Here is a 288,358-nt window from a genome sequence, read left to right on the forward strand (position 1 = left end):
TATAATTGACTCTGCTTTCACAAAAAAAATATAAAAGTGGTATGTCTTTAATTTACCAGGAACAGCTAAGTACTGGGATGTTTTCCAAACAAAGATTTTTTGAAAAGCAGTATTTGGTTGTATGAAATAAAATAAAATGTGAAAAACTGGCTGTGCGAAAATATGGGAACCCTTGTGGTTTTGTTGATTTTAATGCCTGTAACAGCATGTAAAACTGATGATTTTAAACACAAAGTTGGTTGGATTATGTTGTTAAGCCTTGAACCTCATGGAATTGTCTGTTTAATCATGAGAAAATGTATTTTAGGTGCCTAAATGCAAGTTGCACTTCTCTTTGACTCTCTGCTGAAGTGAGACAGAATGTGATCATCAAAACAGCTCCCAAAAGATCTTAAAAACAAAGATTATTCGTTGTCATGGTTTAGGGGAAGGCTACAAGAAGCTTTCCCAAAGGTTTCAATTGTAAATTTCCACTGTAAGGAACGTTGTCAGGGAATGGAAGGACACAGGCACAGTTGCAGTTAAACCCAGGTCTAGCAGACCAAGAAAAGTACAAGAGCGGCATATGCGGCGGATTGTGAGAATGGTTGCACACAACCCAAAGATCCCCTCCAAAGACCTGCAAGAACATCTGGCTGCAGATTGTGTATCTGTACATGGTTCAACAATTCAGTGCAATTTGCACCAAAACATCTGTATGGCCGGGTGATGAGAAGGAAGCCCTTTCTGCGCCCACGCCACAGATACAGTTGCATGGAGTATGCAAAAGCTCATTTAGACAAGCCAGCTTCATATTGGAAGAAAATGCTTTGGACTGATGAGACAAAAATTAAGTTATTTGGTCTTTATAAAAAGCAGATGTTTTGGTGCAAATTGCGCTGAATTGTTGAACGATGTACCGATACACAACCTGCAGCCAGATGTTCTTGCAGGTCTTTGGAGGTGATCTGTGGGTTGTGTGCAACCATTCTCACAATCCTCCACCTATGCCGCTCCTGTTTTTTTCTTGGTCTGCCATGCCTGGGTTTAACTGCCACTATGCCTGTGTCCTTCCATTTCCTGACAACGTTCCCTACAGTCGAAATTGACAATTGAAACCTTTGGGAAAGCTTCTTGTAGCCTTCCCCTAAACCATGACAATGAACAATCTTTGTTTTTCAGATCTTTTGGGAGCTATTTTGATGATCCCATTCTGTCTCACTTCAGCAGAGAGTCAAAGAGAAGTGCAACTTGCATTTAGGCACCTAAAATACATTTTCTCATGATTGAACAGACAATTATATGAGGTTCAAGGCTTAACAACATAATCCAACCAACTTTGTGTTTAAAGTCATCAGTTTTACATGCTGTTACAGGCATTAAAATCAACAAAACCACAAGGGTACCCATATTTTTGCACAGCCAGTTTTTCACATTTTATTTTATTTCATACAACCAAATACTGCTTTTCAAAAAATCTTTGTTTGGAAAACATCCCAGTACTTAACTGTTCCTGGTAAATTAAAGACATACCACTTTTATATTTTTTGTGTGAAAGCAGAGTCAATTATAATGCCGGCTGAGAGGGGTTCCCAAACTTTTTCATATGACTGTATATACTGTATATTTAAAGCTTCGTCTTCCTTGAAAAAGTTGACATGTTATCTTGATAGTGCTGGAAAAGTGCTTGAATTTTACTCTTAAAAAGCTGTACGAACCCTGATACTAACAATCTAGGAAAATATACCTCCCAGAAAGGCTTCATTGTCATAATGGCGTCCAAAATGGCGGCCGGGAGCTTAGAATGGCTATATCTCAAATGGAAAATGTTACAACTGATTCTGGTACCTCTATACATTACGAACGTGCGACAAATCTAGGTAAATATAACTGCTAGAAAGGCATCATTTTCAAAATGACTTACATTGGTTAAATGGTTAAAATTGGTTACTATTCAAACTAGAAAGGTGGTGTTGGTGTTGAACAACATAAATGCCACACTTATTGTGGTCTTTATTCATCATCATCTTCGGGCCTCTCTGGAAGAAACTTGTTATGTGGATTGTCACATTCCTTAAGTTGACATGGTCCATAGACAGTAGTACAAGTTAGTCCATATTTTCTGCAAGAGCAGCGGAGTGTCTTGCAGGCAGTGGTACAGTTACAATGAATGACCTTCAAGAGACTGTCTGGAGCAACATTCATTGTTGACATGAGTGGGACAAATCTATTGTCCTGCAGGCTCCACCCCCAATTCAGGGCATCCATACCATCTTCTGTTCCCAGACCATGACCTGGTAGTATGCTCTACGACAGTGAAATTTGGTCGCAGATTCAGTTGGTGGCAGACGTTCAGGCGTTACAGTTGATCAACCGTCTTGTTGAAAATGTTATATCGCATTGCTGCAAGGAAATCTGTGCACTTTCCACCAAAGAGGACAGCCATTACTTGGCACCCAAGGTTACTTGGCACCCAAGGCATTGGCACAAGATCGAAGGACAGGATCCCATTTTACAAGCTTCTGGAAAGCAGTCTTTTTGCCAACCCCGAGAAGTTGTGTCACAGCCAGTGAGAGCATGGGTGAACATCAACTGAGAACACACATCATGTCCAAGTACTTATTTTCGTATCAAGCACTTACTAAGGACTCAGTCACTTCATAAACCGACAGGACCTGAGGCAGTAAGCACATTGTTCTAAAGACTTTCAACTACTGAAAAAAACTTTATTTAACAATCGCACACACGCAACAAAACCAGCGACTGATTTGTATAGATATCAGCGATGGAGAAGAAAACTAAGACATCCCCATAAGGTACCATGAGCTGGGCTGAGATGGTTGAAATGGAGATGGGACCTCCAGAAGAAAATTGGGTAGAAATGTGCAAAGACGCCATACTACTCCAAGAAGGCAACAATAGCAGTAACACCAATAAGGACCAGATGCTTCTTCTTCTTCCCAACCAGCCAGAAATGTTCTGCAAGATGCCCGTCCAAGAGGTCGGGCAGCCTGGGGATCTTATCCAACAACAACACATGGAGGATGTCGAAAGATTAGTGGAAAATGCCAAACGGTGGAGGCAACTGTATAGATGGAGCTTCCATATGAAATCTTAATTCAGCACCTGTATGAAGCGACTGCCAGAATTCAAGAGGAAGTCCAAATGAGGATGGTGGCAGAGCATGAAATCTTCAATGAAAGGTCTAAGCTCCAGGTGGTGGGGAGAAAGTGGACGGAGGAGCAAAAGATGAGAATCTATCTTGAGAAAGAGGTTCAGGTACTCAGAAAGGAAATGGGAAATATTAACTTTTCAAATATTACTAACTCCATGGTGCCTCAGAATTTGCAGGTGCCTGAATCCAACGACAGGAAGATGATTCAAAAGCTTAGGGGTCAAGCCCTTGTGTTTGAGGTGGAGAAGATGAAGGGCCTGCATAGAAGGGCCATGAAAACCGCATTTTATCAGCATCTCGAATTGACCATGGCAAATAAGGCTTTGGAGGACACCAATGTAAGTCAATCTAGTGTTTGGAAGCAGTCTGCTGCTGCTCAAGGTCTTTACTCGAAGTAAGTCTAATGGCAAATTAACAGAAAATGGGGGAAGCAGAGGGGAGTGTCTTCTTCTAAAGAAGACACTCCCCCTTCCACTGTGTGTGAGTGAGTGAGTGAGTGAGTGAGTGAGTGAGTGAGTGAGTGAGTGAGTGAGTGAGTGAGTGAGTGAGTGAGTGAGTGAGTGAGAGAGCTTTTCTCGCACAAAGCACAGGAACCTGTCCGTTCCCGCAGTCAAAGCACGGGAACTTGTCTTGCTCCTGCAGTCCAAGCACGAGAACCATGCTCCCCTATTCCATCAGGCAGTAATTTTGAAAATGATGCCTTTCTAGCAGTTATATTTACCTAGATTTGTCGCACGTTCGTAATGTATAGAGGTACAAGAATCAGTTGAAACATTCTTTTGTAACATTTTCCATTTGAGATATAGCCATTCTAAGCTCCCGGCCGCCGTTTTGGACGCCATTATGAAAATGAAGCCTTTCTGGGAGGTATATTTTCCTAGATTGTTAGTATGTTCATAAGCATATTTGCAGGTACCAGAATCAAATGAAAAATCATTTGAATAATCTTTTTCTATTGAGATATATAGCCATTTTAAGCTTGGCCGGCCACCATTTTGGACACCATCTTGAAAATGAAGCCTTTCCGGAAGCTGTATTTTCCTAGATTTTTAGTATGTTCGTAAGCATGTCCAGCGGTACCACAATCAGTTGAAAATTCCTTTGCAACATTTTTTCAATTTGAGATATAGCCATTTCAAGTTCCCCGCCGCCATTTCGGCCGCCATCTTGGAAATGAGGGCTTTCTGGGAGGTATATTTTGGTAGACTTTTAGTATGTTATTCAGCACACCAAATACTACTAGAATCCTTTGAAAAACCTTTTGTATCAATTTTTTTGGGGTTAAGCACTTTTTTTTCATAGATTGACTCACCTAATGTAACAGCCTTAACGATCGCGTGCAGCCCCAGCCGCAGAATTACATTTCAACCTGACATAAATCAGTTGCACAGACGTTAAAAAATCCCTATTAATAAAAAGAAGAATGATATAGGCCTACATACAATACAAATAGGTTTATTAATCTGAATGTAGAACATGTTCATGATGATGTGTATAAGGTCTATCCTGGCTGTGTTTTTTGCCGGAGGGGACCTAAAGCTTCGACCGGCTGCTGGCCTTGCTGCCCCGGGAGAAGGCCCATGGATGGAGCCATGAGGTGGAAGTGCTGGTGGCGGTCTACTGGCTGTCCTGTGGTGCTTCCTACAGGGTGACGGTCGACGTGTTCGGCATGCCCCTGTCCACGGTCTGCAGGACGGTCCACGGTGTGGTGGAGGCGATGATGGCCATCCTCCATCGCGTCATCCATTTCCCCAAGCCGGAGGAGATGGAGGCAGGCTTCGCTCGCCTTGCGGGTCACGAGGCCTTCAGATCTGCTGCCGGGGCCATTGATGGGTGCGACGTTAAGATTGTGCCACCTGCAGAGCAGAAGAAGAGCTACTTCAACAGGAAGCTCTTCACTTCCATCATCCTGCAAGGAATCTGTGAAGGAAGCGGACGGTTTTTGGACGTTTACATCGGGAACCCGGGCTCAGTGCACGATGCGCTGGTCCTTCGCCGTTCCCCTGTCTACAAAAAGGCCCTTTACCCACCTGCTGGGTACTTCTGGCTGGGTGATGGATGGTACCCCTATCCCGTGGCCATCATCACGCCATACCGCCACCCTCTAGCCGGTAAGAACCCTCTCATTAGCTGTATCCCATTACAGAGACCGCGCCCTTGGAAGGACGCGGTCTCGCGGTCTATGAAGGCTATAGCCTGTGAAGGCCGATTCGAAGGCCGAACCAGGGCCGAACGAGCGTTGTTAAACGGGACGGTCTCCGCAGGTCTCCGTTTACGAGCATTTCCAGTTGCGTAACAAGCCGCTACCTTGCGTGACGACTCGCCGCTCCTGTGCTGCCTAGTAACCCTGATTGCTGCCAATGGAAACAGCCTTGTCAACGGAGGAAAAAATAAAAAGAAGTTGCCTACCAGACGAAAAGAAAGTAGGCTACAAGAAAAAAAGAAAGGAAGATAAAAGTTAAGAAGATGGAGCAACACGTTGCTGTTTTGTTATTTTTTATTTTATGCCATCTCTGAAAAAAACGCAATGAATCTTGGGATATGTTGGGCCGCGAAGGATACATCTGATGCAAATCCTTCAAAACCGTGAAACGAAGGCTGCATTTCTCGGCCGCATATGAGGAGCCTTGCAAATGGAACAACCTTTGCGCGCCGCTATGACGCAATCGGTCTTTAAATGCAGCCTTCGTAGACCGCAACCCCCTGTATTGAGATTCACCCTCTGTCTCAAGAAACACATACACAGAAACAAATTGTGACTTTGGCTGATACATTCATGTGAATTTTGATTACCAGGTCATGTTGAGACGCGCTTCAACAGGCAACACGCCAGAGGGAGGAACATTGTGGAGCGGTCCTCTGGGATGCTGAGAACCCGCTGGCGGGCGATCTTCTTAAGGGCCCTGGAGATCCGGCCTCTGTTTGCGCCCAAGGTGGTTGGTGCCTGCTGCATCCTGCACAACATCTGCATGGCAGCAGGGGATGTGTTGGAGGAGGAAGAGGAGGAGGAGGAGGAGGAGGATGGCCCTGGTGACCGTGTGGAGGCCGATGACAGGGACCTGTCTGGAAATGCTTGGAGAGCGAGGCTTGCTGCCCAGGTTTCTGCTCCAGTAGCACCGGTCATTTGCCTGGGAGAACACGACTACATATAGACACATACACACAAAAACACATACACACACACACAAAGCCACACACACGACCACCATCATTACAAATATGTACATTTATTTACAAAGCTAGGAATATATGCAAACATTTTGCCCCGGCCGGGGTTAAAAGCTTGCCATTCGCCGATGCAGGATGATTGAAGATTTTAACTTGCCGGACGGGAGCTCCGACGAGTGGAACGCCGCTCTTTATAAGGATGGCTTCCTCTGCTTCGGATAGCTGTAGCTGAGATAATCCATAGGTTTGTCCATCTGCCATGGATCTTGGTCGTAAATGGGGTGGATCGACACGACAAGCAGCAAGGTAAGCAAGTGAACTGACAGCCATGTCGTTCGCGTAAGGAATGTGCAAGAGCTTGCAGAGGAAGCAGCAGCAGCAGTAGGCAGGCTAGAGCAGCTTAAATAAGGCGCCACTTTGAGTGGATGGCCAATGGTGTGCTAGGGGCGGACTATGGCTGTCAGCTGACGTGCAGAGATGACAGCCGCTTGACTCCGTACCCTGCCTGAACTACCGCTACGCTCCATATATGTGTTGTAATATTTTTGATATGTTATTTATGGTTATTTAATAAAAAAATAATTAACTGGTGTGGATTTGAATTATTTTTGCTATATTTATATCTCTGTTCACTTTTTAAAGACATTTTGGCATAATAAAACATTTGTTTAAATGACCTTCATAGTGGGCATGAATGATAGCTGTTTGAATTAAAGTGTCATTTAAAACTATTTACATGAATATGGCTTTAGCCCCTTTGACTGACCTTAACATTATTTTTTGATGTTTAAAAAAAAAATGTATCTCCAAAAACATTTTAATAACACAGTGACACCTTCTGAACAATTTTCACACACATTCTGATCATTCACATCCTATCTACAATTCTTGCAAGAAGAGACAGCAGCCTCTCCTCTTGCTCTTCCTCTCTCACTGCCCTCACAGACTGGCCCTCAAGACAGGGTCTGTCCTCTGCCTCTTAGACCGCGTTTCCACTTGTCTTTAACATCTGACTTTGGTAATCCGATCAAAGGTGGCCAGCTCTCAGTCCGTGTGTTCCCACTTGTATTTTCAAATGTGACTTCTTTGTCTACTTGTGATCCGATTCCATTTACCCGCGCTGTATTTAAATCAACACGTAGGCCTACATAGTTTGCATTTGCATTGCTGTTTTTAACCGTTGGGGTTCAAACAAGTAAACATACAGGGCTGTACAGGGCCACAGTTTTAATCGCATTTGCTATTAAAATGCATTACATGCAAAGATAATTACCAGTCTAGGTTGACGAGATAGGCTACTGTCTCATTTAGACAAGGAGGAGCGATGCACAAAACTGCTTAGAGGGCTCTACATTAACACTTGCCAAATGCGGGAACTATCATAGATAGTATATAAAAGTAGAAACTCTTAGGCTAGTAAGTTATTACGCCACTTTGGCTGGTGAAAGATGTGTGTTTGCCGGGCGGCTTTTCTAACGTCTGCTACTCTCTTGTCACCACCACCAGTACACGGCCTTCTGTATGCAGTTAAGATACTGCATATGCGAACAGAATATTTCCAGTGCACCTTCACATTAAAAGCCTGTTACTAGCCAAAGGCGAGTTGACTTTTATTCTTAAGCAGATAAGAACAGGAAGTTGTTGCCTTGCAGCTCTCCAGTCAATAGCAGCGATTTCCATGTTTTCAGATTTACGCAGTGAAATGAAAACAGAGGACAGAAAGCTTGTCATTTGCAGTACTGGCGGATGCAACTAAAGTTCATGAGGCCTCTATAAAATCTGCATGAACGCCAGTGATGGATTTTCAACGTATTTCCGCTCAGGCAGGGGGCATCAGTTGAGTAGGAGGTCCCTAATGTGGACAAAAGTCACATTGCTGTTTCCACTACCAAATGAATGCTGACACAACGGATGTAAACCACCTCCGAATGTGGTTTTTGTGATACGATCTCAATGCGTCTTGAGAGTGTTTTCACCTGTAGTTAGAGCTTCATTCATGTGATCCGATTACAAAAGTCAGATGTTAAAGACAAGTGGAAACGGGGTCTTAGCAGGCCCTGGCCCTGTCTCCTCTCTTCTCTCCTGCTCTGCTGCAGGCCCAGGGGAGGCGCCTCGGGTCTCAGGGGAGGACACTGCAGCAGGCCTGGAGCTTTCTCCCCAGGCTGAGGCAACAAGGACAGGAGGCTTTATGGATGGCCTCTCCTGACTCTGTCCCCCGGCCAGTCGGCGGCTTCTTTAGCTCCTTGACATGATGGAGGCATGGACGTGTCAATGAGGCAAATGTATTTTCCAAGATAATGATAAACAATGTGCAAAGGGCTGACAAAAATCATACGTTGTAGGTCTTTTTTAAATTCTCCCACTTTTTTATGGCTCCCTTGAGGCCCATTTCTTTGAGGACAACTCTAGGGCTGCATCTGAAATCGCGCACTTACGTAAGTGCACTTACATTGAGTGCACTTTATTATCCCTACAGTACACTTACTTATAGACGCAGTGCTCTCATTTCTACAGAGCACTGTCCAAACTGCCGTCGCGCACCTACCGGAAATGACTTTGCATTTTGACGGTTCTTCTTCGGTGGTATTTTTTTCTGCTTGCGTTACCGATAGCCAAAACAGGCACATTAGTCGCGGAAAAACTAAAACAATATATAATTTAACTTTTGTGGAGCGCGTCCGTCTCCACGGTTGCTTCAAGCTCCTCTATTTTGATTAGAATGTCCCGTCCTCTCCGTTACGTAGGCAAGATGGCGGCCGTTGAGTGTGGAAAGTGTCCATCGCTCCACACTCAAGTTTTAGACCGTTTTGAGTGCACGACAGAGGAACTTACAGTGCACTTCATTTTGGCACACTCTCCGGTTTTGCGCAAAGTGCACTCAAAAAAGTAAGTGTAAGTACAGAAGTGCGCGATTTCAGACACAGCCTAGGTAACACAATCACATGATTACTTACATTTGCAATCATCAAAATAATAGTTTGAATAAAATTATTACATAGCATAATATTATATAAATTTATTGCATAATTTTGCACATCATTTATTAGCAATAGGCTTGTAATTGTTTCCCTATAAATTGTTTATTTACAGATTATGATGGGAGTGATGAAACTGGTCATCTGAGTATATGATCTAGAATTATTTTTGACAGAAGTATAAAATTCAATAAGGAACAAAACTTCATCACTAAAATATGTTATAGATCTTACTCCCATCTGTGCAACGCTTCCCGGAGAAAACACGGTCGTGCTTAATCCTCATTTTATTGAGGTTCCCCACATCCTCCTCAATCCCTTCGAACAATGAAACAAGGAAAACGCTCTTTTTTTAAATTTTAACGCTAATTAGGTAAATAAGAAAAAAGCACATCTTTATAAAGTATGAGGTGTATGCTCAAACTGTAACGTTTGTAATATCACGTTAGAAATGAGAACAAAGAAGCCACACTCATTAAATGTAATCTGTGTATTTTCCGTTCAAGCCATATCCGTTTGGAAATCAAAACACGAAAAAAAAAACTGTTTATAATGATAATAATAATGGATTGGATTTATATAGCGCTTTTCAAGGCACTCAAAGACGCTTTACAGGGTTCCAGGTTCCATTCATTCACACACAGTCATACTGGTGGTGGTCATACCCGTCGCCATGGGCGGGCCCTAGGGGGCCGGGCCCGCCCCCCGAAATGCTTGTGCCCCCCCACTTGAGGCACAGGTCTCTTAATATATCTATATATATATATATATATACACACACACACACGCACACACACACAGGTCCTTCTCATATAATTAGCATATTGTGATAAAGTTCAATATTTTCTGTAATGTACTGATAAACATTAGACTTTCATATATTTTAGATTCATTACACACAACTGAAGTAGTTCAAGCCTTTTATTGTTTTAATATTGATGATTTTGGCAAAAAAGTAAAGAAAAACCAAAAATCCCTATCTCAAAAAATTAGCATATTTCATCCGACCAATAAAAGAAAAGTGTTTTTAATACAAAAAAGTCAACCTTCAAATAATTATGTTCAGTTATGCACTCAATACTTGGTCGGGAATCCTTTCGCAGAAATGACTGCTTCAATGCGGCGTGGCATGGAGGCAAGCCTGTGGCACTGCTGAGGTGTTATGGAGGCCCAGGATGTTTCGATAGCGGCCTTAAGCTCATCCACAGTGTTGGGTCTGGTGTCTCTCAACTTCCTCTTCACAATATCCCACAGATTCTCTATGGGGTTCAGGTCAGGAGAGTTGGCAGGCCAATTGAGCACAGTAATACCATGGTCAGTAAACCATTTACCAGTGGTTTTGGCACTGTGAGCAGGTGCCAGGTCTTGTTGAAAAATGAAATCTTCATCTCCATAAAGCTTTTCAGCAGATGGAAGCATGAAGTGCCCCAAAATCTCCTGATAGCTAGCTGCATTGACCCTGCCTTTGATAAAACACAGTGGACCAACACCAGCAGCTGACATGGCACCCCAGACCATCACTGACTGTGGGTACTTGACACTGGACTTCAGGCATTTTGGCATTTCCTTCTCCCCAGTCTTCCTCCAGACTCTGGCACCTTGATTTCCGAATGACATGCAAAATTTGCTTTCATCCGAAAAAAGTACTTTGGACCACTGAGCAACAGTCCAGTGCTGCTTCTCTGTGGCCCAGGTCAGGCGCTTCTGCCGCTGTTTCTGGTTCAAAAGTGGCTTGACCTGGGGAATGCGGCACCTGTAGCCCATTTCCTGCACACGCCTGTGCACGGTGGCTCTGGATGTTTCTACTCCAGACTCAGTCCACTGCTTCCGCAGGTCCCCCAAGGTCTGGAATCGGCCCTTCTCCACAATCCTCCTCAGGGTCCGGTCACCTCTTCTGGTTGTGCAGCGTTTTCTGCCACACTTTTTCCTTCCCACAGACTTCCCACTGAGGACCTTGATACAGCACTCTGGGAACAGCCTATTCGCTCAGAAATTTCTTTCTGTGTCTTACCCTCTTGCTTGAGGGTGTCAATGATGGCCTTCTGGACAGCAGTCAGGTCGGCAGTCTTACCCATGATTGCGGTTTTGAGTAATGAACCAGGCTGGGAGTTTTTAAAAGCCTCAGGAATCTTTTGCAGGTGTTTAGAGTTAATTAGTTGATTCAGATTATTAGGTTAAGAGCTCGTTTAGAGTACCTTTTCATGATATGCTAATTTTTTGAGATAGGAATTTGGGGTTTTCATGAGCTGTATGCCAAAATCATCAGTATTAAAACAACAAAAGACCTGAAATATTTCAGTTGGTGTGCAATGAATCTAAAATATATGAAAGTTCAATTATTATCATTACATTATGGAAAATAATCAACTTTATCACAATATGCTAATTATATGAGAAGGACCTGTATATATTAGCCTATATTATCATAGTAGCTACTAATGTGTTGATAATTACTAATGTTGCATTATTTATCATTAAAAAATATAAAAAAAACAATGGTGTGATTTTGTTTGATTGATGGGAATCTATCTGCACTGCAACAGCCTGCCTATCACGAGCCATAGTTAGGCTACGTAGGCCTACGTCTACGTCAACGTAGCCGCTAACGGTTACCGCGCATTTTTGAAAAGTGAAGCTAGGCCTATATGATTTTTTCGCCTTACGTGTCAATGGTTTTTGTCAGCTTACTTTAATTTCCTCATGGATATTCGTAAGTGGTTGAAAAGTCCACCCTCTGCCAAATCGGATACAATACCAACGTCTCCTGATGTTGTTGGAGGAGACCCTGGACGACAATCTGAGCCTGAGCCTGTTGCTAGTAGCTCCGTGGAGCCTGATCCTGGGTCTGGCAGGACCTGCAGCGGCCACGGCGCGAAGGCTACCAGCAGCCGGTCAAGTGCAACTGCGACTGGGGCAGTATTTGGGCCACAACTGCCTGTTGGATCAGTGGGTGTGAGTGACCTCGGCACGGACAAACCCAAACAGGCTGTGTTGAAGAAATATCCAGTCAAAATGTTTGGTGCAAAAAAACGATCATTTTCCTCTAGCTGGTATTTAAACATGGACTGGCTTGAGTACTCGGTGGAAAAGGACGCCGCATTTTGTTATGCCTGCAGGAAATTAAAATCTGTATCATCGGATGCGACCTTCTCCATTAAGGGATTTAATGATTGGAAACATGCAATTGAAACAGGCAAGGGCTTAAATAAGCATGCAGCTTCAATAGAACATTTAGCCTGTGAAGCAATGTGGAGAGATTCAGAAAAACGTAGAGAGACAGGGAAAGAGATTTCCACTCTTTTAAATTCAGAGCAACTGGCGCGCAACAGATACTACATCTCAGCCGTAATTGATATGCTGGAGTTTTTAGTGGTGAATCAATTGCCGTTCCGTGGAGATAATGCTGGTTTTGCCAGTGTGCTAGATGAAAATAGTTCCATGGGGCTGTTCTAGTCTCTCTTCGAGTACACAATGCGCAAAGATCCAGAACTGACAAGGATAACAAAAACAATCCCACAGAATGCACGCCATACCAGCCCACAGATACAAAACGAGATGATTGAAATGATGAGCAAACTTGTGACAGAGGAGATAGTGCGACAAGTCGGCGATAGCTGGTATTCAATTAAAGTGGATGGCACACGGGATCCTTTAGGCCAAGAAAATGTATCTGTAGTTGTGTGTTTTGTTGACGAAAACTATAGTGTAGAGATGGACTGGCCACTTGGCAACGGTCAAAGTTGTGGTGAAGAGTTTTCACGACATATCCACATTACTGACCGATGTGGAAAACACACGGGGCTTTGGAGCCGAGGTTCGCATCGAGGCTACGGGGCTGCTTCGTACCATTATGCAGCACAGTTTTCTTTTCATTGCGCACCTTGTTAAGAAACTGTTGTCACTTTTTGAGCCGCCGAACAGACTGCTACAAGCCGAAGATATGGACTTGTTCACTGCGGTGACACTTGTGAATAGCGCTTCTGACTGCGTGAAGAAACTGCGCACAGAAAGCGAGTTTTCTGCACTGTGGGATCTCTGCGCTCCTCCAGCCGCAACGGTGGCCGACCCCGGTCCAAGCAAGAGAAGACGCACAATGAACAAGAACCTTCGCGGATTTTCAGTTGAGGAAACAGTTGGCCAGTCACAAGGTGACATAAATGAAAAGACTGAGTTCAAGAGGATATTTTTCAGTGTTATTGATGCTGTGCAGGGAGAGATGGACCCATCAAAGGTAACCCCTCTCCTGCTATTAGCTGGAACTGATGTGGCTGAATCTGAATATACCGTGGCTCGTGAGTTCCTGGTTATGAAAATGTCTGAAACCCCGATTCCCCCCGAAGACGGAAAATGGACATTAGCCAACATCCTTAGCACATTCAACTGTGCACTCCAGGCTATGCCAACTGTTCTCACAGCCTACACCCTTGCCCTAACTTTAGGAGCTTCCACAGCAATGTGTGAAAACTCATTTTCCACGCTGAAAAACGTCTTCTCAGAGCATCGGCGCAGTATGCTGCACAGACGCAAGGCCAGGGCCGCCGCTCCCTATACGCAGAGTACGCAGACTGCGTAGGGCACCAAGTTCCTGGGGGGGCACCCCAAAAAAAAAATTTAAATTTTTTTTTTTTTTAATTAAAAAGGAAAAAGAGATGGTCCGGGGGCCCCCCAAAATAGTTTTTTATTTTTTTAAGTTCATGATAATCATTACATTACAAAAAATATATAAATTAGTTATGAACAGGCCCATCGTTGTTTTTTCTTAATTGTGTAACCTATCCAGGGGTGGATTATTGCACAGGCACACCGGGCACAGGCCCAGGGGCCCAAGGGCTCAGGGGGGCCCTTAGCCAGAGATACTGATAGTAACTTTTCATGTTGCATAGTCAAAGAGCTCAGTCACTGATGTCAATAACAGGGTCAATAACAGGGTCCAAAAAGGAATAGCCTAAATATAAATACTCATTAAAATGTAACAAGATAGAAATCATCATGGGCCCCTCAACTAGTAGGGGATAAATACAAAAGCAAGTTAAAAACAACAGCATTAGTAGCTCTGTCTAAGGGGGTTGAAGGCCCCCTCACACATACACAAATAAGCTTTATATGTGTGAATTCTAAATTGTTCATATCCACCCTTTATCTGTTGAAATGGGCCCCTCCATCATAGAACATGGGTCTGCAGACCAATCTACTGTTTTTACAGTTGCAGAGTAAAGAGTGCTACCTGTTTTAGAAAAATCTGAAAAATAATGTTCCTTCTGCATCTCAGGATTTGATATCTCTCTAGTCTCTAAAATTTCCTCACAAAGTGCACCAGATTGATGCATTTTACTTTAAAAAGGTAAAAAAAATTCCGGGGGGGCATACCCCCGGACCCCTCAACAAGGTACAGGGTCCCTCCAACAATATAAAGTTAAGCTGTTCTTTCTGTTAGTAAATGCTGGCAAATGTGCCAAAAAGCAGTCGCAGAGATCTTGCAAGGGCAAAAAATTTCCGCTTGCGCCCTACGGACGCGAGCTTATTGGTGTTTTTTTTTTGGGGGGGGGGGGGGGGGGGCACCACTGACAATTTCAGCTTAGGGCACCCAAAAGCTTAGCAGCGGCCCTGCGCAAGGCCCAGCTGATTCAGCTTGCTTTTGAAAAGGATCTGACTCACAAGTTTAAGTCTGAGTGGAAGGATATTTTGATGAGGAGGTTCAGCTCGGAGAAACGACACTGACAGGAGGGAAGGAGGGAGGACAGCGCTGACCCCACTCAAAGTAAGCTACCGTGTGTGTGTGTGTGTGTGTGTGTGTCTGTGTGTGTGTCTGTGTGTGTCTGTGTCTGTGTGTCTAATGGCGATGCATATCCCTCTATTGACTGCTTTAAAATGCAATGTTTGAGAGATGCTTCTGGTGTTACATCTAATATGTAGTATAGTCAAGTATTTTATGGATATTCATAAATTGCTCCTATGTAATGTATTGCTTTAAATTATGAGAAATGATGTGATGTTGTCGGCTATAGGCTACCGGGTCATATTGCTGTTGGTTATGTTTAACGTGATGATTATGTGCTGCGCGAATGGAGTATAGGATTATTAAAAATATACGTATAGGCTAAAAATAATTGTGCCCCCCTATGCATTTCAAATGCCCCCCTTAAGACTGAGGTCTGGCAACGGGACTGGTGGTGGTAAACTACCATAGTAGCCAGTAGCCACAGCTGGCTGCCATTCAGCGCCTACGGCCCCTCCGACCACCACCTCATACACATTCACACGAGGCAAGGTGGGTGAAGTGTCTTGCCCAAGGACACAACAACCATGACACAGGTAGCAGAGCGGGGATCGAACCGCCAACCCTTGGATCATTGGCCAACCCGCTTAACCACCTGAGCCACGGTGTTTGATTTCATGTTTTAATTATTTTTTCCTTATTTATTTTTTAAAACGGACCGTTTAATTCAAAATGTGCCTGTAAAATATGTATACACAATACAATTAATAACCTTGAACATAGTCTAATATAATCTAGAGAAGTTTTTTCTTTCGTCGTCTCACACACACACACACCTTATCGGAGGAAATTGGCACGACACCGGAACATCAACATTTAGGCCATAATCATAGACTATAGTCATACACAGAGCCGGCCCAAGCCTTCAGGGGGCCCTAAGCGAAATATGATTAGGGGGAAACTATAGATCTTTGTTAAATATCATTCACACAGCCAGTGTTTTCCGCTAGTGCCTCCACTGTGCAGCTGTGCGAAAATATTAGACAGCCGAGATTCAGACCCTCCTAGGGGGGTCCGGGGGTATGCCCCCCCGGGAGATTTTTTTAACCTTTTTAAAGTGAAATGCATGAATCAGGTGCACTTTGAGAGGAAAATGAAGAGGCTAAATCTGAGAAATTTTGTGTGAACAAATAATTTGGAGACACTGGGTCCGATGAATTAGAAGCTATTGAAGAAGGACACATGGATTTTCCATAAAAATATGATTATAAAATATTATGGAGGGTCCTCTGGGTTGGGCTTGGAGCTCTTTTTCTTTTACGGGACATATTTCTCTGTAATATAATGAATGCATTTAAATGCAGTGAGAGGAACGAAGCAGAATAACTCTGTTGTCCAGCTACTGTATCTTTTTTTCCACAGACAAGGCTGAAATAGGCTATAGACTATACACAGTGCATGGGCAACTGAGGGCAGCCCCATTTCCAATTGTTTTTAAATAAACTCAATACACACTGTGCATGGATGTGAACGTGACATGATCAGATAATTTCGGATTACCTCCCAGATGAACTGATTACATTTTTAGGCTATTAATTATCTAGACCAAAACATTTTATTCCTTTTTTTGTATGATAACTCACATTTGCATAATATGATGTTAATATCAAACACACAAACTAAAAAAGGGGGCCATAAGCGACCGCTTAGTTCGCTTATGCCTCGGGCCGGCTCTGGTCATACATGTTATCGTGGGCAGGAATTGTGTTTTAAAAAGAGTGAAAGTGTGTTTTTGGTATAGTTTATAATGTAGATGAAAGGTTGATTATTAAAAAAACAGGTCACTTTTCGTGTTTTGATTTTCAAAACTGATATGGACTGAACAAAAGATAGGCTACATGGATTGAATGTAATCAGTTAATTAAATGAATACATTCTCATTGGAGTTATGATTGTGCTTCTTTGATATTTCAACGATAGTGTTAGCTAACAGATAAAACAATAAACTAATAAACAATAGGGGTATTTCATCTAATAGCAAATACATACAACGGTTTAAACTCGTTTCAATCGTTCAAAGGTTAGGCTTGTAACGTGTCATACATAGAAGAAAACAGATAATAAATTTTACTTACATTCATACACGAAAGCTGGAGATTGTGCCATCTTTTATGATGAGTTTTTTTGTTTGTTTTTCGCGGTTATTCAGCTTCTTCTTCTCCGGAAAAACACAGCCGCATTGCATTGCGGTATACGGGAGTAAAATGTAGGGAACATCGTATGTTCAAATTTTGGGTATTATTTTGTCCACTAGCCTATATAGAGACAGTGCGGAACGCGTCATAATCGGAGGCCACGCCCATCGTGGGGGAAAACAATACACATCGCTCCATTCACTTTATATTGAATGACACCCGTATTCGGCAAACAAACTTAATAAAAACGTAATATGACATGCCTTTCACAAATACACGTTACTTTCTTTTAAGCCTTATTTAGCCACGTAGGCTAAATAAGTTTAAATCATGCATAGAATACAACGGCATTGCTTTTATTTTGAAGGCGAGTTTATATTTTGCGCGAGCATATGCAGTTCACTGGTTGTAAACTTATATGCCCATGGTTGTAAGTCGCAATTCAAAAAAAGGAGAAGAAGCTTGTATGTGCGCTGCTTAAGTGTGTGCCGTGAGCTGCACGCTGAAAAGTGACTCAGAGCAAGCTACACAGTCAACCTCCGCACTCGGGGATCGGCGCTCGGGGAAGGGAAAGGGGGGCAATAATATCAGACAGACAACCTGCTTGTACCTTCACTTGTCTGATATTATAGCACTACAACCAATCAGAGCGATGCACAAGGTGACGTAAGCCCCGTTCGTTTAGCGAACAGCTGTTAAACTGTTAAATTAAACGTTTGCCGTTGTCGGTCGGCAAAACAGAACATTCCACTTACTTGCTTTAATTTGCCAGAGCCTAGTGGCAGGTCTGGGAATGCCAAGCTAGGAAACAATGGCTTTGAAGCTCAAATTTTCTGGGGGTGAACCCCCAAACTCCTCACTTTGGTTTCGGAATAACAGGTCTCTAGGTTGGGAAGTATGGCCAAGGTTCCCCTGCTTCTTGCACGTTTTGTTCACAATTGCTATGGTAAATGTTGATTAAGTGGTATAATGTTGGCATTTTCATGGCTTTTTATGGCTTTTTCTTTGCCATAACATTTACTGCAGCTTATCAAAACCATATACTTTACTTCTTTTTATAAAAAAGATACAACTAATATTGACCAGAATTGAGTTGAGCCTTTTGGTCCGGCCCTCCACAACAGTCCCTGATTCTGATGTGGCCCTTTGGGGAAATTAATTGCCCACTCCTGGTGTAGAGAGAGACTGCTGTGCTCGCTAGGGGTAAGAGGAAGAGTGTCACGGAAATCTACATAGTTTTTTGTGATGGGATTCGTGTCAGGTTGCTCTATAGCAGTTTTTAACAAGAAATGAAGACCAGAAAAGTAGTATAATAGGATCTCTTTAACTAATGTATGCTGTATGCTAGGCTAATGTTAGCCTTCTGCTGTAGACTAACCCTCACGGACGGGAAAAAACACCTCAATATTGAAAATTACTAAATTATTTTTCACAAAAACAGCTCGTATGGACAGACAAGAGTCGTGGCTTTAAAGAAAGTAAAATTTTTTTGTAAAAAGGATGTTTGAATAAGTTTTAATTAAGTTTGTTTGCAGAAGACAGGTCTCCTTCAATACAAAGTGAATGTAACGGTGTTCAACGGTTTCCCCCACGATGGGTCCAACCGGACAAAAACACCTCAATATTGAAAATTATTCAATTATTTTTCACAAAAACAGCTCGTATCAGACAAGAGTCGTGGCTTTCAAGAAAGTAAAGTTTTTTTTGTTAAATGGATGCTTGATTAAGTTTTAATTAAGTGTGTTTGCAGAAGACAGGTCTCCTTCAATACAAAGTGAATGGAACGCTGTTCAATGTTTTCCCCCACAATGGGCGTGGGCTATTTCATGCACTGTCTCTATTGACAACCTCGGAGTCCTTCGTCGTCATGGTTACAATAATAAAGTCGTGGTTAAGGTTACAGAACGATCGTTGGTTGGCATGCTTTTTAAAAAAAAACAGTGTTCGGCCTGACTGTTTCACGACCATCGCTCTCTCATGGTCAAATCCAGTATTTGCTCGACCTAACCACCCACCACGACCCTATCTCCTCGCTAACTCTGTGGCTGGAGAGTTCACGCGATCATGGAGGGCAGCGGTGTGCTACCTTATGGAGATGGCGGTCAGCACTATCATTTTAAGGAGTTTGGGGGAGAAGTATAGGCTCACTATAACAGAAGCCAGCCTTGTATGCCTTATGTTGCAGAAGGGAGAAGAAAAACAGTTTAGCGTGGGCTACAATTGAAGGGTCGGTCATTTATGTTTAAGCATTTATGTTGAGAAAAAACTTAGTACTTCCGGCACTGTCTATAACAGTAGCCTACAATGCTGACTTCTGCTGCAGCAACCTTCTTAGCGACTGCACTGATCCCCATCTCCATAGTCCATAATTCACTAGCCAAGTAGGCTAGGCTACTTCCCCTGCCAACCATGGGAATACTGAACTATCCCTTTAACAATGTTCCTGACTTTACATTTCAACTTAGAAGCTGGTCTGTTATGTTCAAACCACTTACAGTCACAAGCTTCCTGCTCTGTCAAGTATTGTTTTCAGCACTAGAATTCCTCTCATCCAATCAAATTGGATATTGTAGGCCTATGGGCTTACCAAACCTGAAGAAACAGGTGTAGGCCTAACTATCCTATAGCAGGCGTATACAATGGGCTGGCCAACAACAACATAACAAGCATATTGTCCATAATCATGACTCTAAATCTGCTATTTCTGTCACCTAAACTCTGCTAAATGTTCAGATTCTGATCTTTGGATCTGCTTATTTGTGAAACAGTGTAGTGTTTTCTGTCTGTCAATAATAAGGGAAAACCCATTAACGCCAGGAACATAGATAATTTAGAATACAATATGTATTTCATAAACATGTAATACACTCTGATGTTACAAATGTAATGTGCAAAATCTGTTAACCAACATTTGGTATAATATATAGCAATATTCATGAGCAACGGCTCATTTGCATGTGTACGTTTGCACATACACATGAAAATATCAGCCAACGAAGGCTTCATTGTAAAAACATAGTTGAAGCATTAACAATATGTACATTCACACAAAAGAGAATAACGTAATACTAATTATAACATGATGTATGTAAACACATGTCTGGTATTTGCTAGAATTGTTATGAGTGACATGTGACATATTATGTACCACAATAGACCTAAAACACATACATGAATGTGCAGACACACACACACACACACACACACACACACACACACACACACACACACATACGCACAAAGTAAAATACAGGGCCACATCTACCTACTCTGATGGTAAACAAAAGAGTATATCATGGTTAACTAAAAGTGATATACATTTCTCAGATTTTTGAAAAATGGTTTTGACATCCATGCAATGTTGACAGATTGTTTTACTGGCATTACAGTTTATTAACTTGATGGCTCCACGCCATTGGCAACCATGGACTTTTTGTCTTACAATAGTGAAGTGGGCTTAAAAGGTAACCAGACCCCAAACCCAAACTTTGTATAAGGCATGATGTCACCCAGTGAAATCCAGGTACCGATACATTTATATTTGATGTTTGATGACTCTTAATTCTATCAAATTGTAAGAGTGCTTCTCATTTGTACCCCAGTCTAGCCATTCAGAGATAATCTGGGGCAGAGAGTCAATGGGTTTTCTTGCAAATAAGTAACTCATAGGACAGACATCCAGCAGTCCTATGTTAACAAGACAAACAAAATGGAATACACACAACATTAAATTAAAAAAAAACTTCAAAAAGAATTGTTCTTTTGTTTCTGAGCCCATAACAGATGTGAAAGCAGCCAGACGGCTTTGGAACAGTGACCACCTTTCATCTGCAGTGAGTTGATACAAAATTAAGCATTATCCTGATAATCTGTGATCGACTGAGTATAGTAAATCTGTTAAATCTCCTGTTAAATATTCAGTAGCAAGTGGTGTACATGACAAGGGAAGTTATTGTTTTCTTGTCTTGACCACTGGAGGTTTTCAGTTTTCTTAAAGCGCAGCCAGTCCCAGCAGACCCATAGTTATCAGCAGAACTATAGGGGATAATGGGGAAGCAAAAATACAGTGTTAGGCATTGTAGAAACACATATAGTTCCCAGCAATTGTTTTGGATGACTTGCTCTCTCAAGGAAAACAACCCTTTCTCTTATGCATTGCTTACCTTGTGTCAGTGATTGCTGGAGTGTAATGGCGTTGGCAGTGGTCATAGGGGAAGCAGTGGTCGTGTTGGAGGCAATCAGATTGGTGACGTTGGTCATAGGATTTGCCAGGTCTGCAACGTTGCTACGTAGTTGGGCAGAGGGGGCTCCTAGGGCACCGGTGGCTGTGAGCGCAAGCAAAAGACAGTGGGTCTTAGTTGACTGTTGAACATGCATACAATGGTGTGTTAATATTAGGGCTGTCAAATTAACGCGTTCATTTCGATTAATTAATCACAGAAAAATTAACGCGATTAAAAAAATTAACGCAGATTAATCGCACTTCTATAATGCCCTTTGATCCGGTGCAAAAGTGGTGCGGAGCTGCACCTGTAGCTTTTATATGTCCATGTTGCCGGGCCGGGCGCGCGGGTAAAAGGGAGAAATGTAAAGAGTGAAGCAGGGGAAAGGGGCCGACTCGAGGGCTCTATGGACGGTTTATGGGATGCTTCGGCAAATAAACATGAAGGTAGGAAGACATCTTACTTAATTATCCGCAGTGTCCGTGCATTATTGATTTAGTGGGTGCAACAATGTAGGCTATAGGTTCAAAACAGTAGGCCTATCTCTCAATCTTCCTCCAATTTTGTTTGCTAGCTGTCTCGCACTTAAACGAGTGTGTGTGTGTGTGTGTGTGTGTGTGTGTGTGTGTGTGTGTGTGTGTGTGTGTGTGTGTGTGTGTGTCAATATTTTTGCCTATAAGTAGGCTACGAAATGGTGGCAGTGCAGCGCTGTCTGTTGTGGGAGATGGAAAGTCGTCATTTGTCTGCTTGTTTTTTTGAGAAAATTCGGCGCTAGTTCATATAGCCTATAAAGCTGGCTGAGGGGAGGAGACAGAAGTTACGAGAGACGGAGAGCGAGCGCGCGCGAGAGAGAGAGAGAAAGAGAGAGAGAGAGAGAAACAAACAAACTGTAGCAGGCTATACAGCTGTTTACAAACAGGTATAAAAGTGTCATATAAGTATGCGATTAATTTAGATTAATTAGATTATTTTTTTAATCGCTTGACAGCCCTAGTTAATATGTAACTGATGTATACGCTTAGTCGCTTACTGCTGTTGAAATCTCCAGTGCCGACTGAGAGTGTGACAGGTGTTGCTCTGGTTATTGGGGTCGGTATGGTGGCAGAAAATGTACATTGGATTGTTCTTCCATTGACTCTGCCTCTCACAGAGTTCACAGGCAGCTAGAAAGGGAAGGCAATGAGTGTTAATAATGAATTCATCCAACTGATATTAAAAGACCATGCATATTAAGTATAATGTTTTGACCATTTACTGCTCAGTGACTTTTCAGTATTTAATGTGTAGACAAAAAAAGGTTCTTGCTGCTGTTCATATTTTTGGGGAGGGGAAGTCCAACAAAAAGAGCGTCCCCAACTGCAGAGGAAAGTGAGCTCAAACAGGCTTATGTATAGTGCCACACTCTACCCCCACCACTAGTCAGTGGAAACACAAACTCACATCTGTTACAGTCAGCACACCGTTGTTGAGGACAGCACTAAAGAAGTTTACAACACCATTGTTGTTTGCACACACGTATGTTGAGTCGTTTCCTCCCTGTGGTGCAAGAAAAGAAACGGTAAATATAACTTGTTTACACAGTAGACTTCCAACAAAAAATGTGATTGGCTCTGGGGTACAATCGGTGGTACTTGAGGAGTGAGTGACAGAACCTGACATACCAGTGTGCTGTCAGTTGACAGGGTGGCAAAGATGTATCCGTCTGACTGTCCTGAAAGCTCAAAGTCAAAGTTGTTACCACTCTGCTGCTTAGCAGAAAGGAACAAACATGAGCCCGAAGAGGGATTGCACTCAGAGGGCTCCGCCGCACAGAGCCGCTGGGACCCGCATCCTGTGTTATTAATGGCTGCCTGTAGGGGAAATAATACACAATTAAGTGGATGGGAAATGTGCTCTTTGTTCAACACCATCAATTAAGGTGACTTGACTTGTTCCTATTCTATTGTATCCCACTAAGCTCATTGTATTTACTTATTTGTTAGTTTTTTGCCATCACTCACCTGAAGAGTTACCACTGTGATGTTGGTCACGAGGGGGGGAGCAGCAGTTGAGCCTGTTGCTGCGGTTGCTGCTCCCGTTACCGGTGCTGCGGTTGCTGCTCCCGTTACCGGCGCTGCGGTTGCTGCTCCCGTTACCGGTGCTGCGGTTGCTGCTCCTGTTACCGGTGCTGCGGATGCTGCTCCCGTTACCGCGGTGGCTGCTCCCGTTACCGGTGCTGCGGTTGCTGCTCCCGTTAACGGTGCTGCGGTTGCTGCTCCCGTTACCGCTCCTGTTACCGGTGCTGCGGTTGCTGCTCCCGTTACCGGCGCTGCCGTTACCGGCGCTGCCGTTACCGCTCCCGTTACCGGTGCTGCGGTTGCCGCTCCCGTTACCGGCGCTGCCGTTACTGCTCCCGTTACCGGTGCTGCGGTTGCCGCTCCCGTTACCGGTGCTGCGGTTGCTGCTCCCGTTACCGGCGCTGCCGTTACTGCTCCCGTTACCGGTGCTGCGGTTGCCGCTCCTGTTACCGGTGCTGCGGTTGCCGCTCCTGTTACCGGTGCTGCGGTTGCCGCTCCCGTTACCGGCGCTGCGGTTGCTGCTCCCGTTACCGGCGCTGCCGTTACTGCTCCTGTTACCGGTGCTGCGGTTGCTGCTCCCGTTACCGGCGCTGCCGTTACTGCTCCCGTTACCGGTGCTGCGGTTGCCGCTCCCGTTACCGGTGCTGCGGTTGCCGCTCCCGTTACTGCGGTTGCTGCTCCCATTACCAGTGCTGCGGTTGCTGCTCCCGTTACCGGCGCTGCCGTTACTGCTCCCGTTACCGGCGCTGCCGTTACCGCTCCTGTTACCGGTGCTGCGGTTGCTGCTCCCGTTACCGGTGCTGCGGTTGCTGCTCCCGTTACCAGTGCTGCGGTTGCTGCTCCCGTTACCGGTGCTGCGGTTGCTGCTCCCGTTACCAGTGCTGCGGTTGCTGCTCCCGTTACCAGTGCTGCGGTTGCTGCTCCCGTTACCGGCACTGCCGTTACCGGTGCTGCGGTTGCTGCTCCCGTTACCGGTGCTGCGGTTGCTGCTCCCGTTACCGGTGCTGCCGTTACCGCTCCTGTTACCGGTGCTGCGGTTGCCGTTACCGGTGCTGCGGTTGCTGCTCCCGTTACCGGTGCTGGGGTTGCCGCTCCCGTTACTGCGGTTGCTGCTCCCGTTACCGGTGCTGCGGTTGCTGCTCCCGTTACCGGCGCTGCCGTTACTGCTCCCGTTACCGGTGCTGCGGTTGCTGCTCCCGTTACCGGTGCTGCGGTTGCTGCTCCCGTTACCGGTGCTGCGGTTGCTGCTCCCGTTACCAGTGCTGCGGTTGCTGCTCCCGTTACCGGCACTGCCGTTACCGGTGCTGCGGTTACCGCTCCTGTTACCGGTGCTGCGGTTGCTGCTCCCGTTACCAGTGCTGCGGTTGCTGCTCCCGTTACCAGTGCTGCGGTTGCTGCTCCCGTTACCGGCACTGCCGTTACCGGTGCTGCGGTTGCTGCTCCCGTTACCGGTGCTGCGGTTGCTGCTCCCGTTACCGGTGCTGCCGTTACCGCTCCTGTTACCGGTGCTGCGGTTGCCGTTACCGGTGCTGCGGTTGCTGCTCCCGTTACCGGCGCTGCCGTTACTGCTCCCGTTACCGGTGCTGCGGTTGCTGCTCCCGTTACCGGCGCTGCCGTTACCACTCCCGTTACCGGTGCTGCGGTTGCCGCTCCCGTTACTGCGGTTGCTGCTCCCGTTACCGGTGCTGCGGTTGCTGCTCCCGTTACCGGCGCTGCCGTTACTGCTCCCGTTACCGGTGCTGCGGTTGCTGCTCCCGTTACCGGTGCTGCGGTTGCTGCTCCCGTTACCGGTGCTGCGGTTGCTGCTCCCGTTACCAGTGCTGCGGTTGCTGCTCCCGTTACCAGTGCTGCGGTTGCTGCTCCCGTTACCGGCACTGCCGTTACCGGTGCTGCGGTTGCCGCTCCCGTTACCGGCGCTGCCGTTACCGCTCCTGTTACCGGTGCTGCCGTTACCGCTCCCGTTACCGGTGCTGCCGTTACCGCTCCCGTTACCGGTGCTGCGGTTGCCGCTCCCGTTACCGGTGCTGCGGTTGCTGCTCCCGTTACCGGCGCTGCAGTTGCTGCTCCCGTTACCGGCGCTGCCGTTACCGCTCCCGTTACCGGCGCTGCAGTTGCTGCTCCCGTTACCGGCGCTGCCGTTACCGCTCCTGTTACCGGTGCTGCCGTTTGAGCATAGGTGCCCGAGGATATCCAGGACAGTGTCACAAAAAGGACGGTGAGAACTTTTCTGTTGTCCATACCTAGATAGTAACATTATTCATGTAATTAATTCAGTGGGGCGGTTCATTTACAGTTTGTTTTGTTGTAGCAGATAGTGTTACAGGTGTGCTCAGGAAAAAATTGTTCAAGGCAAAGTGTTTTGCTGAACATAATGCTCAATAGCCATAAGCCTAATGTCAAGGTTCTTCAACAAACTGCATCCACAAACATTCTACAAACATCCTGTGGTAAGTTACTCTCTTTGGGTATTGTGCAGAAGAACATTTAACAGATAACTGAGATGGTATATGTAAACATAGGCTATACCATTAGAAAACCAAGACCTAATTTTTCAAAAGTGTGATTAATTTACATAATTATGTTAAATATTCATTGCCATACAAATTTAAAATGTTGTGTTGTAATGTAACCATTAATTTACCAATATTGCACATGCCTTACATATTTGTAATTAAGCCTGAAGTGCTTATTTTGTGAATGCTGTTGAACAATTCAAATTATAATTTAGGATATAAATGGTAAATGCTCTTGACTTATATCGATATAACTTTTATATCTAAGTATATTTATTATATATACTGTTCATACAATTACAAAAATGCTCATGATATGGATTAGATGTAAACAGGGCCGCCCATAAGGGGTAGAAAGTGGGAAGGCTTTCTAGGGCCCAGCCACTTGGGGGGCCCATGGTCTTTAGAAGCCAAGAACCTACCTAAGCTAAACTTTATTTTTAGATTTTTAGATATATCTATTCAAAGTTGGGTGTTTACACAGAGCCGCGGCTCCGCTTACGGCCATTTAAAAAGCAGTAGAAAAGCAGAAATGTTCAAAATGTTTCAGATTGAGCACAGCGGAGTGCGCAAACATAATCCATCCTATAAACCCTTTGTGTGCCAAATGGTGACAAGATTGGGTTTTGACAATAAACAGTTTTGGCTGGATTATATTTCATGAGTCGTTCCTGCTCACGGAAAACACATGTAGGCCTACCTGCTACTTGTGTCTGGGTGTCGTTGTGAAAAGTATTTGGACCCCATGAAAAAACAGGTTGGGTACCTTTTGTAGTTCTTCTACATTCCATAGTTACTCTGTAATTTTTATTTTTTATTTAACCAGGTTAGTCTCAAATATAAGTCTCGTAATATTCCTGAGTCTACGATTAATAAATTCTCTCTCCCCATAACGTACATTTTTGTGAAAACAAATTTCCCTTTGGGGACTATAACTTCTAAAGGCTTTGACATAAGTCTTCAGGTTGACACGACCAGCCAGGTCTGACCAGTTTTTCACAAACCTGGCCAATTGACCAACCAGCCGGGTCATACCACAATGAAGCTGACAAGCAGCATCACCCTGTTTTAATTATTGCCGTAACCACCAAGGTCCTGCTTTCTGTATTGTTTCTAAAAATAAAAATAGACCTAAACAAGTTCTTTATGCAAAGAAAGACACAAGGCACAAAGAAGTTGGAAATAATTGAAGGGACAGATTTGAGTTCAAAGATTAAGAACTTTTTTTGTAATGATTTCAGTGCTTTTGCAGCGATGAGAGCAGAATGAACTAAGCGTAAATGTTGCAACCAAACATAGGCCAACTTTATAGTTTTGAGGGTAGGTTGGTTTGGTTATTCATGTAGAGAACCGCCTTTTTTCATTTGTGTGTGAAGAATTTGTTGTTGATGTTGTTTTTGAAGTGTTATTTATTTCAACAACACCACCAAAAGATTTCAAATTATATAATGTCATATGCAGAAATACAAAAAAGTGCAACATTTTTGTGAAGTCAAATAGTGTAAATGTATCTTACCAGAAACTAGTAGCATAGAAAACATGCAAAATGTGAAAAAACGGTTTGCTTTAGTGAATACTAAAGAAGAACAATGTGTCTGTGTGAACTGATTATTTTGTAGAGATCTGTTGATCTGTTAAACAATTGTGTGAGTGTAAGGGAATCTAAATCAATTGGTAGGTATGTTGGGCTAAGTCAGAAATGTGCTACTATTTTAAAATAATAATGAGCCCTTGCACCCCCAACTGTCCCTGCAAGTCCCTGGTTGATAAGATAGTTAGTCTCTCTACAAATACATGTATGTGTTTATTGAGGGATGAGCGCACTCACGCTCATTGTTGATAGGAGTAATGGGTAAGGGGGACCCATTGACTGGAGGTTTTCAGAGGCCCAGCCATTTGTGTGGGCAGGCCTGAATGTAAATATAATTATGAATTGTTCTTGATATTTATGCACTCTAAAAACAGATACTGCATATTACTTAATTTAATTGATGTAACATTATTACACTCAAAAATATGGAGTAGATTTCAAAGCTTAGAAATCAAGTAAAACAAACCATGAATAATGAGTAGATTTACTTAATATTTTCTATTCATAGTTTATTCTCAAAAATATCAATGAAACATACTGTAATTATTCTAAAATATTTACACAATGTAATCTATCAGTCAAGTAATACATTTTGTTGATTAAATAAACTTACTTTATTTATTACATTTCACACAAATATTTCTGTTTAATTTTTACTCATGAATTTTGATTAAGTTAACCCAAATGCTCACCAAAATGATGTTTACTCACCTTTTTCAAGCAAAAAATACTTTTATATTACTGTTACATTTACTAAGCCCTTGAAATATTTTTTAGAGTGTGTAAGGGATTAATTCATTAAATAACTACTTGTACCATACCATATTTTATGTAATAGTTGATTACAAAACAGACTATACTTAACCAAATAGAGAAACATATAATCCATGGATAACTGTTAGCATATAACATTTCAACAACATAACACCATTTATTATTCCACTGCATTAATTTATGAATAGATGTTAAGGTATTGCATGGACATTGTTTTAGCTTACCTGTAGCTCTTGTGTTCAGTTCTAGTGATGGGTAAAATTGGGTTAAAATTCACAAAGATGTGCAGGTCCTTGAAAAGAAGATCTTGTAGAGTAGTTTTATCTCAGGTGGACTGCTGGCACCTCTGATGTTGTTAACAGGATCCCAGGTAAAGATGTGACACCTGTTTGCTGTGTGCCACTAGTTAAACTAAGGGGTGGAAGGAGCCAAAAAGAAAACTTCTCTGACATCATCAGTGATGTTTCCGAAGATGGGTGTGGGATAGGGACCAAAGGGCGTGTGTAATGGAAACAACACATGGATTGTGCCATGTCACTGCACATTTAACCACATTTATCTGTGCTAGAGTTTAGTTTCTAAATGTATTACTTCCTTGAGGGCTCACAATGCTCGTAATGTGCATTGGCCTGTCACGATAACACATTTTGCTTGGCGATTAATTGCCCCAAAAATGATTGCGATAAGCAATAATATTGCCGTTTTAAGACCATTTTCAACTAATAATGATACTGGCATAATAATGCAAGTACACCCTTTCAAAGATCAATACCAGGGCACCAGACAAACTTGTTTTACTAGTTGCACTGGCGCCCCTAACTCAAAATGTTAAGGGAAACATTAAATGGCCCTTGAACGCATCTATTCACATTTTCCCAATTTTAACTATATTAGGCCTACTGATAGTGTATAGCATGTTTTGGACCACACTGACAACAGATTTTACAGATCATACAGTTCATTGTGTTTTTGATTTTGCATCACCATGTGAAATCCTTCAGACATTCCTTTAGGAAAAGGGATTTTTTGAACCAATTTTCACCACAACCCCTTCCTCTGATTTTTCCTCCTATCTCTGCTGACTCTCTAAGGCAAATAGTTATTAGCCCAAAAGTAGCTATAGTATTTAGATTACATATTCTGCTAATTTGCATAATATGCTATTCTGAAAGAGGGAAAAATTATTAAAAAATGCAATGCTGACCAGGTAGTTAAATTAACTATAATTAACTAGGCCTATTCACATATGTACAAGCTCACTTTACACATGTTCTTTGTTGCCACAAGGTTAACTTTATTGTAGATATGCAGTGGCCTATTGAATATGGACCTATACAACTATTTTCGTGTACAAACGTCAACTGGCAGCTCTTGCCGTGTTTATTGAAGATTTCAGGGGTAGGCTACAGTAGGCTTTGTGAGAACAATTGTCTCCCCATGAAATGTGTCATTTTGAACTGAGTTAATAAATCCAAAATATAGGACTATTGTTAACATAAATGCATGAAGGACCACACAGCAACAGGTATCAGGTTCAAAAGCTGAATTATTTGGACAGTTTTTAAACATTTTAAAAGCTGTTTATTGAGTTAACCATGAGCCTGGTAAAGATACATCAAGCCTTATCTTTACGATGTTATGTAGTGGTGCAACTAAATAAACTATTCACAATCAATCAGTGCGTCAATGCAATGATGAAAACAATTTAGGTGACGGCTCAAAGCGCTTGGTTTGGGATTAAACAACATTGACAATGTATTACACGTCATTGGACAAATCCTTTGGAATTTGTTTAGGCGCTTATGATACACAAGGTTTGTTAAAGTGTTTGGCAGCACTGAGAGTTGTTTTGACAGCATTCATGCATGGCTGTCTCGCAGTGTCAGTAATGCAAATATGAGGACACGCACCATTTGACTTCAAAATGTGTGTATTTTCATTTTAAATGAGCAAAATTCAAATCCTTAGGAATTTGGGAAACCTGTCCGCTCAGTTTATTCCAGTAGCTTGGACATTCCCTGATCTTGACTAGGATTCAGGCATTCTCCACACCCAGCTTCTTCCAGTCTAAATGAGAACAGATGACGTCCGTGCCCAAGGACATTTTGGGGAAATCAAATAGGCCTAGTCTGCTTTGGGCTTTTTTGTTTTTTTTAACTAACTCATTAGTGAGACACTGAGCACCTATAGTACCTGCTCAGCTGCTCTGTATCAGTGCATACACTAAAATGTCTACATTTTAAATGCCAGTAGAGAGTACCTGCAATCTCCCAGGCAGATAGTCTAAGCTAGCCTAGGAACCAGTGGTGACGCCTAAAGCAGAGAATCAGGCCATCGAAGACTCCTTCCCACAACCGTCACATTCCTTCAACTCAACAGTTTGGTCACAGTAAAAGGAGGACAAAGAATGTTGTTAAGTTTCTGCCCTTGTTTTTTTTTAGATAGATTATTTTCCAAACGATCTGGTTTGGAAACTTAATTTGCCAGGGATTTAATAAACTGTGAACCTTGATTGTCAAGAAGTCAGTACCTGACCTTGTAGCCAAGGAGTTACTGGAGTGGAAATAAATCTTATCCAGCAATCAATCTATTAAAGGTTATTTTTCCCTGTAATTTAATTAAAAAAGGGAAAACTTTCATATAATCTAGATTCATAAAACATTAAGACATCTAGTATTTAAAAATATTGGAATATTAAATAAGAACTGCATCAATGCAGAGTGGCATTGAGGTGATCACGCTTTGATAAAATTAAATTTGATATCTATCTTCGATATATATATATATATATATATATATATATATATATATATATATATATATATATATATATATATATATATAAAGATATATATATATATTAGATTAGGTCAAGTGTCTAAGGATGGATGCTAACATTATCTGGTTTCTAACTCTTTTGCCTAAAGTTTAGCTAACAAACTAACGTTAGCTAGCTGCTGATAGCCATGGAACTATCTGCCTAGTTGACTGCTGATAGCCCACCCTGTTTATTTCCAATGTATAGTGTCATAATAGTTAACACTGCTGCTGCATCATGAGTAGTGAGTCCTACAAAAAAACACTCCAAAAGGTGATACGTTTTCAATGTGTAGAAAGTTTTGAACAATAAAGTAGAATAAATATTTGAATGCAATACAGAATGCCTCAGTGCCTTGATTTATATTCCATTAGATGTGTGTCAATGGGAGCGAGTTGTCTTTTCCTTAACATTTCCACCATAAATAAATACAGAAGACACAAATTACTGCATAAAAATTAACCAAAATGCACAAAATGAAGTGTTCGAACCTCAAATTTTTTGGGGGGACAACCCCCAGACCCCCGCTTTTAATGTGTGTTCCCCAATGTTGAAATGAGACCTAGCCCTTCATTTATTACTTTAAATGTGTTAATTACACAATATTGGATGCTGACCAATACATGTAAACTGTAAAGACGCAAAGACGCTGGCCATTGAAATTATTTCAATTTTATAATTTTTTTTCCTTCGGCGGCCCTCGGTCCAATGTTGGGTTCCTAAATTGGCCCTCAGCTATCAAAAGTTTGAGAACCCCTGTTCTAACAAACCGCACACAATATGTAAGGGAGGGCAACCTTTACTACTATAGAATCTGCTTTGAGGCTGTACCATGTAAGTATGTTTAAAAAATATATTGAATTATTCTTTAAAAAAGAGAGGATCCTTCTTGTATTCATCAATCTTTCTTTATTTTTGGATACAAATAACCAAGCAATAAAGCAAATCACATCACTTATGAAAAGAGCAGTTTTTTTCTAACCAACCTTTTCTTTCGTTGCCCCATTCAGACAGCAGACTTCTTCTTTTTTTACAGTTTGGGAATGAATGTCAAACACATACACATTGGTAGATACAGTATTTCAGAATCAGAACTAAAAAAAATGGTTGTACCACCATGCCAACTTTTTAAAGTTGTACTTTCATGTGACTTGAGTGCCCCTGTGTGGGGAAAGACAAGCAGAACAAGCACAATTTCCAATATTAAATGCTAGCCTACAGGACACACATTTATAAAAGGTACACTAAAACGTTCTCTTTGAAATAATCAGTGTGATAAAAAAAAGGTTTGTGTTTTCCTGTGTGGACCAATCCATGCGTATGATGTGGATCTAAAGATGCATGGACTTGATGCACCAGGCGACAGCGTCCCAGTGGGAGGGGTCCCAGGCCAGGAACCAGCCTGTGAAGGTGGGGGGCTCGTGACCTTGTTTCACCACCACCAGAGCTGTCTGCTTGTCCCGGCCGCTCGGGTCCGTCTCTATGTAGTGTTTGGCTGCAGAGGTGGCAAAGTGCCACTGTTAGAACACATATGCACAGCTTCATCCCTCCACCGGTCTTTCAACAGGTGCATTTTCCCAGGACGTCAACTAAATGGTGTAAGGTTGTTAAGTTTGTCCATTCTGTGCTACTGTAGAAACATTGTTGTGAAACATGGAGGACTCAGTCAATATATAAAAAGCTAATTCTGAGGTAATTAGTAAATATATATATATTTTTTAGCGATAAAACATCTTTCATTTAGCTCCATCCTTAAACAGCAACACTACAAAACCTAAAAGACTTATGGTGATGAGTCCAATCCAAATGCTCACCAGATTTGACAGACTCGGTCCTCTCCACCTCATTGGCATCCTTTCCAATCCAGACAAACACCTGCAAACACATTGTTGTGAGTATTAGAGTGACGGTTGAGTTTGTATAGACATGATTTAATATTGAGCTCCATAGCTGTGCACCTGATCCCACACATCTAGCAGCATCACGTCATCTTCAGCCAGGTCTTCCTGGGTGAACTCTCCTGGTACCTCCTCTATCTGCACACCATAATAGCCATTAATGAGAACAGCCTTTTTTGATTTGATGTATGTGCACAATAAAAACCACAACAAACATAGGCAACACAAATAAAACATACTGTTATAATAATGTGGATCAAATACTTACTATGAACCTGCCTGTCTTGTTGGAACATCCAAAGAGTCGAGGAGGGTGAGCCAGGGTCTGAGCCTCCAGTCTCTCTGACGTCTGGTACAACATCTTTCCCCCCAACGAAGACCAGAAGTCAGCTGCAACACACAAAACACACACACACTGGCAATAAGCAACCCTCAGGAAATACAGTGGGCATAAAACAATTGTGCATTATACATGCTAAAAGGCCGGACTTTAATTTGTCTGCCTTCACACCTTGCCTTGAGATTGAGTTCTAGAATGTATCAGTGTTGTGTGGAAGACCATTTCCAACAGAAAAAATAGACATAGTTGGAAATGACAAAAAATAGTCATGGTAAATCAAATTTTTGAGATACAAAGTCTATGTGTACTTTTTAATAAATGCAAGCGTATTTAAGGTGATATACTTAGAGGGACTAAATGTACATGTGCATAATGACTATGAGTTCATGTGTGTGTGTGTATAATATCCATCTGTCTTAAAGGCCAATTGTGCAATAAGCTTTACATTTTTTTTCTTCGTCAGATCACCCCTATAGACAGCATTTTATCCACCAGTAGCGACATTTGTATATATTTTACCCATTTTCAACCTGTTTCACTGTCCTTTTTATCCAAAATCTTAACAGACATGAAACCACCCACGTGCAGCCTTGATTTTAGTCCCACCAAGTTTCTTAAAGAGGTTTTAAATACAGTCGGACCCAGCCTTTTATCTATTATTAACAGTTCTTTAATCCATGGTGTTTTTCCATCTGCTTTTAAGCGTGCTGTGGTCCAACCTCTTTTAAAGAAACCCAACCTAGACCCCTCTGATCTTAATCATTTTCTAAACTTCCATTTTTATCAAAAGGTTTAGAAAAAGTTGTGTCCTCCCAACTTTTATCTTTTATGTCACAAAATAATTTATTTGAAAAATTTCAGTCTGGTTTTAATTTAGAGCATTGCACAGCACAGAAACTGCCCTCCTCAAGGTAACCAATGACCTGCTTTTAACTACTGACAGAGGAGAGAGTGCAATTTTAATTCTTTTAGATCTAAGTGCCGCTTTCGACACTATTGATCACACAATTTTAATAAATCGTCTTAAATCTTTTATTGGTATCAGGGACACTGTGGTTGGTTGGTTCAATTCTTATCTTTTTAATAGAACCTGTGCGGTCACCATCGGCAACCACTCTTCCTCTACAACCCAAGTAGCCTAGGGTGTACCGCAGGGTTCAATTTTAGGTCCTATTTTATTTTCAATATATATGCTCCCACTCGGCCAAATCATCCAGCGGCACAATGTTTCCTTTCATTGCTATGCTGACGACACACAGATATACGTACCGCTGAGACCCAACGATCCGAGAAGCCTGGCTGCTGTTTTAGACTGCCTCAAAGATGTGAACCGCTGGATGGCCCATAACTTCCTCCAACTTAACAACTCCAAATCTGAAATAATACTGTTCAACCCGCCAAGCACCATCACCAGCCCCATCAGCCTCGGTCCATTATCCGATAATATTAAGCCCACTTCCAAAAACTTAGGTGTCATTTTAGATTCAGATTTCACTTTCATCCCTCACATTAACAAAGTTGTACAGTCATGTTTTCTCCACATTAGAACCATCTCCAAAATTAAACATTTTCTATCACAACCCGACCTTGAAAAAGTCATCCATGCACTAATATTCTCCCGTCTAGATTACTGCAACTCTCTGTTAACCGGCATCAACCACAAATCACTCCCCCGCCTCCAGTTGGTTCAGAACTCAGCAGCTAGGCTTCTCACTGGTTTTAACAGACGGCATCACATCACTCCTGTTTTAGCTTCTTTGCACTAGCTCCCTGTCCGTTTTAGAATCGATTTTAAGATTTTATTGATCACTTTTAAGGCTCGTCGGGGTCTTGCCCCCGAGTACGTCACAGACATGCTGACCCCGTACGAGCCTGCTCGCAGCCTTAGATCCGCGGGCGAGGCCCTCCTTACTGTCCCAAGGTCGAGGCTCAAGACTAGAGGTGATCGGGCCTTCTCCACCAGGGCGCCTCGGCTTTGGAACGACCTGCCCGCGGAGATAAGGCTGGCTGAATCAGTAACCTCTTTTAAATCACTTCTTAAAACACATTTTTATAGACTTGCTTTTACGTGATGCCGTCTATTTATTCTTTTTATTCTCTTCCTCAATGTCTTTTTATCCTAGCACCTTTTAATCTTGTTTGGTTTGTTGTGTTGTGTGTGTATATATGAGTATGTGTATTTATCTTTTTGTATGTGTGTTTTTTGATTAATATGTATTCATTTGATTGTACTTGCTCGTATGTATTTTGTTAAAGCACTTTGTAAACCAATGTTTTTAAAGGTGCTATATAAATAAAGATATTATTATTATTATTATTATTATTATTATTATTATTATTATTATTATTATTATTACTATCAGGCATCTGGGTATGCTTGGTGTCTGTGTTTGATGTACTGCCACAGTGCATGTGTGATGAAAGACAGACAAGTAAACTAGAGCCATATGACATGTAGGACTGTTTACATGCTGCTTAATGTCTTTCAGCTGTCACTTAGCTAAGTGATGCTAGCGTAACAACTTTGAATGTTTATTTGGCCACTCGTTCAGCAAGCTTTGCACTTTAAACATAGGTGTGTTCATGTTTGTCTGTCTGTTCAGCTGTGATAGGAGGACACTGCTCTCACTGCTGTATGCAACATTTGATTGACTGTATGGAAATAAGTTCTCCATCCATGTTAACAGACTCACACACTCAATGGTATTCCATTAAATAAATGCAAAACTATGGGGGGCGGCATCATGAAACCAAAAAGTTTTTAGTTATAATAGTACTCAAATGAGAACACAGGACATGCAAGCAGATGTACAGGTAGTTGTATAAATGAACCAAATAATGTTTGATGTTCAGCATGTGACTTATATTAGCACATATTACAACACATAAGCACACACAATGCTTGTCCCTGCTTATAGTTAGTTGACACTTTGCAAAATAGTGAAGGCTGTGTCTAAATATTAGTATACAGTGTTAAGTATTCTTAAATAAATAGCCCAACCATCCTCCAATAATTACTTTAAGATTTTAAGTCCAGTTATCTGACACTGGTCCCTGGTCTGTTATCACAGGTTGGTTCGTGTACGCTACTAGCCAGGCATAACCAATGCTGGCTGGGCACACTGTTTGATACTAGAACCAGTTGTTATATATACGTATATAGTTGAATATATGTAACGCGCTGTGTGAGGCACAGCTTTCACTACATCTGATTGGCATTAACTTCTCCCATTACCTATGGACCCCCACACACTCGGTTTCAGTGAGTACACTGGGTTTATTAATGTTGGTTTTGAGGGTTTGTTTTTTTAGAAAACTCGGAAAATCCAACGAGTATTCGAAGCCTGTAAAATGGTGTTCGGGCCAGCCCTACTATCTATCTATCCTTCTATCACTCCATCTATCCATCTATATAATGGATCATTGTATAGGCAGCATATCAAGTCAAATGTAGATCTTGACCTGGTTCTTTTCCTTCCACTATGCGCTTGCTCTTGCAGCGTAGCTCCTGACTGATGTACTCAGCTCCACGTTCCTCCTCCTCGCTGGCTCCTCTGCCCATCCACAGGTAGCCAGTCCCATCACACAGCCTCAGCAGGAAGGCATCATTGGAATTAAGACTGGATGCTATGGCATCAACCTGAAAAACAAACCGAATGTTAAAGGGATAGTTCAGTCCTTTTAAAGTGTGGTGGTATGAGATATTTATCACCATGCCGATTCGTATCGGTCCGGAAAAACAGCAGTGAAAGAAATCCTACATTTTAGTGTACGATTGAACGGATATTTATTTTATAATGAAGCATTTATATATTTGGCAAAACATCGTTTTTCTTCAGGCCCCCTCTTCAACAGTACATGGCTGTCTTCTGCTACTCATCCAAACTCTTCTTGCACTCACTGACAAAATGACTGCGCTGACCGCCATCTCCATAAGGTAACAGACTATGCCTCTACGTACCTTATACAACCCTACTTCAAAAATACTTAACTATCCCATGCAATGTCAAAATGTACTGCCGTGAGTGAAGATATTCATACAGCAGGGCTATCCTCACCTCAGAGATTCTCGTGATGGTGCCCAGGTTGCGTCGGACCTGGAAGAGTCGGGTTGGAGCCGGGGGGACCTGACCCCCGAGACGGGACGTACCGTTCTGATACACAACCAGGGGTTTCCCTTTGAAGAGACTCAGGAGATGTGGGGGCTCTTTACCCTGGCATACTCTGACCTGATGACACCAACACACACACACACACACACACACACACACACACACACACACACACACAAACTTATTTGTCAAGATTTCAAGCTTTATATTAGACCATTTTAGAGAGACAGAGATAAAACAGGGAAGAAAGGGGAATGACATGCAGAAAACAGCCCGGGCCGGATTCGTACTGGGTCTTTGTATAGTGTGACAATGCATAGCAATCCTCGTTTTAGCTTCACATCAGACAGAAAAACATGTCATTAGCAATCTTGTACAAGTGTGCATGTGCTGTCCATTTTGCCTTCCCACTAGCTTTACCTGAACTGCATGGCCTCCCAGTGACCGGTCCAGCTCTACAGTCAGGTAGGCCGAGGCTGTTAGCTCATCCAAAGAGCTGCTGGCTCCTTGCCTACATGCGACAAGGATATGACAATACAGTCATTCCATTGTCATTTAAACAGGACAGTTGGCAAATACAATAGGAACTTCCTGGTTCAACTACAATAGGCCATTATCAGTAGATATAATAAATACTTTATTATATTTAACATTATTCTATTACATGTACAATATTATATTTCACTACAGTTCATTGAACTTTATTTTGCATTCTACTTTATATTTATATGGTGCACCTTATGTCTACACCCTTTATTTGCACTGTTTTCTTGCACTACTTTTTGTGTTGAGAGGAGCCTGGGACTTAATAATTAAATGTTCAATGACTGCTTCTGTAATTGTTGTGCATTTGACAAATCATCTTGAAAATAAACTATGCATATAATGTACATAAATCAGGAAGCTTTGTTCAGAGCATTTGAACATCACAGATCAGAAGTCACAGTATGCTTGACACCCTCTAATAGACTAATGGTGAGTCGTACCAGGTGTAGATGATCTGTCCCTTGCCGTAGGTGTACAGTATGATGTAACAGTCCCCGCCATAGAACTGACCGTAGCTCTTTGGGTCCACAGATACTCTGCCACTGCTCTCCACTCTCCAGATCTGGTAAAAGAAACAAGGTGCATGTGAAGGATGATGTTAGGGCTGTGAATCTTTTGGAATTCCAAGATTCGATTTAGATTCTTTGGGTCGCAATTTGGTTCAAAACTATTTCTGGTCCAAAATGGATTTCTGGATTCAGTTCAAAGGCAGATTTCAGTACCTTCTCCAGTTCACTGTGTGCTAAGAGGCGTTGTGGCAAATTATGACATGAAAGCAAATTATGAATCGATTTTTTCACCACCCCTAGATGATGTGACCCCTGGAATATGCTATAGCTGCTATCTCGTTGGGCTAAGTTTTTTTCCCTTTTACTTTCAAAAGGTTTTCAGCAATGTGTTGGCAAACAGTTGCCTGGTCAGCCGTCACCCATCCAGCATGACAGAGTAACATTATCATCCCACTGGAGTGGTGTTGGTTGACTTCTCTCGTTGATATCCCCCTCCGCAACACTAAATGGATGTGTTGTATCTTGCTTTGATTACAATCCCCCATAGTAACAATGGAGTAATAAAGTATAATGCACTTATTTGTAGAACTGCATTGAAAACTCAATTTGCTATGCCAGAAACATAAGCATGTGGAGGAAATAAGTATTTGATCCCTCACCGATTTTGTAAGTTTGCCCACTTACAAAGAAATTAGCAGTCTATAATTTTAAAGCTAGGTTTATTTTTACAGTGAGACACATAATATCAAAATGAAAATCCAGAAAATCACATTAAAATAAACATATAAATTATTTTGCATTTCATTGAGTGAAATAAGTATTTGATCCACTTCCAACCATACAGAATTCTGGCTCCCACAGGTTAGTCCTCGTGCTTTAAAAAAGTATTCCTAATCTCAACTAGTTTCCTGTATAAAACACACCTGTCTCAAGTTGTTACCTGTATAACGACACCTGTCCACAGAGTCAATAAATCAAACTCCAACATACGCAAGACCAAAGAGCTGTCTAAGGACATCAGGGACAAGATTGTAAACCTACACAAGGCCGGAATAGACTATAAGACCATTGGCGAGAAGCAGACAACTGTTGGTGTGATTATTCGAAAATTAAAGAAACACAAAATAACCATCAATCTCTCTTGGTCTGTACTGGGGCTCCATGCAAGATCTCACCTTGTGAGGTATCAGTGATCATGAGAAAGGTGAGGGATCAGCCCAGATCTACACGGGAGGAGCTTGTTTATGATCCCAAGGCAGCTGGGACCACAGTCACCAAGAAAACCATTGGTAACACACTATGCCGTAATGGATTGAAATCCTGTAGTGCCCGTAAGGTCCCCCTGCTCAAGAAGGGACATGTACAGGCCCGTCTGAAGTTTGCCAATGAACACCTGAACGACTCAGAGAATGCTTGGGAGAAGGTAACGTGGTCAGATTAGAACAAAATCAAGTTATTTGGTAGCATGGTGACTCGCCATGCTTGGAGGAAGAGGAATTCTGACTATGACCCCAAAAACACCATCCCCACTGTCAAGCATGGAGGTTGAAGCATTCTGCTTTGGGGGTGTTTCTCTTCTAAGGGGACAGGTGGACTTCACTACATCGAGGGAACTATGGATGGGGCCATGTACCATGAAATACTGGGTGACAACCTCTTTTTATCTCAGCCAGGTCCGTATAAATGGGTCGTGGATGGGTCTAAATACAGCAAAGGCAAGAAAGGAGTGGCTCAAGAAGAAGCACATTAAGGTCATGGAGTGGCCTAGCCAGTCTCCGGACCTTAATCCAATAGATCTGTGGAGGGAACTGAAGCTCAAGCGACAGCCTCGAAACCTTAAAGATTAGGAGAGGATCTGCAAAGAGGAGTGGTCCAAATATCCTCCTGAGATGTGTGCAAACCTGGTCATCAACTACAAGACACGTCTGACCTCTGTACTTGCCAACAAGGGTTTCTCCACCAAGTACTAAGCAATGTTTTGATAGGGGATCAAATACTTATTTCATTTCTATGTTTTTCTTTTATGTGATCTTCTGGATTTTCTTTTTGATATTCTGTCTATCACTGTTAAAATAAACCTAGCTTTAAAATTATAGACCGTTCATTTCATTGTATGTGGGCAAACTTACAAAATCAGTGAGGGATCAAATACTTATTTCCTCCACTGTAAGAATGTACAGTGTTTCACCTGTGTGTCTCCACTCCCGTCATCCACCATGTTGTACTGGGCTGCCATGTGGTGGGACTGGTGGAGCTTGGAGGCGTCAAACTCCACCTGTGGGATCCTTGCAATCTTCTCGTTCACAAAGATCTTGCCAAAGCCCTCGCTCTGGTCCTTGTCCCTCCAGCCCACGAAGAACTGCCTGAACATGGGGGTCTCTCCTCCCTCTGGCAACACCTGGATCTACAGGCACCATCAAAGCAGCGCAGACATTTGTTTAAGTCATATTTTTGCGTAGGGCTCAATTAATGGGGGTAAGCGATTCTGGAGAAAGTTTGTTGATAAATCACTTTTTTGTCAAAATCAGTGAATATCTCCTCACAATCCGCTGCCTTGTCTGTACTGTGTGTGTGTGTGTGTGTGTGTGTGTGTGTGTGTGTGTGTGTGTGTGTGTGTGTGTGTGTGCGTGCGTGCGTGCGTGTGTGTGTGTGTGCGTGTGCGCGCTGAAAGAAAATCTGGTGGTAATACACAGTCTAGATAGCAGATTGTGAGGAGATATTTGCGGATTATGACAAAAAAGATTCAAGACAAAAAATTAAAAAAGACAAAACATTCTCCAGAACTGCTTACCCCAACTTTAAATAACGACCCATTGAAACATTAGCAAAGAAACAGGTCTTTCCCCAAAAAGGAGAAAAGGAAACAATTCAGTGGTGTAAACTGTAGCTGAAAAACACGTTTGAGTAAATATAATTTTTTAATTATTTAAGTGTCAATATTATTTAGCTCATATGGACTGTCTTATGGTCAAAGATGCAAAGGTAACACTTTACAATAAGGTACACAAAATTGTAGTAGCTACTACATACCTACTACATAGTTTTTTTTTTTTTGTGCTACCTATGTGTTAGGTAGCACAAAAAAAAAAACCCCTATGTGTTAGGTAGCACATAGGGTTTTTTTTTTTTGTGCTACCTATGTGTTAGGTAGCACAAAAAAAAAAAACCTTATGTGTTACCTACTACATAGTTTTTTTTTTTTTGCGCTACCTATGTGTTAGGTAGCACAAAAAAAAAACCCCCTATGTGTTAGGTAGCACATAGGTTTTTTTTTTTTTTGTGCTACCTATGTGTTAGGTAGCACAAAAAAAAAAAACCCTATGTGTTACCTACTACATAGTTTTTTTTTTTTGTGCTACCTATGTGTTAGGTAGCACAAAAAAAAAAAACCCTATGTGTTAGGTAGCACATAGGGTTTTTTTTTTGTGCTACCTATGTGTTAGGTAGCACAAAAAAAAAAAACCTTATGTGTTACCTACTACATAGTTTTTTTTTTTTGTGCTACCTATTTTATGTGTTAGGTAGCACAAAAAAAAAAAACCCTATGTGTTAGGTAGCACATAGGGTTTTTTTTTTTTGTGCTACCTATGTGTTAGTTAGCACAAAAAAAAAAAACCCTATGTGTTACCTACTACATAGTTTTTTTTTTTTGTGCTACCTATGTGTTAGTTAGCACAAAAAAAAAAAACCCTATGTGTTACCTACTACATAGTTTTTTTTTTTTTGCGCTACCTATGTGTTAGGTAGCACAAAAAAAAAAAACCCTATGTGTTACCTACTACATAGTTTTTTTTTTTTGTGCTACCTATGTGTTAGTTAGCACAAAAAAAAAACCCTATGTGTTACCTACTACATAGTTTTTTTTTTTGCGCTACCTATGTGTTAGGTAGCACAAAAAAAAAAACCCTATGTGTTAGGTAGCACATAGGGTTTTTTTTTTTTGTGCTACCTATGTGTTAGTTAGCACAAAAAAAAAAAACCCTATGTGTTACCTACTACATAGTTTTTTTTTTTTTGTGCTACCTATGTGTTAGTTAGCACAAAAAAAAACCCTATGTGCTACCTAACACATAGGGTTTTTTTTTTGTGCTACCTAACACATAGGTAGCGCAAAAAAAAAAAACTATGTAGTAGGTAACACATAGGGTTTTTTTTTTTTGTGCTAACTAACACATAGGTAGCACAAAAAAAAAAACCCCTATGTGCTACCTAACACATAGGGTTTTTTTTTTTGTGCTACCTAACACATAGGTAGCGCAAAAAAAAAAAAACTATGTAGTAGGTAACACATAAGGTTTTTTTTTTGTGCTACCTAACACATAGGTAGCACAAAAAAAAAAAACCCTATGTGCTACCTAACACATAGGGTTTTTTTTTTTTGTGCTACCTAACACATAGGTAGCACAAAAAAAAAAAAACTATGTAGTAGGTAACACATAGGGGGTTTTTTTTTTGTGCTACCTAACACATAGGTAGCACAAAAAAAAAAAAAACCTATGTGCTACCTAACACATAGGGTTTTTTTTTTTGTGCTACCTAACACATAGGTAGCGCAAAAAAAAAAAACTATGTAGTAGGTAACACATAAGGTTTTTTTTTTTGTGCTACCTAACACATAGGTAGCACAAAAAAAAAAAACCCTATGTGCTACCTAACACATAGGGTTTTTTTTTTTGTGCTACCTAACACATAGGTAGCACAAAAAAAAAAAAACTATGTAGTAGGTATGTAGTAGCTACTACAATTTTGTGTACCTTATTGTAAAGTGTTACCGATGCGAAAGTACAAATGGCCAAACTGTAAAAAATACTCAAGGCCCTCCCCCTCCCCCCCCCCCGGCCAGGCCAAGCAGCAGACCCGGGTTCGATTCCCGCTTGCGGTCATTCTCTGCATGTCACTCCCCTCTCTGCCCCATTTCACATCTGTCTCTCTGCACTATCAATAAAGCATAAAAATGCCCAAAAAATATCTTAAAAAAATAAAAGGGTAAGTAAAAGTCCTACATTGAAAACATTACCAAAGTATAACTATCGAAGTATGATCAGGAAAATGTTGTTAAAATGTTAAAAGTAGAAGTGACTGTTATAATATTATATGTGAGATTATTATTACTCATTCATTGATGTAAAAGCAGGTTTGTAGCTGGATGAGGTGGAGCTCATTGTGTATGGTGGGACTGTCCAAACATTTGATTTTCATTGTGGATTTATTAATTGTATTCATAGATTGATTCTCTGCTTGATAAACATTGAGAGAATTGTGAGAAGCAGCAACTCTTCAAAGTTGAGAAGCTGGAACCATGTTGTTTTTGACATATTCCCATTGAAAACAACTATCATCAAAATATTCACTATAGCTAATTCATTTTTGTCAATTAACTGAGTAATGTTTCATCTGTGCTTGTAGGCCTGCATACTGTTCACAGATATGAAATCAAAAAGTGGTTCAAATTAAAGATCTACTTAGTTGCATTACGAATCTGGCACAATTATAAATAATATAGTAGACAAAAGTGAAAATGAAAGTGAACCTGTGTGTTTGCTGGGTAGCCCATTTGTTTGATGAAGCCCTCAGCTGTTTTCATGGCCTCCTTTCTTTCACTGGGGTTGGCTCTTTGCCCTGTTGGGAGATAAAAGAAAAAGATGAGGTCCATGTTGATATGAAAACCACCATACACACAGCCTGCTGCTCAATCATACACACAAAAGGCCATTCAAAGAGGCCTCTCTCAAGTGCTGCTGTCTGCACTCACACTAGAAATCAATGCTTAAAGACCGACTTCACCAGTTGAAATATGAAGGTGTATTGAACTCGGAGATCCTATTTAGTATAAATGTGCAAAAGAAAATAAAATCGGATCATCCTAGCTTGAGAAAATGCAGAAAGAGTGTTTTATGGTCTCACTGTCTAACCCTACAGTTTCCTTCTTGTGACATCACAGTAAGGGTTAGGATTAAAAGGACAGCTGGGCCAAGGGAAGACTGAGGGAAGAAAAACCTGATTCATTATATTAATAGTGATTTTATAATGATAGAACGTCGGTTCTGTATGGGTTCCGTATTCCTTTAAGTCCCAGGCTCCTTTCAACAATGCAATATAGAAGTAGAGAATGTATAATAGAAACACACAAGTGAAGAGAGCAACACCTGAGACACAAATAAGTACAAAAGTAGTGCAAGGACACAATTTAGATCAAAGGTGTAGAGATAAGGTGCACCATATAAATATAAAGTAGAATGCAAAATGAAGGTAAATTAAAAATAGACAAAATAGAACAGTGTACATGGAAATAAAGAATAAAAGTAATAATAACCGTAGTGAAATAGGATACTGTACATGTAATTGGATATTGTTCGATATAATATTTTAAAAAGATGTCTACGTGATATGGTGAGAAATGATTACCTTTCCATACAAATATCATGTTGTTTTTGCCATAATCCAAGATGAAACATTCGTCTGAGAGCAGGTCACTCTGGAGGAATGGGTTTTCATGCTTCACCACGCTGACCTTCATGGATCCTGAGGCATCAGAGACCTGGGGACATACCACACACAAATCACAGATCTTAAAAATATCGTATCAATCAATACTTTTTGGTCTGATTGAGGATTATAACGTTCAGGTCAACTCTTACATTTAGTCAGATTCAGGAATAGGTTGAATACATTTTCTTCTTTAGAGGAGCCTGGGACTTAAGAATTTCATTTCGAATGGCTGCTGCTGTTATTGTTGTGCATATGACAAATAAACCATCTTGAATCTTGAATTGATATCAATGGTATTTCGTGTGTGTGAATACTGTACCATGTATAGTTTCGCCATTTTCCTGTTGGACACGTCTGCCTGTATATCCTCATCGTCATCTCCCCCTGACAGTTCTGGCTTTACCCCAAGGACCTGTTAACGTAAAAGAATGATTTTACAAGCCATTCAAGCATCCAGATTTTACAAGCCATTCAATCCACAAGAGTGGATTCAAGCATCCACTCTTGTGGAGTGACTTATTTAGACAAGTCACTCCACAATCCCACACAAAAGCATTACTGCATCCATTTACGTCCGCAGGTCATTTACTGCTAATTGAAGTAACCCAAAAGCCATACCATGAACATTTAGTGATGGAAAATGTTCAGGGAACAGACAGACAGAATAAGACAAGATAAAATATCAATGCAGCATTGATTTGCATGTGTAACATGCCTTTCCTAGGGAAAATGGATTAGGTGTGCCATGATTTTGAATTAAGTAAGAAGAAGAAAAGTCAGAATGTGCTGAGTCCAGCTCAGAATAAAGATTGGAAGCAGAATTAAACAACTAACCTGGCTATGTCCAATGTAAAAATGATACCTACCAATTGCTATAAAGCTAACCTGTTGGCCTACACACCTGGGGTCTAGGGGGTGTGGCCTATTACAGGTGGACGTAGTGCTGTGAATTAGTTACATTCATACTCCCCATACGATTGCTTCCTATTGATTTAGTTCCATATACGGTAAGGATTATACCTCAACCTGTGATTGACTTTGTTGTATTACCTATAAACAGATCAGGTTGACACTCACATCAATTAACCTGGACGGTTCACCCCCCTCTTCTACTACCACCAGTTTGGCACGGGCATTCCTCTCGTTGTCACGGATACTTCGGGCCACCTGTGCAGCCTTCAGTCGCTCGAACTTGTTACACTTGGATCCACACCACTGATAGATCATCTGATCAGATTGGGAAACACAGACACAGGTACACACACACACACACACACACACACACACACACACACACAGGCATAAAGACAGGGAACTAGTGTCAGCCTTTCGACTTCTATGGAAAGTGAATCCTCCTCCCTTTGCAAATACACAGCAGAAAGAAAAACAGTGTGTCAGTCTTACATCCCCAAGATCAACAATGAAGCAGTCTCCGCTGTTGAAGCTGGACCAGCTGAGAGGGACCTGCGTTGCCCTGACGACGCGTCGGCCCTTGATGTGGAGCAGTCTCTGTGCTGAAAGCTCATTGGTCACCACATGGTGGAAGCCAGAGGCCACGCCCCCTGTCTGAGGGACAGAAACACACTGTCAACTTTCTTCCATCCCCTTGTTTACTCTAGACTGGAACTTCTTCTTCCGTCCCATGGCCATGAGTCACTCTTCCCTGTGTCTAAGTATAACTTTGGAACAGGATTTAAGTGGAAAAAACCATGATTTAATCATGAATCCAACTCTAGTTCAGAAAAACAATCCTCACAGCTCTAAGATTGTACAGACACTCCTTGAGCTAGATGCTAATGTCAATACAACCATACTATTTAGTACTAGTATGCCAGAAAAAGATCTAGGAAGCCTAAATACATGCCAGGCAAATTCAATATGCCAAAAACACCTTATACAGTACATCATCCAATGTAATGCACTTTGCAGTATGGAAAACAGCATGTTTTAGTATGTAGTATAGAAAAAAGGAAAGGTATATGTGATTTGGAACGCAGGGTTTAATTCAGAGTAAAGTCACAACTGCACATAATGTCCTGCAGAATAAGTAAGTTGATCCTACTCTCAGACCAATAATGAATCACATCCATACTTTGTAAGTGATCCCTCCTTTGAACAAGCTGGTGAAGGCAGTAGACTCCACCCCCTGCAGTTCTCTGTACTGGACGGGCCTCCCACCCAGGAAGTCATCCAGCTGTACAGTAAAGATGGCCGCTGCCGTGCTCTCGTCCTGGCTGCACTCCTTTCCTATTAAAGAACAAGCACAGCCATCCAATGAGGGACACTGGGGAAAATAATGAATGTGTTCATTTATGTTGCGCTTATTTGAGAATCCACTGTTCTTCTGGCACTGGAAAACAACACTACATTTTCATGAAATCATCTTCTCCATTCAGACATGGGCTGTGTATCTAAAGCCCTACTAGCTTCCTACTCATACTCATTTTGAAGTCAATTTGAGTATGTTGTGGTTGTGTATGCAAGAAATGCCCAGATGAGTACTTACTTCCGGGAAGATTTTGTATATGGATTAATAGGTTACTTTTCCTACTCAACCGCTCCACAATTCATTGCGTCTTTTCAAACGACACAGAAGTTTTTTTTTTTATTCTTAATTGCTTCTGTATACAGTGTAAACCGTCCGACCAACCTTGCATACACAATCGATCGTTAAGTAGACAGTATGTAGTATACATGTTGTGTATGTAGGAGGGAGGACGTTAGTAGGCCGTTTGGAACACAGCCATGCACTTGAGAAATGAAATGAAAGGTATAAATGCAGTTTGATTTTGATTTGAATAGAGATCAACAGAAACAATTTATATGTGAGAGAAGATTAATCTCTTGGTCATAAAGTTGAATTGGAGTTTTTTTTAAAGAGAGCACCGGCACAGTTTAAACCCAGGTCAAGGAAAGCAATGTGGCAGGGATGAAAACAGGAAAGAAACATGACTCATTGCTGTATCCAGATGAAGTCAATGCAACTAAAGTGTTACTAAAAGGGAAAGTTTCCACAGCCAAAACCATAGGTTGCTGTCAACTTCACACATGAGGAGCTTAAGGAAAAACTGCCCCTTTCCTCTGCAGTTGAGTTTAGTTTATTAAGATCTCTTTGGCCCAAACTGTCTGAGCAGAGAAAAAGAGCTGCTGTATTTATATGAATATTACTGTTTCAACATACATTTATTTTCTAAAATGTAAAAAGATTTAATCTATTTTATCTTGAAATACATTTGAAATTTGATTGGTGAATCCATTATTGTTTTTTACAGATTAATGTTAAATTCTTAGCATTTATTAGAAGTTTCATGACACAAATATCCCCATACAGCAACGAGGCAGGCAAGCAAACAATAACAGCATAGTTTGATGTCTTAATGCTTGTTGGACTCCTTATCCGTTGTGAATGTTGATTTGACTAAAGTGGAGCTGTTAGTGGGTGACAGATGTTTCTCTGCATCCACACACACACACACACACACACACACACACACACGCACACACACACACACACACAAAACACGCAAAGTGTTTTTATCTTATTGTGGTGACAGGAAGGAAGTGTGTGTGAGATGTCTATTTGCATGATGGGTAATGATTAATGCTGATGGCTCTTCTCAGAAAGGGAAAACATCTTAGGCGTATAATTGACTTTCTACTCTGATGGGAAATGATGACTTTCAGTGCTACAGGAAGGAAGTACGCTCACTGATCAACACCTGCATAGGTTTTTGCAACAGATATATTTTACTGGGAGGTAAAAGACAATGACCCGTGTGGTAAATAAATAAATACAAGATTTATAAATCATTACAGTTTTTTTACGATTGCTAAACCACAGTGGGCACAACTGGAACGACAAGTGCAAAACTCTAACAACAGTATGCAGAGCAGCGGTTCATTCGGACCAAACTGTAGCTCGTTTTAGCTAGTTTTTCATTGCTTATACACAACTTTCAAAACTCTACACACCTATCTCATGGCTTAACCGCAGCCTGCACAACACTGTGGATTTCCAGCACTTTTTTCAAATGCTAACACACTGCTGTATAACCACACATTCAAAACAGAATGAATCCCTTTCAAACACTGCGGATTGCAATTTCAACTCAAACACTAAGATGTCTTGTTTAGACTTGTTAGTGAACATATATACAGTATAAAGGGAAAGCTCAAAAATGTATATTTTTTTGGAAATGGACCCAGGAAGACAGGTTGTTGGAGGGAGAAGAGTGGCAGTGAGAGTGTGGATGTGTGGAGGAAGACCTAGAAGACATAGAGCTGTAATGTCTGATGAAATACAGTAAGGGCAACACTGATAGACCCTGTTGTGAATCATGGTCTCTCATTGAGAGAGGCAGGGTTGAGAGTGCAACCCAATCTGCAAAAATCTAAAGTTGCATCTGTAATACGAATTTTCCAGCAAACAAACAGCTTAGAGTTGCATCCTCACAGTAAATGACAACATTACAGGATATATTTCTGTATTACAATTAGAATATTTACACAGATAAATACTACATTTGGAAATGTTTTCAATAAAATATACAAAATGTGTATCTATTGAAGCAAACTTCTAATTTTCATTTATTTTTGTTTTCTTAAAAAAATGGTATGTTATAAAATAAACAATTTCATGTGAAAGAATTTCACCCTTTCATCAAAGAAAATATTATGTAATTTGTGTGAAATAACTCATATTATTCAAACTGTAAAGATTAACAGTTTGTAATTTGTGTATTGGGGTTTGATGCTAGTGTTTATACTCTGAGCAGGTTCTGAGTGACAGTGTGTGTTATCTCAATGAGGTTGGTTCATATAGTGTTTGCTGCACTGAACCTGTTTTGCAGGTGAAGTGAACTGTTCAGCTCCAGTGACTGTTGGTAGTGCAGACTGTAGTTAGAGTTTTGCACATTGAGCTACAGTTGTGCCCACTGTGGTTTAGCGATCGAAAAAAAACTAAATATCGGGCCTGTTTCAGGTAGCTGGTTTTACATACTCTGGGTTTAACCCTGCGCTCTGAGTTGGTAAACTCAGAGCGCATGCGTTGATAAGCAACTCTGGGTTTTCGGTTTCAGAACAGTGGATCAGCGTTGGGTTAATCAACTCTGAGCGTGTTCACTCTGGGTGGAGCGTGTGCATAAAAGCCATCGTCAATGGATCGCTGATAACATGATTCACCATGGAAACAGAAGAAACAAATGATTGATCCTCCCACTTCTCAAAAAAGAAAAAAAGAAATCTCCGCTCCTCCCATTAGAGTTAGAAATATTAACGAATGAGCTTATGGTATGGAGAAGAATTAACGGGATATTGTCTCATAACTCTGATCTAATCTCCTCGGCAATTCAGAAAAAAACAGAGCAAACATTTTTTGTCAAGATAATCATTTCGCTTCCGTATGAGAAGCCATAGTCTATCTTAAAAAGTTACGCATATCAGCTGTAAAGTAATAAAGCTGGCGCGGCACAGCATTACTGACAGTGCCTAAAGCCTACTGTGCAGTAAACAGAACAGACTGTCGCTTCTTTTAAATGGGGAGTGAAATACATTAACGTCAAGACACATAGGTGACAGTTTCCATTGAAGAGCCTGATTGATTTATTACCAGATCCATTTTCCTCAAGTGATCACAGTTTAAATTATTATATAATTTTTATATTCATATTAGGCTATTTAACGAGGCTTGTCTGTGACTTTAGGATCGCACAAGTGAACTACAACGATCGCGTGCAGCCGCAGCGTTACATGAATCCACCTGACATAAATCTGTTCAGTGGCACAGACGTTAAAAAACATACAATAGGCTACAAATAGGTTTATTAATCTGAATGTAGAGCATGTCACGATGTGTAAGGTGGCCGCCTATATGAACGGACCGAGGGCTGAGAACAAGGCTACTGATCAGATAAATGATTGGTCAAACGTAAAATCATCAGGAAATGATAAAAACATCCCGATGGAGATTTCTATAGAGTGATTTTGCTTCAAACTGTACAGGGACGCGTGTGACAGTGACACTCTTTCTTCAGTCGGAGCTGCAGCGTAAAGTGAAAACAAACTCAGGGTAGGTCTAACCACCTATCCAGCAGGTTAGACCCACGGCGTATGTTGCCGCAGTAACTGACTCTCGGTTGCACTGAACCTGCTACCTGAAACGGAAAACCCAGAGTTTCCACCAACTCAGAGCGAACAAACTCTGGGTTGCCTCAAAACCAGCTACCTGAAACAGGCCCCTGGTCTCTATGAAGGAAAACGTAAGGTGCTGTTAGTAGTCTTTGAATAATATAGCAGTTTGCACACTGTATATTTATGTTTTGGTCCAATTACTAATAACTTGGAAATCCGAATTCCAATACAATATATTTATAGACTTGATTGATTTAAATATTTAAACGTGACGTTTGAAAAAGCTATGTACACAACTTATTATAATTGACATATGGCTAATGCCTTATTTACACATTCAGCAGACACAGCCTTCATTTGGAGTCATGTTTGTGTCCATGTGATGAGGCTAAATGTAAGTCCAATATTCACTCTGCAATGCATTCAGCTTCTGATCATGAAACACTCTATTCGTGGTATCTCTTAATCAGGACATAAAGACCTAGTAGATGGTTTACAGATTGAAGTGTGTGTGCTGACTGGTGCTGCAAAAAAAATTAGGAAGTACTGATCTTCCTCTTGTATTCTGCTCTTGGTCACATACACAGATTATTGCGTGTCCACAAGTCATATGTAATGAATTGGTACTTCCTGTTTGTTGGAAGCAAATGATTTCTCAAGCCTGACGGCATTTAGAGACAGAGAACCGTCTAACACGTGTTAACATGCACAGTAAAGTGGAGCTAAGGTTAATATAGAAAAACAGCCACACAACAAATCACATCAGCATTCCAGCAGTCACTTTAGTTCTAAAGATTCAGCTTTGGGACTAGGTATGACAGTGTACTGTGTATGTATGGTTCTGTGCTTAAACAACCTACCATGAATTTCTCTGGAGGCATTTACCATAAAAGTAGAACAGTTAAAGGATTGCTACACTAAAATCATCACATAAGAAAAACCTATATTGTCCGTGATTTGTCTCTGTGGAGTCAACCTCCACCCTTTATGGTATGGGATGGAACTTTTGTTTGCAATCAACACGAGCATAGTAGTTATACATATACCAGAGATAGCTATTTCAAAATGTGGGAAAATCAAATCAAAACTATCTCTATGGTCAACACCACTACTAGAGGTACTATAAGTGTTAATGTATTTTAATGTATTTTTTTTAATGTATTTACTTTTTTTTATGTATTTACTTTTGTTGAACTGAAGTTACATTTTGAGGGACTGGTAATTTACTGCATTGTCAGGTATACATGTCATTTCTTGGGAAGCTGGGCCTATTTACTAATATTCTATAGTTTTCATTTTGTCAGTAAATCTCATATAAAGACCAAAACCAACAATGTGTTGTATGGTCTGTTACTTCATGAACTCACAAATGCAATGTCTTTTTCATAAACTTTTTGGCCTTAAAAAGCTGGGCTCAGTAATCTTTAACAAAGGTAACTCAAACAGCATTTGATGGAGACTATTTTCAGTGGTGGATGAATCCACATTTGGTTCTCTAGTGAATAGATGGTGTAGGACTGAGACAAAATAAACTGGAATTTGTTTGTTCACGACAATGAAGGAACGTATACGCAGTGAAATAGTGTCACTCACTGAACAACAATGGCTCAGGGGAAGAAGATCCGACCTCGAAAAGAAACAATGTGTAACTTTCCGGTTTGGTGCACTTTGCCACCAACTAAAGGTCTCATGAGTGCAACTGCACTGTGGTAAAACTCACACATTGCTGTTACAGCTCCCCCTCAAGGACAATGAGCATTTGTTGACGTGCAGAGGTGTGGTTAAGCTGGTGCTATTGCAGTCACAGTTTCTGACGGGTCACAGATTTGGGCATAACACCGGAAAAAAACAACTGTCAAGGTACAGTAAACTTACCGGATTTTGTGCAAATTTGACTCTAGCTTCCACAGCTCATTGTTTGCATGTAGAGTAACTTGTGTTTATATGTAATATTCTTCAACTGTTGTCATGACATCTATAGGCTTTAGATATCTTTAGATAGGTTTGTAAGGTTCCACAACTCATAATTCTAAGTTGAAGATTAATTGACCAGGTGGAGATACATTTTGGAGTTAAAAGGATTGGTCGATTTTTGTACCAAGCTGAAGACATCAGGTTACTTTTAGCTCAGAAAAGCTGCTAACTTTAGCTCGGCGTCGGACTTGTTGCCCACTGTTTGCTCTGGCCAATGAACGGGACAGAGGCTTTTCTCCCCATTATACGTTATTGTACTATTAGACCTTCTTTTTTTTTTAAATGAAGGTGGAAAAATTACATATTGTTGCTTTAAACTCAAGTTAATTTGAGGACAAACAGGAAAACAGCAGGTAATTGTGGCTGCTATTACTAGGGAGAGGCTTAAGAATTATCCACGTTATCCAAACATACTTTAGAAAGCTTAAAATCACTTACCGGCACAGGAGGCTTTACTTACTTTATAGCTAGCTAACATTTGCCAGTTATATTGTTTTACCAAGTAGCTAAGCTGACATTAGCGCCATAACTTAATGTTAATTTGTTAGTTTGATCATTTGATGGTAGGTCAACCTTTTGTAAACTGTATTGGTAGATAGTTATCATTGATGTGATATGTACTGTATATACGTATGCATATACATTTGAATGTTTATTCATTCAGGTGCCATTTAAAATATTCTTTGGTTTAGTTTTGTTCTTAGTGCTATGACAGTTCATGACTACATGTGTCACTGGCTGAGTGAGTCGTCAAACTGGAAAAGTGAACCCCGAAGGATCCTGTATTGACTGAGACATCAATAACCACAGGGAGAAACAATACTGTTGGTATTTAAATCATCAGCTGTTCACTTCACTATTGAGAAAAGAATGCAGTTTGACTCTAGCATGAAGGTGATCTCTTCTTAGTTACAATATCTCTATCTGTCTGTATTGCTTTCATTAGAATGTGCCTGAGAAAGCGCATATATTATTTCTTCAGAAGGCTATCTGATATGTAGCCAATCCCTTATACACTTCTTCACCACTTCATGACAGCCTGATGACTCTGAATGCTATTACATCCAATTAAAGGTGTAATCAGTGATTCTGGAGGATGATTGTTGTCAAACCATATTTGGTCAAAATCAGTGAATATCTACGTATTGTGTGTGCGCTGAATTTTTTTTTGTGTTAATACACAGCCTAGTAAACTGTTATGTAAATAAAGTGTATTTAAACAAAGGGCTACTATAGATAGCAACACCAGATTTCCTTTCAGTGCACACACAGTACAGTATGTCTCATGAGGAGAAATCCACAGCTTTGGACCAAAAAGTGATTCCGACAACAAGCTTCAGAATCACTGACTCCACCTTTAAAGCAAATGTTTCCTTTATTATGATTGAGTGTGTGCTCCGGGTCTTCGATTACTTACCCAGCCAGTAATGCAGGTGGTAGAAGAAACAGTCCCTCTGTTTGACAGAGTGGAGAATCACATAGGCATCTCCGGTGTAGAAGTTCCCACATAAGCTCTGTGGCACAGGGACCAGCTCCATGGACTCGATCCTCCAAATCTGCAGGCCGGCTGCCTTGCCTGCGTTGGAGAACTCTTTGTGGTGGAGCACCATGTTCTTCTACTGCTGCTGCTGCTGTTAGTGAGGCTGAGAGGATGAGTGTTGAAGGACCAAGGTTAACACACTGCTGCTCTGTTCCTGTACACTGACTGACTGACTGAGTAAGTGAGTGAGTGTGCAGCAGCAGCCTTTTACAGTATGCTTCCTTGTACACACAGAGGGTGTGTCCACATGCTGCCAACACACACACACATGCACACGCGCACACACGCACACACACACACACACACACACACACACACACACACACACACACACACACACACACACACACACACACACACAGCATCCTCAACCAATACACGTGCATGAATAAGGTCTTTCAGCAGACATGCACACACTTTTAAAAAAATTACGACGGAGGACCTTTTTTTATTTTAGTATATTCATACAAAGTTTAACAAATGTAATTCATTCATTTGTTTATTATTTGAGAGTATACATTTAAAGATTAGGCTACAAGAAAGTACAAAGCTTACTGTGTAACTCAAGCACCTTAGCGACTCATAGTTGTCATAGAATGTTGTTTACTCTGTTAGCATGCATCTCCCATCTCTCCCATCTCTCCCATCTCCCATCTCACCATCCCCCCCACCCCCAGCTCAGCAGACCCCTGGGTCTCTCCACTTCACACTCTGAGTCCCTCCCCTCCTCTACCACAGTGACATCTCTCTGCCTGCATGAGAGGGACGTCAACAAGCTCTTCAAGAGACAGAACCCCCGCAAAGCAGCCGGACCAGACTCAGGGTGTATTCACACATGCCGTGTTTAGTTCGGTTGAAACGAACTCAGATGCACTTCTGCCTTCAGTGCGCATCTTTCAGGCAGGTGTGAATACAGCAATCGCACTCGGGTGCGGACCAAACAAACGCTCCGAGACCCAGCTGAAGAGGTAGTCTCGATGCGTTTCCAAACGCACTCTGCTGCAGTTCGTTTGTGGTGTGAATTTGTTCGGACTCGATCCGACCCAAATGCAGGAGGCACTGTGCCTTTTCTTTCTTTTCTTTTTTAATAAATAGCCGTCAGCTTCACATTATGGGAAAGTGTTGTTGTCACCATTATTAGGAAGATTAGTTGTGGTTTGACCGGGAGCCCAGAACAATATAAATGCTGAATGTGTTCAGCGATCAGATGAAGGAGAGGGGAGCGTCTCTCGCACAGTGCCAACAGGTTCACGCTGCGCAAGAAGTGTGTGTTTTTATTTTGCTTCCCATGTACGGGACCGTCAATACTATCCCCGTGTCAGTTTGGAGCTGAACTGCGCCGACCCAGCTGATACACAGCTTAATCAGCTGAGTGTCAGCTTGAGCCTATTCTTCTCGCGTGACGCGCATCCAGCACCAAAAATACAGTAAAAATGATGTTTCACATCGTAGGCTACAAGCCACATAACGTGGCATTGACATAAGGCTACACATTATGACCATATGAAACAACAATAATTTGATGTTTTTCCTCTTTATTTATAGGTTAGATGTAGGCCCTTTTATTATTTTTAGCCCCATATTATATCAATGATATATATTTCGCAGTTTAAACTTCGTGCTTCCTGTTTCTCTCCACCCCAGAATGTCTGTCCAATGAATGAATGACCTCAGATCACGTGTGGTTTTGCTTCGTAATGCTGGTTCACTTGCAAAAGGGGCAATATGAAAGTGGACCACACCAAACAAAAAAAATCAAAACTCTATTTGGTCTGGACCAAAGCAAGTGCACTAGCGGACTTTCCCAGTGTGAATACACCCTCAGTCTCTCCTTCCACCCTGAAGCACTGCGCTGACCAGCTGTCTCCTGTATTCACGGAGATCTTTAACACCTCACTGGAGACATGTCATGTGCCAGCCTGCTTTAAAGTCTCCACCATCATCCCCGTCCCAAAGAAGCCAAGGACCACAGGACTAAATGACTACAGACCCGTTGCACTGACCTCTGTGGTCATGAAGTCTTTTGAGCGCCTTGTACTGTCCCACCTCAAATCCTTCACCAACCCACTCCTGGACCCACTGCAGTTTGCCTACAGAGCCAACAGGTCTGTAGACGATGCAGTAAACATGGCTCTGCACTACACCCTCCAGCATCTGGATTCTGCAGGTGGATCACAGACTTCCTGTCTGACAGGAAGCAGCGTGTGAGGCTGGGGAAGCACTTCTCTGAATCCCAGACCATCAGCACTGGATCCCCCCAAGGCTGCGTTCTCTCCCCTCTGCTCTTCTCCCTGTACACAAACAGCTGCACCTCCAGTCACCAGTCCGTCGAGCTCCTGAAGTTCGCGGACGACACCACGCTCATCGGGCTCATCTCTGGCGGGGATGAGTCCGCCTACAGGTGGGAGATTGACCATCTAGTGACCTGGTGCAGCCACAACAACCTGGAGCTTAACGCTTTAAAAACAGTGGAGATAATTGTGGATTACAGGAAGAACCCGGCCCCACCCGCCCCCATCATCCTGTCTGGCTCCCCAGTCGACTCTGTGGAGTCCTGCCGCTTCCTGGGCACCATCATCAGCCAGGACCTTAAATGGGAGCTGAACATCAGGTCCCTCACCAAAAAAGGCCAGCAGAGGATGTTCTTCCTGCGCCAGCTGAAGAAATACAACCTGCCAAAGACTATGATGGTGCACTTCTACACTGCCATCATTGAGTCTATCCTCACCTCATCCATCACTGTCTGGTACACTGCAGCCACGGCTAAGGACAGGAGCAGACTGCAGCGCATCATACGCTCTGCTGAGAAGGTGATTGGCTGTCACCTTCCATCCCTCCAGGACCTGCACAGCTCCAGGGCTTTGAGGCGGGCAGGCAGGATTATGGCCGACCCGTCCCATCCTGGTCACAGACTTTATGAGACTCTCCCCTCGGGCAGGAGGCTGCGGTCCATCAGGACCAAAAGCTCCCGCCACTTGAACAGTTTCTTCCCCTCTTCAGTGGGGATCCTTAACAGGTCCAGAGACCGCCTCCCCCACTGACTGACACTGACACTGACTCAATCCGTTTAAAATGTTTACAAATTTTAAGTATATGTACCTTAGTTTTTATTCTATTCTATACTATTTTAACTTATCACTTGTTTATATATTGTGTTATATTGTATATATTACAGTCACTGTTCGTTCATTGTTTATTGTCTAACTGTAACTGAAAGTCCAAAGGGGCCAAGCATCCCAATACACCTGACAGCACAGTGAGAGTGTCTGTGTGTTTAATCTAATCTAATACATGATATGATCCACTGTAAAGCACTAGACCCAATTTGATAAGAAAAGGTCAAATAAGTTCAGTAATGCTCCAGTCTTTTTTTTCATGGTCCTTTTCGGCTTAAAGGTGCACTTTGCAGTTTCAAGGGAGGTGCATTTGTTTGCATTTGCCTAGTTTGCAGTTATTTTACAAAACATATTTTCTCTACATGTAATTCTTAGTATTGAATAATTCTATCATCATAAATCAGAAAATAAATTATTTTGAGGAAGCTGGAACCAAACGTAAAACTAGAATATGTTTGTAAACCAAACTGTGGGCCCTGCTGCTGTAAACAACAACAACAGTGAAACAGTAACTTTGAAGATGGCTTTCTAACTTCAAACAGTGTTCCAGGGATCACATTTTCCTGTGAGGGAAGTTGGTTTATTCAGTTATGAGAATATACGTACCTTAGAAAATGTTCACTTCTCTGACACACACAAAGTTACACAGTGCACCTTTAATGATAAAACACATTACATGGTGTTTTTGCCCTCATGAAATTATTATTATATTATATTATATTATATTATATTATATTATATTATATTATATTATATTATATTATATTATATTATATTATATTATATTATATTATATTATATTATATTATATTATATTATATTATATTATATTATATTATATTATATTATATTATATTCGATACCACAGTTTCTGCTTAGGTTTGTTACTTGAATGCACAATTAGCTAAAAGGGCCACTTTATGTAATGAAATGCTGAGATGGTGCAGTGCAGTGGTTCACAAACTCCACTTAGCACAATGTTTAATGATTCAAGCTGACGTCATGTCTGCTACCAGTTATGGACGTAGATCACAATAAATTAAATTATTCCAGTAAACAAACAGAATAAAAATCTGTGAGCATAATGTACTTCCTTTCCTATGAATAATATTGCTACCCCTCGGCTTAAAGGAAAAGTTCAGCAGTTAAACTGTTTAGTTTTTTTTGCCTCACTCTTGATCTGCTCCTCTTGACTACCAGTATTTGAGCTAAGCTAACCTGGATGACAACCTTTGCCCATTTCTATATAAAAAAATGCACGCACAGTTAACCACTCAGCTGACAATAAGGGAACATTTCCCGTTTGTCATCTGATGCAGTGTATGTGTGTGTGTGTATGTGAGTGTGTGTGTGAGTGTGTGTGTGTGTGTGTGTGTGTGTGTGTGTGTGTGTGTGTGTGTGTGTGTGTGTGTGTGTGTGTGTGTGTGTGTGTGTGTGTGTGTGTGTGTGTCAAAGGCAAATAAGACTTTGCCTGGAGGCTGATGGATCTCGTTGGGCAACTGTCATTGTACACAGTACAATTCTGTTAAACTGTGATCAGGTTCATGATAAGATACCATAAACTTTGATTGTCCTGACGGGAATTTGTCTTGGGCTTAAGTGCTGACATCAGTTGCATACAATACATAAAATATTAATCAATCAATTAGTTACCTCGATATACAGTAACTAGCTGTGAAGGCAGAAAGAAGGACAACCCACACAAATACAGTACACACACACACACACACACACACACACACACACACACACACACACACACACACACACACACACACACACACACACATTCAAACACACATACATACACCATCTATCTATCTTAAAAGATAGCCATCTTTGGCCCATTGAAAACTCTCACCTTATTGACTTTAGGCTAAAACATACCGTTAATCTTTATTAATCCTTCAACACATAAATAGACCATGATATATATTTGAATTGCTTCAACAACAGTGAAACTAGTACTACAGCCCTGGTGGTTCTGCTCCTCTGTGAAGGATACAATTTCCGGACAGTGAAAGTACAGTGGTGGGTCAACAAGAGCAAAAGAAAAGAGAAATTGCCTTATTGTGGTCATGTGCCTAAAACAACTAAAAAGAAGCTAATTTGTGGTAGGAGTTGAGACGATGCTTTAGAGAAGGTAAAGCTCCTTAGTTTAAAGACCTACTTCACAGGTGGGAATATGAAGGTGTATTGAATTCTGAGATCCTATTTAGTATAAATGTGCAAATAAAAATTAAATTGGTTCATCCTAGCCTGAGAAAAGGCAGAAAGAGTGTTTTATGGTCTCACTGTCTAACCCTAAATTTTCCTTACTGTGACATCACAGTAAGGGCTAGGATTAACAGGACAGCTGGGCCAAGGGAAGACTGAGGGAAGAAAAACCTCATTCATTATACAGGTCCTTCTCATATAATTAGCATATTGTGATAAAGTTGATTATTTTCCATAATGTAATGATAATAATTGAACTTTCATATATTTTAGATTCATTGCACACCAACTGAAATATGTCAGGTCTTTTGTTGTTTTAATACTGATGATTTTGGCATACAGCTCATGAAAACCCCAAATTCCTATCTCAAAAAATTAGCATATCATGAAAAGGTACTCTAAACGAGCTCTTAACCTAATCATCTGAATCAACAAATTAACTCTAAACACCTGCAAAAGATTCCTGAGGCTTTTAAAAACTCCCAGACTGGTTCATTACTCAAAACCGCAATCATGGGTAAGAGTGCCAACCTGACTGCTGTCTAGAAGGCCATCATTGACACCCTCAAGCAAGAGGGTAAGACACAGAAAGAAATTTCTGAGCGAATAGGCTGTTCCCAGAGTGCTGTATCAAGGCACCTTAGTGGGAAGTCTGTGGGAAGGAAAAAGTGTGGCAGAAAACGCTGCACAACCAGAAGAGGTGACCGGACCCTGAGGAGGATTGTGGAGAAGGGCCGATTCCAGACCTTGGGGGACCTGCGGAAGCAGTGGACTGAGTCTGGAGTAGAAACATCCAGAGCCACCGTGCACAGGCGTGTGCAGGAAATGGGCTACAGGTGCCGCATTCCCCAGGTCAAGCCACTTTTGAACCAGAAACAGCGGCAGTAGCGCCTGACCTGGGCTATAGAGAAGCAGCACTGGACTGTTGCTCAGTGGTCCAAAGTACTTTTTTCGGATGAAAGCAAATTTTGCATGTCATTCGGAAATCAAGGTGCCAGAGTCTGGAGGAAGACTGGGGAGAAGGAAATGCCAAAATGCCTGAAGTCCAGTGTCAAGTACCCACAGTCAGTGATGGTCTGGGGTGCCATGTCAGCTGCTGGTGTTTTATCAAAGGCAGGGTCAATGCAGCTAGCTATCAGGAGATTTTGGAGCACTTCATGCTTCCATCTGCTGAAAAGCTTTATGGAGATGAAGATTTAATTTTTCAACAAGACCTGGCACCTGCTCACAGTGCCAAAACCACTGGTAAATGGTTTACTGACCATGGTATTACTGTGCTCAATTGGCCTGCCAACTCTCCTGACCTGAACCCCATAGAGAATCTGTGGGATATTGTGAAGAGGAAGTTGAGAGACACCAGACCCAACACTGTGGATGAGCTTAAGGCCGTTATCGAAGCATCCTGGGCCTCCATAACACCTCAGCAGTGCCACAGGCTGATTGCCTCCATGCCACGCCGCATTGAAGCAGTCATTTCTGCGAAAGGATTCCCGACCAAGTATTGAGTGCATAACTGAACATAATTATTTGAAGGTTGACTTTTTTGTATTAAAAACACTTTTCTTTTATTGGTCGGATGAAATATGCTAATTTTTTGAGATAGGGATTTTTGGTTTTTCTTAAATTTTTTGCCAAAATCATCAATATTAAAACAATAAAAGGCTTGAACTACTTCAGTTGTGTGTAATGAATCTAAAATATATGAAAGTCTAATGTTTATCAGTACATTACAGAAAATATTGAACTTTATCACAATATGCTAATTATATGAGAAGGACCTGTATTATAATAGTGATTTTATAATGATAGAACGCCTGTTCCGTATGGGTGAAGTATTCCTTTAACTACAATTCCTTAAATGCATTCGTGAAATACTGTGCTCACAAGATATAACAGTGACCTTGACCTTTGCCCTTTAAAATTGAACACGTTCACTGTGATGCCAAGTTGATGTTTCTTTCCAAATGTGAAAGATAATATCTTTAAGACATTTCTGAGATACCTGAGCAAGGGATGAACATGAAGCCTCAGTCAGCTTGACCTTTGACCTCCAACATCTATTCAGTTCAGCGTCACAGTCGAAAATGTGTGAAAATGTGTGCAAAATATCCCTTCAAGTGTTCATGAGACATTGTGCTCACAAGAATGGCCCGGACGGACGGACACAACCTGAAAACACTATGCCTTGAGCATTGGACTATTGCCGGTGCTGTGACCTAATCATTTGCACAAGACATTAACGAGCCAGTCCGTTTTTTAAAAATAATTTGTAAGTGAAATGCAAACAATGATAGATGAGGGTATCCCATGTGCTTTTGCGCTGTTATCGTACAACAATAGCAATGGAGAGAGGCGCCCTTAGCTCAGTTGGTAGGACGTCCCCCCCATGGGCCTCGGCCAGCAGCAGACCCGGGTTCGATTCCAGCCCGCGGTCCTTCTCTGCATGTCACTCCCCTCTCTGCCCAATTTCAACTCTGTCTCTACACTATCAATAAAGCATAAAAATGCCAAAAAAATATCTTTAAAAAAACAAAAAAAAACAATAGCAAAGGAGGAATAACTTAGCAGGTTTTATGAGGGTTTAATAGATTACAGTGGTTTATTAGATTGTTCTCATAAATCACTGATATTGTATAAGTTTTCCTCTGCATCATTTTGTATATATTCAACTTTTTCTCTCCATCAAGAGACGTGGTATTCTTAAATGTGATCAAGATTTGGGCCCAGCACTGCCGGTCTTGTTATTTATTTTTTTGTGGGTGCTTTATTTGGTCAGGAGTTAATAAAGCAAATAACACAGTCTCAGTCAACGGGACACAGACACATCCTTAAAAAACAGGAGGGTAACTTTGAGATTTGAAATAAACCTGGACACACACACACAACACACATGTAAGAGAAGTTGAATTGCTTATTTTGGTGGAAACAGGGTGATAAGACTGAGATCATTCAAGCTGCTTAGAGTCAGTCATACAACACTTCATCATGAGTGAATTGATGGTGGGTTGATAGTGATGGCATCATGTGGCCAACAGTCACCATCATCTGAGTACAGTTCTATTATTATTGACAGTCTATCACAACAGTTTATTAATCATCACACTGAAAGCTCACATGACTGATCACATGGAGAAGATGACATGTCCATTTCCTGTGAGGCATAGAACTGTCCTTTGGTCAGAGCGTTTAAAACATTTTAAAAAGTGTGTTTCTAAATGTAATGTTATATATATATTTTTTTTCTTTTAGGCCAAAATAACTAGTCTTATAGTTTATGCTGTCGGCTCCTCCTACAATCTGCTATACATTTAGACATTTCATAATCTGAGCTCTGAAGTAGAAATGTTCCCGTCTAACCTGGGAATTTGGCTAAAAGGCAGTCTTACTTTAAAAAAAAAAAAGCATGTGGAGCAACTGGCACATAAATTGAATATACAACCGTCTTATTCTTCTGCTCCTCGCTTTACCTTTACACAACTTGATGCAGACTGTCATTGTGCTTTACATATGAGCTTTTGTCAAGGTAAAGTTCTTTACTTTCTTCACATTATGTTGGAGCCTTACATTATTTCATCTTCTAATACAATTTTCTTTCAACACAAATGATATCAGCTTAACAACTCGAGTGAAAGATTGAATCTTTGAAATAATGAACATGAATTTCTGAATATATTAAGAGTTCAGCATGTTACCAATTTGATCTGATGACCCTGTATGTATGTGTGTGTGTGTGTGTGTGTGTGTGTGTGTGTGTGTGTGTGTGTGTGTGTGTGCGTGTGCGTGTGTGTGTGTAATAAAACAGAATGATTTCACAAATAATCATGTTCTAAAACTTTATTCATGCTGCCACAACAATCGTTATGAAAAATGAGCCACTAAATATTTAAAATGACAGTAGAGGTAGGAGTCTGGAAATAGCTTTTTTTTTAAATAATAATTAATAATAATAGGAATCGTTAACCAATTACTCAGGAGTGTATGATGTACACATGTCCATCAAAGCTTGTATGAATATATTATAAACACAATTTGTACGTTTTAACAGTTGCAACAGGTCGTTGAAATAAATCGTACATAGTTGTATATATTGTCTTTCAAATCCATCACTTTAAATACAAAACTGGAGGATTACATATTATTATTATTATTATATTACATACTTTAGAGAATGTATTTAATACAATAAATTAGAAGAAATGTTGGGCATTTGCTATTATTTTCATTTAAAAAGTAGAGAAATGAAAACAAATGAGAATAACACAGGTAGTCCAAATAGCAGTGGTTAGTATGATACATATGCAAATCAGCAAATCAAGTCAGAATGCCCCCAATATTTAGGATAACACTTATCAGCAGGATAGGGTTAGGGCAGAATCAAGTATTTCATTCAGCAGAAATACTAATACTCATATTCCCAACGTGTCTTGTACACAATTCATTCTCCATATTGTTGTGCATCTTTAGAAATATTGAAAATGACTTTATGGAGGAGTAGTTAAAGCACCAGGCTAGTGAGGAATTGTATTAGCTTTTCTTTGGAAAAATTGATGTTGGCAACTGTTTAGATAATATATTAATTGTTTAAATAATCCACAAAGCAAAACATGCTTAGTTGGTTCGTGCTTTTTAATGGTGACGATTTTGGTGTCTCTCCCCCCACCCCCCGAAGTTCTTATCTTTAGGAAAGAGATGAATCGCTAAATTAAATTGTCTTCAGTATCATCGTAGAGTAGACAGTAGCTCTGGTAGACATACTGTACTGTATATATGGACAATGCCTGGACACCTATCTGCAAACCAATGCCTCTTTTATGGCACAGTTTTGACTACCTTGGGTTATATAAAATGGTGGTGCGACCATCATTTTAGTAGTATTTAGCGGTGAAAAAGCATTAGTAAAAAAATTCATCAAAGTTAAGACTTTTGAAAGCTTTACTTTTTACCCCCAGCAGCATGGATTGGATGACTGCGCTGAAATGAACTGAAATTGCTTTAGTTTATTAAACGCTGGTGTGACTGAGGCTTAATATTGAAATAGCAAACATTTGATACAGAATTCTCATTCTGATTTTTGGTAAAAATGTAGTGGAAAAAAAGAAGCATATTTCTGAAATGACTCAAGCTAGACCTGCTAGAACACACAGAGGTTTTGAGCTATAACCTACCAGTAGAACCCCCCCACTTCTACCTTTTAAAACGGAATGAATGCATTCACTTCTTTATAATGTTAGACAAAAAAAAAACACACAAAACCATGTATAAACTATAATAGTGGACAGCCAACAAGCAAATACTTCAGTAGTAAGCTAGATTGTACAAATTGAAAGTCAGTCAGAGGAAAAACACAATGAACCACATTAGCTTTCGGTGCCCACAGTATGAGACGACTCTAGTGAAGTAACAACCCCTCCTTCATAGAGCCCAACGCACAGTGCTTCTAGGGAACGTAGGGCTAATAAAGTCTGCATTTTAAATAGACGTATAAAGTGCATTATTGTTTCGCTAGGTAGTCAAATACCTCTATCGACTTCCTTTAAGTTCCCTCGTCTTGTTTAGGAGCTCAAATCATAAATGATAAATGTAGTTCAAAGATCAAGGTTATTAATAACGGAAAGAAACAAACAAGTGGAATCTATAAGTTAGTGATGTCACAATAAAGACAATTCTCATGCTACTTCAACACTGTTAAAACAAATCCAACCCATCACTCAGTATCTCCAGAAATTATTCTTTCATAACGTGAAGCTGGAAAACTGAGAGCAGTCTTAATATATATATTTAAGCTTTTTTTTTCTTCTTGAATATAATTTAAAACAACATTCAAAATGATTTTGAGATATCAATGTGTGTCTTTCTTCAGTCGTTTACCTCAGCAAGGTTTGGTACTTAATGGTCTACACACTGAACAGCAATGCCAGAGGAAAATGAATAGATATACATGTTATAGACCATGGATCAACCTTTTACATTCTTGGAATACTTCCTTAAATATGTCAATAGAATTACTTATCAAAAATAGTCCTGCATTTTAAGTTGGCACTGCACGCTTGGTAAAATGAAAACATTTTTAAACACGGGTACATCCCGGAGCTTGGCTGATTTTGCTCAATGAAAAAAATATGTTTTTAGGCAATTGTACCGAGAATGAGGAATCGTTTTTGCATTGCGACTGAAATATGTCAAATAATACTCAGCCCTGATCGTATTCACCAAGAGAAAAAAATATGAGAAATGTATCCTGCAAATATGACTTGGCACCTCACAACATTCATATCCAATCATTATGAGAGGAGTATAAGGAAATGGACTTCAAATAAAATCAGCTTCTGCATCTTTTACCTATGAGACATGGATCTCACAATTATGAGATTTAGATTTGGAAATGATGACATTTGTCTTGTCATTGTGAATAACTATGTTGTAAATATGTTGGTTTTCTAGAACTTGATGAAGTACACCTTATCATTATGAGACACTGGTCTCTTGATTAGGACAGTTATCTGGTAAGCATGAGATAAGGATCTCATATTATGAAATTGTGTCGCGAATGACAACATTACACGATAACATTTTTCTTCTCTGCTGAATGCAATGCGCTTCCATAATTGATCTTTTCTCCTCTTACTGTGGATATGTCTTCTTAAGTATTGGTATTGAAGTAAACACTGGGTGTGTTAGTCAGACACTGCAGGTGAAGGAATGGGAGAACACAGTGAACCATCTAGTCTAAAGGGTGAGTGCTGGCTTTACTCTTGTGGATGTGGGGCATTGATCAGTCCTCTGGTGGAGGTGGTGTTGCCTCCACAGTCCACATACTGGTAAACCTCCTGAGACACCTGCTCCGCATGGCCAAAGTACACCGTGGTGACAGTCACTCTGTAGGGGGGAGAGGGACAGCAGGTCAGAACCATAGATAGTATATAAAATGGATGTAGCATCCGGGCTGACCTCAGTTATTCCAACTGCCTATGCGTGTCGCCATCTTGTCATATTTTTACTCCGCCTCATTTCCTCTTACCGAAAAAGGGCATTGATGTGACGTTGGGTGGAGGGAGATACGCCCATGTAGCTGACGAATACCTCTGAGGTGAAGTTAGGGCTATCGGGCGGCTAGCTGTCACTCAAGAGACCGCGCCCTAATTATTCCTATATTTTAACCTGCAAATGAATGACCACAGAATGACCAGTCCAATATATCCCACCCGCTCTGCACTAGTCGTCGCTCTAGCGTTATGGCTGACCCAGGATCTGTAGGCTACTGGCAGTGGGCACCATGGCGAACGAAGCAGCGTGTTTTTGTTTTGACCCGCTAGTGGCCACACGTGTGCGTCGAGGACGGCAGTTTCTGTCGGTAGCTACGTTGTGTACTTTGTTCAGAGCATGGGAGGGCACGAACGTCTGCAGTTTCAGAGGTGTGTGTGATTAATACGGACATCAACATAACGTCGGCTTTCTGGCAACATTGCAAATCTGCCAGCCCAATCTCCACTTTCTACATTGGGTAAACCAGACTACAACTTGCCTAAACCATAGTCTACCATTACCTTAAAGCAAGCCTTCATCATAAGATGTAATTATTTAAGTCTGTTCACACAGTGATATTGTGAGGACTTCCTTTTGGGGACAAAATGGAAGTCCCCATAAGATAAGATAAGAGATAAGATAAGATAATCCTTTATTAATTCCCGCAATTTCCCCACTGAGGGACTAATAAAGGATTATCTTATCTTATCTCTTATTTTATCTTATGGGGACTTCCATTTTGTCCCCAAAAGGAAGTCCTCACAATATCACTGTGTGAACAGATACATTTCCCCACAACATTAGTAATACACACACACACACACACACACACACAGCTCCAATGTTTGAATTAACATAAGAGTAAATTCTAAAACAACTTACTGCATCATGACAACAATGTTGTGGACCTTGATGGTTTGCAGTGTGCAGTAGTCACTGGAAAAAAAAACAAGCGCTGTTAAATATGCAATACTGTTGTGTCCCTAGTCAATATCTGCCAACAGGACTTTGGCCTGTGGTACTGTTAACAAATGTTTAGCATATGAGCTGCATCAGTACAGTTTTAAGTTCAGTAAGAAGACCTGTTTTTCTGAAAAAAGTTGTTTTCATTGGTATTATCATTGAAATCTTTTACAAGATGAAGCAGTACAGTATAAGCCTTACCTATAAAGTATTGAGGTTTTTTAATACATATTTGAGGGAGGCAAAATATCATCTGTTATTGTTATTTGCAAAATTCCCAAACATAACAAGATATAATTTTTTGTCAATATCACACACCCCTACCAAGCTGCCCCCAGCTTTAACCCATTGATGACTATGGCAGTCTAGGATGCATGTCCTTAATGCCTGAGGGTTTTCTGAAAAAATAGTACGAATTGTCAAGTCTACCAAAACCTTAATATCTAAGCCTGTGTAGCACATAGAAACATGAAATAAAATACATTTAAAAGTTAAGGTTCACAGGTTTTATTTAAACATGCTCCCTTAGCGCTTACAAACCAACAAATATTTCTAAAAATCGTCAAAATTAGATGAATTAGAAAATTATTAAATATTGTTAATAAATAGATGCAATGTGTTGTGTGATTTTCGTCAGTAGTCTATAGTAGACCTTGATTCTGCGCACCAAACGCCACTAACTGTTCTGTCGCCGACATAGCTGGCGTATTTCTTTTATTATTTTGTTTTTTATTTTTTTGATTGACATGATTTTCGGCAAACCACACAACTTTTGGGTGGTCACGTGGTCTTAAAAAAATCAACAAAACCCACCTCATGTGTATTTGAACCAATGACAGTGCATTCTATGCTGGGAATGCCATGAAAATTAGATAAAGTAATAATGCTGCGCGATGCAGCATCAGGCAGGAGAGCCAATGTGGCATCGCGCAGCAGCCGTCATCAATGGGTTAAACCACATGCTGCATTAGATCAGGTTCAGATGTAAAACCAATCATTCCTGAATGTAATTCTAAAAAAATACTGCCAGGTAACAAGCCTAATGAAAAAATCAATGTATCCAACCATCCCTCAGTGTTGTACTACTGTATTAAAGTATACACAGTACTTACTACATGTAGCTCATCTCATCCGCTATGAGTGTAGGGACCATGTAATCAATCTGAAAACACAAGCAGACCAACATTGAGTCAGAATATAAGACACACAGACGCAGTGTCATCTGTTGAGCAGACAGAGAGCTGCTTTACCTGTTGCATGTCCAGCGGGCTGATGGCTGTGATGTTACTGATGCGAGATTTACCAATCACTGTCTTGGCAAACTGCACCTGAGCTGTGATGTTAGCCACCTCCACCGAGTAGTAGTTGTTGTTGGTGATGTTCAGAGTATTCTGCAGGAGTGATATACATGCATCAATCCATCAATCAATCAATCAGTCAGCACTTATAAACTGTGTATAGCCCTTTACAGTATCCAGACGGTTTCCAAAGTGCTTTACATCAAGGAAACAAGAATAAAACATCACATACAGTAAAATTGGTAAAGCTTACAGTACATACAAACAGGAGGAAAATGTCACAGTGCTACTGTGTATTAAAAGCCTATCTAAATAAACAGGTTTTGAGGTTAGATTTAAAAAGAGCTTTGTCTGTGATAGTGAGAATGTCAGCGGGTAACATGTTCCAGACTCTCAGGCCAGCAACTGTAAAAGACCAATCACCCCACAGTAAGTACCTCGACCGTGGGACTTCTTTTTTTTTTTTTTTTTAGGATTATTTTTTGGCATTTTCAAGCTTTATTAGATAGTACAGAGTTGAAATGGGGAGACAGAGAGAGAGGGGGGATGACCTGCAGTAAAGGTCCACGGGTCGGATTTGAACCCGCAACCACTGCAACGAAGGCCGGAGCCAATATGGTACACGCTCTATCCACTACACCCGACCGTGGGACTTCTATAAAGGTTGCTTGGATGGCCAAGTTGTTGTGTTCTCGAGTAGTTAAATATGTGCTTGGGCAGGGCCATTAATGGCTTCAAAAAACAAACTTTCAAATCTCAAAATATATTCTAAAACGAAAGGAAGCCAGTGGAGAGAGTAAAGAATGGAGGTAATGTGTTCATGGCTGGGGGTGTTGGTTAAAATGTAAGAAGGTGCGAGATGGAAGATTGATTGAGGCCAACATACAGTGCATTACAGTAATGCAGCCATAGGCTAATAAAAGTATGAATTGCCTTTTATGGATCATGCCTGTTTAGGAAGGGTTTAACTTTTACAATGTATACAAGTTGTATAATTCTATCAGTGGCCACATGGCTTTTATGAGGTGAGTAACCATTGATCCACAAGAGGGCGGCATTGGATTTTGGAGATGACGCTTTTAAGAAGGGAGTTTTATAATAAAAGGACACTACAAATGGATGTCTACTTTGATACATCCTTCTCTATTGTGATACAACTGTACAGACGGTCGGTATATCTTGTGCTGTACGAATATAGTTGTGGTGGAATACTTTTATATTACCTCTGCATATTTAGTGTATTTGTCATTTTGCTTAGCAGCTCACCGTGATGTTGAGATAGACGCTGCGCTTGTCCTGGTCGTAGCTGACGAACACAGACTTGACCCCGACGTAGGACACGTCGATGGAGCGAGGGAAGAGGAAGAAGACAGCCAGACTGGACAGCAGCAGGCACACCGCCACTGACACTGACACATACAACTTCCTGTAGGGAGGACACAGCACAACCACACCATTCACTTACTATACACACTATTTCAACAACAAATACGCTATATATTTGATCAAGAAAGAACTTTGATACAGTCTTAATTTTGTCAAATAATGAACAAAAAAATGATTATTTACAGCAACGTAAATTGACAGTATGTGAAATGGTTTTGATGACACTTTTGTCGGAAGCAAATTGAAAGCCGGACAATACAAAGCTTTCTGCAATCACACCTGTATGTTGTGCTATTGTTGAAGGAACAGTTCAACAGAAAATGTTTATATTCCAAAATATTAACAGACTATGTGAATCTTTGACTAGTGTTAAGACGGGAAGCGGAATCATTTTAAGGAAATCCAAAAACAAGTATCACAATAGAACTTACGTCCTCCTGGGCCGCAGCCTCTGGTCACTGTATGGAATCAATGCCACCAGTTGATTTTCTTGTCCTGAAACACAGGCAACAATCATTGATACATCACTGGGTCAGCTGTATTGGTGGGGCAGTTAAAGCCTATTCTTACATCCTGTGCCTGGTTCACTTCAGGATTGTTGCATGGCAGAGAGATAACTTCTCAGCCTTCAGAATGCTAGGCTAACGGATAGCCTACATCCATCCTGACTGAGTACACAGTGGTGTTACCAGTGGCGTAAGGTCGTCACAATGGGCCCCAGTGCATGCTAATTACTATCAAGTGTGCTAAAACGTGGGTGCGCACGCACCCACACACACACACACACACTATCCACCTGTTAGCACTCATAATTTATCCAACTCTTTGCCAAACAATCCTGCATTCATGGATGTAAGACGTGATATTTATATCCAAGCAAACGTTACAATTATAGGACTTACAGTACATTTAGCTTGCTATCCTCAAACGTTAGCCGACCTGACGCTTGCTTCTTGACTTGGGCAGTGATGTTAATACATCTGTATTGGCGCTAGGACAGGACAGGAGTTTGTCTGTGGGATGGGACTGTTTGGGACAAAGCCAAACTGATCCCATACGGGGAGCTTTGTTGAGAATGTCTCGAGTCAAATTTGAGCAATTTCGTAAGTGTCATGTAAACTGCCGGATGCATTGGCCAAGAGAAATGTTTTGCTATGTGTAAAGTGTTATGTTAATGGTAGTTTTTTACCCAGCAGTCATGACTTTTTATCAGTATAGTATAGTAGTACAACACCCCTTATGCCTCGTTTCCACCGAGTAGAGCGGGTCGGGTCGGAGCGGCTCAGAGCGGGACAGCTCACTTTTAAGAATCTCGGAGTTGTTTCCACCGCCGACCCTACCCTTACTGGTAGGGCGGGGTTTATGACCCTACCCTTACTGGTGGGGCGGGGTTTAGGCTGGACTGCGATAGCTGCCGCCAGAATGTGGGTCAAACTATCGGGCTGTGGAACAACTGTGGTCAAACCAGCGGTCTCTTGTTTTTGCATGGTCAAACCAGCCGCTTCTTTATTTATTTCCCCCGTGTTGTTGAGAGCACAGAGACGGCTCGGTGCTACTGATAGAGACAGTGAGCGAACAGTGCTGGCTGCGGCAGCTTCGTGACATTGTTGCAGTGGGACACAGTGTAGCCAACTGATTCATTTAATGACGAGGAAAAACACCACACAATAAACAGTGCCGCGCTCACATTTTCGCCAAAACACACTGACTCTTCACTCTAGCCGAGGTGACTACACAAGGCGGAAATTATTCTTTCGACCAACTGTGGTCAAGCCAGCGGTCTCTCGTTTTTGCTTGGTCAAACCAGCCGCTTCTTTATTTATTCCCCCCGTGTTGTTGTGAGCACACAGACGGCTTGGTGCAACTGATATAGGCTACAGCGAGCGAACAGCGCTGGCTGCGGCAGCTACGTGACATCGTAGCAGTGGGACACAGTGTAGCCAACTGGTTCATTTAATGACGAGGAAAAACACCACACAATAAACAGTGCTGCGCTCACATTTTCACCAACACACAACAAGACTCTCTTCACTCTAGCCGAGGTGACTACACACGGCGGAAATTATTCTTTCTACCAACTGTGGTCAAACCAGCGGTCTCTCGTTTTTGCTTGGTCAAACCAGCCGCTTCTTTATTTATTCCCCCTGTGTTGTTGTTGTGAATGTTTACTAGCCTACTATCTATGGCGAAAACACACAGAAACGGCTCGGTGCAACTCATGAGCGAACAGTGCTGGCTGCGGCAGCTACGTGACTAGCAGTGGACACAGTGTAACCAACTGATTAATTTATTGACGAGGAAAAACACCACACAATAAACAGTGCTGTGCTCACATTTTCGACAAAACACAAGACTCTTCACTCTTGCCGAGATGACTACACATGGCGGAAATTATTCTTTCGACCAATCAAATGACGGGGGTGTGTAGATCCGCATTTTCGGCCCGCTTTCAGGCGGCTAGTACCCCTACGGAGGAGTACTGAGATTGGGAGCGGCTCAGAGCGGTTAGGTGCGCTTAAACCGTACCCTACCCAACTTTTGGCAAATGAAAAGCCAAACTATCCGGACCGAACCGCTCCGATCCGACCCGCTCCACTCGGTGGAAACGAGGCATTACACTGTCTCTATACAAAAGGCCTTGTGGTCTTACCTCTAGGGATCCTGCCGGTGCCCTGACAGGTAGGACAGGTGACACTGTCCCGTCCAGTGAACTCCACATAGGGGAACTGGGAGACGTCTCCCCCCTTGCCGTCTTCAGACTGGCTCTCCTCCAGAGGGGACGTCAGGCTGTCCTCTCCCTCATCGTGGCCCGTGTGCTTATGAGCGAGGAGGGAAAAAGACTTCCCCATAGTCACACTGTGGTGGAGGACAACAACAACAAAGCACCAATACAGGGTCCATTACTGAGTGTTACATGATTGGGTCGGTAACAAATGGAGAGCTTTCCTTAAATCAGTAAACAGTAAGAAGAGTGCTCTGATTGGTCCATTTATTCTTAGTGATCATCAATCATCAAAACGTTTTACATTCCATAATTTTGACTCATTGTTAGCTTCTAAAATTTTAATTGTATAGTGTTTTCACTTTTTCCACAGTCTTCTACGATGTGTAAACAAAATATTCTCTCTGTTTTGGAAAGCTGGACAGACAAAGATACATGTATGATGACATGTATGATGACATCATATTGTGCTCTAATATTATGCACTAGTTTCCAAAGCTTTTATTTTTTCTTGGATCAGAAAAGTTCAGAGCCTGACTGAATGATGAAACAGAGGAACAGCAAGGCTGAAGTAATTCAGTTCATTGAGCTTTGACAAAACTGTTATATGTGCGATTTTATAAATCGTGTTTTATTCACACATCTGTCTGTACAAAACATTCCTGAGTTAATTTCTTAGAGCGAATATTTCAGCTTATTAACAGTACAAACTAGGTGTTGTTGAGTGGCATGTCACAACTCTTGATTAATTGTTATATACAGACAAGCCTTACATTTTCATAAGAAAAGCAAACAGTACAGTCAGCTCATTGCACAGCTCCACTTGAACACGTGTTTGGATGTCTAACTTAATTGACCTAACCCTAACCTAACGTAAGGCTCCGGTTACCAAACAAAGTAGCATAGCATATAGCGGCATAACAAGGGGGTTCAACGTCCCTAGCTGCTGTTGGCTACATCTACATTGATGGCTCATAGATTTTGGTGAAACACATGCTAAATGGCCTGCTAAACGTAGTATTTAGCAAGTTAACACCTTTAACGTTCATGTCGCGAACATAAGAGTTGTTAAGGCCTGACGTTTTTAAGTTGGCGCTAGCCACAGAGGCTGTTAGCATAAGTAAATGATTGTGAATATACTTCCTTGACATGTCGATGTAGCTAGCAACATTAGCGTTATACCTTAAGCTGAAGTGAACTAGCAAGCTGTCAAAATGTCTCCGTAGAAAATCCAAACCGACAAACAGTAAGCCCATTAGTTTACTGTCGTTAGCTGTCAGAGCTAACAAAGTGTCCAAGTATGAACATTAGACTCGGCCAATATTAGCCTACATCAGCTATCTTAGCAGTTTTTATATCAAACACATTCTGTCCATAAGCAGTTAATGAGCGACATGCTGCAATATCACGTCATTGGACAGCAACAAAGAAAGTACCTGAATTGGACTATTTATTTACCAGATGACTGCTGATAGTGGATGGACCGTGCAGATTTGTTTACTCTGTAAATAGACATGCGCAGTAATGATACATTCACAACTATCGGAAATTCCGCTTTCAGGTATGGAAATAATACACTTCAGGTCAATTATAATATATCCGTCCATGAATACATATAAATGTCACTAGCAAATAGTAGAGAGTATTAAAGAGTAGTTGGAAACCAAAAATACATTTGCTGATTTTGAGGTCTATCTGTTTCCAATTCCTTGCTATTCTCAAAAAAGCCTGCACTCAAACTGACTAGAAGCATTTTAGAATAAGGAATAAGATTTATTAAAATGTTTTAATGGAGAGAAGTTGGAGAACTCATGCTTTACTTTTTTTACTTTCGTCATCACAGTAAGACATTCCATCTTTTTGATTGTCTGTAGCTCGCTCTTTGTGTCCAAAAATCTTTACTTCAACAGCTGAACTTCTGAATTACTGTGTATTTGATGTCACAATGTCATTTGAACATTTCAATTATTAAGCTTTCGTGAAACATCTTTCACAAATGAAATACCATGTGTCCACACATTTTTCAGTTTCATATTTGTCAAAGTTCATGGCGGGGGCAGAATGATGTCACACAGGCTCAATCTGGTGCTACACATTTAATGAAGGGGTATCTGCAAAGTGCAAAAAGACAACATTATATTGACAATTGCTAGACAGCAAGCTCCCTTTTCATCTGGTAGGCAGGGGTTCTCATCATCTGTATAGCTTAACTGACACCTACTGGCGATTTATGGCTACTACATCTAACAAAGACGCTGGCATTTAAAAACACTGCACTTCCAGAAATACATATTTAACATATGGGAAACGTATCAAACTCCCTCTTAACGTTGCCTACATTATATAAAATAAATGACTGGTAAATGCTTTTCAGTCTGAGCTTCTAGGAAGTCGTTAGACATTTTATGATTATAGTAAATGGAGTACGAGTTTCAAAGTGAAGAGTAATCAAAACCATCTGACTTATTTCCCATGTTAAAAACCTAGTAATGTTCAGTAATGAATGAAAAATGGCTTTTCGACAATTCAGACATTGGGCAGAAGCATCATATAGGTCTAGGAAAGATTCAGGACCTTGGACAGAGGTAGCTAACATCACTAGCCTAATTCTGCTGTAACAAGTAGCCTATAAGTTTAGTTACACATTAACAATATTCAGTTTTGCATCAGAAAATAAAGGTTCTGAAACAGAAAGGTTGAAGTTTAATTTTTATTTAATTTTTTGTGTTCTGATGTTTTTTTTTATTATCTGATGTTTTGAATTTTAATGTGGGAGGAAACCGGAGTACTCGGAGAAAACCCACGCCAGCACAGTGAGTAGATGTACACGCCTCACAGCAAAAGGGTCAAAGTCTAGATTTGAACCCTCACCTTCTTGCTGCGAGGCCACAGCGTTGAACACTGAGGCACCTGTGTGGCCTTGTAGACCTGGAGTCCTGCTGTGTCACATCCAGGTTAGACTCTGAGCGTAGGCTACTAGCCCAGAGAATAAGTTGGCCAGGCCCCAACAAACCTTTTTCACAGCAGAGATTTGGATTGCTGTAATAAAGGTCTGTGCCCCCCACCCTCCCTGACCGCTGAAGATTCAAATTTGTGGCAAAACCAGAAGCAGGCAGTACATATTTTTGTTGTTCATTAGTTTTGTCATCTGATGTTAAGATTTTTTTCGAACTGATATTTTTTTATTTTAATGTGGGAGGAAACCGAAGACCTCGGAGAAAACCCACGCCACAGCAGAGATATGGATCGCTGTGAAAAAAGTCTGTCCGACCCCAATCTGCTGATGGTTACAAATTGCGGCTACATCTGCAGAAGGCAGTAAATGGTTTGGCCATGGTGTAACGAACAGATTTTACGAACCTGTCAATGCCACTCGTCTTCTTTGGAGTCACCATGTGCTGTTTAAGGGTTTCAATGATACATTGATAAACTAAGGGATCCTGTGACAGCAGGTTCATCCTTAGCACCCCTGCACTACCCATCTCCTTGCACAGGTCCCTGTGTACTGTCCTGATGGTCCTTTTAATATGGCGACCGCTTGGCTTGACAGCAATGTCACAGCCTGCAATTTGTGCACAAAGTGTCTCTTTCAGTGTCCTGATGGTGATTTCTACTGGATAGATGAATGGACAGATCTTTGACAATCTGATTCACCAGCCCGGACACCATAATAACGCTGCACAGTTCGTCCCACTTGTGGAGAGGGTGTACAGGGGGCTTACATGCAGATGGTTCATACACAGGTTTTGAACAGTAACTTGCCATAGTCAGAGCTTCTGTGATTGAAGACAGACTTCCAAGTACACTCCTTATTTCGCTCACAGCAAGGGTCACCTGGTCCATCTTTTCCCCTTGCTGTTTGGACTGACGGGTGAGCCACTGACACATCCTCCTCATGAAAGTGTCCACTTCGGTCTTAATTTTGGCCAAAATGTTCACTCTCTGTCCATTTTCCTCAGGTGACAAGTGCTGGTACACTACTTGACTCAACTGTTTGGCAAAATGCAGCCGAGGTCAGCAGACAGACTGACTGTTTTGAATACTTTTGCAGATGTGTTTAGACTACTAGAGAAGAAATGGACAAGGCCATATCACTATCTGCATTGTCACAGGCAGAGAGGAAAATGGAAAGCACGTCTGGTGTACACTGTCAATGAATAAGGAGACCTAAAATTGTCTGTGTATTGGAATGCATCTTCTTAAAAAAAAAAAAAAAAAAATGTTTAACTGTATCAGTAGGTGTGTATCTGTGTATCTGAATCTTATGGCAGTGGGGGACGGCACCTGATAAGCCTTTGGCTTCTCCTGCCACCCTTCGGACGATAACACAAAGTAATATGTGTGAATATGCAAAGAGAAAATTGTGTATTGTGTGTAATTGTCCGGAAGAATAATAATAAATAATAATAAATAAATAAATAAAAAATAACACTTCTCAGTGTTGGCCAGTGTTGATTTTCAACTCGTTAGTAAAATCACTTTCAAAAGTGTCAATTTAACACGGAAAAGAGTGGATGCATATAGACACTTTCTTAGTGTTGAATCTGACACTCTCAGAGTTAATTTAAAGGCCTACTTCACCGGTTTGAATATGAAGGTGTATTGAATTCTGAGATCCTATGTAGTATAATTGTGCAATTTTTTTTTAAATTGGTTCATCCTAGCCTGAGAAAAGGCAGAAAGAGCGTTTTTTTAACCCTATATTAATCTTACTGTGACATCACAGTAAGATAAATATAGGGTTAAAAAAAAAACCTTACTTTGTAAATATTACTGTGATTTCTCCTACTGTGACATCACAGTAATATTTACAAAGTAATTTTTTTTTAACCCTATATTTATCTTACTGTGATGTCACAGTAAGATTAATATAGGGTTAAAAAAAAACACTCTTTCTGCCTTTTCTCAGGCTAGGATGAACCGATTTTTTTTTTTTTTGCACATTTATACTACATAGGATCTCAGAATTCAATACACCTTCATATTCCCACCGGTGAAGTAGGCCTTTAACACTAGCGATTTGGCCAACTGTTAAGTGCAAAGTGAAACTAAGGCACCATACTCCAAAGCTACACTGCTGCATGTGACCTGCTTCCATCCATCTTCACCCACACTTTTAGAGCGCACTCGTTTCTAGAATAAATTTAGCTGTAGACTGGATTAATGATTCCTTGATTGATTGCTGATCCCCCTCCAGCCGTAGAACAAGCACTCTGAGAAACCCAATCTGACCCACTTTGGTTTCTGTACCTACTGACCTACTTTTAAACTTTAAGTCATTTTCGAGGCGATTAAATGTAATAATTTTAAATAGACAACACTATGTTCTTTAAATGTCTTACAGGGATTGACTGTGGTGGTGTATGCAAGTTACTTTAAAGGTGGAACTGACCCTTTTTCATCTCTGTCTCTTGTCAATAAAGCATGAAAAATGCCAAAAAAAAATCTTAAATGAGAAATACAGTTTGTTGCTTTGCACTGATGTATATCTCTGCTGTTATATGTCATGTATGATCGTCATAGGAAAAACTGTACTGTTTCAGAAATATTTAAAAGTTCCTTGTATTACTACTTACTTACTACTGAATGTATTAACTTGTGGTCATAGTGACAACATATTCGACTCCTCTTCTAAAATAGTGTTTCCCAGAACCACAGGGTGAAAGGGTCAACTGAGAATATGGAAGTGAGAACATACAGTGACAAACCTCTCCCATGACTCCCTGTACATTGTATGTCCCTATAGTCCTTGGGTCTGGCATCTAACCCCCCAAAAAAGTGGAGAACAGGATGGTACAGCGTGGGATTGCCCCGCTCCCAAAAAGCTTTCATTGTAGGAGTAGAGGTAACATTAGCTGGGGACTGAGCGTGCCTTAGGAAATGCCTGCTGCAGCATCTTTGTATGGAGCTTTTGGCCATCTCCTGAGGAGGGAAGTGCCTCTTCAATGTCATGTTAACCCAGCAGGAATTGTGTGGTTGGGGGGAAGGAGACATAACATAAGCAGTCAGCCGTGATAAACATACTTGCAATGTACACCACCTGCTCAGCCTCAAACAGCAGACACACATACTGTATAGCCATAGCTGGTGGACACAGTGGAGCATCTAGCAGCTAAAGAGAAGGATTCTATACTCAGGAGTTGAAGCCCAAAAACAGAGGAGAGTAAATAGACTGAAGGTGTGTTCAGGCCCACCTTACTCACACAGGGAATTCTCACTGTGGTCATTGGCACGTTGGTGTCAATGTGTGCTGACCCTGAGCATGTAATGATAGTGACTGTGCAGTTGTTGACTGTAGGCTAGCTAGACGCATGAAGTGACCATGTATGAGCCTTTATACATGGGATCTTCAAATGATAGCTCATCAGTAAAATCTAGCTATTTCTGCTATTCCCCTGACACATAGGCTACATCTCCTTTTATGTAGTCTCTGTATGTCTATAAGGAAGATTCATAAAGCTAAAAAGGTTAAAAGTGCAAGTTGAGACTTTTTCTTTACTTCCCTGTCTCATTACGCTGCCGACTCTTTCCTTTCCATTTGGATTGTAATTAGAGTTTACTTTCCTGTTGATTACATTACTTTATTTGGTGGAACGATTAGTTTTCTTCTTTATTACTGTCAAAATGAGAATAATGATAAAGTCTTCCAGCGTCCAAAGTGAGTCAATCCTTTGTTCTGTCTGACCAACAGTCAAAACCACAAAAATATTCAGTTTAAAATGATCTAAAACTGAAAGGCAGCAAATTCTGGAAACTCAATTGAGAAGTTGGAACAGGAAGTTATTTTGTATATTTGCGTTAAAATTGCTCAAGTGATTTATCGACTGTCTAAATAGATGCAGATAACATTTCCAGTGATCAAAAAATTGATTAATCGACAAATCCTTTCAACTCCGCTTTCTATTTACTTTGTAGACAATGGCGCCATCCCATAAATCCCCACATTCTTTCCTTTACACCAGCCAGCTGGCCACCAGCCAGCTGGCCACAAACACAATAAGGCTGACAGCCATACAACCAAAGCAATGAACTGCAAGAAGCTAACTGGAGTTCTGAGTTGATGATTCTTCTCTTTGGTTTTACAGTAACCTGAATTAAAAAGATTTGAAAATGTTTACTAATAAAAACTTGAGTTGCAGTTAAATCTGTGTATCTTCCGTTCAATCCATATCCATTTGAAAACTTAGCCATTAGGCCTACGCAAAGGTAGGCAATTGCCTTGGGTCTTGTAGTGTATTTTGTTATGACACATTCTAAGATTACTGTAGTGTATTATGTTATTATACATTTTATATTAAGGTATACTGTTACAGAGCAGGACAAAGACAATGCCTCATCTGGCAGGGGGCAAAGTCAGGGATGTCAGCTGCCTGAGTGAGGAAACCCTCAAGACTGACCTGTAGATCATTCAAATTTCACACAAAGGTGACTGTCTTGTGAGTTAATCAAAGACAGTCTGGCTAAGAGTTAACAGTAGTTTATTGACCCTGGCCATCAGCATCATCATCATCAGCATTGTCTTAGAAGTTGCTGAATCAGACTTCTTGGCCAACGTGACATATCGACTCTAGGTGATGACTAAATTCAGGATGTCCTCTGGGGGCCAGAGGTTGCCCTCTGACCATTAGGGTGGAGCTGGTTAGGGTTAAAAGCAGCTACAATTCTGGAAAAAGTGGGGTCTCAAACTAAGGAACTTTTCATAGCTTTTGGTTTTGTGTAGGTACCTATATTAGTTGTTTGGCTACAAACACTTTAAATTCTTATTGGCTTCGTTTTGACTGCAGGATGAGTTTTGTTGCTTAAATAAAAGAATTGTTCCTGAGACCTCCTCATCTGCATTCAACTGTGTCTTCTTCCATCAACTAACTACCAACGCGGCTTTCTGAGTAAAGGACCAAGAAAATATACCGCAGTCTCATAATCATCTAATAAATGTTTGTTTTACTCTTCATTCAATAATCACCGATTACGTGCAGACATCAGCATCACACTGGGAACTGAGGAACACATCCTACATTATTGATAATGTTATTGATACTTGTGATCAGCTGAGGCATGAGCCCCAGTGCAGACAGCTTCATATGAAAGCATATTTATAGGTTTGGTCCACGAGTTAAAAATGTGTCTGAGGCGCTTGTCGCAAGTGAAGTGAAGACAGTGAAAAAAGGGAGAGACAAAGTGGGCAACCGCCTAGTTTAAGGGGGGCGCGCAACCCGCTTTAAAAAGCCCCTTTTGAGTGTTTGCGTGTGCGTAGGCTATGTGTGTGTGTGTGTGTGTGTGTCGAGGAAAAAAGAAACTTGTCTAGGCTATATTATGTCCACATTTATTAATTATCTGAATTCAGCTTTTTGTAAAATAAGGCACTTGATGGTAGCCTATGACAGACAGTGACAAAAATATGTTTCCCCATAAAGATTAAACATTTGGTGGTTTGTCCAGTTTTGACAATCAACAGCTGTTTGTCTGTCGCTGTTTAGATCATGCCTGTTTCCTCTGAGCAGCACAGTTCGGTTTGGCACGGTTCGGCAGGGTAACCCTACTAGAACTGCCATGCGTTTCCACTACCGACAAGAGGCTGTAGGCTATAAGACGGAGATGGCCACGGTCAGAAAACAGTCTACTGGTCAGAGCCATCACGGCGCTGGCCACACATAGCTCGAGTCATTGTGGCAGCGGGGCACAGTTTAGCCCGCTGATTAAGATAAATTATTATTAGAAAAATTCAAATGATTTTTTTTCCCATTTTCTTACGTAAAGGGCGACATGGAAAATAAAAAATAAGAAATGGCAATCAATTCATGTTTTACAGGCATATTTTGAATTAAACAGTAGCCTACATTTTTTGTTTTTTTTTAAATGAAAAAAAATATTTAAACGTGAAATCAAACTGTTGTTTTAGTTTCTCGTGTTTTGATTTCCAAATGGATATGGATTGAACGGTAGATACACAGATTGTTTAGGCTACTTTTCATTAGCCTATGCACTTTAAAGTGGACCTATTATACTTTTTCGACTTTTATGACCAAAATACGTTGTTATAATGATTTATAGTCATATTTAACCATACTAAAGTATCAAATAATGACTTGCATGCATTTAGACGTATTCCCTGCTGACCGTCTGGGGTGGCTGTGCAGAGCGCTAAACACTAGGGCAGCCGGTCGAGAAATCACTTGTTCAAATCGGTTAAAATTTCCTGCATTCGTGTCCTCACGAATCCGGATTTTTCCATGTATGGTAATGCTGCAACGTGCTCAGGGGCGCTCCGGCCATGCCCCCACCTTCCTGCTCAAATCTGCCCTCATGCTGCTGAAAGTGTTCCAACTTCCGTAAGGAAGGTAACCAATCACAACGGAGTGGGGTTTGCAGCAGGGGGGAGGGGAGGGGGCGGAAATGCCAAAAATAAAGAGGAAAATAAAAGTTGAGAATAAAGATGAAGTAGGCCTACAATGTGGAGAATAAAGACAAATATTGTCGAAATGTAAACTTGAAAGTTTTCCTCTAAGCTCCACTAATAATTGTACTGCACTGTATCAGAGTGAAGGTAGCCTATTGAATATTTCAACTTTTTGGCCCAAATATCCTTCCATAGCCTACACGGAAGATAAAAGAATAGAACAAATAATGAGATTAACTTAAAGAAAATAAAGGATAATAATGTTTGGCAATGTAAAAAAGGCATACGCTAGCCCAGTGATAATACAATATACCAAGCTAAATTAAATTAAACTTTTACTTACAATAGCTGCCAAATATTTCATCAAACATGTTGAAGTGTACACTTGACTACACTAACCCCTCTTTTATAAATAATACCCTATTATATACAATAGCTCATTTGGATTCATCAAGGCTCTCATTAATGTACACTACTGTATCTTTTTTTGGACACAGGATGTGCTTGCCAGCCCCTTTTGTTCACTTTGATTGGTGAAAGTATGTCAGTGGGTTACATTGACACCAGTGCGGGGCTGCAGGGAAGGAGTGGGAAGGAGGAGCCCGTGAACTGGGTCACATGTTTGCACACATTGCTCGATACAGACGCTGTGGACCAGTCCTTCACACCGCTGGCGTCGCGCCTTCATTGCTATCCTCTCAGAGAATCTCGGAATGGAATAACATTGAATATTTGAAGCAGCCAAACTGCCCTAAAATATATCTCCTTTGTCGTTTGGCACCAATAATTGACTGCCGCCCTCGAGGACGGAAGAATCGGCGTCGTCGAAACGGAAAAGCTTTTTTCGGCTTGATTTATATTTATTTGATCGCGTGTTGTTTATTACACATTAGCTACTCTTGTAGGCTAACTGACAACCTTCCGTCGTCTTCACAGTGTTGTTCATTTAAATGCTATAACAGCTTATCAACCGAGGTAATTCAGCGACTTTTCAGTTGCTGAACACCAAAAACCTTAAAACGGCTACTGCACTGAGGTAGCAAAGCCCCCACCACTTGTAGGACATGGAGTCGACCAAAGCTGGTAAGTTGTGCTTTAAAACCGACATTTAAATGGTCATGGCTGCAGCTTTAGGAGTGACATTAATACTGAGCTCTCATTTTGCCATTCATTAGACGCAGTCTAATGCTCTTCTGTTAAAGTAACACGACGTAAGTTAGCATAATTAGGGCACCTTCTTGTTTTGTATTTAAAATAGTCTTCACATGACGAACCGCTTTTAAATGTCACTGGTTGTAGCTGTGTGGTATGCTACCATTCTACTGGGTTAGCATTAGCAGTGGGGCTGGTGTTTATTACCGACATAAATGGCTCTGGCAGCACTGCAATCGTACATTCTCACATGGACCCATGGTCTAGCCATGTGCGCCCGTGTTTACGCTCCTCGTGCGTCGCCGCTCATTGGCCGATGGGCGCTGTGACGTAGGCCATTGTATAATTCCTCATATCGAGCTGGTGTGGCGCCTCGCAGCGCGGTACACGTGAGGCGGGTCGCGATGACCCAGTTTTGCCGACCAATAACATGCTGGCTCCTCGTGGGGGCGTGTTTATAAAATAAATAAAAAATCTGAAGGTGGGCTTAATTACATTCATGGCCTGTGGGAATACATAGTTGTATTTTATGCTGTGTTATTCAGGGCCTTTGGAAGAGCATAATAAAACATATTCAAAAAGACAAACCTATTCACAGTCGAATGAGCTCTGGTTTTCATGTTGATGTTGTTCAGGCTATACACTCAGACTCATAATAAAAATGGGGTTGAATTACATCATATGCACCTTGGAAAAACACACATTTCCTTGGAAGATATGTCAATAAATAAACCCATGTTCCCAGTCCACATTTCTGACTAATACTACTACTACATTTATTAATGCTCCATATTTGTCTTAAACTCATTCTAGAATGGGATTTGGCCCTCTGTCTGTTTGTTAAGAAGCTTCTATATGTGAAAGGCTGCAGGGAGGAGCCACGCCACCTTCCACACACACCCCTTGTGTAGCATGCCATTACGTAATGGCCGTTACCTAATCATTGAGAATGGCACAGGCAGAAATCAGGTCAGCCTATGTTGAGGGGGGAAAAAAACTGGTTCATTGTCTGCTCTGCTCCTACTGGCTGAGCCTGTTGCTATATTATGGTCTGTGCTCTTCATGTTAAAGCTGCCAGGTCCACCGCAGAACTGACAGGAGCTACAGACATATTTCATTCAATGGAACTGAAACGACAGAGAGTTAACATGATCGCTGAGAGCAAAAAAAAAAAAAATGCCACATATGGAAACCTGAATATGATGAAGGCGAGACTTTTGACTTTTTGAAATGTTTGTCTATTTTGTTCCCATAACATGTCTCTTTCACACCATCAAACCATCTTTAACGGCAATTTTTTCAATAATCTGAACCTAAAACTTCTAAAGCAATTACATCAACTAAATGTACAACTATTACGAATGTTAATACAGAAGGATTAGACCATACAGTATGTTGATCATAATTGTCTGATTAATTATGATACATTTTCTTAAAAACATGCCAAAAATGCATTTTTAATCCCTGTAAATAGTCTCTTTGATTATATTAAATGAAAAAAAGGCTGTATCCAAAATCTGAAAAAATTGTGGTACCAAAAAAAGTTTTAATGCAACTGGCAAAGTTTCATCAGGATATCTATCCAACCCTATTGACCTGCAGTGTCTTAAGCATTATCAAATGAAAAAATATATTTACATTTTTATATCTATATATACAAATGTCCGGTGTATTTTGAGAACAGCACATATCCCTGCACAGGTGTGAGCTGTTGTTGCTGCAGTCCCTGTCCTGACGGTCTGTTTTCTCTCCCACCAGGGGGTGTTATAGCCTTCATCAGCTCGTCCAGCTCTAGCTCCAGCCCTGAATCTTGCCACAGTGACTCCTCCAACGGCAGCTACCAGTCGTCCTCCTCTCCCAGCCGGCAGCAGCCCCGTCAGCCTGCGGAGCCCTCACTCCCCACCCCGGGACAAAGCCTTCCAGGGAACCAGAAGAACGGCCGCTCCTCCTCCACCGCCAAATGTGGCATCACAAGTAAGAACCTCCTGCCCTTTGTGTACAAACACTTTCCTATTCTGCACTGCCTTGACCCTGTGATAGCTACGTATGACATGTTTAAAGAATGAAAATGAGTTGTGTGTGTGTTTTCAGGTGAACTTTACCAATATGTTTTTGTATCAAACAGAAATCAATGGCCTGGTGCTGCTGTGCAAGGTGTGCGGCGACGTGGCCTCAGGTTTCCACTATGGCGTCCATGCCTGTGAGGGCTGCAAGGTATAACACACACACACACACACAGTGAGGAGGGTTGCAGTGACTTTTGGGTGTGCATTGAATTGGGTCACTGTCATATATCAAAGCCAAACCCAGGGACTCAGTGAAACTAGTTCACTCTCCCCACATTTATATTAGCAGCCCCTCATACTTCACATTGCTCTGCGGCCTAGTTAGCTGTATGGAGCAGTGTGCAGTGACAAACACACACCACACTAGGCTTAGTGGAGGAACACACATTTTCTACTGATAACATTGGTTGCAGCCTCTCTGTTAGTGACCTTGCTGACTCTGTTTGTCTGTGAACACACAGGGCTTCTTCCGGAGGAGCATCCAGCAGAACATCCAGTATAAGAAGTGCCTTAAGAACGAGAGCTGCCCCATCATGAGGATCAACAGGAACCGCTGTCAGCAGTGTCGCTTCAAGAAATGCCTGGGTGTTGGGATGTCCAGAGACTGTGAGTGTTTGTAGTACTCAAGTTTAACATCACACATGCATACCAAACACTCTCATTCTATTTAAAGGACTTCTCCACTGACGTAGTAATGCATATTGTGGGAAATGGAGGATCATAAGTGTTCAATAAAAAAATGAAACAAGTATTGACATGAATCAATAGACACAAAATATATTGTATAAGCCTGTATTAAAACATATTTTTTTACAACACAGTTCAATTATTAAATGTAATTATGTTGTGTAAAAACATCCCTGAACACCTTAATGACTAAAGGTGAGTCCCTCTGACATGCTTCTCTCCTCCCTGTTCAGCTGTGCGCTTTGGCCGAATCCCCAAGCGTGAGAAACAGCGCATGCTGCTGGAGATGCAGAGCGCCATGAACAACATGATGAACAACAGCCAGATGCACAGTGCCCAGACGCTGCCGGCTGACGCCACAGAAGCTACCTCGTCCTGCTCCCCGTCCGGCCAGTCAGACTCCAGCTCTGAGCCGGCCGTGGCCATGGACACCAGCCCCAGCTCGACCTCTTCCAGTGCGTCAGACAGCGGGGAGGAGGAGGTGATCGGCTCAGTGACCCGGGCCCACCAGGAGACCTTCATGTACAACCAGGAGCAGAGCAGCCTGCCCCCCACTGGCCCCACCAAGCAGCAGGCAGAGGAGCGCCAAGACTCCTGGAACCAGCACAACAACCAGCTCACCATGGAGCCTCCCTCCTCCAGCACAGTCCCCCCGGCTCAGGACACCAACCACTGCCCCTTCAGACGCTCCAGCAGCCACTGTCCAGCCTACACTGAGGGCCCCGCCAACACAGGGGGCAACAGAATGTATCTGGTAAGATCATAGGAGACAAGTCTACATCAATTAGATCCAATTAGAACACATTAAAAGTATCTCTTTGCTAAAAACTTGATAATTTCAAAAATACCATGATATTTATCTTCGTGATCTGTATTGTATCAGCTCCAAGAATCAGTATTTAAAAATTGAAATTCAACTAACCCCTAAACAGGTTGTGAACTACAACCTCCGCTCCTGTAGATTTCACACAGATACATATCGTATCGTGAAGTCCAAGCCCTTATTATCCTGCTCTACTGTTCCACCTGCTTCTTTAACATGCTCACTGTCAAACCGGGTCAAACTCACACGTGTCACAAATATAGCTGCCAAAATAATTGGTCTCCCCACACCCACACTGTCAGAGCTTAATCTCAAGGCCATCTCACGCATTGCATCCACAATAGCACAAGTCTAAAGTCTATTAAAATTCCAAAATAACAACAGACAATTGAGAATGAATTGACACATTTGGGAGTCATTTCCAGTGTTAAGCAGTGTGTGTGTCCTCCTGTGCCCTGTGTTCAGGTGTGTCCCATGAACACCTCTGCCCAGGTGGACCCTCAGAAGTCTGGCCAGCAGGTGTGGCAGGAGTTCTCTCACAGCTTCACCCCGGCTGTCAGGGAGGTGGTGGAGTTTGCCAAGAAGATCCCAGGCTTCAGAGACCTGAGCCAGCATGACCAGGTCAGCCTGCTGAAGGCTGGCACCTTTGAGGTACACTTCTATTATCCTTAGCCAATGCGCCATGGAGCCTTTCTCCGTCTCCACAGAGAGATGGTGCTATAATAGCAGGATTACCTGGACTGGCCGAGCGTTGTTTCTATTCTACAGGTGTTGGTGGTCCGCTTTGCATCCCTGTTTGACGTGAACACCGTCACCTTCCTGGGAGGGAGGAAGTACAGCGTGGACACTCTGCGGGCCATGGGCGCCGGGGACCTGCTCAACTCCATGTTTGACTTCAGCAACAAGCTGATCAGCCTGGGCCTCAGTGAGGAGGAGATGAGCCTCTTCACCGCCGTGGTACTGGTCTCTGCAGGTGGGCTTGCATTCATAATGTCAACTTTAGTAAAGGCATGATACCACAAGCAAAAATCAAGCACAGTTAAATCTTAAGAGACCATCTATCATGTTTTATTCATACTATGAATAAAAGGTCCAAAATGTACAAAAAATTGTAATACCAAAAATTCATGTTTTACTGTAAGTGATCAACTGGCAAAGTTTCATGATGATATCTATAGTAAAACATTTAGCCCTATTCACCTGCAGTGTCTCACCTTTACTTTATTCCTTTCATGACAAAGTGTAGTAAATGTATGAACTGACAGAATGTGTCCCTCTGTCTCCAGACCGCTCTGGCATTGAGAACGTCATCTCAGTGGAGGCGCTGCAGGAGACGCTGATCCGTGCACTGCGAAGCCTCATCACCAAGAACCATCCCAACGAGTCGGCCATCTTTACCAAGCTGCTGCTCAAGCTGCCAGACCTGCGCTCGCTCAACAACATGCACTCTGAAGAGCTGCTGGCCTTCAAGGTCCATTCCTGAACCTGTCTGCGACTACTTGATAAACCGGGAACCAAACTATGAACGGCCACATGGACCACATCACCTCCCAACCCGACCACACCTACACAATTCTCTCTGAAGCTGAACTGAAGCCCACTAAAGGGGGAAGAAGACCATAAAATGTTTTTGTACTGTACTGTAGGGCGTGACTGCCTGTGTGATGGTAATGAATTGCACACACACATGGATTGATGTTCATGTTTCTTGTGTTTGTGTGTAGCATACTGTATGTTTGCAAAAGTGTACAAACGTTAAAAGCACTTTTTCTGTATAGTGTAGACTGGTATTTTTTTTGCATTCCATTCGTAGTGCACTATGTGACTTCTTTTTGATTTAAACTCTGTAGTGAGGCGTGGAGACACTTGTGTATTATACTTTTCAATGGCTCGTGTTCATTTAATAAATAAAGGTGCTGTGCTCATGTGAAAAGCAGGAGGTTGTAAACTTCAAAACCCCCAGATACTGAATGACTGACGGGTTAAAATTATCGTTAAAAACAACTATTTAAAGCAGATGACAATAAGGTGTATATGGATATGGATGTAAATCAGTGTAATATGAGTGAATTGAGGAAAGCAAACCAAGGTGATGTCTTATTTCAGGCTTTTATGCAGTTGTTTACATGCTAATGCTGTGTTTCTGTCAGTAAGGGGTTGTTATTCTAAATGATTTGGGCATTGTGTGACAAATCAAATGTGTCTGTGTCCCTCTACGGCCTACTCATTTCTACTAATGGATCACCGGAAAAGGAAAAGCAATGGAATCAAATTTGAGAGATACAGTTTCCTTTTTTTTCCTGTATTCTTCTTCTCCTTGTAAAGATGTTGAGATTCCTTCTTGTCTCACACGCCTGATGTTGCTGATTGGACGGCTGAGAAAACATCACCTGGCAGTCACCAGCGACTCCTACTAGCTTGAAAAAGAATGACGTTTTCTGTTTTACTGTACAGACTTTAGCTGAGTGTAGTTAAGCTGAATAGGTCGGGGCTATTCCACATAAAGTATGATTGTAATCTCACTCCAGTGATTGTAATTTAAGTCAATTAGCTTGTCGCTGGCGTTGAGATATTTTAGTGATGCCATCTTTTTTGTTCCCTGTGGGTGAAATCAGAACGCCTGGCCTTTAATATCCAGAGCTTCTGTCATTGTGTTAAACATTGCTGACATTTGCAGTATGCATAGATTTCTATATAAATATATACAAACTATCATACATGACTGTATAGAGGATTATATCTATAATTACATTTTATAAATGCAATTCATGCTGTGAAGTGGTTATTCATTCTGTTTGTTCTTTAAACCCTGACTATTTGTATTGTGGCCAAAAATGGCCATAAAACAAGACTTGTTTTCCATCATTAGTATAAGTTGTGTCAGTCCTGAAAAAATCTACCGCTGCCAAAAGATTCTTATTGGACTATCCCTTAATCATACACACATATATATATATATATATATATATAGTCTCCAAAATCTATATATAAATACAGACCAGTTCACACGAATGCAAACAAGTCCACAAATGAAAAGCGCTTTTGTAAACTCAAGTTAAACAGTTTGTATAAATGTAACAACATCCAAATACATTTTTGATGAAAATTGCAACGGTAAAACAGCACCACCATATGGTCATTTGAACACATTTCAGATTAGAACTTTGTATTAAAGGTGCTGTAAGCGGAATGTTTTTTTTAAGCTAACTTCCTGTCAGTTACTGCAGTTTGCCGAGTTATCTAGCATCATCTCAGATCCATAAGTGTGATAAAACATGATAAAAACCATCAAAACACACATTGGGAAGGATTTTTATCTGCTTCGCCATTTTAGGCGCATAAACTTTCACCCATCTGTTGCTCTGGTGTGCACCGGCAGTGAGACCAGTGTGAGACGGGTCTTGGTCTGTACCGTTCTCTCTTGTGATTGGATAAAAATGTTGGGATCCTCCAATTAGTTTATTTGCCGATTACATGCAGAACAACAGTCTGAGAGATTGGCTTTATGAAATGCGCACATTATGTAATCACTGTATGAGTAAATAGCGATTTACCACTTATATTAACATAAATAAACTGCTTACTTCACCTTTAAGCACCACATACCATATGTTTGCACTACGGTATACTTAATATATTTATGACACTGCATTTAGTATATAAAAAATAATTTCAGAAAATGAGGCAAACCTTCATGTCAAGCTCCTGGGAAGTGTTGGGAAGAACTACTGGGAAATAAGAGGAAAAGTTCTTGTTCCCACATTCAAAATGAAATCATCCGTAGAAGTGCTGCCTATATGTATCGAAACTAATACTCTGTGATATCCTCAACACATTAGCTACAAAACATCTTCATATTTCAAACACATTCCTTGTATTTTTTTTTTAATCAAAGTAGTGCATGGATGAAACAGACACATACAGATCTACATTTAAATAAAAATGTGTGCTCAGTGTGGGACTGTGCTAGTTACACTCTCCACCAGTAGATGGCAACACGCTCTGTGTCTCACTGCCACTGTCTGCAGTGGACTCCTCTTCGCTCCAGAACCACACTTACAAGTGATATCCCCATAGAGCTGTTAAGCTGAAGTCGCTTACTTCCGGGACATGGGACCTCTCGGCTCGAAAAATTACAACGGTAGTCAATGGAAAGAAATGTATTATTTTCTGGTCCCAGTCATGAAATGCCTTCGATTACACATATGTTTTGTATGGATTTAGATGGTATTTTTTCGTGCAAAGAATGGAACAATTTAGCGAGTAGAAGCTGGATACGGTCAGGTTTTGTGCAGAGCGCTTTTGTGGACTACAGCTCTTCGCTGCTCTTGACGCTTATAATATACGTCACCACAACTAGCACCCGTTTAGCTCCGAAACATGGCTGTGTCAATAATGCACTTTACTGCCTTCTTTCAAGGACAAGACAAAAGTCTTCAGCGTGGCGAAAACCACTACAAAAGTGGACATGTGGAGAGTTTCACTTTCTCGAGTGGGGAGATTGTCGGCGTCACAGAGGCGACAAGACGTGTAGTTTTTCTCGTTACATTTTTTCAAAAGCCGTCAGACGAATAATCATACAACATACCGTCAAACTCTTCACATGAAAAATTATCATTTAGACCCATACAAAACATATATGTAATCCAGGGCATTTAATGACTGGGACCAGAAAATAGTAGATTACTTTCCATAGACTCCCATTCATTTTTTTTCAGCCGATAGGTCCCATGTCCCGTAATTCCGCCACTTCCGCTTAACAGCTCTATACAGTCTGTGGTGATTTCAGGTCTTTGTCAGCAATATAAATATATTGACTTCTTAAGGTGAGATGAATAGTCACATTTCATAATTTTTTTGGGTATCATTATGAATCTTTGCCAGTTGAATACTCAGATTAAATAAATAATTATATGTTATATTAATTATTTTTTTCCCAGAAATGTTTGAATAAATATGCAAACGTGGCTGTATCTAACTCATTTTATAAAGCTACGGTGGCGCTGAGCATTCAGCAAAATAAATAAAAAATCCTCACCTTATCTAGCCATTAGCACACCAGGATCTCGTAAATAAGACATCAGGACCTCGTAATTATGAGCAAAGACCATGGACCTATTGTAAACGGTGCTGACCAACACCGTTAATAATGCGCAGCGTGTGTGCAAAGCCCACCACACTGAGTTCTACCAGCATACAATGCGGAAGTGACAAACAGTGCAGTAGCTTCCGGTGGCCACTACGAGGTGGTACCAAAAGTGAGCAATTTTTCTTTGACTCACTTGTTAAACAGGCCGTTTTCACAGTCTTATTAAACCTATTTACGGACTGTTCCAAAAAAAAACTTTCTAGTCTTTATGTTTAGTTCATATCTCCATGACAACACTGAGGGGGAGAGGGGGGGATTTCTTTCTAGCAGGCTAGTTTTTATTCTTTCGGAGGTTAAAATGTATGAATAATTAGGGGCGTGATCTCTTGAGTGACAAGTGTCCGCCCGTTTTCCCTCACTTCGCCTCGGAGGTATACGCCCCCGACGTCACATCAATGCCCTTTTTCGGCAAGAGGAGTGAGGCGGAGTAAAAATCTCACAAAATGGCGATGCGCATAAGCCAGGAGAATGGGATGTAGTCTGAATAACTGAGGTCAGCCCGGATTCTACATCCATTTTATATACTATCTATGGTGTGTGCGCGTGCAAGTGTGTGTGCGGCAACATTATGAGCTAAATACTATCAAACCGTATCAAACCCACGGAGGAGTTTGACTGATACTAATTGTCTATATCTGGTTTGCCAGATTAGCCCACATTGACGTGGACGGGTATAGTGATCGCACCCACCAGCCCTTTCACTCGCATGTAACCTAAGGTAATAGCTTCGTCATGGGTACAGCAGTGGAAGGCAACGCATAATCATTAGTCCATCACAAAACAATGCATTGCAAAAAACAATACAAGAGCAGCACTAAGCTATGAATGCTAGGAAGCTAGTTCTTCCTTTTGTGTTTTGCGCAGTTGTCTAGTGACTTGCTCTGCCATATTATCTGGTCCGCCACGTGGAAGTGAGAGGGGGAAGAAGCAGGGGTGTGAATTCCCATCTTGACATTGACAGACGACCGATAAACTGTGCGTTACCTACTACTACTTTACTTTTAAAATTAATAATTTCTTCTGAGTTTGAAAATTGACAGAAACATTTGTGATGTTTTAGTACGTAACTCAAAAACACATAGAACATCGGTTATGTCATTTTGTGATTTTTAAATGCAAAATCTTTACATAGTGTGTGTTTATTAAAGGGAAACACTGGAAATGAATGTGAAGATTTATCAAACAATTCAATAATAAATCATTTTCTTCCAACTCACTTTATCTTACAATAAACAAGCATGCAAGAAATAATAACATCAATTGGTGACACTGCTGCATCAACTCATTGCAATCAGGTGTGTGTGGCACTGACTGGCATTAGTTGATGCAGTGTTACTAACCACTCTCACGGCGCCGAAAATAGTCCGTGCCCTCACACTTTCAACACACGGACATGCACTATATTGCGCCCTTCTCAGTAGACACTTGCACGCCTGGCACGAGCTAGAAAACAGCTCTGCGACAGCGGGCGTCATAAAAATACTACCGCTTTTGTCCAAAGGGGCCGCCAACGGACCATGTTACTCGTAGTGGCTTTAACAAAATAGATGCCAATATGACCACCCTAAATTTCAATGACTTGCATGAGTATTACATTGATTATACAGTATATGTAGGCTTCTTTATTTCTTCATTAAGGTTCGAACATCATTCGGCCATCTTTAAATCCTTTACTGAGCAGCCTGGCAGTGGGGTGGTTGTCTTGTATGCATGTGATGTCAGACAATTTTAACTGGAGACCTCATTCTTTGTAGCTCTTGGGAAAGTTGATTAGCAGGATTTATTTTGAGTTTTTTTGTGTGACAATTTGACATCATCATTCACATGGCTATATCAATGGTTCAACCTTCTGCATTACATTTACATGTTTTGTCTCTTTAGCCAATCTTTACCTGCAGTGATTCACTGCAGGTAAAGATTGGCTTTTCAATGTGAAAAGCATGTCATGCCAATTATTTGCACACCAGCCACTGAATTCAATCGGCTCGTTTAAAGCTCACATATTATGCACTTTGCTGTCAATTTTATATGGTCCAAGTAATCCCTAATACTTATTTTTTTAGATGTTTGCTGAAAAACCCGTTCAGATCATTTATTGTAGCAAGCCTCTATACCCTGATTGTCCTCTGGTCTCAGGATGACCTATAGAGCTGTTAAGCGGAAGTGGCTTACTTCCGGGACATGGGACCTCTCGGCTCGAAAAATTACAACGGTAGTCAATGGAAAGAAATTTATTATTTTCTGGTCCCAGTCATGAAATAATTTAGCGAGTAGAAGCTGGATACGGTCAGGTTTTGTGCAGAGCGCTTTTGTGGACTACAGCTCTTCGCTGCTCTTGACACTTATGATATACGTCACCACCACTCGCACCCGCTTAGCTCAGAAACATGGCTGTGTCTTTAATGCACTTTACCGCCTTCTTTCAATGACAAGACAAAAGTCTTCAGCGTGGCGAAAACCACTACACAAGTGGACATGTGGAGAGTTTCAATTTCTCGAGTGGGGAGATTGTTGGCGTTGTCCACGCCAGCCATTAGCATTAGCACTGTCAGTCGAGAAGTGGAGGGAATGTGTTGAGGTGACGTCACAGAGGCGACAAGACTTGTAGTTGTTCTCGTAACATTTTTTCAAAAGCCGTTAGACGAATAATCATACAACATACCGTCAAACTCTTCACATGAAAAATTATCATTTAGACCCATACAAAACATATATGTAATCCAAGGCATTTAATGACTGGGACCAGAAAATAGTAGATTACTTTCCATAGACTCCCATTCATTTTTTTTCAGCCGAGAGGTCCCATGCCCCGTAATTCCGCCACTTCCGCTTAACAGCTCTATATTTGTGCGATCTGGCTGGCCCCTCCCACCTCTCTGCCGGGCTTTCTTTATATGTCCATGGGGCTCTCCCACCGTCTCTGCCGTGCTCTCGCGATACTAGAGAGACACTGCGTGACTGCGAACACAGTGTTTACCCGAGCTAAGCCATACTTTTAACAATTTGACATGACCTGACATGATTAAAACCAGTGAAAACAGTAGCTTCAAAGTTTGATTTCTACATGAATATCTTCCCATCCTTTGTCATGTTAAAAATGAGTCATTATTAGACTGCAAGGGGAAAGCTAAGTTAGTGTATTAGGAGCAAAACTGGGTGCTTCAACCGAAGCTACATGGGCGCTAACGCTAAAAATAAGACTCAGACGATTTAAACCAGTGAAAACAGTAGCTTCAAAGTTTGAGTTCTAGAGGAATATCTTCCCATCCTTTGTCATGTTAAAAACGAGTCATTTTCAGACTGCTGTGGGGAATATAAACAGCGTGTTATGAGCAAAAGCTGGTTGCTTGTCCCAAAGCTAATAGCTATACACCAGTCAGGCAAAACTACCAATAAAAACTATTATTTGAGTTTCACCGTTTAAAAAAAAGCACAGGTAGCTTCCTATCCGTTGGGTTATTAAAAACGAGGCATTATTAGACTGCAAGGGGAAAGCTAAGTTAGTGTATTAGGAGCAAAACTTGGTGCTACAACCAAAGCTACATGGGCGCTAACGCTAAAAATAAGACTCAGACGATTTAAACCAGTGAAAACAGTAGCTTCAAAGTGTGATTTCTACAGGAATATCTTCCCATCCTTTGTCATGTTAAAAACGAGTCATTTTCAGACTGCTGTGGGGAATATAAACAGCGTGTTATGAGCAAAAGCTGGTTGCTTGTCCCAAAGCTAATAGCTATACACCAGTCAGGCAAAACTACCAATAAAAACTATTATTTTAGTTTCACCGTTTAAAAAAAAGCACAGGTAGCTTCCTATCCGTTGTGTTATTAAAAACGAGGCATTAATAGACTGCTGTGGTTAAGATAAATTAGTGGAGTATGAGCAAAAGCATTCTGTGTTGGTGTATGTAACATTCAGGCTGTACTAAGGGCATCTTGTCGCTTAGCGGGGAAAACAACATGGCTGTCGCTCGGAAAATTTTCCATCGGATCTCGGGGCCGTGGACCAATAAGAAATGGGGAGGTGGGGTTATCATAGACAACTGCACGGTTGACGTTTCTGGGGGGAAGCATGGACATATAAAGAAAATATGGGGATGTGGCTGTGCCGACTATTACGTAATAGTCGGCGAGAATTCTGACTGCAGTATATTGGGGGGGAGGGGTGGGGGTTTCAGAAAGGGGGAGAGTGAGAAAAGGAGAGATTCTATTTTTTTTTGATATTTTGGCAGTCTCTAGGCACACCGTGGACCCATGGATATGTTAGAACACATTTAAAAAGTGCATTTAGCATAATATATGACCTTTAAGGTACCCTGCAGAGTTTCTGGCCACTCGATCCACCGTGTCTGTAAGTCATGCAGGCACACAGGGATGCACATGCATGCAGGGAAGTAATACATATTGCAGCCAAAGGTTTCTCCTGAAAGGCATTGATTCATTGTCTGTGTACAAAACTACAGAAGCTATAGTGTAAAGAATTAAAGAACAAACATTGCCTTATTTCACATTTCAACACACCTGACCAATCCATGTGTGAAGTGGGCTTGGCTGTCAGATTGTCTGTTAAGAAGTTACAAAAATGGGAAAGATGGGTTGTTAGACAAGCCCACAGGTATTTTGACATTTGAAACTCATATTAGCTTCAAATGTTTCAAAGGATTCTTAAAGATAGTGTACACTTTTTAAAAGCAGTTTTTTGAAAATAAGCATTTGAAATAGAGCTGCAACGATTAATCGACAAATCGATTATTAAAATAATCGCCAACTATTTTGATAATCGATTAATCGTTTCGAGTAATTTTTTTATAAAAAATGTCCAAATTCTCTGATTTCAGCTTCTCAAATGTGAATATTTTCTGGTTTCTTTAATCCTATTTTGACAGTAAACTAAAATATCTGTGTGTTTTGGAAATAACAATACATTTGAGGACATCAACATGGGCTTTGGAAAATGTATCAACCTTTTTCACCATTTTCTGACATTTTACGGACAAACACTTATCGATTAATAATCGATTAATCGAGAAAATAACGACAGATTAATCGATTTTCTAAATAATCGTTAGTTGCAGCCCTAATTTGAAAATAAGTCTAGTCAAGCAGATTCATAACTTTAAATGTGGAATACAATCAAGGCCCAAATAAATGAACAGAATACATTTAGTATGTTATTAAGGCAAAAAAAAAATTAAAGACCTAATTTTGTACTGTATGATAATTAGAAGCCACAAATAAAAATGATAGCAAATTTGACTTAAAAGTAAATGGATAGCAATTACATTAAGACATGGTAGGATAATTCACTTCATATTCAATTTCAAGATACAATAAAAGCACCAAACCAACTTCTCTCAAAACCTTCTTTATTCTCAAGAGCCAATTCACATTAGTTGTAATCATCGTCAGTGATGAGCATCAAAATCATTTTCCTCTCATGGGTACCTCCATACTCATGTCCAGAGCGGGACATTGGATCACCAGACAATGTTTCCAGTAAAATGAAGAGTGCAAGACAGCAAATTTTAAAACAGAATTATTATTAATTTTTCTTAAACATTTTGTCATCTTCTGTTTTGCTGCCAAAGATTGACTCCTACACCTACACACTCTATCTCCCTTTCTCTCTACGACGGTTTTCCAGTACGTGTTGAACAGGTGAGTTTAACAAGGAGACACTCAAACACACAAGGAGAGAAATATGTGTGGACGATGGATTACTTGATGCCATGGTTACACTTTGACCGAGAAGTCCTCCCTAAATGTGTTCATGTGTAGTTGGGCTGTTTTTTTTGTTGTTGTTTTTTTTTACTGAGGGTGAATTACAGCCTTTTTTAAATGTATATTTTTTTTAATGTTTTATAACGTCTTGCTCATACTTCTTTTGCAGAGACTTGCAATAGATTTGAGAGCAAGATACAGTATCTATTCAAGACTATATGCAAAAGTAATGTCATGTTCATAACATCTGTAAAAAAAAAAATCTGCAGTCTGAAAATAGACATCCTTTTTTTTCTCTGTACGGTAAAATAGCTTTTTTTCTATGGTGCAACTCTTGTAAATGGTTTGTAACTGAGTAACCTTTAAGAGTAACAACCTGTGGGAGAGATTAACAGCGAACTGGCACCAGCAGATACACATTGACGATGTTTACATGCACCAACAGCTCTGTGTATATGGTAATTCAAGTAATTACGGTTGTGGTGTGTGTGTGTGACATGTAAAAATCCAACGCCTTCTTACATAATATATCTCCACTTTGTGCATATCCTAAAAAAAACACAAACATTTGTGTCATTGACCAAAATGCTTCTTCAAATTTGTGTTTTGACGTCAGTTGGGTTAAAGCTGCATTTATTATTCATTTTATATTAACAATGAGTCTAATGACCAGTTGTACTGTGAAAGGGTCGCTAGCAGAGACAGACTCCCAATGAAGAATCACCGATTAGCGATTCAGCTCTATGGAGCATCTTTAGCTTCTTGCTCGCTAATTCAGCTAATTATTTTGGTTTAAAAGGTCCGCAACTTCCCTGTTTTGGTTCTGCCTCAATGTTCCGACATCTCCTTCTATCATGATGCTCAGCAAAAACCACTGAGGAATGAACTGAACACTAAACCCTCCCCCCCTCCCGCCAAACGGCAGACTGACAAATTCAGCAGCTAGCGACTAGCTGGTGAACACAACAAACTCGGAAATCATTCAAGACCAAAAACAGATAGGCCTATCGAAGGAGAATGAATCTTAAACTTACATTCATCCGGTCACCAGAATTCGAACTCCAACATAGTGCTAGCTCCATGTCTGCAGGGGCGTAAATAAGCAACATTTAGCTAAAAGGATAGCTTTATCAACGGAATCATCCCAATGCTCACAGGGCTCAATGTTCCTAGGTTTATATTGCACCAAATAGGACATAATTAATCCCACAACTCTATGTTCCTGAAATTGGCGATTAGGTTCAGGCATCACAGCGGGGCGGGGTTAGGGTAAGGGTAGTCTCGCAAAGCCAGACCAAACTACAGCAAGTAGTATGGTCTGGAAGCACTCCGTTTAGAGCCGTCTATTCGGGGGGAAACTGGGCTGGCCTGTTTTTATTTGTTTAAACCAATCACAATCATCTACGGCGGGGCTAACCCCGGGAAGCAGCCAATGGAGGCGTAGCGTTGTTTGCCGACGCCAGCGCTTAATAGACGCTGGCTGAAGTGGTCAAGCCAGACTAGGGTAAGGGTAAGAGGACAGGGAGAGGTTAGAATAGGAGTGAAACACACACACGCAGACCGACTGGGACTATTGAGCCCTGGTACGCTCCCATATCAACTTAATTAACGCCATCAATTACCAAAGCTTGTGAACTGAAAATGATTAATGCAGCTTTACTATTGATCCTTTTGGTAAATGGTGTTTTTCTCTTTGACACTCTTTGTTTTTTACTTTTGCCAAAGATGTAGTAAGTTCAATAATATGCATTTGCATTATGAAGATAATTAGCCAGGGTATGGACTTCCAACTTACTGTGACCTAGAAAGCTTTTAGAATTGTGAATTTAGAACTGTGCTTGTGACTATTCAAAAAACCCAGGGCTGGCTGCACAGGTCAGGCACACCTATTTTATTTAGGTCTATCTTACAAGTCATACTTCAAGTTCACACAACCATCTAATCTTGAGGATCTTTAAACAATAGTTTTCACATTTAGGTGAAGTCTGTCTAGGATAGTGGATAACAGTGATATCTTTGAGAGATTACTCAGCAATAGTATACACTTACGTATGGCTCGGTATTACATTTGGAAGTGGACCTTTTTTTAGCTTGTTGGTTTAGTTGTAGACATACTGTACTACTTACTACATACTCTCACCAGACATTATTTCCAAGGCAGATGTATTCGTGACCCCAAACTCTGTTTAACCCACTGTACACTACCTATCAAGCGCCTCACTTCAAATAGACACAATTAGTAACTAAAGCCGCGTTTCCACTGCAGGAACTATAGGGTCTAAACTGGGACCTTTCTTACCCCAGAAAAAGATCCTGCTCGGGGGGAAGGACTTTACAAAGGTTCAGGAACCTTTGGGGCGGGGCTGTAGTGCTGAATAATTCTGATTGGTTGAGTTGCCTGCTCGCAGCGGTTTTAATCTCCATTGAGCGAGCTTCTCATTTCCTGGTTTGAATCTAATCCATTTGCGATCGTTTGCAATGTAATAAAAACATGAGCGTCCTCCGAACGATCGCCCGGGCCACACATCGTGATCTGCTGCGCCTGTGTTTGTGTTTCTTTTTCTCTTCTTCTTCTTCGAACGTGTTTAAGATTATAGCAGCTGTTTGTACAGTCTATGGAGCAGCCGCACAGAGCGCTCCTAAGCCATGCAACACTTCAGCTCAATAGTCTCGCCTTTTAGATTTCTTCTTATTTTACTGTCTGATGGCCGCTGTTCTCCACTAAAATATACAGAGGAATAATCTGTCTGCTGCCCGTGTTAACAGACCAGAGCAGTCACACAGTGCACCTCACCAGCCCCACTATTCATCTCACCAGTCTCCTCGTTTTCTTTTATTCATCTGATGATCGCGCCTCTTCCACAGGAACCTTCGAGTGCCTGGAAGAGGAGTTCCTGGAACCTTAAGTTCTTGGGACTTTTGGTGGAAAGGCAGCTTAGGTGTCGAAGAGAGCCAAATATATTTCAGATAAAGGTTAACATATTTCTTTTAGCAGTTGGTGTACATCACTCTTGAGCTAAAGGACCTATGTTCATTAAGTGGACGCAACGACTTCTAATAAATGCTAGTTATGTTCTCTTTCTGCTGGATGTGCCAATATGAAAATGAAATCTCTTTGTCATTATAACACTACAAAGCTAAATGTCAAGGTTGTGTGTCTATCATGAGTGGCCGAAAAACAAAATAAATTATACAGCTTTGAAATTATCCAAATTTTATTTTGTGCAGGTCAAAACCGGAGCAGGAACCCAGAAATATTTACACAAACTCAGGAACTTTAGAAGTATTTGCATTTAAGGAGAAGAGTTACAGTGTTTGGTTCCCGGGCCATAGTTTGGGTACTCCAAAAACTAGCCCTGCTCCTGAGGTAGAAGGTATTTATTGGTCCAGCAGCTATCAGGAAGAGATAAAGTATACTGATGTCACTGACTTGTCAAACATAAGCCTCCAGACTGCTAACAGCACGCATACAAGCTTTCATTCGGACTGTTAGAAAGCAATAGCCGCTGCTGTCAGCGATGTATTGAGGCTTAGCATTGGAATTTCTCTCAATGTTGTTGAAAGTTCTGCAGTCGAATTCCTGAGACTGGTCTAAAAGTCTGCAAAGATTAAAACAGATAAAAGAGAAGAAGCTGATGGTAGATTCTTGTTTCAATGTGGTTCAGTACTACAGTAGAGTAGAACATCAAACAGTCATTAGCAATAAATGACCGTTCTAAAGCAGTGATGTGCACATACTCTCTAAGGGGCAGGGACAACAAATTAATAAAGGGCACCTCCTCCATGTCAACAATCATGGGGTTCAACCATGGTCGGGAGGCCCCAGCCCCCAGATATTAAGGTGAATATTGGTTTTGGCGGAATTAGGTGAAAAAAAGGAAGGGCTAGGAAACAAATCTTATAATTTTTTCATTTTTGAAGTCCCATTAACCAACAGGTTAAATACAATGGCTGAATAAGTCTTATTTTAAGTCCAATCAGGCACTGAAAAAGAACAGGGCTGGTAGCACCCCCTGTGCACACCACTCTTCTAAAGATCAACACATGGCGGTGTTGTCATCTCATTACAATGGCAATCCATTCTAGTTTAAATGAGACGGTCTAATCTGTACGGCTTTTCAGATGGAACGGAAACACAAATGCACCAAAGGGACATTTAGGTCCTCATTTAGTTCCTGAGTTTAGTTCTTGTGACTATTTGGTGGAATAGGGCTGAGTCTCAGAGGAGAACTGGCCTAACTCCACAGACTCCACACATCAGTCTAACATCATGCTTGATTGTGCAACCAGACCCCTGGTTGTGAAAACTGACCAATTTCCTTTAACTTTGTTTATTTGGCATGTGGCAACTGAACGGACACATCATCTTAGGTAAATGTATCGATCAAGCAGAAATGCTAGCTAATGGGACATGATTTAGAATGTAGCTGTATTTCTTCTATACTCTACAAACTGGTTTATATGAATGGCATCAATCTGGACCAAAGGGTATCAAAGGCTGCTTTAAAACAACTGAACATGGCTATGACCTGGACAGGACTAGAAGGACAACAGGAGTGCATGTAAACGTGGCCAATGGCTCTGGCTCGGTACGGTCCGGCCCTACAATATATGTGGACCGGGGTCGGCCTGAGCCCCCGTGTGCCCATTCCCCCTCCATCCTCTCATCTCTCTCCCTCTGATTGTCTGTGCATTTTTATTTGAAGTCTATACAGTTTTGTGAGGTGTGTGTGTGTGTGAGGTCCGGGTTTCATTCAAACACTGCAGCAAAGTCTATTGCTCTGATAAAAGGCATCACTTCACAGAAAAAAGAGGAAAGATTGTTGCTTTGAGGAGTAGTGTGGAGCTTGAAAGAAAGCAAGATATACAAGGCAAAATGTCTGTCACATTGCAAACCACATTAACACACAGAGAGGCTTATAGGGACAACAAATGAAAAGGAACATAAAAGAAAGATAGGAAAGAAAGAGCACTACACTTTCACATTCTCACCAGCTTTCTCAGTGTACCTTGGTGATGACATCTTACTGTCTTTGGGCCAAGCCAGTTGCACACTTTAGCGAGGTCTGACCCAAGTCTGACCTAGCCACATGCATGCTTGAAATGCATACAGTATATGTGCAATGTGGACAGTTTGTGTACAGGTGAAGCCTATTGTATGCACTGTGTGTGTGTGTGTGTGTGTGTGTGTGTGTGTGTGTGTGTGTGTGTGTGTGTGTGTGTGTGTGTGTGTGTGTGTGTGTGCATGCCTGTGTGTTAGTTTATAAGCATGCCATCATAAGAGGGTGGTGGGCTGTCAAACAAACAGATAAAGTTAATCTTTGTGTGTAAATAACAATCCTGTTCAATCAGCCATTTTCTCCAACCCACCTTAGCACCATGACGTCACTGTCTAAGCAAAAAACAGGAGGAGTAGAAGAGAAAAAGACAGAACAAAAAAACGGTTGGATAATCATTCTATGTGGGAGGCAACATGTTTGACATGAAACAATTGAAAAACTCCGAATGGCTGTATTGTAGAAGCTGCGAATGTGGACTACATCACAAGTCAGAGGGAGGACTGTGTGTGTGTGTGTGTGTGTGTGTGTGTGTGTGTGTGTGTGAGCTGCATGCACTTACTATACAGTATATAGAACCAGTCAGGTCTATGTATCACTATGAAAAGCTCGGTAGGGAATCAATGGAGGGCATCATTCGCTTGGTTTTGGCACAGCATGTGGCATTGTTACACACGAACAAACAAGTACTATACTATGATTGTCTTGTCCTGGAGTCAGGGTCATTATGTGCTTTAGTTAGTTCCCCGACTGATCTGTGGCAACAACCAACAGGCTTATATCACACTGCTACTGCTGCGCTCCTGTCAATGTCGGAAGTCTGAATCTCAATCACCAGCAGTTATACCACCTTCAAAACTTTAAAAAAATAGTTTCAAAACTCAGCGATGACATATTAGGGCCATGGAAGATGCAAACATGTGTGTTCTGCTGCATAGCTTTGGTCAATACATGTGCAGGCTTAAAACTAAATTAATGCATTTGTCGTATTACTTTCATTATTTATTAATCTGCGGATTAAATTCCCAATGAATTGGTTAATCGCTTTTTTGTGTCTTTTTGTTTTAATACAATAAAATGAAAAGTGTAAAAAAATGGCCAACACAATTTGAAACACAAGGTTAGGGACGGTGTCATTAAACTGCTTATCTACCTTATTATCCAAAACCCAAAGATATTCAATTCATTTACTATCAATGAGACGAACAGCAGAAAGTCCTAACAAACTAGGAACTAATGTTCACCATCTTCTGCTGAAAAAAAGATTGTTTCTTAACCAAACTCAACTTATTGTTGCAGCGCAGCATTAGTTACATAAAAAGCCTTAAGCAATCTGGAGCTCTGTGACCAAAACCTCTTTGGTTAAAAGCAGTACATAATACCCTGTATTTGTTGTGTCCATAAGCCCAGCAGCAATACCAACCCATATGTGCGTTATTGACATACAGTCGCTATTTCATTATGGCAAAACATAAACACGATTTATGCCCTTTATCCCCCTTAATACAGCATAGTTCCTATTCATGCATCAGCCCTTTATTAATTAAGACTGGGGTTGTCTTGGTGTTTCATTTGCTTCTTCACACACTGCAACACATCCCTTAGAGTCTGGGTGTAAAGCTGCTTGGTTATGGACCACGTGTCATCTGTTCTGTGGCTCTGACCGTTTCAGAAACTTGTAGATTGAAGTGTGATAAAAAGACCGATATTTGAACGGAATTTGGATTGACGTTCTCTACATACAAGAACATACAGTATGTCGAAAGGCAAAGCAATGTGGTTTACTTCAAGACACTTTCTTGCATATTTCTGACTATGGTGTCAGATGAAACATTCTTTACAATCATTTGGCATATGCTTTTGTCCAAAGCGACTCACACCTCATACATTTCCAAAATAAAATCTTTTGACTGTATAAAAATATATCAACATTTAATTTTTCTTCTGCAAAGGCCCTAATATGCTGTCGTTGCGCAGTACAGCTAATGTTGTCCACGATATCAAAGCATTGTTGTTATTATAGCACAGCCCATTAGCAACTGTCAGTGTACTTTCACTGTACAACATTCCATATTAAGCTAGTTTACCCCAAAGGTAAGAAATGGGCAGAATGATGCTTCTATACTTTCTTGAAAGATGAACTTGTGTGTTTTGAGGATCACAAGCTAGTTGAACTAGTAGTGTTAGGTAGTGTTAACAGTACAATGCTGCCATGTTCACGTCAAAATATCGTCTCGTCAGGAAAGATTTATGTTGCACGATTTTGCCCAGGTTTTGTCACTAGAAGTCCTGCCTTGAGTTTCTGTTCTTGCAAAATTCAGATTTTTCCGACACATCTGGAACGCAGCGTTTGGACTTAACATTGTGAAGAGTGCCTGGTACAAACTTACAAAGGCCTGTGAGCTGCTGTCTGTTTGAATGCAGGTTAACGGGTCCAGTCACAGTAGGATGGCGAGGCACTGAACACTTCAGACACCCACCAGATAGATGACTGAGTATGACAGCTAATATACAGAATGACCAACAGATAGGTCCGATAAAGTCGAGCAGGTGTGTGGGGAGGTGGGGGGGCTAATGGATCGCTAGCAATGTCTTGCTTTGTGCATTCAGGTGAGCAGCCATTTTAGAACATTTGTTTCCCACATAAAGTAAGGAAAATAAAACATTTTGCATGGTTTCTAATGAATGAACAAATGTCGATAGAAATGCCAACTGTACAATCGTCAACAAAAAAAATATAGTAATGGTAAAACTCCGAGGTGAGAGGTCATAGCCACAACAATAACAAATAACAAAACAAACCCCCCCCCCCCTCCCAACAAAGAAGAGAGAACAACAAATGCTATTCACATGTACCCGCACTGTAAGGAATGGTTCCAATCCAAAAAACTAGACCATAAGAGCTAACTCCTAATAAACTATGGAATGAAGTGACACTCAGTAGTGCTAATAGAAAAGTTCATTGTGACGGGCTTTCTGCTGGTTTAACCCCCCGAGACCACCAGGGTTCCAAGGCGCATGCGCACACACACACACACACACACGCACACACACACACACACACACACACACACGCGTATACATTAAAATCCATTGGTCAGTCCTCGAAGACCTCCAGGAAGAGAGGAGGGAATAGCTCGTTGGGACACTCCACTTTCATGTGGAGGAAGCGGCTGGCGTGGCAGGCTCCGATCATGCGCAGGTCTGTCACCTTCATGAGCAGCTTGGGCCAGAAGTGAGCCAGTGTGTGTTTGCGGTAGTTGATGTAATGTTCAAAGGCCAGCAGGAACTCCTCTTGGCAGCGCTCGATTCGTTCCACGCTGCTCAGGCCTGGACGGTCTGATGAGGTGAACACAAACACACAGCCACACAAACCAAAGCATCGGTTAGTTTAAAGTTTTATGTAAAGTATAGATGATGTGGTAGCAGCGGTGAGACAAAACATGCTAGATTGTAATTTGCATTACATTCTGTCTCTGATGTGTACTGCCTCGGGAGAGCCAACCAATCGATCGATCAATCAATCAATCAATATCATCTATCAAATTTGCCCACAATAATAAAAACCTTGAACAGTGAATCTGTCCGTCCGTCTATCTATCTATCTATCTATCTATCTATCTATCTATCTATCTATCTATCTATCTATCTATCTATCTATCTATCTATCTATCTATCTATCTATCTATCTATCTATCTATCTATCTATCTATCTATCTATCTATCTATACGCGGTCATTTGTTTTCTGATAATAATAATTTCTCATTAGTACTGTTCCAATTGCAGCTGTTCTATGCTATGTGGGAATATCAACAACATTGAAGGTGCATTTCACTTTATGTTTGATGTGGTTAAGACCAGTGGCTTGCACAGAATAAAAACATTAGTCACCAGTTGTAATAAACCAGAATCATCATGAAAACCCACACACTCCAAAATGGCCAAAATATAATTCATATCAGACTACTCAATTGCAGTCGTCACATCAACCAAGTAAATGTACCTAATTGGCCTTTGTGTCAACTTAAACTATGCTACAAAACTACTGTGAAACCAATAACTAAACCAAGCAACTATGGCCTAAACTTTCAATCCAAAAATATTGATTTCAACCTTGTAGCCTTGACCGGTGGCTTGTGTGAGTGTGTCAGAGGACAGATGGGCAGGGTATCCACATGCCATGTCTCCATGTAGAGCACACAGCAGAACAGTATTGATCTTCAATGAGATGCAACAGCGTCACACAGAGAAACTAAGCTAAAACAGGACAAAGCTCCTCAGTATGATTATGGCGATTGATTAATTAATTGATTGGACTGTTAGTTTGGTATGGATTTCATGTCAGGAAAATAATGTCCACACAATCTGTGCAGTAGATAACAAAGCCTTAATCAAGAAATAACATGGCTGTTGACACAGCAGGACAGTTTTTTGGATAGAGCCTGGTGTCTTTGTCCATTTGATGCTGTGTGCATCTTTAATGGACCTCTGCATGTCCATTAAAGGTGGAGTCAGCTATTCTGGAGAATGCTTGTTGTCTTAATCACTTTTTTGTCAAAATTTGTGAATACGTATCTCCTCAGAAACTGCTACCTCTCTATACTGTGTATGCGCTGAAAGAAAATCCACAGCCTAGGCTCTGTAAACTGGTATCTAGACAAAGGTTATGCCCTCCGGCACCGCACCTAGCGTTTTCTTGGCTGTTATTTAATTTTGGTAAAATCCTTCAGGACTATAAAATGTGTTGAAAATGTCCGACATTAAAGGTGAAGTAAGCAATTTATTTATGTTAATATAAGTGTTAAATCGCTCTTTATTCATACAGTGATCACTTATATAGTGTGCACGTTTCATAAAGCCAATCTCTCAGTCACTTGCTCTGCATGTAATCGGCAAATAAACTTTTCGGGGATCCCACTACTAATAATAACCAATCAGAAGAGAGGATGTTACAAACCGGCACCCGTCTCACTGCTGGTGCACGCGCAGAGAGTGACAGATGGGTGAATGTTTATGCGCCTACAATGGTGAAGCAGGTAAAAATCCTTCCCAATGTCTGTTTTGATGGTTTTTATCATGTTTGATCACACGTATGGATCTGAGATGATGCTAGATAACTCACTTCTTGAAGACCGCAGTGCATTAATGTGGTGACGTGGGGACGAGGGAGGGGACTGCTAACTGCAGTCAGTGACAGGAATTAAGCTAAACTGACCATTCCGCTTACTGAACCTTTACATGTTCAGAGAAGAGCAGCTGCTTACCGGAGGATAGCAGGATGACTCCCTGTAGCAGAGCCACCTCAGAGTCATCCAGGTTGAAGTGTGAGAGCGACACGCCCAGGTCAAAGATGGCGTCAGACACCACGCCCAGGCCTCCGTTCTTCAGCTGGTCGCGTGTCACCGCCATCTCCCCGTTCAGAGTCAACGTCTCACTGTCCGGATCGTAGCGCACGGCGGCTCGCAGCGACATGATCTCCATACAGCAGCCTTTCAACAGGATGATCTGGTCTTCACAAGGCAGCTGTTTACAAGGGGGTAAAATAAGCATAGTTAGCCAAATAATGCTAACACATTCATTTTATATAGCGCTAGCTTTTCAAGGAAAACAAATAGACTTTACAGTAAAATGAGTACACTAGCAAATTAATAAAAGCAATTAAGCCAAAACACAATAAACCAAAAAAAATATCTAGTGTTAGCATTCACTATCTTTGCTTGAAGAGCTGGACATTCAGAATGAAATACCGTTCAGATTAGGGACTCATAACAGACACAACCTATAACATTGAACTCACTGTGTATTTATTTTGCAAATTTTGCAATAACCAACTAATTATGAATTATTTTGCACCTCTTTAAAAAAAATTACAAGAATGTAGTTGTCGGATCTAATGTTGATATAATGGCTGTTAAAGATGGTTTTATAGGAGAAAAATATTACAGACATAAACAGACAAGCTTTAGTCAAATAAACACCTGAAAGTACATTTCGGACCTTTTATTTATACAAGTACGAAAGAAGACATTTTATGGAAGCAAAATAGAATGAAAATGTGTTAAATAAACAGGTGCACTTACCTCACAAAACATAGGCAGTTTTTTGGCAAAGTCCACCACTCGGGTTATGGCAGGGGTGATTATTTTTGTAAACTGACTGAAGGCTTCTATATCCACTTTGTTTCCTTCAGGGGCATTGACCATGGACGCTTGACCAATATCCTCAGGCTGAAAGCACAAAGAGGGAAGGCTCGGTTTTAGAGTAGTCTGTTAACAAGAGCATAGCGGGACTTTTATATTATTCAGAAACTAACTTCATCCTCAACTCTGATATTGCGAATGAAACTAAACGCAAAAGTTGAAATTGAGTACATTAGGTTCAATAAATATGTTTTTGTACACTGTGTCTTACCTTAGTTTCCTTCACCCCCGCGGCACTCTGGTCAGAAGTATAGAATAAATTACATGTTATTTCATTAAGAAGCATTGCTTCCTCGACCTGTTGGATAATCAACAGGAATCGTGAAGTTTCAATGAAGGACCCATGTCAAGCCAACTAAAAAGAAAACATGTTAAAACTCAGGACAGATGAAAGAGTGCAGATAGAAAAAAACAGCTGAGGACAGAAATCCAAGATGGGTTTCTATGGTGTGATCAGGCTTAAGACCAGGGCTGTGTTCAGAAAGCCATACTAACGTCCTACTCATACTCATTTTGACTTCAATTTGAGTATGTAACGGTTTGGGTATGTGAGTTTGGGTATGCGAGAATTACCCGAATGAGTACTAACTTCCGGGAAGATTTTGGTTATGGATCGATTGGATACGTTTCCTACTCAACCGCCCCATAATGCATTGCATCTTTTCAAACGACAAGGAAGTTTTTTTTTTTTATATTATTTTTTACAATTCTGCATTTCCTGCACAACACAGGACTGTATGTAAAAATCTAGTTCTATATCTAACCTGTGGAGGGCGGTAATACGCTAAACAGCGTCTAAACGGCCGGAATCTTATAAGAAGAAGTATACATTCTTTATTGATTGAGTTTACTTCAGTGTGAATGTTTCGACGCACCTCACATACACAATTGATCTTTAAGTAGACAGTATGTAGTATATAGATGTGTAGGACGGAGGACGTTAGTATGGCTTTCCGAACACAACCAAAGACTTCAAACAGGTCCACAGAAACACTGTGAACGCTTATCCTCACACCGGAAAGTATGATCCTATTCTAAAGAATGGAAGACTATTTAGGGTGACACACTGCAGGCAACTACATTGCTTTTTCCAAGCATTTGTCATACTAGTATAAATCAAAGGTACAAAATGTACATTAGGTGTTTATTTGACTAAACCTGCTCTGTTTACATCTGTATATTTCTCCTATACAATCATCTTTAATGGCCATTGTCTCAAAATGAGGTTTTCTTCAATATTTTCAACCAAAAATCTCAACTTGTAAAGCACTTATATCAACTAAACTTTCCTTAATCATTCTTAGCACTATTTTGAAGGGTCATAGAAGGGTTTGTTCATATGTTGTTAATTGTCTGATTATGATATATTTTGTGCTCAAACACATGCTGGAAATACTTTTTTGAGACCTGTATATAGTATTTTTTTTAAATAAAGAAAGGCTTTATCCTAAATCTGTTCTGTAAAATGTTTGGACACTAACTTGTTGTAAAAATAAAATTTGATCCCTGGCTTTATCCAACATCTAGATTTTTTTTGTATGGATAATTAGTCAGTCAAAAATTGTAGTGCAGTAAATAATTATTTGAATGTACGTTATTCACCTGCAGTGTCTCGCCTTAAACACAACCCTACGGCTATGATGGAACACTTGACTTTTTTTTTTACACAAAATGTTTGCGGAATTTTGCAGCAGTTTAGCTAAAGGTGACGTGATGAGAGATTCCGCTATATATTGGTGTTAAGCGACTCATGTAAAGTGATTCCCCCCGGGGGAAAATGGAACCAATTTCACTTCACCAGTCTGCTTAAAGAAATTCAAAAAATGCCACGAATTCTGTAACAACGGCCTTCACAAAAATCAGACTCTCTACTACCACACCGGTTGAAAGAACAAAAACGGCGTAGGCCTTAACAAGTCTTTGTGATCGTACCATAGAAACCCAAGGCAAAGTCAAAAGTTGAGAGACAGACTTTAAAATCTGGATAGAGCGATTAAGATATTTTTTTTTTTCAAAAAAAGAAGGGTGAGGTGTGAAATCAAAAGCTGCAAATAGAAAAAGAGAGAAGAATGAAAGTTACACGGTTGAAAAAGCAAGTTATTAGTGTTGTTGCGATTAAAAGGTTTAATTGCTATAGGTCAATAGGACATGACAAGAAAGTGTTTGCTTTGTTGAGGAACACACTTTTCTCCTTCGTCCAGCTAATTCTCCCCATTCTACAAGGAGATACAAGAAAACACATGGACACATTAACACATAGGGAACACTGGAACTAGTGGATGTGGTGGAGGAGACATGATAAGGCATAAGGGGGGGGGGGGGGGTGGGGGTCTGTGAGGGTGGTACCAAATGTAACAACAATGCAAAATGCAACAACGAGCCATAATGTAATAAAAGCCATCATGTAATAACTGGTCGATAATGTAACAGAATGCTGAGCCCATAACTAATATAATGTAACAACTTATTGAATTCCGGGTCTTGAATTACATTAAATCTATGGAAATAATAGTTTCCTTTATACTAAACTCTGTATTGAAGCAATTATCTATCTAACTATATAAATCAAAGAAAGTCTGTCAGTCAGTCAGTCTGTCTGTCATTCCTATTTTTTCTCCTCAACGGCTTGACCTATGATGCTGAAATGTCCCATGGCCCTTCAGTATATACCTGGCCCAAAATGCTCATAATGTTTTTTACTCCTAATTCTGGACTGATATCACCCCCGCAAACAATGTGACATCTTTGTTGTGGTCGGATGGCCTAGAAGAAAGGTGACTGACCAGTAACCATGAGGTCGCTGGTTCGATCCCCGGCGCCGGACAGGAGGGTGTTAGTTGTAAAACTAGTATTACGTCTACGGTGCCCACTGCCCACCATCTCTACCATTGTGTCCTTGAGCAAGGCTCTTAACCCCAAACTGCTCCAGGGGCGCTGTACTGTGGCTGACCCGGTGCTCTGACCGCATCCGAAGTGTGGCAACTTGAGAGGGGGTTTGCGGAAAGGCAAACTTCAATGGAACGATTGACTAATAAAGTAACTTAACTTAACTATGTCTACCTCACACTTATTTCATTCCACTATTTATACATTAATCTTGCAATACCTGTACCCTTTTCCATCTTGATTCACCTTTGCGAACCACATGCAATTTCTAATATGTTGTACATATTTGCCCCTTCACAAAATTCTTACCACATGCACAGCCCGACATTGACATGTAGTTGCACTGCACATATCCACGGGTAAGGACTAGTCCATACTGGATCCATAATGTAAGAAGTGAACCAAAATGTAATAAGTTGTTACATTATGGGAAAAAGGTTATTACGTTATGGGCTTAGCATTTTTTTAACGTTACCTTCCAGTTATAACATTATGGGTCTATCAACAAAAATAGTATTACATTCTAGGCTCTTACAGGGGGTGGGGTTGGGGTGGTGGTGGGTTGGGTACGGCAGGGTAATGGATACAATGAAAGGCTGTGGTTGGAGGTTGGAGAGGACGAGAGGGCAGGCAGGAGGACGTTGGGTGTCTCACCAGGAATTTGCGTTTCTGCTTCCAGTGGTTCCCCTGGGCGTTGGTGGCCATGTGGGCCTCAGTCACCATGCGGATCAGGTCCCACTCCTCCTGGCTGGGCTCCAGACGCTCCCACACCGTCTTCTGGAGCTCCTCCTTCTTCCTCCGCTCACGGTTCTCCTCGATCAGCTTCCTCTTGGCCAGGCGCTTGCTGTTGTCCAGCACCACTGGGGAGGGGGAGGAGGGGGAAAGACAATGAGAGTGGACAGCATGACATTATGAAAGTACCTATACTGTATCATTATTGTCATTGCTCTTAGAAGCCAGCAGCAGTAGGTCTGGGTTGATCTGATTGCATTGACAAAGGATTCCACTGGGTTTGAAGGGTGATGATCTTCTCTCCACATTCTTTTTTTACAGTTTGCTAGTTACTTGCTTCAGTTGAACAGTCCAAAGAGACAACGATATAGTTTACTAGCGAGCAAGAGATGGTAGTATTGGAATTAGTTCAATTGGTGTCGTAAATTTGAACCTTTGTCTGTTGTCCCTGGGTAGGATGATACATCCAACACACAAGGAGAAGCCAAAGACAACACCATCAACCAATCAGCCTGGAAAACTGCCGTCCGTGGACAATGTCATGCATTGATTTTTCATTGTTGAACTGTTTCTTGTCTTTTCTATGACCCTTTTCTGGTATCTTTTGTTCTTGTTTTTTGTTTGCACCTTGGTCCGTCCGTACAAAATGTCATTCTGTTCACTGTAAACTCTGTTTATTGTAAAATGGCAAAACAGTTGAAGTTGAAAAAAATAACTCACAGTCGGTGGCCATGCCCACAGCAATGCACTTCTTGAAGCGACATTCCTGGCACTGGTTCCTGGTCACTTTGTCGATGACACATTTAGCCTCGTACTTACAGGCGTAGGCTGGGTTGAGGTTCTTCTGGATTGTGCGCCTGAAGAAACCCTGGAGAGAGCATATGAGGAACACGCTCAGAAAAGATCTGGAAAAGAAGAATGCACTAAATGAGCTGAAACACACACCAGATGGGCTTGTGTTACCTTGCAGCCTTCACAGGTAATGCAGCGATAGTGGTAGCCCGTGGCTTTGTCCCCGCACACTACACACAGCTCATCCTTGTCCAGGTAACTCGGAATGTAACCTGCAGAGAAGAACCAATGGTTTATGTTAGAATTGATGGGGGAAAGAAAAACGATGACTACTGTAGATGTGTTTAGCCTGAACTATTCAATTGACTGCTGTGGTTAATTTCACTATTTAATTGGCCAGAGTTAAAAATCTTTATTTAATTTTACAACATATTAGAGTCGGATACAATTTTGGATACAGTATCTATTCATTTTATAAATAAATAAATACTCTGCATAGGTCTTAAAAATGAATTTTTGTTGGCATGTTTTTAAGAACAAAATGTCTCATAAATCAGACAATTAACAACATATGAATACATTCTTCTGCCAGAACCTTCAGAGTAGGGCTAAGTATTATTATGGAATGTTTAGTGGATGTACTGTTAGTGCTTTAGAAGTTGAGATTTGTGGTTCCCAGTATTTAAACTAATGTTAAAATAATGGCTGTTAAATATGGTTGTATAGGACAAATGTAGGTATGCAAACAGACATGGTTTAGTTAATTAAACTATACTAGTATGAAAGAAGACATGTCATGGAAGCAAAATAGACAAACATCTCTAGATTGACTAGTGCTTGAAAATGTTTTCCTGCAGGGTCTCGCTTTAAGAGGTTACTTAAAAAGTAGTACCACATTCCTTTAACTTTCGAGTTGTATTTAAATGTATTTGATTTTTTGCTTCTTTTCCTTGAATGAGAGAAACTAAAATGGCAGACAACAAGCTGCAGTATATCAAGCAGTGGCTCAAGCAGCAGCAGAAATGTGAACATTAACGTCTCTCAAGTTATTTTAATAGAGCACTTTACTAATGTTTAATGCTAAATTTAATTATGTTTTAATCTGAAATGTATAACTACAGCTGTGTGTATTGACTCATGGTACCTATTAATTGTATTATTCACTGTATCTCTATCACTGCATTTATTGTATTTAGTATCTTTGATTGTATTTTAAAGCCTGACCCAGGGACAAAGACTGCAAATTAGCTGAAGCTAGACGTCTTATATGCATCACATTTTCCCATTTTTTTGTGGCAATGTTGTATGTATTGTCCCTGTCAAATAACATTTTATTATTATTATTATTATTATCCACTGTCTCTCCACTGTAGACGTGAACTGGTGACACAGGGAGCGTGACTCTTGGTAGCAGGTTAACAAACTGATCAATACCTTTTTGGGGGATTTGCTGAAAGAGTAATAATTCATGTTGCATGGGCCTTCTGTTGCCTTCATCATCAATCAATAAGGGACCCGCCCGCCTCAGCCAAACACTCTGAGCATTAGATGAAGTCCTGCATGCAGACTTGTCACCGCATGTGTGTGTGTGTGTGTGATGCATTGATCAAGGCGGAGAAGTTGCTAATTACAGAAAAGTATTAAAAACAACAAAAACATTGAACATATTCACAATACAATACAGAGAGACAGTGGTGTATAGAGAGCCCCTGAAAACTATACTTCAGTTATGAGTAAGAAGTCAACTATTATTATCACACCGTCTGATTAAAAGTACACAAGTATCTGATTTTAAAAGTATTTAAAGCTGAAGTCAGCCATTCTCTTGTTTTTTTAAATAAACTCCCTGTACGTACTGTGCGTGCTCTGTAAACTAGTATGCAAACAACGGGTACGTAAACAAAGGGGCTCGGACCGAACTACAGTAGCTAGCAAAATGCCCATGTACAGAGCCTAGGCTGTGTATTAACGCCAGATTGTTTTTCAGCACACACAGTGCCGTGTGGTGGATCGTGAGGAAGTGATTTTTGACAAGTGTTCTCCAGAATCACTGACTCCACCTTTAAGTATAGTATTTAGCTCACATGGAATGTAGGCTGAAAGATGCAAAAGTACAAATACCAAACTGTCAAAAATACTTAAAGGTGCACTATGTTACTTGGGTGTGTCAGACAAGTGAAACTATTCTAAGATATATTCTCATATCTGAAAAGATAAACTTTCCTCACAAGAAAATTGGATGCCTGGAATACTGTTTGAAGTTAGAAAGCTTCCTGAAAAGTTACTGTTCACGGTTGTTGTTTACAGCAGGGCCCACAGTTTCAAGTCTTACGCTTGGTTCCAGGTTCTTCAAAATATTTAGAATAGAATGATTCAATACTAAGAATAACAGAAAATATGTTTTGTAAACTAACTACCGGCTCTGCAAATGTAAACAAATCCCCCTCCTCTGAAACTGCATAGTGTACCTTTAAGTTATCAGGTACATGTTGTGGAGTAAAACGTGCAATATTTCAAACTGAGTTGTAGTGGAGTAGAAATATAAAGTAGCATAAAAGTAAAATATTAAATTCAATATAACGTACAAGTGCCTCAAATACAGTACTTCTTTAACTCTGGAGACGACTACATAACAACAGAAACATTTTCACCTGTCAGTCAAAGAATACACAAGTTGAAGCTTGCACTCGCAGCGACCCAAAAGCCATCACTATCCATTGGTCATACCTTTCCTCTGCGCCTCCTGCATCCACTGCAGGTGTGAGTAGTCTGGCTTGATCTCGGGATAATATTCCGGCTGGTGGTGGAAATGACTAAGAGAGATGTCCATGCAGCAAAACTCGCTCTTAAACGCAGAAGGGTTGCTGTCAGTAGGGTAAGAGCCAGTAGGGTAAGAGCATGGAGAGTAGTAGTGCTGCTGCTGCTGCTGGCTGGAGGGCCAGGCCGCCTCCATGCAGGGTGGATGGTGCAGCGGCTGGGGTTCACAGAGTCCGTACCCTGGTCCCTCACTAGAATACATGCAGTGCTCCCCCCCAAAACCCACTCCACCTCCGCCCTGCACGGCGTAGCCTCCCAGCCCCGCGTGAGGCAACTCATACATGTCTGGAATGCAGTAGTTCATCATGGAAGAAAGTACCACGAAAAATTCTGGCTAAGCTACAAACTTCTTGTTAAAAAAAGAAAGAAAAAAAAGACAGGTCCAAGAACAATCATCGATGTGGAAATAGGCGTTTCCTGATGTGTAATAAAATACTTGATAGAGGTGGGCCCTATGTAGATGCACACACTCTTCACTAACCAGATCTACACACCACAGACTACATACACCTAGCAGTCGCCCCACCCAGCCAACAGCCAGCCAAAGTGGGAAGCAAGAGATTTAGGACGACGCAGCGCACTAATCTTACACACTGCACAAATCCTCCATGCACCAAGGACAGGGGCCATGATGTCACAGATTAAGACTTTGCATGTTGCACCTTGACAACAGCATAACTACCATCAACACCCACCGAGCCACTTCTCTACACTTCTGAAGAAACCCAAGAAGGCTTCAATGAAAACTTTAAAACTTCCACTTAAAAAGCCCTTCAAAAAAAGGTTTCATCTTATCATGAGGTCTTCTCCTAACCCAGATAGCTTTCCTTACCCATTAACCTTTCACCTTGGCATATACTCCCTTGCTTATCCTGTGGGTATTTTAACAGACATCATATAAGCTCACTCAGGTCAGTGTCAAATAACTCAATGAGTCACAACTAATCACTCAATGTTTTGACACTAAGAGGATGTTAAGAAGGGTTTTGTGTTGTTAACACGTAACCCTAACCCTAAGACTGTAACATGTAGTCAATGAATTCATTCAGATAAGACTAAGCACCTAGCAGTATTTTAATGTAGGAATTACTGAGAATTAACTACAAATATACAAAAAAGAAGTTAAATAAAAGAAAAAATTACTTATATTTGTTAATTATCTGTATTGTTTAGAAGATACATATTATCATCTAAATGTGCACACCAACACTTCAATTAAATAAATTAAAGTGAGACACTGCAGGTAAATATATATTTTTTAGATATATCATGATGACATTTTGACAGTTGATAAATTACATTAAAACAATTACTTTTTGTTTTACAATTTTTTCACAATGGTTTGAATCAGTATTCAAATTTGGCAATATTGAAATAATAATGCCTACATTTCTATCTATTTCAAAAGCAAAAATCTAGATGTTGGATCAAGCCAGAGTTAAAATCTTTTTAGTTTTTTACAGAACAGATTATGGATACAGCTTGTTATCATGAATACAAATGTACATGTACAGCTATATCAAAAATCAGACAGGATATGAACACACAAACTTCTGTAATAACCTTCAGAATAGTTCTAAGAATGAAGGAAGGTTTAGTTGATGTAAGTGCTTTAGAAGTTGAGAATTTTGGTTCAGAGTATTGAAAAAAACTAACGTTTTAGACAATGGCCGTTAAAGATGGTTGTATATGAGAAATATACAGACGTAAACAGACAAGGTTTAGTCAAATAAACACTTAAATGTACATTATGGACCTTTGATTTATACTTGTGTGAAATGATGTTAGCATGTTAGCAAAATAGCCAAAAATCTTCAGCACTGCTTGAATTCTTTTAATTTTCGCCTGCTGTGTCTCGCGTTACATTTCAATTTAATTAAAAAGAACAAAAAACAAAACTAAAATAACAATCACACACACACACACACACACACACACACACACACACACACACACACACACACACACACACACACACACACACACACACACACATATATATATAAATACACATATATATATATATATATATATATATATATATATATGTATATGTATATATATGTATATGTATATATAAATAAAACACATTATTATTATTAAAATATATCGAACTAACGGACTGTATTTTGTGTCTGTGTGTGTGTTTTTAAATTAATTACATTATTTTTTATAGAATAATGTTTGTTGGAAAACCAATACCCAAACCTCCCGCCTAAAATGAGAATGTGAATGGCAAAATCAATATTGTTTCCCCAAACTGTAAGACACTTGGACGACACACTGGGTGAACTGTTTTCAGATAATGCGCCTAATGTCCTAGACACGAGGACAATAGCACAATGTATGGCAAAATCAATGTACTCAGCCACATTGATTAGACTCCCTCTTCAATAAAAATGGGATAAGCCTTATGGCGAGGATATGCTTCTGATGAGATTCATAATGCCTCCTTCAATAATTTGTGTTGTGACGAACAGCCTGTTGTGTTATAAATGCTAAAAGTACATGTTAGCTCTAAACAAACAAATAGAAAATAGAAATGTATATAGCCTATATAGAAATATTTTATTATGCTTGTGGTTACTTTCACTTTTTATTTCTACAAATACTCTCTTGTTTTCTAAACCCTGGTAATTTTCACAAACATTTCTGAAAAATTCTTAATTAAAAAAAATTATAACTTCTAAAAAGTGTTAAAACTTTCTGAAAACATAGAATTAGATAGCACAACTTTTACCATTTGGAAATGTTATTACTATGAAGAACTCAAAACTTGAATTATGTACGAATGAGAAGTTATCTCAACAAAAAGATCATTAGTTGGCTCAAATGTAGGCAGGCTTTTCTTCAATCCTAATAGTTTTAGTTGTTACAAATGTAAAAAATCTAGTGAAGACATTTGCCTTGAATTTTTCGAGCCTCATGTGATCCTGTCTGAATCCAAGAAATCTATTTTTAAGATGGTCTAATTATTATATAAGTAAATCAGTTTATGCTTATCCAAGTCATTGTGGTCAATTGCTAAGTTTAAGGGAAACAGATCATTTCAGACACATCACAGCCTCTCAAAGAGACATCTGGGTAAGATTTGATCAGGCAGATGTCGTTTATATCATCTTAAGATTACTGAATAGCACAACACGGACCATGTTGTTGGGGTGATGGATGATTGAGGTGGTCATAGGAACATTGTAGACATGTTGAATGGGTGATCACATGGCCCATGTCTGGGTTTGGGCTTTAAGATCCCTGCTGCTTGTACTTATGTGAACTCTCTGGTTCTATGTCAGCCTGTCTGCGTGTTCGCCATCACAGCTTGCAATGAAAAAGACACGATCAATAATGTTTGGTGGTCAGATTATGAAGGAATATGGGTAACCAGGGTCCACCCACACGCTTGACTACCAAAGTTGATCTGCTTTGACATTGATCAATAGATAAGATAAGATAGTCTTTATTGATAGATCAATCTGCTCATGTCTTAGTTGGGCTGTGGTTTGCATTGTGTGTCTATAAGCTGTGAAATGTAGCTGGTTTGACCAACGTAGGAAGACAAAGACAGTTGTACATTCACACGTCACATGTCACACGTTTAGATGACTGCAGGTCAATAGGCTAACATATTTACCTCATAGATAGCATCATGACACTTTGCCAGTTGATGACTTTACATTAAAACAACTATTTTATGTATTACAATGTTTTCAGAAATGACCAGATCGAATAAATATGCCTATTATGTGAAAGAAAGCTCTGGTCCATAAGTGCCTGCTAACTACATTTACTGCCAGTAGAAATGCCGGATCACGGCTTTAAAATACTGTATTTCCCCTCATTAACATTTGAGCACAAAATGATATATCGTATTTTTTACAGTAATGTATGCCAAAGAGAATGTAAAATCAGCATCATTTGACACATAATTTGTTGGGCTCCCTTTTCTTTTTGAAAAAAAAATAAAACAAAAAGAAACCACAGAAGAAATACATAACCTGAGCACATATTCAGTAAATATATATGGATTATCTTCTTTTGTCAATGTATACAGCTTTCACACTTGCATTCGTAAATGAATGCTACACTAGTTTCACCTTGACTTAACAGTACTACGTGCTTGTCCTATGGCAACACTGTGACACATGAATAATACAAAATATTTAGAATTTGAAAAAATCTGTATGATCTGCTTAAATGTGCATGCTTGTACTGCCTATTTACACCGTGTGCACAATTATTAGGCAAGTGAGTATTTTGGCCATATCATAATTTTGATGCATATTTTCCAACTTCAAGCTGTATAAACTTGAGTGCTTATTGGATTCAAGCATACCAGGTGATGTGTATTTGTGTAATGAGTGAGAGTGTGGCCTATAAGGAGATCAACACTCTATATTAAGGTGTGCATAATTATTAGGCAGCTTCTCTTTCTCAGGCAAAATAGGCCAAAAAAGAGATTGAACGGACTCTAAAAAGTCAAAAATTGTAAAATGTCTTTCAGAGGGATACAGTACTCTTAAAATTGCTAAGATATTGGGGCGTGACCACAAAACCATCAAACGGTTTGTTGCAAATAGCCGACAAGGTCGCAAGAAACGTATTGAGAAAGAAAGACGCAAATTAACTGCCAAAGATTTGAGAAGAATCAAACGTGAGGCTACCAGGAACCCATTATCCTCCAGTGCTGCCATATTCCAGAACTGCAACCTACCCGGAGTGCTCAGAAGTACAAGGTGTTCAGTGCTTAGAGACATGGCCAAGGTAAGGAAGGCTGAAACCCGACCACCACTGAACAAAACACACAAGTTGAAACGTCAAGACTGGGCCAAGAAATATCTGAAGACAGATTTTTCAAAGGTTTTATGGACTGATGAGATGAGAGTGACTCTTGATGGACCAGATGGATGGGCCCGTGGCTGGATCAGTAACGGACACAGAGCTCCACTTCGACTCAGACGCCAGCAAGGTGGAGGTGGGATACTGGTATGGGCTGGTATTATTAAAGGTGAGCTAGTTGGACCTTTTTGGGTTGAAGATGGCCTCAAAATCAACTCCCAAACCTACTGCCAGTTTTTAGAAGACACTTTCTTCAAGCAGTGGTAGAGGAAAAAGTCTGCATCTTTCAAGAAGACCATGATTTTTATGCAGGACAATGCTCCATCGCATGCATCGAAGTACTCAACCGCATGGCTAGCCAGTAAAGGCCTTAAGGATGAAAAAATAATGACATGGTCCCCTTCCTCACCTGACTTAAACCCTATTGAGAACCTGTGGGCCCTGCTTAAACGGGATATTTACAGTGAAGGAAATCAGTACACCTCTCGGCACAGTGTCTGGGAGGCTGTGGTTGCTGCTGCACAAAGAAACTGACAGACTCCATGAATGGAAGGCTTGTGACAGTTATTGAAAAGAAGGGTGGCTATATTGGTCACTGATTATTTTTTTTGACATGTCAGAAATGTTTATTTGTAAATTGAGTTGTTTTATTATTCTCACTTTAACAGATGCAAATAAACAAGTGAGACAGGAAAATGTTAGTTTTTTAATTTAGTTTTATAATAATTCTGCACACTAATAGTTGCCTAATAATTGTGCACATATGTATATTCTCTTAAGAAAGACAAAACCTCACTTTTACTTTCTTAATCATTCAGGTTTAGGTTCATTAACATTTTGGATTGACCGAGAGCACTGTAGTTGTTCAATAATAAAATGAATCCTCCAAAATACAACTTGCCTAATAATTGTGCACACAGTGTAGTTCTGTTTCAGCCCAGGTGCTGGTAATCCTGCGTGTTTACGGATATTCACCCTCAGAGCGACTTAAACATGTCTCACGCCTCATGTTGAAGTGAGCAGTCATTGGCTTCTTAAGCTCATTAGTAGTGAAACACAAGCTGGTCTGTATGGCTGTGTGTTCTGTGGTGCACCCCTACCTTTCAAAAACAGCCTGAGATTTTAAAGGACTAATTGATATAGAGGTTAGCTTAGCTCAAATAATGCTAGTGAAGGGGAGCAGGTCAAAAGGGCTCCTGTGTGATTGTTTGGGCTTGTTTACATACCATGTTATGTTGCACCCTATCTTTTTTTTTACACTTATGTCTTTTTAGAATACACACTGGAAGGAAACCAGGAAGTGCCCATGACAGTCACGTATGATTCTAAAATGACATCAAGTGTAAAATATGCAACATAATGTGGTAAATAGACACGTCCCAACAAGCACAGAGAGGCGTGTAGTGATGTTTTTAGTAAGGTTTATCTTTTGACCTGCTCCCCTTGACTACAAGTGTTTGAGCTGAGCTAACCTGGATGAGGGACCTTTGCCCATTTCTATATCAAAACTGCACACACAATTACAGGAACGTTTTTTTCTTGAGCCGAACAGGGAGGTAAAAAGCTGAAAGAATTCAAAATGTTGAAATATTCCTTTACACTTAGGGCTAGTGGCTCCTCATGAAGCATGGCGTTGATAAAACGTGTCCAAAGTCACACATCTGTAGCTCTTTCTAAAACTATTTGAACCATGGCTCTTTTTAGGGAAAGGGATCTCTCACATGCTGACAGAGAGATCACTGGTTCAGCTGATGGAAGACTGAACAAATCATTTGTATGTTGGTTAAAATTCCCATATCGTTAGCCTCATAGCATAATTGCCTAAATCATATTTACTCTACTCTACTTTTACTCTACATTTACTCTATTCTACATCTACTCTACTCTACATCTACTTTTAGTTAGCCTAGTAGCATAATTGCTTAAGTCATATTTTAAGGGTTATAGAGTAGGGTAACGTAGATGTAGAGTAAAAGTAGAGTAAATATGATTTAGGCAATTATGCTATGAGGCTAACGATATTCCAGCTGTTTACTCTATGAAACCAATCCAACAGCAATCGAACTGCCCCACAAGTCACATGCTTTTCCAAAGTGTTGGCATGACTGTACCTAACTAAGGTGTTCTAGTCAGATTCACTGCCATCTCGGAGGCTGGTTCAAAAGTGCCCTATACCATTTACAAGTCAAACTTAATATGAACACTTTAACATCCTTTTTTGTCCATAGCACACAAAAACATTGTTGAGATTAGACTACCGAGGCAAGTAACAATTGACAATCATATAAGGACAAAACAAAGCAGTGAATGTGAATTAATAAGAATCATGGTCCTACCTGATTTTACAAAAGTCTGTTGTTCAATAGCCGCTATGGAACTTCCCCTCTGGACTTCTATTAACAGTTTAAATTCATACATTTAATAATGATTTCATCTACCATCGTGACAATTATTTACAGCTTCCCTGTCCATCCCACTCAATACAAATGATGTCCCCAATAGCCGTATCTTCAAGTCATAATTATTTGATTGGGCTGATTTCTTATTGCATTTACATAATGTACAATCACAAACATATTGGACTAATATTTATATAATGCTGTCTTCAATGGACTTGGAAACATAAGGGGATAATTTAACTGTTAATAATTCAATTGTAAAAAAACAAAAAAAAAATAGATATAAATTAATTGTAATACAAGCAGATATGTAGATATGTGGAGTTACAGTTCTTAATACTTCTTAATGAGCAATCTATCATAAGAATCTATGATCTTGACATCAAAACAAAATTGGTCGAGTTATGTTATATTAGCCTATACATTGCAATGGAAGGGCATTTTTGAAGAAGGCACCTATTTTACCAATAACTTTTGGCCTGTTGTCTGACCAATGGCAGACAATATGCTTTGGTTTACATCAGACTAACTTTTGCGTACATGTGTTTTCTGTCAGGTTTTAAGGTGATCCTTGACACTAGTATGAACAGCTTGTGTCTGGCTAAGGGAGCATTGCTCTGTCGGTGGTCGCTGAGAGTCTTACAATGTTTCCTCGATTGACCCAAAGTCTGATTTAGGTTGTATCCATTTGGATCTATTCTTTTGGCTGCAGCTCTCAAACTTGATTAGAAGAAGATGGAAAGGTCAAACCAGTTTAATCTGCTATATTTTTAATCACAGGCAGATGCTGCTGGCATTAAATGGAGGAGGATGTTTTTTAACTAGGTGGCTCATGATGATCAATATATGAGTTACAGGAGTTTATTTGTCATATGGTCGTATGTGCAGGGAAGTGCAAATCGGCGCCCACACAAACAATTTAGTTTGTGCTAAAAATGCAATGTGGAATGAGGAATATTTATCGTTAATTGTTATATATATAAACATATAATAGTAAAGGAAATAAATAAATAAAGCAGAACAAAGTCATGAAAGCTTGTCGTTAAAAATCCCTTTTTTTGTCATGATCTTGAGGAGATATTCACTGATTTTGACAAAGTGATTTTGACAACAAGAATCCCACCTTTAATGGATGCGTCATTTTATCACGTTAATAAAAAGGTAGAGAGCTTATTTCCAGTTAAATAAGAATAAATGGAAAGTATATAATTCCCCAAATTATTTTCTACTTTTGGGGGCCTTCTTTCAGACCCCCAAATGCTCAAATATAGAATGTGTCAACAGTGTCTCAATATCCAGAATTCATGATATATTAAGGAATGAACTGAGTTATTGTATAGTTGTTGAAACTGTTAAACTTCTGCAATAATGTCCGTTTTTATATGTATGTATATATGTTTGTATGCATGTATGCATGCATATATATGTTTGTTTGTATGTATGTATGTATGTATGTATGTATGTATGTATGTATGTATGTATGTATGTATGTATGTATGTATGTATGTATGTATGTATGTATGTATGTATGTATGTATGTATGTATGTATGTATACATACATACATACATGTATTCATTGTGTCTTTTCAGGGCTGTATGTTTTCAGGGCTGTGAAACGTTTCATATATTTAATTGTGATTAATGCATGACTGTTCATAATTAACTCCCAATTATCTTTTCTAAATGTACCTCAAAGGAATATTTCAAAAAGTTTTTAATAGTCTTATAAACATGGGATACATTTTCTTGCTTTACACAAATGTATGTTTAATACTGTCCAGAATATTATCTAGGAAAAAAATTCAAAAGGTACTGCATGCTCACAATATATGATGAAAGCTTAACATGGGTCTAAATGGGAGGAGAGCTCTCTGCATCAGCTGTATGCTTGGCCAACAAGTGTTATTTAAGAGAGATTTGCATGGCTTACTCTTTGAGACAAGCATGATCCTGGCAAGATTAACCATGGTAGGCCCTAACGGTAGCACTAACCATGCACAGAGGTAACATACTCCATAATGCATACAGTGGTGTTCAAATAAATGTTCCACAGCTAAACCCTCGAATTAAATAAATCTGTATGTATGTATTAAGTCTGTATCTACATATGTTGTCCTGCATATTACAAAGATCTTTCATTTTAAATAACTAGGAATAACTGAATTTTGAATATCACAAATTAACACAGTAAATTTGTTTAGAATATTATCTCATGATTGCACAAACTGGAGAACGACAGACCAGGCAACAATGAATGATGGATGTTTAATTGATATAATCTGTCTGAAAGAACAGTAAAAAAAAAAGGTTTACGATGGGATTAGCAGCTCCATAATGTAAGAAGTGTTAGTGTGTGAGCAGAAGTCGTGAGCAACATGCCCAGCAGCTGGTAAGAGGCTTTGAAAAGAGAGCTTGATACCAGTTTGACTTTGAGATGAGGTGACGTCCTCGTCGCCACGCACTTAATCTGGTTTGGAGTTTGTTAAAAGACTCTGGACCGAGACGGAGCGATATACGTCTGTCGATATGGAGACAATCTGTTGTCTGAGTGGACAGCATTTACACCACGTTCTGCCCTCTCAAATTTTTAACATTTACCTTTTTTTTTCATTTAAATACTCTATTAATAATTTAAAATAAATTAGCGTAGGACTTGTTTCTAAATCTTTTTTGTTAAGTCCGCCGCGCAGGAAACGCAATGTAAAAGTTTTTGTTAATTCATTTAAAAAAAAAAAATGTTTGTGACAGATGAGAAAGGCTTCGGCAAAATTGACTTGGGGAATGCAATAAAAATGGTATGCTCCTACAATGCATACATATTGAAATATAATTACATTATTATTATTATACATTAGTATTAACATGAATCAGAGAAGTGCATAATAACTCAATTAAAAGCTAACAAATATACATCTGCACATTAACACCTACAATTAAAAGCTTTAAAACACCAGTAGAGAGGCTTGATTTAAGATCACTTTGTACTTTTTAAATGTAAAAGAGCGGTACTAGAGATTTTAGAAGCATAACATATCACTTTTAGTACATACACACAAGCCGCATACCATTTGAGTCATTCCAGCGTAACACACACACCCTATAATACATTTTAGATCATCATTCAATTCGTCTCCACTTACCCCAAATGTATTTTCTATCAGGTGCATCTTTTCATCTTTAACCATTGTTCTAATAGAAACGTGTAGAAAGAAAAGAAGGTCCAAAAGAAGGTTTCACACTTCTTGCTCCTTGGAACACCATCATCTTTATCTCTGGCAGCCGACTCCAGCAACACGGCCTTTCTATCTCAACATAACCTGCCCTGCAAACTGCAGCATCTCTGTGGATGTCACCTCAGCACAGTGGCCCTTGCACCAGGCTTTTAACACAGATATATTCCCCTCCGTAATTGATTGACTTTAGGCCTTGGGGGGGTTCAAAGCCGGTCATGGATCATTTCTTGGATGCGAGGGAATCTCTTCTACCCTCGACTGACACACTGCCCTGAGCTAAATGTCCCCTGGTTACCTGAAGAAGAGGGCACATGAGTTGGTGAACTTTTCCCCTTAACGTTCAGGGTTAAGCTCAAGGGAACAACAGCAGGCTCCCATCACTAGAGGTTATAGTTTGAGAGGATTATCCAGCACTTTTAGAATGAAGTGCAGAATTCTAATTATTTTTCAAATTCATTCATAGGATAAATCTCTCACAGCCAGTGCGCTCGTCATACAAAGCTCTAAATGGACGGTTTGTCCTACATGTCGGTAGAACTGTCTGTCTAAACAGTCACTTATTATTAGGAACCACTGCGTTCACACAGAAGACTCGCAGTTATTATTATTTGCCGTTAGCCTGATTTCTGTAATGGAATTTGGTATTGTGAATGCTGGAAGCTTTACAATGTGCATGTCATGTCTAAGTCCTGAGTGAAGAGGCAATGTATTTCTCAAGCACTTTAACCTAAGCCTGCCAAGACCCATCAGGATGATTTAGCTAGTCACGGTCAAGTAACATAAATTCACATCTAAGCCCAAAGGCCAGACAACAATTACCGTAGACTTTCTTATATGTCCCAGGACAAATGGGTGAATTGAACACAGATTATGCTCCAGCCAGGCATTCCAAACAAAAAGCAGGCCATAGTGTACCTAACAATTACGTCAATGTTGGACAATTTCACCTTACGATTTATATCCAATGCAGATGTCCAATGCCACCGCAAGAACTGTATGGAAAGTAAGCATGTGGTGGTCAAGTTGGTGCATCCAACTTGTATTAGTGTACTATATGAATTGAATCCATTATTTGTATTATAATTTTTAATATACTCTGTTTGACTTTCATGCAGGAGTCCAGACTGCTTACTTTAACCATATACAGTATATTTATGTTAATACAATATAATAAAATATAGAATTAAAATCATTTATACAGGGACATTGACATATTGATTAACCTTTAAAAGTAAATATGGAAGATTGGAGCCAGTATAGCTAAACAGACAAACCATGCTGCTTATGACAGAGCAGACATTGGGGGGTCCCTACAAGTTTATTGGTGAGTGCTAAAGTGCTTAAGAGCTGAAGTATTAAAGCACTAGTGTCATTGCACATCGCCCTATTGCAAATACTAAGCACACTCAGATGTGTGTGTGCAAATATTACCGCACTGGGCTAACATACATATCTGTAAGTATGTACGCACTATTGCACAATAAGTCATTTGCATACATAAATGTATGTATATATGTAATGTACACTGTAAATAATTACCAGAATTTCACAATATTTACCTGTAATATTTGACAGTACATTACTGTATTATCACTTTACACATAGTAGTTGCAATGCACCGATACACCGATTCACCCATTTGTCGCTCTGCACGTGCACAGGCAGTGAGACAGGTGCCCTTTTGTAGCGTTCTCTCTTCTGATTGGTTATCAGTAGTGGGATCCCCCAAAAGTGTATTTGCCGATTACATGCAGAGCGAGTGACTGAGAGATCGGCTTTATGAAACACGCTCACTATATCACTGATCACTGTATGAATCAAGAGCAATTTAACACTTATATTAACATAAATAAATCGCTTACTTCACCTTTAATAGTGTATGACATCCTAGCAGGGGATAGGGCTGGCCCATGGATAAGCTGCCTATATGGTTATAATGAGAGTGATTCTCCACGGGACAGGGAATGGTAACTGGTCCATTTTTAAAATTGAGTTCATTTTTTTCAATGTTGGACATTTCTTTCCAGACATTTTTATAATATTCATATTGTGCAATGCATATCCAATATGTGATAGTAATTATTTTTAACTTAATGGCAACCTTTGAGTCCATACCTGGGATCAGTTCTCATAATGGACATACCCAATTCATAAAAGCTTGCAGAAAATATTTATATAAATAACAAGACTTGAGTGCTTATGCTTCATATCCCAATGTTTTATAATTCAAGGATTTATGGTAATATTAGGCTTGCAGTGAAAACAAAAACAACAACAACAATATAATATGTCATGCGTAATGTGAAATGTTTTTCGGGTTGTCAGTAAAAAAACTTTTTAATAACTACAGATGCATTCTTCTGCAAGTAACTCTGGGCCCTGTCACCAAGGCTTGATCTGAGCTGCTTCTGTTCCCCTCACTGACCTCATTAAGAAGTCTGCAGACAGGCCACGGCTCAGATAGAGAGAGAACAAGTGAATCACCATGACACAGATTTTCTAGGAGCAAGCATTATTGGATGAGATTCCTCAGACACGCAGAGTTTAATTCCATTTTTTTTTAAAACAACAAGACAAAGCTGTCAGAACGGCTCCCTTTCTGTTTGAATGTGGCAATAATGAGAAAAGTTTTGAAAGTCTAACTTCAGGTCACGGGTTCAAAGGAGGAGAACACATAATAAAAAATCCACCTCCACAGTCCAACATTACACAGCTCAACCTGAACAAGTGTGTTCTTCAGCTGTCTCTATCTTTCTGGACACCTGTGTTCAAAAAACCTCAGTCAGATTTGAGTTATGAGGTCATAAGTGGAGAAGCCACGCCCCCTCATTACCAACCTAATGTAGCACTACCACCACCTGTGATAAGGACGATCCCAGATCTCCCCCTCGGCAGAGATATAGAGCCAATCAGAGCAGACTGGGCATTTCGGGAGGCGGAGCTTAAAGAGACAGGCTCTTAAACACAGATTTTCAGACAGAGGCTGAAAAGAGGAAGTTTGGCAATGGCACTGTAAGAAATGTATAGGGTTTTTAGACACTACACCATGAAAACAGTTTACAACCCTAAATTACAATTTTGAACCTTAAAATGAAATTAATATGTGACCTTTGAAGATACTGATTCAATGACAGTGCACCAAACGGATTCACCAGTTATTAGTTAGTAGAAAGATATTTTTGTGGAACCATGCCAGCGTTTAATCTTGACATAAAAAATCAAATAATAATAACATGCAAAGCTTTTCAGCTAAGATAATTTGGTGACACAGTAAGTCACACAAACATACTCACACACGGAGTGCAGAGTGTAGCCTACATTATGTTTTAGGTGGGTGTGTATTTTAGGTCCAGCTGTGTTAATTCAAAACATATGGGATTCAGTGTGCATTGCTGACTCTGTTGTAAGTGTAGTTAATCTACTACATCATTAGTCAGTGAATACGCCGAAATTATTTTGTTTAGAGTAAGACAGTTTTATTAATATATCATGTAGACAAGCTGAGAGAGCCACTTGAAAGTTCACGCAGTGTCTTATCTATGCATGAAGAATGTAAATAATGTTCCTTGGCACTTTAAAATTGATGGAGAACGTCTAAACGGGTTGAAAAAAAGGGCTTTTATGCACGTTCATAGACAAAGACAAACGCATCATGGCAAAAATGAACCAAATTAACCTGAACTCCAGGGATGAAAATAATATTTTCAAAATCTACTATCAATCTATATATATATTAAACCCACACATGGACTGCTGTATTATTCTCTGACACTGTGTGTGAGATGTACCCGGGGATTAAGAGCACAGTAAAGTCACATACAAATGGAACCATGTAATGTTGATAGGGTTAGAAACAGATTATTATAAAAAGGTAGCATCATCAGTATTGGGTCTATATATACAGTATTTTAAGTAAGGTGATTTCTTGATTTAAAACCAACCCTAACAAAAGCTTGCATTCCCCCAAAACAAGATGTAAAATGAGCCCTATCGTGATTTTTAGTTTGGCTACAGAGTAACTACATATGAGGACAGCTTTCTGTTTCCAATACCAGTCCTTAATGCTAACCAAGTCAACCTTCATCATTAAGAACTTGATCTAATGATATGAAGAACAGATTTGTATTATATTTTTAGATTTATTATGCCTATGCGCTGGCAATTGCAGAAGGCCGGACGTATACTGTTTTCAGAATACGTCTCGTTCGAAGATGAACCGATAGGCTGTCCTAGGTCAAAGGTCAAGGTCAAGGTTCATGCCTCAGGAACACAATCCCTGCGTTCCAAATCACATACTCTTTCTTTTTACTACACTACATACTAAAGTACAGAAGAGTTTAAGAGCCACAAGAGAGAAAAAAATATCAGATAAGGAAGATTTTTGTTTCATTATGGTGAGAAATGTCAAGAAAAAAGACAAATACTCCAAAATGCAATTGGAGTTATTGGGGCATTTATGTATTTTCAGCCTACTACAATTGACGTGCATGTATTGGGACATCCTAAATCTTTTTCTGGCATACCAAATAGTATGGAAGTATGGGGATTGGAACACAGGGATATTCTCAATAAAGCTTGAAGGGATTTTCATCAAATTTAGCACAGACTGGTCTCATACCTTAATAAGAGGATGAACTGATTACATTTTGGAGGTCAAACGTCAAGTTCAATGTGACTATGCGTATCACTGTGTATTGTGAACACAATATCTCAAGAAAGTGTTGAGGGATTTATCGAAGGTTTGCACAAATGTCCACTCTGACTCAAACATTAACTCAATAGACTCTTTGCACTTTGACTACAAAATTAAATAAAAAATCCACTTGTTACATCTCCATGTAGCACTTACATGTGGCACCTTGTAGTTTAGTCTATTTGAAGCTATAGTACTTACATGATTCATGTTGTTCTGAGTTTGTACCTTCATTGTTGAATGCACTTAATTGAAGTCGCTTTGGATAAAAGCGTCAGCTAAATACAATGTAATGTAGATTTTTGAGGTCAAAGGTTACTGTGGCCTTCCATATTTTGAGGTGTCAGTGACCTTGTACTATATTGTAGCTTTCAAGGAGCTTTACCTTCTTTAAAGCATTGCCTACCAACACTGTTTGGTTAGTGTATGCATCTCCAGGCGGTATTTCTAGCTTATTTTGGATCTGTTTGCAGGTAGTTATATATACCAACCTTTAAAATGAAAGCAATAGAAGAAATAAGAAGACATGAATTGTGTCTGTCTGCAGCTACTCAGCCACATACCATGCAAAACTGTTTCTGAAATTAGATTTCAGTGAAGAAATTCCCCCATGAACTTGGTAAGTTATTTGAGTCATGGGATATGATGACCTTTGAAAGAAAAAAAGCTTAAAGGATATGAAAAAGAAGAGAAAAGAAAAAAGTCTCTACATTTCTGCAGTGATCTACTACTTACCCCAGTGATCAGATCCAAACAAAATCAATCATGTCATTGAAGGCCTTTCACAACATGTCAAGCTTAACCTGAAACAGCTCCTCTGTTTTTTTAGAGAAAAGCTGTATAGCGCTCAAAAAAAGACTGAAAGAGAGAGGAGGAAAAGCAGTGCGGCAGAGAGAGGGAGGATAAATATTACCATTTTGAATGGCCTCATCTTTCCAGCCGGGGGAGCAATTTTCTGCTGGCTCTAAAATAGACGGGGAGAGTGCACTTTAAAAAAAGGAGCTATAGTTTATTTTCAGTGAAAAACAGGTGAGAGATGCACACTGACACTGCTCTGCTTTTCACATCAAATCAAAAGGAATCAACGGTCAGGTGCTAAAATAAGATAAGATAAGATAAAATAAAATAAGATATTGTCATTGTACAGTCAATACAACGGAATTGGGAGTGCCAACTGAAGGTGCATTACACATACAAAAAACAAACAAGCAATTTAAGTTAAAAATAGTAAAAAACTGAGACACAGAACAACAAGAACAACATTTGGAACAAGACAAGGACAGGCGATGTCAATGAATAAATATAAAAGGCTGTAAGCATATTGCACTTTGTAGAAAGTGAGGTATATGTGTGTCTGTTTCATGTTTTATGTTTTACGAGTGTTAAGTTAACAGCAGGTTAAATGTAAATTCAGCATCAGTAAAAACGTATTGACATTATGTTGTTGTTGCTCTGGTGTTACAGAGGGGATTGGGTCCATTTCCGTCATGTGATACATGTGAGTTCAAGTCTGTTTACTAGGCTGAGGTTGGTAGCATATGTGCAGGGTCAGCCAGGACACCAGGCTTAAATCCATTTGTGATGGCCCCATTCACCCTGTACACACGATCTATGTTGAATAAATACATGCACAGGACTGTTTGTTCAAATCATGTACTGTACATGAGGATTCATGGGGGTTTAACACAACCTTAAATAGCTTTTAAGGCTTTTAAATGGGAATACATTCTTAAAAATTTAGAAAATAAGTTCAATTCAGTGCAACACTTCTGCTTTTTCCAAGTTCCAACTCTGAATTTTCCTTGTCAAATGATGAGGCAATTTTAAGGTGCACTGTGTAACTTTGGGTGTGTCAAAGAAATGAAAAATGTCTAAGGTACGTTCTCATAAATCAATAGACAAACTTTTCTTGCAGGAAAATGTGATCCCTGCAACATTGCTTGGATTTAGAAAGTGTCCTGAAAAAAGTTACTGTTTCACTGTTGTTGTTGTTTACAGCAGCAGGGTCAAGTTTTTCACAGACATATTGTAGTCTTACGTTAACCATGTTCTTCGTAATAATGTTTTGATGATTTATGTTGATGATAGAATTATTCAATACAAAGAATAACTTGTAGAGAAAATATGTTTTTGCCTGTGTGTGTGTGTGTGTGTGTGTGTGTGTGTGTGTGTGTGTGTGTGTGTGAGAGAGAGAGTTTGTGTTGGAGTGATAAGCCCATCCATCTTACCTGACATACTGGTGGGATTCAAGGCCAAGTGGTCATCCTCAGAGCCTCCTCAGACATCTGGGTAGCCACCTAGCTGGACACAGAGCCAAGGAGACATCCATCACTAAAAGAATATTATGTTTTTTCGACACTTTGATCTCAAACCTTAAAATATAAAGAAAATGTTTGCTTAAAGCCGGTCCATCCCTTCTGTATAATTTGAAAAAAAAAAAATCTAATTGTATATGTGAAGTGGAAAAATGGGATACAATTAGGCCTCTTCTTGAAAGAGGTGTTTGATGCATCAATTGTATTCTGTTTATCAAAGGGGATCTAGCACACATACCCTGCGTTCCAAATCACATACTTTTTTATTTTTACTACACTACATACTTAAGAGTTTTAGCACCGCAGGAGAGAAAAGAAAATCAGATAAGGAAGATTTATTTTCATTATGTCGAGAAATGTCAAGAATAAAGACGAATACTGCAAAATGCTATTGGAGTTAGTGAGGCATTTATGTATTTTCAGCATACTACAATTGACGTGCATGTATTGGGACATCGTAAATCTTTGTCTGGCATACTATATAGTAGGGAAGTATGGGGATTGGAACCATAGATAGTAAATAATGATTGGAACACAGGCATGCTATGGCCGTTGTGACATTTGGCCCCCGTTTAGGGTGACATCTAGTGGTCAAACATGGAAACCATTTTATAACGACAACAAATATTCCTAGGAATGACACGAGAGAACTGTTGATTACAGACTTTCTATACCCAAACAACATTTAACCACACCCCAGAAACCAACATGTTTAAAAATGCCCCTCTCTGCAATATATGCATACGTCTGTCTGTCTGTCTGTCTGTCTGTCTGTCTGTCTGTCTGTCTATCTATCTATCTATCTATCTATCTATCTATCTATCTATCTGTCTATCTGTCTATCCGTCTGTCTGGCCGTCCATCCATCCATTATATACGTTATCGACATCAGAGAAACAGAGATAAACCAAATTTCATCCGACAGTCACAGCTTACTAGGTGCTCTCACTGGGAGGCATTTCAGGACAACTCCATTCCATCTGATGGGAGAGGTCCACAGTTGGGCGAATGTATTTTTGGAAATCGGGGGGGGAAATCATCCAGCCGGGTGCTTTTTGCGACTCTCTAATTGCCGTTTCTTTACATTAGCGTCCCAAATAAACAAGAGTGACAATAATGGAGTGAACCGCTGCAGGCTTAAAACTAGCTGCAGTCAGTGGCACATGAGCAGGGTTGGCCCAGTCCACCACATTATTCCCTTTTCTTCTCCCTTTCCTGCTCGCTCCATCTGATTATTTTATGCTTCAGTAACAGATAAACGAGTTTGAACTGTGTGGAGTGGGCCTGGACAGCTAGATGACTGGTAAATAGATCCATGCCTCTGACTCTGTGCTGTCATTGCAGGGACTTTAGTTGTAAAAAGCAACAATATGTAACATGTCAGCTGATACAATTCTCCCTGTTATTGGACTATAACCCAATTTTCAAGCTAATTTCTTATCTGCCACATTTCTAGAAACCCTCTTGTGTTTTTTTTTTGTTTTTTAACTCAGTCTTTGCAAGCAGTGCTCCAGGCATGGAGTTGTGTGTGACTCACATTTTCTCTGTCTGTACTGTATGTGCTCATATTGATTTCTACTCTTGACTTTCCTGGAACAGCCAGGGGCCCAAACGTACTCCTTAAAGACTCCATTATCCAGAGCGATAAGAAACTACAGTCTGTTGTGTAGTTTGTGGCTGTGAAAGTTATGTCACGGTGTATTAATATGGAGGTCTGTGTGTGTGTGTGTGTGTGTGTGTGTGTGTGTGTGTGTGTGTGTGTGTGTGTGTGTGTGTGTGTGTGTGTGTGTGTGTGTGTGTGTGTGTGTGTGTGTGTGTGTGTGTGTGTGTGTGTGTGCGTATGTATGTGTGTGTGTGTCATATTACCATGAGTCATATTAGTCATGGTGCTAGGCTGCTAGCATTGTCAGCTGTGTAAGTGACATTAAACAGCTTTTCAAATGTGAAAAGGACCTGCTCAGAAAATATTCACAATCAACAATCTACAAAATGTCAGCTTCTCTATGTGTAGGAGTAGGTGGCAGTTACAAAATGGTGTGAAGATTTTGTCTGAAGTTAATATCAAATCAAATCAAATCTTTATTCATGTAGCCCAATATCACAAATAGCCTTTTGCCTCAGTGGGCTTCACAGTCTGTACACAATATGACACCCACACTGCCCTTAGGCCCTTAACTCATCTGAGGAATACAGTAACTCCCAGTAAAACAACTTAAAAAAACATCAATTCATTCTATATATCCCTCCATGAAAACAAATAAAAACAATAGGCTTCATCTGGACTCAAGATGAATTCTTAAGTGTCCAGTAGAAGTGTTTGGCATTCACACATGTTCTAGGAGTTTCCTCTTAGGTCTGAACAAAAATTCACTTGCCGCCCATGGCAGTGGAATGAGTCATGAACAGGGATGATACTAGACCTGAAATCACCACAAGGTCTTCATTTGAAAGATTTTGGAGTTTAAATATGATACTGAAAGCAAGCAAGCAACCAACATCAAATAGATATGTAGTCGGAGAGATTTTGAATAAAAGAATACAAAATGCAATTTCATAAGGGCAAACTCTTCTCTTCTTCTTTACATGTCCTGTGAACAACATTCACTGTCCTTGCAGACAAACTTTTACAAATGATTTGCACTGAAACAGAACATTATAGTTAAGGAATCTGAGTATCGTATTACAAAACCCTGAAGTCATGTATTTGTTAAATAAAGAGATTAGGTAGGAATGTCCTGTATGTGACATGCAAGATCCTTCACTGTCTATTATTAAAGGTTCAGTAAGCGGAATGGTCAGTTAAGCTAACTTTCTCAGTGACTGCAGTTAGCAGTCCCCTCCCTCGTCCCCACGTCACCACATCAATGCACTGCGGTCTTCAAGTAGCGAGTTATCCACAAGTGTGATAAAACATGATAAAAGCCATCAAAACAGACATTGGGAAGGATTTTTAACTGCTCCGCCATTGTAGGCGCATACACATTCACCCATCTGTCCCTCTGCACATGCACCGGCAGTGAGAAGGGTGCCGGTTGTAGCGTTCTCTCTTCTGATTGGTTATCAGTAGTGGGATCCCCGAAAAGTTTATTACATGTAGGCCTTTCACACCAAAAAGAACCATGAGCCAGTTCCGGGCTGATGCTGGGGCCAGTTCAAAACTGGTTACAGCCTTATCCCAGTTATGAACCGGTTGGTTTCACAACGACCAGAGCCAGCCATGGAGCCGGCAAGAGAGCAACGTCATGACGTCACTGTAAACGTGTGTATGTCGCCCGATGCCGCTGCTCTCGTGGCTAACGCTAAAGCTACCGCTAGCTTTAAGCACAACAACAGCGGCAAATACGTCTTATTTTTACACGTGTTGGCTCTCACTTTATCTGTGTGTGTGTGTCTCCGTTTGTCGCGCTGCTCGGCTCAGTGGGCTCTGTGTTTATATGTCCATGTTGTGAAGGTGCTGCCTGCTTCAGCGTTTACTTTCATGTTACTTCAAAATAAAAGCCAACTCACGTTTGTCCAGTGAAATGCTAATGTAAAGCCAGTGAAATACTTTTAATGTGAAGCCGCAGCCTTACTGCTCTATTTGTAACTTAACTGCTGCGCGCTGATCTAAAGATAGTGTTTTTCAATATAGAAAGCCGTGTCTCTGGCATTACCGGTGGTGACACAAGTTTATTTTGCTAAAAAAAAACGGCACATTGTCCCGCACAAACGTAGTCTTTGTCCCACATCTGGTGAATTGGGATCTGGTCACCCTACTTTGCAAACAGGACCCATACAGCGCATTTTCGCCGGTCAATTTGATCGTTACGTTCGGTAATTATGTTATGTTTACGTCTCGTAGTAGCGGTGTTTTTAAATATGGCGGGCATGAGGTTTGAGTTGGTCTGGTTGGTCAGGATAATCCCTCCCCCAGCCGCTGGTGCAAGCAGTTCTTACCACAAACCCTGCTCAATCCTGGGGTTTGAGTTGAACCGGTTTTTACAGCCCGGAGCAGGTTCTCTGGCGTTGTGAAACCAAAACACTGGCTCTAGCTCCGAACTAGCCCGGAACTAGCTCCGATTTTGCGGTGGTGTGAAAGGCCTAATGCAGAGCGAGGGACTGAGAGATCGGCTTTATGAAACACGCACACTATGTAAGTGATCACTGTATGAATAAAGATTTATCACATATATTAACATAAACAAATCGCTTACTTCACCTTTAACATAGTCCAGGAATTGGCTCCATGTTTTCATAAATAAGTCTTGGTGTGCAGAGAGCCTGTAGACTACTCTTTCATATAGCTCGCTATGTTGAACATTAGTTTGTCCAGTTTTCAAAAGATGATTGTGTGTGACTGTTGTGATGATGGCCGATGATTGTGCACTGCCTCACAACATAGTTCTCCATCCTGTTAGCATGGCCAGTCAACAACATGATTACTGTAATCATCCACTTCATAATGACAGTCCACTTTTTGTATGCTCGACTACAAACCCAACCCTAACCACGTAGCTTTTTATTGTAACCTTGACAACAAAGCTCCTCTAACCTAGAACAAAACACTTACTTGAACCATAATCAGGATATTTTCCAAACCTAAACTAAATACATTTTTGGAGCAAAACTTGAGTAAACTATGACCCTATTCTTGTGACATCGGTACACCGATATATATAACAGTGATAGGGAACATGGGGCCCCCCTCATTTGATGGAAACTGCTTGACCAACACATAACCTAAATACCTTTTTTTTCTTTTTGCTGCCCTGCCCTCTCAGTCTCCCTCTTGGCCCATGGGCAAGACACTGAACCCCAAATTGCTCCCGATGGTTCAGAGAGCGCCTTGCATGGCAGTTGCTGCCATTGGCGTATGAGTGTGTGTATGAATGGGTGAATGTGGTAAGAGATGTAAAGCGCTTTGGGGCTGAGAAAATCGGCTAAAAAGCGCTATATAAGTCAAGTCCATTTACCATATCTCACCACACTTGGATTTTACATTTGGATGACAGCACACACATAAAAATAACTTAACAAAACATGAATCTTCTCTGTGCTCCTCGCAGGCCTAAAAGAGCTCATTTGCTGTCAACCCTTTTACAAGCATGACTTTATAATGGTAGCCACCGGACCACAGGGGATTTTTTTTTTAGTTGGCCACAAAAGAGCAGCAAGGCACAGTGGCGTCATAGTTTCCAACTCTCTTTTTATGTTCATGGAAACCAAAAAAGGTTAAAGCACATGCTAACTGACTACGAATGGTCAGTTAGTGTAAATTAGATTTGTTGTCAGCCTTTCAAAGGGAATACAAAGGGGCACTCTTCAAATGACTGCCTGTGCAAAGGAATGTATTGATCAAACATACCCTGCGTTCCAATACCCATACTTCCATACTATTTAGTATGCCAGAAAAAGATTTAGGATGTCCCAAAACATGCACGTCAATTGCAGTATGCCAAAAATACCTAGATGCCCCACTAGCTCCAATAGCATTAAGCAGTATTCGTCTTTATTCTTGACATTTCTCAACGTAATGAAAACATTCTCCCGTTTCCATTTTTTTCTCTCCTGTGGCCCTAAAACTCATCTGTACTATAGTATGTAGTGCAGTAAAAAGAAAAAAGTATGTGATTTGGAACGCAGGGATAATAACATGACATGGACTTTCATTCAGAACACTTCCACTTAGGGGACTCAGGGGGTCGCCAAAGTGATCAAGTTTCAGATTGCATTAACCGGCTGCAGCTTTTGAGTTCTAGCTGGCGGTCACACTAAAAACCTAAACCATATCCATCCACCTTGCTTCTTTCACAACTTTCTAAACATCCTACAGGTGCAAACAATCAAGAAACTGTGTGTTTAGGACTAAAGGTTAAAGTGGCTGTGTACTGTCTTGTGGCTGAGACCTATGCACCCAATACTGGTGGAGAGAGAGAGAGAGCGGTTACTCTGTAGACTCTGGGTGAGCACTTCCTCCCTCAACACCGGTGGTGCACATTATTTCTCCACCACAACAGTAACCACATCCTGCATGAAGGCAAGCGGCAAGAACACTTTGTGCTGAGCATTGGCAAACTAAGAGAAGAACATGTAAACTCACCAGCACAAACCTGAACAAATGTATTGCCTGGCCCCTACTCATGACACAACTTGAAAAGCATAATGCAACTTGTGCTCTGTGTTATATAGACTCATATTCTGAAACTGCAAAAAAAAATAAAAGAAATGTTAAAAGCTACTCTATGAGACTGTTTTAAGCACTTGGCATTCATATTTAAAAATAATAATTCCTAGGGACTTTTTTATGACTGATAAACTGAATAAGCTTATTAAAAAAAACAGCTGTGTCCTGGGGTGCTCACTGGACCCGGTGGAGGTGGTAGGAGACAGGAGGGTCATAGCCAAGCTAATCTCCATGTTGGTCAGCACATCCCAACTCCTTCATGAGTTACCCTGAGTTCCGAATCGCATACTCTTTCTTTTTTCTTTTGTACATACTACATCTGACGATAAAAATAATCTAGTTAGGATGCACTAGGCGTACAATTGTGACGTACTTTTAGTTATTTATTTCATCATAACATTGCGCCTTGATCTTGCCTCTTGCTTATATATCCGTCTCATCCCCGTTTGTTAATGTGGAGGCTCCGTTGATGTGACGTCACTTCAGGTGCGCACTGGATTATGGGTCAGAATCGCCTAAATAGCATGCTGTTTTCAACACTGAAAATCTCGTGTGTATGTAGTAGACATCCGGGTCTTTCTAACCATCCTAAATCTGGCCACAAGAATCGGGACATCCTAAATCTTTTTTCTACCATACTTAATAGTAGAAAGTATGGGTATTGCAACGCAGGGTTAGTTTCATCACTGAGGAGCACATTCAGTGACGGACTGATACACCCGCGGTGTGTGAAAGAGAGATACCGCAGATATTTTCTTCCTGCAGCAGTCAGGTGAAGTGAGGCGGAGGGAGAGTTGAACTTTAGGTAAGAGGTTGAAATGGGCTGTGTGCCTGGCTCTGAGATGATGAAGTTATGTTGATACAATTACTGTATTTGTGTAGCCTGCTTAAAGGTGAAGTAAGCGATTTTTTTTATGTTAATATGAGTGTTGAATCGCTCTTTATTCATACAGTAATCACATATACTGTAGTGGGCGCGTTTCATAAAGCCGATCTCTCAGTCACCCGCTCTGCATGTAATCGGCAAATAAACTTTTCGGGGATCCCACTACTGATAACCAATCAGAAGAGAGAACACTACAAACCGACACCTGTCTCACTGCCAGTGCACGTGCAGAGCGACAGATGGGTGAATGTGTATGCGCCTGCAATGGCGGAGCAGGTACAAATCCTCCTCAATGTCTGTTTTGATGGTTTTTATCATGTTTTATCACACTTATGGATCTGAGATGATGCTAGATAACTCGCTGCTTGAGGACCGCAGTGCAATAATGTGGTGACGTGGGGACGAGGGAGGGGACTGCTAACTGCAGTCACTGACAGGAACTTAGCTTAACTGACCATTCCGCTTACTGAACCTTTAATTACTAGAGTAGCCTTTAATTTATCCGATAGGGCTGTGTGTGCACTGATAACAGAGACCCGATGCAAAAATTAATTAGAGCTGTGAACAAAACATTTGATCAGAAAAGCTTGCTCAGAGCATTTTTACAGGATGTGGCTTTTCTTAAATTCAGCAGATGTGTTTTTCTCAGAAGAAATCTTGAGAGAACTCATGAAAATAATTTGTTATGATACAATTTTTCCATCCTCAGATACAATGTTCCATGTTATCCTGTGATCAAGTGTTTCCTCAGCCCAAGCTCTAATCTACATGCACCTGATTTAGACAGGGGCTGCATGGGTTCCCAATAATTACTCTCAGTTCATGTTAAGGCAGACAGGGATAAAAACAACATGAACAGGCGCATGATCCACTGATTTTCTTTATCTCTTTTACTGAGAAACTCTAAACCCTTTTGCTGTTGGTGACGACATCAACCTTTTTCCGCTTAGCTCAATTCAATCACATTCCTAAGAAGCACAGCTCATCACTGCATCATTCAATGAAAGCAAAAACCACAACGTGTTCACATTTTAACATGGACACAGAGATCTGACCCCATGCAACAGCAGCAGTTAGTACAAAAATAGCATTGTGAAAAAAAAACCCACAAGTGTGCACTCAGAGGCCTAGGAGTAAGGCAGGAAACAGGAAATAGGCCCCTTAAGGGTAACATGCTGTACTTTTCCTCATTGCTAATCATCCTAACAAAAGATTATCTAACCATCGCTAAGCAGTTCTGGATACCCGCAGGACATTCAGACTCGCTACATATTCTACGTCTTAAAGGCCTACTTCACCGGTGGAAATATGAAGGTGTATTGGACTCTGAGATCCTATGGTAGAATAAATGTGCAAACGTTTCTGAAATCGGTTCATCCTAGCCTGAGAAAAGACAGAAAGAGTGTGTTATGGTCTCACTGTCTAACCCTACATTTTACTAATGTGACATCACTTCAGTTAACATGTAGGGTTAGGATTAACAGGACAGCTGGGCCAAGGGAAGACTGAGGAAAGACTGAGGGGGAAAAAACCTCAGCCGTTATATAATAATAGTGATGTTATAATGATAGAATGCCGGTTCCGTATGGGTGAAGTATTCCTTTAACTTAATTTTTTTTTATAAACAATAGGACTGCTCAAAATCATCCTTTGCAATGAAGTACTTGTTAAGTACTGCCGATGTACAGCTACAATAGTGCGATAGACATATAGAGGTAGACCTTCCACTTACTCTTAGTTGAACCTTTCTATAATGCCTGTTCTTAATTAGTTTCACCCTGTAAAACCCTTAGCCAACAGAAACGAGGGCAACAGGTCTCTGAGAGGAGAAGCTCAACAATGCTAGTCCATCACAATAGAGCAATAGAGCTTGAGGCACGAAATAATTCAAACATTCTTCAACTCTGACATAAAGTTAATGAAAAACACATTTGCATCAACATCCTCCCCCCCCTTTCTTTCAACCAGACAAAAGAGCATTTTACTGACTTGCAATGCATTGTTTAGCTGTGAATAGAAAGCATCCTGTACAGCAGCCACTGTCAGGTTGAGAGACAGAGAGAGAGAGACAGAGAGAGAGATTGTCATATGTTTGAAAGGTCTCTCACCCTTCACCAAGTGCACGCTCCTGCATCTTCAAACAGCTTCTTCTCAGTCAAGGCTTTTCTTGCAAATACTCTACTTTGTGCAATGTGAAGTTTGAGTCAAGGGAGTGTCCAGGGAACAACAACATGATGCATTGCTTATACAGGGTTTCCCACACTTGAATGGATCTTCAGAACTTCACACTGAACAGATGCTATGAAACTTCCACTTGATCTTCAATATTATATTTTTTATACTTATACAAATCAGCATTTTTACATTCAAGTGCTTTTGGCCATATCGTGCTGCATTGTGAGCTTCAGGGAGGCAGAATTGCAGCGATACATACTTATGCACTATAGACAACTAACTTAAAGGCATACTCAGTCATTGTAATCCAGGACACTTTTTGTCAAAATAAGATAATATCTACTCACAAACTATGGAAGATTTTATTAGACTTTATTATCTGTGAAAGCAAAACAGTTTTGTAAAAGAGCAGAAGACAATTGACAAGTGTGTATCATGATTCACACGTATTTCACTATCCACAAACCTGTAATTTTTGACTTGTAAATATGTAGAACTGACTCTGAAAATACAAAGTCATATTTACACATTTACGGATCCATTTCTGCTTGTGAAAAAGGGTTTGCATATTTGTGGATTGCCTCCTGTGAGTTTGTGAGCCACATTACATTTTTACATAATTTTGTCCAACTTCTACCACCGAGATCTGTAGAACAAGCCTTACAAATGTGAAGTGCAATAATTTGTATGTGTGTAATTGTGTCCTGTAAAGTTATATCCACACAAAGAATAACTGATTTGCAAATATGTAGAATTTAGGCTGAAAATGTGTATTTTAATTTTGGTTCATTTGGAGGCCTGTCACGCGGACAGAGGAGGAAAAAAAAAGCTCTCAAGCTGGATCCCATTACAGAGACCGCATACTTGGAAGGACGCGGTCTCGCGGTCTATGAAGGCTATAGCCTATGAAGGCCGATTCGAAGGCCGGTTCCAAGGCCAACGAGCGTTGTTAAACGAGACGGTCTCCGCGGGTCTCCGTTTCGCTCTGTTTACGAGCATTTCCGGTTTGCGTAACAAGCCGTTACCTTGCGTGACGAATCGCCGCTCCTGTGCTGCCTAGCAACCCTGATTGCTGCCAACGGAAACAGCCCTGTCAATGGAGGAAAAAAGAAAAAGAAGTTGCCTACCAGACGAAAAAAGAAAAAAAAGTACAAGAAAAAAAGAAAGGAAGATAAAAGTTAAGAAGATGGAGCAACACGTTGCTGTTTTGTTATTTTTTATTTTACTTTATGCCATCTCTGAAAAAAATGCAATGAATCTTGGGATATGTTGGGCCGCGAAGGATACATCTGATGCAGCCTTCAAAACCGTGAAACGAAGGCTGCATTTCTCGGCCGCATATGAGGAACCTTGCAAGGAGCCTTGCAAATGGAACAACCTTTGCGCGCCGCTATGACGCAATCGGTCTTCAAATGCAGCCTTCGTAGACCGCAACCCCTGTATTGAGATTCACCCTGAGAGCTTTTTTTTCCTCCTCTGTTCGCGTGACAGGCCTCCAAATGAACCAATGAGGTGGCCGCCCCTAAACAAGCTCCTTTGATTGGTCAAGGGGGCCATGTGGTTCGCCCATAAATAGTATATAAAGGCTGTGCCGGGAGTTTGCCGCCATCTGCTGGTGGACCTGTCTAACTGCACCTAAAGTTACAGAATTCAAAATACAGATCTCATTTTACAGACCTCATTTTGCAGATCTCTGCGGCACGAATGGGACAATATTCCGTAAGCACACAGGAAGCGATCCACAAATATGCAGAGCCAGTTTCACGTGTAGAAATGGTTGCGTAAATGCGTAAATAGGAGTTGACATGTCTTTTTTTGTGGTAAAACTATTTGCATAAAAAAAATAAAAAAAAAATATGCAAAATTAAAATACACATTTACAGCCTAAATTCTACATATTTGCAAATCACTTTTTCTTTGTGTGGATACAACTTTACAGAACACAATTACACACATACAAATTATTGCACTTCACATTTCTAAGGCTTGTTCTACAGATCTCGGTGGTAGAAGTTGGACAAAATGATGTGCAAATGTAATGTGGCTCACAAACTCACAGGAGGCAATCCACAAATATGCAAACCCTTTTTCACAAGCAGAAACGGATCACTAAATGTGTAAATATGACTTTGTATTTTCAGAGTCAGTTCTACATATTTGCAAGTCAAAAATTACAGGTTTGTGGATAGTGAAATACGTGTGAATCATGATACACACTTGTCAATTGTCTTCTGCTCTTTGACAAAACTGTTTTGCTTTCACAGATAATAAAGTCTAATAAAATCTTCCATAACAATCCGCTACCTGTGTGAAGTGTGTGCACACTGAAATACATATGGGTGTGTATACACAGCCTAGGCTCTGTAAGTTTCACAGTCTAAAGGCAGTGGGTCTGAGCGAGCAACATCCAGCGCGTCAGGGATCGACACTTGTTGTCAAAATCACTTTTTTATTATCAAAACCAGTGAAGATTTCCTCATGTTCCGCTAGCTGTCAGTATCTGTCATAATCTGGTGTTAATACACAGCCTAGGCTCTATAAAGTGGTAGAAGTATGTAAAGAAAGGTAAACAAAGGGGGCCCATCGTAGCTTCAGCAACTTGCCCCTTTAACCCTCTGAGGCCTGGGGCTATTTTAGCCGTTTTTGCATACTTTTGAATTATCCTTACTAAACTACATTAAGAAATGTTTATCATGCCAATGTTTGGTATCTTTCTGTTCAGCACACCCTCACCTATATGACCCTATAATTATTTCTTTCTTTTTTACATATTAAATGATCATATTGGACCCAAAACCACATAATAAATGTAAAACGGATTTCCAAAAAATACAATTTTAACCATGTGTAACACAAACATTCATAAAGAAGTTTTTTGAAAGATGATAATAAATAGATGGGATGTCAGTGTGCTAATGTATAAGTTTGATTGAGGTGGCATCAACCTAAATACAAATTTTATTACCAAATAGCAGGTGCATACATAGGTGTCAACAGACAGGAAATATGAAGTGCTCTAAAATATCCTGGTAGACAGCTGTGGTGACTTTGGACTTGATAACACAGTGGACCAACACCATCAGATGACATGGTGCCTCAAATCATCACTGACTGTTGAAACTTGACAGTGGTCTTCAAGCCCCTTGGATTTTGTGCCCCTCCACTCTTCCTCTAGACTGTGGAACCTTGATTTCCAAATGAAACGCAACATTTAATTTGGATCAGTGATGATTTGAGGTATCATGTCATCTGCTGCTGTTGGTCCACTGTGTTATCAAGTCCAAAGTCACCACAGCCATCTACCAGAAGATTTTAGAGCACTTCATGCTTCTGTCTCTTGACAAGCTTTATGGAGATGACAATTTCCATTTCCAGCTAGACTTGGCACCTGCCCACGGTACCATAAACCACTTGTAACTTGTTGACTGACCATGGTATTACTGTGCATGAATGGCCAGACTACTCTCCTGACCTGAACTCCATAGAGACACTATGGACTATTGTCAAGAGGAAGATGATACACACCAGACCCAACAATACAGACGAGCTGAAGGCCACATCAAAGCAACCTGGGCTTCCATAACACCACAGCAGGGCCACAGGCTGATAGCATCCATGCCACGCCGCATTTAGGCAATAATTCATGCAAAAGGGGCCCAAACCAAGTACTTAATACATATGCATGATTATACTTTCTAGAGGGCCGACATTTCTGTATTTGAAATCCTTTTTTTATTGATTTTACGTAATATTCTAATTTTCTGAGATTTTGAATTTGGGGTTTTTATAAACTGTAAGCCATAATAATCACAATTATAAAAAATTAAGGCTTCACATATCTGACTTTGCATGTAATGAGTCTGTATAAGATATTATTTTCACCTATAAAGTTGAATTACTGAAATAAATGAACTTTTGCACGATATTCTAATTTTTCGAGTTTCACCTGTATATATATATATATATATCATTTGTACTTTGATATAGGGTTTTAAATACCGGGCTTTTACTTTGGTGCAGTATTTTAACATTGTTGTATTACTACTTTTTACTTAAACTTCTTCCACCACCTAATGTATCTGTGGGACATTTTCTTGGCACCACATGGACACAAGACACACTTCCAATTAAACGTTGATTTTAACCTGTAATAAAACCCATTGGCTTCGATTGGTTTTGATAACTCTTTGATAAAGGGCATGGGAGCCTTATCTCAGTCTAAATGTCAGCCCTCCAGTGGTAATCTCAACATAAGCGTGCATCATGAATCAATACTGGCAAACAGCGGTAAACAATAGTCACACAGCCGTGACCAAATGTGCATCTTATTTGAGGTGGCATTCAGATAAGAGTCGATCTTGATTACGCCAACCATTATGCCCTGAACCCATCTAATAATAACATTAATATACAAAGCCACATCATGCAGTGTTACTCGATACAGGCTTGTTAACATGGCAACTGGCATCGCTCAAAAAGGACAGCAGATGGTGTTTTCATTAAAGAATTCAAGCCGATTGAAGAATCAACTGAATTACTTTTATGTTGGGACTCTCCGGTGCACTTATCATATTACATTAGAAGTTATCTATCTGGGGCCAATGTTCGAAAAAAAGGGATCACTAATACACTGGTGGCTATCAGGTGTGCTTTGAAAATGCTACAGTGTTCCTATTGCACTGTACACAGTCATGAGTGTGATCCCTCACTGGAGACAAAGAGGTCCAAATCGTTAGCCTCATAGCATAATTGCCTAAATCATATTTACTCTACTCTACTTTTACTCTACATCTACTGTATTCTACATCTACTCTACTCTACATCTACTTGACCCTACTCTATAACCCTTAAAATATGATTTAGGCAATTATGCTATGAGGCTAACGAAATGTCAGCGACAGCATAGCCAACGACTGGAGCTAACAATCCCCCATGCAGACCAGTGGAAGATGTTTGACCCTCCATGTTATCATCATTGCACTGCTGCAGCTCTGACACATTTCCCCCAGAATGCGAGAATGGAAGCGTTTGTTTTTTTCATTCTGACATCTAAAACCAGCCAGTCTGTATAAGTCTTACTTTTTAAATACGCTGACCCATATATTGCAAAATTGCGTGTACACATGACATTGGTGGGTTTTGTGGAACTCAGTGGGGTGGAGGGGATGGGATTGTAGCAGCTGCCTTTATCTAATGTTCCCAACTATTTTCCCTCATCACTTTTTAGTTCCCTTCAAAATGAGCTGACAATAAATCAGTTGTTGACAGCCAGTGCAACAAGAACCTGGCAAATGAAGACTGAAAAGAGAAACGAAAATAACCTACTAGATTATTATTTCTCTACTATTAAGGCAAGGCTCATACTTCATACTAGTATAAATAGTTTTGTCGAGCTGAGAAATGTTTCCCTTTGAGCCAACATGAATGAGAAATCCAAAATAAGGGGCCTCCATTTGATGTGACATACAGGTTATTGCACTGTGCATTAGTTGATGGTGTGTGTGTGTGTGTGTGTGTGTGTGGAGTTGAGCAATATGAAAGTCTTACCAGAGGAATTGGTGAAGTCTGACTTGAGGAGCTGAGGAGCTGCTGAGCTCCCCCGGAGAAACACCTACAAAAACAAAACACACACACACACACACACACACACACACACACACACACACACACACACACACACACACACACACACACACACACACACAGATATATATATATATATTTAGAGCCTGATCAAACAAATGCAAGATGAATACTTTCACACTGCAGCTACAAAACCCAGAAGACCCACAGGGAGGCTAGAAACGCTCACAAACGTGTTGTCTGAGTCTGTGTGTCGGAATGTGGTCATTAAGTAAGAACGAACACACACACACACACACACAGCCATATTACTAGATCGACTAGCAAACTGGGTTGGACTTTCTGGAACTGTACTAAGCTGGTTTGAATCCTACTTAAAGGATAGAGACTACTATGTGTCAATAGGCAATTTCACATCTGAGCGGACAAATATTGAATGCGGAGTCCCCCAAGGTTCCATTCTTTGGCCTCTTTTGTTTAACATATACATGCTCCCACTAGCTCAGATTATGAATAAGAACAAATTATGCTACCATAATTATGCAGACAACACACAAATGTACATAACCATATCACCAGGAGACTACAGTCCGATACAGGCACTGAGTAAGTGCATTGAACAAATCAATGATTGGATGTGCCAAAATCTCCTTCAATTAAACAACGACAAAACTGAAGTAATTGTCTTTGGTGCCAAAGATGAACAATTAAAAGTCAGCGCACAGCTTACATCCGTTATGTTAGAAACCACACCCCAAGCCAGAAATCTTGGTGTTGTCGTAGACTCTGACTTGAATTTCAAGAAACACATTAAATGAATTAATAAATCAGCCTACTACCACATATCAAGAATTAAAGGGCTTATGTCTCAGCAAGATTTAGAAAAACTTATCCATGCATTTATCTTAAGTAGACTTGACTACTGTAATAGTGTATTTGCAGGCCTTCCAAAAAAATCTATCAGACAGCTTCAGCTAATTCAGAACGCTGCTGCTCGAGTCCTCACTAGGACCAAAAAAGTGGATCACATTACCCCAGTTCTGAGGTCTTTACACTGGCTTCCTGTCACTCAAATAATTGATTTCAAAATACTGATGTTGGTTTATAAAGCACTAAATGGTTTAGGGCCAAAATACATTACTGATCTGCTGATACGTTAGGAACCGTCCAGAGCCCTTAGGTCGTCTGGGACAGGTCTACTTACAGTCCCTAGAGTTAGGACTAAACAAGGAGAAGCTTTTATTTATTATGCACCAAAAATCTGGAACAAACTCCTAGAAATCTTGAGGTCTGCTGCAACTCTCATTTTTTTTAAATCGAGTCTGAAGACTTTTTGTTTCCATTTTAACCTAATTAAAAAAACCTAACCAAATTTTATTTTATTTGCTTCTTTTATTAGCTTTTAAATGTTTTATAATGTGTTTTATGTATTCTAATCTTGCCCCTGTAAAGCACTTTGAGTGGCCTTGTGTCTGAATTGTGCTATATAAATAACTTGCCTTGCCTTGCCTTGCCTTGCCTTAGGTCATGGTCACAGCTGCTGGGAAGCTGCAAAACAAACTCAAAAACCCTCAGGAGTTGGTTAGATTTTGACGGGCGCAAAGAAAGGAAAAGCATTTGTTTATGTCATTAATTCAGTGGCAGGACAGAGGGCTGGTCATCTCGTCTCCCACGGACGCTAATCACTTGTAATCAGACTTAATGGGCACTTTGATGGGATGGCCTTTCCTCCCTCTGTCTGTGGCTCTCTTTAACACACTCTTCCACACACAAACAGGCGTGCACTGACTCGCACACACACACACATGCACACACACACAAACACACAAACACACGTTTTCTTCGTCTCTCCCGGGGTGGAAATGTAACGCCACACTTCCCTGTGAAAGGGAATCATTGTTTCAATTATACCGTCTATCCATAACAGTACAACATAATCAAGTCCTGTTTGTATGTGGTGCTCATTTACATATTTGCTTGCTTTAGAATATGCTCTCTTCGGGACTCATTTGCGTGCATTCATTACTGGGGCTGATTAGTCTACTGTGCTGCGTTCTGTCACCTCTCTCACACTAGCACAGTTAACCTCGCTCATTAAAGCATAATCCACTGTTTTACTTATTTTCCCAGTTTTAGCACCTCATCAGTTAGGACAACATTGTACCCACCCAAGGGAATTACTGAGACTTGGGAACATGGTTAAAAATCACTTCAACAAAAGCAGTGGTTCTTAAATGTGTTTTAAACTAGTAACACCCCTTTCACAGTGCCCATAAACGTTGTTTTCGTCAAGGCACAATAATGCTTGTCTTCTTTCATTCTAGTGTAAATAAAAAGGTCCAACCTGTACATTTAGGTGTTTATTTGACTAAACTTTGTCTGTTTTCATTTGTATATTTCTCCTATGCAACCATCTTTAACAGCCATTATCTAACATTCATATTTTCAATACTCAGAACCAGAACCAAAACTCTTAACCTCTATTAGCATGTAACTTTCCATAATCATTCTTAGTGCTTTTCTGAAGATTATTACAGAATGATGCACTTTCCTCTTAGAGAAAAATGAACTAGTGATGAGTAAATGAATGAACAGACACAAACCAGTGGGTACACACTGACATTATATGTTTCAGTAGACATTTAGCGCCTCTTCAGCCTAAAATGCAATCCTGTATCCAGCCAGGAAACTTCAAATGACTGATTAATATCTTCTCTGTATAGCAGTGTAACAGCATCATACTGTATATTGTTCTATTAGAAAGTTAAAAGAAATATAACTAAAAAATTATTGTTTGAAATTGCTCCCCACCAACATTGGGTGAGACTTACACACTGTGCAGCTAGTTATTATTCTCTCTGATAAGTAAATAAATAAATTCGGTGTATATATTACATATGAATATTACTGTGACAATGCAGTTTTTCTAATACCTGCAATGTTGATTCAAACTTCACTCATGTTACACCAGACTCCCCAGAAATGCAGCTATATTCCTAACTCATTCGTATCAACAAGTGATTTTCAGACTGTGCTGCTTCCGTCCACTCAGAAACCAATGTGAAGAGGGACACAAGGAGAGGGATGAAATGAAGAGAGCGTGTGAGAGTCTGAGAGAGAGACAGACAGAGATACGGACATGAAGAAAAAAAAAACACCCACTGATAAACTCTGTTACTCAGTTTCCATGGTGATGGGAGTTATATTTGACTATGTGACGCACGTTTTTTCAGCATCCACTTTTGCTGTTGGTCGTCTTCATCTTTTCCCAGTGCGTTGAAAAGTGAGATAAACCTGGACACCATACTTGAGTCAGAGTAGAGATCCCTTACTAGAAAAATGACTCTGTTACAAGTTACAAGTCTTTAATTACAATACCACTGGAGTAAAAGTAGAAAAGTATCTGATCTTAAAGTATTTAAAGGTGACGTAAGTGATTTATTTATGTTAATATAAGTGTTAAATCGCTCTTTATTCTTACAGTGATCACTTATATAGTGTGCGCGTTTCATAAAGCCAATCTCTCAGTCACTAGCTCTGCGTGTAATCGGCATATAAACTTTTCTGGGATCCCACTACTGATAACCAATTAGAAGAGAGAACGCTACTAACCGGCACCCGTCTCACTGCCGGTGCAAGTGCAGAGCGACAGATGGGTGAATGTATATGCGCCTACAATTGCGGAGCAGGTAAAAATCCTTCCCAATGTCTGTTTTGATGGTTTTTATCATGTTTTATAACACTTACGGATCTGAGATGATGCTAGATAACTCGCTGCTTGAAGACCGCAGTGCATTAATGTGGTGACGAGGGAGGGGACTGCTAACTGCAGTCACTGACAGGAAGTTAGCTAAACTGACCATTCCGCTTACTGAACCTTTAATTACAATACCACTGGAGTAAAAGTAGAAAATTATCTGATCTTAAAGTATCGAGAGAATTAGGCTCATATGTAATGTATAATGCCCAAAGATGCACTGGGTAGAGCTAGCGCAGGAAGGATTCAGATCCTTCAAAGCAAAAATACAAGAACCAAGAAATACTCTGGTTCAAGTAAAGGTCCTGCATTTACATTACCTAAGTTGAAGTATGCAAGCATAATCAGGAAAATGTACTTACATTACATTTTTGGCATATTTGCATTAAAATAGTGACTATCGTCGAAAAAGTCACTCGGAAGTACACTCAACAAAAATATAAACGCAACACTTTTGTTTTTGCTCCCATTTTTCATGAGATGGACTTAAAGATCTAAAATTCATTCCAGATACACAATTGTACCATTTCTCTCAAACATTGTTCACAAATCTGTCTAAATGTGTGATAGTGAGCACTTCTGCTTTGCTGAGATAATCCATCCCACCTCACAGGTGTGCCACATCAAGATGCTGATCTGACATCATGATTAGTGCACAGGTGTGCCTTAGACTGTCCACAATAAAATGTATATTCATTTGTGTCAGTGTTGGGTATAGCCTACACTTTATTTGTATAAACTCTTCATAGTTGTATGTGTTCAAATCCTAATTGGTAAAGTAATGAGTGATTTAAGTGATCAGATAAATGTAGTGGAGTAAAAAAGTAGAATATTTCCCACTGAATTGCAGTAGCATGAAAAGAAAATATGAAGTACAAGTAACATTACATCTCTGCTGGAGAGTCTAGAAAAGACAACCAGACGATGGTGGTAAGGTCTGTAAGGTGACGGTATAGGGCCATGCTCCTCCTCAGTATTGTCCTCCAGGGCTGTTGTCACATGGTCTTTGGGAAACATACCCTGTGTTCAAATCCCCATACTTCCCTACTATTTAGTATGTCAGAAAAAGATTTAGGATGTCCCAGTATGCATGTCAATTGTAGTATGCTGAAAATACATAAATGCCCCACTGACTCCAATAGCATTTTGGAGTGTTCCTCTTTATTCTTGACATTTATCGACATAATAAAAAAATTATCTTCCTTATCTGATTTTTTTTTCTCTCCTGTGGCCCTAAAACTTTTCTGTACTTTAGTATGTAGTATGGTGAAAAGAAAGAGTATGTGATTAGGAATGCAGGGGAAATGAATGCAAATCCTCCTTGTGCCGACCTCAGCTCTAATTGATGTTTGAGTGAGTAGTGTCCTACTGTGTGCATGAAGGAATAAGGATTTAGTCTGGATGGTGCTACGGTGACTGTGTCTTTGCAGTGTATAGCGAGGTCGAGTGTTATGGAGATTTGTTCCCCAATCTTTATTCAAGAGGGTGGTCTGTTGATTTGCAAAACATTATTTATTCTTTCCCTCGTACTCTGCCCTAACTTTGTGTTGAATCTTCACACATTAGCTACAGTAGCTTTGATGGGGTGATCCCCATGCTGCAGTGGGGGGCTCCTATATCTAGTTGTTAGGAACAGTATTTTTCCGTACACGGATGTTGCTGTGATGTGCTTCAGGCCCCTGACGTGCCTTTGTGTTTTGGAATGGGCAACAAGTGCTGCGGGTAACACAATGTTTCAATGCCCCACATTACATTACTATGGCTATTTATCTCTTCTGTCCAATCGGGTAAAAGAAAAACACATGACTTCAACATGTATAATAATGGAGTAAAGTCAAGATGGAAACGAATGAGAATACACTGATAAAAATAGAGAGAGCGTGCCTTTTTTGGCATAAAGCAGAATAATATCATATCTTCTTCAGCGACAATCTAGACCCATTCCAATCCTTTGCTGGTGGATTGGACAAAAATGATCCTTGGTTCTGAAATTTGAATTGCCTATCCTCCTTCTAAGTTTAAGGTCAGATAATTGGTCAAAAACATTGTCAAGGGTTTTAGTGTGGGAGGTAAAGTGAACCTTACCTGATCATCCCTCTAAGGCTACAGTTTGGTTTAGACGTTTTTGTTTGGGGTGCACAAAGATATCCAAAATCTACAGTATAATACATTACTATGGAGTATTTTTTTATATATAAAAACGTGTGGTAAGGCTATAAGGTTGGTCTGTTCTGTGCTGCTGTAGAAACATGGCGGTGCAACATGGCGGCCTCAGTGCCCCGTTCCTAGATATAGTAGCCTCATTCTAAGGTTATAATAAAAGCATTAAAACCAAAAAACTTTATTTTAAGCAATTTTCAAGTCCAAAAAAGCCAATAGCTTCAACGCACTGCACCTTTAATAGATGACTTATCATTCATTACCAGTGAGGGATTGGCACAGCATTAGGTATTTGTTCACTAATAATATAATAATATAATTATCGGGTAATTACTTACGGGCATTCACGTTCAGTCTGAACACGAGTGTCAAAGTTATTAATAGCAGGCAGATTGACTGGATTAATGATCTCTCCAGTGTGCACATGTACACAACAGCAGAAGCACTAGTGCAGTACTTAGAAAAGCTTTAAGAACATTGTCTCATGTTACACTTTTTTTGACAAATCTTTTTCTGTTCAAGCATTGATGGTGTCAATACTTGCATTCAGTTGCTAACCACACGAACCAGGGTTACATGTATTATAGCGAGACGTTTTCAGTTTGTATCTTTCAGGGGACTAAGGTGGTGTTCACACCAGCTTTGTTTAGTGCGGTAAACAAACCCTGGAGCGTTTAAGCCTTTGGTGTTCTTAATTTGTGTTGATTTGAACACGGTCAGAGACTCTGGTGCTCACTAAACAACCAGACTTTGCTCTGCTTAAAAGAGGTGGTCTCAGGCTTAGGCCCCCCCCCCCACCAAAAAATAAACATTATTTTGTGTTTTGAGTTTGTGTGTTTGATATTTACATCATATTATTCATTTTGGTCTAGATAGTTAATAGCCTAATAATTGAATCAGTTCATCTGGGAGGTAATCCGAGGTTAACTGATCACGTCACGTTCATGTCCATGCACAAAAGAGTTCTTCTGCTTCGTTCCTCTCACTGCATTTAAATGCATTCATTATATTACAGAGAAATATTTCCCATAAAAGAAAAAGAGCACCAAGCCCATCTCAGAGGACCCTGCATAATATTTTATTTTAAATTAATATATTTATGGAAAATCCATTTGTCTTTCTTCAATAGCTTCTAATTCATCCGACCCAGTGTCTCCAAATAATTTTTTCACGCAAAATTCCTCAGATTTAACCTCTTAATTTTCTTCTCAAAGTGCACCAGATTCATAGCCTGGCTCCGCCTGCCTACCTACTTCCGCTCAAATTTAATTTTCCCTTCAGTAGTCAGTCTGGGTCTGTGGTATATTCATGCGTTCCTGCTCGAACAGATTTCTGCCGGTCCAATCAGCGAACAGAGGGAGTGGCTGAGAACGATGACGTCGATGCGCCAGTTTCAGTTGTAGTCACAGGAAGACTATGGATAAGAATACGAGAGAAGCTATTCAGGCTGTTGTGGCAACACTGCCAAAGATCGATAAATTAAAGCCGGAGCAAGACCAAGCTTTGCTGAGTTTTGTTGGTTTCCGGCCGGTCCCGGCGCAAGACATACGGCACGACCAAACGCTTAACGATTGGTTATGGCAGATCCGGAGTGGCACTGGGCAGATCCAATCATTTTAAACCTCAACAGACACCCGCCTCCACGTGAGTGAACGTTTGTCAATTGAGGAGTTCCACACCTTCTGTACAAATGAAATGAAGTACGATGGTCAGGTTGGGCCAGGCTACCAGATTCATGCATTTCACGTTAAAAAGGTAAAAAAAATTCTCATGGGTGGGCATACCCCGGACTCTCTAGGAGGGTTGGGATCTCGTCTGGCTACTATTTTCACCCAGCTGGACATTGGAGGCAATAGCGGAAAACACTGGGTGTGTGAATGACATTTAAAAATAGTTAATAATTTGGGCAGCGCTAACATTGTAGAGGGCCCCCCTATTCAAATTCTGCTTAGGGCTTCAAGAAGGCTTGGGCCGGCCCTGCCATCCACGCTAATCACAAGAAAGTCTTCCCTTGTGACGCCCACAATCTATAATGGGCCAGATAACGGGAATCAACCTCACATAATTTGAGGCAATGCAAGTGGTGAACACTGCCCACAAAGGCTCTCTCTGCACAGGCTTGCTAAACATACGAAACAGACTTTTGTGATCTTTTTAATACCTCTAAATGAAAATACATCCTTGAAAAAAAGGAACAATACTCAAGGTTGTGCTATTTTGCTTCGAATATTAAATAGCATTAAATTGAAAATCACACTCATACATAATGTACCAGCAACTCCCAAGCAGACAGGATAACCATTAAATAAAAACATTGAAAATGTTTCCTTGTTTATAAGAAAACAGTTCAGTCCTTATCATATTGACAGAATCAAAAAATAGAGTTTAAGTCATTCCTTTTGCCGCACATGGAATTAAAAACGTCTCTTTCTGAAATGCTTTACCATAGAGATCTTTTATACTTAAAAAAAATAGAGTTCATTTAAGTAGAAATTAGGTTTTAAAATTCGACAAAGGCATTTCAAATATTTGTATAAAAAGTGTGGAAGAGGATAACCTAGTAAAAAGGTGAGGCAGTGGCCCAATGCAACAAAACAAATAATCTTAAGGAACCTTTGAGCACTTACACCACAAAAAACACAAGACATTGGGCTGCCAAGATCAATCTTCAGGCAAATGTTACCTTGTAGTGAGGGGATCCACATTACTGGAGTGCACAGGCACAAGATAATAAGTGACATAATCAGTGTGAGTCAAGGACCACTCTACGCTGGAACCACGGTAAAGTCAAGGCTGTAATCACGGTTCTACAGAGTGCTGAATAGACCGACTGATTATGACATGATCACGCTGGTGTTCATCAAATTGTACTCTTTCTACTTGCATGCATGTTCACTCTTTATGTTAATTTTGCTTCGCTCACTGGCTGTCTGTTTGTCCTCTTCCAGTTTTCCCTGGTAGAGACGAGACGGTGTGGATCAGGTCCCCCCCCCCCCCCCCCCATCTGGCAGCATCTGAAGCCCTCCTGCAGCCACACTATTTTAGTTTAGTATTACCAAGTAAACATCTGGTTGACTCCTTTACGATTTTCTCTACTTACGACATCTATTGCAGGATGTCCGTCCTGGGAGAGGGATCCCTTACTCTGTCAACTCTCCCTGAGGTTTCTCAATTTTTTAAAATCCTGATAAAGGTTTTTTGCCCACTGAGGCAAATGTCTATTTGTGATATTGGGCTATACAAATAAAACTGATTTGATTTACTGTGGTAAAAATGGAAACATTCAAACAGTAGTGCAGAAAATGGGTCATCTTAGTATTTTCTAATGAGATTCCTTTCCCTTTTTTGTGGAGCTTTCAACCATAAAAGTAACAAAGTCCTCATCAGTAGGGGCAAGTAAAGTTGAAAACAAAATGTGACTTACGTACTCCATCTGCCGATGAAGATTTTCTGAGATGAACAGAAAAGGTTCTTAATTTGAACTCCATATTTGATGGGGTAGACTTTAACATTGGAACTTATTGGATTTTGATTTCGAAAATCATTCATTTAATCATAATGGTAATATGACTTTGATTTAGCACCATTCCGGTCTGCCTGCCTTAAATCGCTCCAGGGAAAAATCGGACCCTTGCAAAAGCATTAACAATAACTATATGAAAATAGCATTGTTTTCACTGATGGTCTGGTTTGCTGTTCCAGGTCATTTATGATCATCAGAGGAAAAATACGACTTAGGTTTCTTAGAACTTATTTTAAGTAAAATTACTTCAAACTTGAGATTTTGATTATTCTTACATGCTTTATCATTGCAAAGTCAATACATTTGGCCTTAACACAGTTGGTTGAAAAAAGACATTTAATTTTGGGCCGGCTCTTAAATGAAATCTTTATGAGGAAACTAAACTAATAAAACCATATAGAAGAGGGTCTGGTACAACATCATCTGTGACGTAAATACAAAGAAGCAAGATAAATGAGAATGTATTTATAATACATAGTTCATTGTTTGTGTTGGATTGAATAAAGAACATACTTTTTCGGTCTACTTGCAGTGTTGGTTACATTTTTTTAAAACCCAGAATAGAATGGAGGTCCATATTTGCTAATATTAAGTATTATTTACAAGAGCAGACAAAAATAAAAGCTATTGCATTAATCTACCATTATAAGACGCAAATCTTCACCAAGTTCACTTGTTGAGATGAACCAAACAATGTTTAGTTTTTTACTAGAAAAAACTTAGGAATTATCTTCTGTTGATTTACCAATCGATTAACCCACTAAAACATACTGCAATAATATTAGAGTTATTGCCAATCAGGGGCCGTATTCACAAAACATTTTATCTTAGCGCTAAGAGTACTCCTAAGGAGCACTAAACGTTCTTAGTAAGGAGTTATTTCTTAAAACCTATTCACAAAGCTGATAAGATCAACTTTTACTAAGGAATGGGAGGGACTCCTTAGCTAAGACTAGAGGGCGGTGTTGACCCTGTTGCTATGGATGATGTCATGTTCATACCTTCTATGCCCACAGTGATTGGCTGAGAGGGAATGAGAGCTAAGAGTGAGTTTATGATAGAAACACTGTGGGAGATATCCATATCGTGTCGCTGTATTAAAGTAAAGAGTTTTTATATACAATTAATGACAAGTGACACTGATTTAACATGAAACCAAGATACTGCAGGGTTTCCCACACATTTGTTCACAATTAACCTACAATAGCACCACATAGGTCTATTAATTTAAAATGTTACAATGATTTGAATCGGAAAAAATATCCTCATTGAACAGCTGCACGCCATGCACTCTCACTGTATTTCCCTCAACGGCGGACTATGCCGCAATAGTCAGACAGCGACAAACCAGGAAATTCGCAATTTAGAAACAACAACTGGCGAAATCGTAAAGTGCATGCGGAAGGAAAAAGGCGAGACACGCAACTATACAGTAGCGGACCTGTGGAATGGAGGAGATGGAAGCACCACATATGGGCCTACTCTAGTAACAAATTAAACCCAAACGTGACACCAACAGTAACTTTCAGTGCATCGTAAACCCAAAGCAACTGCAGGAAAAGGAACTTAATACATAATTTTTTATATAAATATAAATGTGTCTATACTTTCTAAACATAGCTTTACTAAGATCATTAAACCCTTACAGCTATTAAAGGTACCTTTTGTAAAGCTCACTAGCATTAAATCTCTCCAAAATGCCATCAAATGAGTGTCTGTGATTTACTCTTAGTGACTTAGGACTCCTAGCTTTTCATAGATTTAGGAGCTAGTTTTAGCGCTAAAATGCTTTGTGAATTACACTTATCTTAAAAAGTTAGGAGTCCTAAAATAAGAAGTGAAACGCCCCTTATTTTTGAGAGTTACTCCTAAATCAGCACGTTAGGACCTACTCTTAGCCTTAAAATGTTTTGTGAATACGGCCCCTGTATGATAACCTGGTCCTACCAGACCATCGTACTTCATTTAATTTGCACAGAAGGTCTAGAATTGCTCAATTGACAAACGTTAACTCACTTGAAGGCGGGTGTCTGTTGAAGTTTAAAACTATTGGATCTGACCAGTCCCACTCTGGATCTGCCAACCAATCATATAACGTTATGTTATGCGCCGGCTTCTTCTGACTACAACTGAAACTGGCGCACAACCTCAACGTCATTGTTCTCAGCCACTCCCTCTGTTCGCTCGTTGGACCGGTAAAAGAGAAAACCCGCAAATATACCGCGGACCCAGACTGACTACTGAAGAGAAATGAAAATTGAGCAGAAGTAGGAAGGCGTGTGGTGCCAGGCTATCTGTAGGACATGTTGAGGATGATTATGAGGAAAGATTAAAAAACACAGAGCAATTATGTGTGAAAACAGTGTTGTAAAAAATATGCAACACAAGGATGCTGCAGATGAAGGTTACACACACACACACACACACACACACACACACACACACACACACACACACACACACACACACACACACACACACACACACACACACACACACACACACACACACACACACACACACACACACACACACAGACACACACACACACACACACACACACACACACACACACACACACACACACACACACCTCCCTGTCAGCCAGCCAGACAGTTGCTGCTTTCGCCTGTGGGAGCGAGGGAGAGTGGGTCACATCAGGACAATGCCCCGGCTCGCAGCAATACAGTTTTCTTCCCTCTATGTTTTTTACCTGACTTTTTCTGAGCCAGAATGAAAAAAAGCAAAGGGGGGAGGGTGAAAATAAAAAATCTCTTTTCAAATTGACAACAGCAGTGGGCGCTGGGGGACACCATTGAAAGCTGCATCATAGCGTGTGCCTGTCCCTTCCCCCCTCACACCTCTCACACACACACACATGCACATACGCACACACACCCTTCTCTCCCGACATCAAAAGTGCGCGCCTATCCTCAGCTGACACAGCTCCAGATCGCTGCAGTGCATGCTGGGTAAGAGAGGACAACTCAGGACACATAGAGGGACTTTAAGGATACTGCAGTAAGCTGTTCACAGTGAAAAAAAGAGGGAAAAGATGCAGAGAGACGGAGAGAGGGAGGGGAGAAAAAAAATACTGGCAGGATCAGTGAAGGATGGAGGAATTCGAATAAAATTTCATTTGGACAAATAGGGAAATGTTTGACGCAGTGGTCATGTGTTTACACTGTTCATGTCATGAGATGTGCATCGGTACACTGATAGAAGAAACACTGCTCCGCGCACACCCCAAGACCACGCTTCTGCACGATTCAATATACATTTGATTCTTTCATGTTAAGTATTGTTTTGATTTTCTTTTTAATACTTATTTTTTATTTTGAATATTCTTCAAGATCCCCTTTTACAGCAGATTTCACTTAGAAACAATAACCGTTACAAGGGTTCATAACATTCATACGCTCTTACGTATCTAATCAAGTCAACAAGAGAATATGTCCAGAAGTAAAAGAAAGAGAAGAAATATCTTCAGAATCTTAATTGTAAATGATTGAGGGCTGCAATGAATCATTTTAATTATCATTACTACTGTTAATAATCTTGTTAATGGATGGATCAATTATTTAATCTGTTTAACAGTGACAGTATGAAATGATTGGTCGGTAAAACTATGTAAGTTCATTCTTTTCTATGTATTTTACAGAGAACACTGCACATTAACTTTATGTCTTAATGTGACTGATTGAACATATTGGACACATTGTATGTAACATAGACAGCAAAAGCAGACAGAGCAATCATCTTTTTATTTTTATTTTTCTATAACAATAATTATATGGAGTATATTTTAGTAAATGATAGGGTGCTAAAAGCATGCAGCATAGACACATAACACGTTATAGTAATAACAAAATAATAACATGTTCCAATGTGCTATGTTATGTTTGATAAAGGCATACATTGTACATTTATACATACATCTATTTTTTCATTCAGATACAAAATTATTATTATAATATTATAATAATTAATTACTATCATATGAAATGTGTACAAATAAATGTGCTTATATTCTCTTCTATCCCTGTCTCCTATAATAATCTGATTTACATATTAATTTGTAATATATTCTGGAAGAAATAATCATTGTTTTAATAAAAACAACAGAGAAAAATTGTTAATAAAATATTAACATATCTGCAACACAGTCACTGCCAATGTATGTCATCATGGACTTTATCTGCCCTTCACCTGGCCATCTCCCTAGTGCCCTTCTAAATCATTAACACACTCTCAGAGCAGATGTATCGCCACCCAAATAAAATCCGGACAGCAATTATGATTCCTCCAAAACAAATTTGGTAAAAGCACATAAGCAGTAGGAGCAGAATTATTTGGAGACATAGTTGAGTGTATTCAGCTCCATGGAGCCTTGGGGATTTATTAAGATGCAGGCGGTGAGGAGGTGGGACAGCAGGAGGGATGACGGGAGGATTTAAAAATATACACATACACAGTGAGAGCAACACACACACACACACACACACACACACACACACACACACACACACACACACACACACACTAAAGAAGTCCAAACACATTAATCACACTGTCTGAGTGCTAGCAGATTACAATGAGAGATGCAAATGTGATGGTAAAAAAAATGACTCTAACTGATCAACTGACATCTTCAGCACTGAAAGAGATCCGATGCAGACTGTACACTTCTTACAGTGGTGAGAAAAAAAGGTTATGCAATAAATAAAATAAAGGGCGGGGGGGGGGGGGGGGGGGGGTGAGGGGATTTAAAAAAGTATAGGGGTTGTTTATTTCTTAAGGCAAAACACTGCATGAAAAAACATTGTGCCCTGCTCAAATTTAAGCTAAGTCAATTATATTTTTTTCAATACTCTGCACCTAAGATCTCATCAACTCAACTTCCCATAATCATTCTTAGTACTATTCTGAAGGTTATACAGAATGATTGGTTCATATGTTGTTCATTGTCTGATTTATGATACATGTTCTTCTTAAAAACATGCTCAAAATCAATTTTTAAGACCTGTGTACATAGTATCTTTTGATTTCTAAAATTAAAAAAGCCTGTATCAAAAATCTGTTCTGTTAAAACTATTGACCCTAACATTTTGCAAAAATGAAAATGAAGACTTTACCTCTGGCTTTATCCAAAATCTAGATTTATAGCTCATAAAACAGATCCAAATATGCATATAGATATTGCTACATTTTCGTATATACTCAAATATTTCCGGGATTTTTTTTCAATACAAACAATAATTATTTCAATGTAAGTAGCCAGCTAGCAATGTTTCATGATGATATGTAAGTGAAAACAATGTACCCTGTTCACCTGAATGTTCCACCTTAAACACATCCATCTAACCTGGGCCACACAGTTTCAACATGGCAGCATCAGTAACACTACACACCCTGCATGTTGTGCCAATATCCCCTCACCCCCGCGCTGGTATTTAGCTGTCCAGCACTGCTGTCTCTACCACGCTTCTGATATACACCCTGCGTTCCAAATCACATACTTTTTCTTTTTACTACACTACATACTCAAGTACAGAAGAGTTTTAGGGCCACAGCAGAGAAAATCCGACAAGGATTTTTTTTTTCATTATGTCGAGAAAAGAATAAAGACGAATAGTGCAAAATGCTATTGGAGTTAGTGGGGCATTCATGTATTTTCAGCATACTACAATTGACATGCATGTATTGGGACATCCTAAATCTTTTTCTGGCATACTAGATAGTAGGAAAGTATGGGTATTGGAACACAGCAATCACTGCTGCTGGATGGTGCTGTATGACAGTGTGACCCCTGAGTGACCTCTGCCTGGGTCCAATGGTATTTACAGTGTGAGTGAGTGTGTGGACTCCCTTCACCAGCAGTGCTGAGTATATGCTAGTGGCAGCGCTATGGGGAATACATGTTCACATAGAGTAGACTGTGTCAGCTCTGATATCACACGCTGCTGCTGCTGCGTCATGTCAGACGTGAGAGCCAGGCCCACACAGCCACAGTAGCTAGGACTCAATTTCTAACATTTACTTAATAACATGTTAGTAAATAGTTAGATCAGGTCCATCATAAGCTCCCAGGGCCCAGATGTTTTGGATGATCATAAATGACCTGTGTAACAGCCAGAAGCTAACGTGATCTACTTTGTGTTAGTAATAACTGACGGAAGAAGTAGCTCAACATTGATATAACGCGAGAAAACTTTCAGGTGAAGGAGTTCGCTGTTTAAGAAATAATAATGTCATTAATTTTTTCTCTAGTTATATTTCGTTTTACTTACTGAACTTGAACCAAAACTAAAACAAGCGTCGGATCAGAAAACACTCATACGAGTCGTTTTTTAGAACAGACAGATGGGTTATGTTTTGAGATGTTCAAAGATGAGCGATTTCACTCTTCCAGTATGATGAGCACATGCAGCTCACACATTTGACTCAGTGAGCACACTACTTAACAGCTGGAGACTTCATGAGAGAAAAATCTGTTGTAAGATGTGAGATTAAGGTTAAGACTTCCCCCTTTCTGTCCTGAGATCAGCAAACAACACAACAGAACCTTGACAAATCTCGATGCAGTCCAACTGACACAGTCTCACCTTAGGTGCACTGATTTAAACAGATTTTGAAACAATTACAGACATACTGTACATTTTAACTCGATGACGTCTGCTCATACAAAAAGTATACAATGGTATGACTCCATTTATCAGGCTTTAATGAGAGCCACATTGAAAACTATAATGAAGTCCTGAAGTTTACCACCAGAGCACTTGGTTTCACCTCACTCCGCCCACAGACTCTGTAGTCCTGACTGGAGTTTTATGAAAATGAGTTAGTGCATTAGGAAATCAACTTCTCCTTCTTCTTCTTTCAGAAAGCTCCAGGGTCACACTGTAACCCCTCGCTGATGGAATCACATTGGTATTTGCATTTTTTTTTAAATGCTTTCTAAATGCTACCAATGGGGATAACAGTACACACTTCTCAGACAGTGTCACCTTGAACCATTCAGGGCTTCACACTACTGTAAAGAATGCAATAGGAGAGCTTGAGTCAGTATATTTTCCTCCAGTAAGTCAGTTTTTTTGGTCTACACTAAGAATACCACTTTTGAAAATAGAAAGTACACACAATACAAGCACAATTTCACCCTAGCTAGCAACATGCCCTTTTACAGAGCCTAGGCTTTGAATCAACTCTGGAATTCTTTTCAGCGCACACAGTACAGACAGGTAGATCCTGTGGAGCTATTCAATGCTTTCGACAAGCATTCTCCAGAATCACTGACTCAACTTTTAACACCATGACACAGTGAACGTTGAGCTGAAATATGATTAGACTTTTATATAATACCTCAATAAAAAAAATCGCAATTTTTCTCTCAAATTATTCAGCCCTCAAACTGACCTGAGAACAGTCAGACATGACGAGGATAACAAGACATGATTACAAATGTGTGACCCATTCAAATAGAGAAAGAACAGTGACGAATGTAGTTGTGGAGTATATACTAAATATACAGCCTAGGTTTTAAATAGTAGGAGTGTCTGTAGCACTTTATAATACAAACCGCGTTTTACTACGTAAGTTCCCATAACTTACGGTTAAGTTCCCGTAAGTTCCCAAGTGATTCCATGGAACTTACGGTGTAACTTTCTTTCACTAACCGAGTAACTATGTGGAACTTACTGCGGAACTTTCCGTTACTTATCTATTTGGAACTTACAGTGTAAGTTCATGTTACTTACCAAGTCATTTCATGGAACTTACGGCGTTACTTCCTGTAATTTTAGGGAATTTATGTTGCAACTCCCTTGTATTAATCAGTGGGCTACATATGTATATAGGCTACATGGATGAAATGCAATGCGATAAAAAACAATATACAACCCACTTTCTAGTAGCATGCATTCTCAGTTAAACTCTCACATAGCGACTCCATGTGCAAATTACTGCAGTTCCGCTTAATGTAATATTTCGGTAACACTTTACAATAAGGGTACAATAATTAACTGTTAGTTAATGCTAATTTAATGCTATGTATGGTTAGTTAATGCATAGTAAACGCCTATTAAGCATTAAGTAAGTGTTAATGCAAAGTTATTAACGGTTAGTCAATGCTTCATTAACTTATGCTTGGTTTAGCATAAACTAAGCATAACAGTTAGTAAGTGCTTAGTTTATGTTTATTAAGCATGTATTAAGCATTTATTAACAGTTAGGTAATGCTTAGTCAATGCTTATTAAGCCTCAATTAAGCATTAACTAATAGTTCATTAATGTACCCTTATCGTAAAGTGTTACCAATATTTCTAAGAGATATAGTGGTGCAGAAAGACTGCACAGCTACAATGCTACAACAAGATTACTGTATGTTTGAATCACAATATGAAGACGCATTACAACAGATTACCCCTGCCATGACCTCAAAGTGAGGCATCATCTATTATTCAGAACACAATCCCTGAAAGCACTACTATGTATGCGCATTATACGCTATTTGAGCAACGCCGCAATGTTAACAAATGGCACCGACCTGAAAATGAAAGTGGAAAATCCATCTGGTATTTCAGCTGCATTCTCAAGGCTTTCCCTGCGTTCCAATCCCCATACTTCCCTACTATTTAGTATGCCGGAAAAAGATTTAGGATGTCCCAATACATGCACGTCAATTGTAGTATGCTGAAAATACATAAATGCCCCACTAACTCCAATAGCATTTTGCAGTATTTGTCTTTGTTCTTGACATTTCTCGACATAATGAAAAAAAAAACTTCCTTATCTGTTTTTTTTCTTCTCTCCTGTGGCCCTAAAACTCTTCTGTCAGGGCTCCAGACTGCGACCAAATGCTCGCATTTTGTGACCAGTGCGAGTACTTTTTAAAACTAGGAACATGCGCGCTTCCGAAATTTTTTCGACATTTGTATCATTATTATTATTAGTGCTTTGAGAGAGAGAGAGAGAGAGAGAGAGAGAGAGAGAGAAGGGATAGTCCGCGACTGATCAGTGGAAGGATCAACAGCGCGGATCACGTGACCTACTCTCATCTCAGTGTCCCGCTGTCGTCACATCTTTAACATGTTGCCAACTGGCGACCCCTATATTTGCTGACATAGCGATAATTTATTTATTTTATTTAACTTTTATTTATCCTCGAGAGACCAATTGAGGGGTGACCCTCATTTACAATTGCGTTGAGTTAAGGCTAGTTAAAGATAAGGCTAGTTAAAGACCAGAGACACATCTTGCAAATTTTTTTTAACCGCGCGCACAAGAGCAGAGTAGCAACAGAGCTGCCTACTCCTCCTCACCGCTGACAGCACTCAGTCACACGGCTAGTCTGATGGCAGCCCCCCACCACCTGCAGCAGCCAGCAGACAGACAGCACTGTGTGCCAGGTGAAGTTCGTGAACACGAAAATTGTTTTATAGGTCCACATTCAATAGGCCACTGCATATCTATAAAAACGCTAACCTTGTAGTTATATGGCAACAAAAAAAGTGTGTAAAGTGAGTTTGTAAATATGTAAATAGTTAATTTGTAGACTACCTGGTCAGCATTTTCTATTCATTTTGCCTCTTTAAGAATAGCATATAATGCAAATGAGTTGATAATGTCATCTAGCTACTACTAGTTACTTTTGGGCCAATAACTATTTTCCTTACAGGAATCAGCAGAGATAGAGTAGGAACAATCAGAGGGCTCGGATGTAGAAGTGGTTGTGGTAAAAATGGTCAAAAAAAAATCCTTTTCCCAAAGGAATGTCTGAAGAGTTTCACATGGTGATGCAAAATCAAAAACACAATGGACTGTATCATCTGTTGTCAGTGTGGTCCAAAACATGCTGGCAATACAATATCAATAGGCCTAATATAGTTAAAATTGGGAAACATTTGAATATATGCGTTGCAGGTCTATTAAATGGGTGCCCCTAAATTTTCTGCTTGTGCCCCCTAAACATTCTGAGTTAGGAGCGCCAGTGCTCCTAGTAAAAAAGGTTAGTCTGGAGCCCTGTGTGTGCTTTAGTACGTAGTGTAGTAAAAAGAAACAGTATGTGATTTTGAACGCAGGGTTTGTCGTGTGTGGGGGCTTTGCATATCAAAAGGATTTGCTGTCCCGAACGCAACAACATCAACTATCTGATACTAAGAAAATACCCTTCAGAAGCAAACTCCTCCTGACCTTTCTATGCTACCAGCCTGCCTCCAGTCGCTGCTGCATACTGACCTATATAACACACTGTAAATACTTCACTTGAACTTGTAAGAGCCAATTTCATGCATTCACCCAGGCTGTAATTATTCTTTCACAAGTCACTAACAAGGGCAATAAAACTGCACACAGAGACACATTGAGAGCAGAGCCATGTACCTCTAAGTGGTAGCCTATTCATAGAAAGGCACCGCACTGTAAAAGCTGGTCTTTGTTAGAAAAGTCTCCGCATAGCTTTAGAACAAATGTTTTTGTCATTAGTCTCCCCCCATTTGAAGCCTCCAGGTCCCACCATAACGATAAAATATAAAGCATAGGAAGTGAGCTATTCACGCAGGGTCTAAATGCAGACAACTATAAAAACCAGTAGAATCTGGGTTAGGTTTTTTTTTTCTTCCCACTGGTTGTTGCAGCACTGCCCAGTAGCCATTACAGGGTACCAGGCTATGCCACTATACCACAGCAGCAAGGCATTGGACCAACAAGATATTTTTTTTGGCAGACTTGCAGGAAGTAGTTTGCTGCGTCATTCCAGGCCGTACGATTTAGAAAGATATAGGAGAAAAACAACACACAAAGCAAAGATGGAGGACGACAAGTCAAATATAATGAGGAACTCATGTGGAGAGGAGTTTGTGAAAAACAAGCGCTTCTGAATGTATCTCACTGAGCACAAGTAATGTGTTGTCCTGACTTGATCCAACTCGATCTATGCATATTCCCCACAAGGCAGCTCTGATCGTTACATTTTTTTTTTTTTTTTTTTTGCAAACAGTGTCAAAGCCAGCCAGCCAGCCTTACTGGAAATAGGTCATAATGGGCACCCTAGGATTTTTCATCCCTAAACTCCTCTGATTGGTCCGTTTCAATGTCTCCAGGGCAGAAACCTGGATACCAACGCTGGAACAAACCTTGCTAGCTAGGAACCCTGCCAGGTTTTTATTATGAGGCGCACACACACACAGGCGTGCGTGCGCACACACACGCTCACACACACACACACACAGTTGAAACCCAAACATTATACAACATAACATGGCCAAAATGCCCCATATATTAGTTCACACAATAAGACATGCAGCATCCAAGCAGCACACACAGCATACAGTACATACAAGCCTGTAAACATGTTGATGTTACACCAGGCTGAACCCCGGAGGCTGAATTCCTTGGATTGTGCATCCATAAAGAGTTGGCTTGTGGTCAGCTCTTTGTGTGTGTACACTGGGCTCATCTCCACCCAACAGCTGGAGCAGCAAGGCTCTGAAAGATTGATTTCTCTGACCCTGAACGGCACACACAGCTTCTCCCAACAGCTGAACAGGGAGCCAGGCAATGGCTGTGGATAATGAGAGCTTCTGGAAACCTGCTCTCAAATAGCAATAATCAAAATATGATATCAAAGTTGGGTGTCTCAATAAGCTTTTTAAAAAATCTGATTGAAAAGGAATGTTCATAAACCGGGGTTCCGTGGAGGTACTGCAGGTACCCCCCCCCCCCAAAATGATTATGCATTTATAAGCTACTTTCTGCTAATATGATTTACAACATGAGTGATTCCCATGCACCCCAGGGTTGAGCCATGTGGTCGACGTGATGTCTAACGTAAGCAGCCATTAAATAGAAAGATGAGAAGCAAATCATTGACTTGACTACTAATTTGAACATGGCACCAAATTAAATTGAAAAAATTATAATTAAGAAATACTTTTAAAACTTGGATAAGGTGCCAGAATGCACAATAAAACATCATAATACAGTTTGTTTATTACAGTTTTTGCAGGATGCTTACAAACATGCAGAATTTGGCTCGCTGTGTCAAAATAAATATAATATAAAATGTATATACTACTGTATGTACTATCTATGGTCAAGACTTGACACACAGGCTGAATAAGACACGCCACTTGGAGTTAAACATCTCACTCAAACGCATAAAATGAAACTCTTGAAACAAAACCTAACAATCCCTTTACAAAACAGTTTTTAGCATCAAAATGATAAACACATGCACCATTTGAATAACTCTTTCAAAGCAGCAAAGCACACGGATGTGCTTTATGCAAAACACAGCACAACTGTTTTTAGAATTTGTACGTTTTGGCTTTAAAAAAAATCTTGCAGAATTGTTTTTGAAAGATTGATCCACAACAGTTAATCTAGACACACAAACCGTCAACCAATAGGTAGGATTGCAGATCAACAAGCAAGTCACTATGAAGAAAGTAAGAAGGAAATTATGAATAAATAGATAAATAATAAATAATAATAATATATATATATATATATATATATATATATATATATATGGGTTGTATTGATATGGATTTATATACTGATTGTATAGATATGTATGTAGATATGGATATATTGATTGTTTATAAATATAATTATAGATATATGCATTGTATAAATATATAACATATAAAAAAATCATAGTATATTAAGTTGTATGTATAGATTGCAAATTGTATAGAGATTATATGGATTACATGAAGCGAATATAATAAATATTTTTATATTTTTATATATTTTTATTTTTATTTTTTTACTATGGAAAAGGGGTAGGATTAAATAAGTGTATACTTCTTCCTGCTCCTTTTCGGGGCATGTCACATCAATACAGATAATTTGTTTTCTTTTTTTTTCTTTTTGTGAAGTCTTTTAAACATAAATTTTGTTTGTTGTATTTTTGTGCTTTTCATTTAGTTTTGTATTGTTTTTGATATGTCTGAAATAAAATAAAAAATGAAAATGAAACTATATACTCATTAAACATTACAGTAAAATTAGGGAACAATGGCTAAAAAAACAGTGTTGTAAGGAATAACTTCAGTTTAACTAACGGGATGTGTATCCAACATAACATTCCAGCTGCTCTACATTACATCAGGGAACACCTCCCATTGTCTGCATGCCTGGAGCTGTACATCTTTTTTATGTATCAAGGCATATTGCACAATGTGCTCAACAATGACCAGAACAAACCTGGGCCCTAGACATAGCTTTTTCTTTTTTGGAAAGCAAAAGGAGGCTGATCTAAAGTACAAAGAAAAAAAGTGGATAATGTTGGATCCTAATCATAAAGATCAAAAGAGTGTGACGGCCAATCGGCTGCATGAGCCGCAGTGAATGTGAATTTGCATGGGAGCATGCTGGATGAGTGGAGGCAGAGACACAATGCTTTGCTTTAGAATACAACCTTCTTTCCAGCACTTAATGAACTCTGGATTCTGAAGAAAAAAAGAGTGAGCCAGAGAGCAGCCCAAACACAGGCTTCCTCTGCAGGGTAGTTGGTCTTGTTCTTCAGTTCAGAGTGTCTACAATGAAGGCCGACTGTTTTATTTATTTATGTATTTGTTTCAGGACAATGCACATTAATGAACATGTACAGCAGTACGCGTAAAAATGTCAGATTGTAGCCCGGGGGCTCATTTCCATCTGTAGTCCATTAGGCAGGTTGATGTTACAATACAAATGACAAAGATATACAATAGAAACATTTGCTATATACAAATACGGAGAAACAGAAAGAAAGAAAAGTAAAACAGGATCATTCATTAGTAGGATTAGTAGGTTAAACAAATACACAATTAATACACAACTAATAAGGTCCAGCATACATTTAGAGGTGGTTGCACATTTGCTTAGTTCTTGCCATACCTTAATTGGCTCTTAAAGGCTGTAGTAGTTACTGACTGTAGTAGTTACTGAGCCTTACAGCCTGCTGCTATAGGCTCTCAACAAGGTTCTAGTTTTTTTCTTTATTGCAAATTTGCCTTACGATCTCGCCCGGGGAAATAAGGATTAGATTTTAAGGGATCAACAAAATACTTTTACACTTCTCATCTGTTACATAAACCACTTTTAAAAGCCCTGAAAATAAAACCCCATTGAATGCCTTGAACAAAACAAAAAGCAGTGGGAACTTAAACCATTTCCTTCTGACAGCTGTTTTCAGTTGTCACTACAAATTGTAAAAAATAAATAAAACAAATATAAATAAATAAATAAATAAATAAATAAATAAATAAATAAATAAATAAATAAATAAATAAATAAATAAATAAACAAACAATTACATACATACATACAAATACATTTACTTTATTTATTTTTTTAAGTTATTGCTGCAATTCATTAAACTGTGGGCCAAAACACCACTTACGTGTTGAATCAGTATTGGATAATATAGGCCTCTCAGTCAGTCTTGCTTGTTCAGGCGTTACAAATATCTGATTTGCAAGATTTCTTTTGGCATGTAAAAACCATCATTTCAAGTCATGGAGGGTTTTTATTTGTAACGTGTTTCTTTTATTTATATGTTTTAAGGATAAAGAGATGTCAGGAGGGAAATAAAGGATACACTATTTGTGACATTACTTTATCAATGCTGACTGTGGTTAATTTTTGACCATGCTGAGACCTAAAGACCTCTTATTGAAGGTTGAGTCAGCAAGTCAGCAATTCTGGAGAATGAAGGTGTTCAAAATCACTTTTTTTTGTCAAAATCAGTGAAGATCTCCCCATGATCTACGCTACCTGTCCGTACTGTGTGGCTGTGTATTAAAGGTCACATATTATGCTAAATGCACTTTTTAAATGTGTTCTAACATATCCATGGGTCCACGGTGTGCCTAGAGACTGCCAACATATTTAAAAAAAATAACAATCTCTCATTTTCTCACTCTCCCCCTTTCTGAAACCCCCACCCTCCCCCCCAATATACTCCAGTCAGAATTCTCCTCGTTTCTGACCTCAAAAACTGGAAAGCCAGAAGCTTCCACTGTGCAGCCCACACCCCTATTTCTTATTGGTCCACGGCCCTGACAGACAGAGGGCGAGGCGTATCTGGCTTCGCTTCCGGAAAGGGGGCGGGGGGAGCTCAAAGATTGTATATTTACGAGGGGAGCTGCAGCTCTTTTAAAAAAATAGGCCAGATTAGCTGAACATCAGCATAGTACAATAAATTATCTGAAAGTTTTTTTCAGCAAACAATTAAAGAAAAACGTATTAGGGACCACTAATGGCGCTTTTCCACCGCAAATGTAGCTCGACTCGACTCAACTCGACTCGACTCAACTTGGTTTGGTAGCAGCACGGGTCGTTTTCCACCGCAAATAGTACCTGCTGAACGTGGGCGGGGTCGTCGTAAGGGGCTGGAAGCCTACTCCGGAGCAAAGTAGCAGAGCAGAAATTGCGAGCAGTTGTTGCACTATTAACTGAACCAACCGCCAAGAACACGGATGAAAAATGTTTAAGAAATACCCCCCTTGTATCTGTTTGCTAAAAGAAGTAGAAGAATATTGCTACGGGCCATTAAAAGGGATGGTTGTTGTCCCGATGTGTGACTGCCACACAGTCAGCTGTAGGGATGCGTCACGTACATCCCTATGCACGTAAGCACGGGCATGATAAAGTTGACTGTTTAGTGCTTGTTTCAGGATACGTGTTTTCAAATGCAAGCCGTGTCTCAGCCTGAATATTTTATTGAGGTAATCAGTTCAGTCCGAGGCTTGTAATGTAATCGCTCGCTATCATGTCTGTCCCAGCTGGCTACTATTAGCCTAGCTGCTAGCTGCCCTACATGTCTCCTCTCGTATGATAAGTAACTTCCCCAACAACCAACACTGGGTGAGCTTAGCGAATATATGGAAAATAAATTCAGATCTGTGATGCAAATCAAATGAAAGAGAGCCAGAGAAGGCTGCACGCGGCGTAAATACACTCAAAAGTCCCGGAGAGTTGGGGAGAATAAACAACAGAATGAAGCCGGTAGTCTCTGGCCACTGATTGGCCAGACAATAGTCTCTGGCCAATCAGTGGCCGGCCGTCTGCCGACGTCACCTTTTAGCATCGGCTCAGCTCGCTTGGAACCTAGAGCGAGGCGATACCAAAAAAGCAGCCGCTACGTGGTACCAGGTACCATGAAATTGCGGTGGAAAAGCCAAAAATGCGAGTTGAGTCGAGTCGAGCTGATACCATGCGGTGGAAAAGCGCCACAAGACCATATAATATGGTGTATAATAGAACCGAAAAGTGTATAATATGGGAGCTTTAAGACTGGATTTATTTTCAGCTTCTCAGAGTAACGGCCTCCACACACATCCTGCGTCTACCACTGGAGCGCGTCGCCTTCCGTTACTGCTGCCTCTCTCGCACTTTTTTTGGACACACATGGAACGTCGCAGCAGCTGAAGTTTCTTCATGTAATTTATAATGCATATGATTTATATTTTATATATATATTGATGCATATGATTTATATTGAGTCTAATATTGAGTCTCGACAGTAATCCGTGCGCCCCATTGCCTTTTTTTTTGCCACATTTTCGCTTGTTGGAAGTTTTATTTTGAAAGGGACCCACCAGGAAATGGTGAAACTACAGCGAAAGCTTGAAGTCAAAATGACTCTCAGTAGAGTATTTCTCTATCAGGTAAAGCAGCGAGACCTGAGAGAGACGCGCGTCTCTCAGACAAATATAGGCGAGCCTCCTGAGGTAAAGGGGAGCGTCGCTGCAGACTCACCTCTGACAGGCATCGGCAGTGTGTCTGAGGTTGGATGTGTGGCCGCTCTAGGTTGATTACACAGTCAGTGAAAAAAAGTCAGATGCAGACGCGCAGCAGACGCGCAGTAGAGGTAGGATGTGTGTGGAGGCCGTAAGGACAGGTAGCGGATCATGAGGAGATATTCACTGATTTTGACAACAAGCATTCTTCAGAATTGTGACTCCACCTTTAATATTTAGTGGTGAACAAACCAAATACAGTCTGTATTATTGTTTAGTCTTCCATCTGAAAATAATAGAATTCCATGTATTTTGGTCATAAAATGTTTTTCTGTTTGCAGCATGTGACTATGGAAACAAAGTGCATGGTACACAAATTGCTTCTTATTGTCAAATTAAAATGTAAAGTTTGCACAGTAGCCTACATTTTGGAAAATGGGGAACAAATTGTTTTCGTTGCTCAGAAATCGCAGATAAAAGTAGAGATTGGTTTGATTTTGCTGTGTCAGAAATAGGTGGTTTTACATTGGTTGTACATTTAAAAAGTGAAAGCAGCAGGTTCAGCTAAGGACATCCCTACAGCATCGCTGCACCGCTTTGCTCGGCAATGACACACATATATTTTCTTCAGCTGTTTCTAAGAGCCAAAGCCATGAATGAAAGCAAAGAGGAAAATAGTCAGGGAGACTAACAGCTCTATCAACATATAGTATTCAAGCAGCCTCAGCCTCAGGTGGAGAATGATTCAGACCTGTGTCCACTGCTACACACTGGAAATGGGTAAAACTACATACAGTACGTACCCTGCGTTCCAATCCCCATACTTACCCACTATTTAGTATACCAGAAAAAGATTAAGGTTGTATTCGTCTTTATTCTTGACATTCCTCGACATAATGAAAAAAAAATCTTCCTTATCTGATTTTTCCCCCTCTCCTCTGGTCCTTCTATACTTTAGTATGTAGTGTGTAGTAAAAATAAAAAGTACGTGATTTGGAACACAGGGATGATCTTAAGAGGAAAGTTGCCCAAGCACACAATGTGGATCGCCAAAGGAAGAAGGCAATTGAATAGATCATAACTAGGAGAGAAGAACATCATTCTACATTCTCTTTGTTCCAATCAGGCGCTGCTGGCCTTAGCTAGTTGATGTTTTTCTTTCTTGAGGTTGATATGAGCAACCAGCTACATTCCAGAGAAAAGGGGATTTGATTCTTTTCATCCCAGGTGCAGTTTAACAGCTGCCCTGGGGGGACAAAGACATTTCTTTCTACATTAAAACATTTTGCAGAATACAGACCTATTGTGTGTAACCTCAAGGCATAGGAACATAATTTACCACACACACACACACACACACACACACACACACACACACACACACACACACATACACAGACCCAAGCACAAACGCCACACACACAATGTATATAACTAATAATGTTCATAATGTATATATCGTTCATATTGTGTATTGTTTGAATATTTGGACTTATTGAAATATATTTGATGCTTTGCTTTGGCAATATTGTTTTTTCAAACTTTCATGCCAATAAAGCCCTTTTTGAATTGAATTTGAATTGACTACTCCCTTGAAAAATCTTTCCCTCCCTTCTAGTTTGCTTCCTGGTCTGGACACTAACATTGGTGTTTCACTCATGTGCTCACCACCCATAAGACTACATGGGAAGGACATCACACACATCTTTTAGGCTCTGGGGGAAAGTACTGCGTGTTTGCATTAAAAAAAAAAAAAAATCCTAAGAGCAATAATTGACCTTGTGTATGTTGGATGTTTCCTGCCAACAGTTTTTACAGATTGGCGGTGTGGGAGAATGCTTCATGGGCCACCTGGTATTTGTTGTTGTTATTGTTGCAGTACCTGGAGTGGCCAGTGGGGGCCCCCTGAATTGGCAGCACTCATCATGAGCATGCAACATGCTGAAGTGAAAGTGTAGTGGCTGGGGCTGCAGTATGAGAGATCCCAGCAGTTTACAGAGTTTGCAGAGTGGTGTCTCGCAAAAAAACGAAATATATCAAATGAAACTGTCTGTTGAGTCCCTTACTATCAAATAGTGACTTCAAACAAAGGTGATTGAGCACATGACCCACCGATGAAAGTTCTTGCGTTTGCTGCTTTGCCCTGTTATACTATCGGAGGGGCTATGCTGTCCAGTCCATAATATTTCGGTTTTTGAAATACATTTTGGTCCAGAAGTACCTGCAATTACATTTAAAGCCACTAATATAAATGGCAGATTACAGCTTTAAAATTAGCTGCAGTCAATAGAATGCTAACTAGCTTACTTCACTGTAACCTCAAAAATATGACATTCAACCGTGGTGTATAATTCCAAGGCATGTTCATGAGGACGGTGAATTGAAAAAAAAGGCATCCTATTCCTTTTCATGAAGACACATAAACTAAGATGTGGCACTGTTGCCTGCTGCATACCAGTGGAAACATATTGAGGGACACAGCGGTGGGTTTTAGTGAGCTCACACACACACACACACTGCCACTCTTGACCACCATGGTTCATGTTCATGGAACACACTCCCCCCAACTATAAGGGAACGTCCATCTCTGGCCACCCTTTAAGAGCCAAGTAAAGGTATGGCAAGAACTAAGCAAAGGTGCAACCACCTCTAAATGTATGCTGTACCTTATTAGTTGTGTATTAATTGTGTATTTCTTTAACCTACTAATCCTACTAATGAATGATCCTGTTTTACTTTTCTTTCTTTCTGTTTCACCATATTTGTTTAGCAAATGTTTCTATTGTATATCTTTGTCATTTGTATTGTAACATCAACCTGCCTAATGGACTACAGATGGAAATGAGCCCCCGGGCTACAATCTGACATTTTTACATGTACTGCTCTACATGTTCATTAATGTGCATTGTCCTGAAAAAATAAAATAAAATAAAATAAAATAAAATAAAATAAAATAAAATAAAATAAAATAAAATAAAATAAAATAAAATAAAATAAAATAAAATAAAATAAAATAAAATAAAATAAAATAAAATAAAATAAAATAAAATAAAATAAAATAAAATAAAATAAAATAAAATAAAATAAAATAAAATAAAATAAATGTGTGTTTTCCAATACGTGCAAACACCTTTAAGAAGGTGAAGCACGTAATTTTGACAGTTTGCTGGATTGTTCATAGTGTTACTAGGCTGTTATGGGGTGAATTGTACAAGACCTATGTGGGAACTAGCACAGATCAGGAAGTTAGTGTTTTCTTTTTCTGTCAAGATGCTACGGAAGTTTAAAGCTACATTCAACCTGCAGTCTTCGTCGTTTGGGGATGAAGATATAGGGTTTGGGGGGTGGGGGGTGGGTTATCCTTGGTGTTATTCTATCTTGTTTACATCTGCATGCAATGTGTGTTTTTATCATCTTTCTATGTCTGGTCTATTCATATCACTGTATTATCTTGTAGGACACTGTCTACACACTTACCCTAATGATGTCTAATAACTCAGTAAACTCTATTAGGTTTCTGTCATGGAATGTCAAAGGCTTGGGTCATACGATTAAAAGATCCAGAGTTTTGTCACACCTTAAACATTTAAAAACGGATATAGCTTTCATACAGGAGACGCATATGCGCAATACTGATCATGTCAGATTGCGCAAATCTTGGGTAAGCCAAGTCTTCCACTCTACCTTTAACTCTAAGGCTAGGGGTGTGGCTATACTGATCCATAAGAGAACACAATTCATTCCCACTAGCTCAATCTCAGATCCCAATGGAAGGTATTTGATTGTAACAGGTACCATACAGCAGACACCTGTTTTACTGGTTAACGTGTATGCTCCCAACTTTGATGACTTTGCAAACCGATTACTTAGCAGCCTCCCAGCTTTAAATACGCATCGATTCATTTTTGGTGGCGATTTGAACTGCGTTATTAACCCCGAATTAGATCGCTCCAGCCCCAGACTAGCTCATCCCTCTTCCATGTCAAGGGCATTTGCAGACTTTATGTTACAAAACGGATGCGCTGATCCATGGAGGTTTCGTAATCCACATGCAAAAGAATTTTCTTTTTTTTCACCGGTACATCGCTCCTATTTTAGAATTGATTTTTATTTTGTGGACGCTAGTCTCCTTCCTAATGTGGTTTCCACTGAATATTTGGCGATAGTTATAAGCGACCACTCCCCTTTGGTTCTTAACATGCTATTAACATCTCATCCAAGACCCCGTCCTTTGTGGAGACTGGACTCTCTGCTTCTCTCTAACCAGGGTTTCTGTGATTATGTTTCCTCCTCTATTGACGAGTTTGTTTCTATTAACAAAGATGATTCTACCTCTTACTCTCTACTATGGGAGTCTCTAAAGGCATACCTTAGAGGTCAAATTATAGCTTACTCTGCCAATTTAACTAAATTGAATAAAGCTGATCGGACTCGACTCACGGACCTAATCCTTAATTTAGACCACCAATATGCCAGTAACCCTAGTCCTGAACTGTTCAAGGAGCGCTTGGGTCTGCAGGCCGAGTTTGATTTGCTTACCACTAGGCAGGCAGAACGTATGCTTTTGCAATCTCGCAGTAATTACTATGAACATGGCGATAAGGGTGGTCGCTTGCTCGCCCATCAGCTAAAGCGCCAAGCTTCCTCACGTCTCATTACTCAAATTAAGGACCCATTCGGTGCTCTCCTGTCTGCCCCTTCCGATATTAATGCAACATTCAAAACATTTTATTCAGCTCTTTACCAATCGGACTCCCAATCCGACAACACCACCATGGGCCGTTTTTTTAATAATCTCAATGTACCCACTATTGACCCTGCAATTGGACACAACCTAGATTCGCCATTGGTGCTACAGGAAATAGTTGATGCAATAAATTCAATGCAAAATAACAAAGCCCCTGGCCCTGATGGCTATCCCACCGAGTTCTTTAAGAAATTTAGTAGCAAACTAGCCCCACTTCTTCTAGCTGTATAGTGAGTCAATCGAACGGGGTACTCTACCACCTACCCTGACCCAATCTCTCTCCTACTAAAGAAGGATAAAGACCCTACTTGTTGCGGGTCCTACAGGCCTTTATCTCTCCTCAATGTTGATGTCAAGGTCTTAGCAAAGGTCCTAGCAACTCGTCTCGAGGCAGTTATGCCGGATATCATCTCAAAGGAGCAGACAGGATTCATTAAATGGCGTCATTCTTTCTTCAACATCAGAACATTAATGAACATAATTTATTCGACCCCAAACTCTAAAAGTCCTGAAGTTGTAATATCACTGGATGCCGAAAAGGCCTTTGATCGAGTAGAATGGCTGTATTTATTTACTGCTCTTAAGAAATTTGGATTTGGTGACCGCTTTAGCTCATGGATTCGTCTTCTATACACTGACCCCCAGGCAAGTGTTTGCACTGGGGATGCTCGGTCTGATTATTTTCCATTATCACGCGGGACCCGACAGGGCTGCCCCTTAAGTCCGCTTTTATTTGCGCTAGCTATTGAGCCACTATCCATAGCCCTGCACTCTTCCCCCCTACTTCAGGGAATCTATCGCGAAGGAATCGAACATCGTGTGTCATTATATGCGGATGACCTCTTGCTCTATGTCGCAAATCCTGCCACGGCTATTCCGTCTGTTATCTCTATTCTCAATGAATTTGGTTCTTTTTCCGGGTATAAGCTCAATCTGCAGAAAGAGTGTTTCCCTCTTAACATTCCCCCCTCTGACCTCCAGCAGTTTAATTTGCCATTTAATATTAGCCGCTCAGGGTTTAAATATTTAGGGATCAATATCACTTCGTCCATCTCAGCTCTTTTGGCTGCAAATTTCACTCCCCTACTTAACCAGACTAAATCTGATTTTCAGAGATGGGGTAACCTCCCTCTGACGCTGACAGGCAGAATTAATTCTGTGAAAATGACCCCGATTTCTTTACTTATTCCAATCCATTCCAATATTTTTACCAAAATCCTTCTTAAAATCATTGAATAAGCTTATTACATCATTCATCTGGGCAGGAAAACACCCAAGAATTAGTAATAACGTACTAGAAATTAGTAAATTTGGAGGGGGCCTTGCTCTGCCAAACTTTATGTACTACTACTGGTCAGCTAATATTCAAAAGCTGTTGTTTTGGTTCCACGCTATTAACACCTCTTGGGGGTCCATTGAATCAAAGTCTTGTTTGTCATCATCTCTGTCAGCGTTGTTGTGTTCCCCTCTTCCAACTGTCCCGTCCAAGCACACCAAAAACCCAATTGTGTTGGCTTCCCTTAAGATCTGGTATCAGTTCCGGCGTCATTTCAAATTCTCATCCCCGTCTATACTTGCTCCCATAGTTGGTAACCACCTATTCCCCCCTGCTTTAGATGCATCATTCTCTCTGTGGAAAGCAAAAGGCATTAATTCCCTCTTGGATTTATATGAAAGTGGAGTTTTTTCCAGCTTTACAGATCTGGTTAAAAAATTTGGTCTGCCACGTTCACATTTCTTTCGTTACTTACAAATAAGACACTTCATTTGCTCGCAGTATCCCTCGTTTCCCTCTCCACCCCCCGCTTTGCCCTGGGATGAATTACTTAACTTAGGTCCCGATCAGAAGGCTCTTACATCCCGGGTATATAGCGGTCTTATGTCGCTCAATAACACACCTGTGCTCAAAGCTAAGGTTGCATGGGAGAGAGAATTAAATGTGGATTTCACAGATGACTGGTGGGTTAAGGCAATCGACAGAATGAGCTCAACATCATCCTGTGCTCGCCTTGGGCTCATACAGTTTAAGGTATTTCATAGGATCCATTTTTCTAAAGCCAAATTGGCAGAAATATACCCTCACGTAGACGATAGTTGCAACCGGTGTGGCTTTGCCCCGGCTGACCACAGTCATATGTTTTTTCTATGCCCATGACTGAACAAATTTTGGTGTTCTGTCTTCAAAACATTATCTGACGTCCTGCAGCTAAATCTTCAACCATGTCCGTATATAGCAATTTTTGGGGTCCCCTTGGTGCCTTCTACTTATTCGAGTGCGCAAGCAGATGTTATTGCTTTCTCCTCTCTTCTAGCTCGGAGAAGAATACTTTTTGAGTGGAAATCTCCAAAGCCTCCCCTCTCATTTTCATGGTTGAATGATGTTATGTTTTTTGTTAAGGTAGAAAAAATTAAATATTCCCTGAGAGGCTCTTTGTATAAATTTGATCATAGGTGGCGTCCCTTCATTTCTCATTTTAATAAACTTAAGTTGCTTCCCATTGATTAGATTTTTATAAAAAAAAAATTCTAGAGCTTTCTTGATGATGTCATATTACACACTGCATGTAGTTGTCTCTTTTGTAACTGTTTTTTTTTTTTGATTGTTTGGGGTGTGGGATGGGTGGGGTTCTAAATGTTTTGTATGTTTGTTAAAAAAGAAAAAAATTCAATAAAAATCGTTTATGGAAAAAAAAAGAAGGTGAAGCACAGCACTGAGGTCAGTCACACAGTTGGATTCACATCTGGCAACAACATCTGTACAACTCCTCAGCATTCAACCGCAGGCCAGGTACATAAATATACTACGGAATACAGTCTGCCCCTGTGTGTCAGTGTTACCAACTCATGTATTCATACTTCCAATTCAGAGCCTTTAGCCCTTCATTCACTGTGGCAAAGAAAATACATAGAACACGGAAGGACACAAGAAAGACAGATATCAGATAACAACTCTGTTATTTGAGTGAAAAAAATTCTTGCTCGAGAAATCAATGTAGGCCTATGATATAAATGCATAATGTGGGTTGACGTCAACAACCCACACACAAACCCAGCGCCAATTCCAAAACATGCTACAGAATCTCTTTCTCTCTCTCTCTCACTCACACATAAGCTTCTAAAAAAAATACATTTTCAAAGACATTGTGTCCGGCATTCTGGCGACTTTAAAATAATGAAAATAACACAAAAATAAGTAAGTTTTACAGATAATGGTAAAGGTTTACCTTTTTAGCGGTTCCCCGTATAACTTTTAAGTAAGTGGAGAAAATGCCCTGTGCATCATACATTCTGCAGTTTATGTGACAGCTACCGGAAATTTTAAGGCGGATTGTTTTTTTACTAACGTTACTAACCCTGCTCATACTCTCATATCTGCAGACCAGCTGTTGCTCTTGGTCTCCAGGGCAAAGCATGAGACAGGGAGCGCTAGGGTGTTTTATGTAATTGTGGAATAAACTTCCATTGGAAACCAGCCCAGCTGCCTCAGTGTCCTCTTTTGAAACCCCTTAAAAAAAATCGAAATATCGTGTCTTTTGATTGGTGTTTTCTGTTTTGTTTTATGCTTTAATTACATTTCTATTTATTCTTAAGACTATTTCAGACTGTTTTTATTTTGTTACCTGTATTGCACTTATCAAATTTGCAATTGCACTGTGTTTTTTTAGTTTGTATGTGTGTTTAGGACTTGTTTTTGAAAAATGCTACATAAATAATTGTTATTATTATCATTGGAAGCTGTGAAACATATTTGATTTCTAGTGATATTATATTATGGAAACAAAAGGAACAGCAGAGAGTGGTCTGAAGAGATTAGTACAAAGCATTATATTGATTAAGAATTGTATGACCTATGGGACATAAGCCAACATCTCTGCATCTGATCACAATAGGAGCATTGTTCCCAGATTTTAACTTGTACATTTTATTTTATTTAAATGTTCTATTTCTATTCATTCGCTTTTAAATGTTTTATTCATTCGCTTTTCTAATGTGTATTATATATTTTAACCTTCCCCTGTAAAGCACTTTGAATGGCCTTGTGTCTGAATTGTGCTATATAAATAAACTTGCCTTGCCTAGATTGAACAGGAGGATTTGTTCAAAAAGTCATGAAAGAACCAAAGAAAATTTCCAAACAGATCAAAGCTGATCTTCAAGTCGCACCATTGGTCGCTGGCTGAATAAAAATGGGTTCCATGGTCCAGGAATATCTCACTTCTAAGAGGGAGATACTAAAAGCCCAACTGAAATTGGTTGACAAGCCACATACCCGTAAGAATGTGCTTTCGACAGATTTTTGGGGGCAAATCCAGAACAATGCTTCATTCACAACCAATGATGCATTCAAAGTCAAGAACACCATGCCTAAAGGGACGCATGGAGGAGGTTTTTGGGGATGCTCTGGTGCCTGATGCTCCGGGTGCAGTGAAATAGTGCAGGGTTCAATGAAATCACAAGACTATCAAGGCCCCTTTGGAGCTGAACATATACAGCCCACAGTCCGAAAGCTAAGTCTGAGTATACATAGGCGCAAAGCACCCAAGAAGAAAGTCAAGCGTTCTGAAGTGGAGTGCAAAACAGTCAAGTCAAGTCAAGCCAAGCCAAGTCAACTTTATTTATATAGCACATTTATAACAGCCGAGGCTCCCAGATTGTTAAAAGCGAGCTGTCCCGCTCTGAGCCGCTCCGACCCGACCCGCTCTACTCGGTGGAAACGAGGCAAAATAGACCAGACAATACTCCAATTGAACATCTGTGAAAAGAGCTGAAACGTGCATTTGAGAGACGGCACCCAACTGGAGCAGTTTGTTCAAGAGGTGTAGGACAAACTATCAGTATAGGAGTTCAGAAACCTTATTCAGAGTAACAGGAATCGCTTGATTGCAGATAATGCCTCCAAAGACCGGTGCTACAAAATAGTAAGTTATGGGTAACAATACTCTTGGCCACGCCATTTTCATCCATATTAAAACTTTCAAATTGAAATATTGACACAATTGACTTATATCAGTTTCAACTTATACCGGTGTTTTGTCATTGTATCAATGATTTCAGCCACCTCTATATGTAATGTAATGAAACAGCATATATATACCAATAGATATTAAAACATAATCAAAATACAGTTTACGAGTATGAATTATTGTGATTGAAGAATTAATCAGAGCATTTCTCTCAAGCAACCCATCACTTGCTTATGAACATCAACACAACTAACTCAAAATGATACCTATAATCCCCAATGAAATCCTTTGAACAACTGAATTACACTGAACATTTAAAACAGCAATTCAACCCTGTTCCAACCCTGTTCCAAGCCCTTATCAATAATCTTTCCTTTTCTCTTCTTGCAATCACAGCTCCGACCTGTGGCCATTTTGCATCTCTCTTAGCGACTGTTTTGATCGGTGATGCAAAACAACTAGGTTCAGACTTCAGGCACAAGGCACAGTTGAGCAATGCTGAGCCTGAGCAACCTTCCAATGTATGACCAGTTCGCTGAGCAACCACATTGAGACCGTGAAAGGGAAGGGAGGATGCATTAAAAACATCAAAATGTACATCCAGTTGATTGCATATTGCACATTGTAAATATTATTCATCACATTGCACATTTCAATTTGACTTATCTTCTTTTTACTTTCTATTCTATTTTATATATACTGTTTTATATTGCACAGAAAATTCATTTGCACTACTTAGTATTTAAAAAATGTTCTTATGTAAATATTGTTTATGTTTATATTATTTAACTCTATATATATTTTTTTATTGTTCCAACTGCACTGTGGGCCAGAGATGAACGCCATTTCGATTCTGATGTCTGTCTTGCATATATCAGAACTGACAATAAAAGACTTTGACTTTTTGAAAAGGGTGAAGACGCATGGTATCTGCAAATTTTTAAAGTTCAAATTTAAAGACATTTAAGACCTTTTTAAGACCTCTAAAATGAAAAAATAATACCAATACCGCGGTAACAGAAATCGACAAACTACACTACAGTATACTCCGTAAAGGGTTGCATTAAATCTGACTAACAAATATTCAATGCACTTTAGCTAACAACTGCTGAATGAAGTCAATGTCCCCCTGCATTTACCATCAAATACATATAAGAGATCACTGTAAAGGCAACCTGAAAACCCTTCATTACCATCTTTTTAACCAATTATAGAACTGTATCAATTGGTTTACATTTTCTGATTAATCGAGTAACAAGAACAGTTTAATCAATTTAGATAATATGTGCAGCATACAATATTTTAATTAGGCTAAATTAAAAATGGGATATTTTTTGGGGAAGAATAATCCGAATGTTCTTCGTATTTTAATTCCTTATTCAATAAATAACAAACTTAGTCCATTAACTTTCTTTTTCAGAACTTATGGCAGAAACTATTTAAAAATTGGTTCCACAGGTCAAGGGAGGTTTTTGCAATTTCAAAATCGTATGTGTATGTTGGCCTAGCCACCTGTAGATTTACATCCATGCTCACGAGACCTGCGGTAATTTGCGCAAAGTAATTTTTTCTTCATACAGTATTGTTGCAGGCATTCAGGTTAATAAACCGCGGGTAATAGGGTTGTACCGATTGGCAAAGGAAACGTAGGCTACTATCTGCGATTGATGGGAGGATCGGCAATAGTTTTTATCTAGCTGTAAGAAAGGGAGTGCAGAGTGGAGAGAAAGAAAGTGACAGAAAGAGAGACAAGCAGTGAGATAGAGACCCACGTCTCACTCCATGAGCTCACGCCAAGTCAACGCGACCTGAATGAACGTCTGATGAGCAGCTAAATATAGATAAAGACATGTTTACTAAACACAATCAACGTGTTGTGTGATTTGCGTTAGTAGGCTACCTATATCATCAGCGGGCGGGTGATTGCGCACCTACAAGCAGCGGCAGTGTGTGGTCGCGGGGTGAAAAAAGCCAGCCACGGTATTTGTCGTCCTCCCTCCACCTCTCACTGAATTTATAATAGCTTGGCATGCATTCTGCTGCGTTGTTCTCTCCTTTTTTGCTCTACCGCGGCCGACTTCAAATTCGAAAGCAGGGAACACACATTCTTCTTCTACGTTTTAAATGCGGTACTCAGCCTCACGCGGCCGTACTGCCTCTAGCGTAGGTGTCGGACTTGCCGGATATCTTTGAAGTATATAAAACACCGATAAAATAAAAACATAGAAATCTAACAATTAAACTAGAAAGAAACAAATAAGGCAAGCTCATTAATTCTGCCCCCGATTAAATTTAATGCCGTCCACCCAATAATTCCAGACTTTTTAAGACATTTAAGGCCTTGAGTATTGAAACTTAAATTTAATGACTTTTAATGCTTTTCAAGATCCGCGGCAACCCTGAAGACGGTGCCAGGAGGACACACTTGGCTCCGAATTAAAAGCATGAAATACCAAAATAGAAAAAGGTTGCATGCTGAAATCAATAAGCTCTAACATGTTATTAGAAAGCTTCCCCTTAACACCTCCGCCCATGGCTTTTTAATTTAAAAATAATGACAACAAACTATTCTTTCTGGCCTGCCTCTGGGCCTACACAACATGTGGATACTTGGTTCCATTGTGTCACGTAGCCTCTGGGATCCATGGATTCCGAGAATAGTTTCACAATATGCCTTATATATCCATTAGTTCCTTCGTTCCCTCTAACTCGCTATCTACTTCTTTTCCCTTCTTTTAACTGCTTGAGAGCCATCCAGCTTTTTTAAGCAGCACACATATTTTGGCAGGCGCCGTGCTTCCCCCCGAGCACTGGATCCACATTCTGCTTTCCGTGCGCCGCTTTAGTTTTTTGACACAACCCTCTTGGCATTAGCAGACTGACAGAGGGAGGGAGGAGGCGAGCCGACAGAGGCTTCAGCGAGGTTATTTTGCTTAAATGTAAATGTGTTACTATTCCAGGCATCATGCCTCAAACCAGACTAAAGTGGGCGAAAAAAGTGCCGAACTGGACTGACACAGAGAGGAGGCACGTCTAATGGAGATCGTGACACAGATGATTTGAGAACATCTGAAATAAACTACATCCATCTGGCCCATAGACTGGAAATACGCACAACAAAAAAAGTGATGCAAACTACAAGTGACTTTCATTTGCACTCACTTCTTATGTGATTCATCCAAATATAAATGGTACCAGATCAGTTTGGCTGAGTCAGGACAACGGAATGAAAAGCCAAATGGAAACTCGGTGTGTTTGTTGCTTTACCCATCATAGGACACGCTTAATTCAATCAAAATGTGAACACGCAACACTGCGTTTTCATGTGTTCACATATTCACCACAATTCTTTCAAAATGCTGGTGCTGCGGGTTCAACCTTTTATCCATCCTGTGTACTAAGTGTATTTGGAAAAGAGTATTCAACTCTTGAGTACACAATGCTTGTGGGCCTACATCACCGCGGCCTTTTCTCTGGTGGCCAAGTCAATGAATAAAGAAGGCGGCCTGCCCCTTCATGTGTTCTGTTGTATCAACAAGGAACATTAAGGGAGTATTTTTTCTTGCCACTGCCCGTTTCATCATCAGACTGTATGATTCAGGCCACTATGGATGGTGAGCTTTCATCTTCTATGCTGTTGCCTAACAAGAGCAAAAAGAGCCTGCCACCAGGTCTGTTTGTGAAAACTCAATTAAATGAAGTAATTAAGAGCCTGATCACATTGTACAAAGTGTGATTAATGTGATCAGGCCCTTAATACCCTAGTCCAGGCCCCCTTCAAGGAATATAGAAATGCAGATAGATCTTGGTGAAACAGCTGCATAGAATGTAGGCTAGAACGCTTGATGACTAAAATATACTCAAATATTCCACATCCACATTAGACCAACGAGAATCCTTAAAGGTTCAAAGCAGAATGGTCAGTTTAGCTAACTTCCGGTCAGTGACTGCAGTTAGCAGTCCCCTCCCTCGTCCCCACGTCACCACATTAATGCACTGTGGTCTTCAAGCAGCGAGTTATCTAGCATCATCGCAGATCCATAAGTGTGATAAAACATGATAAAAACCATCAAAACAGACATTGGGAAAGATTTTTACCTGCTCCGCCATTGAAGGCGAATAAACATTCACCCATCTGTCGCTCTGCACGTGCACCCGCAGTGAGACGGATGCCGGTTTGTAGCGTTCTCTCTTCTGATTGGTTATCAGTAATGCGATCCCCGAAAAATGTATTTGCAGATTACCTGCAGAGCGGGTGACTGAGAGATTGGCTTTATGAAACGCGCACACTATATAAGTGATCACTGTATGAATAAAGAGCGATTTAACACACAGTCAGAACTTTTTGTATGGGCAGAGATGGTTATTTTAAGTGTGTCTTTATAAAGTTTATTGTTAAACGTCAGTTTAGGTTACTGTTTCCTTATCACTGGACCGCCGAGTCTCCACCGCCGTGCGTAAAGGCAGCATTATACCAGCTGACAGGAGGAAAAAGAGAAAAAAAACATCTGACAAATGTGAGTAAACACTGCGTGCCTTAAGGCAGCGGTCAAGAAAACCTTTTTGCTGCTCTCACCTTTGTATCTCTCTCCCTCTTGTATTAGCCCACACCTATAGGCCTACACACACTTTATTCTCACACATTTTATGTTCAAGTCCAAGTGATGGTTAATTCTGGTGCCGACTAGTAAGGCAGTGGACGTTTAACCGACTAGGCATCCTTAAAGAGGACCTATGATACTTTACGACTTTTATGACCTATAAACGTTGTTATAATGATTTATAGTCATGTTTAACCATACTAGAGTATCAAATAATTACGTACATGCATTTCGACATATTCCCTGCTGACCGTCTGGGGTGGCTATGCAGAGCACTAAAAACTATGGCAGCCGGTCGAGCCGAACTTGTTCAAATTTCTGGGTTTTCTCTGTCACGCTCGGGTCGTTTCTGTCATGTTTCCATGTATGGTAATGCTGCCGCTCAGGCAAGCTCCGGCTGCATGCCCCCACCTTCCTGGAAATTTCCTGAAATTTCCCGCTACTGGAAGGAAGGTAACCAATCACAACGGAGTGGGGTTTGCAGCAGGGGGAGGGGGGGGGGGGGGGGCGGAGAAGCTCAAAGCAGTGTGTAGAGAGAGACTGCTGTGCTGGCTAGGGTAAGAGGAAGAGTGTCCCGAAAATCTACATAGTTTTTTGTGATGTGATTCGTGTCAGGTTGCTCTATAGCAGTTTTTAACAAGAAATTAAGACCAGAAAAGTAGTGCTGTGTGCCCACAGTAGCAAAACCATCCAGACTTTAGGGGGGAAACATGGAACAGATGGCCTAGTGTGAGTGCACCCTAAGTTCTCCATCTGTAGAAAACCTTCATCTGCTTCAACAAAGGGCCACCATTGTGCTTTGATGTGGTTATGCTTTACATTTCTAAGAATAATTTTCTAGAATTCAATCCTCACATCAGAAATAATTTTCACATTCCACTTGACATTCGGGTTAGACCACTGAAGAACCAGGGACACATACCGTATTAAAGTTGAAAAACCATGAAAAATTGCATTTTGCATAACGGGTGACCTTTAATGTCAAACCTGTTTGTCCGAGCACATATCCCTGGTAATGGAATTATGATGAAATCACAGAACAGTGGAAGTACTTTCCCGTCAACACCCTTACCCCGAGCTGCCTTCTTCTAAGAGTCTCAGAGTCTAATTTCTGTTCTATCCCAGAGCCCAAAGGAAAGTCATATGTGCCCAAACAAAAGTGATATTATACTTTTAGACAATCCTAATTCCCCCCCCCCCCCCCCCACCCACCCGTGACTGCAGATGGCTGAAAACCGGGGCATTCACGCAGGCAAGACGTTACCAATGCTGCAAATCTTCAAGTGCTGACAGAACCACGCATACTTTAACTGAGCATCACAACAAGGAACAATGATGAGGGACAAACAGGACGGACAGGAGGCTCTTTCATTTGGTCAGTGTGTGGACACTCTCGCCTTCTAATACAACAAACTGACTTGCCTTCCATGTCCAATGTACCCTGAGTGCTCTGTCTCGCTTTTGGAGCAAACTGTGTGTGTGTGTGTGTGTGTGTGTGTGTGTGTGTGTGTGTGTGTGTGTGTGTGTGTGTGTGTGTGTGTGTGTGTGTGTGTGTGTGTGTGTGTGTGTGTGTGTGTGTGTGTGTGTGTGTGTGTGTGTGTGTCTGTCTGTGTCAATATGCAGCCAAGCTAGGGCAGCGAGTCCATCTGAAGGCTCATGCACAGCTGCGGGTCTAGAATCGGCCCTTTGTGCTGGGAGACATTTATGCGCCCTGAAGGAACATAAAATCCTAAATCAGAGCATGAGACATTCCCTGGTATAGTCAAGGGTAATGGATGCATTTTTGTGCATGTCTAAAGCGAAGTACAAAGCTCCTCACTGATAGTTTCTCTGTTTAATATTCCTTTAGCTGTTGTTGTAGGACTCTTGATTATGTCATTTTTTCGCCCATTAGTGCAGGGTCACATTTCAGCATCTAGTAATTCACCCACCCTGCATTCCCCATACTTCCCTACTATTTAGTATGCCAGAAAAATATTTAGGATGTCCCAAGTCAATTGTAGTTGAAAATTATATAAATGTCCCACTAACTCTAATGGCATTTAGGAGTATTCGTCTTTATTCTTGACATTTCTTGACATAATGAACCACCAACATTACCTCATTGGAGTCCATATATTTCAGACAAAGTGCAGCTATAGGCTAGGTGGACCCTAACAAAGATGGCTGGTAAAGGGAAGTTGACCCTGACCGTTTTTTTTTTTTTCTTGTTAATTGGCTGTCGACAGCAACTCACAATTGTGTTGCTCCTGACCGACCAGTGTTTCCATCTCTCTCCATCCGTTCAAATACAAAAATTTGAGTTTGCATTTTAACATGCACTGAGAAAATCGTACTGACGAAATGACCATGCGATAAATGGTCATGACATTCGTTTGATTCTAACAATTTTTTTGTGTCCTTCAAATAAATCCAATAGAATCTTTGCTTGCATAACTGAAATGATTGACACGAATCTGAGGTGATTTTAAAAAGGTGGTTCATCCATTCAACGTGTCATAAAAAAAACTTCAATAGTATTATAAGACTTTGTTTGGAGAGCAGTCCATTTTTCTAAAGGCTCTGCAGGGATGTGGATGTTGTTTTGTTTATTTCCCTCTAACGCTAAGGGGTTGACTCATCAAAATGATGTAATGTTATGACAAGGCAGCACAAATACTCGACTGACCACTCAGTAAAAAGCTGTGTGAAATCACACTGTAAATGCAATCAGTTTTGAATTATAATTTCTGTCTCCAATATGTCCACAGAACAGGGTGCGTTTACGTACTGCTAGTTGTTCATGTGTTAACTTTTGTTTGTGCTTAGCAAATCTCATGTGAGCATGGGGGATGTTTGAAGCATAAAGCAGGTGTTAAAGGTCACCTACCATGCAAATACCCTCTTTATATTGTTTAATGTTTCTTATGTTGTCATAAGGGGGGGGAAGCCACACCCCTCATTTCCCAACCTTACTTAGCACTACCTCCACATGTTTTTTGGACACTACACCATGAAAACTGTTTCTAGTAGAAACCCAAATGACAATTTTTAACCTGAAAATATGCATAATATGTGACCTTTAAGAACAGGTATCGCTTTGAGAAGTAGATGTAAGCAAGCAGTCAAAACATTCAGATATACCTGTAGGTAAAAATCTGAACTGGGCATCAAGACGAGGCAGTGTCAATACGGCCTTAACCAGACAACCAGGGAATTCATGGTAAGATGGTACAGCCTTTCTCAGCAGATGGTCCACTCAGTGCTTAGACACAGTATCAGCTGTTCTTAAAACACATACACATATATCCAGCACATTTTTTTTTTAACTTTCACAAAATTAGAGAGGGACCTTGACCAGGGGAAACCATGACCTGAATCCAAAGCTTGAAATCACCATGTGAAATCATTTTAAAAGTGGCCTGAATGCTCGCTCTCTCTCTCTCTCTCTCTCTCTCTCTCTCTCTCTCTCTCTCTCTCTCTCTCTCTCTCTCTCTCTCTCTCTCTCTCTCTCTCTCTCTCTCTCTCTCTCTCTCTCTCTCTCTCTCTCTCTCTCTCTCTCTCTCTCTCTCTCTCTCTCTCTCTCTCTCTCTCTCTCTCTCTCTCTCTCTCTCTCTCTCTCACACACACACAGTGATGTTCATCCATCTACTTGGAGCTGCTGTTTTTCTAATTATTTTCCGTGTCTTTTGAAGTGTTTTGTTGCTCAGCCTGGGCTCCCTGCGTGCCTTACATTTCATCCAGCCAATAAACCTCACATTTGTTTGAGAAAAGCTCTGAGCTTACTGGAAAACATTCAGGATCCAGTGCTGACTGCTTATAGAACATCACTGTAGCATTCCATTGATGTACAATAAGATGTAACCAGTGACAGCATTCTTTCTTTTAGGTTAGGTTTGTGTCTAAAATGACCCGTATTCATTTCTTATATTTCATAAAGAAAATGTATCAATTAATATTGCACATTTTCTACTACTTAAAGGCCTACTTCACCGGTTGGAATATGAAGGTGTATTGAACTCGGAGATCCTATGAAGTATAAAAGTGCAACATTTTTTTAAATCGGATCATCCTAGCCTGAGAAAAGGCAGAAAGAGTGTTTTATGGTCTCACTGTCTAACCCTACATTTCTCTTTCTGTGATGTCACAGAAAGAGAAATGTAGGGTTAGACAGTGAGACCATTAATTCATATTGTAAGAAAGGAAAAGAATAAAAAATGATTTTTGGTGATCAAAAACAAGATATTTAAAGAATCTGTGGAACAACAAATGGTAAAATAAATGTATTTCGATAGATATAGCGAAGAAACACTCATGTATTTATAAAATATCATAGGAAATGAATGCAGGGCAGTGTTCTATTCAAATCTTTTTATACAGGATATATAAATGATAAAAAAAAGAAGAACAATAAGATTTGTAATTGTAAAAAAATAGTTAAAAACCTGGAATATTGGATGATAAAATTAGTGTATTGCAAAGATAAAGAAAATATAAACTCAACTGGGTCATTCTTGACGAATGTTGCGTATCAAAGGGTTGAAATAAACTACAACTGGGGCGCTGGTGGTGTAGTGGTCAGTGCGTCCCCATAGAGCCTCAGTACTCATTGCAGTAGACTGGGTTAGAATAACACTTCTTGCTTCTCTGCAAGTCCTCCCCTCTTTGCCCTATTTCAACTCTGTCTCTCCTAAAATCTGTTAAATAAAGCGAAAAGGGTTAGAACTACAGAACTACAAAACTACAGAAGGTTAGGGAGTGATAGACTTCATGGTTAACAGAAACCATGTGTCAAAGTCGGTGAAAACATAACCCAGTCTGCGAAGCTGCGTCCAATAAGCACCAGAGCCAGAGCCAAGCAAAAAAGGACATTTATCATTACAATAATTCCAGAACCAATGAAAAAAGCAGACCTTTATATGAGAAACTGACTTGACCTGTGATGTTACAATTGTATTGAGGCACACCCTCACAACCTCTCCACATCCCACATATACTGTATGCAACAGTTGGCACAACGTTTATCTAAAGTCACCAGGATTCAACAGTAAAATGATCAAATCTCCAACATACAGCTCCGGAAAAAATGAAGAGACCAGTCTTGATTTTTCTTAAATCTTCATCTGTACATTACTTAATGGAAATGCTCTCAATGACAAAACATGTGTTGGAATTTTGTAGAAATGTTGTCAGTAGTTTGTAGAATAAAACCAAATTGTTCATTATACTCAAACATATGCCTATAAACAGTAAAACAAGAAACACTGAACACTGGATTTGTCCATGCTTATCAATTTTGTTTTGCATTCGGACTTGTTCATGTTTGGCGCACTGTAGAGAAAAAAATCAAGGAAATGCTTAGGTATGTTTCCCTTCATTAGACACAGCTTGTTCAGAATCACTGAAGTGTGTATTCCTGTAAACCTGTCTAAAGCTGACACCAGGCAGGTTTCAAAATCAGACAGTTGAAGGGAGAGCCAACCATATCTGGGGGACATTATGACATAACATAGCAGGGTCATGCAAGGTCCAAAATGAGACCACTATGACTGGATGACTGAGTAAAACACTTCAAAACATTACCATTCACATTCAAGTTATAAGGAGCGACTTTTGTCAATGATTTTGTAGTGTATTTCGTTATGACACATTCTAAGATTACTGATAATCAGGAGATTGTTTAATTACATACAGAATTAACTATAAGGGGAGCCAGGAGTAGCTCTTGTGGGTATATGTGTGTGCAGGATAGGACCGTGGATTGCTTAAGTTGAGGAAGCCTGAAGGCTGATCTGTAGATCATTCAAATTGCACACAAAAGAAGACTCTGGGGTGACTGTCTGGTGAGGGCAACTTAGGACAGCCTGGTTAAGAGTTAACAGCTAATTTATTGGCCCCTGGCTAAAGGGATTGTCCTAAAGTTACTGAATCAGACTTCTTAGCGCCCCACAAGATATCGCCTCCAGGGATTGATTAACACAGATGTCCTCTGAACAGTGTAGGTCAGAGTTAGTTAGGGTCCACCAATCAGGAGTTAGGCGAGGTGGAGCTTACTGACCTAAGGACCAATCAGCTCACTTGGATTTGCAGGTTAAAGGCCACCACAATGCAGGAAGAGACAGGTCTTTTAGTATACGGCAACTCTTCATAGGTCTTTTAGACCTATGAAGAGTTCTCTTCATAGGTTCTCTTCAAAAGCTCTCCATTTGTAGATGATTTGCCTCACGGTGGACCGATGGAGCTTAAACTTTTTTTAAATTATTGATAGCTGTCCCCAGACAAATGTGCAACATCACAACTCTATTCCTGAGATCCTCTGAGATTTTCTTTCCCTTTTGGCATGTCTGACCTGTATGGGTTCACTTTGGTGAGCCTAAACTGACCTGGTTTGATCTCTGTTTTATCTAGTGCCGCCCAATTTCTTACCTAAAGATATCTCATAACATTGGTCCATTTCATCACTCTATTTGGCCCACCTGATTGTGTTTACCTGCTTGATTTAAGCAATGCAGCTCAGGGTTCACAAACTTTTGCACATGCAAAAGTTGGCAAATCATTTTTTTATTATCCTCGCTATAGGAAATACAATGAGTGAACTGAAACATGTTTTAAATTGAAAACGAGTGGTATTTTTCAAGATGAAAGGTCCATGGGACAATACAAATTCAATTTAAAACATGTGCATGGATATGATTGCGTTCTAAGTTAGTTATGAGGTGTGCAACTTTCTAACACATTAGAAGGGTTAAGATGAGACTCTGAAAGTGAATAGGGTAACATTTGTGACTCATAGATAGCATCATTCATGACACTTTGCCACATTAAAACTAGAATTAATTGTATTACAGATTATTCAGAAATGCATTGAAATAATATTCAAAGTTGGCAATATCTAACTCATTATGCATACATTTGCATCTTTAAAAAATAATCAAAATCTAGATGTTGGGAAAAGCCTTCTTTACTTCATTTTTTAAAACATAAAAAGAGTCTGTTTAACAGACAAGTTTGCAGATACAACCTTTTTTCATTTCATCAACCAAACAATATATGTACAGGTCTTAAAAATGCATTCCCGGCATATTTTAAAGAAAAGCATCATAATTTAGAAATATAATACTTATAAACAAATCCTTCTGTAATAACCATACACATATAGTTCTGAGAATGATTGTGGAAAGTTCAGTTGATGTAAGAGCTTTAGAAGTTGAGATTTCAAATAAACACCTAAATGTGTTGATTTAAACTAGTTAAAGTGTGTTTGTAAAACCAAAAGCATGTATTTTCGCTCCAGCTATAATTAAAAACCCACATGGGAGGAAATCATTTTTCACCTTCTCCTCCTTATTCACAGCTTTGCTAGACACAGTCTCAGTGGAGAGAGAGAGAGAGACAGAGACAGAGACAGAGAGAGAGAGAGAGAGAGAGAGAGAGAGAGAGAGAGAGAGAGAGAGAGAGTGGTCTATTTCAGTGCATTTCTGATTTTTTTTTAGAAAGAGAGCGGGGTGAGTCAGCAGAAGACAGCAGAGAGAGAGAGAGCGGATGAGGAAGAGGACGGGTCTTTAAACGGGGAGCATGACAGATGGTTGGTGTTAACGGAGAGAGAAACGGAGAGAAACATGAATCAGGTTTAAAACTACAGGACAAAGCACTAAACAATAGAGTCCAGAGAGGAACCCTTTGAAAACAGCAGGGTCCGCCCATGTGCTCACTGGCAGTGGGACAGCAACAGAGGGGCCCGTGCAGCCAAAAGCCTTACATAACAGGCCACAGTGGATCAACGCTCCTATTCCACCAGCCCCCCCCCCCCCTCCCCCCTCCTCTTCCACACAAGCCCCACTAAGGTCAACGCACACTTGCCAGCACCACTTTCAGAGGACTACACTTAAAAAGTTTCAAGCTTCACTAGCTGCGTAAATATGATAAAAAAGTTCATTCACAATTATTGGATGGAAACATTGATACAAAAAGAGTCTGAAGTGACGTTACAAAATCATTTCATGGTTTTTGTATCGCCCCTTTTTGGGCCTGTGACAAACAAGAACCAGCATATGACTGTGTGAACTTAGATGACTTACAGTATATGATTGCGCGAAATATATTAACCATATGTGTAGAGAAGATCTTAAGTTGCTAAAATATATGTTCTGGGTATAACACCCACTTTGGTTTTACAAGCCTTTAAAGCATGGTTCAAGCCAAATGCAGTTTTATAACTGATGACCAAACAAGCTCAACTAAAGGGACACCAATGCCAAGTATGGAAGTATCTTATCAGAGCTACTTGGCTCTGTGAACGTCCAAATATCAAACAAAGCCTGTCATCATTGTCTACGGTATGATGTAACACATGCTTCAGACCAATCATAATAAATAATAACTAAGGCTTGTTTTAGTGTTTTTCTGATTGTTAACACGTCCAAGGGAAAGACAAAGCCCGACAAGTGAATGTCTTGTTTGTCATTTAGTTCTGATTTATCTTTCCTGTCTGGGTGCTCTTGAATCAGATGATTCAAGAGCACCCAGAAGGAGCCTAAGTGTGAGGAGAAGAGCTGAAGCTAGATCCAGGAAATCTATACACAAACAAACAGTTTGAGCAGAAGCAGAGAAAATGGTAGAGAAAGCCGGAGCTATTTCAGAGCGATGACAGAGTTTGAGGGAAACAATTAGAAAATCTGAACGAAAAAATGAAATAAAAAAACATGCTCTCAAAGCACAGGCCACGCTCTTGAATAAAGATAAATAACTCCGTATACAGGATGGTGTATGTGAGATGGAGTCTAAATAAACTACAGTGTGTGTGTTCATGGTGATGGAACATTTAGTCCAGTACAACAGTGTGGCCAACTGATGTGATTTTTAATCATTTTTGGACAACAATGGAGCACAAAGGAAGAAGATAGGCTTTGATACATATCAACAGTACTTGATTATTGGGTACTTTGAAATCGGATGTTTTGAAATTGAGAACATCATAAAAAAATATCATCAGACATATCCTTCAACTTCATTCAAAAAGGAAGTGGAGTGCCTTCCATTTGCTGCATGTAAGCTCTTGTGTTTGTCACATTTCCAGTGGTGGTTAAACTAAGTATTTCTGTTGACAACCAGCCCAGCACTGCTACAGTTTGCTACTTCCATTTTTCCCAGAATTACAAAGTTCTTAGTTTACCTCCTGCTGACGGCTGGATGTAAACTTACAGTCTGTGTGTGTACTGTACTGTACGAGGATGTCAACATACTGTATCTATCAGTATGATGGTTGAACCAAAACGCATGTTAAGATATGGATCAACAACACCCCGAAAAGTTGCGGCCTGGATTGGATTCTAAAAGTGAAAAAGCAATCGGTGTGCATTGCATCAGTGTGTATTGCCGCAGCACCCCCCCCCCCCCCCCCCTCCACCAACCCCCACAACGCTCTTTGCAACACCATGTGGTATCGATATTATTTCACAAATACGATCACGTGCCTTGCCTTTTTACCCCAACTCACCCCATCACTGGGAGTGCACCACTGCTCAACAACACAGCCAGTGGTAGAAAAGTGAAGATGAAGGCTTTTTACAGCTCCTCTCCCTCCAACATCATGAATAATTCAAAAAACCCATCCAGAAAAGCTGCCGAGCGTTTCTCAACTTTCCCCCTGTAGCATGAAAACACAGTACACACACTCCACACTGACAGACTGACTGCCAGAGGGGCTTCATAAGCTCTGAATACCTAACATAAATCCACTCTCTCCATTAGAACGGGATCACATCAGGCCACACACAGCTACAGTAGAGTGCAGAAGGCACAGGTTTGTGTTTAAAACCACAAAGGCCACTGTGTGTAATCCGTATAATAGAAATCATGCACTGAATCAGGGAATTTGGGATTTAGAGGCAGCATTTGAAATGTATGACATGATTTATGTAACGTTACATAACAATCAGATTCATAACAAGTGCGGAATTTTGATACTAGTGCTGATATGAAACCTGAGTGTCAGGTACTAATGGTTAGGGTTAGCCGAATAAGTGGTGACACAGTCACACCAGAGTCCACACCAGAGACAAGAAAGGTAAGGCCAGAGTCAAGCCTGAGTCCTCAACTTTAGATTGATTCCTAAACATGTCAATGATCAAGTAGAAACAGCATTAGGCTTTGTTCATTTGTTGACCACTTATTAATGACATAAGGCTAATGATAAACCCCTTTGTTTGACTTTCAAAGACAACATTTAAGCTACCAAATGTTTGATGCAAATATTGACCACGCTGATTTCATGTTCACAAAGTTAAAACAGTATTCAATGATTTTTTAGCTGCAGTGGAACATCCTGCAAACACACTCTTGACGTACAATGGTCTCATAGAGTGGATATTGCCGTTGCCTGTTCTGAGTACTGCAGTTACCAACATATTAAAAAAGGTACTATACTACATTACTACATACCCTTGTCCTATGATAGGCTTTATCTAATCAGTCGCATCAAAATATGTTCAAGGTTTTAGTGTCTCTAACTAATCAGACTAACCAGGGCCTCTGCTAGTATGACATAGTATCACCATTTAGTAAATCCACACTGCTTTTACCTTAGTCACCTTAGTTTGTGTCAACAAACCAAACCACAATACACTATCAAATGTCTTAACATAATGTTAACAGAATTTAGTTTGCTTTATGATTGTATAATATTTTAATGCACAATACATGCTTTCTGCCTATTGAACTTTGTCCCAGTAGATTGAGAACTCCAAAGTGTTTTGCTACAAGTTTGTTGTTTAGCCTTGAAGCCTAATAAGATTTTGGCCCATACAGAGGTATGACGCATTCATGTGCACAGTAGCTTCACTCCCCATATTCTGTTATCAGACATTATATGAAGGATAACACCAGCTGAGATGAATTTCTGGGAATATCTGCCAATTAAAAACATTTCTGCTTTCGCCAGCAAAATAAGGGCTGGACACACCAAACTTAGTATGTGTTTGCGCACACACCAACTTCTCTTGCATATAATCTCTGTACACTGTTCATTCGATGTATTCAATCATGTAAGCCCATTTGTGGTACATTGTTGTTTGACCCTTGCTGCTGTTTGCAAGTAAATTCACCTGCTTCCAAGAAGGCCTGACTCAGTTTCAATTATTCAAATACTTGGGTAGTTTGATGAAATAATTCTAGTAACAAATGGTCCTTCGAGTGAGCCGGATCCAACATCTTCTTCTCTGGACAAGAAGAGCCTGCACCGTGAACGGGGGAGTCCAAGATCTCTCGACAAAAGACCTCCAGTAAACAGAGCTACAAAAGAGGCTGTCTGCAGACTCGACTTGGACGGAGAGGGGTGACGGAATCCAGAGCCTGAGCGAGTCGAGGCTTTCTTGAAATCAGGTGAATATAAACAGCTGATTTTGTTTTATATTTGTTCTTACTTAGAGACGAGTAAGGTAACTACTGGCTTACATAGAGACGAGTAAGGTAACTACTGGCTTACATAGAGACGAGTAAGGTAACTACTGGCTTACATAGAGACGAGTAAGGTAACTACTGGCTTACATAGAGTGGTTTGAACAGGGTTCAAGTCCCTGTTCGGGCCCCACGTTGGGGTCTCAACCTGTAGTGTTTGGGGAGATGCACTAGAGACAAACCTATCTCAGCCTTTGGTGTTTGAGAATTTACACTGTCAAAAACAAAAGTCTCACGTACGTAATTAGATGATCATTAGTGTGGGGTCGAGGGTGGTCCCTTTATTCTGACAGATATAGTTTGTTCCATTAAACTGAGAGTTCTTTGTAATTCGGGAAGGTTTTGTGGAAACAAATTGATATCTGGCTGCTTGTTGTTACTTAGCCTGGGGATATAGTACTGCTCCAGGGAGTTAGTCTATGACAGGTTGTTTATTTGTTTTGTTTTGTTATGTTTGTCAATAGTCTACAACTGCAGAGTAGACTTATTTGTTTTGTTTAGAATACATCACATAGGGTGTTCTAGTTTTAAATTGGTGAATTTTGTTAATCAATTGGAGGGAATAGGGGTGTTCATCCTGTTTAAATAGATTACTGGGTAATTTGATATTAGATTTTACATTTTAAAAAAATTTAATTACATAATATGGATAATGATAAGATAGACATTAAAAAAAAAGGAGACTGGTGAAGAAAAGTCTCCTCTACCCCTTCCTGTGTCTCTTTCCATTGAGACCCAAAACCCCGGCTCCTCAGCTGCTCTTCTGCTGGCAGGTCCAGAGAATCAGATAAAGAACAGTAAAGATTAAAGGTGCAGTCAATCATTTAAAGTCCCAGCATAAACTTAAAAAAAGCGTTCTTTTGTGTTCTTTTTATGAAAATGTTCACTGAAAAGACTTGTTCAATGCTTTTGATTTGAATTACAAGTTAAAGGGGATTTTTATGCTGAAAATATGATCATAATGTGTATTGTTGATATAAATTGATTCAAAAACTGGTTAACTGTAAAGACACCTATACTTAACCTACATGTTAACTTTTGTTATTTGAAGAACAAACTATAACACCATGTCAGATTTGGAGAAGTAGAGAGCTTCTCAGGAATGTGGTGTGTGTGTGATTCAGTCCCATGCAGATAAGGGAGGGCCTGTCTCACTGACTGTGTGTGTGTAACTGAGCCCAGACACAGACAATGTGTGTGCTTGAATGCTGCCCAAACACAGACAAAAAAAATGTGGAAGAATGAAATCAAACCTATCCTAAAATGTTGTTGTGCGTTAATTGTGACATCTAGAGCAAGCAAAATGGATAGGATGATATTTTAGAAACAACCCTGGCAGAATGATGAGCATTTCTTTTGAGAACATGTTACTGCTCAAATTCATTCTGTTTCAGATGCAAGGAGAAGACGACGCTGACCATGCTTCAATAAGGACAATTGGACACTGAGGAACAATCTGAATCGGTTATGGTAATATCCTACATAACCATTCCCCCAGTGACTGTGATATGAAGGACACTTTGCGTCAAAATGCCACAAAAGGACTTGTTGACCATCAAGACGATCTTGGTTCCTGTTCCCTGGCTTCTACAAAGACTGTCCTCTTTGAAACTGTACATAGACGATATAGCACCAGTACACAAACTTGCATTTTCACAACTGTGATGTTGATGTACTTGATATTATTCTGCTTGACTGAAATATATCTACTCATATGCTTTGCCCTTTTGCTTTGAAGTGTTACCTGAATGTAGCATTAAATATTATAAAAAGGGTGGAATGTTAACAGAATTTAGTTTGCTTTATGATTGTATAATATTTTAATGCACAATACATGCTTTCTGCCTATTGAACTTTGTCCCAGTAGATTGAGAACTCCAAAGTGTTTTGCTACAAGTTTGTTGTTTAGCCTTGAAGCCTAATAAGATTTTGGCCCATACAGAGGTATGACGCATTCATGTGCACAGTAGCTTCACTCCCCATATTCTGTTATCAGACATTATATGAAGGATAACACCAGCTGAGATGAATTTCTGGGAATATCTGCCAATTAAAAACATTTCTGCTTTCGCCAGCAAAATAAGGGCTGGACACACCAAACTTAGTATGTGTTTGCGCACACACCAACTTCTCTTGCATATAATCTCTGTACACTGTTCATTCGATGTATTCAATCATGTAAGCCCATTTGTGGTACATTGTTGTTTGACCCTTGCTGCTGTTTGCAAGTAAATTCACCTGCTTCCAAGAAGGCCTGACTCAGTTTCAATTATTCAAATACTTGGGTAGTTTGATGAAATAATTCTAGTAACACATAAGCAGCCATATAAAAAAACACAACAACAACTTAATACAATACAATACAAAGCTTGATCTATGAGAAGTTCAGCAGATCCACACATAGCAATACAATTCACATTCAATAACAAATAAAAAGGAGATCACAACTTACCTATAGTGGTGTCAGTGGTTCATTATCATCAACCCAGTCACATAGAAGAAAAAGAAGCAATAGCACATTAGTTTATTGCTCCATAGATCACCGTGCAGTAAAATTCAGTGGGTCAGTTTGTTGTCAGATGAATGAATAACTCCTATTGGCTGACAAGGAGTCACATGACAATATCTGTGTTACAATGTGGCCGACAATGACCTGCTGAGTGTTTGATGTACGATGAAGGAAGTGTCTGTCAACACCCTCCCTATATCTGCTGTCAACATCTAAATACAGGTCGGACTCAGCACTCTCTCTATACACCACAAAGGGAAATAAATGCCTGTCGGAAAACATGTATCAGGCTCAATTATAATACCAATACTAATGCCAGTCCACTTGCGGCTTTTTCAGCACAAAACATTATACTTATCAAATGTCCATGGTCGTGGAGATAAGTAGATAAGGACAATGAGAACAACGAAGGCACAGTCAGTCAATGGAACCATTTCAGTACAATCATAAAGTGAGCGTCCTTGTGGGCAGATCAGGGTTAAGTTAATCAGGTACATATTCAAAGCAGGCGAGATGGATGACGCAAATAGATCCACTTGTGATTGCCAAACAAATGTGCTTCCATTCAATTAGTTATCTTTGATGGGAGATAATAGCAGCACCAAACTCGCATGGTGGTTTTACTTCAATCTGTAACAACTGCAAACGATAGTCTGGATTCTGTGTGATACCAGCAATATCTCGCTAAACAAAAAGTAATTTGATAAAATGCAGTCATGTGCAAGTGATTTGAATTTGTTTTGTTTTGTTGTTGTTGCAAGACTTCCTGTTGTTTTTTACTTTTAGATACACCATTATGGAGGCAGCAGTGTGTTTGGGTGCTATAGCAGCTTCATGCAATTACTAAGCATGGAACACAATTTCCTGAGGGGCAGCATTAAGTTCCAAGGGGTTCACATTAGTGAGGACCTCTCCTGGACAACCAACACCAGATCACTGGCCAAGAAGTCTCAAGCAGAAGAGAGCAAGAGCCCCCCCCCCCCATCCATCCATCATGTGCTCCTTCTACAGAGGCACCATCAAGAGCATCCTGACCAGATGCATCACTATGTAGTATGGGAGCTGCACTGCTGCCGACCGCAAAACCCTGCAGTGCACAGTGAAGGCTGCTGGACGGATCATCAGTGTGTGTGTGTGTGTCCCTCCCTCCTGGACATCTATGGAACCTGCCTCACCCACAAAGCAACCAGTATTGTGGGTGACCCCATCCACCCCTCACACAGCCTCTTCAGCCTCCTGCCATCGGGGAGAAGGTCGGCCCCACCAGACTGGGTAACAGCTTTCCTCACCAGGCTGTCAAGAAGCTCAACTCTCTACCCTCTGCCCCCAAGAACTCTGGATTTTAAACCTATGTATGCTCCGCACATTTAAATGCCCTTATATTGTACACTTTCAATTTCTTCAGTTTACTGTATATTGCACATATTGTAAATAATGTCCCTCATATTTCACATTTGAATTTATTTGACTTTTTTATATATACCTTTTTGTTTTGCCTTATTTTTTGCAATATTTAGAATGTATTTATTGTAAATATTACTTCTCTTATTTCATCTAATACTGAGGAAATTGACAATAATGTTGACTTAGACTTTGAAAGGACACGTTGCCACCTTCAGGGGTTAGCTGTCCAGTAGAGCTGCAACGATTAATCGAAGAATCGATTATTAATCGATTATTAAAATAATCGCCAACTATTTTGATAATCGATTAATCGTTTCAAGTACTTTTTTAATAAAAAATTTCCAAATTCTCTGATTTCAGCTTCTCAAATGTGAATATTTTCTGGTTTCTTTAATCCTATTATGACAGTAAACTGAAATATCTTTGTGATTTGGACATAAAAATACATTTGAGGAAGTCAACATAGGCTTTGGAAAATTTATCAAAATCTTTCACAATTTTCTGACATTTTACAGGCCAAAATTCTAATCGATTAATAATCGATTAATCGAGAAAATAATCGACAGATTAATCGATTATCAAAATAATCGTTAGTTGCAGCCCTACTGTCCAGTCCCCCCCCCTATCCCCCCCCCCCCCCCCATACTCAAAACGATATAGCCGGTGTCCAGACCATACTACTACTAGCTGTAGTTTGGTCTGGCTGTGTGAGACTAGAACCAAAGTGCTGGAAACACTGACATTCCAGCAACAGTGACATCCCTGGAGCTTTCCCTGATAGTGTGGCTAAAAGTGATAAAAACTCTTTTAGAGCCAACCTTGTGTTACCCACCAATTAAATGCATGAGGCTGCTTGATGCTGTTCTTGTAGTATTAATGGCTGCAGTTATTGTTAATCCAGCGTTGGATCGGGATGATCTTTGTGGTACAATTTAATGTACAGATACTGTATGTATTGGCAGGGTTATAATTACACAGGTCTTAAACCCACTGACATCAAATGGCGTACTCACTTGTGTTCTCTAAATAAAACTAAAGTAAACTACTGTATAATTATTAACAATCTAAGAAAGTACGACAGTGATAACTAACAGTGTGCCTGTTAGCAAGGATAGAAGAGGATTAAGCTACCAAAGGAAGATTAGAGATAGTGTAGGCTACTTAATACGTACTTTAATAAGCTTATCACTACCCATTGGGGCACACAGGGCATATACTTTCACTGAAACAATACTGTATTGTTGTCACATTGATGCCTTAGTCGTTGTATAAAAATATATTCTATTCATTTGGCTGGAATTATGTTTTTTTCTTCTTTTTTTAAATGCTGCAGTTGTGGAGAGCTGTATGTAAGAGTGCAATGGACTACGCCAAACCAATCAGTTCATCTATTATTATGTCTTCCGCTTTGTAATTTTGTATTGTATGTTCTTTGAAGTTTTCCTAGACGTTGGCTTCCTAAATCCTGATTTTTGCACCACAAGCCTGCCATGGATGATTTCTTTTCTGTGATTGCTCATATCAGGGTCAGGAAGTAGGTCGTAGTGATGGGAATTTTGGTTCATTTGGATCAGCTCACCGACAAGAGCTAACTCTATGGGCTCCCAAACGGCTCTCCATATTACCACTTATCCCTTTTTATAATTCAGCCAAATGTAGCCCCGATTTGACGCATGAACGAGTATGTGTGGGCCTTTATCACTTAAATTTTTCACTTAAACGCTCTTTGAACTGGCTCGTTCTCGACCAACACATCAGTAATAGGTCGAGATGCCTATCTTAAAGGTGAAGTAAGCGATTTATTTTTGTTAATAGTGTTAAATCACTCTTTATTCATACAGTGATCACTCATATAGTCACTCGCTCTGCATGTAATCGTCAAATAAACTTTTCGGGGATCCCACTAACCAATCAGAAGAGAGAATGCTACAAACCAGCACCCGTCTCACTGCCGGTACACGTGCAGAGCGACAGATGGGTGAATGTGTATGCGCCTACAATGACGGAGCAGGTAAAAATCCTTCCCAATGTCTGATTTGATGGTTTTTATCATGTTTTATCACACTTATGGATCTGAGATGATGCTGGATAACTCGCTGCTTGAAGACCGCAGTGCATTAATGTGATGACGTGGAGGCGAGCGAGGGGACTGCTAACTGCAGTCACTGACAGGAAGTTAGCTTAACTGACCATTCCGCTTACTGAACCTTTAAACACTCATTCTGGCCGCCACACTTTTATTTGTGTGTATTTGTGTAGGCTTTTGTGAGAACTGCTGCACAGTTTGCTCTCATTAGTGGAACTTTCGGTTTGTATTCTGCACAGTAACTTGTGCGATCAACAGCAGTGTTCTCCAATCCACAGGGGGTCTCTTTCAGAGAAATGTCAAAGAAACACTTCTTTTCAAGCAAAATACAACACAAATTAGTTACAGGCTGCTTTGCCGAAATGGCAATTAAAACAGTCTACCTTGACGGTAAGTTTGGAGTGCAGCCCTGCAGGCCATAGTCACACTCTCACACTTTGAGGGTTTGTTAGCTGTTCATTGCTGCATCACTGCTTTGCAGAACAGAGCCCAAATGCATTCAATATTAAAGACAAAAAGTGTAAAATATGTAAATGAATAAACAATAAAAAAATATATAAAATGGTCTGAAGCTATTTACCGTCTGGGGATTAACAAAGACCACAGAGAAAATAACTTAACCTCTTCTTTTATTTGGCTTTTTCTAATAAAGAGTTAACAGCAGAAAGTTAAGGGTCAATTCAGAGTAAGCTCTGCTGCCTTTTCATTTGAAAGATTTTCTCAGATTAGAATCCTTGTTTTTTCTCACCGACAGGAGCTAGCAGGCATGCTGGCAGTGAAGAGGCTGCTGGCAGGCTGCATGGGGGCAGCACACTCGGTGTGGCATTTTATGGGAATCAAAGCTGAAAACTAAATACCACATCTATCTGATCCATCTGCTTTCAATACGTTTGAGTATCTAGAATACCCAGAACACAAAGACATCAATGGGCTTTGATATATTGAGTACATAGGATGATTAGTCATGTCCCTTTTTAAAACCACTTGAATCTGAGCGTGGAGCCAATCGCACCGCATGCAAATAAACCAGGTTCAAAGCCTTTTTCTAACACATGCCCAGTAGACCATTGCATCTTTGTGGAAGTTCCAAATGTTTGAATTTTAAACCAAAACCGATCGCCGTTTAGGCTCTGATTTCATTTTTGACACCAAGTTTTGACACAAACAATACACTTTGGCACAATTGCAAAAAAAAGGTTAAGGTAAAAGTCAGTATCAGTACAAGCAGTCATAGTGCTGTGTCTGAGAACCCAAAGCTTTACTGTTTACTTCTCAGCCATTTCCTCCAATTCAGTCTGAATCATCTGATTCTCTGTCTGTGAATCTAATTATCCTTTATGTGTCCTCTCTCAAAATCCCACCGCGTGGACGCAAAATAACTGATTTATTTCTAAGAACCTTTCAACACAGTGAGCAATCCCTACGCCTCATCCTCTCAACAACAAACACAATGTCTTTTAAATACATTTTCAGGGATTCCAGGAATTTCAAGTACAGTTCCCCCCCTGTTAAACTAAGCTACATATTTTTAAGTCATAAAAAAGGGATGATGCAGCGATGCTATTTCAATATAAAGTCTGCAAAATAAGCACTTACTCAGAATCGTGCAGGATTCTCCTTCTTTCTTTCTCTTCAAATGATTGTAAAATGGACAGAATCACTCACAACTCCTGTAGAGACTGACATATGGTATACGGAAGAAGAAAATAAAAAATGAAGTGACTCAGGAAGGGAAAGCAGAATGACACGGGTGAGTCAAGTGCGCTTAAAGGGCAAGAAATAGAAATACGGTGAAAATGTGCCCAGCCTGTGTTCAACACAATCATACCTTAGAGGTGCACTATGCAGTTTCAGGGGAGGAGACCCACCAGGGAGGTGGATTTGATTACATATCGTTAGCCAGATAGCAGCCTAAATCATATTTACTCTCTACTTGTACTCTACATCTACTCTATTCTACATCTACTCTACTCTACATCTACTTTTCGTTAGCCTTATAGCATAACTGCCGAAGTCATATTTTAAGGGTAATAGAGTAGGGTAAAGTAGATGTAGAGTAGAGTAGATGTAGAACAGAGTAGATGTAGAACAGAGTAGATGGAGATTAAAAGTAGAGTAGAGTAAATATGATTTAGGCTGATATGAGGCTAACGATTTGCACAGCCTGCAGTCAGTTTACTAAACATATTTCCTCTACATTGAATTTTTTGTAATGAATAATTATATCATCATACATCAAAACAAAATGAGTTTGAGGAACCTGGAACCAAACGAGAAAAGTTTATTTATTCAGGTATGAGAATATACACATTATAAAACGTTCACTTATCTGACACACCTAAAGTTACAGGGTGCACCTTTAAGTTCCAGAGGGAGTCAATGTGACGCTACAAACTAAAAAGAAATGAGATGGTAAGTCAGCTGGTGTGCAGAATGGAGGGCACAGTCTGACAGCTTCCGCCTCGCTATCTGTCTGTCTCACTTCCCTCTGTCTACAGTGTCTGGCTCTGTGACACGACAAGACAAGAGGAGATAGGGGGGGTGGTGGGGGAGAAAGTGTGACTGAAAAAACAACATGGCTACTACCCAACGTTGCTTTAGGTGTAGATTAATATTTTCTTGCCATTCATTGACCCACCCTGCCCCAGCAATAAACGGCAACAGCATTTCTACAGGAGTCTTATAGTAATACCCTTGAGATTAGTTATTTGCTCAGTTTGCACTCGGCTTATAGTTTTTTCTGAATGTATGTGAACATGTCGCACTCGGGAAATTCTTTAACATGTGCATCACATAACTCAACATCTTTATATGTCAAATGGTTGGTAATTGTTCCAGTGCTGTTTGAGTAAACCAACTCACTGTCACCAGGTTTGCATTTTATCCTAGTCTCTGAAATGTAATCAAATTGAGATCAAATCAAATCAAATCAGTTTTATTTGTTTAGCCCAATATCACAAATAGACATTTGCCACAGTGGGCTTTACATTCCATACAGTACAACACCCTCTGCCCTTAGCTCGGCTAAGAAAAAAAACTCCCAGTAAAAAACCTTTATTGGGATCAAAAAAATGTAGTGAGACCACAAAGCACTTTTCTTTTTCACTTTTTTTTTGTGAAGCTTTTGATTGTTCTGCCCGGTTCTCACTCCATGCGGACGGCGCAGCACGTAACGGATGCTTCGCTAACCAGCTGTGGCTCTGTGCATAGACACGCGCAGGTTAAAACTTAATAAAAAAGGCCTAGTTAACGTTTAATCTGTGGCAATTTTTTCTTAATATTAAGCATTTAATTGTTAAGAAGCCACACCCCTAGCCCAAACTATTCCTTTAAGGTCCAACTAATCAGTTGTAGAATGCCTTTTGAAAGATGAGCTCATTCAAAAAGGAATGTCATCAATGAGTATTTCCAAAACAGACTTGAGTCAATATTCTTTAAGAATGATTTTTTTCCATTGCATCATGTTGCTGCTCAAACACGACAACCGCATATCCAGATTTAATGCTCCTCTTGGCATGTATTCTAAAAGTCTGTGGAACTCCAACATTATGGTAAAAAAATCTAAATGTCTCTACTACTGTTGATGCATGTTGTAGTATGTGCGAGCCATGCATAAAGAAAGTTTCATATTGTTTTTGCCGTTACCTACATCTACAGTGTATTTCATTCCTGACATTGGAAAAATAATTTGCATCATCTGCATCTCCAGCAGACAGAACTCGAGTTCAGCTTTCATTGTCACACACTACCGCTGTGGTCCTTTGAAATCACTCACCATGTGCAAAAAAATTATTGATCTGATTACACAATACACATCGGCCTCAATACCAACCACTAAACCTGGGGAAAAAACCCAAGAAGCACTCAACATCTGGAGAACACCTTTTTTATCCTGTAGACGATGGTGGAAACATCATAGTGTGTGTGTGTGCGGATCTCAATGGCACGGACTGAGAGTCTGGTCAGGGATTAAGACTGAAAACAGAGAGAAAGAGAGAGAGAGAGAGAGAGAGAGAGAAAGAGAGAGAGCGAAAGTAAGAGAGAGAGAGAGAGAGAGAGAAAAAGAGAGAGAGAGCGAAAGTGAGAGAGAAAGAGAGAGAGAAATAGAAAGGTAGAGCACACAAACAAAGTAGCACAAGTGGACGGGGCGCCGAGCCAAGGCCAAGCTGGAGCGGTATCAACTCCAGTGTCCTCGTATAACCCTGCCAAAGCCTGAACTTCAAATCAAAAACAAACTGAAAGAGAGAGCCGAAGATAGCGCATTACAGTAATCTACTGTAAAGGGGAGCCAGTGGATCTGGACAACGCTTGTTGACAAAATCACCTTTTGTCAAAATCAGTGAATGTTACAGCTAAGACTCTGTAAACTGGTATGTAAACAAAGGGTATGTAAACAACGCGCCCCACCGTACTAGCTAGCAACATGGCCGTTTACAATAATACTAATAATAATAATATCTTTATTTATATAGCACCTTTAAAAACAATGGTTTACAAAGTGCTTTGACAAAATACATACGAGCAAGTACAATCAAATAAATACATACTAATCAAAATAAAAACACAAGTCTATAAAAATTTGTTTTAAGAATTGATTTAAAAGAGGTTACTGATTCGGCAAGCCTTATCCTGTTTACCAGATTGTTTTTCAGTGCATACCTTCACCCCAGGACATATTGACTGTTATTGACAAATAGTTATTTGACATCAAGAAGCATTTTCAGGGAAACTGTGTGTTGTAGGTGCAGGGATATTAACTATGAAACATTTCAGGTGCACCATATAAGGCTTATTTGATAATTTTTTGTTTCAGAAGAAGAGGCAAGTTTAGAGAGCGATGATAGCCGAGATGTTTTGTGTCAAACATGCCCAACCCAAAATATTTTGGGGATCAATTTTAAATACAGTAACTATATTTAAAGGAATTTAAATCAGTATTTTTAGCCCAACAAGATATCAGAGGTAAAAAAAAGTACTCCAACCTACAGTATGACACTTATGAATTAAAGTTGGTTTTAATGGAAGGTGGCATGTAGTTTGTATACTGATGTGGAGAGCCTATAGCAGTGCCATCCTGGTAACCCCCCTCATGCAGTTTTGGATGCGTCTAAAAGCTGACATTACATGAACTCTTGTTCAACAGAAAATAAATGGAAAAGAAGAGAATCTGTTGTTTTTAACTTACTACCATTTTAGCATCTTAACAGATTGTTGTGTAATTGAATACAGTGCCAAAAAGATGCAAGCGCAAAATATGCTCCCCCCCTGTCTTTAAATGCTAGTGACGTCCCTGGTTACAGTGTGTTATGGTACAGGGTTACAGCATGGTACAGGGACTTAACGGGAATTTTGGGAATAAACAGGAATTTACTATGGCACTAAATCCTTCTAACTATGTTATTTCAGTCCTGGGAAACGTTCTAGAGTACAGTAAAAAAGCAGTTTTATAATATTTATATTTATAGTAGGGCTGTCAAAGTTAACGCGTTAATGTGATTAATTTCTGGAATTAACGCGTTACTTTTTTTAACGCAATTAACGCATGTACAGAATGATCCGCCCCGTGCATCCCACCGGCTCTGTACTACAGTCACTCTAACGTTATGGCTGACCCAGGATCAGTAGCTGCGCGCAGCCAAACATAGCAGCACGCTAGCCCATGCCGTGTTTTAAACTGCTAACGGTCACGTCTGTGTCGGGGGCAGTGTTGCCAACTTAGCGATTTTGTCGCTATATTTAGCTACTTTTCAGCCCCCCTGGCGACTTTTTTTTTCAAAACAGCGACAAGCGACAAATCTAGCTTTTTTTCTGGTGTAATTGGTGACTTTTTCGCCGAAGCAAATATCACTTTTAACGCTTCTCAACGAGCAGCGGGAGCCTCCCAGCCCGTCCCCCGTCAGAGAGCACTGACAGACGGCCCGGTCCTCGCGCAGCAGCCCCTCCCAGCTGCGGTCAGAGCAGGAGATACACCTCTCCGCTCGTGTTCCGTTAGCATCACTATTAGCAGTTAGCAACTTTTCCCAAATCTTCTACACTCTACGAGTAGTGCAATTCAAAATGTTATGCAGTGGTTTTTTAAACCATGAGCATGTATGATTACTGCTAGACTTAACATTACCACGTTGGTTGTTTATGCGATTGTCACGTTCATAACACTAGAACCTCATCTATTCAAATATTACTGTATAAAACCCCTGTCTACAAATATGCAAATTAGGCGATGACGTCATCTACAAATATGCAAATTAGGCGATGACGTCACCTGGCGACTTCTAGCGACTTTTTGGACAGCCAATAGCTACTTTCCTTACTGAAGAGTTGGCAACACTGGTCGGGGGCATAGATAGTATATGAAATCAACTGCCGCGGGTGACAGTGGGTGACAGTTGATTTTGGGAGCAACAGGAGGAGAAACATTATTGTCCGCTCTTTTCAGAGCCTGCAAGGACACAAACGTCTGCAGTTTTCAGAGGTGTGTGTGAGTAGACATCAACATAACGCCGGCTTCCTGGCACAAATTAACAGTCCCTAGGACGTGTTTGCTCGTACACACACACACACACACACACACACACACACACACACACACACACACACACACACACACACACACACACACACACACACACACACACACCACGGACTGTAATCAAGTTGTAGGCCTATTCAAGAATGCACAACCTATAGATTCACCAAATAAATGCCATTATATAGCCTATATTTGCCCAAAGACATAGTAAAGAGACAGACCAATTGAATTATGGTGTGGTAGGTATGTATATATTTTAGTTTGATTAAAATTTATTTTCAGTATTAAAACCATCATTTGGATTTTCAATTAATAAAAATACTAATTTTAAATGTACATATCCACCTTCTGTCTTTTATCTTTCTTTTCATAAACCAATATACAGAGAAAATTTGAATTTTCGGGCATATTTCGAATGGTAAAATTAATCATGATTAATCGTGATTAATCCATAGAATCCTGTGATTAATCTGATAAAAAAATCTAATCGTTTGACAGCCCTAATTTATAGATTTTTTTAAAGCTTATTGAAACACCCAACCTGATATCATATATTGATTTGTACTATTATAGACCAGGTTGCAGAGGCTTAAGCAGTGATTTTAAATTTAGTTTGGGAAAATATATTTTAGTATAATCTTGACTAAAGATTTCATGCAAATACACTTGGCAGCACATTGCTCACTGCAGGGGTACTGAGGCCACACCCCCTACATGCACTGTGCATTCCTCCATCACATCGGGGGGCATTTTAATTCATTTATTGAACTGGTGGGGTCAGACAGACTTTATATTGAGTAATATTTTACCCAACCTTCATCTTTTGGTTGCTCAGTGAAATTATTGATTGTTCATAAAATAATCAAAAATGTATAAAGTTCTACTCACAAAGAAATCTTTTCAAATGTTATGTTTTTTAATTGTATTATAGTGCATGGATGTCTGCCTATGACAAAACATAATGTTTATATGTTTAGATTTAAGTTTGGATATGAAACAGATCATTTAAATGACCGCCATTTAGTTCATTCCTATAACTCCAAATTTGGATATTCCCAAAATTCCAGAGCCAAAGTTCCCATGGAAAGCTTCCGGAAATTTACCGGAAACTTATCACCCCTTTGCAACCCTATTCAGCATAGACAGAAGTCCTTCCGGATGACTTAAATCTCTTCATTACCATTATGAAAGCATTGTGCTTTCAAACCTTACTGAAGGTTTCCATTCAGAAAGTATTTTCTCCAGTTCAATAGGCATTATTGACATGACTTTTGTTTCCAAAGCAAAGCATAACAACTAGGGCTGTCAAATTAACGCGTTCATTTCGATTAATTAATCACAGAAAAATTAACGCTATTAAAAAAATTAACGCAGATTAATCGCACTTCTATAATGCCCTTTGACCCGGTGCAAAAGTGGTGCGCAGCTGCACCTGAAGCTTGCATACACAGCCCGCACGGGTGAAAGGGAGAAAAGTAAAGAGAGAAGCAGAGGAAAGGGCGGGTACGAGGGCTCTACGGACGGTTTATGGGATGCTTCGGGCAAATAAGTATGAAGGTAGGAAGACATCTTACTCTATTCTCCGCAGTGTCTGTGATTTAGTGGGTGCAACAATGTATAGGTTCAAAACAGTATCTCTCAATCTTCCTCCGTGTGTCTAAATTTTGTTTGCTAGCTGTCTCGTCTCCCGTGTAAACCGACACCCCGCGCGTGTGTGTCAATATTTTTGCCTATGAGTATGACGATGGTGAATGAATCGACATAGGCATCTGTGGCAGTGCAGCGCTGTCTGTTGTGGAGACAGAAGTTACGAGAGACGGAGAGAGAGAGAGAGAGAGAGAGAGAGAGAGAGAGAGAGAGAGAGAGAGAGAGAGAGAGAGAGAGAGAGAGAGAAACAAACTGTAGCAGGCTATACAGCCGTTTATAAACAGGTATAAAAGTGTCATAAAAGTATGCGATTAATTTAATCACAGAGCCTGCAATTAATTAGATTAATTTTTTTAATCGCTTGACAGCCCTAATAACAACATAATCAAACATTTCTGTAATCAGTGAGTTGTATTTTATGAATGACAACACCTATCCTTTTGCCTGGATGTTAATGGCTTCACACTGTCATACCTTCATGCACGCCTCAACTGACTTTGACACATTCACTCTGACATGAAGGTCAGGGAAAAGATAAAGAAGAGTTTAAGGCTGAGAGATTTGAACCAAATGAAAGATGCATTCACTAAGCTTTTCAAAGCCCCGTAGCACAGAATGTCCATGTGTAAAAGTGCAAATGATATTAATATCAAATCGACATTAGTGTCCTGGGTTTTGGGAGAATTCTGTATATGCTCCATGGTATACTAGTGTGCATGTGAACAAGGTCAACTATTGGAAGCTTATGTTTGTTGATGAAATTAGGTGCGTGCACAGCATATTTTCATGAATTCAATATTTCTGAAGTAATAGTGAAATATCGGGGTACACTATATGCCACGTAAACAAGTCCTGTCATGTCCTGTCCATGTCTGCTATCTCAGCAAGCCAAAGTGTCCTGCAAATTGGCCTCATAAAAAGTGAATGATTTGTGTCACACTTCAGGCCACAATGTGTTGATAAGGCAGAACCACAACACCACCTGTTTTAATGTATGCCATGTTAGCAGTTGTTTCTGACAGCTGCTTCTGTACAGAAAGTACAGCCAAATAAATTGACCACACCACCCGCCACAGTTTGTCAAGGGTTGGGCACTCCTTGTCACTACCACAGTTTTCCACTCTGAAGTGTAGCTGGATGAGCCCAGGAATACTTTCTTGTTGACATACACAGTATGTAGGTCAAAATGAGACACTAGCCCTGCGTTCCAATTCCCATACTTCCCTACTATCTATTTAGTATGCCAACAAAAGATGTAGGATGTCCCAATACATGCACGTCAATTGTACTATGCTGAAAATACATAAAAGTCCCACTAACTCCAATAGCATTTTGGAGTATTCGTCGACATACTGTCGGCATTTCTCGACATAATGAAAAAAGAAAAAATTCCTTATCTGATTTTTTTTTCTCTCCTGTGGCCCTAAAACTCTTCTGCACTTTAGTATGTAGGTAGTAAAAAGAAAAAAGTATGTGATTTGGAACGCAGGGAGAGTATCTCACCGAAGGTGACAGGGAACAGATAAGTGTGTTTTGCCATGTCTATAGTATTCAGGATGGCAGAGAGTCTATGGTGTCTCACACCAGACAACAACTCTGATCATCTTAAAGCCCCTATTTCACTGGGTTACGCCTGTTGGCAACAGCATTGGCGTGGGGTTTTCCCAAACTGTCTCTAAATGTTCTTGGGAGTTTTCAATTTCCTCACGAGTCACAGAGCCTTGCTGTCATGTCGCCAGAATTCTGAAAAAAATTCAAATGCGCGCAAAATGTTCCCTCAAAATAGTCACAGAGTTGTCAGGGGTGTGGCCAACCTGTCTCCAACTCTTCACAATTTAGTTGAGTTTGAATGAGTCAGAATATGAAAGAAATGTGAGACAAGTTTGGGGAAGAATACATTGGACGAACGTCTGGCGATGCTTGCCCCGAACACCAGGCGACATGTATGCGAACTCCCGGCAAATTCTGGTCCAAATTTCGCCGGAGGTAAGTATTATTCACAAACATGTCGTAAGTACCAATTCAGTGTGATTGCAAGAGAAAATAGGCCCTAATTTTGAATATTTTCTCGCAATTTTTTTGTCTTCAACTAGTCTCAGCCCAGTGAGATAGGGCCTTAGGGTTTATACTACAAGGCAAGTTCAAGAGAGCCTGGCTCTATTTTCCTGAGCTGGCTCAACTTAGGTTGCGTTCCGAATCTCATACTATTTATTTTTTCTATTCTACAGACTACATCCGACGATAAAAATAATCTAGTTAGGATGCAGTAGGCATACTATTGGGACATACTTTTACTCTCTTATTTCATCATAATATTGCGCCTTGATCTTGCCTCTTGCTTTTATATCCGTCTCATCCCCGTTTGTTTTCATATGGAGGCTTCGTTGATGTGACGTCACTTCACGTGCGCAATGGATTGTGGGTCAGAATCGCCCAAATAGGATGCAGTTTTCAACACTAACAATCTTGGCTGGAGGAAGTAGGACATCTGGGTACTTCTAACCATCCTAAATCTGGCCACAAGAATCGGGACATCCTAAATCTTTTTTCTACATACTATATAGTAGAAAGTATGCGATTCGGAACACAACCATAATCTAAACCCTCGCTCAGAGCTAACGAGTATCACAAAGGAGGTTATCAACTTCATTTCGTGTTAGCCTTGGGTTTCAGCTTCTCTGTGCCCCATGAAAGGGGGGGGTGTTGGACACTTTATTTGACTCGTCTTCCGCATTATATGGAACGATCTTGTGCCGCTAATTTTACACAAACGGACTGATTGCGAGGAGCTGAGTAAAAAAAGAAAAGTGTGTCGCTGATTTTACTCAAGAGGAATAGTCCGTCTGAATGATCACAGAACAGCAGAACACAGAGAGCTGAAAGAAAAACTGTTCCTGCAAATAAAGGAGAGAGTGGAATGCTGTCAGAGAATGTATTCATTTATTTCAGAGATCGTGCTCTCTCACTGCGTAATGTGAAATTGTAAAGCAATTCAACGTTAAACTCAGCGGATTTTAAACACTACACCATTTAATTGATTTGCGCTGTTGTGGCTGTAAATACTTCACTATATTTATAGTCCACACACTATAGTCCCTCACTTAAGAATGTAGGCTTATTTAAGTCCGACACTGTCCCCTAATAAATGGTAGCTTAGGTGGGAAATCACTTTAGTTTTTCAAAATGAAGATACCTTTGATTTAATAGCCTATTATTTGCAGCTAATAAATATCAATAACTTAAAGTAAAGTTTAGTGAAGCTGCAAGTCTGCAGTGATATCCTTAGACAGCTGTCACCAGTCACGTCCCAAACTGTTTATTAGTAATTGTCCTCACCTTCCCCTGACGTTCCAGTGATATTTTGATGTGATGTAGGCTACTGTAGGCCTACCCATGAAGACAAAATGAAGGATTGTATAATAGCTATATTAGCTATAGTGCATAAATATCCTAAACGTCATACGTAACGCTACTGATAAAGATAGAAGCCCACAGTGAAATAATGTTGCAACCTGTGATTTTATCGAACACTTTATGAACAGCCAGTTGGTAAATTTACAGGTAAAATCATTTCAAGTGAGAGCATAGAGTGGCGCTGCTACAGCAGGCCTAGGCTATTTGACATATTTTGCATCAATACTGAAGCTCCTTCATTTAAAACAACCTTCTCTCTCTTCAAAGATCCTCTAGTAAAAACACAACTGAGAGGTACTACTCTTACACAAACGTGTAGTCACTATAAGCCTAAGGACAATTTAAATTATAGCAATACATTTTGTCTTTAAATTGTTTTACTAAGCAAAGGCTCTTGAGATAATCCCAGTCAGTAAAACTAGATAACGGGGATGCACCAGCTATCTGTAGCTATGTGTGTTGTGTGTGAAATCCTTCCTATAGGATCTCAGCTTGAAACTCGGATATATTGTTGAAGCATTTACATTTTATACAAAATGAAATATTCATGACTAAAAGAGCAACAACAGAGTAAACAGAAGACTATCCATGGCAACATTAAGGCCACAACCTCCCAAACTGCTGTCAGATTCAAATTCAAATGTTGCTCAATCTTGATCAGTGCATGGTAGTACAGTATGTGACAAATAGGGCCTACAATCAAGGTTTGTACCTCTGCCAAATATATGCAGTTTACAAAATTCGAGGAACATGAATTGATGATACAAAATCTATCTGATATTATTCTGACATTTAGTTAACATTCGGAGCCACTCGGACAGGGATAAACATTACAGGGGGTAGTAGGGAATGAAATGTTCACTGTGCTTCTGTGTAATGTATTTCATCGTTCAGCACGGCATTTTTTTGCTTTATTGGGGGTCTGGGGACTCAGAACCAGTCAGTATCTGGTGTGACCACCATTTGCCTCATGCAGTGCAACACATCTTCTTCGCATAGAGTTTATCAGATTGTCAATTGTGGCCTGTGGAATGTTGGTCCACTCCTCTTCAATGGCTGTGCGAAGTTGCTGGATACGGCTTATGGTGGAGAAATGAACATTCAATGCACGAGCAACAGATCTGGTTGACATTCCTGCTGTCAGCATGCCAATTGCACGCTCCCTCAATGCTTGTGGCATCTGTGGCATTTTGCTGTGAGACAAAACTGCACATTTCAGGGTGGCCTTTTATTGTGGACAGTCTAAGGCACACCTGTGCACTAATCATGATGTCAGATCAGCATCTTGATGTGGCACACCTGTGAGGTGGGATGGATTATCTCAGCAAAGCAGAAGTGCTCACTATCACACATTTAGACAGATTTGTGAACAATGTTTGAGAGAAATGGTACAATTGTGTATCTGGAATGAATTTTAGATCTTTAAGTCCATCTCATGAAAAATGGGAGCAAAAAACAAAAGTGTTAAGTTTATATTTTTGTTGAGTGTAGATAGACATACGTATTTATATTTATGGACCATAAAGAGCACCATTTTTAGCAGAGAGTGTCGAGCATGGTGTCGAGCAGTCAACAAGAGTTGAGGCATGCGAGTACTCGCTGAACGAAACAAACAAACACATTAAAACAATGGCTAACTGTTGTTAGCTGTTTGTGCTACCCGCCTCACTTCCGGGCTTCACTGATTCGCTAGCCCTCCACAAATCAAATTGCTCCAACTGAAAGACTGCCCGCCGCAAAAGAAGCCCGACGACATCTACGACGACCGATTTCACGGCACACACCAAACAGATTCGTGTCCCCGCCCCCTCCAGACTCTACGACGGCGATTAACGGACCGGTGTGTCCGGGCCTTAACAGACAGGCCCAAGCCAAGAGAGACAAAGGCCTCTGCAGTGGAAGAGACATGCAGCAAAGACACTGTGTGAGGTGAATTTAGGACAAGGTTCCTACTCCTCATGGTTCAGACTCACACACTCACAAATGACACATATTGATATCCTTTAGTTTGACACTCTCCCAGGATATGATAATCTCTGATGTCCATTACAAATAAGCATTCAAAAAACAACTTTAAGATTATTCAGAACTTGACGGAGGATTTGTCTAGTTTCTGCAGAATTAAAGTAATCAACTAATAGCAGTCCGTAATAATAATAATAATAACAACAACAACAACAACAACAACAACAACAACAACAACAACAACAACAACAACAATAATAATAATAATAATAATAATAATAATAATAATAATAATAATAATAATAATAATAATAATAATAATAATAATAATAATAATAATAATAATAATAATAATATTTAAAAAAGACAGTACAATAACAAAAATAAAGTTAAATTAATTATTAAGTGTGGGTTCATATATTTTGGCCATATTGTGAGGTGGCCTTAATTTCAAAGTCACACTGTGTGCGTGTGTGTGTGTGCGTGCGTGTGTACGTGTCCTGGATAGAGGACGTATCAGGTACAACAAAAATAGTCGATGTTTTGATTTGAGAGAAAAGTTGTTATTGTGTAACTCAAATCATTTCACATCATTACATCATACAGAGTGCAACGATCTCTTTCTACCAAAGCCTCATATCATGTTCTGATGAATAAAGTAAATTCCCATGATTCCCATGAGGCAGTCAAGTCAACTAGACTGATGCACTTTTTTTTAGAAGTGATACAATGCATCTTAACTGACTCATATCAATATTAAATGAGCCAGGTATTGGCCCCCTTTCTTAGTTAGTATACAGGCAATTGCGTTTTAATTAATCTTCCTTCACACAAGCAAAATGTGTAAAAAACTAATTTAGTTACGTTATTTATAGAATGAACAGCCTCATGTTACCACATAAACCTGAGATTTCAAGGTGAAATAAATAAATAAAGAGACATTTAAAGTCACTTAATGCTTAATCAGGTCACGGGCACGTGTGCATGCTGGCAGCCCCAAGATATTGGGATGAATATTAGTTTGAGCTCAATTAGGTGACGCACATGCTAAAACATCCCTCTGATGTATACAAAGGCTTAATTTTAACGCTAAGGTCAAACCAGAGGGGCACCTGAGCTGCTTAAATGTCCCTTGTACGACCTAAGGGCAAGTGCAGAAGTGCCATTAGCCCGACACTGGTTAAAGGTGAAGTAATCAATTTATTTATGTTAATATAAGTGTTAAATCACTCTTTATTCATACAATGATCACTTATGTAGTGTGCTCGTTTCATAAGAGTGATCTCTCAGTCACCCGCTCTGCATGTAATCGGCAAATAAACTTTTCGAGGATCCCACTACTGATAACCAATAAAAAGAGAGAACGCTACAAACCGGCACGTCTCACTGCCGGTGCACGTGCAGAATGACAGATGGGTGAATGTGTATGCGCCTACAATGGTGGAGCAGGTAAAAATCCTTCCCAATGTCTGTTTTGATGGTTTTTATCATGTTTTATCACACTTATGGATCTGAGATGAGGCTAGATAACTCACTACTTGAAGACCGCAGTGCATTAATGTGATGACGTGGGGACGAGGGAGGGGACTGCTAACTGCAGTCACTGACAGGAAGTTGGCTAAACTGACCATTCCGCTTACTGAACCTAAAGTTTAAGTACACTGGTCTGAATGAAGATTAAACAAAAGGCCACTTATAGGCCCTCCAAACAAAAAGGAGCAGGGTGGTTTTGCCCTCTCTGCAGCCACTGAAACCCTATGACTGACTGGTTTACATCCACATCTATTACACTCTATCCCTACAACTTGCAGCAACACAACTTTTCAATTAAAACATTTGTATACTCTCAACGCCTAAGTTGATGAGCAGAGCCACACAACTCATTACACAACCCAATGTACTGTAAATTGCCTCAATGTTCGTGCCCCGCCTCCCTTGTTCACTTGTCTGTGTCCATGTTTATTGGAGAGCTATTTACCTGATTTAGTGCACCAGTGCTAACTCTAATCCTGCCGTAATGGACCAAATGTGTACTGTCTGCAAACTCACCCTGCTGTTCTCAGATCCCCTTACCTGCAGCCTGTTACTGAAACTCCCCACAGCCAATGTGATTTGATTTCACTATAACAAAAGGGGAAAACACCACGTGTGCAAAATGCATGAGATGTTGATTGCAGCCATTCAAAGCTTTTACCTGGATGACTGGAGGAGGATATTTACCAAGCAGCATTCCCTATAACCATCACCAGACCCCCATACTGGGAGCAGAACAATTCACTTGTGTCCAGTATTGAATATCGTTAGCCTCATAGCATAATTGCCTAAATCATATTTACTCTACATCTACTCTACTCTACATCTACTCTACCCTACTCTATAACCCTTACAATATGACTTAGGCAATTATACTATTAGGCTAACGAAAAGTAGATGTAGAGTAGATTAGATGTAGAATAGAGTAAATATGATTTACGCAATTATGCATGAGGCTAACACATTGCAAGTTAAATAGAGCAATTGCTGTTGTTAGAACTTTCATTTCTTTCTTTGTTTCTTTTTTTTTTTGGGGGGGGGGGTTATAGAGGGAATTATGCACGATTGCAATTACACAATCCAGAATGTGATTGTGATAGTCAATGTTGAAATCCCAACTAAATACTTCCACATGTGACAGGGAAGTGGTTCATGGTTCAGTGAAGGAGCAAGCAGGCGATGCTAACCTGTGCTACACATACACAGAGATGGACATGACAGACGGAGCAGGATTATAAAACAGCTGCATGATTTAGACAAGCTTTCATACTGCACTAGAACTGACAAAAATATAACCACCTATTGTACTCTTCTATTCGTCTTTCACCGGATAGTTTATAATTATATTTGATTACTCTAATCACCGGGAACTGCTAAACTGAGAGACATAATATAGCCTATAATATGGCAAAATCTCAATTAAACTTGGGGACTGTTTTCACGTGTGTCGGCATGGCCCTATAGATGTGAATCAATAACTAAATAGGCCTTTCCATATGTGTGTTAGTACATACTGTATTTGTGTGTTTGTAGAGTTGGGGACGTTGCCCTTTTGTCAAATGTGTTGAGATGGTCAGGCACTAACAATAATGATATTAACAAGAAGCCTAGTCACTCTGTATAAAATGTGATAACAGTCTGCCTATGCAGTGTTATTGGTAAATGATTTCACTAGTTCTGGGGGGCTGTCAATCTGTCCTATAAAAACCACGTTATGTTATCACCCACTGATCACACAAAACCCTGAATATTGGAGAAGAATGTGTCCTCCCTTGAACAATTGAACATTAATCACACACCAGCCCTAGTAAGCCATCCGCACACATTAATGCACTGATGCCGTCAAATCACAGCCATTAGAGTTGATGTATCCATCCAAACTGATCCATGGTTAATCTTATACAGATCAAATATATATTCCTGCCACCGGACAATATCCACTACAGAATGTAAGAAGATTCTACGATAAGAACATTGAATGAGCCCCGTTTGCCTGTTCATGCAACACACACACACACTTGCCATCTTCCGTAGCCAACGGCCTGAGAAGCTACGGCACCAAGTGGGGCCAGTGCTGGAGATTTAGCTTTGGCTGTGCATATTGTAATACTAATGCGGTAACCTACAATCACACAGTGGTGTTTGGATTAACACGTCGGTGAATACTTATCATTGTACTCAATTAAATCTTATAATCTGAAGCTGCAAACGCCTACAGAAAGCAAAAGCGCCATTGCATTGTCTGAACCAGCAAAAGGAAATCAAGTGCCAATAACAGTTTGCATTGCATGTCATAAATCATCTGCTCGTGCAACAAGTCTGGTTCCATAATTATGACTGCTTCCTTTCCTAAACTTGTCACCGCAACTCTAGCAATGCACTGTATTGTACATTCAAATCAGATTTTCCAACAGAATGGAAATACATGGGCAATACACAACAAACCAATGGGACACACCCAATGACCCATCAGTTTAGAAGAACTCAACAAACAGCCATTTTAAATAGCTTTGTACCAAGAAGGCATTACAACCTTCCATTAATCACTGTGGATATACAAGTGCAGATTATGTGACTTGTACAGTAGGCCTATACGCCAGCACTGCTTTTCTTATGAAGACTTAGTCCTGAGAGATTCTTACGATAATCATTTTCAATCAATCGTATTGTTCAGAGGAACTTAAAGCTGGGGTGGGTAACTTTTTCACTGTAATATTTGGCATAAATGTCATTCAGCTAAATGTAGGTGCAGTGGTCTGAGAATATCTACTCCCCTGCCTCTGTGTGACACCCCCAAAAATTGCCACCGCTCATGTACACTTTGACCAATCAGAGCGAGGCTCCGATTCTCCATCCTTATTGGCTGTTGGGTCTGTCCATTCACTTTGGCACCGACGTTGTTGCGTCAGTTGCGTGAGCGTTCACGACCCTAGCAGTCTGACAGTTTGGCACTACGGCAGCCAACAAACAGCAATGTCTACAATCAACGGCCCCTAAAGGTCCTATTTCCCATTTAACAACAACTGCTTACACCGCTAAGACAGCAAGGATACGAGGAAAGACACTAGTTGAAAAGACATGAATGCGCATAACTGTCGTTCATAGGGAGGAGCTACAGCAGGTAGAGCGTGTCAGGGAGGGACCAGAGAGAACACAAGTGGAGCGGTTGAGGTATTTGGGTTCAAATCTCTATCACAACTGCTATTTTCTCCCAAATCATATACCCAGCTTTAATCTGTGGGAGTCAAAGGTAAAACATTTTTTTTTAAAGTAGCACTTGCCAACAAATATGTTTGGTTGAACCTGTTTCTAAAAGGTGATAACTCCTGAGCCCTGTTTCAGGTAGCAGGTTTTACAAACTCTGGGTTTAATCCTGCGCTCTAAATTGCTCTGTGTTGCTCAACTCAGAGCTGAGCAACTCTGGGTTTTGGGTTTCAGAACAGTGGATCAGCGTTGGGTCAATCAACTCTGAGCGTGTTCACTCTGGGTGGAGCGTGTGCGTAAAAGCCATCGTCAATGGATCGCTGATAACATGATTCACCATGGAAACAGAAGAAACAAATGCTTGATCCTCCCACAGAAAAAAAACTTCTCCGCTCCTCCCACTAGAGTAAGAAATATTAACGAATGAGTTTATGGAATGGAGAAGAATTAACGGGGATATTATCTCATAACTCTGATCTAATCACCTCGGCCATTCAGAAAAACAACGGGGGGAACATTTTTTGTCAATAGAATCATTACGCTTCCGTATGAGAAGCAAGTCTATTATAAGAACTAAGTTACGCATATCAGCAGCAGCAAAAGTGTATGGTGCCGCAAAGCATTGCTGACAGTGTTTTATATTCACTGTATTATGTAGTCAAGCTATAATAGCCTAGTGTGCAGTAAACGGACTGTCACTTCTTTTAAATGAGGAGTCAGACACATTAGATGACAGTTTCTATTGTAGAGCCTGATTGATGTATTACCAGATTCCTTGTCCTCTAGTGATCACAGTTTAAATTATTATATTATATCTATATTCATATACGGCTATTTAACGAGGCTCGTCTGTGACTTTGGGATGACACAAGTGAACAGTAACGATCGCGTGCAGCCGCAGAATTACATTTCAACCTGACATAAATCTGTTCAGTGGCACAGACGTTAAAAAATCCCTATTAATAAAAAGAAGAATTGTAGGCCTACATACAATACAAATAGGTTTATTAATCTGAATGTAGAACATGTTCACGATGTGTATAAGGTGGCCGCATATGAACGAACGAGGGCTGAGAACAAGGCTACTGATCAGATAAATTATCGATCAAACGTAAAATCATCAGTACATGATTGATTTTGCTTTAAACTGTACAGGGATGCGTTGTAACAGTGACTCTTTCTTCAGTCGGAGCTGCAGCGTAACAAACTCAGGGTAGGTCTAACCACCTCCCGAGCAGGTTAGACCCACGGCGTATGTTGCCCCTGTAACTGACTCCCGGTTGCGCTGAACCTGCTTCCTGAAACGGAAAACCGAGAGTTTCCACTAACTCAGAGCGAACAAACTCTGGGTTGCCTCAAAACCAGCTACCTGAAACAGGCCTCTGGTGACCTTCAGATGTTTTAGTTTGACCTTCAGATGTTTCAGATGTTTTCGGTCAAAAACTCCCACAAAGTTCCACACACTATACTTGATATGAGAACAAGAAAAGCAGAACATCTTCTCCTTTCAGACCCTGGGACCTTTATACTTTTGGCATCTTTTCGTCAGAAATAACTTAACTATTAATCGATTGTCAAAATATCAAATATTGAATATCAAATAACATTTCATTTTCTTTAGATCAACTATTTGAACCATGTCATAGTTACTCCAGTCCACATAATACAACAGCACAGTGCAGACTTTGCCTTTGGTCAGCCTACATTAACACTAGTAAAGCAGCGTATAGATAGAGTTAGAACAGCCCTATGCTTTCCATGGAATAATGAATCAAATATTAGTTTCATAGAGAACGCTTGTTGTCAAATCACTTTTTGTCAAAATCAGTGAATATCTCCTCATGATCCGCTACCTGTCCGTACTGTTTGTGCACAGAAAAGAAATCATGTGTCAATACACAGCCTAGGCTCTGTAAACGGGGCATGTTGCTATGGTGGGACCTTTAGTTTACATACCAGTTTACATGTTTTAACACTGGATTGTATTCAGCACACACAGTACAGACTTTTGTGAGAATGTACTGATTCTGATGAAAAAATCATTTTGACAACAAGCGTTATCAAAAATCACTGAGTCCACCTTTAATGTAGTATAACAATAAAATGGCTAAGATTTGAACCAATCACATGTAATAATATAATTGTGATATAGTGAGGGAGATGTTCAGGCCTGACTGTATATGTAAACGGCACAAGTCTAATCTGCACTATACGCCTGGATCCAAAATGTGTCAATCTCCTGTCTCTCCTCACCCACTCTGTGTGCACACTGATAGCACTGCTTTTCCCCTACTAGGAGTTAAGACTTGCCATGTTAAATTGACAACTTAATTTAGGGGCGGGGTGTCTATAGCTCTGAAAGCAGCCTTTACAAGTTCCAACAAACACATCAAAGGCGTGATTGTATTAGACATTCAATTTGAACGCTTTCCAGCTATTTGTCGCCCCATGTCCACAAACAACCTGCTGCATGCAAACTGGCAGTATATATTTACCAGGGGCTACAGCGCTGTGAGTGTGGAGGCTGCCACAGAACAGCATGCACACAGGCAGGGAACGACCTTAAATAGCCTCAGCTCACATCTGATGCTGCCTTCAATATCTGCTCGGAAAAATCGCATTTGCGCATGATGTAAGTAGGATTTTTTTGGGCACTGCTGGTTTTTTAAATAAAGAAGGCGGTTTCAACCATGTGTCAAATGTTTGGTTTTGTGTATTTATGCTATTATTTGAATGAACTGGGATTAATAAATAATGTGCAAGATCAACATTGTTTCCAATTTTACAATTTACCTAGAATAATAGCTTATACACATATTTTGAATATCATTTTTAACTTAAAATGCAAAAATAGATATGATACATGATCTCAGTATGCTCCCAAATAAATCAGAAGCTGACGGCAACATGCTACAACAGCTGTGTGCTCTCAGTGGATGCGTTTTACAAAATAAATGCCCAAGTATTTATTTTTTTCATTGATTTTTTTGTTTTGCACTAAGGAGGACGACGTGCTTTTCTGCATGTCGTAAGCATTACTTATAAGACCAGCTGCTGTCATAGTTCCAAAGCTATCCACCTCCTAATCCTCACATCTGGAAACCAAGAAAAGAAGAAAACACTCCCAGTCACCTTGCAGGATCGATCTTGCACGAAGAATACACTTGTATTTTCTGACAGCCTGAAGGCATAACTACAGTGCAATTAAAAATATATAAATATATATATATATATATTTACTATGATTTGTAAATATTTAGATCAATGTTACATTCCCCGGCATGAATACTCCCCCTTATTGGATAATGCCACACAGTTTGTCAGATAAAGCTGCGACTTTGTGTTTGTCCAATGTCAGATCCACTGCAAGGTAAATGTCCAGGAGTCCAACCTGACCTGTAGGGCCACTCACTCACTAATGCACTGTCTGCGAAAGAGGGTCGCTTATTCGGCGAGACAGATGTTGGGACGAGCGCTAGAGAGAAGATGTTCGTGTTGCCAAAGCGAAAGCAGAGGTTATATCAGAAAAAAAGAGTGACCTGCAAATTCTGTTCGGACACGCAATGCCTTTAAACTCAGGCCACAGAAGTAGAAGTGAGCCAGCCCCTGTCAATACCAGTAGCTTATGGTAGCCTGACGGTGAGAGAAACGATCAATTGGGCCCATGAACCAACTCCCTCAAGACTTCAGCCCGGGTACGTGCTGTTCTCTAGTGCTGACAAGAGCGTCGATCCAAATATCTGTCAATTTAATGTTCTCCTGCCTCGTTATGAATATCAGCAACTCATTCAAAAATATTCAAACTACGTGTCTGCAGTGTCACGAGCCGGTGTTCAATTCGGCATTATATAACACAGCCGAAATTGAATGCAACATAAACTTTATTGGTGATTCTTCCCTGTATTCCTACTCGCTTGTTACAACAAAATCCACCATGGCTGGCCGTAAAGGAGCAGTGCTAAGCAATTATGAAGTTTAAATACAACTGCTCGCTGGATAAAAAAAATTCCCGAATTGTCATAAAGGCTGGAATAATTCTAGAAAAGTCTAATGCCAGGTGTGTTACCGTCTGCCGATCAGCAAGGCAGCGCCGAATTGCAGGAATTCGGAATGTAGTTCGGCAAACACATTCATTCCCTCCCCAGGACATAAAAATAACACACTGTGGTCATGTCAGACGCGTGGACATTCATATGATGTAGCCATGTTTAGCGCAATAATGTGCGGCCACCATAGCTGCTGTAGCCTGACTGTCAAGGCACGCAGTTTTTGGAGCGGCTGTCATTGGCTCAGACTGTTGTCATAAATATGGACATAAATAAATCAACAAAAAATAAAACATACCACATATGCAAGACGAAGCTCGTATCCAAATATTACGGGGAGTCCCGGTGGCCGTGCATTCCTCCTCAAATGGAACCAGTGTCGATCTCAATCCCCTGCTAAAGTGAACGGGACAGAGCGCCAGGGTTTAACCTGAAATGACCCGCGCTAGTGCAAATCAGGCTGTGGGCTGAGTTTGTGTGTGTGTGTCTGCGTGTGCGCCTCCGTGTATGTGCGGAGCTCACAGAGCAGTGTGCACGGCTCACAGAGGAGGCTGCTGCTGGACGGGAGGCTGTGTCACGGACCGACGCAAAAACTTCAACATCGAGCCCCAAACAAACCCGAGAAAAATAATCATTTGAAGCGACACACGAAACCAAACTGACAATTGTTGTTGTAGCGCTCCGGCTGATCGCCACGGGGAATCACAGAGCCCGACAGGAACCCAACAAAATAAGCCTCGCCCCGATTACAAACTCACAAGTTTTTTTTTCTCTTTTTTTTGATGGCGGTTGCCTGTTTTTACAGTAGGCCTGGTGCAGGCCGAGAGGGAAGGAAATATACTGCTCCAACTATTTTGTGTTTGTGTGTGTGTGTGTGTGTGTGTGTGTGTGTGTGTGTGTGTGTGTGTGTGTGTGTGTGTGTACGCGCGCGCTCGCGTGCGTGTGTATATTCACAGTCGCTTTTACAGGGGGAGCATTTGGAGGAAATTATTATTATTGTAATTATTATTTATTTAAATCTAATCTCAATTATTAAATTGTATTTTATAATGTGTTTTATATTAACTGTGCACATTAGCCTAATATGCATACTTACGGAAGGAAGCCTTAATGGAACATGGTATAATACATTTTATTTTTTTCCTTTTCCGTGATACCGAAAACGTTTCCTCAATATTATAGGCTGTTATCTCGAGATCATGAGTTCTAATGAACTCAATATCAGGAGAGTGTTGTCTCAAGATGATCATTCACAGCATCACAACCATAGACAGTAGGCCTATAGTATAGTTCACAACACAAGCTTGCCTCCTCATATGTTCTTTATCTCCTTAGCACCAGAAAACAAGGCTTGTTTTATTATGATTATGAGTGAAAGCAGCTTAGATCATTTGTGATCATGGGAAAACAGAGAAAATAAAATCTATGATTCGGACCTGGCACCACGGGGGTCAAGAAGGGGCTTTTCCCTCTAATTTTTTATTTTTTTGCCCCCTCTGATTTAGCACCATATCCACTTGTCATTACCACTAGGGGCGCTCAAGCTAGTGGTACGGACCAGACAGCGAATGCTCCTCAATATAATATCTGGTCCCACTTTCTCTTCATCTCTGTACATGGCTGTAATGGCAACGCCCAGGGCCGGTTCTAGCCATTTAGAATACGGTGGGCTGATAGAAATAATAGGTATTCCTAAGAAATGTATTGCCCTTGTTGCTGCACGCGCGAGCAGAAATGTCTTGCCCTTGATCTCCACGACTGTAATGTAAGCTTGACACATCAGTGCTGTGGGGGGGTTACCATAAACCAGAAGCTTTCCACATCAGTATAATAACCATCTGCCACGCCACCTTCTATGAAACGCTAAATATTTAATTTAAAAAATGTCTACGAAAATATTAAATAGATAAAATATACAGAATAATTTGCACTATACCTTCACAAAGCCACCTCAGAACTTGATGAAATATCACAGTATCTCTGAATTGAAAATCCACTTCTCCTGGCAGAAACACTGATATTAAAGGTGAAGTAAGCGGTTTATTTATGTTAATATAAGTGTAAAATTCATACAGTGATCACTTACATAATGTGCACGTTTCATAAAGCCGATCTCTCAGTCAGCTGCTCTGCATGTAATCGGCAAATAAACTTTTCGGGGGAACCCAAAATTAATATCCAATCACAAGAGAGAACGCTACAAACCGAAACCCGTTTCACTCATGGTCTCACTGCAGGTGCACGCCAGAGCGACACATGGGTGAATGTTTATGCGCCTACAATGGCGGAGCAGGTAAAAATCCTTCCCAATATCTGTTTTGATGTTTTTTATCATGTTTTATCACACACTTATGGATCTGAGATAATGATAGATAACTCGCTGCTTGAAGATCGCAGTGCATTAATGTGGTGACGTAGGGACGAGCGAGCTATGGAAGTAAATGAGTGTCATCGGATTTTGAAAATAAAAAGCCATTGAATTTTAAGCACTGAATATTTATGCATTGAAATAATGTATCTGAAATTTTTGCCTCTGAATTACATTTTAAACAACTAATTTTCACCTTTATTTTACAATGTTCTCAAATTCAAAATCAAATATTCAACGTTAAAAAATTCAACGTGCCAAATTCGACTGCAAAATCCCATGTATGAAATTCAGAGTAAAACTTCGGGGACCCAAGGAAGAGCAATCGATCATAGATGCTAGATCGCGTTCAAACAAAGAGAGCTAGTGGGAATATTAGCTTGTTGCCTTGGATACCCCTGACTGATGCAGGAAGGCAAATCAGGTTTTAGCCATGTCAAACGGCAACGCAAGTAACAATGGTGCTTGGGTGAGTACAAACATGTTTCTATATAGGGAAGAATATAATGGCTAGCATATATATAGAAAGATGTTTGTACTCACCGAAGCACCATCGTTACTTGCGTTGCCGTTTGACATGGCTAAAGCCTGATTTTGAATTTGAGAACATTGTAAAATAAAGGTGAAAATGAGTTGTTTAAAATTTAATGAGTTAAATTCAGAGGCAAAAAATTCAGATACATTATTTCAATGCATAAATATTCAGTGCTTAAAATTCAATGGCTTTTTATTTTCAAAATCCAATGACACTCATTTACTTCCATACGAGCGGACTGCTAACTGCAGTAACTGACAGGAAGTTAGCAGACAGAAGAACCATTCCGCTTATAGCACCTTCAAGGAACTTTTCAGACAAAAGCAGAAACATTGCAAGGTGAAAAAACATCAAATTTATGTTAAAAAAAACCCTGCAGAACACAATATGCAATCGACTTTGATTGTTGCTGTGTGGGAGATTTAATCCTTGCATGTTTTCATTTTTAATACTTAAAAAAAAATCGCACCTTGCATCAACCTAAGAAACCCACATTTACAATGGGCAGCCTGAGCCAATAGAAGAGAAAGCTTTGGTAGAGTGTTTGCAGAAGGGCAGAGCTTGTGGACAGTAACTAGTTAGGCAGCGTTTAAACGTTTCCCAGACTATATGCATCCCTAATAAATTGACGTCAGGATCGCCGTCTATGTGCTTGCTTGAACACATTGGGGCGACTGTGGCTCAGGTGGTAGAGCGGGTCGGCCGATGATCAAAAGGTTGGAGGTTCGATCCCCGCACTGCCACCTGTGTCATAGTTGTTGTGTCCTTGGGCAAGACACTTCACCCACCTTGCCTTGTGTGAATGTCGATAGTTAGCCTGCTATGTGTGTGTGAATGGTAACGTGGGAAAGGAAAACAGGTCTCCCTTGCAAAAGAGTCTTCGGACTCAATGGGATTTACCTGTATAAATAAAGGTTAAAAAAAAAAACATGTCGCTGATCGCACTGGTCAAACGTACTACAGTATACTTTAGGGGGCAAACGTACCGGGGCACGTTTCAGATGGACTAGTGTGAGTGCGCCCTCAAGGTCTCTTAAGGCAGTGGTTCTCAATTATTTTCTGTCATGCCCCCCCTAGGGGACAGACATTTTTTCGCGCCCCCCCTAAATTGAAATAGCCTACTATTGAGAACCTGCTAATATTTATTTATTTATCTGTACAAAACCACTGTATGAGTTTCTGGTACGAGCATTCTGCATACCTTATTATCAAATTAGATAACAAAAATTTGCTGAGATAACTTCTGCAGCAAAAAAAAATCAAAGTTCAGTTTATTAGTTCAATTTGTAACATTTAAACAAGACTCAGTCTGTGTGAATCTCAGGACAGAGAAACAAGAGCAAATGATTCACCGAGGTTTGCATTTAATTCAAAACATTTGTAAACTGTAAACATAGTTAAAGCTGCGTTGAGAGTTTTTTTACTGTAATATTTGGCAAAACTGTCATAATAGCCATTCAGCTATATGTAGGTGAAGTGGTCTGAAAAAATGTTTTTATCACTTTGCTCCCCCCTGCCTCTGTGTGCTGCCCCCCAAAATTGCCACCGCTCATGTTAATTTTGACCAATCAGAGCGAGGTCAGATTCTCCGTTCTTATTGGCTGTGGGACCTTGGCAACGACGTTGATGCGTCAGTTGCGTGAGCGTTCACGACCCTAGCAGTCTGACACTAGCCTACTGTTTGGTACTAGGCTACTACGGCGGACAGCGAGTAGCAATGTCTTCACAAACGAACCCTCAATTTACCATTCCCAGGATACCAACAACTAACACCGCTAAGACAGCAAAAAAAACGAGGAAAGACGAATGTTGAAAAGTTAACTGCTGAAAGGGAGACGGAGAGAGCTCGAAAAAAAGTACACCGGCCATGTCTTCTTGCCCTATCACGTCAAGACCTCTCAGACCGCGACCTCGTCCCCTTCCTCTGCCCCTAGGCTGCCTGCCGCTAGCAGCAGGACGTCCGCTGGCCCTATATAGCCCTCGTCCTGTGCTCAGTGTTGCCAACTCAAAGCGATTTTGTCGCTATATTTAGTGACTTTTCAGCCCCCCTGGCGACTTTTTTTTTCAAAACAGCGACAAGCGACAAATCTAGCTTTTTTTCTGGTGTTATTGGTGACTTTTTTCGCCAAAGCAAGTAGGCCTATCACCTCTTCTCAACGAGCAGCGGGAGCACTGACACGCAGCCCGCTCCTCGCGCAGCAGCCCCGAGCAGCCCCTCCCAGCTGCGGTCAGAGCAGAAGCATAGATAGTAGGAGATACACACACACCTCTCCGCTCTGTTACAATTAGTTTGCTATCTTGCCTGGCTGTTACAGCTACTTGTGTTAGGCCTACCAGCACACTTACAATGATTTTAAGCTAACATACATGGTATGTCTGTGATTAAAATGTATGCTCAATATGTACGTATGTAGTTATCATTACTAATGTTTAATCACCTCGGAATCGGACATGGTGTTTGTCTCCTGTCAATGTAACTGAATTCACATGAACGCGCATAGCTGTCGTTCGGAGGGAGGAACTACAGCAGGTAGAGCGTTAACTGACCTTGCTCTGAGCAGTTCGCAATACCTTTATAAATGAAGGTTGATCTGTCAACAGTGATGTCCCTTCAGTTCTCCGCTGTCCAAGTGGATCAATGAACAATCAACACGGGGGCAGAAATCTATACATATGTTGGCTCACAAGGTAGCATGAGGCCAAATGTTGTCTGTAAATAACAAGCCTGTTAATAGTTAACTGTTTGATCTAGAACTCTGACATTTTGATGGAGACGACAGTCAAGTTTACTGATTCTGTTATACTGTATCCATCAGTATTCAACGGCATAATTTAAGTATTTCCCACAGTACCATCGTTTGTCCCTCAAATAACAATATGAACTATTTTATTCACTAACTCTTAAAGGCTGATCTCGACTCCCAGATGTTCCCAGATTTAATAGAAGCTACTTGGTAACTATAGCTTATATAAGCTTAAATTGTGTATTGTGCTTAAAGGCCTACTTCACCGGTGGGAATATGAAGGTGTATTGAACTCTGAGATCCTATGTAGTATAAATGTGCAATTTTGTTTAGAAATCGGTTCATCCTAGCCAGAGAAAAGGCAGAAAGAGTGTTTTATGGTCTCACTGTCTAACCCTACAGTTTTCCCAGTTGTGACATCACAAACTGTAGTGAACTGCATGATTTTACATTAATTTATGGTGGGCGGGTCTTACTGAGTATACCTTATCCGGGCATCGGTCTGTTAGAGCAACCTAATAAGCCGCTCTCTTATTACTTATTACTCCTATTTCTAACTAGATTTAGTGTTAGTGTTGAGTCTCAGCAGGATCACAGCTTCCAGGTCAATTATTAGTGAGAGGTTTCAAAGTCTTCTGGCAGTGATTTGTGAACGCCCACTGTCATGCATACATTGCCTTGGATGACACTCGGTGGAGGCTTGTTCACTTACCTCATATCACCTTGGCTTTTGTGTACAATATGTTTTATTTGGACGTGCGCCAAGTGTGTGAAAGGGCTGTTAGTTTGGCTGCTTTTACACTCCTGTCGACATCTGGAACTAAAATAATGGAGAAGCCTTATGCACACTGAAAAGTATCTACCACTTTCAGAAAGTTCCACTCCAACAGATGTATGGGAACAACTTTGGCTGTATGCAAATGAAGGCAGACAACCTCAGTCTTACACTGTCAATGTTTATTAAGGTAAGAGCATTCAAGGTGCCTATTGCACAGAACCAAGATGAGGGATTAAGGCAGGATATTTGGGTTGTCCAGGCTTGCTTTAGCAATGATCCGGTTGCACAAAAGCAGAAGGACATAAATTACCATGGAGATGTATCCTGGTCATGACCAACTTATTCTGTTACCTGATCTGTTCAGTCAGCTGTCACTCCAGTCTGAAATCAAGGTGTTCAACAATTCCATTCCTTCTGCGTATTGCTTAATTTTTATTAGCCTGTTTTTAAGTACCACATATAGGACTCCATTGTCATTTAGTTAAATAGTCTTACTTTTTATTTATTTAACCTGAACCATAATTAGATTAATCATGATTAGATTAAGATAAAATGATATAAATTAGAATCATTTATGTGATAGTCTGTTCATATTGCAGGCTATATTTATACAATTGATTATTGATGGCAGATGACGTTGCAAATGTGGTTTAAATTAAGTTTCTCACTTTGTACTTATAGCCATATAGCTGCATCTAAAAAAAAGTAATATTAATGATAAATTCCCTTTTTTTCTTTAATTGAATTGAAAAAGTGACACTATGATATATTCTAGATTAATTACACATGAAGTAAAATGTATCTAGAATAAACATAGGCTACCTTTCAGAAGGTCGACATTTCTGTATTATGAATCCTTTTTTTAATTGGTTTTATGTAATATTCTAATATTTTGAGATACTAGATTTTTATTTCATGATCAATCAATCAATCAAACATCAAAGAAAAAAAGACCTGACATATTTCACTTTGTGTAATGAATCTATGAAAGTTTACATTTTTTGAATAGACTTTTCCATGAGATGCACCTGTAGACACTGTCAACTATTGTATCATTAAACAATGCAGGGGCATATATTGACAGAGAATACAGCTGCTTTCATGAAATGGAACACCCCCCTTCACTTAAGGTCTAAACTAGCAAGGCATTGTGGGAAAATAGGGCGTCTTTTCCAGTTCTGCATCAATAAATCTGTGTTCAATCTCTGGGTCTACTTCTGAAAGCTGTGGGCTGGCATTTAACAGAATTACTTACACCTGGCTTGACAACAAAGCAGCACCTTTTCATCCTGGATTGGAGTTTGTGCAACTGACTAATCCAAGGTGCCCAGACTAGATTTTGTCAAGGCTGGCTTTGTCAATCATCCTGGATATCTGAATTCCACCTTCGTGCAATAGGTCTCAGGAGTAATCATGTGATAAAGTCCTGTGAAGACCCTGCTCTTTGATTCTAAAGGACTGACAACAACACCTTTTAGTTTCCTGTTGATGAGTTTTTAAGTAGTTGATACATGTTCTGCTGTCACACTGCATCAGAGGTAAACGTGAAATTATCTCAACATAACGTCACATAGCAGAATGCAGGAATAAGAACTATACACCAAACAGTAGGTTCAAGTCCAGTGAGAGGGCCGGATGAAATGTCCTTGCGGTGAAGATTTGTCCATAATATAATAGTCTAAAATTGAAATGTGACACACACACACACACACACACACACACACACACACACACACACACACTCACTCACTCACTCACTCTCAGGATATAGGACACAAACACAGCAGGTAGATTAGACTTTACTTGGCAAACCACAGCTTCATATGTAAACCACGTGACTTGTTGCTTGCAGAACCTGTTTGCCTCAAGTCTGCTGGTGCATGAGGATAACATGGTTTCACATATCCAGTTATCACAGCATTTTCAAATCGCATGTAAATAGTACAAATGAATTCACGTAGTAGATGATTTGAATTGCTTTTCACATGGAGGTTCAAAGTTATTCTACAACAGAAAGTGTTATCGCTGTATTAAAGAAATACCTCTTTCATTGATGGAGCCTTGCACTGGGACCTTTAGGAGTTTTAACTACAGACTCTCCATTTTGGGCAAATAAAACACTTTTGGTGGCGTTTAAAAAATGTATTTCCTGGATATATTTAGAACATGATTTCAAGATATAATTATCACAACAGAGTGTGTCGGAGGAAGGTGCAGTACAACTATAGGAATAAGTCCCGCACGCTGTCAGAGGCATGCCTGCTGAAGGTCTTGTTGACCGAAATGTCGCTCATGAAATAATTTGATCAGTGAAAAAAAGGATTCAATTTTGCGGGAGTTTTTCCCAAATATTGTATATAATTATGAGCCTCTGTTGATATTCAGAAAAACATTTAGGAGACAGAAAGAATCCTTTTCCCTTTTTATATTAGAGTGAATGTACTTCTGGCCCAGTTACAGCAGTAGACAGGCAATGTTCTGGCGCTGATCCTGGAGGCCTGTGATAAACAAACTGTATGCTACATGCTTAGCTCCAAATGATACAGGCAAACGTTAGCAACAAGCTGTTGGAGAAGTGGAACAATTGAACAACTATGAAGCCAATTGTTTTGGCCAGTAGTTAGTGATAACAGACAAAGCAAAATATTTTAAATATATTTGACAGGTGATCAGAAAACAAATGGGATGTTTTGTTGTAGCAGTGTATATAAGAGTAAACATCTGGAACCTATGCACTAAAGTATACCTTGGTTATATTTCTAAACATGTGGTAGGTTGAGTGACATGAGTAAAGTCTCCATTTTACCACAGTAGACTCATTGCACATTTACTACTGTGATAAAAGCATAATTATCCGGCACATACAGTGGCGGGCCGTGCCTTTTACACCTAGGCCTTCAGAGCCATCATCCCGAAAATCAAACCGCTTAATAAATAAATAAATAACTTCATGATGAGGTCACTGCTATTGTCAGTGGATTAACCACCCGATTGCAGCAGTTACAGTAACCTTTAACGAGTGTAATACAATTACAGTACACTAATGACACTAAACATGTTGACTAAACCATCAAGGGCATTATAGGCCAAGTAATATCACACACTACACAGCTTGACAAGATGCTGCATCACGTAAAGACCCCACGTAGTCTAAATCATGACATGACCAAATAATCAAGAACAAATTCAAAACAGCCACAAGTCACTAGCAACTACCGGTCAAGGCAAATGTCAAACACACACACACTCACACACACACACACACACACACACACACACACACACACACACACACACACACACACACACACACACACACACACACACACACACACTTTGTGTTTCGACAAAGTCTCATCTAAAAGATCTAATCAAAAATAGAAGAGAAGAGATCTAACATACTTTCTATCAATGGAAAGTAATGTCGGCTAGCTAGCGGTAGTTCAAGTAAGCTACTTTCCCTCCCGATTGCGATGGCGACAAGGCCAGCTAGAAGGCCTAGCCGTGTAAAATGATACGCCCAACTCGGAAAAATAGAAATCTGATTGGTTAAAGAACTTGTCAATCACAACATCGTCCCCATTAGCGTCAACAGAGAGGGGATTCTCTCGGAATTCTGAAGGTCTTGGCCAGATATTTTTTTACCCGGAGACAGCGCAGGGAAATAATCTGATTGGATAAGAGCTCTAGTATAGCAGCACACCGGAGGCAGCGCAGCCGAAGGAAAACAATTCAATTACGTGAACAAACAGACTATTACGTAATAGTCGGCGAGAATTCTGACTGGAGTATATTGGGGGGAGGGGTGGGGGTTTCAGAAAGGGGGAGAGTGAGAAAAGGAGAGATTGTTATTTTTTTTATATTTTGGCAGTCTCTAGGCACACCGTGGACCCATGGATATATTAGAACACATTTAAAAAGTGCATTTAGCATAATATGTGACCTTTAATGTACATTGGGGTTCATAATGAAGACTTATGCAGGTCTTCAGTTCACGCTCATTTTGAACAGGGAAATGTGGAGACTTGGTCTGTCTCCAAACAATGTTCCCAAACCCCTGATTAGTCGAAAGCACAGTGCCTTTAACACACACACACACACACACACACAACACTATATTATCATACAGTCACAGTCATTCGGTAGCAGTTGGGTTGACCCAGTGTGTGTTGCAGGGGGTTCTCCTCAGGCCACAGGTTCAGTGAAGAAGACTAGAGGGTCTGTACTGCTAATCCCAACAGCTGGTTAGACAGTTTAAACAGTGACTGTATAAGCCCCAGTGTCACCACGAACGCCTCATCCAGCAGCAGAACCCAAATACTTCACTACACCCTGGCACTGCTCCCACTCTAGCCTACATATGGCTTTGATTGTATGGGCCCTTTATACTGTAGTGTGCTTTCTTAACCTCACTTGAACCCTTACAAAACAATTATCAAGGAATATCTGTTCCCTTAATGTGGCCGGTGTCTGATGTCATCAGACTGATTGCTAGACAAAAGTTTACATAATGTGCCAATTAGGTAACATGGAAAATGCAGTCTGCTGCTGCCATCAATTGGTGACATGTGGGAACTGCACTTCTATCAAAGCAATACTGGAGGAGTACAGTGGTTGTGTTTATATTGTGTTTATAATTTTAGGAACATTTTCTAGGGCAATTTTTTAAATATCTTTGAATTAAGCAAATGATGTGTCCACATTTCACAAAGTTTTGCATTTATTTTTTTGCAATTCAATATACGCAAGAATACATTTATTCTAATCCATGAGAACAATAAAAACATAGTGTTTACTGCATCTACACCTATTACATGTGGAATATATCTAACTTTTTAATTCATATATTTTGGTTAAAATTTAATAAATGTTGATCTTTCTCTATTTTATCATCCTGTTGTTATTGCTACGTTTGGAAAAAGCCTGAAGTGATAAGAAAAAGGCTTAACTAAAAGAACACACATAGCATGTGATAAGACTACAAGATAAGCAGTTGATAAGGCCATTAGAATCATAAACAATACAATGGATGTTCTATTAAGAAACCTCTTGTGCAATCAGCAATGTGAAACTGCCAAACAATATGGAGCTTAAAAACAGACCGCAGTCAAATGCTGAAGAAGACAGCTGACCTTCTTCTGCATCACATTTATAGCATCAACAGACTCATATTCTTACCTTTACCTGTGCATGGTGCCACCTTAACTAAGTCGGTTCGCAGCGGCGGACAGTTGCCTTCACGTCGGACAGTTCTCGCCTCCACGGCGTCCATTAATTCCTGATAACTGCCTCATCGGGCATTAACCCTTACATATATTTAAAGAATGTTTAGGGTCATTGTCCCCTTGAAAAATAAATCTGGGCCCAATATGATGGTACTACGTGCCTCAACAGAATGTTGTGGTATACTTTCTTATCCATGATGCCATCTACTTTCACTAAGTCACCTGTTCCTGAGGCTGAAATGGCACCCCACGCCATAATACAACCCTCTGTGTTTAACTGCTGGCTAGAGACACTCATTTTTATATCCGTCCCCCATCCCTCCGTCTCCCAGTTTCCGACTCAGTTCTTAAAGACACTGTTGCACCAGTCATTGTGGTGTTCTCCTCACACATTTCTCATGAGGTTTTTCTTCGGTACTGAGAATTTAGAGATGCTTCATTTGTCCGTCTGAAAGTTTATTTTTTTTACTTTTCCCCTTTTTGGTTCTGGTGTGAATTGGTGGCATCTTGGTGGTCTAAAGTGTACTATACAGCGCTTGTGTGTAATAGACCTAACTTGGTTTTTGTAAGGAAAATGACCATAATGTCTTTATCATGGCTCTATTCTATGTTTTATAGAGCATAATGATGACTTTGTTGATATTTCTTTTGTTTTATGGGTATTTTAATGGCCAATTCAACCAAAACAAATGAAATGCCAAAGTGTTCTATTCATTTTGGCCACCACTATACAGTATAACCATTTTTAAGTGTCATTGTATTTTAATCTTCAGAAATGCATCACATTCTAAAAAGCTCATGTTTTTATGAACACTGAAAAGTCACGTGAAAATAATACAAGAAAAAAAAAGAATCTGTGAACTTCACTCAGCCTTCTTCTTGAAAAACACTGTTCCCTCACTAGATGGAGTACTTGTTTTCCAAATGGCTGTTGGCCCAATACTCCCCCACTACATATGATATCCTGGATGATAAGACAAAGGCGTTTCAAGGCTAGTGTATTGAATTGTTTCCTTATCTGCTCCGTTGTCATTGTTTCCTTGGTAGCTGCCCTCGGTTTGACCCCTTCAATACTTCCCCCTGAGCTGGCGCTGCAAACTCAGATAGATAGTGGTACAGCTTACACCACTGCCTGCTGACAGAGATAAGATTTCATATACACCACAGGGCAGGACTCGCAACTCCATCCATCCAACATGAGAGCTGTGTTGTTCTCAGCAACAAACAAAAAAAGAAAAAACCCTTTGAACAATATCCCTCAAATGTAGCAAACCAGTGCTCTATACTGGAAAGTGTGCCAGGAGCAAAACATAAAAAAAAAAAAAAATGTGCCGGGGTTATGCCGAGTTCTTCATGTCTGCCCATCATCTGTAGCTGTAGGAGAAAAACTAGCAGATGTTGTGATTATTAGGGCAACATTTTATGTAATCTTCTTGTCAGGTTCAGCACTGATGATAAATGAAATATTGGGTTTTAAATGTGAGAAAATGAACGTTGGGTGTGTTAAGATTCACTTTGTTTAAGTGGATTAAATAAAGTATGTGCTGATAAACTCATAATTTAAATTGACACAAGGGAGCCAAAATGAGTCCAAGTATGCGGTGAAACGTTATAATTCACAAATCTCCAGAAATGCAGTTTACAGTGTGAATGCTTTATTCTGAAAAGGAATATCTATAAAGGTTACATTTTTTCGAATGCTGGGTGAATCCTGATGCACCTCCACTGTCTGTCACTCTTTTTCCATGTTAGTGACAAATTCCTCTGTTTCTGTGATGATGCAATCCAGCGCCATTCTCTGTGCTGTAGCCTGCCTGATGGAGCCATATCTCCTGATTGCTCCTGTGCTTTCTCCCCCCCTAGAGAGTCCACAGGATTGAATTACACGGGCCAGAGCTTGATGAAACCACGGCACAAAGTCATCCATCAAAAACCCACCAACGTCCACATGATTTCCTCCGTCCTATCCTCTGTGATTAAGTCTTGTGTGATCAGGAATGAACTGAAGCGGGCGGAGGTTAACAGCAGGGCGCTGAAATGACACGTTTAAGAGTTTCAGACTGTTCATTGCTTCTCTGTTCACTATCTTTACATGTTGCCATTTTTGATGACGAGCAAACCTATCCTCACCCAAACAGTCAATCAAACAGAAAATGTATACATAAACGAAGGCAATCAACATCCACAATGAAACAAACAGTGACACACAAGTCCAAGCGCAAGCAACCCAATCCTTAATCAAATAGAAATACCGCCCGGCGGTTAAATTCCTGTGTGAGGGATAGAATTGCAGAATGGGGAAAGAACAGTGGTGGTATAAGCAATGCTTTAGAGAGAGATAACGCTCCTAAGAAGCTACAATAAGGTAAAAGGTAATTGCGAGCTGACAATTTGTAAGGTCACAGTGACCTTTGACCTCAAATCTATTCAGTTCATCTTTCTTTTTTTTAAAGATAATATTTTGGCATTTTCAAGCTTTATTAGACAGTACAGAGTTGAAATGGGGAGACAGAGAGAGAGGGGGGGATGACCTGCAGTAAAGGTCCACGGGTCGGACTTGAACCTGCGACCACTGCAACGAAGGCTGTAGCCAATATGGTACGCGCTCTATCCACTACGCCACCGGAGCGCCCCTATTCAGGTCATCTTTGAGCGAAAGTCGACATTTCAGACAGGAATACTTTAGTCAAAATATAAGTTTATTCAATTAGCAGAATACTTTGCAGTAATTATATTTGGCGGTATGTTTCTGATCCGGGATCTCCACACCCTCCACGCGCCCGCGTGAAAAGCTTTAAGGCAGAGAGAGCCATCCCTCTGACCTCCATGAGCTACATGGATTACCGGAGGTTAGGAGATCTGCAGCAAGGACCCCTAGGGTTTAGAACAGAACAAGTGTCATTGACAACAGAAATGACATTGATGACAATACAGTTAACAAGGAGGTGGTGGGGTGGAGGTGGGTTGCAAGAGCCTGCAGAGGAAGCAGCACCAGTAGGTAGGCTAGAGCAGCTTAAATACGGCGCCACTTTGAGTGTACGGCCAATGGTGTGCTAGAGGCGTAACCTGGCTGTCAGCTGACGTGCACAGATGACAGCCGCTTGACGTCCGTACCCTGCCTGAACTAACGCTACGCTCCATTTCAGACAGGAATACTTTAGTCAAAATAGAAGTTTATTTCAATTAGCAGAATACTTTGCAGTAATTATATTTGGCGGTATGGTTCTGATCCGGGATCTCCACACCCTCCATGCGCCCGCGTGGAAAGCTTTAAGGCAGAGAGAGCCATCCCTCTGACCTCCATGAGCTACATGGATTACTGGGGGTGAGGAGATCTGCAGCAAGGACCCCCCAACCGACCAAACGGCAACCCCCCTGACCCGCCAGGAGTGCACATAAAAGCCAGAGCAGAGAGAGCACACCTCTCTGCCCTTCCGTGGTGCCACTTTGAGTGTACGACCAATGGTGTGCTAGGGGCGTAACCTGGCTGTCAGCTGACGTGCACAGATGACAGCCGCTTGACGTCCGTACCCTGCCTGAACTAACGCTACGCTCCATTTGTGCAAACTTGACAATTCTTCAAAGGGTTCTTGAGAATGTGTGTACACAATGATTCTAAAAGCCCTCTCTTTCTACATAGTTTTCATAGATAACTCCTATTAATAGCAAGATGTTTCATGTCATCTTATGATACATATGATGAATATTGTGTTTCAACATAAATCCAAATCTCTATCAGTTAAAGCAGAGAGCCTTACAGTAGTTTGTGCCAACAACAACAACAGTCAACGTATTGGATGTTTATTAAAGAGCACTTATTGTGCTTTTTCAACTTTTATGACCTATAAACGTTGTTATAATGATTTATAGTCATGTTTAACCATGCTAAAGTGTCAAATAATGACTTACATGCATTTAGACGTATTCCCTGCTGACCGTCTGGGGTGGCTGTGCAGAGCGCTAAACACTAGGAACGCCGGTCGCGATTCACTTTATCAACGTAGATTAATCCGGATTGTCCATGTATGGTAATGCTGCAACATGCTCAGGCGCGCTCCGGCCATGCCCCCACCTGCCTGCTCAAATCTGCCCACACGCCGCTGAAAGTCATCCGGAAGGTAACCAATGGAGTGGGGTTGGCAGGAGGGGGGCGAGGGGGCGGAGAAGGACGAAACCCAGTGTTGACAGAGAATGCTGAGAGCACCCAGATGAGAGGAAGAGTTTCCCGAAAATCTACATGGTTTTATGTGCTGTGATTCGTGTCAGGTTGCTCTATAGGAGTCAGGTTGCTCTTAATGAGAAATAATAGGTGATCTTTAAACTTTCCAATTTATGTAACATTTTACTGTCTTATGCCTCTTAGAGCAGTTCGGTCCGGTTATTTTGGCTTTCCATTTGCCCAAAGTTGGGTAGGATACGGATATAAGCAAGCCTAACCGCTCTAAGCCGCTCCCATTTTCGGTACTCCTCCGTTGGGGTACCAGCCGAGATTCTTAAAAGCGAGCTGTCCTGCTCTGACCTGCTCCGACCCGACCCGCTCTACTCGGTGGAAAGGAGGCATTAGGCCTGGGCCACTACATCAGTTAACACACTACAGCGGCCACACATCCAACCGCAGACAAAAAAAATAGACGCAGGATGTGTGGCCCGGGCCTAAGACAGTAAAACGTTACATAAACTGTACAGTTTAAAAAACATCCAATATGTTGACTGTTGTTGTTGTTTGAACAAACTACTGTAAGCCCCATGAAAAAAGATCCAGACAGGACATGTAGTGTATCAGTAGCATCTCTCTTCTACTATATAGATGTCCACTAAGCCTGGATGAGCCACGCTTTATCCTTTTACATAGGCTCAATAATTATTTCTCTCTCCGGCACAGCCCTGGCAGCTCTTCTCCATCCGTCAATCAATGACAACTAAGAGCCCTCAGAGCATGGGGACAAAGTGGGCATTGATCAAGCGTGTGTGTGAGGTGAACATGTTGGTAATACAGTTTTTCGGCCCCTCTGTACTATTTAAATGGGGAAGAAGCACCTGGCCTTGGAGCATTGTTCAGACCAGGGACTAGAGAAGATGATGGACTGCTGATCCATGTTCATCTTCATGAGGACAGCATCACTCTGTGCTTCGTAACCCCATTAACTACAGGCTACAGGCATGTCCAACCAATACTCTATATGGGTTAAAAAGATGTCAGGGATTATTTTTATATCCAAGTTGAAAACTACTCTATATTTGATATAAAAAGGTGAAGTGAGCTATTATGGAACATTATCCTTTATGCAACCCTCTAAAGGACACTCATTTTAGGTAATCACCTTGTTTTTTCCATCAAAGCATAATGTCAGAGAATATGATCAATATCCTATTTGTCTCCAGTACACGAACTGCACAAGGACTGGAAGCATGGGAAAAACTTTCATCAAAAGCCAGAAAAAATAAATACAAATAAAATTCTTAGACACAATGTAGAAGGACACTCTATTGAGGGTTCCTTTCCCTTGTGTGCTGAGGTGGAACGTGATCCCCGACTGCAGTGGCAGGTATCACCAGTCCATCTGTTCCCCTGGTGTTGAACAGTGCCCTGTCATCATGTGTTCAGTAAAGCAGAAGCTTTAAAAGTTTCAGTTCTGGATCATCCAAACCCAACCTGGGTCTAGAAACGGCAGAGAGAATCTAGGTCCAGCTATCAGCAGCCTCCTCTTCTCTTTCCTCTGTCCCATGTCTCCTCCAGTCCATGTGGACAATGCTGTTCTTTGAGTGTCTGTGGACACCAGATGATCCCCCATCAGCTTTCAGCTGATGGGGGATCATCATCAATTACTCTGGAGGATGTAACTGAGGAAAGCAATTATTGAAAATTAGGGCTGTCTAAATGAATGCGTTAATTTGGATATTAATTAAAATTATGTAAAACATTAAAAAATATTACAGCAGTTAACGCAGTTTTGTATACTTCCTGTCACATGTTCACCTGAGCAGCCAAGATACTCAAAGCGAGCCGATTAATTTAATCTAGATGAATTACAAAAAAATGTGCGATTAATTAGTTAATTTTTTTAATCCATTGACAGCACTGTTAAAATATAAACCCAACACACAACCATCAATAGACATTAGTTAAAGAGGCATGGGTTAACACACAGATTAAATAGAATGGGAGCTCTTGAGGAAAAGCATCTACTCTAGCTGTACAATCCCTTTTAGCATCACTGTGTCTGATAGCATTGCAGAGCTGACTGCAATCATCCAAAGCTCTCTGAGGAGTATGCTGTGCTGTCGATGCCCATCACACTGAAATATGACAGGCATTAGGCCTTGCTTGCTGACTTAACATTCTTTTAAAAAAGGTGCAATTCTTTTAATACAGTATGTGCCGTGTGAAGAAAAACCAGGGCAGAGGAATGTAACTGTCTGAATCAGACAGTGACAGGTAAGTGTGGCGGGGCCGGGGGTCTCCCTGCATGGACACTGATCTAAAGCACTGTGTGGCAAATGGCAAATCCCCCCGAAGCAAATAGACTTTGTGTAATTATGTCGGTGATTGGAGCAGGGGAGGAACATATATCCTCTCGGCTCCTGGGAATCACACCAAAGTTGTCTTGCCCGCTTTGAGCGTGAGTCAATAGAAAGACAAATGACAACATTTCCTGTCAAACGCTAGACATTAACAGTGGCCCCGGTCTTTGTAAAGCCCAGAAAAACGACTATACATGAAGACATTTCTTACAGCACAACACAAGCTCAATTGCGCCTGAGATCTCTGATGAGCTGTCACAGTGGGGAAGGATTGGGATCTTGAGTGTTAATCTGGGATGGTCAGCTGAGGTTTGTCTGTAGCAGATCCAGACCTGATACAGATGCAATTTGGATTTTTTTTTAAGGAGCTGGAATAAGACTGTCAGGCAGAAATGATAATTGTAATCATTGTGTTTTTCAAAGCTCCAGTTCTGTGCAGCGAATTAAAGGTGTTTCCATTTCTCCTCCTTTCATCTGACCCCAGCAGTGGTAAACAGGTAGGTGTCAGGAGAATCTTCTTTGGACGTATGACTCAAATTTGACCAAACTCAGAGAAAATGGAACATGTGTTGACACTTCTATCCATCACCACATGGATCTCAGACAAATCTCTTAAAGAGGACCTATGATACTTTTCGACTTTTATGACCTATAAACGTTGTTATAATGATTTATAGTCATGTTTAACCATACTAGAGTATCAAATAATTACGTACATGCATTTCGACATATTCCCTGCTGACCGTCTGGGGTGGCTATGCAGAGCACTAAACACTATGGCAGCCGGTCGAGAAATAACTTGTTCAAGTTTCCGGGTAGTTTCTGTCACGCTCGGGTAGTTTCTGTCATGTATGGTAATGCTGCTCAGGCAAGCTCCGGCTGCATGCCCCCACCTTCCTGAAAATCTCCCGCTGCTGGAAGGAAGGTAACCAATCACAACGGAGTGGGGTTTGCAGCAGGGGGGGGAGGGGCGGAGAAGCTCAAAGCAGTGTGTAGAGAGAGACTGCTCTGCTCGCTAGGGTAAGAGGAAGAGTGTCCCGAAAATCTACATAGTTTTTTGTGATGTGATTCGTGTCAAGTTGCTCTATAGCAGTTTTTAACAAGAAATTAAGACCAGAAAAGTAGTATAATAGGATCTCTTTAAGGTGAGACAATGCAGGTGAAAAGTGTGCAGTTTTTATAACATATAGAGTTCATCATGGAACTTTGCCAGTTGATTACTAATATTAAAACTATTTTTTGTACTTTGTACACATTTTTCAGAAATGTCTGAACAAATATGTAAATTTGGCAACATTAACATGCAGATGTTAATCCCTTTAAAAAACCCAAATATTGGATAAAGCCAGAGTTCAATTCTTGATAAGGTTTTTATAACATATTAATGTCCAAAGTTTTAAAAGAACAGAACAGATTTTGGACGAAGTCAAACTGTTACAATATGCGCTCCACATTAAGCATGAAAATAACCGACTGATGCTCTGTGATGTAGGTAGATGGTAGAAATTGCATGAGACCCTTTAGCTTTTTACTCGCCAAAGTAAAAGCCAAGTTGTTCCTCTACTTGTTTTGCATCTGTTTGTATAATTCAGTTCATAGCCATTAATCCCAAAGTCCACACCTTTCTCAGCGCTGACCCAGGTCTCTGATATTGCTATACTGTTAAATAGGATCTTGAGCGGTTTAATATGTTATTGTATGCTGTGGAAGTTGGCATATGCAGACTTCTACTATTAAAGTGGATAATGTTCTGATTGGAAATTGATATTAAATTGCTTATCTGTGTAATAAATGCAGCTGTTGTTGATATTGTTAGAAACAAAACAAAACAAAACATTTCCTATTGCACTGTGTACAAATAGAGCAAGGAGACATCTTAAGCCATAGGAACCAATGACATTAAGATAAAACAATAGCACAAGACAGGAGCACTTAGAAACAAATCTCTCTTTCCTGTCACGCTACACACACACACACACGCACACACACACACACACACACACGCACGCACGCGCGCACACACACACACACACACACACACACACACACACACACACACACACACACACACCGGAATCATTATCTACAAGACACAAGGTCAGGAGTGGATTTCCTTAAAAAACACAGGGAGCTTTCGATCTATCGATTGGGGTCACCTCATCTGCATCTTCCCCTGCTCTGGTGTCTACCACTGTGGCTCCCCCTGCCAGCCGGCCGGCCTGCGCTGAGAGCTAACAGAGTGAGTGGGTGTGGGAGACTAATTGAGTGTCGAGGGCTGTGTGAATAAAGCCACTCTGGTAATCGTCTGGCGCAGCAGCAAATGGGAGCGATAAGGAGCGCTGAGTTGATATGGTGTCAGAGAGAGGAGTTTCCCAGCCCTCCTCTGCCATCACTCTCCCCTTTCTCTGTCTGTCTGCAAGAGCAGGGCACTGATAACATCTCCAGGAAGAGGAATGCACACTCAGCCCTCAGTGCTGATAACAACATCATCTTTTGCCACTGAATGGGCTGCAGGGCGAGGGGGGGGGGGGGGGGTGGATTACATTAAGAACTCAATGGCAAACACTACCATATCTGAGGTGCTGCTGTGTACAGTTGAAGTGACACCCCCAAGGCCCAGTGAAGTCCAGGGACTACAACAACCAAACCTCTGTAATACTGTTGATCATGAGCCAGTTATGTTTCAACTCATAAACATGGTTACCACTCTCAGATTACTTTATATTATTACAGTGATTCTTGAGAAGTGGGACAAAACAGGGTGCAATGTTGAAAAAATACAAACCCTATGTTTAGTCAAATTAAATGACATGTATGTATCCAACATATACTAAGCTACTGAGCTACGCTTTGATACAACCCCCCAGCTTCTGTCCTTTTTATCAAAATGGGCTTTTTACATTGCCATTCCTTATTTAGTGTCAACACCGTCAGACACCAAAAACACAAATACATTTTCCCTCAATTTATGCTAGACCCATGTATAGTTAGATAGATAGATAGATAGATGTATAGTGATCACAAGTATTCACCAAGACCGACAGAGGCCACAAAAAATATTTTCAAATGTATATGAATATAGATATTTTATGTCGATTTTGTCATGATCCTGCCTGGGCCTTCTTGCCTCTGTGTTGTTTTGCCCTTTGCCCGTGTGCTTGTCTGGTGTAATTGCAGGGTTGGAGTCAGGTGTGTTGGAGTCAGGTGACGCACTCACAGCTGCCATCTATCACCAATCAACCGCTCTTCATATACCAGGCCCGACCTTCCAGACACTGCCAGAATGTAGTCTCAGTTCCTCACAGTCAGTCGCTCTTCCTAGCTTACTGTTTGAATTTTGCCTCATACTAATTTCTGTTCTCTCTGCCTCAGCTCTCCCGGCCTGACTCCAACCCCCGGCTCCAACCTGCACTCCAACCTGCACCAGCCAGCACTTCCTCCTGGACCCCCTTTGCCCGCCTGCTCTAGCCTGCTCTCGCTCAATCCCCTGGACATTCTCCGTTGCTCTCTCCCTGGACCCCCCCCAGGACAGTAGGGTTTCATCGGATCACGGCCCGAAACCCCAGCTGATTCTGTCTGAATAAACATTCTTAAACTGGTACTGTCTCCGCGCCTGTGTCCTCCCTGTCCAGCCGTAACAGATTTTTGTTCTTTAGTTGAACTGTATAATAGAATGTTTAATCTTTAAAATGAACATCAATCAAGACGTGTTCCAAATTTTAAAACACATTCTCATATTAGGTGACTGGTTATATTTTCACATATTACCAACCATTCCTCAACAACTACGAAATATAATTATGTATTATCAAAATAATATAAATCTGACGGAGTTGACAAGTATATCTGATGGGGTTGACAAGTATATCTTATGAATTTGACATATCGGACGGTGGTGACAAAACCCAGATAAACATCTAATACGTAGAATAATCAATAACAGTGATTTTATAACAGCATATTATTGGTTGAGCGTTAATTCAAGATTCACATTACAGTCTTTCAATCAGACTTGCTCTAAACGACTCAGACCAAATCGCCTCACTTTGTATATCATCCTGTACTTTTTTAAGAATCATCCATGACAGAGGAAGATTGTGAGAGTTTACACACTCCCCAAAATTGCCATCACATTGCATCTTCTGCTGTACTAATCATTTGTGTGTGGCTGTTTCCACAATAGTGGTGGGCCGTTATCGGCGTTAACGTGCTGCGTTAACGCAAGACTCTTATCGGCGATAAAAAAAATATCGCCGTTAATCTCTTATTCCACCTCCTGTTCGGCTCAGGGACATCGGCGTCTGCAGACCCTTTTCACCGGGGCACGTGCCCCGTTGTGGATCTGCGGTGCCTGGGTATGCCTGGGGCACTGATTTTTTAATTAATTAATTTATTTATACCTTTAATTTTTTTTTATTTAAGTCTGACTCATCTGGCAATCTACAGAATGCATGCTTGCATTTTTTTTCTTAAAATAGGCCTATATGCATGGTGCCCCCCTCATTGGCCGGCCGCTGCAATGAAATGTACGTGACGAATGCACACACTGAGGAGAGAATCATTCTCCTTGATATCGACTTTTTGAACCTGTCCAGCACAGCGTCAGCGACCATTCACTCCGGCCGGCGTGAAGTGAAGTAAACAGTAACGGCCTCCACACACATCCTGCGTCTACCTCTGGAGCGCATCGCGTTACCTTACTGCTGCCTCTCTCGGACTTTTCTCGGACACACATGCAACGTCTTAGCAGCTGCTGCTGCTGCAGCAGCGCTGCTTCTAAAAGCCCTATCTTTCTACATAGAGTTTTCATAGATAATTCCCATTAAAAATGAAGTTATTTCATGTCATCTATGATGCATATGATTTATATTGAGTCTGGACAGTAATCCGTGTGCCCCATTGCCATTTAAAAAAAAAAAATTTGCCATATTTTCGCTTGTTGGAAGTTTTATTTTGAAGGGGACACACCAGGAAATGGTGAAACTACAGCGAAAGCTGCCAGTATGAAGTCAATATGACTCTCAGCAGAGTATTTCAAAAATCACTTTACTGATTTATACGGGAGAGAGAGAGGGGGGTGTGGTCAGGGAAGAAGAAGGCCGTAGACACAGATAGAGCAACGGAAAACTGTTGCGCTCATCGTGATCTTTTTTATTTCTTCACTATATTGGATCTCTATATGTGTCATTTATCCAAAAATGAAATGCCAGAACTAATTGAAAATTAGGTTTTAAATCCCTTGGATTTTGATTGCACAATTAAATCGTGAAATAAAGGGATTATTCGCGTATACGACTGAGGGATGTTTTATTTTGAAATAAACACACCGGGTAAACGTGTAACTAGAGTGAATGCTGCTGGTATGACTGTCAGCAGAGTATTTCTCTATCAGTTAAAGCACAGAGACGCGAGAGAGACGCGCTGCTCTCAGAAAAAAAATAGGCTCCTCCTCCTGAGGTGAAGGGGAGCGTCGCTGCAGACGTGCCTCCGACGCGCCTCAGCAGTGCGTCTGAGGTTGGATGTGTGCTCGCTCTACGTTGATTTCACAGTCTGTGACAAAAAGTCAGACGCAGACGCGAGGTAGACGCGCAGTAGAGGTAGGATGTGTGTGGGGGCCGTAAGCGTTACATTTTTATCCTCTGGAAGCATAGAATGTCTAACAGCTGCAGTTGTGAAAGGACATTCAGCGTACTGAGACGCCTTCACACTTGGTTGAGGAGCACAATGGGGCAAGATAGGCTTCATCATCTTGCCATCATGTCGGTTGAGCGAGGAGAACTCTCCAAATTAAGCCAGTCACAATTGATCGACAGCTTCGCAAAAATGAAGCAGAGGCGCTACCGTTTACTGTTAAAAAAATGAACAGCTCCCCTATCTTTCTGGCCATGATATACACACCTCATAGGATCATCACCATCACACCATCATAGGATGGTCTGAAATAGAAATGATAAACACAGACATGTATGTATGTAGAGGTGTTTTTTTGTTTTTCCTTTTACAGTTGCACATTTCAAGTTTTCAGTTTTCAAGTTCATGTTTGCTGACAGATATTTAATGAAGATACGCTTTATGATAATAAATAAGTGCTATAAAATATTTGCTCGCGTGCTTGCATTAATTATCTGTGCCCATGCTTTTTTTAAATAAATAATTGCCCAAAAATTTTTTAGCTCGCGCGCTTCGCGCGCTCGCATTTTCTTTTGGTGCCCTATTGTGCCCCTGTATGGTATTGGGTGAGCTGACGCCCCTGCTCAGGGAGCCAGTCATTTGTACAGTTCAGCTTAGACTCGGCCGTAATGCTGCTGCACACGCACACACACACACACACACACACACACGCACACACACACGCACACACACACACACACACTCACACACACACACAGACACACACGCTGCATGTCAGAGACGAGGGGCGAAGATTCTCTCACACACCCGCCGCTCTCTCTCTCTCCATCACTTGCCCACACAATCGGGTATTGGAACGCAGGGTGGGTGTGTGTGGCCACCGGTCGCCACGTGACTATAAGTTTCCAAGTTTTAAACACTTCTATCTCTTCAACGTCAACGTCACCGTACCCGAATCCTAAATATCCCCATAGCAGACGCTATATTTCATCGGGGGGAAAACTTTGTTTTGCGCCACAGTTCGACTCGGCCGTAATGCTGCTGCACACACACACACAGACACAGACACAGGCACACACACACGCTGCATGGCAGAGACGAGGGGCGCTACCAAAAAGACGAGAGGAGCGGTTGGAGCAGTTGGAGAGTTTAGAGACACATGCGCGCACATTTATTTACATAAAATCGCAATCGCAGTCACTTGTGCAGTTATGTAAAATGTTTCACTAAGGAAAATGACAGAAAAAGTAACGCACAGTGACTTTGATGAGTAACTTCAATCTGATTACTGGTTTGGAGATAGTAACGCGTTAGATTACTCGTTACTGAAAAAAGAGGTCCGATGCCGGTAACGCGTTACTAAGTAACATCTTGTTGAACATTATTTATTTTCATCACCAATTATCATAGTAGAACAGCTTCCTCAAGCAGATAAGCCCCTGGTCTGATGCGCCACCTGGCTTGAGAAACACGTTCTCAAAGACTTACTTTGAGTCATTATTTAGGAGCACACACATATTATGAATGAATTCAAATGAGACATTTTAATCTAGATTAATCTAGATTAATTCCAAAATTAATCTAGATTAATCTAGATTAAAAAAATTAATCTATGCCCACCTCTAATAAAAATGTATTGATGTATTGCTCGTTTTATACATTTCCTTCAGGCCTTCGATAACAGGATGTTGCAATTGTTGGTTGGGAGAATGAAGCTCTCTGTGTTGTTCCTCTAACTAGGTCATGTTATGCCAAATATAAACAGCCCCCAAATCCCCTATCCCAAAGATACAGATGACAATATTTTATATTTTTCTCATGGAAAATACATCTCATGGGGGGGGGGGGACCCAAAACAGCAATGAATGTATCTATAACAAGTATTGTGTGTGTGTATAGCAGCCTTGATGTCATTGCTCTGTGCCACATTGCTACATTTCTGTCCAAAAAACTATTCAATAAAGTGAGCCCCACTGTTGCACTGGGTGACATGTTCCTTCGTTACCATGAACAGTTTCTTTTCTTTTCTGCCGCCCCAAATACGCACCGGAACAACAAATATGGTTTAATCACAGGCAGGACTTCAACATGTACCAAGCAGTTAATGTATTAACTGCCAATAACGTAATTATTTTTCAGGCCTTAATGTAATGAAAGCTGATAATGTAGTAACTTGCCAATAATGTAATAACATTTCTGAACCAATATCGTGACAGCTTTTTGCCCATAATGTAAGTCAGAAGCCTACATTATCTGTTGCTACATTATTGTCCGGGTTTTAAAAATACCTGTCATAAAATGTCATTCCTGAAACCGATAATGTAATAATATACTTAATCACTTTATTATTATGTATTGGTTATAAAGTATCACATTGCCTTACTATGTCAAATTTGAAATAATATAATGTATTTTTCCATGATAGGGACAATGCTCATTCATTAACAGACATGATGCTGTAAATAAGCCAGAGTTAGCTGCGTGTGCTCATTTTCATCCACTAAGGCACATACTTGCTGAAAGACTTGCCCCACACACACATCGACTCTACATTATGGGCAAAAAATTATTACGTTACCGGTATAGACATTTATCACGCTATTGGCAAGCTACTTCATTAGTGGTATGGTTACATGAGGGCGGCAGTGGCGAAGTGGGTAGGGAGTTCGCCTCTGGTGTGCAGGGTCGGAGGTTCGATCCCCCGTCTCCCCGCCACATGTCGAAGTGTCCCTGGGCAAGACACTGAACCCCGAATTGCTCCCGATAGTTAGCTTAGTTAGCTTAGCACCCTAGTGCTAAGCCTACCCTGCGTGGTAGCTGCTGCTATCGGTGTATGAATGTGTGTGTGACTGGGTGAATGTGTACAAAAAAAAACAATGTAAAGCGCTTTGGGTCTGTGATAAAGGGAAATATAGCGCTATACAAGTCCATTTACCATTAACAATGGATAGATGATGACGTTATTGTCTGTTATTGCATCATCAGCCTTTCTAACATCATTGGCTGCTACAGTGAAGTTTGAAACAGACCGGACATGTCAGTGGTCCTTTGTTTCTAGGTAGACTTTCAATGCTCTTCCATGACATTTTATGACGAACATTTAAGAGAGTATTATATCCCTATTTTGAATAGGTGAGTCACTGGAGGATGTGTTTACTGCCCACATCTATATAATGGACATATGTGCACTAGGGGTGTGCACGTGTACACGTGTACACGAGTAACCGTTTAGTAAATCCTAACCGTTTAGGAAAAATCAATAAACGAAAACCGTTTTAAAAAAAAAATCTTCAAATTTTAAATGTTCTTTTTTTCAAAGTTTTTAAATATGTTCTGGAGACACGCATTTATTGATTTTACATCACTAATAAACTACTTGGGGAGGATAAAAGCTAGTCTGCCCAATCTGTCTGTCCCTCGGCGTGTGTGTGTGAGTGTGTGTATAATCGCAAACACACGCACACACACACGGGGAGGCGCCGTTCTCGGGCTCGACTCACAGCCACGGAAGAGTGATGAAAGATAACCTAAAGATTAAAGTTACCCGGTTGACGTGAACTACGCGCGTAAGTAGCCCGAACTTTATAACACCTGTTCAACCTGCATAAACGTGGACATGTAGAAAGCGATAGGCTATATTAATCAGGAAATCAATGAAGCGCGATAATGACGGCGCACATGACAGGCGAACGCGTATGTGTGTGTGTGCGCTCGCCTACAGGACGGTGGGCGCACGAGGACAATGACGTCACGGTTAACCGTGTACACGAAAAAAATTCCGTCGTGTACACGGTTAGACATTTTTGTAAACGTTCACACCCCTAATGTGCACCAACTGTAAGATGATTAAAGGTTCAGTAAGAGGAATGGTCAGTTAAGCTAACTTCCTGTCAGTGACTACTGTTAGCAGTCCCCTCACTTGTCCCCACGTCACCACATTAATGCAATGTTATATATAATGTTACTGTTATCTAGCATCATCTTAGATCCGTAAGGGTGATAAAACATGATAAAAACCATCAAAACAGACATTGGGAAGGATTTTGACCTGCTCCGCTATTGTAGGCGCATGTACACATTCACCCCTCTGTTGCTCTGCGCGTGCACCGGCAGTGAGACGGGTGCCGGTTTGTAGCGTTCTCTCTTCTGATTGGATACCAGTTTCGGGATCCCCGAAAAGTTTATTTGCCGATTACATGCAGAGTAAGTGACTGAGAGATCGGCTTTATGAAACGCGCACACTATATAAGTGATCACTGTATGAATAAAGAGCGATTTAACACTTAAATTAACATAAATAAACCGTTTACTTCACCTTTAACGTAAATAAATTGCTTACTTCACCTTTAATATCAGATAACTTGAAGAATTGGTGCTCTATACTTTTTGGGATGATAGTCTGCTGTGGAGTGTGAGAACTGTGGTAAATGGACCATATACAGTCATATGAAAAAGTTTGGGAACCCCTCTCAGCCGGCATTATAATTGACTCTGCTTTCACAAAAAAAATATAAAAGTGGTATGTCTTTAATTTACTAGGAACAGCTAAGTACTGGGATGTTTTCCAAACAAAGATCTTTTGAAAAGCAGTATTTGGTTGTATGAAATAAAATAAAATGTGAAAAACTGGCTGTGCAAAAATATAGGAACCCTTGTGGTTTTGTTGATTTTAATGCCTGTAACAGCATGTAAAACTGATGACTTTAAACACAAAGTTGGTTGGATTATGTTGTTAAGCCTTGAACCTCATAGAAATGTCTGTTTAATCATGAGAAAATGTATTTTAGGTGCCTAAATGCAAGTTGCACTTCTCTTTGACTCTCTGCTGAAGTGAGACAGAATGGGATCATCAAAACAGCTCCCAAAAGATCTGAAAAACAAAGATTGTTCATTGTCATTGTTTAGGGGAAGGCTACAAGAAGCTTTCCCAAAGGTTTCAATTGTCAATTTTGACTGTAGGGAACGTTGTCAGGAAATGGAAGGACACAGGCATAGTGGCAGTTAAACCCAGGCATGGCAGACCAAGAAAAAAACAGGAGCGGCATAGGTGGAGGATTGTGAGAATGGTTGCACACAACCCACAGATCACCTCCAAAGACCTGCAAGAACATCTGGCTGCAGATTGTGTATCTGTACATCGTTCAACAATTCAGCGCAATTTGCACCAAAACATCTGCTTTTTATAAAGACCAAATAACTTAATTTTTGTCTCATCAGTCCAAAGCATTTTCTTCCAATATGAAGCTGGCATGTCTAAATGAGCTTTTGCATACTCCATGCAACTGTATCTGTGGCGTGGGCGCAGAAAGGGCTTCCTTCTCATCACCCGGCCATACAGATGTTTTGGTGCAAATTGCACTGCATTGTAGAACCATGTACAGATACACAATCTGCAGCCAGATGTTCTTGCAGGTCTTTGGAGGTGATCTTTGGGTTGTGTGCAACCATTCTCACAATCCGCCGCATATGCCGCTCTTGTACTTTTCTTGGTCTGCTAGACCTGGGTTTAACTGCAACTGTGCCTGTGTCCTTCCATTCCCTGACAACGTTCCTTACAGTAGAAATTGACAATTGAAACCTTTGGGAAAGCTTCTTGTAGCCTTCCCCTAAACCATGACAATGAATAATCTTTGTTTTTAAGATTTTTTGGGAGCTGTTTTGATGATCACATTCTGTCCCACTTCTGCAGAGAGTCAAAGAGAAGTGGAACTCGCATTTAGGCACCTAAAATACATTTTATCATGATTAAACAGACCTTTATATGAGGTTCAAGGCTTAACAACATAATCCAACCAACTTTGTGTTTAAAGTCCTCAGTTTTACATGCTGTTACATGCATTAAAATCAGCAAGACCACAAGGGTTCCCATATTTTTGCACAGCCAGTTTTTCACATTTTATTTAATTTCATAAAACTAAATACTGCTTTTCAAAAAATCTTTGTTTGGAAAACATCCCAGTACTTAGCTGTTCCTGGTAAATTAAAGACATACCACTTTTATCTTTTTTGTGTGAAAGCAGAGTCAATTATAATGCCGGCTGAGAGGGGATCCCAAACTTTTTCATATGACTGTACGTTTTGAGATTGTATTAAAATACAGTGCAGCTGCTTGGATCAGCATTATGCCTTAATGAAAAGGCAACGAGATTTTAACAATCACTGAAAAGTAAGTCTCCTTGCTTCTTTCCAAAAAGTGATGCGTCTAAACACCCACCAACAGACAATTCAGCGTATAGGGGTCTCCATGTGCACCAGACAATGCTGCCCTGCTGAAGCCATCAGTGAGGATAAAGTGTGTTGTGTGTGTGAGTGGGTAAGCTGTGCACCTCCTAAATGGTGGTGTCATGTGGTTTAGCGTGTCAGTTTAAAGGAGCGCCCCCCATCAAACTGGGTTACAGACCCCGTGTTGCCGTGTTTTGCTGCGGTGGCGCGCCCGTTAGAAATAATATAGCGCTCCTGCTGTGTCTGTGAGCAGCGGCTGCGCGCTTGTATGTCGGGTCGGTTACCCCCCCGTGCCAAAGGACTTCACCTCTCCACCCCTAAGAGGAAATAACCGCGGCTCTTCTCTCCGCTCGGCTGCATTCAAAGGCAAAAGGTTAAGGAGCATCAACTTATACGGATACAAGTTTGAAATAAAGATGTCAGAAGGACCAGCTGCGGAATGCGGGTAAGTTTTCCCCCGCACGCGCTGTCATACAATATTTGGATGAGGCGAATTCTGCGGGAAAATACTCGTGCCTTATAAATCATTTAAGGTGAAATGAAAAAGCCCTGCAGAAAAAGTTATGTGACATGGGAATGGGTTACAGCTCGTTCATTGTGGCGTTGAGTGTCGGTCGGTGGGTGAAGTGGGTCACGGAATGACGCGCGGCTGCTTTCATCCAGGCTGGCACCTGCTGACGGCGGCTTTGTTTTGGCGCTTCTGGAAGCAGATCGAGCTCTGGAGCGCGGACCAACTGAGCATCCGAACAACTTCAGTGGCAGCCATAGATTGTATACAAGGTCCCAGCTTACTCGCGTTTAGATTGGATGTGGTGATGCTGCTTTATATGGCCAGAGAGAATGAACGTGGTGCGTTGGCAGAGACACTTTGGATGATGATGATGATGATGATGATGAAGAGGATGGAGGTAATGAGCGTGATAGCACGTACCTGTTGCCTTAATTGACCAGCAACGGATGCTTTTATTTTTTACCTGATTGATTTTCCACAAAACAAACTTATATTCAATTACAAAACAGCAATCTTAGCATAGCCTACTTCCCCTATTAAATGGACAGTAGGCCTACTTATATAGCCTAGCGCTTTTCTAGTCGTAGCCTATCTGTCCACTCTACTTGCTTTACACTACTGTCATATTCACTCAATGATGAGAGGCCGCTGCCCATCAGAAATTCTGAGGCTTCAAACTACATTGTTTGCCTCTCACTAAACCGTTCACACACACACACACACACACACACACACACACACACACACACACACACACACACACACACACACACACACACACACACACACACACACACACACACACACACGAACACCTATGGCAGCAGGCAGCTATCGGGAGCAATTTGGGGTTCAGTGTCTCATTGACAAGGGACATTTCAGCATATGGCAGGAGGCGGGGGGATCCAACCAACAACTCTGCAGTCAGTATAGACGACTGCTCTACCTGTTTAGCCACAGCCGTCCCCATTCTAATGTGTATTTCAGCTTCAGACAGTAAATGCATTGCAAGTGTATAGTCAATGATAAAGTGATTGCTGTTCAAGAAAGAGAAGTTATTTGGTTTTTAAACACAGATACAGTGTGGTGCTGGAAAATGCATGTTTTCCTCATAAAAAAAACAATAATGGACTTGAAGATGATAACAGAAAGCAGACATGACTGTTTGAGCTGTTCTTCTCCCCCCCCCCCCCCCCCCCCCTTACCTGGGAGTCAGTGCGCTCCTCTCCTCTCCTCCTGCAGGCTCTCTCTCTCTCTCTGCCAGCTCTGCTTCTCCCTGTTTCCAAAGCTCATTTCCCATGCCTTTCATGCTCGCAGTTTAAAAACCCCTTTGATGTTTTCCCTGGCGCTGACTGAACCCTGTGCATTTCAAAGCCACACTCTCTCCACCACCAGTATGTTAATGTCTCTGATTGACTTATGCATCTTTTAATTAACCCACTTGTATGCACGGCGCGTGTGCATTGTCCTCGGTTGAAATTCCATGGGGGGGAGGAGGAGGGGGGGGGGGGGACACACCAAGCCCGTGACAGAATGACGTGCTGCTGTCAATTGGAGGGCGGGGGGGGGGGGGGGGGGGTTTCAAAGTCAATGGCATTTATTGCTGGTATGGATCCCATGGTTTGATAGTGTACTGCATACTTGTTTCCTCCTTGCATTTGTACACTGGTTGGTTGTAGTGATTAAGACTTCAGCTATATACACCATGCAATATTAATGACTGTGGAAGATATCAAAGGATGAACCTCGCAAATGCAATAGCCTGGAGAGAGCCTACATTAATAATGTGCTTTAATTCAATCAGCGATTCCAGTGTTTCTCTAGCTAGCGCTTTCATGTTGAGCCGTGTGCCCCCAAATCAAAGCCTTGGTTTTGATTATTCTATACGGCCTACATTTCCACTTCAGGATCATTTCTTACTTTTGTAAGAAATTATATATTTTTTTTTTCTCCAAATGTCACAGAAAACTGTGCTGCTGTATTTGAAACGTGATCAGTCATGTGATTACATCCAACAGTCAGTAGGTGGCAAAATGCTCTCAGGGAACAGAGGAGATGTATTGGGGCCAACCTGACATTCTGAAGGGCAGCGTATAGTGCTGTTCAGTCAGGGGTAGTATGGACAGCGGATAACACATCGCTGTTGCTTCTCTGTCTTCTTGGCCCATTTAAGTCTTTCAGAGGATGAAACTCTTTAAAACAAACACATCTTTTTTACACTGCTAGAGTTCTCACTGCACTGTCAAAGTATCGGCTTCAAATGACTTAAAGGAATACTTCACCCCATATGGAACCGGCATTCCATCATTATAAAATCGCTATTATAATATAATGAATGAGGTTTTTCTTCCCTCAGTCTTCCCTTTGCCCAGCTGTCCTGATAATCCTAGCTCTAAATTTTCCCATGTCTGATGTCACGCATGGGAAAATGTAGGGTTAGACAGTGAGACCATAAAACACTCTTTCTGCCTTTTCTCAGGCTAGGATGAACCGATTTCTAAAATGTTTGCACATTAATACTACATAAGATCTCAGAGTTCAACATACCTTCATATTCCCACCAGTGAAGTCGGTCTCTAACTGTGTTTGAGGAATAAGTGTTGAATTCTAACTTGTGTGGTGTGCCATTTATATGAATGCACATTATGGTTACACTCAGGCTCTTCTTCGAGGGCTGTTGCTAATATGTTTCAAGGCTGTATTTCTAGCCAGGGGCCCCAACGGCTTTTATGTGATTGAATTAGTTACATAGACGAGAATAAGGTTTCAAAAAAGCCTACGTGTTAAAGTTGAACGAAACGCGTATGCCAACATTAGTGAGAAAATCAGTGTGCACACACACTAATATAATACAATACATCATCAGTTCTTTGACAACTGGGTCAACTACTTGGTGTGATATCGCCGAACAAACCAGAAGTGATAGTGTTTTTATCTTTATCTTTATATTTTATAACCTAAAAACTTATTGTGATATAATGTACTAATTCGATAACAATATGCAACATATTCTACTATTGTGATCTACCTTTTGTATGACTTCTACCACCACTCTATATACTTTTTGACTATTTTGATTGTATTTGTATATACAACATACTATGTCAGATAAATAATGGTGTTATGACGATGGTGAAGCGAAGATATTTTTTGAATTAGTACTTTTTGGGGAAAGACAGGCTTTTTCCGGTCTCCCTGCCGTAAATCGTTTAGTAAGTTCCAAAGGAAAAGTCTTACCCAAGCAAAGGCGTTAATAATAACTATACTGTATAAAAAATATAGTTGTTTTTACTGATGTTCTCGTTTGCTGTTACAAGTCATTTATGATTATTAGAGGAACAATGGGACTGTTTCAGAAACATTTAGAAGTTCCTTGGAGGAGGTTTAACCTCTGACAGTTAATATGAATACTAATATAAATACATGATTAATACTAATCGAAATACATGAATACAAGCTTATGGTAAAACATGTAGACTATATAATGGGACACTACAATTCACACTGAATTTCACTGCTCTTGTAAGCAGAACCAGCAGCTTTGTGTTGGAGGAAGTTCAATGACAGAACAACCTTGCATATGTTGGGGTTGGGGCCTTAAAATGAGAAAAAAACAAATCAATGTTAGAAATACAGCCTCGGAAAAAAATTAAGAGACCAGTCTGGATTTCTCTTCAATCTTCATCTCTACATTACTTATTGACGATATTTTTATTGTGAATTTGGTAGAAAATGTTGTCAGTAGTTCATATTATAAAACCAAAATGTTAAATTAACTCAAACATATGCCTCGGAAGAGTAAAACAAGAGACACTGAACATTTGGGGTGGTCCCCTAATTTTTTCCAGAGCTGTATTTGATAAACAAAAAGCCCTGACCTCTTGCATGAGCTAACCCAACTCTACTGCACAGCGTACAGTATCATAGCATATCCCTTACTTTCGCCACCATCCCTTCCCCTCCTGTCTCCTATGTCTTTGCCCTGTGTGTTAGTGAAGCAGACGTGCCGGGTGCACTGAGGCTAACTGTGTGTGAGTGTGTGACAGGCTGCCCCGCTGTGAGCCAGGAGCCTCCTTCACTAATTCCACAGAGGTCTCAGTGTGTTTCTCTCTTCACACAGCTCTAGATAAAAGGGGGAGGAGCAGAGGGTGTCAGCAAAGACAAACATTAAGTCAGAATGAGATTGACTGCAATTGCTTCTAATGATGAAGGGCTGGTACTGACAGTTATACAACGGAATGATCCCGAGACGCTCCATTCATACCAGGATGGAAACCCTTGGCGCTGGGTGTGCCTTGCCCTCTGGGGAATGGAACTAGGGCAGTGCTAGCATGTTATATATGGTAGAAAAGTCAAACAGTACTTTTTTTCCTTCTTAGGTAGACAGCCGAACATTATTCTATGTATAAGTAACTGAAGCTAAGGAAGTTGCTTTCGTTAATCTCGTTGTTAACTAAAGTAATGTACACATGCTGAGGAGATGACGCGCTGGATAAATTCTCGTAAAAAGGTTTTAGGTACGAACCTCCATAGTGTACAAAAGAAGACTTTATACAGACAAACGTTCAAGTTTCAGGGCTTTAACTTGACAATTCAAGCAAAGGCTCTGGACTACTAAAGGCAAAAGAGACATTCAGGTATGTCCTTGAAACTCTGGTTAAATACTGTTGCATTTGTTGGAATTCATTTATATCAGCTTAAACAGATTTGACAGTCGGAACCATAAAGAAAGTTTGCCTTCAAGTGGCTGTTTTCATTTTCCATTCTGTTTTTTCTCAACTCCGAAAGCAAACAAATCTCCTATGTAACAAGCCTGTAGTGCCCTAGTGTATAGAGTCAACGCCCTCACCTTCACATGTATATTGCCAGCTACACACTGCACTAATGTACATCAGTTAGTAATGGAGAGATGAAACAATGTAAGATACACAGTACACTCTCCATCCATGCAAAATAAATGCTCTTCTTATACATGGAAATGTAGCTCTTAAAAAGGATATCACAGCATTGTCTATCCGGCTATCATGTTATCTTCTACAAGTGATGGCATAATTAAACAACTATGGTGCGGGGAGGCAGTAAATGAGTAAGATGGAGCGTGTAATGTGGAGAGTCAGAGAGTGGAGGGGTGGGAAAAGAAGAAGACAAGATTATAGAGAAAAGCCTTTGATGCCTGAGTCTGGCTATGGGAATCCTTATGGGCCTTCAGGGGGAAAGCTCCTCTCTCACAACATCAATAATGAATGAAAGATATCTTGTTCAGTTGGAATAGTGAACTTAACCGGCATACTGATTTGTTACCCGTGAACCTTATGTAAAAATTGCATCAGTGTGTTCGCTATGCTTCATTAGCCAGATAAGGATCGAACGCGCTCGCATGGTGACAATGGAGGGGAGGAATGGGTGGAGGCTGTTGTTGAAACAAAAAAAATATTTAAAAAGAAGAGTTTGTGTGCGTCTGATTTTCCGTAATTCTATTGTTTCGAATCGTTGCTTAACTGATAAAGTGAACATTTGTTTTTCCATGATAAATAATGTCGTATTTGATGTATACTATATAAATATATATATATAAGTTATATACAGTTATTTTATAAGTGTCTAAAGCAGGCCTTTAATAGCAATAACAATGTTGTCAAAAGAAAAAAACTATCCCTAAGCATGATTTAAAGTATACCCTACATGTTGAATATATATTCTCTGAAGGTTTTTATGGAAGTCTAGAAATACTCATTTAGCACAAAATATTCATATTAATTCATGTGCACAAGTCATCATTAGCCAGGCTTTGTGAACAGCGGTTTTGGAGGAGTTATAGCAGCAATATTTGGATGTATCAGAAAAAAGGATTTGCCCAATATGTTTGAAAGAAGAAACAACTGAAAATAAAAAATAAAATAAAATATATAAATATAATATATAAATAAGATCCTGAGGGACCAACGGAAAATAAATAAGTAAAACAATGTAAAAAGGGTAGGTGCAATAAGCTAAGGCATGTTGTGATCAAATCGAATGATCGAAATAAACTATACTAAAACTAAACTAAAACTGCTGGATGAAAAACGTCAAAAATATTGTGACTTTAATGATGTATTTATATTTATTTAGATAACAAATACAATTCTATATTGTAGGGATGTCCCAGTCAAATGTGTTGACCCCAATCCAGAAGTTGTTAATAGAATAGAACAGCCTAGAGCTCTTATACTAAAAAATATCTGAAACCTTGAAATAGCGTAGTGCTCATTTGGCACTTGACTAGATCATGTGACCCGTGCTTGTACAGTAGTGAAAGTGAGTGGAGCGCCGTCCTTCACAAATGATGTTTGACAGACACCAGATCTAGAAAGCAAACAAACCCTTCCACAAAACTCTCCACAACGTTTTGTTTCTGCCTGTATCTTATAGAATGAATGTTAATTGGTGAGCGGCTATACTAATCTGTAACCAGTGATAGTAATGCTCAGCACCGGCTACAAGTGAGAAACTGCAAACCGTTTGACAGAGTGTGCTACGTCAATGTTTTCCAGTCTGCCAAAAAGAAAGAGCAGACATAATGCATTTGGAACCGTTGGATCTCTGTCTTTTGCCAATTTGTTTATGATGTCAGAATGTAGTAAATCACTGTACCAAATAATGTCACAGTCACACACTCTAATTTAACTTGCACAGTAATTGTAGTAGTCCTGCTATATAGCCTGGTCCTACCAGACCATCTACTTCATTTAATTTGTACAGAAGGGAAATAAAACTTGAGCGGAAGTAGGTAGGCGGGCGGTGCCAGGCTACCTGCTACACTGGCAAACTGTGGCACACACAGTATAGCAGATTAAAGAAAAGGTTGAGATTTATTCGAGTTGATACTGAATGATCCTGTTTATCGTCATCTCTGCAATAACGATGAAAATGTGAAAAGAGAAGAAAGATCATCCCTCTGTCCTCCATGAGCAAACGTGGAATTCCGAAAGGTGTGGAGAGCTGCAGCAAGGACCCCCCTAGGGTTCAGAACAGAACAAGCGTCAATGACAACAGAAATGACATTGATAGACAAATACAGTAAACAAGGAGGTGGTGGGGTGGAGGTGGGTTGCAAGAGCTTGCTGAGGAAGCAGCACCAGTAGGCAGGCTAGAGCAGCTTAAATAAGGCGCCACTTGAGTGGATGGCCAATGGGAAGCTAGGGGCGGAAACTGGCTGTCAGCTGACGTGCAGAGTTTGACAGCCAACTTGACTCCATATCCTGCCTGAACTAACGCTATGCTCCATATCTGGATCATGTCAATTAAAAAAATGGTGTAACCCACATTTAATAGAATAGGGCTGTACAAAGTGTGCAGCAAAACAGAGACTGAGTGTTCATATACGTGCCACTTTAAGCACTGCTAGCATATATGATCAATGAAATGCATATATACATTATATATTTCTTCTGAGATGCCTCATCATTCATCCCATGTGAAAAGACACACACCTCAACACTTTTGCCACCATACAAACGGATCTAAATAGAGGGAAATGTTTCATAAAGAGTCACTGGCCAGGCTCAGAGCCACACAAATACCTATACAGCCTTCTCTTTCCATTAAATTCAAGAACCACGACAGCACAGAGACTGTACACCCATCCACCCACAAACACACAGCTGGAACACTGCATCCCATACACCACCATGTCACTTCTCTGCACTCTATCAACAGCAGGCAGTTCCTCATGAGGTGTGATTGATTCTTTAAGATATACAACCTGTGGGAGGAGCACTGAGGGGTTTTAATGAATTAATCACATGTTGAATTCCCTAAAAAAGAACTGCCCATGAAATGATTATGACACAGTCTGCTGTATCTAAGAGAACAAGCCGAGCCGACAGTAACTCAGTGTGATGGTGTTGATCAGGGAGGGAGCGCTGCCTCTTTCATGTGCCGCTCTCTCTTTCCTGACGTATAGCTATGTTAGCAGTGAGGAGAAGTGGGATTTCTTTCAGTAGCAGAAGTTATTTGAAGGGCATGTGACTCCGCTATGCAATGCAGATGACTGTCTCATCTGAATAATCCTCCTAGTTACCTAATACGCTGGCATACAGTACATGTATGTTGATGCTGTGGTAAAGGATCTACATTGTTGTCTATTTGCACTGAATTGGAAATTATGATATTTTAGAAGAAATACACTGAATTACAAGGGTGTAGAGAATGGGTGTGAAAAGAGCATTACAATGAGAAAAAATAATGGGACAAAAAGAAATCAAGGGACATTTAGGCTAGAATAGATAAAAATGTGCGATTAATGGTTAACTTTGACATTAAAGCGGCTACGAGTAACATTTAAATATCTTTTAAACAGCCTCATGTTTCCTCTCATAATCATAAATTACCTTTAACAGCAAACGAGACCATCAGTGCAAAGAAAGACGTTTTATATAGTTTTTATTGCTGCATTTGATCCGGTCGTACACCCAGTCCGATTTTCGGTTCACACGTGCATGCTCTATGGTCACATATCCGTATTGGTCACAGATTTCAGTGTGGCGCAGGAACGTGAATTGAGAAGCCTATCCCTCCAGGTGAGGGAAGGGGAGCGGGAGCCTTGTTTGAGACAGTTGTTTGTCGTCATAATGACTGATAACGGGGCTGAACCATAAAAGAAAAAAAATAAAATGCAATGAAGAAAAGCTAAAAGGGAGAGTGATAGTCGGGCGGGAGGGCGTTGCCAAGCAACGTATACACAATTTCACGCAGCGAAACTAGACTGCAGTGTTTACTCCTAAATGAATGAGCGGTAGCCTACTAAAACAAAGTTTACTTTGCCTCACCAGCATCATCAGATGACCATTATTCATCTGAAATAGTCATTATTTACAACATAAACACATTACCTCATCGTGATCCATACTAACTGCCATCTCTCGTTCATTCGCTTTGTGTGAGGACACGGGGACTCGTTCAGCTCCGTGAGAGGTGACAATGCATCAACTCATTGCAATCAGGTGTGTTTAGCACTTACTGGCATTAGTTGATGCTGTGTCACCCATAGACTCACGGAGCCGAAAAGAGTCCGGTGCCCTCACACTTTCAACACATGGACACGCACCATATTGCTTCCTGATTATTTGAATCTTGCACTCCCTGCACGAGCTACAAAACAGCTTCACGACAGCTGGCGTCGTAATAATACTACCGCTTTTGTTCAAAGGTGTCGCCAACGTGCCGACTTACTCGTAGTAGCTTTAATGCGATTAATCGTGATTAAATATTTTAATCGTTTGACAGCACTAATATATATATTAGTGGTGGGCCGATAACGGCGTTAACGTGCTGCGTTAACGCCAGACTCTTATCGGCGATAAAAAAAATATCGCCGTTAATCTCTTGTTCCTCTTATTTTAGCGCGGATGTATACCTGGCCGAATTGCACTGTAGTGCACGAGTCAGAACGAGTCCGACTTCGCACCTGTGTAGCCTACCACATCAAACGTAACGTGCTCACATGGATGCAGCTAGGAAGCCGCCGGGTTTGCTTCAGGGAAAATGTATTTTTAAGAAGCTTCCCAATGGAAACCTCGACAAGACCAAGGTTGTTTGCACCTTGTGCAATGCGGAATTGGTTTACTGTAGGAGTTCTAACAGTCTGTGCTCTCGGAAGCGGCCGGGGCATGCGTGTGTGCAATGGGAGAGCTTTGTGTGGAGAGAAAAAAAAGAGGCAAGGGAAATCGCCAAAGCCAATGCATAGCCTCGACTCATTAAAGGTTGAAAATCACTGAATTACACAACATGTAGGCTAGCCTATGGCTTAAGGCTATGGAAATCATTATGGAAACAATATTTTTTTTAAATCAGTGATAGCTCAGCTGATCTCGTTGCTATAGAGACCACGTCCGTCCGCTTTGTTTGACAACTGACAGAGCTGCCAAGTCTCACCCTTTTGGCCGTGAGACACACTCATATCAACCAGCTCACACTCTCACACGCTAGCCTACAACTCAAATTTCTCACGCGGAGAAGTTAATCCCCAAAATAACGATTGTTTTGCGGGACTTTTATTTTGACAGTCTTATATTGAAAAGCTAACGGACATGAGTTCCGTGACATCCTCTTTCTGCACGCAAGTTAACTTGTTGCATTAGGTGTGCACCTGCACAGGAGATGAGCCCCTGGTCTGATGCGCCACCTGGCTTGAGAAACACGTTCTCAAAGACTTACTTTGAGTCATTATTTAGGAGCACACACATATTATGAATGAATTCAAATGAGACATTTTAATCTAGATTAATCTAGATTAATTCCAAAATTAATCTAGATTAATCTAGATTAAAAAAATTAATCTATGCCCACCTCTAATATATATATAAATCTATAAACCCATCTTTAACGGCTATTATCTCAACATTAGCTTTTTTTTAATATACTCTGAACCAAAAATCTCAACTTCTAAAGCATCAACACAATATTTAATAATCACTCTTAGCACTGTTCTGAGGATTTAGACCTGTACATAGTCATTTTTGATTTATAACATGTTAAAAGGCTGTATCCAAAATGTGTTCTGTAAAAAATGAAGTAAAGATTTAAACTCTGGCCGTATCCAACATCTTGATTATAGTTTTTTTTAAAGAGATGCAACTGTACACATGATTTGTTCGATAAAGCAAGATGTGCATATTTATTCAAACATTTCTGAACAGTAACAGTTTTAATGTAAGTTATTTAAACTGATGATATCTATACGTTTACAATGTTACCCTGCAGTGTGTTGCCTGAAAGAAAAATGACTAACAAATGTCAAACTTATTTCTTTCCTCGTTTAGTATTCAATACATACTTTTTGGCCCTTGGTTTGAGGGACGCTACTGTGGAGTCCGTTTAGTTGACGGATGTGATGTTTTATCATTTAGGCCAATCTACTGTATGGGCAAACAGAACCCGCAGTCACCGTTGTGTCATTTCATATATGCTGTGTGTGCGTGGGCGAGACAGACAGAGAGAGAGAGATAGAGAGAGAGGAAATTATTTGCAATCGGCCGTGTGTGTGTTTGTTGTTTATTGTTTTTAGAGTTAACAAAATATAGGTTTAGAGCAATTTGGCTTTCAGAACTCAGTGCCTACCACTCACTGACTTCACAGCACGTCACTGAACGTAACTGCGTCTTGATTTTCCTTACTACGGGGCGTGCTGAGGGTCATAGGCGCGTGCCCGTTAAACAACTGAACGCCGTTAAAAGGAGTTTGCGTTAACGCAATATTAACCTGTTACTTTGATAGGCCTACTAAAAATACTTTTTCCATATCCAACATTCTGTGGCTTTAAAACTGAGCGCTGAACCTCTACCCACTGCCGTTGCTGCCTCCACATGGAGAGGTGATGCACAAGTTGCTGTCAAACTCTTAAATGTTAATGTATATTTGACGTAATGGTTGAGCAGTGCACTGCACTAGTTTCTTACTGTGAATGTAGCAAGAGCAGAGACAAGCCCCCATTTTCTCTCTCCGTTCTTTCCCTCCCTGCTTTGGCTCCTCTTTCACCCCTCATTTCTTAAATGAGTTTATTCCATTCTATTTTGGGGCTTTTCCTTGGGTAATTAAAGCTTTCACATGTGGAAAATGGTGTCCTAATAATATGCTCCCCACTCAGCAGAGACTTAGCGAAATAATATGCAGTAAGTAGGCTGCCTTAATGAACTACACTCCAGTAAGTCTAGTTAACAACAGAACACACTCATGCCGCTTACTCGAGTTGGGTGTCCTGCTGAGAGCTGAGAGGAGTCACTTTTTTATTTGATCCTCTGTTTAATTCCAACCTCTGGAGTCCTTTTGAACATCAAATACCGTATTGGTCTGAATATAAGACAGGCTTTTCCCCCCGGAAATAGGTCGTAAAAAGTCGGATCGTCTAATATGCGGTGTATAATATTTGGCGTCCAGTAATGGACTGCCCGTTACCAGAGCGACCATTCAGCCTACGGGACTGTGTCCAACTTGTGTTTGTTTCCTGTTTTTTTTTCGGGTGGAAAACAATGGCTGTGCACTCTGAAGCGGCCGGGACAAGCGTTTGTGCGCTGGGATAGAGAACGCTGTGTCGAAAGAAAAAAAGAAGCACGGGAAATCGCTCAACATCCCTACCATTGAATTCAAAGCCTCGACTTAGTATTTTGCAAGTTGACGTGTCAGAGGCATGAATCGGCAGTAATCGACTTTTACTGTGGCTTTTCTGCAGCGGAGGTTGTGGTGCTGAGGGGAGATTGCCAACTGCGCCGTCCCTTTACGCACCACCAGGCCGCCGTAATGTTCAGATTTCAATATATCAAAGCCCTTATGGTAATACCAATGAGAGGCTTTATTTAAACGCTGACCATGTGCAGGTGGTGGTTATAAACATCGTAGGCTGTAGACTGAAACTAACGAGGGAGGCGGTTGTTTCACTGTACAGTTCCTAGTCGCTCAGTCAGTTTGGGGACATGGTTCTGTGCATCCAGGGCTCGGGACAAGCAATCGGATCGCGGAAGCCTTTCCCCTCGACAACGTTAACCGGTTATCATTTTAGCCACAGAGTTTTTCTGCACGGGGGCGAGGTCTCACTGTGAATGTCACCGTCACAATGTTTCACCGAGTAAAGCGCTGCTATCCAGCTGCTCACAGACCAAGTTTAGCGCACCGCCGCACCCCTCACACTTTTTCAGAGAGAAACTTTCATTTCAGCACTGCTACATGATTAACTATGAACATTAAATAAATGCTGCAATTCAACTGCTGCCTTGGACAGCAGCGAGGGTGACCCGCTATGCCACAGGGCCGAAACAGAGCATAGCAGAGACCAAAGCGAGACTGAAGCAGCAGGGCAGAGGAATTTCCGTGTGAGGAATAGTCTGTGGTGAACACATCAGAGTTCGGCCTATTGGCATTACTGTTTAGTTGCAATGAAGAAAAGTGTTTTATTCTATGCTTTTTACTTTTCTTACATTTTTTAAATTAATAAAAATAATTTCTTTATAAAAACAAGGTCTGGTCTTCAAATCTTTTTTCCAAATATAAATTTTGAAAAACGGGGGGGTGGGGGGGGGGGGGAGGGGGGTCTTCTTACAATCAGGGTCTTCTTATATTCGGACCAATACGGTACTCCTGACAGACCAAGGAGTTGGACTCTGAATTCATGATTCTATAACTCTTCACTTCATTCTAAAATAAATGTCTTGAAGACCTTGAAACTTCGCTTAACACGGATGTAATACATAATTGAATGTTCTGCTGCAAAATCTTTTTTCCAAAGTTTTTTTCTGTGTCGTGTCTGGGCTACAAGCAGAAATAATTTTTCTTTAAAGGATTATTTGGTATTGTGTTCAAGGACGTTCGGATGTCTGAGGTGGCACAGTCTAGACAGAAAAACCCTTAAAAGCTGCATTAATGGAAGATCTCATGAGCCAAAAAATAGGCAAACATACAGTAGATGTTCACAAAAATGAAGTTGGTTATTTCTTGATCTGCTAACTAGGGGTGTCACCATTTTGATTGTAAGACGCAAATCGATCGAGTTAATGTAACGATCTCTGCCTTCAAAATTACAGGCGCAATTGTTGATTTAGCCTTGCCCCCAGGGTCCCATTCAGCAGGCAATGCGGAGAGGGAAAATAACAACTGCGTAAACGTCAACAACCGCTCCTGCTTCTCTGAAATCACTTAGTGTGGAAGTAATTAGCATTCCCGCAATTTTGCAAGCTATGCAATTGCACGTGTAGCATACATACAGGCCCGAACATACTTTCCGCATCCACGGAGTCAGCAAGGGGTCTGACTGGTTAAGCGTGGTTCATTTGTTTCTAAAAAACAAAGGTCCACAGAAGTCTAGCAGCTCGATCATATACTAGAGCTAGTGTTTTCTCAGGCTTTCTCTTGGAGGTTGACTGGTCCTTGCACACAGATCTCCCCCAGCTCCAACAGATGCTTTAAATGCTCAGCTTGTTATGAAGCGGCTACAGTAGTTTAGAACCAGTTGATGATATGATTCATTCTGTGTTGGAGCAGGAGGCATGTTCCCTATATGACATCTTTCCTTTTGTTCAAATTTTAGCTACAATTGTTTGGTTATTTTTTAAATTTATATTGTAAAACAAATGATTTTAATTTGGCAATAAGCCCTCGGTGTGGTACATCTTAATTAAGGAATAATGGAGAGTATACTATACTATATCTCTCTTGACACAATGTAGAGCATCTTTTGAATTACATTTTTTTTTATGAGTTATCATGTCTTTAAACCAATGATCCTAGAATAGACCAAAATGGCACAACCATCTGTGCAAAAAATCAATCAAACAAAAAATTTTAGGTCATAAATGTAATAGTGACCTTTGCACCGTGACACCCCTACTGCTTACTGTACTGAAGATCTTGAACGTCCAAGTGTTTTTCAAAAGCACCACTCTCAGCCAACTGGTGGTGGCTGTATTTGCATTCTGGTTGTGTTACAGACCGAATGCATTCTTCATTTGAGGACAACTGAGGATTCCCATAGAACCCTTTGTCTTAAGAGGATACATGTATTGAAAGCGCTTGTCCATGATGAAAGAAGAGGCTATATGTGTAAATCAATATAAATAGCTGGTGAGCAGTATGTATAATTAACTGGATACTTGCAAAAAAACACCGGTATGGTACTTTTTTTTTTATTCAGAAAGATAATTTCAGACCATCCGAAACAGGTCATTAGTAATGAATTATATGTACTATACACTACTGATGACTTAAATTAAAAAATGTCTTTGCATCAGGCTAACTCACTTGTAACCACTTGGTTTCAGCAGCTCCAGGTCACGATTACATACAAATGTTATCCAAAGCTAGTTCATAACATAATTGACATTATTTTGGTGTGTAATTTTCAGCTCGCGGCCGTGTGTACAGTGTGTTTCTGTGATTACTGTCGGTGAGTGATGATTCACCTCTCTCTGAACCTTCAGTCGACAGTTGCCAGAGTGACTGTTGGCAAAATCAGTTGATGCACTGTGCCAAGCGTTTGTACCCGTTCGCTGTGTCTGGAGAGGGGGGTTGTCCCTGGCACCTTGCCACCCCCCCCCCCCACACACACACACACATCACTGTTCCTCAAAGACCACAATGATAAGAGTGGAGGGAGGTGTGAAAATCCTCTTCAGATTCTCAGCTCGTGGAGCCAGAGCCTTTCAATATGTTCCTGAAAAATCCTGCTCAATGAGGACGAGCTCAGGCAGCGCTGTATCAACAAGCATCCACTCTGTGGTATTGAGCCATCACTCAGGCCCATTGATGCATCACATGCACCGCATTCCACATGGTTGTTTGGAGGAAAAGGTTTGCAGGTTTATTCAAGGCAGATGACACAACTGTTTGCTCCACCCTGTCCTCTAGAGCTTCTCCTTCCCTCCCTCCTTCCTCCTTTTGGGACACAGTGGGGCGAGCCATGACCCTGCCAATAAGTGTAGCTTCAGCATACTCACTCAGCAAGGAGCAGTCTGACTGCATGACAACAAATGGGGCTTTTCCACTGCATGGTGCAGGCTCAACTCCTCTATCCTTCTTTACTCTACTCTACTCTGCTTTTTTTGGTTTTCCACTATGAAAAAGTACCAGGTAGCTACCTTTTTTTGGTGCCTTTCGGTCAAGGTTGTAGGGACCCGGTTCTAAACGAAGATCGGTGAGAGATAATCATCACTGCCATCAATGGGTGTCACTATATCCTGCACAACATACGGCCAAAGCTACTGTAGCGGTCACAGTGTTTGAGCTTGCTGTTTGAGTTGGCTGCCATCGTCCAATGACGAACCCCTAGGTGGTACTATCATGGGTCCTATCTTGTAATGGAAAACTACATCCAGAAAAGCTCATGAGACAACCGTGTAGTGTAAAAGAGCCAAAACTGTCAGTGAATTCCCCTTTTTTCAATGAAATGGCTGTGACCAACTCATGTGAGAATGTATTCCTGTAACATTTCGACTTGAAATTACACCTTGTCTTCACAGCATGATTTTTTTCTATCAGCACTGTAGCATAGCAGCAGCAGGCACAGTGTTGAGTGTATCTCTGTAGTTATGTGCGTAAGCCAGAAGAGAATAAACCTAGTGTGTAACTATTGTTCAGGACGTGGTGCGAGGGAGACGCAAAAGAACATTTAACTCTTCCTGGAGGGTTGAAGAACACTTCAGCACCCACACAATAGATTTGCGTTCTCTTCAACTTGGCACATTGTGCTCTTTATACAGTGCCCTCCAAAAGTATTGGAACATTGAGGACAATTCCTGTATTTTTGCTGTAGACTGAAAACTGTCTTGGTCTTGTCTTGTTTTGGTGTTTCCTGTTTTATTTTGGTATGTCTGTATTGTTCCTCCCCATGTCCTGTCAAGTTTCCCTCCTGTTTGATTACTGCTCCCTTCCCTAATGTGTTTCACCTGTCCCTCGTTGTCTACCCTGTCTTGTGTGTGTGTGTGTGTGTATATAACTCCCAGGTTGCGTTCCGAATCGTATACTCTTTCTTTTTTCTATTCTACATACTACATCCGACGATAAAAAGAATCTAGTTAGGATGCAGTAGGCATACTATTGGGACATACTTTACTCTCTTATTTCATCATAACATTGCGCCTTGATCTTGCCTCTTGCTTTTATATCCGTCGCATCCCCGTTTGTTTTCATATGGAGGCTTCGTCGATGTGACGTCACTTCACATGCGCAATGGATTGTGGGTCAGAATCGGCCAAATAGGATGCAGTTTTCAACACTAACAATCTTGGCCGCATGAAGTAGGACATCCGGGTACTTCTAACCATCCTAAATCTGGCCACAAGAATCTGGACATCCTAAATCTTTTTTCTGCATACTATATAGTAGAAAGTATGCGATTCGGAACGCAACCCCAGTGTTTCTTTGTTCCCTGTCCGAGCATTGTACCTGTTGGTGAGTCTGTCCCTGTATGTTCCTGTGTTCCATGTGCCTTGCCTTTGTGCCTTTTTGCGTTTCTGGAGTTATTTATTTTTTTGACAATAAATGACTCGCACTTGAAACTTTCAGCATTTGGGTCCTGCTTGCCTGTCTGCCTGTCGTCACCGTAACATTAAATTGAATAAGACTTAATATGATGTTGCAAATCCTTCGCTTGCAATAACTGCATCAAGCCTGTGACCCATTGACATCACAACACTTTTATTCTTCTTTTGTGACGCATTGTGATGCTTTTCACCGCAGACCGTTGATCCATTGTCTCATATTCACAATTTGGTGTCAAACCCAAATGTTTCCAGTCTACAGCAAAAATAAAGGAATAGACCTAACTGTGCAAATACTTTTGGAGGGGACTGTATGTTATTCTGAGTTTAATTATTATCATGCACTTACAATATGATTACAGTTCCTGGTGATTTCACATGAGCATCATTAGGCTTTTTCCTTTATTGCCAAAAATCAAATTGAGTTAGATATCCAGTGGAGGGGGGAGCGTGATCACTAACAGGGAACTGGAATGCTAATTAGGCTAGGCTGTTTCACTGGCTGTAAATACACATTCCTGGCCCTGGGGGGGGGAAGACATTCCTATCATTCCTGCTAGATTTCAGGGTGAACAGAGAAAGGGGAGGTGTAGTCTCTCCTGTTCCCCTGTTCAGAGTGAGTGTGTGAGGCTCTGTGGTGAGCAATGTTATTTCTCCACATCAAGTAGAATGGAGTTAATGGCGTGGATAAGATTCTTTTAGCTAACGTTTCCATTACAAGATTTCAATCTGATGCAGTTACTGCACGAACATGGTTTATAGCAGATGTGATTTATCTTTTGTATTTTTAAGCTTGAGCTGGACAAGGCTTCTTTTTTTCCAACACTGCAGGTGAATAGGGTACATTTTTAATTTACAGTATATATCATGCAATTTGGCCAGTTGATTACATTTTAAAGTACATTTTTCGATTTAAAAGGTTTTCTGTAATGGCAGTGGAGTAAATATGAAAATGTGGCGATATCTAGCTAATTGTGTGTACATTTGTTGGATCTACTGTAGATGTTGGATAAAGCCTGAAGTTAAAATCTTCAATCAATTTTTAATGGAGAAGTAAGCAATATTTTGTTGTTAATACACATGTTTAATCACTATATATTAATTCAGCAGTCAAAGTTAAACAGTATGCACATCTCATAGCACAGGTCTCCCAGTCATTCAGCTTTGCAATAATTGCCTGATAAAAAATTGAGTATCCCGCTTGTTTTTATCCTATCAGGAGACAGAGTGCTATAAAGAGACGGGTCTCTGTGCGCGTGAACAAATATTTTAATAACATTCAGAATAGTGCTGAGAATGATTATGGAAAGTTGAGTTGATGTAAGTGCTTTAGAAGTTTAGATTGTTGGTTCACATTACATTATTGAAAAAAAATGTATGTTAATGTTAAAGATGGTTGTATATTTGTATATTTTGGACCATTGATACTACTAGTATGAAATAAGACATGCTATGGAAGCAAAATATACAAAAATCTCCGAGATTGACCAGCTTGAAAAAAACGATGTTTTTCCCTGCTGTGTCTCACCTTAAGAGCAGGCTACCATTTACATGCCGAGTGAGTAGTCGTCTGCATTCAGATTCCGCTTCTTTTCAGGTTAATGTACCGACATGAACCTTTGACTGTTTTAATGAATAAACCAGTTCACAGTGTATTCCCCTCTGCCCCTGACTGAGCGCTTGTGTCTTTAAGCTAATACAGGGGAGGGAAGCATGAGAGAGCGTATGAGTTTCCTGTGCGTTCATGCTCCAAATCCAAAGTGAAAGCAACAAGATGTTCTGTGACCAGTGTGTGTGTTTGATGTCATGTTCATTCATGTTCGCCACTGACTGAATACCACAAGCCAACTTTTCAGTTAAACGATGTGACTTGTAGCTTACATAGTTAAAAGTCAGACCTGATCTAGGATGTATATTAACCTATTAACACACGGCACTGATAAATACAGTGTTCTGATTGTTCAATCGCGGCATTCAACGGTCCGTTAGTTCTCGTGAATGAGAGCTGTTAAGGATAATTATCCGTCGCTATGGGTAACTGTTCCTTACGGACATTCTTTTGATTAATCACTTCCAGTCATATCAATATGCTGATAGACGTCTACGCCTTCAAAAAACAATGGAATACTTTTTCAGCCAAAAATCAATCAAAAAGGGAACGTTTGAGTCATGGTTAATCATCATCATCTTTATTGTCAGACTCAAGGTCCATAAAAAGAACACACAAAACATAAAAAAACATAAAAAACCCACCCCACAGATAGGCCTACACACATTTTCATAAAAGACATTCATACCAATACTTCCACATTGGTGACTGGTAACGAATTGTACTGTAGCTGGGATTAGTCAGCACAACAACAATGCAATTCTGTGACGTATTAAGGCGACAGATGAATTTATACATCAGGTTCCTCAACAATGCTCTGAAAGTGCTGACACCTGCATTACAAAACAGGGCACTAGCACTACAGCACCTAGGCCTCCTCAGTAGAATCCTGAAGCAGTCATTATAAGCAACCTGTAGCTTCTGTAGACTGGCCTTTTTTTTAAACTTTGCCCATAGGGCTGCAGTGTACAGTGGAGTACAGTATGCTTTAAAAAGTTGGATTTTTACTTTTTCAGAGCACATATGGAATTTTCTTGTCAACATATTAGCTTGGGCATATAGCATGCGACACTGTCTGAAAAGACTCCAGTCAAGATGTGAGGAAGACGGCAATGGACAAATCCTTTTTGTACCATAAGCAATAAAAGCATTTATTTTTTCTTCTTTTTTTGGGGGCATTTTCACTGCTTTTTTTTATAGTGCAGAGAGGGGAATGACATGCAGGGAACCTCATAGGAGGGACACTCTAAGCACTACACCATGAGCAGACCCAAAGCATTTTTAAATCAATATTACCAAACTTTCAAAAATATTTTGCTTCAATGAATGAATTAATGTAGTTAGTAGTGATGTAATAAGCCTGATAATTAAAGAAGACGAGGTCAATCTCTTGTTCTTCATCTTTTATTTTAAATGGTTCATCGAATATTCGTGAATGAATGTGCTGGCTTGGTAGCAACCTGCAGTTTCTCACTTGTCAGAGGAGGATGTGCTCATGTTCAAACAGAAAACTAATAGGGTTAAACTTTGCTTTGTGTCTCACTGCATGCTTCGGCTCTTCAGGTTAAATGTTTTTTTTTTTTAATGTCCAAGTTGCAAGGTCTTTTTTTATGTCGGGGGCTGGAATTGCACCTTATGAAACAGATAGCTAATCCACTTCCCTGTAAACCAGAGGGAGTATATTTGTGTAGCAGCAGGGTTAGGGTTGGGTTTGGGCTAGCAGCAGAATAGACATAAACATGGACACGTCTTGAAATAACTATAAGTAATGAGTAAAGGAGGGACTGTGTGGGTATGACAGCATGTGCTTTTGACAGTGTGACACATTGTGATAAAGTGTGAAGTGCAATTTACACTGAGTTTAAGTTGCATTGCAGTTATCAATCAAAGATAATTCATAAGAAGCCTGATGCAAACGACCTCTAGCTTATGCCATGCACACGCAACACTTTGGCAGACGTTTCAGGTGGAATTTGAGACTATGAAACTTGGGCTTGTAATGCTCCTTAATTTGTCCAAGTGATCACTACAAGGGACTTCTTTTTTACGTTGTTCAAATGTTACCTATTAGCTATCCACACTTCAGCCATATGTTCTTGGTGGGCTGGGCAGAATCCATCAGTCTCTTCCGTTGACCTGGTCCAGGCAGTCTAGTCACGTCTTCAGGCCCCTCCGAGCTGCCTTCAACACACCACCCATCATCTGGCCTCAGCTGCTTTGATCCCAGAGGCAAACTCCATACTACTAGGTTTCGGGGGACTTGACATCGCCGAAGCAATCTAGCTCAAACGATGGTCGGGAATTTGAGGGAGCCTATTAAATGCTGGTTTGATTTCCACCTCTTTAGTTTAGATGGACCCCGCCAAGGCATCCATAGAAAAAAGAGAGAGTACCGCTGACTGGGTTGGCCAACAGAATACAAATGGCTACTTTCATATTTGGCCTTGGAGAAATGTGTTACTCATGTGAACCGAAGGCGCAATGATCTGCTGTGTGCTGTACAGAGAAGGAGCTTTTTGACAGCAGACACTAGCTTTTCTATGTATTCCTTCCCCGGCAGCATTTATTTAGTCTATGGTCCCAGGGAGAATAAGATGCCATGATATGATTCATGATTAGGTCAAATTAGAGCCGGCCCAAGCCTTCATGGTGCCCTAAGCGAAATATATATAAGCTTTGTTAAATGTCATTCACACACCCAGTGTTTTCCGCTAGTACCTCCACTGTGCAGCTGTGCGAAAATATTAGACAGCCGAGATTGAGACCCTCCCCGGGAGATTTTCTTAACCTCTGTTAAGTGAAATGCATGAATCTGATGCACTTTGAGAGGAAAATTAAGAGGCTAAATCTGAGAAATTTTGTGTGAATAATTTGGAGACACTGGGTCGGATGAATTAGAAGCTATTGAAGAAGGACACATGGATTTTCCATAAAAATATTAATATAAAGTAAAATATTATGGAGGGTCCTCTGGGTTGGGCTTGGAACTCTTTTTCTTTTACATATTTCTCTGTAATATAATGAATGCATTTAAATGCAGTGAGAGGAACGAAGCAGAAGAACTCTGTTGTCCAGCTACTGTATCTTTTTTTCCACAGACAAGGCTGAAATAGGCATGGGCAACTGAGGGCAGCCCCATTTCCAATTGTTTTTAAATAAACTCAATACACACTGTGCATGGATGTGAACGTGACATGATCAGATAATTTCGGATTACCTCCCAGATGAACTGATAAAATGTTTAGGCTATTAATTATCTAGACCAAAACATTTTATTCCTTTTTTTGTATGATAACTTACATTTGCATAATATGATGTTAATATCAAACACACAAACAAAATATATATATATATGTATATATAATATATTTTTTGGAGGGGGCCCCCCTGGCTGTCGGGGGCCCTAAGCGACCGCTTAGTTCGCTTATGCCTCGGGCCGGCTCTGGGTCAAATGGTATTGATCACTGTGAGGGAACCGAGGTTGTTGTAGCGAATTGTGTTGTAATTGGATAGAGCTAAAGAGAAAACCGAAGATAAAAAAGATAAGCAAAGGAACACATACTCATTTGTATCCAGGAAAATATGTTGAATTGATTTAAATGAATACCATGAGGAAGGAAAAAAGACAATAAGAATGATAACAGATACACACGTTGGTTGTTCAAGCCGATTTCTGTGCTTACAGTAGCAGGAATACATCTGACCAAAACAAGTTGTTTGCCTCTTCAGTATTGGCGAAGATGCATTGATCTATAGTTGTGTTTTATAAGGTGTGGAAAGCCATTTTTCTCATTTGCGGTCCTATCAGATTTGAAAACATTTCAACTTGCCAAACAAAGGGGCCTTGTGCCATGCATGCAGAACAAACTGATGTTTTTCATGTTTTGTCCCAAAACGCAGTGCAGAGGTAATAGACTGGATGAGGAGCAGTGAAAGAAATGTGGTTAATGAAGCGACAGCAAAGGCAATGGCTAGCAAGACATCAAATGAAATCAATCAATGAATCAATAAAGATGGAATAACCATAATAATGTGTCATGGCAAATGCGTCCTGATCCAGATGACTTGATATCTTGTTTTGCATTTATTTATAATGTTAGTGAATGGTTTTCTACATAGTGATCAATTCAGTTTTTCTAACTCTCCAAAACAATACCTTATATTTCCTCGTTTCCACTGAGCAACAGAGTTTGGTTTGGTAGAGAAAAGGTAAGCCTAGATCTGGCTTGTGTTTCCATTGCCCACAGTACCCTTACTTGGTAGGCGGGGTTTATGCTGGACTGGCCCTTATAAACAGTCCATGCTCTAGCAGCGTCAGCTATGTAACTATCGTGACATTTTCGCAGGGAAAGGTGCAGCACGGTTCGCTTATTTTGGTACCCTTTCCAACTTTTGAAAGTGAAAACGTGATTAAATGTCGTACCGAACCGTACTAAACCAACCCGTTCAGTGGAAACAAGGCTTTAGTTGATTAGACAGTAAGTTTAACAGTTTAACCAACTAACTGACTAACTGTTTGGAAGGCCTGAAAGACTATAAGTTGGTTACATTTTTTTTTTAAGTAATAGCATAAATAGAAGTTAAATGAAATACAATGAAACTGAATGGCAGACTAACTAATTAACTATAAATCTGCCAGAAGGTCTATTTTTGATCCACCATTTAAAAACATAGAATTGAGTATGTCTATTTGGGAAAATTATGTCTAGCTATGCTACTGCGTTCACTTTATAATATTAATATTTAGGAGTGTTTCCTACAGGTTGAGAATGTACTTGCGGTGGTGGGTGGCACAGAGTCTGACAGCGCGGCGTGTGATGTAAGAAATGAGTCAAACAAAGGTTTATGAACTATTAATTAATTAAACTATGTGTCAATGACAATCATTTAGAAAGGAATACTTATTTACATATTAAACACACCAGATTATATCATTGGGGTGTATCCAATTTTTTATAGGCCACCTTTTAAATCTTGTTGTATACTATATACGGTAGTGAGTAGGCCTACAGTAGTCGTATGAGCTCTTTTGACCTTGCTGGTGCTTCTTCCATTTTCACCACTCACACGTAGTCAGACAAATTCATTGCGGTGCATTGATCAAAACACGATTGAAATAAACCTCCCTCTGCCACCCCATCACTCTATAGCTTTCACACACACACACACACACACACACACACACACACACACACACACACACACACACACACACACGAGCCAAAACAAAAACACTGATTAATTGCATGTTGCATGGGGATGATAGATGGTGACCTCTGTTTCACCTTTGCTGTTGTCATTGTTCTGCATGAAGGATGGACACGTGAACACAAACCAATGATCTGTTTCCCATCCAGGCCCCATAGCCCCTGAGTCTGAATAATTCAATTTGTATCCACCAAAGCTGCATTTGTCAAAAGCTGGTATGTGCTCTCGGGGGTTTTTTTTTTCCCCAGGATGCTTTGCACTGTACACTTTGAATCTCAACATTCAGAGCAGGTTCCTAAGAGATCACTCTGCACGCGGGGGGAAGCCAGGGTGTGATGGTATTTCAACAGCGCTGACTCAAAAATGGAATGCTACTTTAGCCTGGTCAGTTAAATAGCACTACATATGATTATTATTTTTTTTTTAACCTTTATTTATACAGGTAAATCCCATTGAGACCGAAGACTCTTTTGCAAGGGAGACCTGTTTTCCTTTCCCACGTTACCATTCACACACACACATTCATACACCGATAGCAGGCTAACTATCGACATTCACACGAGGCAAGGTGGGTGAAGTGTCTTGCCCAAGGACACAACAACTCTGATACAGGTGGCAGGGCGGGGATCGAACCTCCAACCCTTTGATCATCGGCCGACCCGCTCTGCCAACTGAGCCACAGTCGCCCATATTGTCTGTGTGTGTGTGTGTGTGTGTGTGTGTGTGTGTGTGTGTGTGTGTGTGTGTGTGTGTGTGTGTGTGTGTGTGTGTGTGTGTGTGTGTGTGTGTGTGTGTGTGTGTGTGTGTGTGTGTGTGTGTGTGTGTGTGTGTGTGTGTGTGTGTGTGTGTGTGTGTGTGTGGTGTTTGTATGTGTGTGTCTGTGTGGGTGTATGTTCTAGTAGTACTTTGTAAAATGCAATAAATTCAGATCACTGTCATGATACAGTGACATAATGACGTATTCACTTTCCCTAACACATCATGTTCAACAACATCAAAACAGCGAGAGCAGACTGTGCTGCGCTGTGGGCACACACACATACTCTCACTCAGCAGTGCTTTTTAAAAAAAAAATTATAATCAATCTTCAGATATCTTCTAAAATAGGATTAAGTAGTCTGTCATCAATATGGTTGGAAAAGAAGGATGGGAAATGCCCTTTATTTGGTCTCTAATAGGAAATGCTGCAGGCTGCAATCACCAAAACAATGTTATTCATTCTTTTCTTTCTATATCGTCATAAATATCGTCCTCACAAATGTCCTTGAAATATCATGATATAATTGTGAGGCCATATCGCCCCCGCCCTAACTTACTGTATATCATGATGTAGGCTATTACATGCACTGTTACCTCAATTATTGCTGGCAGGAAGTGACACTCCCTAACATGCCATGTAACCATGTAAATATTTTGTGTTTTTTTACCGTCGTCTTAACTTTAACAGCACTTAGCTCTGGCACTGGCCGTCTTTGCTTTTTAAAGGAGATATTCATCCCTGTGTGTGTTTACACAGCTGCTTCTTTACGATGGGAGTGTTGCCTATGAGAATGGACAGGAGGTTTCAGTGGCAAGGTGAGGCCAATCAACCTGTCACTTGAAGAGTTCAAAGGGCTCAGAGCCTTCAGACATACAGTCAAAACCGAAATTATTCATACCCCTGGCACATTTTGACTTAAAGTTACTTTCATGAAACCAGCAAGCTTTTGCTTGATAGGAAATGACACAGGCTTCTCCCAGAAGATAATAAGACGATGTAAAAGAAGCATCATTGTGAAAAAATATATGTTTTTCAGCTTTTATTTACATTTGAACAAAAGGTGGCATGTCCAAAATGATTCATACCCTTCTCAATAGTCAATAGTAAGTAAGAATAATCATCTTATTTTCTTTTGGGAGAAGCCAGTGTCATTTCCCATCAAGAAAAAGCTTGCTGGTTTCATTAAAGTAACTTTAAGTCAAAATTTGCCAGGGGTATGAATAATTTCTGTTTTGACTGTAGCCCTCATCTGCTAACATAGCACATGCCTTTATCACCCCCCCCCCCCCCTATCAAAACTCTGAGTAATGAGTGGAATGATTTCTCCTCCATGCTTTCATGATGTCTGACGAAAGAGCAAGGCAATATCCAAATCATCAGGAGCGCGCCGCCATCAGATGAAGCAATCTCTATTTACTGTTTAAAGCAATGGCAGCATTTGTGGTGATGTGTCCTCGGGGTAATACTGTTTTTTTTTATATGTTATTTGGGAGCCTTAACACCAATTGTAAGTCTTATCTTGACTTGAATTATTGACCCTTAGGACAACTGCTGCAACGGGCTTTGAAAGCTAACGATGGATTATTTCTGTCGTTCATTCAGTTTAATAGCACGGGAAATCAAAGCGAAGCAATAGCAAAGTGTGTTTAGAAGGAAAGATAGTGGACGGGGGGAGCACATTCTACAGCTCTACACGGGGTAGTTGTCTGTTATGGCCTCTGGAGTAGCTCTGTATACAGCTTGGTTAATTGAGAAAACTGCTCGGTTGTGTGGTGCAGTTGATCTAGTGCCTTATTTAGACCAGCCAGAGCTTTGGTCTCAGTTTGACTTAGTGGTTGAATGACTTGAGAAAATAATATAGAATTGCAATATGTTTGAGAATTTTTTTAAATTGTAATTTAATTTCTATATTGTAAACCTAGATTCTATTTGGGTTCTATAGCTCAACTGCCACCATTTTTCTTTCTACATCAACAGAATCAGAGAGTATACGTACAATATGATCAAACATTCAGTCAGAGAAATGTCAACTTCTAGCGTTTGGAGCTCTCTATATAAAGAAATGCTATCATGTTTTAGTAATAATGACAAGCTATGGTAAGTATATACATAGTTGTATAAAAAAGGAACCTCTAACAATATTTGAAACTGGGCTGACTCTGCCCTTTAGATAATCGAGCTCATGTTTATATGGCATCCCAGACTGACTGCACATTCTGATCCTCACAGTCAGTCTAACATTAGTACGTACATTTAAAGTTAAAAAATGATATAATAATTCCTGCTGAGTGTTGTTTCTAACGTCAGGAACAGTTCCTGAAGCGGATTGGCTGGAGAACTGATCCCTTTGCACCTACCTGTTTACAGAGCCTAGGCCGTGTATTAACACTGCACTTTCTTTCCGCAAACAGGTAGCGGACGGTGAGGAGATATTTACTGATTTGTACAAAAAAGTGTTTTGTATTAGGATCACTGACTCAAGCCCTGTGTTCCAAATCACATACTTTTTCTTTTTACTACACTACATACTAAAGTACAGAAGAGTTTTAGGGCCACAGGAGGGGGAAAAAAAATCAGATAAGGAAGATTTTTCTTGCATTTTATGTCAAGAAATTACAAGAATAAGGACGAATACTCCAAAATGCTATTGGAGTTAGTGGGGCATTTATGTATTTTCAGCATACTACACTCTGGCATACTAAATAGTAGGGAAGTATGTGATTTGGAACGCAGGGCACCTTTTCACTTTCCATACTGGCGGCACAGTCTGCTTTACAGCTCTGCATCACAGAGGTCAGAGAGGAAGGTGATACGCTTTAAAGATGATGTGCTCAAAGGTTTGACAGGAGAGCTTCTGCTTTACCGTTATTTACACCTGAAGTCTAAACCTTCTAGTGATCCTACAGAGAATAAGCTACAGCTGAGTGAATGAACCAGTCGAATCAACAGCTTTTGATACATTTGCCTAATGCAACTAATCTTTAAGTTCTAATTCAAATCACGGCTCTGGCAATAAGAAAATTGCATCTGTAAAAATCACACAATAAAGCCATGGATTGTTGTCAAGCTCCTAGTTTAGAGATACACTGCACTTGTAGTCACTGGTCTCCAAAAGGTGTTGGAGATGAGAAATAGTAAATATATGTTTTAGCCAGAGGTTTATTTAATGTTAATCCCTCTCTTGTCGTGAACATGTGTCCCCAGAGATTTATGCTTTTTTACACAAATAGATAAGTCAGCCGTTCAAGCAAATCGTATCCTTTAACTGCATATCTGGTTCCACACAGCTGCGTGATGGAGAGTTGTTGTGTGACAAACACTCTCATGCTGTTACAGAGACTTCTGCCGCCGCTGATGCTAAGTGCTATACCTTCTGAATAGGGCCATTTGTCTGGCATGATGATTGGTGTCCCATTTAAATGAGCATTAAGGGCGTGAGGGTTTTTTTTTTTTGCTCAGAGACTCGGGGTTGGGGAGATGGATGGCACCCCGGAGGTGGCTTGGCAAAAACAGGTCCGCCTGCCCTGGATTTGTCAATATGAAGGAACCTGTCACACATGGAATCAATAGTGGGAGGAGGGATGACTCGCCAAGCAATTATAGTTCCTTAATTGATAAATGTCCTATATTTCATCCTAAATGTCAGCCGTAGATTTATGTCCACGTCATGGTCAATACTTCATTCGGTATGTTAATGATTAACAAATTGCAGCATTTCATTATTACACAGGAAAAAACATTGCCTCGTGTTATTGTGCAAAAGTTTTCTTTTCTAGGACTA

The 288,358-nt window shown here is 40.4% G+C and overlaps 4 protein-coding genes across 6 annotated transcripts; 1 reads left to right on the top strand and 3 right to left on the bottom strand.

Annotated features, from left to right (window-relative positions):
* Positions 1-32,188: 32,188 nt before the first annotated feature.
* Positions 32,189-54,865, bottom strand: scin (scinderin). Its single transcript, XM_080046118.1, has 16 exons — positions 54,599-54,865; positions 47,171-47,325; positions 46,483-46,644; positions 46,156-46,305; positions 45,398-45,490; positions 44,995-45,127; positions 44,120-44,208; positions 40,778-40,993; positions 38,521-38,642; positions 37,955-38,045; positions 37,481-37,651; positions 36,885-37,062; positions 33,351-33,472; positions 33,143-33,220; positions 32,999-33,059; positions 32,189-32,679 (listed from the first exon to the last, which is right to left on the bottom strand). Exons 1-16 carry the CDS (start codon positions 54,789-54,791, stop codon positions 32,516-32,518), a joined length of 2,178 nt encoding a protein of 725 aa, XP_079902244.1. The 5' UTR covers positions 54,792-54,865; the 3' UTR covers positions 32,189-32,515.
* Positions 54,866-63,873: 9,008 nt separating this feature from the next.
* Positions 63,874-74,946, bottom strand: tmem106bb (transmembrane protein 106Bb). Of its 2 annotated transcripts, none has more exons than XM_080045466.1 (8): positions 74,883-74,946; positions 73,375-73,580; positions 71,156-71,219; positions 70,605-70,764; positions 69,291-69,431; positions 69,153-69,202; positions 67,960-68,013; positions 63,874-66,930 (listed from the first exon to the last, which is right to left on the bottom strand). In XM_080045466.1, the coding sequence occupies exons 2-8, from the start codon at positions 73,571-73,573 to the stop codon at positions 66,801-66,803; spliced, it is 798 nt and encodes a 265-aa protein (XP_079901592.1). In that variant the 5' UTR covers positions 73,574-73,580; positions 74,883-74,946; the 3' UTR covers positions 63,874-66,800. The 2 variants fall into 2 exon arrangements, with proteins under 2 accessions (XP_079901592.1, XP_079901591.1); XM_080045465.1 differs by having other exon boundaries at positions 74,905-74,938.
* Positions 74,947-83,482: 8,536 nt separating this feature from the next.
* On the top strand, positions 83,483-90,292 carry nr1d2b (nuclear receptor subfamily 1, group D, member 2b). Its single transcript, XM_080046067.1, has 8 exons — positions 83,483-83,926; positions 85,754-85,969; positions 86,121-86,209; positions 86,523-86,667; positions 86,982-87,502; positions 88,037-88,222; positions 88,340-88,544; positions 88,858-90,292. Exons 1-8 carry the CDS (start codon positions 83,908-83,910, stop codon positions 89,052-89,054), a joined length of 1,578 nt encoding a protein of 525 aa, XP_079902193.1. The 5' UTR covers positions 83,483-83,907; the 3' UTR covers positions 89,055-90,292.
* Positions 90,293-103,628: 13,336 nt separating this feature from the next.
* thrb (thyroid hormone receptor beta) lies at positions 103,629-230,146 on the bottom strand (the record flags this gene model as incomplete). 2 transcript variants are annotated; one of them, XM_080046069.1, is made up of 11 exons in its annotated part: positions 103,629-106,836; positions 108,763-109,021; positions 109,579-109,725; positions 109,910-109,936; positions 113,239-113,444; positions 114,037-114,184; positions 114,280-114,380; positions 133,001-133,051; positions 134,316-134,388; positions 149,174-149,237; positions 229,760-230,146. In XM_080046069.1, 9 exons carry the CDS (start codon positions 134,320-134,322, stop codon positions 106,595-106,597), a joined length of 1,188 nt encoding a protein of 395 aa, XP_079902195.1. In that variant the 3' UTR covers positions 103,629-106,594. The 2 variants fall into 2 exon arrangements, with proteins under 2 accessions (XP_079902195.1, XP_079902194.1); XM_080046068.1 differs by lacking the exons at positions 133,001-133,051; positions 134,316-134,388; positions 149,174-149,237; positions 229,760-230,146 and adding an exon at positions 116,836-117,229 and having other exon boundaries at positions 109,910-109,996.
* Between the last annotated feature and the right edge of the window lie 58,212 nt (positions 230,147-288,358).

This window comes from Ammodytes marinus (genome assembly GCF_949987685.1).
Source record: "Ammodytes marinus genome assembly, chromosome: 17".
NCBI classification, from domain to species: Eukaryota; Metazoa; Chordata; class Actinopteri; order Uranoscopiformes; family Ammodytidae; genus Ammodytes; species Ammodytes marinus.

Coding starts and splice junctions, on each gene's coding strand:
- scin (XM_080046118.1), bottom strand. CDS start 54,791: ATGGTGCTCCACCACAAAGAGTTCTCCAACGCAGGCAAGGCAGCCGGC. Junction 33,473..36,884: donor AGTGGAAGGAAAAGAACCAG/GTCAAGATCTAC, acceptor TGTGTGTTGCAG/CTGACTTCTGGTCTTCGTTG. Junction 33,221..33,350: donor ACAAGACAGGCAGGTTCATA/GTAAGTATTTGA, acceptor TATGGTGTGCAG/ATAGAGGAGGTACCAGGAGA.
- tmem106bb (XM_080045466.1), bottom strand. CDS start 73,573: ATGGGGAAGTCTTTTTCCCTCCTCGCTCATAAGCACACGGGCCACGAT. Junction 70,765..71,155: donor AGGCTGCGGCCCAGGAGGAC/GTAAGTTCTATT, acceptor TCCTCCCTACAG/GAAGTTGTATGTGTCAGTGT. Junction 69,432..70,604: donor GCGTCTATCTCAACATCACG/GTGAGCTGCTAA, acceptor TCACTCCTGCAG/AATACTCTGAACATCACCAA.
- nr1d2b (XM_080046067.1), top strand. Junction 85,970..86,120: donor CGCCAAATGTGGCATCACAA/GTAAGAACCTCC, acceptor TGTATCAAACAG/AAATCAATGGCCTGGTGCTG. Junction 88,545..88,857: donor CGTGGTACTGGTCTCTGCAG/GTGGGCTTGCAT, acceptor CTCTGTCTCCAG/ACCGCTCTGGCATTGAGAAC.